Source organism: Lissotriton helveticus, chromosome 5_1 (assembly GCF_964261635.1).
Source record: "Lissotriton helveticus chromosome 5_1, aLisHel1.1, whole genome shotgun sequence".
Lineage (NCBI taxonomy): Eukaryota > Metazoa > Chordata > Amphibia > Caudata > Salamandridae > Lissotriton > Lissotriton helveticus.
Genome location: NC_136065.1, coordinates 828,327,736 through 828,616,093, shown reverse-complemented (window position 1 = coordinate 828,616,093; position 288,358 = coordinate 828,327,736). Strand labels below are relative to the sequence as shown.

Genomic DNA, 288,358 nt, shown 5'->3' with positions numbered 1-288,358 from the left:
GGACCCCAAAACTTTCCATGCACAAACTAGGAAAAAGAGCACTTTTTGGAAGGTTTTGTGGAGATTAGTCAAATGGAGCCAAAGTTACTAGCACAAAAAACACATTTCGAAATGCAGTCCTAACTATAACTACAGAGCTGCTACCGCCACTGGGTTATATATATATATATAATTCACTGAAAAAACCATAGGTTTTACACACGTTATAGTTAGGAAGTAGCATTTATAAAACCTATGAAATTCACTAAAAAAAACATAGGTTTTACACACGTTATAGTTAGGAAGTAGCATTTACAAAACCTATGAAATTCACAGGAAAAACCATAGGTTTGACACCAGTTATAGTTAGCTGGAAATTTTACTGATATAAAACCAATGAAATTCCACGTTATAGTTAGTTGGACTCACTATAACTTGCGCGTGTAATGCACTGCTGATGACATCACATATTACATCACTCATGACATCACTCATGACACCATCCAGTGAATGTGTGTCTTTCTGAAAAATAAATATTAGTGAATAATGTTTAAATTTTTAAATATATGTATTAGTGTTTCACTTTGTGTATAAGTAGCTGCATGGGTTGGTGAGTAGGTACATGTGTATGTACATGGGTTATTAGATGTTTTATTAGTATCAGTATGAGTGTTTGTATTGTTTAGTGTGGGAATTACTTACAACATTGATGCATGAGTGACAGACTCTTTTTTGTATGTATTTTGAAGACTACATATGTGCAGGACTGTATGGTTGAATAGTGTGTATATGTGTATGTTAGTGAGTAAATGACTGTCTCACTAGTGTTTTAAACAGTAACTACATATGTTTTAATCTAGAATATGTGAATATTGATGCATATAAGTGAGTATATGTGAGAGTAAGAGATTGTAAAAGTTCCTGTTTACATAAGTATGTGTTTCGAAAAGTGATTGTTTAAGAGAATAAATATGTGTAATTTTAAATAGAAGTAAGGTGGTAGTGTATGTATTGCTCTGTATGCGAGAAAATGGATGTTCAATAGTTTATTTGCATGTGTGAGTATGTGTGTGAGCAACTTTTGGATGACTGTCGGTGTGTAACAGGAAGTATAGGTGTATCACTTCATATGATGAGTGAGTATATGTATGAGTGACTATATAGAACTGTTGGTGAATGAGTGGGTGTGTATATAGATGGTGGAATTACTGAATTGGTTGTAACTGGTATGGATATCTCTTTTTTTGGAAAATGTTAGTTTCTTTTTTCTTTTTTTGAATGTTTTTCAAGGGTTACATTACACTGAAAGGAGATCTGTTACTCTGTCACAAGGATGGTGTCATCAGTGATCTCATGAGTGATGTCACTGACCATGTCATGAGTGATGTAATATGTGATGTCATCAGCAGTGCATTACACACGCAAGTTATAGTGAGTCCAACTAACTATAACGTGGAATTTCATTGGTTTTATATCAGTAACATTTCCAGCTAACTATAACTGGTGTCAAACCTATGGTTTTTTCAGTGAATTTCATAGGTTTTGTAAATGCTACTTCCTAACTATAACGTGTGTAAAACCTATGTTTTTTTTAGTGAATTTCATTGGTTTTTAAAATGCTAATTCAGAAATATCTCGTGTATGCAACCTATACTTTTGTCAATAAAGTTCTGGCAATATTGTTTTCGGAAACAAGCCGTTTTCTTCACTGTTCAAGTTGCATAGAGACTCCTTGTAAAGCGATACAGAATTAGAAAGTCTGTACCTTGCCTTTTTTTGAACGCATTAAAATTTGTCTGTAAATAAAAATAACCTTTCTAAACTTTTGTGCGCGACCCGGTGTGCGCACTCTCGGCAACAGTTCTCAATAAAATGGATAGCGCATTTCCAGGCTTTCGTGCGCGACCGACTGCGCGCACCCGCCTATATATTTCGTGAAAACTTTGCAATTTGAACTTATTGAATTTCTTCATAGACCCATCAAAGAACTTATAGTACGTCAAAGAGACTAAACCTAGGCTTCTTTTTTATTATTATGAAAATTTTCATTAAATGGAGCCGAATGTCTTTTTAAACTTTCGTGCGTGACCGAATGTACACACCTTGGTATTTTAAAAAAATATATAAAAGGTTTTATACTTTAACAATTGTATGCTTGAATCGAGCTCAGAAGATATATTAAATCCGGATGTGTTTGGATTTACTCCTTTTCACGTTTTGAAACTTCGCTGAATTAGACCGCTACTTCCAAATGACGTACGTGACCAGATACTGTTACCGCGTACACGTCCTGAGACGCGACTGTGAAGTCATGTGACTTGAAAACAACACTTCCAATTGGTTCTTAGTAGTTTCTATTCTGCAATTTACACGGAGCACTCCACCCACTTCCCTCACTATCTTTTGTACTCTCAAAAGAGAACAACGTTCAACATCTTTCGGAAAACTTTGCTGAAATGGCTGCCGTTCCGCATTCATCTTCCAAATCTGAAGGAAATGAGCGACTACCTTTAAAAAGAAAAAAAGAATCTTTTATTTGGCAATTTTTCACTTATCCTGAAGAACAAAAGAAAGTGAATGCGCCAAAAGTTACCTGCACGATATGCAAATCGGTTCTCTCAAGGGGAAATCCAACAAAAAAATATTCCTTTTCCATACATACCATGGTGCGGCATGTCAAACAAGTGCACCCTGTGGAATTTGCACAGGCATCGACAAGAGCCCTGGGCACGCTATTACCATCAGAGGTGGCCAGCACATCTTCTGGTGGACGACCTGTATCTCCATCGAGTGCTGTGATGGACTTGAGACCATATCTTGCAAAGGTGCACATGAAATGCAACGAGTGTGGAGAACTTCTTCTGTACGGAGAGCAGAGCCTCATTCTTACTAAACTAAAAATTGAGAGTCATAAATGCCCCGAGAAAAGATACATTTCTTCATTTCATTTTGATCCTGTGTCACACATGAAAATGTTGTTGCAAGTTTAAAAAATCAAAAACAACATAACACTTGTTTTAAATAATAAAAAAAAAAAAAAAAAAAAAAAAACTTTTCAGAACTAACTCATTGTACCAAAAAGAGCTCCAGGAGCATATTATAAAGGGGGTTTATCTCCGCTTTTTTGGCTTTCGTTCGTGCGCGACCGTGTGCGCGCACCCGCCTATATATTTCGTGAAAACTTTGCAATTGCAACTTATTAAATTTCTTCATAGACCCATCAAAGAACTTATAGTACGTCAAAGAGACTAAACCTAGGCTTCTTTTTTATTATTATGAAAATTTTCATTAAATGGAGCCGAATGTCTTTTTAAACTTTCGTGCGTGACCGAATGTACACACCTTGGTATTTTTAAAAAAAAATATAAAAGGTTTTATACTTTAACAATTGTATGCTTGAATCGAGCTCAGAAGATATATTAAATCCGGATGTGTTTGGATTTACTCCTTTTCACGTTTTGAAACTTCGCTGAATTAGACCGCTACTTCCAAATGACGTACGTGACCAGATACTGTTACCGCGTACACGTCCTGAGACGCGCATGTGAAGTCATGTGACTTGAAAACAACACTTCCAATTGGTTCTTAGTAGTTTCTATTCTGCAATTTACACGGAGCACTCCACCCACTTCCCTCACTATCTTTTGTACTCTCAAAAGAGAACAACGTTCAACATCTTTCGGAAAACTTTGCTGAAATGGCTGCCGTTCCGCATTCATCTTCCGAATCTGAAGGAAATGAGCGACTACCTTTAAAAAGAAAAAAAGAATCTTTTATTTGGCAATTTTTCACTTATCCTGAAGAACAAAAGAAAGTGAATGCGCCAAAAGTTACCTGCACGATATGCAAATCGGTTCTCTCAAGGGGAAATCCAACAAAAAAATATTCCTTTTCCATACATACCATGGTGCGGCATGTCAAACAAGTGCACCCTGTGGAATTTGCACAGGCATCGACAAGAGCCCTGGGCACGCTATTACCATCAGAGGTGGCCAGCACATCTTCTGGTGGACGACCTGTATCTCCATCGAGTGCTGTGATGGACTTGAGACCATATCTTGCAAAGGTGCACATGAAATGCAACGAGTGTGGAGAACTTCTTCTGTACGGAGAGCAGAGCCTCATTCTTACTAAACTAAAAATTGAGAGTCATAAATGCCCCGAGAAAAGATACATTTCTTCATTTCATTTTGATCCTGTGTCACACATGAAAATGTTGTTGCAAGTTTAAAAAATCAAAAACAACATAACACTTGTTTTAAATAATAAAAAAAAAAAAATAAAAAAAAAACTTTTCAGAACTAACTCATTGTACCAAAAAGAGCTCCAGGAGCATATTATAAAGGGGGTTTATCTCCGCTTTTTTGGCTTTCGTTCGTGCGCGACCGTGTGCGCGCACCCGCCTATATATTTCGTGAAAACTTTGCAATTGCAACTTATTAAATTTCTTCATAGACCCATCAAAGAACTTATAGTACGTCAAAGAGACTAAACCTAGGCTTCTTTTTTATTATTATGAAAATTTTCATTAAATTGAGCCGAATGTCTTTTTAAACTTTCGTGCGTGACCGAATGTACACACCTTGGTATTTTTAAAAAAAATATAAAAGGTTTTATACTTTAACAATTGTATGCTTGAATCGAGCTCAGAAGATATATTAAATCCGGATGTGTTTGGATTTACTCCTTTTCACGTTTTGAAACTTCGCTGAATTAGACCGCTACTTCCAAATGACGTACGTGACCAGATACTGTTACCGCGTACACGTCCTGAGACGCGCATGTGAAGTCATGTGACTTGAAAACAACACTTCCAATTGGTTCTTAGTAGTTTCTATTCTGCAATTTACACGGAGCACTCCACCCACTTCCCTCACTATCTTTTGTACTCTCAAAAGAGAACAACGTTCAACATCTTTCGGAAAACTTTGCTGAAATGGCTGCCGTTCCGCATTCATCTTCCGAATCTGAAGGAAATGAGCGACTACCTTTAAAAAGAAAAAAAGAATCTTTTATTTGGCAATTTTTCACTTATCCTGAAGAACAAAAGAAAGTGAATGCGCCAAAAGTTACCTGCACGATATGCAAATCGGTTCTCTCAAGGGGAAATCCAACAAAAAAATATTCCTTTTCCATACATACCATGGTGCGGCATGTCAAACAAGTGCACCCTGTGGAATTTGCACAGGCATCGACAAGAGCCCTGGGCACGCTATTACCATCAGAGGTGGCCAGCACATCTTCTGGTGGACGACCTGTATCTCCATCGAGTGCTGTGATGGACTTGAGACCATATCTTGCAAAGGTGCACATGAAATGCAACGAGTGTGGAGAACTTCTTCTGTACGGAGAGCAGAGCCTCATTCTTACTAAACTAAAAATTGAGAGTCATAAATGCCCCGAGAAAAGATAAATTTCTTCATTTCATTTTGATCCTGTGTCACACATGAAAATGTTGTTGCAAGTTTAAAAAATCAAAAACAACATAACACTTGTTTTAAATAATAAAAAATAAAAAAATAAAAAATTTCAGAACTAACTCATTGTACCAAAAAGAGCTCCAGGAGCATATTATAAAGGGGGTTTATCTCCGCTTTTTTGGCTTTCGTTCGTGCGCGACCGTGCGCGCACCCGCCTATATATTTCGTGAAAACTTTGCAATTGCAACTTATTAAATTTCTTCATAGACCCATCAAAGAACTTATAGTACGTCAAAGAGACTAAACCTAGGCTTCTTTTTTATTATTATGAAAATTTTCATTAAATGGAGCCGAATGTCTTTTTAAACTTTCGTGCGTGACCGAATGTACACACCTTGGTATTTTAAAAAAATATATAAAAGGTTTTACACTTTAACAATTGTATGCTTGAATCGAGCTCAGAAGATATATTAAATCCGGATGTGTTTGGATTTACTCCTTTTCACGTTTTGAAACTTCGCTGAATTAGACCGCTACTTCCAAATGACATACGTGACCAGATACTGTCACCGCGTACACGTCCTGAGACGCGCATGTGAAGTCATGTGACTTGAAAACAACACTTCCAATTGGTTCTTAGTAGTTTCTATTCTGCAATTTACACGGAGCACTCCACCCACTTCCCTCACTATGTTTTCTACTCTCAAAAGAGAACAACGTTCAACATCTTTCGGAAGACTTTCTTTTCACGCGATAATGTGAAATACTGAGATTGTTACAGGATTTTCTATCAGATATGTGTTACCATTGCTGTTGAAGCACTAACACCGTGGAAAATTCCACCGATAGCAGTGATATTTTTAACGCCGAGCACCGGCGATTTTTATCGCTTAGAAGCCTTCCTATTATGAAGGTTTATCTCCTAAGTCTCTGATTCTCAAACTGTGCAACGCGGCTCCCCTGTGTGCCGTAATGAGGTGCTAGGGGCGCCGCGCACACTCTAGTGTGACTAACCATCCATAAATTCCACGGACATCTCTACCCTGTTATCTGCAATTGTGAACATCAAAAGGAGCTGCACTACGCCCCTGTGAGAGGCCTCACTCCCACTGCTGCAACGGCTTGGCAGTCCTCCAGATGCACAGGAACAGCCCCTCCGATCCATTGAAGTTCTGTGTTGGTCTCAATACCACTTACGAAATGAAAATAAGCACTGAAGAATATTCAAGCATGTAGTACTCCTCCTGCTACAGCATACAGAATGCATTCTATTACCTATAAAAAAGTGAAACACCCACGCTACAATCATATAGAACACTTCCTCTAAAGAAGCCTGTGAATAACTTTAAAACATCAGGTTAACCTTTTTTTACTCTCTCATCATTGTTAAAGATAAGTATTTACAATACTATATTAAACAATGCCATGGTTGTTGCTTTTTAATTTTGAAATTCTTGCAATCTTTCACAAACCCAATACTCATGGCTTCTTTTTCGTGACAAAAATCTTGCAATAATACATACCTACATAGAATAACAGAAAAAACATAACACTACAAAGGCCGAACACTCTACTAAACGCGGATTTGTAACCTATGGGGCAGATTTATGTTAACTACTTCATACCCAGATATGCACCAGTTAATGTGCACCACAGTATGCTAGTGCTCCGTTACCCATGGTATGCCACATTTGAAATGTGGCGCACCGTGGTACAAAAACACCATACATGCGTAACACATCTGTGCTGAAAAAGTAATGCATTGCTAGAGTTGCATCGCAAGTGTGATGCAGCTCCAGTAAGGCTCACCAATGCACTATATTCACAATGCTGCGTCAATACCTACGCCTGCTTCAAGCACATGCACAGTTTTGAAACAGCATGGGCCTGAATGTCACTGAGTGAAATATCATGCATTACAGTCAGCCACTTTCAAGACGCATTCCTTCAGAGGAACACTTACCGTTTATTAGAGGTAGATCGTCCGACTCCACCGGAGGACACCCCTAATAAAAAGGACATATATATAAAATGCGGACTAGCCGCTGTATCGTGCTAGCAAACTTTAACTTAAAGATCGTTAGAAAAAACAAAAGGAATCGAGCAAAATCAGTAGGCCACTGATAGGATCTCTTTTTGACCTCGCTAAAATAGAAACATTAGGAACAACCCCTCATGAGAAATATGAAACTAGTGAGAGAAACCGAGCTCGACGCCATGATGGCTGCAAGACAGCTCGGCTCCGCCGCCCACCCCGCCCAAAATAACGACAAACCCTATGCAAATATTATAAATATATACAACACACCAGTAAAGTAACAGGGTAAAACGTTTTATTAAATAACTATTTACATGGCAGCCTGCTGCAACATCGATCCAAATGCATGACGCTGTTCCTGTCGAGGTAGCATAGCTGGCGGCCTAGGGGTGGAGGACCGTTGTGCAAATACCCCGGGGACGACACCATGCGCCAAGGCTCGTCCCCAGTACATCCAGAGGTGATGTCCGACAAGTTGTATGGGGGGATGCCTTGCTGATGCCGCCACCCCCACCACCTTCTTGTTGCCTGATCCGGCCAGCTCAATCGATCGAGCATGAGACTCATGCACTCTGATCTCCTTGGCCTCAGTCAAGCATCAATAGTAAGATTTTCATAGGTGAGTGTAGGTTCATAGTTTTCCATCCACAGACTAAAAGCCTGGAGTGGGAGTGAAAAAACCATAACTAGGTAAGAAGGAAGGCAGAGACTGTAGGAAGGACTCCGGATATGCTTGGTCCCTGACATGCTTCGATGTCACTGCCTTGCACAAATGGCATAAGTCCTGGATGTTGGGTGCCATAGTTGAGGGTTTGACCTAAAGACACGTCCTGTGGTGCCCTGGTCCAACCATCACATATACCTGCGCCAGGAGACGGCGTGGGGTGCACTGGAAGGGAGAGGCAGCGCGAACGAGCCTCCCCCACCTCCCCAGGTGGAGGTTTCCCAGCTACACCCCAGCGCTTCACTCGACAAGCTGAGTTGCGCCCGCTCCTGCGGCACATTGCCTCGCTCGGCCAGCTGAATTACGCCTGCTCTTGCTATTACAGCGTCTCACCCGCCATCCGGCTGAATTGCACCCACTCTTGCGATACAGCGACAGGCGGCTGCCACGGAGCTCAGGAAATGGCGGTCGGCTCCACAGACTTGGGCCTGGCCTGCAAGGATGGCTCTGGGCAACCCTGGAACTCGGACGCTTGACTGCTAGGGCATGGGCCCCATTCCCAAAAGCGTCCCATCAGCCTTGAAGATTCTACAAGAGTCACCGGGGCCCCCGACTCCCGCAGAGTTCCGGTGGGGAGCGACTGCCATGATTGCTCGCGGAATGGCCACGACGTAGCCACGGGGTGCTCTCATGCTGACGCCAGCTTCAGTCTGAAACATCCAGAAACACTGTAGACTACCAATTCGATCAGTTCCGGTGGAGCCCCAACGACGTATCGCGTTGTTGCATAATGCGTCATATGACACGCCGCGTTAGCGCACCTGGAAATGCTCCGGTGCGCGAGGCGCGAAGCGCAGCTTCCCGGAAGCAATCCGGGGCGCGGCGCGGAGCGCGTAACGTAAGCATAACAGGTCATGTGACTTGTTAATAAAACTTTTCATTGGTTTAGAACTATTTTTTGTCCCAAATGATGAAAACCCCTCCTTGTTTCCTCTTGGCTCCTGCCCCCTCCCCAAGTCTCGCTCGGCCAGCTGAGTTTCGCCCACTCTTGCGGCCTACGACGTGGATAGGCCGGGGCGTTATGGATCAGTATGGGCAAATATACACTTGGGGATTCACAAGCAACAACAAGCCTTTGTATTTGGGGCTCTAAATCAACAACAGTGACAGAGAACAGAACCGAACTAAGCACTCAGGGGCTACGTTTAAACGTAACATCATCTCCCCAGAGGTACATCACCTTACACAGACATGCACTCTGATCTCCTTGGCCTCAGTCAAGCATCAATAGTAAGATTTTCATAGGTGAGTCTAGGTTCATGGTTTTCCATCCACAGACTAAAAGCCTGGAGTGGGAGTGAAAAAACCATAACTAGGTAAGAAGGAAGGCAGAAACAGAATCTTCCTCTGCAACATCAGGCTCTGCATCGCTACTTACTTATAAATGCAGAAAAAACTCAATTAACACAAGGGCTCTTTTCAGAGCCACCTTATATCAAAGCACTCAAACTTCTGATTTATCTCCATTTTCACACTCTTGTAAATAGGTGTGCGCGCCCGAGTGCGCGCACCCCGCAACTTAAAAAAAAAATATATATATATATTTTCGCCTTTAAGGGCCTTACTGCACACCCTGAGAAAACCTACGCAGCAAAACAATCTCTACCTTCTCCCCTTTCCATGTTCCAACGCTTTGAAATGAACAATATATTTACTTGCAGTGACAAAATGGCGGTCAACACTTCCTGATTTCCTTCGAATCGAACGTTAACAGACGTCACGCAGCAAAAAAAAATTCCGCTCGCGCGCAGCCGCTTGAGTGCGCGCACCCGTGCGCGCGTATAGATATATAATTGACTTTAACTTTAATTTTCTCAGCAACTACTGAACGGATTTACACCATTCCAAAAAAAGCGTAATCTGCGAGCCGGACTCTACAGTTTTGCCAAATTTCTTATAAATCCATTCAGCCGTTCGACCTGTAGCCGTGTCTAAACGTCCTATGGAAAATAACATGGAGAAAACACGTTTTGGGACTCCCCTTTTATCTCAGCCCCCACTTCACCAATCCCCTCCAAACTTTCAGGGAAGGAGCGCAGCGGACCGAGCCATCTTCTTTGAGAAATTCACAAAGATTCATCCACCAGGGCCAAAGTTAATCCAAATAGAATGTTGAGGATTTCCTATGGAAACTAGGTCCTAACTATAACTACCTACTGGCGACCGCCAGTAGGTAATATATATATATATATATATATATATATATATATATATATATATATATATATATATATTACCTACTGGCGGTCGCCAGTAGGTAGTTATAGTTAGGACCTAGTTTCCATAGGAAATCCGCAGCATTCTATTGGGAATAACTTTGGCGCCGGTGGATGAATTTTCGCGAATTTCTCAAATTAGATGGCCCGCTCCGGTCCGCTCCTTCCCTGGGATTCGTTAAGCGGGGGCCGAGATAAAAGGGGGTCCCAAAACGTGTTTTTCCCATGTTAATTTCCATAGGGCGGTTGGACTCACTTTTAGCCCGAACGGCTGAATGGATTTCCACCAAACTTGGCAAAATTGTAGGGACTGGTAGCCTGGTGTGCCTTTGCTATGTCTCAAGATATGTGCTCCAGTGGATTTTGAGTAATTTAGGTAAAAAAAAATATATATATCTATAAGCGCGCCCCGGTACGCGCATCGGGGCGCGTACCGGCGCGCTACGCGAGTGGAAATCTGATTGGCTCTCGGGTGTCTGTCAACATTCCAAACAGTCCGGAGCAGCCACCATCTTGTGTCTCGGTAGGATCGAGACACAAGAGGTGGCAAAAACAAAGGGGGAAATGACCAAAAGGGGGCAGTGTAGACCCCCCTGACCCCCTAGGTTTGATGTGGGGGCCATTTTTTTTTTCGATTTTCGCGGGGGGAGCGCCCGGTACGCGCACCGGGGAGCGTACCGGGGAGCGTACCAGGGGGAAAAAAGAATGACAGATTTTTTTTTTTAAAAAGCATTTTTTTATAAATTGGAGGTAGTTCTAAAAAGAACTGTTTTTTTATTCTTTTTGTTGTTTTATATTTTTTTATTGTTTTTGGGAACATTTTGTACTTTTTTTGGCTTTTATAAACAATTTTATATTTTTTTGTTATTTTTATGGGGACAAACAAAAAACAGGGAATTGTAAACGGCTCAACTGGAGCAAAAAAAAAACTGGAAAAAATTAAGGTTTCTTGGGGCACACGTGGTTGTCACCAGCACGGTTGATGAGCTTAATGCGTTGCTCACCATAAGTAATTGTTTGCTCACAAAAATACAAACAAATTTGAATTGTGCAAATCCGGGTTGTATGTTTGGGACCATCTCCCTTGTCTCTGGACCCGATGGAGTGGGTTGTTTACTTTGGGAGGTGCTCGGAGAAGATTGGGGAGGGTTCCTGGCCATTTCTCGGACCTCTGCTCTCGCATAGTTGTTAGGGTGCCGGCGTTGCATGTGGCGAATCATGGTGTTATTGCCAAACAAATATTTTTTTTTAGGGTTCCCCCTTGAAAGTTCAGTGCCACAGATTAGGCAAGTAACCCTTGGCGCATTTACTTTCTTCTGGTCCTTTGGGATAGAAAAAAACTCCCAAATAATGTGCTGCTTTGGCCTATATGGGGTATTATCTTCTGGCAGGAAGCTCCTCCTCCTCTCCTCCTCCTCCTCCTCCTCCTCTTCTTCATCTCCACCACTGTGGTGTTGTGGAGGTCCTCTTGGTGGTGGTGGTGGTGGTGGTGGTGGTGGCTGAGATGCTCCTGCTGCTGCTGCTACTGAAGCCATTTTAAAGTACAAATTGGGAGTAGCTCTCCAAACAGGTCTTCCTCAGTCAAAGGACAAAGTGAGAAGAAGGAAAAAAGGTGGGGGCTTTCATCATTTGGAAAACAAAACTGTCCTGAACCAATGAAAAGTGTTAATTTCAGGTCACATGACCCGACGCGCTTACGCTACGCGACCCGGGGCGTGCCCCGGGGCGCTTACGTAGCGTGTTCATATGCGCGTGGGTGCTTCCGGGCGCGCTTACGCCGTGCGTATCACGCGGACGCGGCTACGCGATACGTCACGATGATATTTTCGTTTGCGGCAATAGCGCTAACGGGACGCTCCCCAGTACGCGCCCCGGGGCGCGCCTCAAAATTGAGCTGACCGGGGCGCTCCCCGGTACGCGCCCCGGGAGCGCACCAAGGCAAAAAAAAAAAAAGAGGAATATACATATAAAAAATAGTATTACATAAATATACAATATATGATTCATTAAAAAAATATTATATTTGATAGCAATAGAAATTTGCTATTAAAAAACCTATGAAATTCACTGAAAAAACCATAGGTTTCACACCAGTTATAGTTAGGAATTAGCATTTAAAAAACCTATTAAATTCACTGAAAAAACCATAGGTTTCACACCAGTTATAGTTAGCTGGAAATTTTACTCGCATAAAACCAATGAAATTCCCACGTTATAGTTAGTTGGACTCACTATAACTTGCGCGTGCCATGCACTGCTGATGACGTCACATATTACATCACTCATGACATGGTCAGTGACATCACTCATGGTTTTATTGATGGCTGCATCTATTGACCTGCTCTTGTAACCCCTAGCTAGTAATCTGATTTTGCTTTCTAGTTCTATTTTTTGCAGATCGGTGGGGTTGATACATATTCGTTTGATTCACAGCATTTCCCCATATGGGATACTGTTTATAAAGTGGCGTGGGTGAACACCCTTCGAGAGCAGGACCGAGTTTTCCCGCAGTTTCCTTCCTGAATAGTCTAGTTTCCAGTTTGTTGTGTTTTACAAAGACTTCCACATCAAGGAAATGAATTGTGTGGCTGCTGATTGTTGACGTGAAGCTCAAGTTAATGTCATTATTGTTGATATTATTTACAAATTCATTAGCTTCCGTTGTAGAGCCATCCCAAACAATAAAGATATCATCAATAAATCTAAGAAAGAGTTTTACATTTTTATCCATAAAGTGTTTGTGCGTTGCGTTGAGGACCAGCTCCTCCCACCACCCCATATGTAGGCAGGTGCAGCTGGGGGAGAAGCTGGCCTCCATCGCAACGCCACGCACCTGCTGGTAAACAGTTTTATCAAACAAAAATACATTATTGTTTAGGCAGAATTGGGTCAAATTTCTTAGCATTATACAATGTGCAGACAGTCTTGTTTTTCCTTTGCCTAAGAAGTACTCCAGTGCCCTTATACCATCCTTATGTATAGATACTGGTATACAGGGACACTACGTCCAAAGACAACAATTGGTATCCCTCTTTCCACTCGAAAATTAGCAATTTGGCTAAAAAATAACTGTAACTTGTAACCTTTGAGAGTGTGAGTGGCTGCACAGGTCAGTGAGTGGGTGTGTGAGTGACGTTATTGGTCTGTGATTGGGTGTGTGAGTGGTTGAATGGGTGTCAGTGGCTGTATGGGTCTGAGAGGGTATGTGAGCTGGTGAATGGGTCTGCGAGTGGGTGCATGAATGTCTGAGTGAGTCTGTTATTTGGTGCATGAGTTTCTGAGTGGGTATCTGAGTAGGTGTAAGAGTCTGGATGGGTGCATGAGTGAGTGTCTGAGTGGGTCTGTGAGTGGGTGAGAGAGTGTCTGAGTGGGTTTGTGAGTGCCTCCATGAGTGTGTGAGTCAGTCTGTGAGTGGGTGTATGAGTGTCTGAATCAGTCTGTGAGTGTGTGTTTGAATCTCTGAGTGGGTCTGAGTCCCTGAGGGGTCTGTGAGTGTGTGTGTGCATCTCTGAGTGGGTCTGGGAGTGGGTGTTTGAGTCTCTGAGTAGGTCTGTGAGTGGGTATGTGAGTCTCTAAGTAGGTCTGTGAGTGGATGTGAGAGAGTATGAGTGGGTCTGTAAATGGGTGCATGAGTGTCTGAGTGGATCTGTGAGTGGGTGTACATGTCTGAGTGGGTTTGAGAGATGGTGCATGAGTGTCAGAATGGGTCTGTGAGTTGGTGTGAGTGTCTGAGTGTGTCTGTGAGTGGCTGTATGAGTGTCTGGGTTAGTCTATGAGTGCTTGTGAGAGTGTCTGAGTAGGTCTGTGAGTGGGTATGTGAGTGAATGTCTGAGTGGGTCTGTCAGTGAATTTGTGAGTGCCTGAGTGTGAGCAAGTGTCTACTGGTCTGTGTGGGTGAGTCAGTAGCTGTGTGAGTGACTAGGCCACAACAGAACTGCATCTGGCCCTTTATCCAACAAGAGTCCACAGTTTTGAACAAAATATCTACTCAAGTGGAATACTTTCTTCTGGTTAATTAGTAACTGCTACCTTCTTGAGTAATTGTCAAGTGCGTATTCTACTATACATCTTTGTAATGGACCACAAGGAAATGTCACCAGTGACCTTGTGTGCATTTCGGCAATGTGATTGTTCCTTCTGCATGTATATCCAGAAATCTGTGATAACATGAATCCCCTATATAGAGGGTAAAGAGACTATAAAGAGGTACATCTCCTCCAAACAAGGGTACTTCCTCTTATATTCCGCTATATGAAGTAAGTGCTTCTTTGCTTGGTGGGGATGTCCTCATATTCCTCGGTATGAAGAGCATGTCACCAAAATAAGCGAGAAACACCCTGGAGCCCCTTTTTGTAAGCTGTCCATCATCCGAGCAAAAGGCAGAAAGACCTTTGCATACTACTAAGGTGGGTGGAGTGGCCCGCCCAATTATTAGAAAGGGTGTGGGGCCACATGGCCCCCTTCTCTGGGCCTTGATTGGCTCAGGGGCCCCCATGCACGGGCTCTGGCAAACCTTCAATGGGGAGGAGGGTCAGACGGTCCTCTTCCCCTGGCTGATTCTGCCCAGGGACTCCATTCCCCAGGCTCAGCCTTATTTTATTGGGGTAGGGGGGCCGCGCGCCCACCAGGCCGATTTTGTCCTCAGACGCCCCATCTCCCAGGGCCCGGACATGTCTCACTGGGTGCCCTAGTCGCACCAAGGACACTTAGTCTGCATGTTGGGGGCCGCAGGAGAGCCTCAAGGCAACTGTGGTCCCAGCTGGCTCCCCGGCTTCTGCGGAAGCCGGCATTGCTCTTGCACACAGAGAGCTACTGAAAATGCAGCTCCCTGTGTGCGAAAGCATTACTTTCATCTCGTTTCCTGCCTGCATGTCTGCAGGCAGGGAAAGAGATGAAAATTCTGCTTCCAGCAAGCTGGAGCAGTTTAACAGCTCCCGCTTGCTGGAAGCGGAGTGTTTGCTTGGAGGGAGCTGTCAGCTCCCACCAAGCAAAAGCAAAGAGCTATGTCCTGGGAGTGGGTACCCTGGGACAAAGCAGGAGCGGGCCTCCAATGGTTGTGGTCCCCTGAGCCATTAACAGCTCCAGAAGGGGGGGGGGGTGGCCCAGCTCCCTCTGTTTTCACAGGTTGACCCGGGGAGGTGGTGGTCCCTGGGGTCGTATATGGCCTGGGCTGGGGCCGCACGCCCTCCTCCACATGAACTTTAATTGCTAGCCCATGGAGATGGTATTCCCCAGGGAGCAAGAGGGGGGTTGGCATGTCCCCGCTAATTATTGGTCCGAAGCCCCGGGGAGGTAGAGGTCTCGGGGCTCTAAAGAGCCCATGTAGTGGGGTCCACGTGCCCCCCTCCAATATTCTAACTAAAGCCACGGGGAAGTGGTGGTCTCCGGGGCTCAAAAAAGCCCATGGAAGGAGGTCTGCGCGTCCGCCTCCAATATGTAAATAAAGCCCTGGGGAGGTGGTGGTCCCCAGAGCTCAAGGAGCCTTTATTAAGAAATGTCTCTGGGACATGGCCCACCCGGGGGCTCTTTTCAAAACAAGCGTGGAAATGCCGCAAATCCACTGAGATTTTCAGCTAAATCTTTAAAAAAATGCTTTTTTGCTCTGGCGGGGAGGACCAGAGCCAAGGGGTCACGGTATTCCTACCCTGCCCCCTTTTCTTTTTTTTAATGTTTTTTCTAGGAACTTGGCAGAAGCCAAGTCCTAAGATGGCTTCAAACACGTCCTGGTTGAAGTGTTGCCAGCCAATAAGATCTCAGCAGGAGATCGATAGGGTTTGTGAGTCTTCGCGTCCGTACGTATACAAATTTGTTTTTTCTTTAATATCTCCCAAACTACTTACCGGATCTACATCAAATAACAAAAAGCAATCTTTCTGGCCAAGAGGTAGCTTTCTTCCAAATTTGGTGTAATTATATCCAGCCATTCGGGATGTAGTCATGTCCAAAATCCCTATGGGAAAACCTTTTCTAGACTCTACCTCTTTTTTCTCCACCCCCGCTTGACGGATCACCCTGAAATGTTCCATGTACAACAAGAATCACTGGCACACTTTTTTTGCAAAATTTTGTGAAGATTCATCAAACGGCGCCAGAGATATAGGCAAGTCAAAAACGCTTTTCCTATGGAAACATGCTCCTAACTGTAACTACCTACTGGTGACCGACAGTAGGTAAGAGACAGATAGATAGATAGATAGATAGATAGATAGATAGATAGATAGATAGATAGATAGATAGATAGATAGATAGATAGACAGACAGATAGATAGATAGATAGATAGATAGATAGATAGATAGATAGATAGATAGATAGATAGATAGATAGATAGATAGATAGATAGATAGATAGATAGATAGATAATGAGCTTCACCTCAGCCCTCTTGTTAGATTAGTCTTTTCAAATGTCATTCAAATTTTGCTTCCACTCTCCACAGCCTATAGCATAGAGCTCTGGATCAGTCTGCTTCAGTCATCGGCTCTGTTGCACAGCAAATTATAGCATTTTGCCTACTCAAGTGTGGGCATTCGCCTAAAAAGATGTGAACTTAGTGTCGGAAATGTTCTTTTCTTTCTATTTCTTATCTTTTTGGTTTTTTAGTCATCCTTGTGTGTTTAAACCATCTCTTCATGTTACATTGCTCAAAAGCAACAGTAACTTTTCTGTGCACCAGTAGGAATAACATTTTCCATTGCGGTTTATAGAAAGTACTTCAATACCTGTTCTTAGGACACCTGCCTGCTAGGACGCACAGATTCTTTTCTATTAAAATTAAATGCAATTTTTTAAATTGTTATTTAATAATTTATTGCATGAGTATGGTTTCCACATTAAGGCAGTAACAATTTCCTGTTGATTTATGTGGCATATGCTTATAGTAAAAATGATACAAGCATTAGCCAAGCCAATATGTCTCGCTTTTAGGATCTTCTGACTTAGCCAACAGTTTTCAGCAATGCTTCACAGCATCCCTGTTGCTGTGCAAAATGGCTAAATATTTTTTTTAGTCTTAGATGTGGCTAAATGTGTAATTTTGTAGACTCGCATACCACGGATGCACCCATCTACAAAATTACACTGACACTTTTTTCCTTTCTTGTTACACATCCGGGTTGTATTGTTAACCAAAAAGAACAAAACAATACACAAAAGTGTTTTTTTTAAGCGGGTGGGGATGCAACACGGTGGACAGAAGCAACATGGGGTGGGGGAGGGCTCAACACTGAATGGTCGAGGCACCCTTAGGGAGCGCAGGGAACCAACACAGAGGGCGTCGGTGGGCAGAAGCAAAACAGAGGACATGAGCGGAGAGAAAGCAGACAACACAGAAAGAGCCAAGTGGGGTACTAGGGAAAACAGGCAAAAGAGAGCAAAATGGAACTGGCAGGTGAGAAGCACACAGGTGAGAAAGCAACTGGCAAGAATATAAGGGCAGGCGCAACATGGAGGGTGATGGCACATGGGCAACAGAAAACAATGCAGAGTGCAGTTAACAGAAATATACGGGGGAGGCAGCTGGAAAATACATGCTCTCCCTTGGACTTCTTAACCCAAAAGAAAAAGGAGTGCCTGAAAAGCACACAGCGAAAGCTCAAGAGCCAGTCAATCAGAGGTCTGATGATAAACAGGCTATGTTATATGAGAGGGACAAACAAAAGATTGGCAAGCTGGGTCACAAATAAAAAGCAGGTATGGGCCACAGAAGAAAACATAATTTCTTATTTCTAAACCGGGCTCAGGCCAAAATCATCAACAATAGACCATACAGTTGCCCTATCCAACTTGGTTAATCGCACCTGGCAGGCTTTTAGCCTCCCCCTATTTCATCTACTACTCAGCTGCATTCAACGGTGTGGACCAAAAGATACTATGGTCAAAGCTTGCACAACAAGGTATCTCCTCTTTTCTGAAGGCCATCATCTCTCTGTATTCGAACACATGGGATTGCATTAAGTTAAGCATTGGGCATTTGGCTACATTTGAAATACCCACAATAGCACCTATTCTGTTCAATCTGTATGCATCTGACCTGGGCCAAAGCCAAGCCAAGCTGTGCCTCCACAGATTGGCACACATAGATTTCCTTTGCTTCAGTACACTGACTACCTGATCCTACTGGAATACACCACAAATGGTATGCAGTGAGCGCTTGATCAGCTTAATTTATACAACGAGCTCATCACTATTGCTGGGAAGACAAAGGTCATGATATTTAAAAACTACAAAAATAAATAGGAACAGACATGGAGGCTTGGAAAACTGATGATCACCAACAACCAAATATAACAGTCATGACGTTTTGTTGTCAGTAAATCGAAAGGTTAAAACACAGCTACAGCACCTCAGAAGAAAAGCATCAGCAGTCACATGTGCGGTCTGTAAATGAAATGCATGCACAGCCCTTAGCCCGAAGAAATTCTACGAGCTGTGCAAACAAAGCTGCGGCCCATTGTTTCAGAACAGCCACCAAGCTTACCCTGGGAAATTACCCGCTGCTTTCGACCAAATACAGTGTAGGGCACAGCTTTCCAAACTTTTCATGTTGGTGACGCACTTTTTAGCGCTGTTTCATTTTGGGACACAGTAAGGCAGTGTAGCGAGTGAGCCCGAACCCCTTAAGGGGGGTTCGGGAGGGTTCTCCCGCCGGGAGAACATTTTGAAATAAAAGTGGGCATATGGTGCATTTTCAAGCAAATTTGAGACCATGAGGTTGAACAGAGACCCCTGCAGCGGATGTCTTTGTCCACTCAGCCACCAGACCCGGCATACATACATCTTTCTCTCTCTCTGTCTCCTTCCCTCTCTCTATCTCTCCCTCCCCCTCTCTCTCCCTCCCTCTTTCCCTCTCTCTGTCTCCCTCTGTCTCACTCACTCTCTCTGTCTCCCCCTCTCTCTCTGTCTCCCTCTCTCTGTCTCCCTCCCTCTCCCTCCTTCTCTCTCCCTCTGCCTCCCTCTAGCTCTCCCTCTGTCTGTCTCCCTCTGTCTGTCTCTCTCCCTCTGTCTCCCTCTCTCTCTGTCTCCCTCCCTCAGTCTCCCTCTCTCTCTGTCTACCTCCCTCTGTCTCCCTCTCTCTCTGTCTCTCTCTCTGTCTCCCTCTCTGTCCCCCTCTCTCTCTGTCTCCCTCGGTCTCCCTCCCCCTGTCTCACTCCCTCTGTCTCTCTACCTACCTCTGTCTCCCTCTATCTGTCTCGCTCCCTCTGTTACCCTCCTCCCTCTGTCTCCCTCTGTCTGTCTCCTTCCCTCTGTCTGTCTCCCTATGTCTGTTGCCCTCTGTCTCTCACTCTCGGACTCCCTCAGTTTCCATCCCTCTGTCTCCCTCCCTCTGTCTCCGTCCCTCTATCTCCCTCCCTCTGTCTCCCTCCCTCTCTCTCCCTCTGTCTCCCTCTGTCTCTCTCTCCCTCTGTCTGTCTCCCTGTGTCTCTCTCCCTCTGTCTACTTCCCTCTGTCTCCTTCCCTTTGTCTCCCTCCCGCTGTCTCCCTCCCTCTCTCTCTCTACCTCTCTCTCTGTCTCCCTCCCTCTGTCTCTCTCCTTCTGTCTCTCTCCCTCTGTCTCTCTCCCTCTGTCTCTTTCCCTCTGTCTCCCTCCCTCTGTCTCCCTCTGTCTCTGTCTCCCTCTGTCTCTGTCTCCCTCCCTCTGTCTCCCCCCTCTGTCTGTCTCCCTCTCTCTCCCTCTCCTTCCCTCTCTCTCCCTCTCTCTCTCCCTTTGTCTCCCTCCGTCTCCCTCTCTGTCTTTCTGCCTCTCTGTCTCTGTCTGTCTCTGTCTCAATCTCTGCCTCTATCTGTCTGTCCCTGTCTCTGCCTCTCTCTGTGTGCCTGTCCCTGTCTGTCCCTGTATGTATGTCTCCCTCCCTCTGTCTCCCTCTCCGTCTCTCTGTCTCTGTCTGTCTCTGCCTCTATCTTTCTGCCCCATCCCTGTCTCTGCCTCTATCTGTCTCTATCTGTCCCTGTCTCGATCTGTCTCTGTCTCTATCTCTGTCTGTCTCTGTCTCCCTCCCTCTCTCTGTCTTTCTCTCTCTCTGTCTCCCTCCCCTCTCTATCTCCCTCTCTCTATCTCTCTCTCTGTCTCCCTCACTCTGTCTGTCTCCCTCTCTCTAACTCCCTCCCTCTCTCTCGCTCTGTCTGTCTCCCTCTTGTCAGTCTCCCTCTTGTCAGTCTCCCTCTGTCTCCCTCTCTCTCTGTCTCCCTGTGTCTGTCTCTCTCTCTCTGTCTCCCTCTCTCTCTGTCTCCCTCTATCTCTGTATCCCTCTCGCTATGTCTCCCTCCCTCTCTCTCCCTCCCTTTGTCTGTTTTGCTCTCCTTCCCTCTGTCTCCCCTGACTCCCTCCGTCTGTCTCCCTCTGCCTCCCTCCCTCTATCTCCCTCTCTCTGTCTCCCTCTCTCTGTCTCCCTCTGTCTCCCTCACCCACTCTCTCTTACTCCGTCTTCGTCTCCCTCTCTGTCTCTCTGCCTGTCTCAGTCTCTGCCTCTGTCTGTCTGTCCCTGTCTATGCCTCTATATGTCTGTCTGACCCTGTCTCTGTCTGCCCCTGTCTCCCTCACTCTCTGTCTCCCTCTCCGTCTCTGCCTCTATCTGTCTACCCCGTCCCTGTCTCTGCCTCTATCCGTCTATGTCTGTTCCTATCTCTGTCTGTCTGTCTCCCTCTCTCTCTCTCCATCTGTCTCCCTCTGTCTCCCTCTCTGACTCCTTCTCTCTGTCTCCCTCTCTCTCTGTCTCTCTCTCTCCGTCTCCCTCCCTCTGTCTCCCTCTATCTGTCTCCCTCTCCCTCCCTCTGTCTGCCCCGGACTCCCTCCATCTGTCTCTCTCCCTCTGTCTCCCTCTCTCTCTGTCACCCACAGTTTCCCTCTCTCTGTCTCCCTCCCTCTGTCTGTCTCCGTCTGTCTCCTTCTCCCTCCCTCTCTCCCTGTCTGTCTCCTTCCCTCTGTCGATCACTGCCTCCCTCTCTGTCTCCATCCCTCTGTCTCCGCCCCTCTATCTCCGTCCCTCTGGCTCCCTCCCTCTGTCTCCCCCCCGCTCTCTCTCTCCCTCCCTCTGTTTACCTCTGTCTGTCTGTCTGTTTCCCTCTTTCTGTCTCCCTCTGTCTGTCGCCATCTGCCTCTCTCTCTGTCTCCCTCCCTCTGTTCCTTTCCCTCTGTCTCCCTCCCTCTGTCTCCCTCCCTCTTTCTCCCTCCCTCTGTCTTCCTCCCTCCGTCTCCCTCTGTCTGTCACCCTCTGTCACCTCACCCCAGCTTCCCTGGCACACACACAGCCCACCCGAGCACTTCACAGGTCTTTAAAAGACAATTTACTTGTTAATGAGGCTTTGTTGTGAATCGCCCGGTCCCCATAGAGCAGAGTGTCTAGGAATGCCTCTTAATTAGCAGCAGTGCCAAGTGCCTGTGACACAACCACCATTTGTAGGCGACACAGTACTGTGTCAGGACACACAGTTTGGAAAGCTCTGGGGGCATGGGCGAGTCTTCAATTTACCAAACTTCACCAGGCAAGCACTGTTATGCCTGAAGTTCAATCTGACAAGACAAACCCTGGAATGCAAGGCTTAATTCATTAAATACCACCTCTCACTTGTTGTAGTCGACCAAGGAACTCTTATAAAGGCTTTACTGGAGATCTTCAGGGCTCCAGCTAACCTCTGGGGAGCATAATTAAATAATTGAATAAACGCGGCCAACGAGCTAATGACCAGCCTAGAGACAGTCACTACATTGTCAGTAACATTTCAGGCCATTAAATCAACTTTGAAAAAAAAGATGCTGGTCATTTCTCGAAAAGCAAAATTAGAGAAAATTCAGGATGCACCTTACGCCCACATAAATGCTAGCTCCCATGAAATAACAAAGATGCAGCCCTATTCAAAAGAGGCCTGAAGCTGAACGAGCCGACACGTAATATTTATTACATGCAAGATTGATGGCTCTGCCTCTTCAGGAGAACAGAACCAACTGGGAAAACTAGCACAGTCCTGGAGCTGAAGGTGCTGTGATTACAGGTGTGAAACAATACTCCACCTGTTATGTTGATGCCTAGTGGTTTTAACTGCATGCTGCACCTTACTGGCCAATTTTTTTAACCAAGGAAATTTCCACTAGTAAAGAACCTTGGACTTACTTAAGACCGATGGACGGATCAGGGTTCGGCAAATTTGTAAACATTATGCATGTCACAAAAAGACTGGAAACTTGAGCGTAATTTTGTGTGTGTGTGTGGGGGGGGGGGGGGGGGGGGGAGACTCGCTTACAAGAGCAGGACCCAAGGATCCATCTTTTATTGGTACAAAAATATCATTGTCATATTTTTTAAACTTGTTATACCAGTAGTTTTATAGTATTTGCACATTATCTAATATTGTGTGTTTTTTATTTGGTGTTTATTAAACGCAATTTATATTAATTGACACAATAAAGAGTTCTCTCTCTTTCTGTCTCACAAATAAGAAGCAGTCAAGTGAGAGTGAAAGGTAAGCAAACCAATGGTAAGCAATGGGCTGGCACCAAGCCCATTTACGTTCTTGGTAAGCCCACAAAGTGTTTCACCAAAGACAACTCATCAGCTGTCTAGTACTAGTCGAGACCTAAAAATAGGTCTCAACTTGCCAAGGCAACACCTACTAGCTTTCAAAATGCTTGTTTAATTCTGCAACTGTGCTTATGCACCTATCAGCTTTTATGCTAGAAACACGAAAGTATTTGTGTTACATTTGAACAAAGAAACTGCTATTTGTAGCGCTTTCATTCTAACAAGTAGGAAGGGCCGTCACAGAACCAGCCACGCACGCGGGCAATGGTTGTTCAGTAGACTCGCCAATTGTGGAGGGGCATTTAATGCCAATGGCTGGCTGTCATACTTCACAGTAGAGACTTGTTAAGCTGTCGTCAGCTTATAAGTGACAACATAAAACAGTTTTAAAAACCATCAGTAGGTAAAGGTTGGACCAGGTGTTCTCGCTCTTTAATCATAAAACCACTTTCAAAGTACACATTGGCATGGAAACAAGCAGATAGTATCAGATCTGCTCAAACTGTCCTAGCTATCAAGGGAGGCAGTTTGCAGTGCTGTGGACGCAGTGTAGTGCGTTAACATTTTTAGGACGGCAATCAGAAGAACTGAATCTTCGCGTTTTTTTTAACAGTCGGCATCGTTAATTCTGGGTGCAGTGGCACTCGTGATATTGATGACAGAAGGGAGGAACGTTGAGTGGACCCTGTGTAGATCAGAACGAATGACGCAATTTAAAATATCTACTTCCGCGCGCGATGCACAGTACTAACGTGTGAAAACGGAGGGGTTTTGCATTCACAGCAAGTATTTAATAACATTCCAGCACGCGCGCATTGAGTAGGATGGCGCGTGGGCTGCTGACAGTTGGCGCACGAGCTCAGGATCTCAGACTTCAAAGTTGTTTTAAAAAAAAGTGTCGGTTCGAGAAGAACTGCGTACTCTGTAAACTGTGACACTAACTTTATACTGTCTATGTCATCAAAAGCAATTAAACAAGGACATGCAAACCACAAAAAAGTCGCTACTTTCCAGCCCCCACATGTAGCAAAATTGTGCATGCATTTGAAGAGTACGGGCCGTTCCATTCCAGTACTTGTTAGAGGAGGAATATTTATTGTACCCTAAAAACTGTGATAATGCTGAGGTCCGGTGCTGAGGGGGGGTGTGGGAAGGGGCAGCTTGGCAGAGAGCAACTGTTCCCTTGAGATTAAGGCGCAAATGGACTGACAGTGGCACTTTACAGGCCATTAATAACCCCTCGAGCACAAGGAAGACAGAGACCAGCAGCATGGTGTGACAGGCTGTGGCACTTCGGTAAACAGGTTAACTCTGTCCCTCTTTTCAGAAAGGGGGGAATAACGGAGACCACAAAAAGCATGCAGCAGGTGCCAGAGGGAGCCCCGGGTCCTCGGCCAGGCAGGTGGCGGACTCTGGGCTCACGGCAGGCGCTCTCTACCTGGCACTGGGCTGGAGCAGCTCTCGGCGGGGCGGGCTCCTCTAGTGTTTCGCGGACTCTCCTGGTCCCAGCCGGCGGCTCTATATTTATCTGAGCCCCGAATCCCCCGTGATGTCAGCCGCAGGGAGGGGGGCTAGCTTAAGGTGGACTCATTAAAGGGCCAGTGTCACCCCTCGCACTGACCCCCGGGAAGGCGGGGAAGAGGGGGGGGGGGGGGCAATATGCAGGCGTTAGTATTTATTTATGTATTTATTAGTGGCGAACACAACACATGTTATTGTATTGATAGCATCCTAACCCTACAAAATGTGGTGAGGAACTGCATTTTCATTTAGGCTCTGTGCTTAATGCCGAAATGTTTCTTAGGAGCACACCGTTGGTGTTGCCAAATGCTGTGGTTTCCGAATACCAAGGTTGCCTGGTCTTGATTCCACCTCTCTACTAGACTCCTATCTCTGTATCTCACTCTTCCAGATTTATTTTCATCCGTGCTTTCTCCCTTTGTCACCGTTTTTCTATCTTCAATGCCCTCTTCCTTTCTCAATTTCTGCCTCTCTCCTTCTTGTCCCGGGTCCTAGACTAATGGTAGATAAGCTTTACCAAAGCCAGAAGGTCTGATCTTCCCCAGATTGTTCATTGGATGTTTTATTATTGTTTACTTGCAAATAAATGCCTCTAAAGTAAAAAGTAAAAACGATGTTACTTAAATGTTACTACTCTATGCTTGCAATGAAAATTAGAAATTTTAAAAGCATTCACTTAATGGACAACTTTTTTTTTCATAGAACATTTTTATTGATTTTTAGCACCAGCGGCATCGGTAGAACAGTTAAGTAAGACACATACCATGCAGCATTATAGGAGGCAAGTAGTCCATACAGGGCAATACATCTGGTAATCATTGAACAGTGTAGTATTATGAAGCGCAGTAGCTGGACAGCATATCTAATTAAGTAATCTGCCCAAGCCATTTCCCCCACACCCTTGCGTTCTTCCGAGGACAGCCACGAGCTTCGTAGACCACCCCCTCTTGCTGCGCACACCAGTCAACTCCTCTTCTCCATTTTGACAGAGCGGTCAGTCTATGCGCCAACCATTGCGAGGCAATGTCGTGCTTTGCCACCGAGGGCCATTCCTAGGAAGGACCTTTTGGCTCTTGTACCCCTGGTACCCTCAAATACCCCAAGAAGAATCACCATTGGGGACAGGGGAATCTCCCAGCCCAAAACCCCTGACAACTCCGTAGTCACGTCCGTCCAGTAATTAAGTATGGCATCAAAGGCCCATACCATGTGGTGAAAATCTGCGGGCTCAATTCCGCAGAGCGGGCAGGTGGAGGTTAGTTGTAGGTCGGCTCGATGAAAGCAGTTTGGAGAGAAATAAACAGAGTAGAGATAGTTAGTCTGAATAAGGTGCAGTGTAGCCGAGCTAGATAGTTTCCTTGGGCCATTAGCACGTGCCTCCAGTCTTCATCCTCAATTGGGTCCATCCAACCCTCTCTTCGGTTCCTAAGATGGTCCAGTGTCCCAGGGAATTTATGATGAGTGTCCGGTAAATCTGTGAGATCCGGTCCCTATCCATGTGTCCCATCAACAGCTTGGCCTCCAGCGGGCTGACTTCCGGTAGGGGATCCGATGAGAGAGAGTGGGTGCCAAGGGCATGTCTGAGTTGAAGGTATTCATAAAAGTGGGAGTGTGTGAGGTTATGTGTCTGCTGCAGATCATAGAAGGGCCGCATATGTTACCCCTACCAAACGTCCCCCAGCCTTGTGATGCCAATGAGGTCCCAGGAGCAAAAGTTGTTCAGAGACGTTGTTTCCCTCAACCAGGTGCCATGCCAACGTGGGGTTTGTTGCTTAAGTTTAGTCTCCCATCGCACATGGGCATGGCTGCCCTCCATACGAGAAATACCACTCGGGTCACCATAGGCATTGAGAGTGGGATCAGGGCTTCGTAAAACATGTTTTGAATCTGAGAGAATTCCAGCTGTAAGAGTTCCAAGTGGTAGACAGGGTCTGACCATCCCCGACTGAACCAGTCATGGATGACAAGTAGGTGAGAAGATAGGTAGTAAAGGTAGAGGTTGGACATGCCCAGGCCCCCATAATAAGGCCCCCGTTGGCAATGTTTGAGTGTGATGCATGGCTGGGAGCCCCTCCATATGAATGATGTTGTGGTGCTAGCCAGGGCCAAGAACCAGGCTTGGGGCAGCCGAAGCTGTAAGTTCGGAAAAACATACCGGAATCGTGGGAGGATCATCATTTTGTAGAGAGCGATATGGTCTAAAGTGTTGAGGGGGAAAGTATGCCACTCAATTCAAATTCAAATTCAAAATTAACTTTATTCGGATTTCAATATGAAAACCACAAAAGTACAAATTTATACTGTAAAAAAACACTGATAAAAATAGATACGTTTAAAAAGTACATGATATGAGTTAAAAACAATTAGTTCACTGTATACTGTGCAATGGATTTACTAGAGGCCGTATTTAGGCGGATTCATGGGTTGTTCATAAGTTCGTACGGTGTTTAAGGCATACTCTAAGGTAATGTGCCACGGATCTTGAGACTAGTAGATTGTCCAAGAGCTGCAATGCCAAGAATGCTGGGCGACATCTTCTGACCTTCATTGCTTTTAGGATTGGTAAAATCCATCTCTTCCGGAATGGAGTGTAAAAGGTACAGAAGAAGAGAACGTGGATTGTGGACTGGGAAGAATTAGAATCACAGGGGCATGGTGTTCTAGTGTATGTCCAGTTGTTTTGGGTGGGGAATGAAACCATGATGTGAAAAAGATTAAACCTGAAACGGGTTAACAGTAGTTTTTCGAAATGTGTCAAGTCTTCCTGTAGATATGGTTGTATGGATGGAACAGATTGTATCATGAGGCTATGTTGTACCGACGGTTTTCCTATTTCTGACATCAGTCTTAGTTGGTTTAAATGGGACAGACATATCTTTTTTAGTTCTTTTTTTGCTATGTCTGCGACTGATTGTGGGTCGTTGAAGAACCTCAGTAGACCAATATCTGTGAGGAAGGTTTTTACATAATGAAGCCACCTGATCTTTTCCATATGTTCTAGATTCATGCAATCCTCGATGATTGCTCTTGTGAGTGTGCATTCTTCCGTTGCCCATATTCTACGCCATAGCATTATGGGTTCGATCTTGATCAGATCTGAAATATATTCTAGTCCAAGTTCTAAGTGGCATCCAAAGGTAGTCGTACTCTTAGGGACTGCTAGTAAAAATTTGAGGAAGGTGTTTTCGATCTTTTGGATTTGTTCAACGTTTGCCGTTCCCCAAACTCCTGCTCCAAAGATAGCCGTGGTGATACACTTTGCTTTGTAAATCTTTAACATCTCCGCCAAGGGTTTTTTCCCTAGGTGGAGAGAAAAGGCTTTTAGGGCGCCGACTGTTCGTATGAGCGATAACTTGCGGGAATTAATTGCGTCTTTCCATTTGAACTCCTCGTCGATGGTAATTCCGAGATATGGGTAGGTTTTTGTTGTTTCGAGTGGTGTGTTATCTATTGAGATTGTTTTCGTCCTTTTCCCTTTACTGCCGACATGCATCACAAAAGTTTTCTTTATATTAACTTTCAAGTTGAGGTTAGTCATGAAGGTACAGTAGTTGTTTACGGCTTTTTGCAACTGTATTGGAGTTCGGGCAAGTATCACCGCGTCGTCGGCGTATAGCAATGCTGGAATTGGTCGCCGTCCTACTATTGGAAAGTCTTTTGTGCCCTGCAGCATTGCTGCCTCTAGTCCGTTGGTGTACAGCGTGAATAAGAAGGGGGCCAGGACACACCCCTGCCTGACCCCCTTCCGTATTGGGAAGCTGTCTGTGAGTTGTCCTTCCAGCCCGTATCTTACCTTGCCTGTGGCGTCAGAGTATAACTCGCGTAAAAAATCTACAATTGGGGGATCAATCCCCATGTCCAGCATTATTAGCCATAGTTTTGTGTGTACCACACAGTCAAACGCTGCCGTGAGGTCAACGTAGACTAGGTGGAGACTGTTTTTTTTGACACTTGTGTATTTTGCGGCCAGTAGAGTTAGGTTCAGGACTTGGTCCACGGTGCTCAGGCCAGCCCTGAACCCGTACTGAAGATCTGAGAAGACCCCGTGTTCCTGTGACCATTCCTGTAGACGATCGAGGAGGATCCTTCCTGCCATCTTACCCACAGAGTCCAGAAGTGAAATGGGTCGGTAGCAGGAAGGACTGTCTCTGTTTCCTTTCTTGAAGATGGGAATTAGGATTGATGTTGACCAAGATTTAGGGAGGGTTCTTTCCCTAGCTGCATTCAATACTTTTGTTAAGAGTGGGGACCAGAGGTCGGGAAGGAATTTATAGAGGTCCATTGGAACGGAGTCTGGGCCTGGCGCTTTGCCATTTTTTGCCGAATTGATGGCTTTCTGTGTCTCGTTGATGGTAAAGTGTATATCTAACGGATACTTCACCGCTGGGAGCGCTGGTCCAGTAGGTGGAGCTCCGGTTCTTGCCTCTCCGAAGACTTCTGAAAAGTACACTACCCAGTCTTTCGCATTGATTGCCACGTCTAGGGATGGACCCTCCTTATTCCCTGCTAGGAAAGGAGTCTTGACTGTTCTCCAGAATGCTATGTTGTCTTTTTGCAAACTACTATTTAAAAGCTGAGTCCAGAGATTATGTTGAATCTCGTTTTTCCGTTCTTTGAGTGCTTGCGCATAACTTTTCCGTAGTTTGGCTATCTCTTCCCTGTTTCGTTCGTTCTTTGCTAGAGCTTTCTTTAGGGTAGAGTAGGCTTTTGTACACTTGGTGTTAAACCATCCATTTCTTTGTGTGTTGTTTTGTTTTCTGGGCTTGGTTAATTCATTTCCTATGGTTTTCACTATTCTGTCATAGTCGTTCAGAACTTCGTCAGCGCCTGCTGAAGGATTTAAGCAGTTTTCGATAAATGGCCTGCATTTGTCCACTATTCTTTTGGTGGTATGTTCTTGATCTAGGGTGCCCCATTTTAGGGTGAAGCCATTCAACCTGTTTAACATAAGATTGTCTTGTAGTAATAGAGTATGATTGTCTTTTACTCGATTCTTGTGGCGATCAGGTTCAAGGTATGTTAATTTGAGGGGATAGTGGTCACTTAGTACGTTGTTAACCACTTCAAACTGCTTTATAAAGCCGGCGTTGTTGTTAGAAACCAGGATGTAGTCAATTAGTGTTTGTGCCCCTCTTCCGTGAAAGGTTGGCTTGAATGGGGTTGTTGGTGACATTATCATATTTGCAAACCCTAGATCTAACTCGAAGATGGTGGCTTGTGTGTTATTTCCTTCTTCCGTATGTACAAAATGGGTTAGGGGATTATCATGTTCGTCAATGATCCCACAAGTGGGTGCATTGCTTTGACTGCAGATGTGTAAATTAAAGTCTCCTCCCCAGATTATTGAATGAGTAATTTTTACAAATTTGACTTTTTGGAAATTTATTGTTTCAGTTATTTCACTTAGTATTTTGAGTAAGTCTTCCGAGCTCATGTTGTTATAGAAATTTACAATTGTATAGGAGATATTAATAGTGACTTTAATATTGATTATTTGATAGTTCTGGTGAAGAGCTACAGGTGTTATATCTTGACATGGCCAAAGATTCGAGATGTATGTTATTAGGCCTCCTTTGCTTCTCCCTGATTGCGATTTGGTAGCTTTTGAAAAAAATGTTCTATATCCCTCTAGGTGGACTGGGTCGGTCAGCCATGTCTCTTGTAGACATTTTAAATCTTGTGTATGGACCAGTTCCAGGAAGGCTTTTTCTTGGTGCTTTGTTGCAAGACCCGCCACGTTCCAGAACAACAGGTTCCTCTCGAGTTTGTCTGTCATGTGATTCTTAATGGAGACAGATTTTTCTTGTATGCTTGCGTTTGGATAATCGGTTATCTGATTTGTTTTAGACAAACATTTATTTAAAGGTGATGATGACAGTTTCTGCACAACCAGGACCAAATTACCATGTTGTTGTCTAGTTTCGGTCTGACGGGCTCCATCTAATTTTCCCTGTTTTGATGTATCATTATTTGTTCTTCGCTTTGTTACGGACTGAGTTTTTCCTGTAATGTGTATTTTAGAAGCAGTAGGTGGCAAAAATGGTAGCGTGGTGGTTTTGTACGGGAGACTTGGAGAATGGGGCTGAGATGGTGGTCAGTCTACCATATCCAGACAGCTAAAATGATTAAATGTCGGAATTCCCGACCATGGTTCATTATACATTTGTTGATATGGTCTTTTACCGGAATTCCAGTCACCTCGGCTGGGGGGTTCGTATCCCCAGTCGCTGTGCGGATGGGACCTCTGGCTATATCCTTGTCCCCTATTTCCCTGGTGCCAATTTCTTGGTCCTTGCTCGGGTTGGCTCCAGGACCAATTTGATGGCCAAGTGGGGTCCTCGGGGCGATGGGATTGTCGGGGGTAGAAAAAAGATAGGCGTTTGACACTTATTCCTTCGTTGTATTCTGGAGTATCCCAGGAGCAAGTGTAATCAACTGCCCGTGGGTTTTCAAAATTTACGATTATGCAGTCTCCTGGGATTGTTTTAGGCTGGTGGCCAATCCACGAGACCCTTCTTACCGTGGTTATTCTGGGGATGTTGTTAGGGTGGTTAGGCCTGTTGACATTTAACCAGTAACGTACTTTATTTAGTAGGGACCATGTAGGTTCATCTGAGTCTCTGCCTAATTCGGGTACGCCCGTTAGAATGGCTACAAACGGAGTTGCCTCAGGAGGGAGATTTACTACCTTTCTCCATCTCTTGTTGAGTTGTCCTGTTTTGCTATTGTGGGTCTGTGTTTGTTCGAGTCTTGGGGGAATTTCAGTTGGTGGTTTGGAAGGTTTATTTGTCTGTACAGCGTTTGTTGAGTTGGAATCTGTATTTGGTTGGTTTTGAGTACCTGAGTTGTGTGTTGGTTTATTTTGATCGGTCTTTGTTTTTACGGTGTTAATTTGGTTGATAGATTTATTTTCTGGTTCGGTCACTGTTTTCGTTGTAGTTGTTGTGGTGGTAGTATGGACCGGTTTGTTAGCTGTTTGATTTGGTGAGTTGATTGCATTTCTTTTTCCTGAGTCGGTGGCAGCGCCTAGAGGAACAGGTAGATCGTTTTTCTTTGGGATAGTGGTTGTTTTTGCGGAGGCTATTAATATGGCCACTTGTTTTTCTATTACCTCAAGGCTTTTTTGTAAAGGTTGTAGTTGATATTTTATTATTTCCGCAATTTTATTTAGCAGAAGTGTGTCAACTTTAGAGTGATTTGTGACTTTTTCTGCTCCAACAAATGGTTTGTCTTGACGAATCTTGTTGGAACTGGATCTGTTTACGTGGTCTTCGACTATGAGGACATCGGATAGGATATTCTTAGCGGAGTCTGTGATGACAATGTTCTCCTGAGTTTGTTGACTAGCAGTATCTGGGTTAGTGGCACTTGTGTGCTCTGAACTATTAGATCTTAGTTGTAAAGGGTTCTGTTTTGGGATTGCTCCTTCTCTTATGCCTCTTAGTTCTTGTTGCGTTGGATCGTTGATTGTCGGTTGGAGACTTGCGAAGATATCGGGGGTCAGTTCAAGATCCTGTGAGGATTGTGAGTTTGACAGTTGTGACAATTGTGTGATTACCGATAAGTCAACGGTGTTAGGTAAGGCGTGTATTTCCACATTTGTGTCTATGATGGATTTTTTTGAGGATATCGCATTTGGTGTTTGGGCCTGTGCCAAAATGCCCATTGATGAGCGCCGAGCTTGGTCTAGCTCGTATGATACGCGACGGTCAATCATCAGAACTGTTTGATCTATGGTTTCGTTTACTTTATGTAGGAATTGTTCAATTGGACCGACAGTAGTTGATTCGTTTTTTTTCATAGTTTTGCTTCTAGAGCCTCTCGTGGTCATTGTATGTTTATTGACCAGGTGTGGAGCAAAGGTAATGACCTTGGTTGGTTTTGGTTCGGAAGGACGAGTGCTTATACTTTTTGTTAAGGGGCCTGTCCTCGGTGGTTTACCTTTCCTTAGTTGTTAGGGGGGTGCGCCCGGCCCGGTCTCCTCCGGTCTGTGACGGGCTTGGACGGGCCCACCCTTGGCCCAGGCTTCGCCCAGTGTCCCGCTCGCGTCCCGCGAAGGGGGGCGCTGACGCCCTTTATGCGCCTCCTAGCGCGTCGTGAAGGGGGTGTGGCTGGAGACCTCGAGGGCTGCCGGGAGTTGTAGGCAGCCCCTCGCCTCGCTCCACTCGGCGTTCCCGCTGTCAATTGGCAGGAAACAGCAGGACGGCGGTAGAGAGGCGGTGGGGGGTCTCAACAGCACAGGAGTCCGTGACGGTGGCAGAGTCTTCCTCGCTCGCTCTGCGGAGTACAGGTCAGGCCGATAGTGCAGCTGGGCTGGTTTGGTGAAAACAGCGTGTGTCAGTTTCCTTATGGGAGTAACGCCCTTTATGCGCCTCCTAGCGCGTCGTCAAGGGGGTGTGGCTGGAGACCTCGAGGGCTGCCGGGAGTTGTAGGCAGCCCCTCGCCTCGCTCCACTCGGCGTTCCCGCTGTCAATTGGCAGGAAACAGCAGGACGGCGGTAGAGAGGCGGTGGGGGGTCTCAACAGCACAGGAGTCCGTGACGGTGGCAGAGTCTTCCTCGCTCGCTCTGCGGAGTACAGGTCAGGCCGATAGTGCAGCTGGGCTGGTTTGGTGAAAACAGCGTGTGTCAGTTTCCTTATGGGAGTAACGCCCTTTATGCGCCTCCTAGCGCGTCATCAAGGGGGTGTGGCTGGAGACCTCGAGGGCTGCAGAGAGTTGTAGGCAGCCCCTCGCCTCGCTCCACTCGGCGTTCCCGCTGTCAATTGGCAGGAAACAGCAGGACGGCGGTAGAGAGACGGTGGGGGGTCTCAACAGCACAGGAGTCCGTGACGGTGGCAGAGTCTTCCTCGCTCGCTCTGCGGAGTACAGGTCAGGCCGATAGTGCAGCTGGGCTGGTTTGGTGAAAACAGCGTGTGTCAGTTTCCTTATGGGAGTAACGCCCTTTATGCGCCTCCTAGCGCGTCGTCAAGGGGGTGTGGCTGGAGACCTCGAGGGCTGCCGGGAGTTGTAGGCAGCCCCTCGCCTCGCTCCACTCGGCGTTCCCGCTGTCAATTGGCAGGAAACAGCAGGACGGCGGTAGAGAGGCGGTGGGGGGTCTCAACAGCACAGGAGTCCGTGACGGTGGCAGAGTCTTCCTCGCTCGCTCTGCGGAGTACAGGTCAGGCCGATAGTGCAGCTGGGCTGGTTTGGTGAAAACAGCGTATGTCAGTTTCCTTATGGGAGTAACGCCCTTTATGCGCCTCCTAGCGCGTCGTCAAGGGGGTGTGGCTGGAGACCTCGAGGGCTGCCGGGAGTTGTAGGCAGCCCCTCGCCTCGCTCCACTCGGCGTTCCCGCTGTCAATTGGCAGGAAACAGCAGGACGGCGGTAGAGAGGCGGTGGGGGGTCTCAACAGCACAGGAGTCCGTGACGGTGGCAGAGTCTTCCTCGCTCGCTCTGCGGAGTACAGGTCAGGCCGATAGTGCAGCTGGGCTGGTTTGGTGAAAACAGCGTGTGTCAGTTTCCTTATGGGAGTAACGCCCTTTATGCGCCTCCTAGCGCGTCGTCAAGGGGGTGTGGCTGGAGACCTCGAGGGCTGCCGGGAGTTGTAGGCAGCCCCTCGCCTCGCTCCACTCGGCGTTCCCGCTGTCAATTGGCAGGAAACAGCAGGACGGCGGTAGAGAGGCGGTGGGGGGTCTCAACAGCACAGGAGTCCGTGACGGTGGCAGAGTCTTCCTCGCTCGCTCTGCGGAGTACAGGTCAGGCCGATAGTGCAGCTGGGCTGGTTTGGTGAAAACAGCGTGTGTCAGTTTCCTTATGGGAGTAACGCCCTTTATGCGCCTCCTAGCGCGTCGTCAAGGGGGTGTGGCTGGAGACCTCGAGGGCTGCCGGGAGTTGTAGGCAGCCCCTCGCCTCGCTCCACTCGGCGTTCCCGCTGTCAAGTGGCAGGAAACAGCAGGACGGCGGTAGAGAGGCGGTGGGGGGTCTCAACAGCACAGGAGTCCGTGACGGTGGCAGAGTCTTCCTCGCTCGCTCTGCGGAGTACAGGTCAGGCCGATAGTGCAGCTGGGCTGGTTATGCCACTCATTAAGATCAGACTTGGCCTTCTGAACCAGAGGTTGGAGGTCCAAGAGAGCTCAGGGTGTAATGTGACCCATATACCTTGGTACTTGAAGCTGAGTCTACGTAGGGGGATCATCGCCTGCCAATCAAAGCAATCCCTAGTCGATGCTAGAGGGACCTTCAATTCAGAGGGGGACCCCACATCAATCTAAGGCAGGTAGACGGGGAAAAGAACATCAAATACGAAAAGGGTACCTGCCTTATGGATTTAGACAGAAAGGCCTAGGAGAGGTCCAATGTATTAATATAGGAACACCTAAACCCAGGCAAATTACACCAAAAATACAGATTTGTTCATTTTATATCAGAATTTATTTTTCATGAGTAAATGTTTTGAACTGCCTTTCATTGCAGATACATAAATATGATTTATAGAGTAACCTACACCATAATAAATAGACACAATAATAAAAAAATAAATAAATATGAACAGTGGTTCAAATTCCGCTCTGACATATCATCTACATTCATACAACAATCATTCACAAATCAAACAACACCAAGCGATGATGGTTATAAATAACAAAGGGACCGATGGTTCGAGGTCCAGGTTGGTTCTGAAAGTTCCTGGGTGGGAACAAGCGCCAACGCGCGTTTCGGTGCAGGGCCCCGTCCGGGGCTACACCTTCATCAGGGCACAGTGAGAGGACGGAAGAGGAACCACAATCAGGAAGGATTTCTGTGAAACAAGCATTAAAAACAATGGTAAGGTATATATATTTTTGCGAGGGTTTAGGTTTGAACTAGCAAGGCTGACATCTATGATCAGGCTAGTAACATCCAGTTTGTGGGCGGTCGGGACTTAGCTTGCAGGACACACACATAACATGATTGGGATATTTATTGACAAAGAAGGGAGAGAGGGAGGGAATTTAAAGGCAAACAATGGCTACAATCTGCTCAGACTATTAAAGAAAGAACAAGGGAAAAACACTGACGGGGAGGAAAAATTTGAGATGGAGTGCTTTGGGATGCAATGGTGAAGCATTTTACCTGGTTTATCACAGGTGGTGCCGTCTATCTTGAGAGGGCACAATTACTATCAGCTTGCGTCGGAAAAGGCAGACAATTCACCGTGGCATTTCTGAGGGGATTTAATTAACGAACAGCTCAAAAAGGGCCTAATCATTTTTAAGCTTTTTTTTATATAAAAAAAAAAAAAATAAGGTCTCTCTGTAGTTAATGGTCTAGAGAGAAAACCAGATTGATTTTACGGTCCAGCATACCTGTTTGACAAAGGAAATGCCCCAAGGGCATGCACGGGAAAGAAGGGGCTAATAGGTAGGATCCTACGACAAGGTGAAAGCACAGGAAACCCTGTTGACGAACAATACATAATAATAAGAATACATAGAGCTGGTAAATGAGGGCGAAAGGAATTTTAAGTTAATTTGGGCAAATAAACACAAGAGTCAAAAAAGCAGGAGGGAAAAAAACAATTACCGGTAATAACAGGTGATGCTCTCCTCAATGGGTTCTCGGGGAAGGGGGGGCGCCGCCAGCTGGTACAAAATTAAATAGGCACCTATCCAAAAGACATACAGAGCGGCTGACTTAGAAAATGGAACCTACTGCGGGAGACCGCTAGCGCATAAGATAGAACTGCGTGGGCTGGGGGGCGCATGCTTTGATTCTTACCCGGAGGGTGTCCAAACGTATGAAATGACCCATCTGGTGTTTGGCATCTAGGTGCGTCCTGGCATTTTCTAATTGCGATAACCAGCGACGAAACTAGCAAGACACAATTAAAGATAAGGGTCCCCGGGTGAGTACGAAGAAAAAAATACTTTGGGAAGAATTTACAATTCTAGCAGATAGACTCAAGGGGGCCCTGCGGACTAAGAGGTAGCACTTACTAGAAGTTGGGTCGGGTCGCCTTTTCCAGCCGGCGGTCTCCACGGATGATGGGATGGCTCAACGAGGGAACAGAGTCCAGCTACGGTAGACGCCTCTATATAGCGGACCGGAGGCTGGAATAGTGGTCAGCTGGGATGGCGCGCTGACACCGAGGGGGCAGTGAAATAAAAGACGGTTCGGAATAGTCCCGAGTTCAGTGGGGACAGTGGCGGCCATCTTATAATAGGAAGCGGCGCCTGGTTCCGGAATCGGAAACAGTCCCAATAGAGTGTAAAGGACCCGGAATGGTGTTTAGAATACTCAGAATAAACGAAAGAAATAAAATAGCATAAGGAGAAAGACATTCAAAATTTATTAAGGGAGGAAAAAGAATATTGAATACGAAAAACGATTCGATATTAATCATATACGAGGCGATTGAAGGGGAGTTTTAGGTTATATCTGTCACTAGGCAAGGTACCCTAAATGAATACTGTTCAGTACCTTTCTGCTGCGTAATTCTAGGAAAAGTGCATATAAACTAGGGACGGATAAATATCATATGTGGGACTCAGATTTCAAAGAAGCCCTGTGTCTGCAATCTATACCTCAGGTGGAGGCGGAGTGTAAAAATAAAGCTTTACAGTAATGCATTGGCCCATGGGCATTCCTCGTTAAGACCTTTCTCCATGCTGTTGAGAAAGAAGATCCAAAAGACCTCTCGTTTTTTTCTCCACAGGGTGGGGTCCGTGCCCGCCGGTGTTTGAATCTTTTCCAATATAGACCGCCTAAGGTCAGTTTCAGAATGTTCGAGGGACATCCAATGTTCGACAAGGGGAGCCCCCCTTTTGCCGATACGTATATTGGATTTATGCTCCCCGATGCGGAGTCTTATCTCCCTGCCCGTTTCACCAACGTATGGAATTTCACATGGGCATAAGATAATGTAAATGCAATTAGGGGTCCGACAGTTGGTCATAGTAGGGAGATTTATGTTGCGGGTAGGCGTGGGGATCAAATTCCCCACTATGGCATTCGGACATGCTTGGCATCTGCCGCATTTGTGGTTGCCAGTAACTGGGTCAGGGCCAACAATGGAACTCTGGATCCATGGTTTCGATTCACGCATTTTACCTCTTACTAGATGGTTTCTAAGATTTTTATTGCGCTTGAATGCAAAGATGGGTTTGGGTAAAGCACTTTGGTCCTGATGAAAATTCAAAAGGAACCAGCTGGAATTGATGGCCTGTCTAAGTTGGTTGTTGGCCATAGAGTGTCGCGTGATACAAACAATCGATTCCTTAGGATTGGAGTTCCTGGGTTCGAACATGGAGTCACGGTTATAGTATCTGGCTCGTTTAAAGCTCTCCTTAACCAGCCGGTAAGGGTAGCCCCGTTGTAGCAACTTGTCCTTGAGAATATCCCCTTCAGTTAAGAAATCCCTAATGTCTGTACAATTCCTCCTGATTCGGAGAAATTGGCTGAACGGGATATTGTCGCGTTGGCAACGGGGATGGTAACTGCCATATTGGAGAATGGTGTTACGGCAGTGGGTTTGGTGAATAGGGATACCGTGATGACCTGATTATGATGTTCGACCCATAGGTCCAGGAATTCAATCTTGTCTTGGCTGAAATGGCTGGTGAACCTAAGATTAGGGTCAGCTAGGTTGAGCCAAGCGATAAATTCAATCAGGGTGGTGTCATCCCCCTCCCAGATGAAGAACACGTCGTCGATAAAACGAGACCAGGCGCGCACATTCTCGAAGAATGGGGCCATCTCGTTGTATATATGGGTTCGTTCGAATTCTCCCATATACAGACAGGCGATGCTGGGTGCACATGCAGCTCCCATGCTGACTCCACCAGTTTGGTGGTAGAAATTGTTGTTGAACTCGAAGTAGTTTTCCGTTAAAACTGTTTTTAGGCATTCCATGATGAAGCTGGCATTCTCAATTTGGGGGTTGGATGTTAAAATCTTCTGTACAACGGATAGAGCTCCTATCTGGGGGATGTTGGAGTACAGAGACTCCACATCCAGGGTGACCAGGAGTTGCCGGTTATGATGGTAAGTGATTCCTTCCACCTTGGAGATAAAATGGCCTGTGTCCTTGATGTAAGATTCCAAAGTTCCCACTAGGGGTTGAAGGAATCGGTCAATGTATTTGGATAAGGGCTCTAAGGCAGATCCAATCATAGACACGATGGGCCTTAGAGGAGGGTCATGTAGATTCTTATGGGTCTTAGGGACCCCATAAATGATCGGCATTCGGGTGAATGTGGGGGTAAGGAATTCGGCTTCCTTCTCGCAGATGTGACCATTGTGGACTCCTCTCTCGGTTATCTGTAGGATACGACGTTTGAGGGCAGGTTCCGGGTTCCTGGTTATTCTTTTGTAGTATTCAGTGGCGGACAAGAGGGTGTTCATTTTTTCGATGTAAGTGGGGGTGTCGAAGATGACGATACCCCCTCCCTTGTCACAAGGTTTTATAGTAAGGGTGTCATTAGTTTCCAGGGATTTTAGAGTTTCTTCCTCGGTATTAGTGAGGTTTCTGGGTCCCTTGGGAATAGATTTGAGCATCCTATTGATTTTAAGGATGACTGTTTTTTCAAAGGTTCCTACCTCATGGCCAATGTCCTCCAAATTGGGAGTAAAATTGGACGGAGGTTTAAGGCCTGACTTGTTTTCATTTTCCTCCGGGGAGGGATGACTCAGGAAGAATTTCTTAAGGCGTATTTTTCTAAAAAACGCATAAAGATCCCTGAGAAACTCAAATTTGTTAAACCGTGTGGTGGGCACAAAGGATAGACCCCTAGATAAGAGTCCCACCGTATCCGGGGTCATGTCATTAGTAGACAGGTTGAAGACCGGAATAGGCCTCACCTTGTCCAGTACTGTTGATGTCGAGTCTGGACATATGGTTGAGGAGGACCCTGATGGTAGTTGCCTCTGTGCGGGTTCCGATTTCTTGGTTTGTAGTTCCTCCGGCGATTTCCTAAAAAACGGATGGATCGTAGGGGTCTGTCAGTGTTGTCCGATCTACCAGGAAGGGGATAGTTACTGTCATAGTTGGTATCATAGTTTGAGTTATGGTTCTCTTCGCCGCCAGAATCTGTTGTATCTGAGAAAGTGGTTATTCGCTGGTTACCCCAATTTTGGTGGCCACTCTGTTGGTCCAGGCTGTTAGAAGCACTATAAAAATTACTCGCAAGGTAAGGGTATGCCTTTTCTTGGGTAAAGAGGCGGATATCCTTGCGGAACTTTTCCGTCTTCCTCTTGAGTAGGTACTCGGAGAAAGAGTCTAAATCCGCCTCGATCTCATCAAGTTTCTTTTTAGCAAGGTCTAACGCGTCTTCTGATTTTAATTTTTCTTCAAGTGTCTCGATTTCTTTGGCAAGAATGTCTAGGATCTCACGGGCGGTCTCTATTATGAGCATCATCCAGTCCCTGGAGCATCGATTGGAAATGAGGGCCCATTTCTCCAGGAACTGTCTGACCTCAACAAAGAGGCCCGGGATGTTTCTAACTCTAAGGCCTATGGGTATAGTGCCCGCCTTGAGATAATCGAGAATAAACTTGGCGTGGGATTCTGTGCGCTTGGATTTTTTGCGCAGATTAAGGAGTTTGGACCATTCGCCCTGTAATCCTTTAGGTGGAAGAAAGGCGGAATTGTCGCTGGATATAGCGCCGACCATTTTGGCGTAATCATCATCGGAAAAGCCGAAAGTTTTAATGCTCTCCATGGGGTGATCTCTGGGGGGGAAAAAAGATTTTAATAAATTAAAAGGGGGGGCAGAGGGAGAATGATGGAGATTGAAGAAAAGAGGAATATGAATGGAAAAAGGGATAGCGGGAATGTACAACAGGCAACAACAAGATTCAGCAGTTCAAACAAGCCAAGCGTGGGACCAGATACAATACTGGAGTCCAGAGAAAAGAATAATGCACACTAACCCCCGCAGCACCGGGCTGCGAAGAAACTTCAATTCAGAGGGGGACCCCACATCAATCTAAGGCAGGTAGACGGGGAAAAGAACATCAAATACGAAAAGGGTACCTGCCTTATGGATTTAGACAGAAAGGCCTAGGAGAGGTCCAATGTATTAATATAGGAACACCTAAACCCAGGCAAATTACACCAAAAATACAGATTTGTTCATTTTATATCAGAATTTATTTTTCATGAGTAAATGTTTTGAACTGCCTTTCATTGCAGATACATAAATATGATTTATAGAGTAACCTACACCATAATAAATAGACACAATAATAAAAAAAAAAAATATATATGAACAGTGGTTCAAATTCCGCTCTGACATATCATCTACATTCATACAACAATCATTCACAAATCAAACAACACCAAGCGATGATGGTTATAAATAACAAAGGGACCGATGGTTCGAGGTCCAGGTTGGTTCTGAAAGTTCCTGGGTGGGAACAAGCGCCAACGCGCGTTTCGGTGCAGGGCCCCGTCCGGGGCTACACCTTCATCAGGGCACAGTGAGAGGACGGACGAGGAACCACAATCAGGTAGAATTTCTGTGAAACAAGCATTAAAAACAATGGTAAGGTATATATATTTTTGCGAGGGTTTAGGTTTAAACTAGCAAGGCTGACATCTATGATCAGGCTAGTAACATCCAGTTTGTGGGCGGTCGGGACTTAGCTTGCAGGACACACACATAACATGATTGGGATATTTATTGACAAAGAAGGGAGAGAGGGAGGGAATTTAAAGGCAAACAATGGCTACAATCTGCTCAGACTATTAAAGAAAGAACAAGGGAAAAACACTGACGGGGAGGAAAAATTTGAGATGGAGTGCTTTGGGATGCAATGGTGAAGCATTTTACCTGGTTTATCACAGGTGGTGCCGTCTATCTTGAGAGGGCACAATTACTATCAGCTTGCGTCGGAAAAGGCAGACAATTCACCGTGGCATTTCTGAGGGGATTTAATTAATGAACAGCTCAAAAAGGGCCTAATCATTTTTAAGCTTTTTTTTATATAAAAAAAAAAAAAATAAGGTCTCTCTGTAGTTAATGGTCTAGAGAGAAAACCAGATTGATTTTACGGTCCAGCATACCTGTTTGACAAAGGAAATGCCCCAAGGGCATGCACGGGAAAGAAGGGGCTAATAGGTAGGATCCTACGACAAGGTGAAAGCACAGGAAACCCTGTTGACGAACAATACATAATAATAAGAATACATAGAGCTGGTAAATGAGGACGAAAGGAATTTTAAGTTAATTTGGGCAAATAAACACAAGAGTCAAAAAAGCAGGAGGGAAAAAAACAATTACTGGTAATAACAGGTGATGCTCTCCTCAATGGGTTCTCGGGGAAGGGGGGGCGCCGCCAGCTGGTACAAAATTAAATAGGCACCTATCCAAAAGACATACAGAGCGGCTGACTTAGAAAATGGAACCTACTGCGGGAGACCGCTAGCGCATAAGATAGAACTGCGTGGGCTGGGGGGCGCATGCTTTGATTCTTACCCGGAGGGTGTCCAAACGTATGAAATGACCCATCTGGTGTTTGGCATCTAGGTGCGTCCTGGCATTTTCTAATTGCGATAACCAGCGACGAAATTAGCAAGACACAATTAAAGATAAGGGTCCCCGGGTGAGTACGAAGAAAAAAATACTTTGGGAAGAATTTACAATTCTAGCAGATAGACTCAAGGGGGCCCTGCGGACTAAGAGGTAGCACTTACTAGAAGTTGGGTCGGGTCGCGTTTTCCAGCCGGCGGTCTCCACGGATGATGGGATGGCTCAACGAGGGAATAGAGTCCAGCTACGGTAGACGCCTCTATATAGCGGACCGGAGGCTGGAATAGTGGTCAGCTGGGATGGCGCGCTGACACCGAGGGGGCAGTGAAATAAAAGACGGTTCGGAATAGTCCCGAGTTCAGTGGGGACAGTGGCGGCCATCTTATAATAGGAAGCGGCGCCTGGTTCCGGAATCGGAAACAGTCCCAATAGAGTGTAAAGGGCCCGGAATGGTGTTTAGAATACTCAGAATAAACGAAAGAAATAAAATAGCATAAGGAGAAAGAAATTCAAAAATTATTAAGGGAGTTAAAAGAATATTGAATACGAAAAACGATTCGATATTAATCATATACGAGGCGATTGAAGGGGAGTTTTAGGTTATATCTGTCACTAGGCAAGGTACCCTAAATGAATACTGTTCAGTACCTTTCTGCTGCGTAATTCTAGGAAAAGTGCATATAAACTAGGGACGGATAAAGATCATATGTGGGACTCAGATTTCAAAGAAGCCCCGTGTCTGCAATCTACACCTCAGGTGGAGGCGGAGTGTAAAAATAAAGCTTTACAGTAATGCATTGGCCCATGGGCATTCCTCGTTAAGACCTTTCTCCATGCTGTTGAGAAAGAAGATCCAAAAGACCTCTCGTTTTTTTCTCCACAGGGTGGGGTCCGTGCCCGCCGGTGTTTGAATCTTTTCCAATATAGACCACCTAAGGTCAGTTTCAGAATGTTCGAGGGACATCCAATGTTCGACAAGGGGAGCCCCCCTTTTGCCGGTACGTATATTGGATTTATGCTCCCCGATGCGGAGTCTTATCTCCCTGCCCGTTTCACCAACGTATGGAATTTCACATGGGCATAAGATAATGTAAATGCAATTAGGGGTCCGACAGTTGGTCATAGTAGGGAGATTTATGTTGCGGGTAGGCGTGGGGATCAAATTCCCCACTATGGCATTCGGACATGCTTGGCATCTGCCGCATTTGTGGTTGCCAGTAACTGGGTCAGGGCCAACAATGGAACTCTGGATCCATGGTTTCGATTCACGCATTTTACCTCTTACTAGATGGTTTCTAAGATTTTTATTGCGCTTGAATGCAAAGATGGGTTTGGGTAAAGCACTTTGGTCCTGATGTAAATTCAAAAGGAACCAGCTGGAATTGATGGCCTGTCTAAGTTGGTTGTTGGCCATAGAGTGTCGCGTGATACAAACAATCGATTCCTTAGGATTGGAGTTCCTGGGTTCGAACATGGAGTCACGGTTATAGTATCTGGCTCGTTTAAAGCTCTCCTTAACCAGCCGGTAAGGGTAGCCCCGTTGTAGCAACTTGTCCTTGAGAATATCCCCTTCAGTTAAGAAATCCCTAATGTCTGTACAATTCCTCCTGATTCGGAGAAATTGGCTGAACGGGATATTGTCGCGTTGGCAACGGGGATGGTAACTGCCATATTGGAGAATGGTGTTACGGGCAGTGGGTTTGGTGAATAGGGATACCGTGATGACCTGATTATGATGTTCGACCCATAGGTCCAGGAATTCAATCTTGTCTTGGCTGAAATGGCTGGTGAACCTAAGATTAGGGTCAGCTAGGTTGAGCCAAGCGATAAATTCAATCAGGGTGGTGTCATCCCCCTCCCAGATGAAGAACACGTCGTCGATAAAACGAGACCAGGCGCGCACATTCTCGAAGAATGGGGCCATCTCGTTGTATATATGGGTTCGTTCGATTTCTCCCATATACAGACTGGCGATGCTAGGTGCACATGCAGCTCCCATGCTGACTCCACCAGTTTGGTGGTAGAAATTGTTGTTGAACTCGAAGTAGTTTTCCGTTAAAACTGTTTTTAGGCATTCCATGATTAAGCTGGCATTCTCAATTTGGGGGTTGGATGTTAAAATCTTCTGTACAACGGATAGAGCTCCTATCTGGGGGATGTTGGAGTAAAGAGACGCCACATCCAGGGTGACCAGGAGTTGCCGGTTATGATGGTAAGTGATTCCTTCCACCTTGGAGATAAAATGGCCTGTGTCCTTGATGTAAGATTCCAAAGTTCCCACTAGGGGTTGAAGGAATCGGTCAATGTATTTGGATAAGGGCTCTAAGGCAGATCCAATCATAGACACGATGGGCCTTAGAGGAGGGTCATGTAGATTCTTATGGGTCTTAGGGACCCCATAAATGATCGGCATTCGGGTGAATGTGGGGGTAAGGAATTCGGCTTCCTTCTCACAGATGTGACCATTGTGGACTCCTCTCTCGGTTATCTGTAGAATACGACGTTTGAGGGCAGGTTCAGGGTTCCTGGTTATTCTTTTGTAGTATTCAGTGGCGGACAAGAGGGTGTTCATTTTTTCGATGTAAGTGGGGGTGTCGAAGATGACGATACCCCCTCCCTTGTCACAAGGTTTTATAGTAAGGGTGTCATTGGTTTCCAGGGATTTTAGAGTTTCTTCCTCGGTATTAGTGAGGTTTCTGGGTCCCTTGGGAATAGATTTGAGCATCCTATTGATTTTAAGGATGACTGTTTTTTCAAAGGTTCCTACCTCATGGCCAATGTCCTCCAAATTGGGAGTAAAATTGGACGGAGGTTTAAGGCCTGACTTGTTTTCATTTTCCTCCGGGGAGGGATGACTCAGGAAGAATTTCTTAAGGCGTATTTTTCAAAAAAACGCACAAAGATCCCTGAGAAACTCAAATTTGTTAAACCGTGTGGTGGGTGCTAGAGGGACCAACACAGACTTAGAGGGGTTCAACCGCAGACTGTACGCTTATTCAAACCGTTTGAGCAGTCGGAGACATCTGGGTCCATTCACTGCCAGCTGGGCCAAATACAGCAGGATGTCATCCGCGTACAGCGCAATGCAGTCTTTGTGGCCTTTTCCCCACCTCCAACCGGATAAGCGGGAGTCCTTGCGGATAAGTACGGCTAGGGGCTCTATCGCCAATGCGAAGTGGAGGGGGTACAGGGGGCAACCCTGTCTGGTCCCCCACTCTATAGGGAAGGATTTGGAGAGAACACCGTTTACCTGAACCTGGGCAGTGGGGTTGGCTTAAAGGGCTCTGAACATGCCCTGAAAACTGGGTCCGATGCCTGCTCGAATCAACACCAACTGCAGGTGGTCCCAATCCACCGAATCGTAGGCTTTTTCAAAGTCAAGAAGAAGTAAAGTAAGGTTGAAGGGCAGACGATGTTGGTGTCCCAGAGCCACATGCAGTCTTCGCATACAGCTTCTCATGCTCCGACGCAGCAGAAAGCCGCATTGGTCCGGTGCACCAGACTAGTGATGATGCGACAAAGCCAATTCACCAGAATGTATTTTTCACATTGCCGTTGAGGAGTGATATTGGGCGATAGTCTGCACATGAAGTGGAGGGGGGCTGCGTCTTGGGTATCACTACTATAGTTGCTAAGTCCACCTCTACCGGTAAAGATCCAACCTTTTCGACCTCATGATAGAACTGCAATAGATAGGTGGTGAGAGTCTCCCAGAATGCAATTATAGTACTCCATAGGGGAACCGTTAGGGCCCAGTTCCGGACATTGCCTCTATGATTTTTTCCACTGTGAGGGACTCGTCCAGGGCACAGGTGTCAAGGAGGGACAGGTGTGGGAGTGGGAGTGAGTCAAGGAAGGCCTGTGCTACCGTTGTGTCTCTGGCCGCAGGTCTAGCTTATAGGTTTTGGTACTAATGTGCAAAGGTCTGCGCTATCTCTGGGAGGGAGTGCTGAGTTGACCATGTGCGTCGAGGACTTCTGGAACGATCCTGTTGGTCTGCAAATGTGAGACCAGCCAGTAAAGTAACTTCCTGTTTGTGTCCACCCAGCTGTAGATTCTGGCAGTTGTGGCCCACCAGAGGTATTTGGCTGTCACAAGGGAGTGTAGCCTAATGTCTTCCCCAGTGGCGGCTGGTGACATTTGAAAGTGGTGAGGCGTAAACTGATAATCATACTGCACCGTAGCGAGCAAGCCTAGCGAGCAAGCCCGAACCCCCTAAGGAGGGTTCGGGGGGAATTCCCCCCGAGAAAATTTAGAAAAAATAGTGGAAAAATGGTGCATTTTCAAGCAAATTTGAGAAAGCAGGAAGGTTAATGAAGCAATTGTGAAAGTGCAGGTATTACATTATTAAAGAGCTGTCATATAACATAGGTAGCTGCTTATTCAGTATAACCACAGAGCTTCATAACAGGCTATGCCAATGAAAATACTGGCTGCTACCTGCTGTTATGGCTGACAAATTTGAATAGCGGCTGCCCAAATCTATTTACAAGCCACAGGTAATAGAGCTGAAAAATTCAAATGCTTTCGACGGTGGACCAAAACATGGTTTATAGGATGTGGCCTTGCCCTAACAATGGACCACATTATTACTACTGACATATAAAAATAACAATAACAGTTTGCACTGCAGGCGAATTTAAATATTGCAAATCCAAATGTGTTTACGCGATACAGTTGATGCGCTGATGCGCATTAAAATTCCACGGACCAAAAAGTAACTGTTTACTAGACCTTAAGAAGTCTTGGTCAGAACAAATTTTATTAATCAGAATTTGTAGTGTAGAAAACAGTTCCTTTCTGTGCACCTTAAATTACACAGAAAGCATTGTAAATGAGAAAAGCGGAAACATTTGCTGCTGCTGGCTAGTACTGTGTTTTTCTGATTCGAAAGTGCGTCATGGCTTGAAACACCCATCCCTGGGCAGTGCAGTGGGGCACCTCGAGGCGATTTCAGCCTGTTATCACTCCATATGAGATAGCCTCCCTACCTATCCTCCCCAATCCCCTCCACCGAGATAGAGGACAGATACGGCAAAGCCTTCTGAGACACCAACAGGCCACATAAATACTCTACGGTGAGCCTAGCTCTCTGGAACACTCGTTGAATGTGGGAATGAAATTGGAAGCAACCCAGGAGAAGCAGTGGGAGCTTTTCACGGGCAAGGCCAGGGCAGATATTAAGCATGTATTGGTCCAGTTTCTCCGGTGTGCACTGTGTTTTGTTTTAAAACAAGATTAAAATACATACTTTAAACGTGATCACCTCGACTTCTGCCCAGGCACACAGGCCTTTCTTAGGCCATGCTTTAGATCCCCACAGTTCGGTATTTCCCACATTTATGTTAATTGTTAGTCAACAAACGCAGTAAAATGGGATTTTGAGCCAGGAATTTGCTAACTTTCTAACCTCACATTCATTAACCCACAGAGCAACCCTCCATGCATTTTAATATGTCTTACCCAGTTATATTTATATTATAAACCTCACAAGGATGAAATGTGGAGCCAGGTCACATCTAACTATCCAACTCTGCCAAGGGCCCGCGCCACTTTCAGAATAAGAGTTACTCTTAGAGATGACACCACCCCATCCACAGGCTAGCCCACCCCTGTCAGATTTTGCAGGGTTGTGCACACTTTAAAACAATGACGGAGGCACATGTGGGTAGAAATGTGGTGTATAACCAAAAGAGCCTCCAAGAAGCTCCGATAGCTTGGAGTTCAAATTGCTTATTCTCGCTGATGCTGTTCTTAAGGCACGCAACCCCACAACTTAAATAAAAAAAATGTTAAACAGTATTCAGGACATTTGCTCCCACCTAGATGTGCCCAAAAGCTAATTCAAAAGCATCCTACTGGGAAATTACATGTGTTTTTATAACAATATATCCTTAAAAAGAAGCGAAAATGCAGCAATAATAATAATTTTAAAAAACGCTTTGAAATCCTAATGGTGTTTTCTAGTGTTAGACGTGTCAGAACTTGTGCAAGCAGATGCCGCCTAAAAGTGATTATGGTGTATTAACAAATTACCAGGGGACTGGTGCTTCCAGCATTGCAGGAATGATCCCTTTCCCAGCGTTTCACATCAAAAGCCTGGCGGATTCACCAGCCCTAATCCCTGCTGGGCTCTCTCCGGTAAATATATATAGAGGCACATCGGTCGAAAGAAGCAATACGGGCCACACCTCCTCATTTAAATCTCATCATACTCTGATATGCATCTGTTCTTCTATGAGCCTGTACGTAAGGTATTCTGGGACGTGTAGTCAATTAAATCCAAAGAAGGATGCTTCTTATGGTAAATGCCCAATGTAAGCTCACATTGAGCCCCAAGGAAAGGTGCGCTTCTAAATTCGGAAAGCGCGCTCCACATTTAAGTCCATGTTGAGACTCCATGGCCCCCTGCAATCCCGGGGTGGTGTGACTTTTATTAGTTGGAATCATCACTGGTGTTTATTCTCTTAGGGTTCCACATAGGCAACAGTTAAAAAAGATGCCACATAATGTGCTAAGCTATTTGTCCAGGATGTGCCTACAATCTTTCTCTTGGGCATTACTGTAATGTTAGCCCCTCCAACAAAAAGCCTGGTCATTGCTATTAAGTGCAGCTCGTAGAAGACGCATCTAGTACAGAGGGCAGTTCTCTACATGTGGACAAAATTAAATACATACATGAATACACACATAGACGTCACTTTTCGGATCCCACTATTGATCCTACTATTGAGGTCTACCTGTTGGGGTTAGTGCAGTGGCCCAGATGTCGTGGGTTTATTGCACCAGCTCCTTTAGAGCTGCATGTGAATGTATGAGGGCGATGATAATGATGTAGCAAGAGTATCAGGAGCTGTGAGATTTAAAATTGTTCCCTTATAAGCTATATGTATCATGTGATTGATTGGGGTAAGCAAGGTTCAGAGCTAACAGAGCACTATTTGTAACCTGATTAGCGTAAAGAGCCTGGGATGTCCCAGCACGTTATTGCAGTCCTTGGAGAAGGCTGGAAAGAGATCTGTCCCATGGGGGCAGGAAGAGCACTGTGCAGGACTGAACCGAGCAACCACTGCAATACATTATCAAAACAGCGAGCAGACAGAGCGTTACAAGCATCATGAAAAAAACACACAGCTCTGTCTGGCAAATTTCTCTCTATAAAATCTGCTTTGCACAAGTCATTTAAAAAAAGGGGGAAAACCAATTTTCTTTTAAAGGAACAGAAAAACATTTGCAATTAATTTTTTTCAGAGCCCAGACTGAACAGTTATGTCCAAGGTGGGGTGATGAGTCCAACTTAATCGTAATTGATCCGTGAAGGTGTGCGTGGCCCGTGCTGGGTTTGGTAAAATTACCTCACCCTGAGGGTTGTAGACTACAGACAGCAGACACATACTTGTGCTGTGATTTGCCAGAAGGCCTGCTGTTAAGCGGTTCTATGAAAGAGAACAGAATGACAGCCCCGGGCACCATGCCTTTTTTTACCTGTCAAATGCAGACAATGGCAGGTACAATACTGGGTATGAACCTCGTGTGCCCACTCTTCACTAGATGTTCGGAATTACTAGTGGCACGCATTTTTTGTAAAAAATGCAGGCCAACAGGGACACAGAATAGTTTCATTACTAAAGAAAAATCTTTGTTAAAACATAGTAAAAATACAGCAATGGATAACATTTTGACTTCCAGCCACACTAGTCCAGAGAAGTCCAACTATCAGTGCCATTCACTTTGGGGCTCTGTTTGGAAAGAGGATAGTCCCTGCATAGAGAAAGAAAAACTCTAGACTCACGACCGAACCCGGAGCCATGAGATGAGCAGCCACTTCTGAGTATATGTTTAGTTATGGGGACACTCCTTTGCTGAATCTGAATCCGGCGTTGTTGCTTTTTCCAGGCTCTCCCACCCACGCCTTGCGGTACCCGCTCCGCGGGTCCCGCTTCGTTGCTCACCTGACTGACTCTCCGGTGGTTCATGCATCCAGCCGCTCCTGTGGGGTTCTGTGAGGCGGCAGGGCTGCGAGCGCGACCCGGGACTCGCTTTCCCAGGAGTCCCGGTGTCTCTGGCCGAGTCACCTGGCCCGCTCTCCCTGACCGCCCCGCCCCAGCTGCACCAGGTGAAAAAGAGGAAAGGAACTCTTCCCCGTGGGACACTCCTTTGCTGAATCTGAATCCGGCGTTGTTGCTTTTTCCAGGCTCTCCCACCCACGCCTTGCGGTACCCGCTCCGCGGGTCCCGCTTCGTTGCTCACCTGACTGACTCTCCGGTGGTTCCTGCATCCAGCCGCTCCTGTGGGGTTCTGTGAGGCGGCAGGGCTGCGAGCGCGACCCGGGACTCGCTTTCCCAGGAGTCCCGGTGTCTCTGGCCGAGTCACCTGGCCCCGCTCTCCCTGACCGCCCCGCCCCACCCCGCCCTATTGGTTCAGGACCATAAACTTGGAAGCTCCTCGCTGCGCGGGAGCGCGCGGGAGCGCCCGGGGCTAAGCCCGGGCAAAGGGCGGGCCCTCTGTGGCCCTCCGTGGCCTGCAGTGCCTGGTCTGGGCGCACCTTTATTTTTCCACTGACTATAGCTTCGTACTTAATTTCACATTTGCCTTTGATTGAAGCTATCGGGGTAACTTTTTCCCCTGTGTATTCTATTTGTTTGCTCTGTGTTTATTGTTATTCTTGGGTCATTTGCTGTGCTATTTTACTATCGCTTGTTTTTTTTACCCTGTCAGAGATGTCCACTCGTAAAACCAGGAGCCAGAGAGCTGGAAACGATAAAACTAAAAAAGTTATTGGCACCCTAGATAATTTTATTTCTCGGACAAACTCTCTGATAGACCAGGGTATTTCTTTAATGGAAAGGAGGGTTTCATTGGACCTTGCTCACGCAAAAAGGTCTTCATTGGGCAACATAGCAATGATACATTCCCCGCCGCAAAGTTTGATTAACCTTGTTGTTACTTCTGCTGGGATGCCTATTAATGATTCCACTCCTGCCAGTTGCCAATCACTAATTCCCATCAATGCCCCCTCTATGAGCACATTACCCCCTAATATCCCCGATTCACCCGCGATAGTTAATTATGATGTCATCGACTCTTCCAAGACGGGTGGGTCAGACACTATTATGTCAACTTTAAATGTCTTGAACCCAACAAATCTTCCAACTGACAACCCCGCTAAAATTATACAAGGGTCTATGGGTTTTAATTCCGGGGGGGAGAATACAGGTGTGGCGATAGCGAATGATGGGACTCTTCAGGCCCCCATTGATCATACTGAGTCTGACCCCTTAGACTCCACTCCTCACTTATTATCTTTAGGGGTTCCGGACGATATAACTCTTGATAGCAGCTTGGCCAGCATTCTGGATACCAGCGGAAGCAATGACTCACTAACTAATTCAGGGGACGGGCTTGACTCTCTAATGGAGTCTATGTCTAGCTTGCTAAAATCTTTGCTTTCGCCTCTGGAGAATAGGCTCTCTAATATAGAACATCAACTAGCTACTATTCTTGCGCTACAAGACCCTAGGTTGACTACCCCTGGCCCCTGTATTCCGGTGGTTCCACCGCCTGTTACTAACACTGGGATTGTTAACACAAATCCACCCACGGGGAGTATTCCGGTTCCCACAATCAACCCTTCCATTTCCTCTCTACCGGCAACTAATATAGTGAATAATATTAAACCCTCCACTTCGACATGTCCGAGTGCAGCGAATAGAAATGCACCCAGTGCAGTGAGTAGAAAGACTTCTAGCAACCCAGCTCCTATTATTCCCCAGCCACAGCCCAGAAAAACCACTTCGCGACGAAACATCAATTTACCACCCGATGCATGTCCGTATGTGGTTGTTCTGACGGGGATTCCTGAGCTGCCAATGTCCACCTCTGAGCCCTTCTGGGCGATTAAAAACAAAATATGCCACTGGCTTGACAAAAATTACCCTCCACCACCTAGCCTAAACAAGAATATACTTATGGTAGAACGGGCACCTTGGGTAGGTGGGAAGAAGAAAAGCATAAAGGGTGATTGTGTCGTTATCACGTTTGAGGATCCACGACTTGTAGAATTTATTTGTTCCTCTCCTCCCTGTGATAGCAAGTCAGTGGTATCAGCCAAACCCCTGTCTTTTTTTTATGTGCAAGAGGGCCATGAGGATGTTAGATGGAGTTGGTTGAGGCCGGCTATGAAAGGCTTGGGTAGAGGTGGCACACATCAGAACCTGCTACAGTGGGGAATGCCTGTAGAGGAAGGATGGAACTTAGTCCATAGGAGGAGGGGGCATCAGTGGAAGGGAGATACACAGTTCAATGGAGAAGGATGGGGCCCACAGCTCAACTATCCCTTATTCCCTTGTTATAATCGATTTAGTGGGCTGGAAGAAGTGGACTGACTATCACCCCAGTCTATTGAAGATGCCAAGGGCTGTGGGGTACCTACTCCCGTAGATAGTGGTTCTATCGTTGCTATCAGGGAGGAAATACCCGATCAGGATAGCACTATTCCAGACCTCTTGTCAGGGGATGTTGATATTCAGGCCACCCTGGATACACCTATGTTGTCCCCTTCCCTTGTTAAAATTCTGTCCTGGAACATAGCGGGCTTAAAGAAAAACTTGCCCGATCCGGAATGGAATAATTTCTTAGAAGATTTCCATATCTGTATGTTCCAGGAAACCTGGTGTGTAGAGCCAGAACACAAGCAGGACTATTCTACATTCTTTGTCCCTGCAACACAGCTTGGGAGGGGGCGCCCATCGGGTGGTCTACTCATTTGGATCAGGATAGATTTGAATTGTGAGGTCACTGTTAATTATGTCCCCTGTAATGACATTCTCCATATAACTGTTAAAAGGCAGTCTGTCAGGAATGCTTTTGAACTTTTTTGCATTTATGCCAGGGGGCTTCCAGGGGGCCAATCGTCTCCAATATTGGAGTTGCTAGACAACAGGCTTTCAGCCCTCCCCTCTAAATCCTCAGTACTAGTGGGAGGTGATTTTAATTGTACATTTGAGCCTCTCGATGAGGATGAATTTTTGGGCTCTTTTAATAAGCCAGGAAACCAGTTAATTCCATCCCTATCTCTGGCCCCAATTAAGAAGTGGTCGGCTCGAGCTATCCAATTAAATGCCCTGGTGTCTGCCCATGACCTATGGGCCTTAAACGGCCGTACCACATCCGATCGTATGGGTGCTATGACCTTCAATCGATTAGGCTGCCCGTCACGGATTGACTACATCCTTTTGGATGTAGGGTCATGGGCCAATCTTGTTGATATGGAGGTCAGTCAGAGGATTGATAGTGACCATAATCCCCTTTGCATGGGTATGTTCTGGGGAGACAATATTGGTGAGGAGGTTCAAAATGAGCTGATTACTAAAGAACTAGTCCCTTCTAACTGTAATCGCAGGATTAAATGGAATGTGGTTAGGTGTAATGAAGGGACACTGGAGAATATTAGGGTTCTAGTTTCGGCTGCTTCATCTGCCCTGGTACCAGTGAATCAAATTTTACTCCAGCCTCAGGGGCCGGTGCTGGCAACTAAGTACAAAGACCTAATAGGGGAGATTAGTATGTTTTTCTCTAAAAAAAACAAGGGATGCCAATTGACTAAATGTACGCAAAAAAAGGGGAACCCTTGGTATACTGCCTCCTGCAGAGGAAAAAGAAAAGCAATTTCATTAGCTATTAAAAATAAGGATGCCTTAGCAGCTAGATTAGCTAGAAATGACTATCGCATTAGTATTGCGAAAGCCAAAAAAGATTGGGAAGAGGAACATTGGCAGGCTCTAAAGGAAGCGGCTCACGGGAAAAATGCCACTGCATTTTGGAAACTGATTAACGTCATTGATAGACGAGGTGCTGAGCCTATTCCAAACCATATAACCGAGTCCCAATGGCATTCCCATTTCTCGAAATTATATGGCGTAGGCTCCTTGGAAGTTGCGCTAGCATCCCCTATAATAGGTACCGGTTGTTTGATCCATCGAAATGATGGCTTTACAGATGTATTGTTTTCGCCCCGCGAGGTACAGGAGGCCATCCTTAAAATAAAACCGGGTAAAGCACCCGGCCCGGACGGAATACCGGGCGATTTACTGTTGTTTAACCCATTGGTTTGGGCTGATTTTATTGTAAATGTTTTGAACCTCATTCAGTTGGGCCAGCAAGTACCGGACTCATGGAAGGGTGCTGAAGTTGTCACCATTTTCAAAAAGGGTGAGAGAGAGGACCCTGCCAACTACAGACCAATTAGTTTAATTGATGTTATTCAAAAAGTAGTTGGTAGGGTAATTGTAAATAGGATTGAGGGCTGGCTTATGGAAGAAAATATTCTGTCCCACTTTCAGGCTGGATTCAGAAGTAATGTAGGGGCAATTGACCAGGTTTTCAGATTTTGTGCAGTTTTTTGGAAAACAGTGTCAATAGCCAGAGGGAGCCTCTACTTGGCATTTATTGATCTTAAAACTGCTTTTGATGTAATACCCCGTGTTAAACTTTGGAATGTCCTATTGGATATGGGTTTCCCATCTTATCTGCTAAATCTTATTATTAAACTCCATGAGGGTACTTATGCGAAGATACGCTGGGGGGCGCAGGGTCAACTTACTAAGAGTATACCGGTTAACAGAGGGGTGCGGCAGGGGTGTGTGATGGCCCCTACTTTATTCTCCCTCTTTATAAATGGGGTGGTGAAACATCTGCAAGAGACACCGGCAGACGCCCCCATTGTGGCTGGGGAGAAAACGCCATCGCTCCTCTTTGCCGACGACACCCTCCTGTTATCAAAAACCCCCACAGGCCTTCAAACCCTTCTTGATCAGTTTAGTGTTTTTTGTCAGGAACGGGGACTTACAATAAACACAACTAAAACTAAACTAATGGTTATGACCGCCAAGAGGAAATATAGGAATATCCATTTGACCCTGAATGGATCCCCTTTGGAGGTGGTCGAAGAGTTTGATTACCTCGGTGTTAGGATTAACAACCATTTGAAATGGGAACCCCATATATGTAAAATGATTTTAAATCTTAAAAGGGTTTCCGGCACTATTTTAAAAAACCAACGTCTCTCTGTGAGTAGGCCAGTTGCCCCTGCCTTATCAGTTTATGAGGGTAAAGCAATTGCCTCAGCTGTCTATGGTTCGGAACTGTGGGGTAATGAGAATACTAACGACCACGTCCGATCAGAGAACAAGTTTATGAGGGACTTGGTATCACTTCCATCCTCTACCCCACTTAAACCTCTATTCTTAGACCTGGGTAGAAAGTCTATTCGGGACATCCTCCAGCTCCGTCCCCTCTTATACTGGGTCCGTTTGAGGAGGACTCCCGAGTTAGCTAATTATGTCTTAGTGTTAGATGAAATGTTAAAATTAAACACTTCAGGCAAAATTAAGTGGCTAAATGCTTTAAAACATCTTGTAGCAAGTGTGGGTTTAAGCGACGCTTGGGTATCCCAATCACCTCCACCAAAACTAGTGGTGAAAAAATTATATTGGGATTGGACAGAGGCCAAGGCGCTTCAGAACCCAAACTGGGGACATTTGACCGAGACTTTTTTGACCCATAAATGCACCTTCCAATTGGAATTGTTTTTGGATTGCATCCAGATTCCTCGGGAAAGGATTTTATATCTGAAGTTTAGATATGGTACATTGCCCCTCAAAACTTTTACATCTAGATGGTATAATAGGAGGGAAGAGGATACAAAGTGTCCAGGTTGTACAAATCCCGAAGAATCATTGGGCCACTTTTTTTTTTGCCTGTAAGGCATATATCCTACCTAGGAAGAAATGGTTAAAACCAGTACTAAAGAATCTTGGTGTTGGAGATTATAAATCAGCTTTGCGTATTCTTATCTCCAACACCTCTTCTATGGTTACTATTTGTGGGGTTGCAAAGTTTTTATCTTGTGCCTGGATCATTAGGACTAAGATTTTAAAAAATGTTCATCAAGTCAATTTTTCCACATAACTTTTATATGTATTTTTGTAAATAATGAATTGGTTTTATAATTATGTGTGTATTATATGTTTGTACTTTTTATGATACATGTGTCGAATAAAAGTATAATGACTTGACTTGGAAATAAATCATATTCTATAAAATACGAGCGAAATAAATAGTAAACCAGAACAACAAGCCCCACGTCTGAGTACAGAAAGGAAAGATTTGTGTACCAACACAAGCATACATGCAAACATGAAAAGCAATGCCACCAGCTCTTCAATTAACATAGTAATACATGCAAACTGCTATGAAGAACTGGCTGTATGATTTATCACATTAAAGGCAGACCTTTTGGCTTTCCCAAAGCTTTTTTTGCCACTAGCACAATCCGAATTTTAAGAGTGAAGCCAAGCAAAACAGTGCTGGGGAATTAATCAATGGCGTTCTTTGAAGTAACCTAGTATTAAATCACAGTATACCTTTTCCGTTTCACCTACTTACATGTAAACAAGAAAGAAGAGGAGATTCAGATAGGCACATGGAGATTAAAGTGCCAGACTTTTAGTTCATGCCAAAATGTAACCAGCATGACCACCTTATAGTAAATGCAACAGTCTCTCTCTTTGCAGCATTATCACTGAGCTTGCAGCCAGCTTGTGCACACAGTTTTAGAACCCTAAAGCAGCCCAAGCACGGCACAACAAATGATTCCCAGAAGTCTTTTCAGTCTTGAAACAAAGAGGAAGTTGCGGGGAAATATTGTACTGCCCTGCCTCTGAAACTGCATGTTAGATCAATGAGTATGCCTACAAATCAGTTATATACAGCTAAAAGGGCATACTCCCAAATTTGAAGTGAAAAGTTAATATGTTTTTTATACAGCTATTTCAAATTTATAAAAAAAAAGTTTAAAACCCACACTTATACACATGTGCAACTCCCACAAAAGCGTTATGCTGGCCGGATGCCTATCTTCAGCAGCAAGACACCAATCCTCAGGTTGTTAATCTAGGTCTAACACACAAATCCCTGTAAGGTCTTAGGTAATCAGTAACCAACCATGAATATGTCTGCAGCTGTTTCTGGAGATGCACTCAAGAAGACCTTGAATAATCTCAAACTGTTGCCTCAACCACAGATCCCTGTGCCGAAAAAACATCAAACTGTTCTAGTCTGTTATCAAACTGATCTACACACGTTACTGGGGATTGTCCCTCAAACGCTTGGATGTCATATTTACCCAGCTTATTCAGAAACTGACTGCCCATGAATCAAACTTTACCCAACTACAGACCGATGTCCCTTTATCACCTAGCACTAAAATCCTCAGAACTGCTGTTAGCTCACAATTATCAAATTATTTGGAAACAAATAACCTCCGCAGTGACTTTCAGTCAAGGTTCAGACTGTGTAGCGGTACCGAAAATACATTACTAAGCATTAAATAACAACTGCTTTCCACAATGACCAGAGTAAGTATCCTCGTAGACATGCTTTATGTATTCGATAAAGTAGATTAAAAAAAAATAATCTAATGTGCCAGTGAACACTTTTGGCATAGACAAAATTGTACTCTAGTGGTTACGTTATTCCTCTGAAACTTTACCTAGCAAGTAAAGCTTAGCCCCCTCCTCCTTAAAATGTCACAAGTGACACAAGGGCTTCCAAGAGTTTTCCAAAAAGTCCTTGCCGACAACTACACCACTCAAGGCTTTCCACAGCAGCTATATCACTGGTTATTCGTTTAAATTCACAGTTAAATTGAAAGAAAGCTCTAATACTGAAAACCAGTCAGGGTATTGGCTTTTGCCTATTGAAATGCAAGGTACATGCATACATAAATACAGTGGGTGAAGTTTTGTTTGCACGCTGTGGTGCACAGTGGACGCAATGTTAATGAACACAATTAAATAAGGGGAGTAGAAATGTAGATTTTCCCAGTATTTATGACGGAAAGTCTTAATTTTATTAAAGACACGGAGGCGAGTATTATGCCTTCTTTTCTTGCTTTATTTTAAATAGCAGCAAGATAAGCAAAGAACTACAAATACCCAGAAGGCCCAGCAGAAAACTACTGGCCAATGGGGATAGAATAAACAAACAATGGTCCAATCACAACCAGGATAGTATATATGGCCATCCCTGACCACACGAAGTCCTCTTTTCTTGTGCGAGAAGTCAAAGAGAATGCATAAACAATGGAAAAATAGAAACTAAAATGCACACAGTCATAATCCAAGCCAAAATATCCTGTAGGAAACCCAGGACTGCAGGAAAACGCTGGAGGAGAGTCCCCGATGAAGAAAGAACATCCACTGGAGCAGATGCAGGTTCAGTTGGAGGTCGGTGGTAAAGCCGGAGTTCCTAAGGGTGGGAAAAACAGACAAAATTAGTAGAATAGAGGTGGGATAATACTCGACTCCGTGTCTTTAATAAAATTAAGACTTTCCGTCATAAATACTAGGAAAATCTACATTTTATGTCAAGAACGGAGGCTCCTATTATGCTTGTTCAAAGCATATCAACAACAACAGAAGAAGCAGAAACAACAGGTTTACAATAAAACGTTTTGAAAATAGCATCATTAGACCAATCTGCTGATTTCAGGATATCCTCCAAACGAGAGCCTGCCCAAAAGGCTTTAGAGGCCATGGCACCCCTGGCCGAGTGTGCACCAAAAGCAGTAACATCAATGCCCGCAAGGGACATGATCCACCTCACCCAACGGGCTAAAGTGGCAGAGGACACAGGGAGATGGGGTTTGCGAAAAGAAATGAGCAATTGCGAATGAGAGGAAGACCTGAGACCAGCAGTTTTTTGTTCATAACTCTTTAAACATTGTCCAACACAAAGTTGGGGCTGTGAAGGAAAATAAGGATAAAACACAGATTGTATATTGGTTTTGGTACGCCTGTGAACCTGAAACAAAACACCAGAAGGTGAAAACTGTCTGGAAGACAAATCCAAAGCTCTGACATCAGAGACACGTTTGATTGAAATTAAACATAACAACATGGTAAGTTTGGCTGACAACATTTTGAGAGAAAGAGCATCATTTGCAGGCCATGAAATAAACAATTTGAACACCAAATTAACATCCCACAAAAAGGAATACTTAGCCAACGGAGGTTTTGAAAATCGAACTCCACGAAGCAGGCGACACACCAAAGGGTGGGAACCCACAGGTTTATTGTCAATAGGACAATGATTCAAAGAGATAGCAGATCTGTACAGATTAACCGTGCGATAGGACTTACCCGCACTAGCTTCGGAAGCCAAGAAATTAACCACGAGGCTTAAAGGAGCTGAAAAGGGATCGACAGACCGTTCCATACACCAGCTTGCCCATAAAGACCAAGCGGACTTGTAGGCTCTGGAGGTGCCAGGGGCCCAAGCTCTGCTGATAAAGATTGAAGCCTCCTGTGAAATGAAGACGTCAGGTGCGGAAGACCGGAGATCCTCCAAGCGGACAGAACTAGAGATCTGTCCAGAATCAAGGCGTGTGGAAGTCCCTGAGGATCTAGCAGGAGATCTTCGCTGAAGGGAAGCAGCACCGGAAAGTCCACCGCGAGCTCCAAGAGAGAGGGGAACCAGATTTGGGCTTGCCAGAAAGGAGCCAGGAGAACCAAGGATGTCGACTGACGACGAACCTGGGCCAGAACCCTGTTGATCATTATGAACGGAGGAAACGCATAATTGAGAGTCAGAGACCAATCCTGCAGGAATGCATCTGTCGCGAGAGCAAGAGGGTCCGGTCTCCAGCTGAAGAAAGCGGGAAGTTGGGAATTGAGCCGGGAAGCGAAGAGATCGATAGAAAAGGGACCCCATTTCTGGGAGAGAGAAAGAAAGACGGAGGGAAGCAGCTTCCAATCGCTTGAATCTCGAAGGTATCGAGAGTGCCAATCTGCGATGGCGTTGAGACTGCCCGGGAGATATTCCGCTCGGAGAGATAGCTTGTGTTGAAGACAGAAGTGCCAAAGGCTCTTTGCAAGTTCCGCCAGCGGTTTTGACTTTGTGCCACCTAGATGGTTTATGTAGCGAACCGCAGAAACATTGTCCATCCGAAGGAGGATGGAACAACTTGCTTTGTTTTTTTTCCAGACTGCGGATTGCAAAGGAGCCTGCCAGCATCTCTAAACAGTTTATGTGCAATGACGACTCCTCTGGAGACCATGTACCTCCAGTCGAGATTGAACCACATCGGGCGCCCCAACCCGACAGGCTGGCATCTGATTCTAATACAAGATCGGGGGCCGTTGCAAAAATCGTTCTCCCGTTCCACGCATCTAAATGGTCTATCCACCATTGTAACTCGAGACGAGATTCTTGGTCCAGCTGGACAAGATCCGAGTACGCCAAGCCTTGGCGCAGATGACGAATCTTCAAGCGCTGCAGAGCTCGATAGTGCAGAGGTCCTGGAAAGATCGCTTGAATGGAGGCTGACAGAAGGCCTACGACCCTTGCAAGCGAACGAAGAGACACCTCGGAAAGGCGAAGAATTTGACATAATTCTGACCGAATGGCTGAAACTTTGGATTTCGGGAGATAAAGAGATGCTGTGGAAGAGTCCACTCGGAAGCCTAGAAATTCCACACTCTGGGAAGGGACTAACATAGATTTCTCGGAATTGATGAGGAAACCCAGATCCAGAAGGAGAGACTGAGCAATCTCGAGGTGAGAAAGAAGAGTCTGCATGTCCGAGTGCATGATCAAGATATCGTCTAGATAAATGATGAGACGAATACCGAGGGAGCGCAGATGGGACACCACTGGCTTCATCACTTTGGTGAAGCACCAAGGAGCGGAAGAAAGTCCGAAAGGAAGAGAACAAAATCGGTAAGTGACACCGGACCACTGAAATTGTAGAAATTTGGTGTGGGCCTCGTGTATAGGAATTGAAAGATATGCGTCCTGTAGATCGAGTCTGACCATCCAATCGGATTGGCGTAACGTATCCCTGAGATGGAGAATGGTCTCCATCTTGAAGTGGCGATAAACCACGAACTGGTTGAACCACTTGAGATTGATGACTGGACGAACTTTTTTGTTCTTTTTTCGAACCAAAAAGAGGGAGCTTAGAAAACCTGAGGGATCGAAGGGAGCGACAAGAATGGCTTGTTTGTGAAGAAGACTTCGGATCTCCTGTGAGACTAGCAGAGCTACGTCTGCGGAAAAAACCAACGGAGGAGGAAAAATAGACTGGAAAGGCTGAGCGTAAAACTCGATGAGATAGCCTTGAACGGAATTGAGGACCCAGGGATCCGCCGTGAGCGCGCGCCACCTGTGAAGAAAAAGAGCAAGACGTCCTCCGATAGGAGGGGGAGGGCTCACCTTGGTTGTTGACGTTGTTGTTGTGGGCGCGGAAACCTTTTTGTCCTCGACCCCTGAAGCCACGACCTCTTTGGGGGTAGAACTGTGGCTTGAATTCTTGATAGCCGGAGTTGGCTGCGCCTCTGGAACCTTGGTTCGGGTAACCGCGGCCGGAAGAGCGGTTCCTGCCTCTGCCGGCCCTGCCAAAAACCCGAGGGGCAAACACTTTTTTGATAGAAAATTGCGCTTTGTCTAAAGAAGCAAATGTGGACACGTAACGGCTGAGATCCTTGACAAGGGAATCGCCAAACAAAAGGCCGTCAGCCTTGACACCCGGATCCTGGGTAGCTAGGTTGGCCAACTTCGGATCCAATTTGATCAACAGTCCTTTACGGCGCTCATGAGTGATCGCTGCATTGGCATTACCTAACAGGCAAAAGGAGCGTTGAAGCCACAAAGAGATTTCTTCCGGATCAAGGTCCGAACCTTCCAAGCGGGCCGTCTCCGCCATATCCAAAACCCGGGCCAAAGGGCCCACAACATCCAAAAGCTTGTCCTGGCAAGTGGACCAGGCCTTATCCACACCCCTGCGGGGATCCTTGCCAAACTTCGAGAAGAAAGTAAGAAGGGGCTGATCAATTGAAGGGGTAACGGTGACATGACAAGGAAGGGAAGGTTTTGGACACTCAGACTTGAGCTTAGCACGAACAGACTTGTCCAAAGGCAGACGGAGCTTGGAGGAGATGTATTCACCCACATGAGGAGTGGGGAACCACTCAGTAGAATTGGGATGTCTGATAGAAGAGGGGTCAAACATAGGCTGGTCCTCCGAATCCAAAACAGGTTTAGACGCAAAAGCATCCAATCTCGCTTTCTTGGGGGAAGGAGAATCAAGCAAGTGAAGTAAACCAGTCGAATCATCTGTGTCACCCATATCATCATCATCATCATCCGTGTCAGGAATTGTATCAATGACCAGCTTCTTAGGAACCTCCACATTTTTTGTCTTAGTTTTACTCTTAGACGTAGCAACCTTTAACCCCTCCTTGCTAGGAGGCCTGGGAGGAACCACGTCCTCAACCAAATGCGAGGAGGCCTCGCGACCCAACAGTGACACTTTTTTAGGCAGAGAAGTGGAAGGAACCAGTTTACGCTTTCTGCTATCCCCCGCAGAATGGGCCAAAGCTTTGGTCATGAGGCTTAAAAGGGAATTTTCCATGTGTCTGGACACACGAGTCATAGAAGCCTCGACAGCAGTCTCCACTGAATTATTAATGAAGTGACTGAGGTCTGACTTGAAAGCCTCGCTTTCCTCATTATCCAGCTCTGGAGAGCTTGTATTTTCCATTGCAGCAAAAACGGAAGGGAAAGGGTTAATGCAGAGAGGAAGGAAAGGGGGCGGAAACGGGCCGGAATGGCAGGGAGACACTCCCCTGGGGGCGGACACCCCGTTGTGCAAGCAGCGGTAGACACACGAGCAGCAGGGAGCCACGGAGCACTGTGAGGGAACAGCCGGTAAGGCGGGAAGCGTGCGCAGCGGGAGAAACCAAACGCTGACACACGCGAGGGGGGGGGGTCCGAAAACGGGGCAGAAGCAACTCGGAACAAAGACCAACCAGCAAAAGGAGCGCGAACGCTCGTTAAGCACAACAGTAACTTTGGCAGCAAACGGAGCATAAATAAAACACAGCAATGCAATAAACGCGCACTAAACAGTAAAATATGAAAGAGGAAAAGAAAATGCGACTTATCTTTCTGCGGAGCAGCAAGAAAAGAGGACTTCGTGTGGTCAGGGATGGCCATATATACTATCCTGGTTGTGATTGGACCATTGTTTGTTTATTCTATCCCCATTGGCCAGTAGTTTTCTGCTGGGCCTTCTGGGTATTTGTAGTTCTTTGCTTATCTTGCTGCTATTTAAAATAAAGCAAGAAAAGAAGGCATAATAGGAGCCTCCGTTCTTGACATAAAATTAGAAAATTCAAATGCTAATTTCATCATTGGCGAGAAAACCAAGGAAATCACTAGGGAAGTATTAATATTGCATCCAATTGAATTTAGAAACAAACAAACGACAAAGGGATTGAACTGTTACACCTACTGCTTGTCAAAGATTAAGAAACTATGTCAGGGAGTTAACGAACAGTCAGTAGTCCATCAGTGAGCTGCAGTGATTTTACAGGAGTGTTCCAGTCCTGCCAAGCGTCACGCAACAGGTGTGACGCTCACGCATTTCAGTGCGGTGATCCGCGTCACCGCACTGAAATACAATGTCACGCATTTTGCACCTGCTGCCAGGCGAGCCACCAGCGGCGCCTCTGTCACTGTGCCCGTGGCTCTCTGTTGCTCCGAGGTGCGCCTACTTCTGTGTGTCCCTACAGTTAACCAGACTACACTGCAGTGCTCAGCTCTGAGAGCCGAGCGCTATTAGCCAGCAAATCACCGACCGTGTCACCAGGGGGGCCGGGATTTTAATCCGGAAGTGCGGCGGTAGAGTGCCGTCACGTCAGGCCCAGGAACAGGAAGTTTGTAAAGCGGCGGGGGATCTGAAAGTGCAGGCTGCCTGCCTGCTGCTCACAGCCTCTCTCATGCTGGCAGGCCGGCCGCCGCGGCCGCAGGGGGTCCAGCCGAATGATCATTCCCTTTTGCAGCATGAGCAGCGCCGGCTTGCCTTCAAGAAGTAAGTGCCTGAAAAAGATAGAGCCAGCATTAATCTGTCTTAAAGTAAACTTCTGCTATATCGGTTATTGAAAGACTAGCATATGTGGTGCAACTAAACTGAGGTAGCGAGCGGGTGGACAGTTGGAGCACAGGGCTCTAGGACGCTAAGCTATAATTAATGTTTTTTTATTTTGATTCCTTGAGTTGTCAAAGAGTGTGTATTTGAAATACCACAGCCTGTCGGCTGTGACCTAGACTGTCAGCTGCCTATAATTACGATGGGTGACGCAGCTGAAATCAGTGTAGGGGCCTCCTCCATCCTTCAAGACTGAACCTGGGTCCCACGTGGGTCCCACGTGGGTCAGAGAGTGCGGCCATCGATTGATTGCCAGAAAAACAAGCCCGGGCCCAATGCGCGTACTAAGGCTTGTGAAAGCTTGCAGGTCGTTTCTGCCTGTGTTCAGTTGGTTTGAGCTCCCCTTCTATTTGTGCCCTTATAATACCGGCCCATCCACCAACAGGTGACCGAGGCCCTGGCAGTATGACCCTGGATCAGTTTCCTACCTGCCCGGCAGGGCCCCCTGTGATTGTTGCTGTCGCCTTGCAACACTTGTACTTTGGAGCAGGTGGTGCTTTTCTTTAAATACCAGGGAAAGCAGGCCTCTTTCCAGACTGCGCACAGTGCAGCCTCTAGCACAGAATGACCCTCTCGAGACCGACTGACTTCAACAGCCTCTGAGAGACTGCATGCCGCCCGCCGAGCCAGTGAATGTGTGACAGTCACTTTCGCACCAACGACATCGACAGCTGCCTTATTTTTTTTGTTTCCCCTGACCTCGCTATATACCTAATACATCAAGAATGAAAACTGCGTCATTTAGACTAAGTTTGTAAAATTACCTTGGCACCCACATTTTTTCACTGGCACACAATTATTTTGCCACCCGATTAAGAACTGCGCATAAACAGAAGAAAAATCACCTGGGTAAATGGCAACTGTGCGCCCCCCCCTTTTAATATATTACCCTGTGCACACAAATCCGCACGTTCCTTTTAGAAAAGGTACATCTGATAGTAAGCGGCCGAGAACCGGGTGCTTTTTACATCTAATGAACCACTTACTCAAGGGCTTCAGTAACCCAGTCAATGCAATAATTGACGAGCCATTGGTATCAAGAGGCTAAAAATAGGATGCTCTGATGGTATAAAATATGCACACATATGGGCATATCATTTATTGCTTATATAACAACAATATGACGTTCTCTCTTGCGATGTCTGATTGCGCTTCACATTGTTAACATATACTAAATGTTTTTCAACTTGCCCCTATGTCATGACGATTTCTTTTAGTAATTTAGCATTGGTGTAAAAAAACACAGCACAAATCCTTATGAATTACACCGTTTGTGCTGCATGTGTAATTCAGAAATAGGCAAACAGATTTAGCTCCTTCAGTCAACATCATAGAAAGAGCTTTGCTCCACGGCTTGCATGGCGAAAATATGGTGAAAAACCATAGGTAACAGAGCTGTTGCTTATGAATCGTTTTTAGGAGTGTTTTAGATATTTTAACTAGTTAAAGCAGTTAACAGTAGTGTTGTGCCTCTGACTTTACAAGGGCACTAGGTTAGTGCCCTTCCATTTCTGGTGCTTAGCAGCGGTTAACTTCGTAGTTTCTCGTTGCTCAGATGGGTGTAATTTCTGATATTTGTTACCCTCGTCTTCTTTGCTTAATTTTACTCGCGATACAGTGTCACTCATAGTTGTTGAAATTTCACTCATAATCGCACTACAATTATAGAAATGTCACTCATAGCAACCTGAAACCTTGGCAGCTATGGTGTTCCATGGCCCATGATATAGGTGTGTTAGCCAGGACACCCTCTGGCACCCACAGCACTATGTAATTAGTGCTAAAGCCGGGCCATTACAGAAAACACAGCACATTATCACGTAGCTGGCAGGCAATGTGTGCAGGAGGGCCGGTGTGAAAGGAAAGGAGCGAGTGAACAGCAAGGCGGGGAAAAGGGGGGACTCGTCATTTTTCAACAGGTGCTGGAATGTGGGAGGAAGAAGAGAGTGTGAAAAGGGGTAGGTCGTGTGAGGCCACAATAAAAAAAACGTTTTTTTTTTAAAACAGTAATAAAAACAAATACCTGAAACAACTAAACTATCCTGCCTATGTCCGACCACAAGTTGGTTTCTGGCTGCTCTGAAACAAACCCACGTGTGACACACTGGAAACAGCCATCTCGAGTCTGCGCAGACTCGATTTCTCAGCTTCCAGTCTGTTTACAGCCTTAACCCCACCCTTTCCCAACTCGTCACAGTGACGAGTTGGGAATGGGCGGTGTGACCAATTCTCCATTCTCTGATTGACGTGAAGCCCCGGGATTACAGGGCTTCACTGAAAACGCCCAGGGCTGATTTCATCCCCACGGCATCAGGGGGTGGAGACTGGTCCGCAACTCCATGCTTTTGCCGAGCTGATGACATCACAAGCCCCAGGGCGGTGAGATCATCAGCCGGCAAAAGCTGTAGACATTGCCACTCTGAGATCGTCAGCCTCGCTGCAGAATCAATCATCGCAGGTAGTGTGTGCGCACCCCCGACCCTGAAAAAAAAAAAGAAGAAACTGCATTTTTAGGCTGTGTGTGTTCACTGTGTCACTAACACAAAACAGTGAAACACAACACTTTGCTTGTTTGACGAGTGCCAGCTAAAGTTAAGGGGGCGGAGCCCCGACGCCCTCAAGGAGAAACCGCCCCTCGGCTTGCATGGCGAAAATAATGGTGAAAAACCATAGGTAACAGAGCTGTTGCTTATGAATCGTTTTTAGGAGTGTTTTAGATATTTTAACTAGTTAAAGCAGTTAACAGTAGTGTTCTGCCTCTGACTTTACAAGGGCACTAGGTTAGTGCCCTTCCATTTCTGGTGCTTAGCAGCGGTTAACTTCGTAGTTTCTCGTTGCTCAGATGGGTGTAATTTCTGATATTTGTTACCCTCGTCTTCTTTGCTTAATTTTACTCGCGATACAGTGTCACTCATAGTTGTTGAAATGTCACTCATAATCGCACTACAATTATAGAAATGTCACTCATAGCAACCTGAAACCTTGGCAGCTATGGTGTTCCATGGCCCATGATATAGGTGTGTTAGCCAGGACACCCTCTGGCACCCACAGCACTATGTAATTAGTGCTAAAGCTGGGCCATTACAGAAAACACTGCACATTATCACGTAGCTGGCAGGCAATGTGTGCAGGAGGGCCGGTGTGAAAGGAAAGGAGCGAGTGAACAGCAAGGGGGGGAAAGGGGGGGACTCGTCATTTTTCAACAGGTGCTGGAATGTGGGAGGAAGAAGAGAGTGTGAAAAGGGGTAGGTCGTGTGAGGCCACAATAAAAAAAACGTTTTTTTTTTAAACAGTAATAAAAACAAATACCTGGAACAACTAAACTCGCCTGCCTATGTCCGACCACAAGTTGGTTTCTGGCTGCTCTGAAACAAACCCACGTGTGACACACTGGAAACAGCCATCTCGAGTCTGCGCAGACTCGATTTCTCAGCTTCCAGTCTGTTTACAGCCTTAACCCCACCCTTTCCCAACTCGTCACAGTGACGAGTTGGGAATGGGCGGTGTGACCAATTCTCCATTCTCTGATTGACGTGAAGCCCCGGGATTACAGGGCTTCACTGAAAACACCCAGGGCTGATTTTATCGCCACGGCATCAGGGGGTGGAGACTGGTCTGCAACTCCATGCTTTTGCCGAGCTGATGACATCACAAGCCCCAGGGCGGTGAGATCATCAGCCGGCAAAAGCTGTAGACATTGCCACTCTGAGATCGTCAGCCTCGCTGCAGAATCAATCATCGTAGGTAGTGTGTGCGCACCCCCGACCCTGAAAAAAAAAAAGAAGAAACTGCATTTTTAGGCTGTGTGTGTTCACTGTGTCACTAACACAAAACAGTGAAACACAACACTTTGCTTGTTTGACGAGTGCCAGCTAAAGTTAAGGGGGCGGAGCCCCGACGCCCTCAAGGAGAAACCGCCCCTGGTCTTCCCTGATAAGGCCCAGCTGGCGAGTGACAGTCACCTGGGTTTCGCCTTCAGCTGTTACTCCAACTGGAGAGCCTGCACCTCCAATTGGGCGACCAGGGTAGATCGTTCACGCTTTCTGACTCTGATATAACCTTTAGCAAAAACTCTTATTGTCGCCTTACTGGCAGACCATAGCGTTCCTGTCTTGGTCACAGAGCCAGCATGGGTTGCAAAAAATGACCAGAGTTCCGACCTAAGGCGGCATGTAAACTCGTTGTCCTGAAGATACCAGGCGTTCATGCGCCACATGGGACGCTGAGCCCCAGTAGGGTGCCCAAGCATAGAAGTAAGGGGGAGTGATCTGAGATACAGTGGGACAGAATCGGGGCCAATTTTTGTCAATCGGGGGCGGGCAGAAAGATCAGATCCATCCGGGAGTGAGTGTGATGGGCCACCAAGGTGTGCGTGAATTGCCGCCGCCGAGGTTGCCAAAACCTCCAGACATTGCAAAGCCCCCAAGCCGGGGCCCAGTCAGTGAGACGGCGGGTGCTCATCCCACCCGAAGCCGTGGGGATAGGGGAGCATTCTGCTTCGGGGTCTCAGACAGCGTTGAAGTCACCTCCTATTACCATGAGTCCCGGCGGGAGATGGGTAAGGAGATCAGAGAGATCTAGTAGCCTGGCAGTTAGGGATATGGGCGGTATGTAGACACAACTAGTAGTACCACTTGACCCTCTAGCGTGCCCTCCAGCATAATGGAACGACCCTGCGGGTCGCACGTAACATTTGTGGCCATCATCGGAAAGGAGCAGTGCAGCAAGATGGCAGCCCCCTTGGTCCCACGTGAGAATCACTCATGATAAACTCTGGCATAGCCCCTCCAGGCCAGGAAGGGGTAGAGATCCCCCAGGAGGTGGGTTTCGTGCAACAGGAGAACTTCTGGATGATGCCGGTGGGCGATAGGAAATACAGCTGCATGTTTCACTTGGTCTAGCAGCCCGTTAACATAAAAAGGTCATATGTGCGCAAGATTAGGGGTGGTATGGAGGACGTGTAATGATGTACCCGTACAGTTTCGATCTGTGGGGCCCCAGAAAGCTTTGCTAGGTGTGCTAGTGGCAAAAGGTAAATGAGTATTACCCAAGGACTGTGCATGAAAATACTGTGTGTGTGTGTGTGCCATAACCTGAGTAGGAAAGAAACAGAGTTCAACAGAAAAGCAACGAACAATGTGTAAACTTAACCCCACCCCCAATGCCCACCCCTCCCCATACTTATACCCCACAATCATCTGTCACCTTGTTATGAGAGAAAACATAAAAAACAATGTACTCAGTAACATTCTAGGTGTCTTAGTGGATATACAAGCACACGCGGTTTCCATGTAAAAATCCTCAAAGTACGACCAAAGGTATTGGAAAGCTGGTAAGAGGAGGCTGTTTGGACCACCGGGTGGGTCGTCGTGGCCAAATGGATTCAGCATGGCCCCTTTGTAGGTGGGCAAGCAAGGCAGTGGGAGGCCAGGGGATGTTACCCCACCAGGAACTGGGCCTCGCTGTTGGCCTGTTGCAAGTGTCCCGAGAGCAACAGCTAGGCCCAGGGACACTCCAATCGGGTACCCAGGATTGGGGCGACACCCAGTTTCTCTGCCTGCAATTCTTCACTGTACCATAGCATGTGGAGAAAGACGAAGTCTTAATTTAGGACAAGTGAGAGTTCGGCTGGCAGTCATTCAATAATGGGGCTACGGGACAAGTCGGAGTCAGAATGGGGGGCGGCTAAGTCTGACTGCTGGGTTCCCCACTCCTCAACCGCGAGGTCCTCTTCTCCTCCCCCTAAAGTGGCACCGGGGGCCTTTTGAGAGGGCGGGGGAAGGGCTTCCCGAAGGGATCCCATGGGGGACAGTGAACGTCCCCTCCTCCGCCCCCCCTCGACCGGTTGTGTAGTCTTCATAGTTTGGGTAGAGTCCATGTTTCCAGGGCACCGGGTACATCCCGCCTTCGAGAGGGAGCAGCTCCCGCAGTGAGCGCTCCTCTGTGAGCCACTGCCAGGTGACTTGAGGTGTGTCAAAAAAGTGGGATTTGTTCAGAGAAAGGACCCGAAGGCGTGCTGGGAAAAGCCGGTGGTATTGAATTCCCTTCACTCTCAGTTTCTTCTTGACCTCTGTGTAGGAGCAGTGCCGCTGCTGGACCTCACAGGTGTAATACGGAAAGAGAAGTACTTTGGGGTCCCCAAAGCTGTGATCCCCCTGCCTTTGGGCTTCATGAAAGATGGCATCTCTGCCCTAAAAGTTCAGAATGCAGGCAATGACGAGAAGAGGTGGAGCCGCCGGCGGCGGCCTCTGGATCAGAGCCTGGTGCGCTCTTTCGATGGCAAACCATGTGGATCAGCGGTTGGCGGGCATCCAAGATTTCATCCAGCTCTCCACTCGGTTCGCCACTTGTCTAGTAATATTACCTTCTGTCCACTCCTGGACTTTGATTAGGCAGGTGCTAATACGCCAGGAGTGGATTTTGGCATCCTCTGCTTGCCTGTGGAGATCTGCTGTTCTCGTGAGTAGAGTGGATATTTGCTTTTTAAGATTGAAGATGTCAACTTTAGCATATGTGAACCAGGTTTCTGCTTCAGTCAGTCTGGCTGTGGTGTTATGGAAAACTTGGCGCAACAGGGACACGTCCATTCGAACCTCCCCTACTTTGTTCTCCACCGCTGACTGTGAAGTCTGAATTGTCTGCAGTATCATGGTGAGGTCTGGGTGTGGGGAGCCGAGCCCGCCACCCTCTGGGTGGCCCGAGGAACTCGCAGAGGAGCCGGCTGTGAATTGATAAATTTTCGGCTGTGTCTGCGTGGTGCCTGAGCAGGCAGGCCTGTCTTTGCCCATTTTGATGAAGAGCGGTTAGTGTAGGCCGGGGATTCTGCACCGGGTTAAGCTGCATCTGGGTCACAGACAGCCGTGTCGATGGTAAGCGCTGAGGCAGGCACGGGGCCCAGGTGTCCAATTCATTGGGCAGGTAACCCGGGGCAGAGTCGAAGTCAGAGGGGTATGTGTCCCTCCAATCCAGGAATGGTCAATGGGGCCCACTCAGTAGCCCTGGCCTTTGTGGTGTATAGGTAGAGGCACCCCAGTAGCAGCCCCCAAACAGCCGGTGGGGTGAACGATGCAGTTTCCAGGGTCTCCCACCCAAGACACTAGCCAGCAGCAAGGTGGGGAGACAAGATGTGGCCCTGGTCCCCAGAGATGCACAAGGTCCTTAGCGTCTTGAGAGCATCCCCTGGGTTCAGTGCTAGCAGCGTGGCAGGGGGGCCCAGCCACCTGCCAGCTCGGTGGTCATAAAACCCCAGCAGGGATTAGATTCGGTGACCCTCCTTAACAGAGCGTCAACTGGTAGTGTAGGCTGAAGGAGAAAAAAGGGTGAGGGAGTCTCTGAAGCAAATGGGTCACCATCAGAAGTCTCTCCCTGAGGCACGGCTCCCTACACAGAGGGCAACTCCGCCTCAGACTCCGTCGCTCTGTCTCCAATTTGGGCTCAATAAGGCCAATGGCCCCCTCCAGTCAGGGAGCAGAAACCAAAATCCAGGGTCTGGCAGGCCAACCAACAGCCAAATCACTGGCACAGCCCACCTGCCAAAGGGCGAGGACAGATCCTGGGCCCAGAGGCAACCCCCCCCAGTCAATAGACAAATCGATTGCGGCAGGGGGCCCTCCTCGGCCCGCACCTGTGCAACCCCTGCTCGGGGCACAGTCAGAAGCCGGTAACCCAGGAACAGGAGCGGCACTCCGCACAAGGCAACAGTAGTCCAGACACTCGGAGGCCTTCAGCCAGCTCCTGGGCAATGAACAGCTCATGCGGGTTGGGGGCACGCCCCAACAGTTGGACCCCCGGCGGGCACCCCCTCCCCAGGGTCTTGCACCCACACAGTACCTTTCTGCAGCCCTAGTGCTCTGCTCTCCATGAGCACCTCTGCTGCAAGCCTGTATCCAATAGGAAGGAGTGGGGAAACGAGACTCCCCAGTCGGCTTGCATGGCTCACTCCTTGCAGCCTGCGCGGCTCCCCCCCCTGTGGTCTTGGGCAATCCAGGTGGTACCACCTCAGGGCTGCCTCAGATTCAGTCTGGTCCTCACCAAGGCAGCTGGGTAACAAAGGTAAGAGGCCTCCGGTGAGGGGGTTCGAGAAGGGGGTGGTGATGGACAGAGTATCTGAATTAAACAGAACACTCATACCCAGTCAAAAGATCAGGGCTTGATCCATCACCGTTTTTTAGCTCACTACACCAGCCCAGTTCAGAACCTGGCTATATGCAAATTAGTCTGTCCCTGGCCCAGTGCATCATGGGAACAGGGCAGACCCAACTACCAAGCCAATTCTTTACTGGAAAGGAACCAAGCTTCCGGGGACCGGTTTTTGGCATTACAGCCGTCTTCGGCCCGGCTTGCTTGAATCCTGATGGTGCAGTGAGCAAGGGACTCACATCTGAGCATACCCTACCACACTTGTGGTGGCCAAAACGATTCGAGAAGGGGGTGGTGATGGACAGAGTATCTGAATTAAACAGAACACTCATACCCAGTCAAAAGATCAGGGCTTGATCCATCACCGTTTTTTAGCTCACTACACCAGCCCAGTTCAGAACCTGGCTATATGCAAATTAGTCTGTCCCTGGCCCAGTGCATCATGGGAACAGGGCAGACCAAACTACCAAGCCAATTCTTTACTGGAAAGGAAACAAGGTTCCGGGGACCGGTTTCTGGCATTACAGCCATCTTCGGCCCGGCTTGCTTGAATCCTGATGGTGCAGTGAGCAAGGGACTCACATCTGAGCATACCCTACCACGCTTGTGGTGGCCAAAACGATTCGAGAAGGGGGTGGTGATGGACAGAGTATCTGAATTAAACAGAACACTCATACCCAGTCAAAAGATGGCCAAAACGATTCGAGAAGGGGGTGGTGAGGGGGCGCGCTCCCGCCTCAGAATCTTTGCCTCCTGTTGTGGTTGTTATGGGGGGCCCCGCAGTCAGAACCAGATAAGTCTCTGCTGTGCTGAGGAGCACCCTGCAGGCCCCTTGGATTGAGGGGTGGGCCCGTGGCAACCTACCTCCTTACGCCATGTGACCTCGGGGGCCCTGGACAGAACACCGCAATGAGGTTTGTTTACCCCAATCCGCTCCCCCAGCCTCGATATGCCATGGCTGCACTCTCAGAGGAAAAGAATTACCTCCAGTATGCTCGAACCAGCATTTTGCCATAGCTGTCCACTTGTTTAAATTATTATTTCCAGTACTTCAGGGTCTACATTTTGCCTTGAGTGCCCTCCTTCCTTACAAGAATTACCTCCAATGTCCTAGCACCAGCATTTTACCACAGGTGCACCAAGAATTTGTTCCAGTATGCTTGCACCACCACTTCTCCACAGGGCCTCTATGCTTCTAGTATGTCAGGGCCTTCAATTTGACAGGAGTGCTCTTCGTTATGCCAAAAATTGTCTCCAATATGCCATCTGAAGAATACTACCTTAGTGCTGCCGTAAGTCCAGAATCATATTAACTATGCCATGGCCAGCGACAGACTCACAATCCTAAAACATGCAAACACAAAACACACTCTTGCTCACTCACAATCTCTCACTCTCACTATTGCTCACTCTCTCACATTCACTCTCTTTCCTCACAGTAACTAACACACTTTCACTTACACGTTATCCCTCAGACTCACTTACACTTACTGTTACTCAAACACAGATGTATGCACTCTCACTGATTCTCACTCTTACTTACAAACACAGATACACACAGTCACTCTTTCACACTCACTGACTCTAGGCCCTGGTGCAACCGCACCTACTACACCATTGATAGCTACGCCTGACTCACTTCCACTCTCTCACACAATTTCTCTCACTCACTTTTTCTAACACACGCACACTCCTTCACTCACTTACACCGACTTTCACTTATTCAAACACTCTCTCGAACTCAGATTCTCACTCACTTTCACTCTCATTGACACTCTGAAACACACTCACACTTACTCAACTCCCTTCATTCTCAATCACTCACAAAAAGACCCAAAATCACATAATGTTAGTCCTGTCCTGTCTTCCCCCAAACTCTTTTCCTTTACTCCTCATGTTTTGCTGAAATCATGTTTGTTGTCCCTAGGGCTCTGTGTTCTTTACATCAGCTAACCAGTGTTAAAGTGCTTGTGCTCTCTTCTTTAAACATAGTGAAATTAGCTTACTCCCAATCGGCATATTTAACTTACTTGTACTTTATTTATTTTTATTTATTTTATTTTATTTAAGAAGTTTTCTATAGCGCTTTCAAGACCCGAAGGTATCAGAGCGCTTTACAGTAGGAGAATAGCATATAATCAACAGAAACATGACATATGAGCGATATAACAATCAACGAGTGACAGAGTATAGAGCGGCGTAATTGTAATGCAGACTTCTTTGGCTTCAAGATTCTATGGGGTCGCATAGCTCTGTGGTTGCCGACTGTCCCGAGGGATGTATGACATTACAACGCATGGTTTTACCACGCATGCCTTTACATCGCAGTTTTTACAACGCATGCTGTTACAACGCATAGCGTTAAGGGGTGCTGGATGGTGAATAGTTTAATTTACTATTCCAACTCCAGTTCCCGTGGATAGTAGGGAAGGTGTTGGATAGTAAATTAAATCTATTCCCTATCCTAGAGCGCACCCAGTGCTATGCGTTGTAATGACATGCGTTGTAATAGTTGCGTCGTAAAGGCACTGCGTGGTAAAAGTTGCGTTGAAAAGGATGTTCCCCGTCCCGAGTTATCCACAACCAAGGGAACGGTTAAGGAACAGGGATTTGAGTTGACTTTTGAATTCCACAAAGGACGGTATGGTTCTGATGTGCGGGGGGATGGAATTCCAGATTTTGGGGGCGTTTCCCGTGAAAGAGCAATCCGCTGTTCTTTTCCTTCTAGTTTTAGGTGGGATGAGTAGGAGGGAGTAAGAGCTTCTCAAATTCCTGGATTGGCCTGCTTTTTTGAGTTTTTTTGCCAGGTATTCGGGTTTGCCTGTATGGAGGGCTTTGTGGGTTAGGCAGGCCGTTCTGAAGTTACTTCGCATTTCTACTGAAATTTATTTGAGTTCTTTGAGTGCAGGGGAGATATGATCAGATTTTTTGATGCCGGTGATCATTCTGGCTGCCGCATGTAATGTTGTTTTGATCGGTGCCAGGTGCGATTTAGGAATTCCTGTTAGGACTGCGTTCCCATAGTCCAGTCTTGACAGTACCAGAGATTGTGTGGCCAGTTTGAGATCCTTGGTTGGAATGTAGGGTTTGATTTTGTTCAGAAGTCTAAGGTTAAGGAATGCACCTTTGGCCGAGTTCTTAATGTGTTTCATCATGTTCAGTTTCGGGTCTAAGGTGATGCCTAGAGATTTGACAGAGTCTGCTAGAGTAAGATTCCCTTTGAGCGCATCGATAGCCTTTAGCCATTTGGTGATTTGTGGGTTATCCTCCTTGTTCAAGATGAGGAGTGTCTCGGTCTTGTCTGGATTTAGTTTCAGGTGGTTGTTTGTCAGCCATTCTTGAACATCTTTCAGGACAACATTTAGTCTTTGGATGTCTTTGAGAGAAGTAGTTTCCAGATAGATCTGCGTATCGTCCGCATAGAGGTGGAAGCGGATGTTGGCTTTTCTGAGTAGTTTCGAGAGCGGTTTCATATAGATGTTAAAGAGTTGTGGAGAGAGCACTGATCCTTGGGGAATGCCCATTTTGACTTGCTGGGTTTTGGAGGTGAAGTTCTTGATTTTAATTTTTTGCGTGCGATTATGAATAAAGGAAGAAAACCACTTGAGAACTACCTCACCGAGACCAGCTCCTTCTTGAAGAGCCCTGATGAGGAGTTTGTGGTCCACCGTATCAAATGCTGCTGAGAGGTCAAGGAGAATGAGGAGGCAGCATTTGTCAGAGTCTAGTGATCCATGTATATCATCCATGATGTTCAGAATTGCGGTTTCTGTGCTGCAACCTTTTCTGAAACCGGACTGGTGGGGGTCTAATAGGTTGATGTTGTCCAGATGCTGTGTTAGTTGATAAAGTACGCATCATTCAAGTGTTTTCGAGAGCAAGGGGAGGTTTGATACAGGTCTGAAATTGTTCAGATCTGTCGAATCTAGACCGGGTTTTTTCAGCAGTGGGGTGACTTGCCCCATTTTAAGGCAATCAGGAACCAATCCATTTTTTAAGGAGCTATTTATGATTTTGCCCCATAGCGGTGCAAAAGCGTGTTTCATTTTTTTGATTAGTAGGGAAGGAATGGGGTCTGAGACATGTGCTGATTGTTTGGAGGTGGAGATCAACGAGATTATCTCAGTTTCTTGAATGGGGCAGAAGCTAAGCCAGAGGGTGAGAGAAGAGCCAGGAGAAAGAGCATGAGGTACAGCCGTGATGCTCTTCATGGGGTGTGATTTGTTGATGTCTAGTGATAGTTCGATTTATGTGATCTTGTTGTTGAAGAAGTGGGCGAAGTTGTCACATAGTTCAGTGGTTCCCAAACTTTTGACTCCTGAGGACCCCCACTGAATCACTACTGGAAGCCGGGGACCCCCAGCAATTTGTACAATTTCAATTTCCAAAAATTAAAACAGTAATTCGCAAAAAATACACAAACAAGTAAACACCAAACAAATACTTGCATTACCAAAGCTTTTATTATTTTATATTGAAAAATATGCAAAAATCAAAACATTTTAATGGGAAGGATGGTGCTGCATCTCGGCTTCTAACTTTTCAATGTTTGGTTTTATTTCAGAAAGTTGAATACTTAGGTCAGATTCAACATTTTGCAAGCGATTTCCGCACTTATTTTTAAGGTACATAAGATTTGAGAAAGCCTTCTCACATAAATATGTGGTGGGGAAAGGAAGTAAAACCTTAAGTGCCTTGTACGATAATTCAGGGTAGTCTGTTCGTACATGCAGCCAAAAATTTGTCAGACTCAGAGTCTTTTCCTTGAATTGAAGTAGAACAACATTTTACCACCTATGGGTGAGCAGTGCAGTTAAGGCATATTTTAGAGAGGCCTCACATGGCACCTGAGGAGACCTTCTCCTGTTAAGGTGCCCCCTGCCTCCGTCCCCTGCCAACAACAAACCACAAAGGCTACACAGTGTCTATTAAGTGGTCCTGATAAGGGAGCATATTCCACAACCGTTCAGGCATACACAAATAGGATTTTTACACAGGGGCAACTCGTAGCTCCCCGAAGACCCTAGCGACTAGTTCCTCCAGGTTCAGACCTGTGAACCTTCATACAGTTTTTTTTAAAGAGTTCTATATAGCGCAAACTAGACCCGAGGATATCAGGTATCAGAGCACTTTACATGACCACCAGTTACGTTACAGATGGACACATGCATTTTTGTTAGGCACTGGGGGATTAAGTGATTTGCCCAGAATCACAGGATGTTGAGCTTCCATGCTGAGACTCAAACCCGGTTCACCAGCTTCGAGGTTAACCTCCGATGACAGGACGGCCATGTTAAAAGTCAGCAGGGGAATAGGTCTTTGTGTGCAAATGAATCCCCAAACAGAAATATATTACTTTGTAAACCTGGTGATCAGTGATATGTAATTGATTCTTTTGTCGAAGCAAAACACTTTTTGAATTCCAGCTCAGTCTCCCCCGGTAGGGTCAGTGGTACAGCCCTCACTTCCATGAGTCTATCAGATTAGTATTTCCATTACAGTCCTCTTTAAATTTAGAAGCAGGGGCGAGGTGGGGCTGAAAGAACAAGCATTGGCATAGCCAATAGGTCCCGCCTTTGGGACCTTATAAGTGTTTAGCCAGATATATTGACTTTGCCTATGTCTTTAAGCTGTGCTGTACAGAAGTCTGCAGCATGCTGGAAAGTTATAATAAAGAAGTGGTAGAAGCAAACTCCACCCAGGCTTAATTGTGGGTTAGGCACAGGGCCCGGCTGGCCAAAGGCTGTGCACATTGGGAAGGGAACACTTTCAGAAGTTGAGTTTACTTGTTAGTATAGTTTGACAGGGGGAATTTGTTATTCTAAAACGAAGAACTCTTTTTAATTAAAAAAATATTTTATTGAATTGAGAACAAAAGATCTAAAAGTGCAACAACTACAATCCAACGATAACTATAATAAGTTATAGTTATCGTGATAAGGGGCAGTAAATGGGCAGTGGGCAGTCAGGAGGGCGGAGCCACAGGGGGCACAGCGGCGGGGGAAACGAGTGGAACAGAAGGCAAAAGGGGCACAAAAACGAGTGGCACAGAAGGCAGAAAGGCACAAAAAAGAGTGGAACAGAGGGCAGAAGGGCACAAAAAATGAGGGAAAAACGAGTGGCACAGAGGGCAGAAGGGCACAAAAAACGAGTGGAACAGAGGGCAGCGAAAAGCCAAAAACAAACTACAGCACCTACCATTGCATTGAAAATGCTAAACTCTGGCCCACAGTAAGTGGGAGCCAGCACCCAAAGACACTAGACTTAGTTTATGTTTTACAAAACGCTGTTTCCTGCACTTCTATGAAAGATTCCATGCCAACCGAGGTAGACCTCAGATTGCAATTAAATCTCAATTGCTTAATGTATCTTCCAGAAAGGGGAAATGCTGTAAGCAAGGTCACTGGGATAATGCAAATGTGCAGCAGCTGTGTTTTCTCTATAATCATGAATTTGCTGCATATGCCACATAATCTGTCATCTGCTGCCTAATCTTCGGATTTTAGCAAACAAACTTTGTTTGCAGCTCAAAAAGATTAAAAGTTACTAAAAATTCAGCAACACACGTTGCTGTGCAGTGGAAGGCCCTTTGCAAAAGTTGACTGGTTCCCCTTCTGGTACTTATTGTGTATTTGGGTGTTAACGTGATAATAATGGGGAGTGAAACCTTATCCCTGGCAGTGTTAACCTGTGTACAAATTACAAAATACGGAAGCAATACTGTAATAAAATGTGCAGGGATGCAATACTGTAATAAAATGTGCAGCATTAAGCCACATAATTTGTTTTTCCTTTCCGCATTATTTAGTAAATCCTGCAACACAATTTCATCCTCCCCTGCCGCATAATTCCAGTGGCCCTGGCTATTAGACATTTCAAACATTACATCATATTATTATCTTCTCACTCCGCATTCATTGCTGCTCTCACACCAAGTGAAACAAACACATTTGTCTCTGCTAAACCTGTTTGTCTCTTAGGATCTGGCTATCAATATATAATGCACAATATATATTTCTGTATAATTTGTTTCCCTTTTGTCTGTCTCCCTTTTGCTTTCACTTCCCCATTACTTCAAATTAGTGCTCATAAATCATGTCTCTTGTTTTATTCCTGGTCCTCCAGCATTGACTCGTAACTGGCTATTCTCCTGGCTCAGGCGCACTCCAACTCTGCCACCTTCATCTGTCATCCTTCTTGGAGTCCCTCCTGGTCACTCACAAGCTTTCCCTTCTTGTATTAATTCCTCAACCATCTCGCCAGGCTCCTCCATTCAGGAGCATCCCGCCAAGTCTGGCTGTGATTCCTCGACTTGATCACAGCTCCGCTTAAGTTATGCAAACTACAAGTGTGACCGAAGGAAGCATTAAATATACATTACAATCACATGTGAATGTTCTCAAACAACTGTGACCTCTGCTCAAGAACCACACCAGAGTTATTTATGCCATGCAAGAATTGACTAAAAGTAAACAACAATGAAAAAATATGTCATAAATACAGAGCCCGCTCTCCAAAATGTTTAGCTGACCTTAACGAATAAATACATAAATTAACTGGAATTCTAAAATGCCCTTCACTCAGGGATAAGGGATGAAAAAGAGCGCAGCATAGATATAAGGCAGATATTGGCAGAACACATTTATTTTGACTGCACTTTGTGAGTTATGAGCGGTCGGACATTCCACAGTTTTTTGTGTATGTATTGAAAAATAGTGATTTACAAGGTCTGATTGTCTAAATATAGGAAGCATCGCAAGGAGATTAGATTCTGAAAAATGCCAACAGGAAGAATAATAGAGAAACTACCTGTCAGCCACATAAGATGGGATCAATATAGTGAACATATCAATGAACCAGGAAGGGAATTTGAAATTCACTGTGTCTTGTGGCAGGGAACCAGGACAGTAACCTCGAGTCTCAGAAAAATACTTAGTGAGGCTGCAAACACAGTGGCCAGATTTCATTGCAGTCTTGCCGCCCCAATGCCAGCTACATTCACACCTCTCGTGCTGTGAGCCTGGGTGCCAGATTGTATTGCAGTCTTGCCGCCCAGGCGCTAAGTACTTTCACACCTCTTACGTTAGGCACTCAAGTCCTGCGGACCCCCTGGGAATGTGTCACGGACCCTTGGGGGTCCCCGGACCACAGTTTGGGAAACGCTGACATAGTTCTTTGGACGCCTGTACAGATGAGGACACTGGCTTGGAGGTTTGGTGTCTAATGATGCTATAGAGCTCCTTCGGTCTGTTTTTGGCACTGTTCAGTGCCTCGCGGAAGAAGCTGGATTTCTTGTTTTTGATGTGGTTGTTGTACTTCCTACGGGCTGATTTCAGTTGATCGCGAAGGATGGCGGTCGGGTTGTTTTTCCACTTTCTTTCTTTGTCTCTTAAGTTTCTCCTTTCTGAGTTGTGGTCAGAGTTGAACCATGTTCTGGATGGAATGGCTCTGCTCCTTTTAAGCTTTAGTGGAGCTAGTTTGTCGAGTAAGGACACTAGCTCGGAATTGTACCGGTCAGTAAGGTCATTGGTGGAGAGGTGGTCTTTGTAGTCCGGGAGAAGTGAGCTTATCTGAACTTCCAGGATATCCAGCGGTACTTGAGAGAGGTTTCTCATCCATTTGGGGGGGTCTTGTGGGGGTTGATGGGAGAGAGTGGGGTGATTGATAAGAAATAGGATCATGTGGTGATCTGGCCAGTCGACGGGAAGTATGTGGTTGACCGTGATTGAGTTCTTTTGCGCAATGATGGCATCCAGTGTGGCTCCTTTGTAATATGTCTCTTCTGTACAGTATTATACAAGGTTGTTATCGCAGGGGAGACTGGATAACGATTGGATTAGATGATTGTTTGTCTCGTTCCACCGTAGATTCAGATCACCGAGAATTAAATTATTGGTATCACAGAGTGCACCTTGCGCTATCAGGTTGGATAGTTGTTCTCCAAATGCAGTGTTTCTACCTGGGGGGTGACACAGTAAAGAACCGCTATCTTGTCTTGATGATGGAGGAGAGACATTCAAATGAATCGTAATCTAAAGAGGTGGTTTCCGAGATAACCACACTATCCTTGTGGATAATAGCAACCCCTCCTCCTCGCTGATCTATCCTGTCTTTGGTGATAAGGGAGAAACCAGGTGGTACCAGTATCTCTAGGCAAGGAGGAGATATCTTATTCAGCCAGGTCTCCGCGAGGAACGCAATGTCAATGTCACGTGAGAGGATAGCTTCAGCTAGTTCCTTTTAAAACATTTCCCAGGCATGCCATTGCAGCCTTTATGTGCAGTTTTAAGCTGCCATTTTTGACCTCGCAAAATACTCCCTTTGTCAGGCACAAATCTTCCTTTTTAATACATATAAGTCACCTCTAATGTAGGCCATGTACAGCTCTTAGGGCAGGGACCATTGTATTTAAAGGATGTTGGACATGTGTTTTTAAATATCACATATACTTGTAATGAAAAACTCCATTATGATTTTCTCACTGCTGCAAGGCCTACATCTCCCATAGGATTACAATGGGTAGGAATGTCTTGTTTGGTGTCTAATGAATTATAACCTAAAACCCTCTTTAATGGCAAAGTGAGATTTTAAGTCACAATTCTGAAATGCCACTTTAAGAAAGTTGTCATTTTCTTGTCCTAACTCGTCCGTGCCTGCAACATGTGCCTGGATCACATGAGTAGGTGTAGTTGGGAATTGGCCTTTGTGTATTCCTCCCAGACAGTATCACAATCGAAGACTAGATGTTGGCAGGATTGGCCATCTCTGGCAGGATGAGGGGAGGAGCCGTCATCTACCACATTTGCACATCAATGGGGCTGCTTCATTACAGGTGCAAAGGACTTCACACCAGCCCTTTGTTCCCCCAGACAGCTTTGGGCCTAGGCATGGAGGCAGGAAAGTACATACACCTGTGTTAGAGGAAAACCTCAGAAGATTCTTCAACTTCAAAGTGGGTACAAGGTATAAAATGGAACCCTCAGACCCACTCTTTAGTACACATCTGGACCTGTGGATACTACAGAAGAAGGACATCCTTATGCTTCTGCCCTGCCCTGCTTGCTTGCTGCGAAGGAAGGCTCAACCTGCTCTTTTCATTCCAGGCTCCAAATGTCAGCTGACTGTCCTCCTGTTCTAATCTACAAAGACATAACAAGCTCTAGAGGCCTCCCTGCATCTACCCAGCTGACCTGCTCCCTGTATCTGCAACTAGAATTGCCTGAGCCCCGCTGGCCCCTCCAAGAGTGAGTCCCTGATCCACAAGACATGCCTCTCAGGTCCTGGGCCCTTCGCTGGCATCAGAGGGCACACCTCTGACTTAAAAGGGAGAAATCCTGAAGTTTTGGGTTCTTGCCAACTGCGAACGGGCCTGTTCATGCCAAAATCTTGCCAATTGCACTGACCACCAAGGCACAGCTCCACTGAACCTGAGTCTTTGCTCTACAGCGACCACCAGTGATGACTGCCAGAGATGACCAGACATGCAAGATCTACACGTCTCTTTACAGCATAAACAGCACGCAGTGAACGCTAAAGCAAATCTCCAGCAACAACCGTCCGTGATGGCCGACAGGATCCTTTCCCTACAGCGACGACTGTCGCAACACCTGGTCTGCTCTTTGCGCTACAGTGATGACCCTCCCTGATGCTCTCCCTACACCTCACAGCCTCCTCCACTACAAATGGAACTCGTCTCACTGGAAGTTTAGAAGATAACTTTTTCAGCAGAACTAACTTGGTCTCTGTATTCGGCCCACACTCCATCGAGGTCAGCCTGAACTTGAAACTTTCACAAATCTTGCATGACCAGATTGCCATAAGTGGCGCTTTGGGCATTTAAGGTGCTATACTTACCTTAAACATTTGAAACTGCATGTATACAGTTCTGCTAATTGGATTTCTCTTGTATTGGTGCCAAATAATTCTAATAACTTTTACTCTATTTTTGTAAATTGTGGGATTGTTCCTGTATGTTTTTTTCCCTTTATTGCTGTTTGTCCGCTGCATAAATACTTTACCCGTTGCCGCCAAGTTAAGCCTGACTGCTTTTGTGCCAGGTTACCAGAGAGTTAAGCACATGTTAATTTTGTGACTCTTGTGTTTCACCCTGTCAAGGATTGTTGCTGTTGCTTGAGAAGGGTTCACACCCTGTCAACCAACAACCCAATTTCTCACCTTGGCACTCAGTGTTGGGATTAGTGTTTGTACAGTGCCTTACAGTAATTTTGTGTAACACTAAAATCCCTTATAAATAATTTGATATCAAATAAATCTGTTGCTTTTTACAAATTCACTTCCATTCTACCTGATATTGTGCACCCATGGCCATACCTGCAAGCATGGAGTTTGAGCTCCACAACCTGGAGAGCTACACTGTGGCTGAGCTCAAGGGATTCTGCAGAGATAGATGGCTGCCATCAACCAAGGGCTTCAAGAAGCAGGAGCTCCAAAACACCCTCAGGGCCTCGTGGGAAGTCCACCAGTTAAAGGCTACTGAGGAGGAGGTTGAGGGGTGGATGTTGAGGAAGAGCAGAAGGAAAAGATGGAGGGGTGTGTTACCAGCCCCCTGATCATGGCTCTGGAGGAGAGAGGAGGACCCACATGAGTGAGGCCCCCTGCCAGACCCAGTAGCAGCCTCTCAGCTCATAACCTGTCCCCAAAGGAGCTGGTGGACAGGAAAGCAGAGAAAGAGTTCAAGCTGTTGATGGCCAAACTCAAGATGGAGGAGGCAGTAGCCCAGAGGGCTGCTGAGGAGAATAACCCAGAGAGAGCCTTGGAAAAAAGAGAAGGCTGAGCCTGAGAGAGCTTTGGCTGAAAATAAACCATTACTGGCGCCTGAAGTGAGAATGAAGGAGCTGCAAATCAAAGCAAAACAAGCCTCAGAGTTCAGCAACAAGAGTGGCAGTGCACCTTCAGTGTTCACTGGAAAGGTGAGTCAGCATACCGCTAGACATGGTGTCCAAACCTGAGTTCCCATGATTAGTAATAAGATTCTAGGTGGGGGGGGAGGGGTGATGAACCTCCATGACAAGAATGCCATTACTATTCATGGTGACTCAGATTTTAAAATAGTATGTGGCAAAATGCATGAATTACATATTTATATCAGCTAGCACGCTGATGTACCACATTTTGCTAAGCGATCACCGTTTTTGTATTGTAATCAATACGAATCTAACACTCTAAACAGATTACATTTCTTGTTAAGCCATCAGAGAATACCTGTAAATCCCTCAGAATGCGTGGTGATGACAGCACGCTTTCTGACGTACTGTGTGATACAGAAGTGATACTTATACTTATCTGCGTACGGTCGATCTCTAACATGCATGGTTTAAAGGACACTTGTAAGGATTTCGGCAGGTCACAAACACATAACGAGGTAAGTCAGGTGGGGGGGAGTTCTTAACTTTACTGTTTTTGTCTGCATACAAATATCTGTCTTGACGAGTGTGAGAATAAGGTCCGCCCACCTCTAAAACTCTATGGAGCTATGTTATGTGATGTTACTATAACTTATAGAGCGCATATGCACCAAACTGTTTCTTGGTGCTGAGGTAACTAAGCGAAACTGCTCAGGATAGTACTAATAAGCTTGCTTAAAGAGCCACGTCTTTAGCATCTGTCTGAATTTCCCATAATTGGGAGAAATTCTGAGCTCCAGTGGCAGGGAGTTCCATATGCGAGGGACAATGACTGAAAATCTGGCTCCACATGTTCTTTTCCTCTTGAATTGGGGATTACTAGGTAGTGTAAATGAGTTGATCTGAGATTTCCGTTGGGAGAGTACTCATGAAGGCTAGATCTATTAAAGGTTGGACTTTGCATGTGCAGAGCTTTGAGTTCAATACAATATGTTTTAAAGGTTGCTCTCTGGCCAACTGGAAGCCAGTGAAGATCTTTTGTCACTTGTGAAATGTGACAATGTCTGGAGAGTTGATAATTCAACCTTGCGGCCTGGTTTTGGACCAACTGATGCCTCCAGGTGAGTTAGTGGGAAGGCCCAGATAGAGTGACCGGCACAGTCAATTCTTGACATAACCAAAGCAATTATAAATTGGCCCAAGGCGTCAACAGTGAGATATTTCTTTATCTTCTTGATTCTGTGGAGTTAGAAAAAGCAGGAAGCTGTCTCTGAGCCAAGTTGTGGTTTCAAGGAAAGGTAATCATTAATGACGAATCCAAGATTTTTTACCAACTTCTCTGGGGGGAGTAGGAGGGAGAAAGGGTTCCAAAGACTGAGCTTATTTTTCGTAATTGCTATCTTTGTTTTATCAGAGTTTAGCTTCAAGTGATTGCTCCTCATCCAAACCCGGATGAACAGCATAGTGTCTTGGAACTGCATCTTGGAATTAGGGGTGTTGTCAATCGTAAAACGAAGTTGCTTGTTGTCAGCATAATGATACATTTTAACTTTCATGTCCTTGAGAGAATGGACCAATGGGAGGATATATAAATTAAAAAGATGTGGGGAAAGACAAGTCTCTTACAGCTCTCCACAATTCAATTGTACTTTAGAGCAAAGGAAGGGAGGGTAGTCAAACCGATTGTGATGTATCCAATTGATTGCCAAGTACATAAACATATCAAAGGAATGTGGGTCTAAAGATCTGACACTTCGGCATGTTTTTATGCACAAGTGTGTTTTGCACTAATTTGAAAGTGCTAGTATTGTACCAACCTTAGCACCAGGACAGTGTATGCATTCTCTTTACCATGACACAAGTTAGCAATGAAGCTGCATGAGCTCATGCATCACTAGTTGAGAGTACAGAATGTTCTCCAAGTGACCACTTTAGAGGTGGTAGTAGGTTATGAGTTGTAACTAATGTCTTTCTACCTATCTTTACAGATACAGTACCGAGGGAAGTGCCCTTTGTATGGTTTGCATAGGCATGCATTATGTATAGTATGTGAAATACTCATGGATGATTAGCCTACACAAATAGTGTCGGCTCAGGAAGAGAAAAGTATTTAGAAACCTTCTACTTCATTCCTAAAGACAACCATACAACCTTTTCTAGGTGTCTTTTATTGGCTGAAACATGTCCACCTTAGATGATGAAGAACATTGTATACTCTGAGAACATCTTTTTTTAAACATTTTTAACCTTGCCAAAGCTACCCTGAATAAATAAAAGTACCAGAAAAATAGGGAAAATCTGAAGGCATTTTAACTTGAGATGAAGTCATACCCTCAGAAAAGAGCTAAGCTCGTCCACAGCCTTGAGCCCACCCAAGTACATTAGGAGTATTGTTTGCGGACCCAAAGATGAAGTATTCCACCAGTGTTACTGTGACAGTTATGACACTGTTGTGTGAAATATAGATATCAATACAGATCTGAGCAAAGATAGTGGTCTATGCCAGAAATATAAATGGATTCCACAACCTATGAGTGATAACAATTTAGCCCTATTTTTTAAGGATAATTGTTTGGATATTGATAAATGGATGTCATCAGACAAAAGAGATACATTTAGGTTCTACAACAGATTCAAGATAACAAGGAATTCATTAATAGAGAGGCTGATAAGAATGGTAACATGGGTCCCAAATTGTGAAGGGACTTACGACTTGTAAAGTTACAAGTGCGGAGTCTCAGCAGCTAGTGCGGAGAGTCCGTCCTGAGTGTGGAGATTGTAACATTGACAATGGAATTATGTCTCTTGTTGTGTCCAGCTTGATAACAATCCTACCTCTGGAATCAGTACCTTGCTCAATACTGAGTTAATACAACGGCATGAGAATGAACTATAATTGGTTGAAGAATTTTTGTATTTGAAAATGTTGAAACCTAAGTATTCATGCATGTGTATTCTCTTGCTAAAATACATAAAATGGGCCACTTTCCTCTGGACAGGCCTATCATTACTGGCATTAATGGGCTGACTGAGAGAATTTCAGAATTTTGTAGATTTGTTTTAATGACCATACGTACTGAATCTTACATCTTTTATTATGGACACTAAGCATGTCCTTAATCTTTTATGCAACATTGCCTGGGAAGAAGGAATGATACTGGCAACTTTACATGTTGTTTCGTTATACATGAATCTGATACATAATTTTGAAATATTGCCTGTGGAAAACTTTCTCAATAAAAGACCTGTTAAACACTTTTCAAACACCAGAATGATCTTAGGTATGGTCCGACTTATTCTAGAAAATAATGTTTTCATGTACATAGGACAATGGCACCGTCAACTTGGCAGGACTACAATGGGCTCCAGATTTACCCCCTCTTATGTGAACATTTTTATGGGCTGGCTTAAGAAGAGGCATGTCTGAGGCCCTGGTGGTGCAAAATGGATTGATTTATTGAGGAAGATTAATAGATGACGTCCTGATGATCTGGACTGGGCTATTGGATACATTATCTGAGTTTGAAGCATACTTGAAATCAAACTCATGTAATTTGAGCTTCACTTTGGATCACAATAATAAGAGCATCAACTTTCTAGAAGTATAACTGTATGTTAATAACATGTAATTTCAAAGGCGGATGTATCGTAAGACAGCTTCATGTATTCACTGTTACATGCATCTAGTGTGCACCCAGAGGTCAATAAATGGCCATTCCATTTGGAGAAATTTTGCATGCCAGAAGTAACTGGAGCATGAATAGTGATTTCTTACATAATATCAATGATATTGACCAGAGATTTTTCCGAAGAAGTTATGATATTCGAAAAGTTAAAGCTGCTACATCAAAAACAAACAAATTGTATAGGAGCATCACATTAAAAGAAAAGGCAAGGAAACATTCTCGAACTAGTGAAAGAATTATACTGATTACATCCTATGGCTCACAGGCCATTGAACTTAGTAAGATTCTTAAACACTGACATTTCTTGATGAAAGACACTGTAGCTAGGGAACATATTACTTACTCCTCACCCCCACCATTAGTAATCACAAAGGATGAATAATAAGGAACATGAACATCATTAGTCCTTGTTGTCCTGGACCAACAAAGATTGTGCCCTGGCGCTCCCCTATTACTAAAGGTTTTCATAAATGTGGGTATTGTGCTGTCTGTAAACTTGCGATTGACAAGGTGCAATCCTTTTGCTATAATAATAGCAGGTGCAATCCTTTTGCTATAATAATAGCCCAAACTATGCGATCAATTGCTGCCTATGCGAGCAAATTTGCTTGCTGTGTAGTGTAAGTCTAAGTTCAGTGGTAGCTTTGAGCAGCACCCTATTCATTTTATCCCTACGATCAGGATGGGGGGCAATCTTTAAAAAGGTGTCCCTTCCCAGATTATTGTACCAACTACAAAACCAATCAGATAGTACTTATATAACGCTGGGTATCCAGGCACTGAGGTCTCACAGGTCTTAGTCAAAGAGCCAGGTCGAGTTCCTTTCTGAAGTCAGTGAGTGAAGGGGAGGTTTGAATACGATGGGAGAGGTCATTGCAAAAGAAGAAATTACCTCCACTGTGGCTTTGGCATATGCAGGGGATATGGGCGAGGGAGGTGGAGCGCAGTTGTCTGGCGGGTTGGTGAAAAATCAGGCGGTAGTTGATGTGGGTCAGTCCTAGGTTGTGGAGGGCTTTGTAGGTGTGGGTTTTGCATCTTTAACCAGCATATCTTTTACACAAGGAGCCAGTGGAGTTTTCTGAGGTTAGGGGTGATGTTGATCTTTTTGGGAGAGGTTAAGGATGAGTCTGGCTGCTGTATTCTGTATAGTCTGGGGTCGCTTGAGGAGTTGGGTGCTGATTCCGGGATAGAGTATATTTCCGTGATCCAGTTAGCTGGTGATGATGGCTCATGTGACTGTTTTACTTGTGTTGATGGGTATCCATATGAATATCTTTCGAAGCATGCAGAGGGTATGGAAGCAGGAGTATATTGTGTTGATGTGGCGCTTCATAGTGAGTTTGCTTTCCAGGATTATACAGAGGTTGCAGGTGTTATCAGTGGGGGATGGTGAGGATCCAAGTTTGGTGGTCCACCAGGTGTCGTCTCACGGTGAGGTGTTCCTCCCGCAGATGAGTACTTCTGTCTTGTCCGTGTTCAGCTTTAGGCAGTTGGACCTCAACCAGCCAGGGACGACGGTCATGGCATTCTGGGAAGTTGAATCTAGTGGTGGCCGGGTCTTCCATGAGGGAGAGGAGGAGTTGGGTGTCATCTGCATAGGAGATGATGTTGAGTCTGTGGGTGTGGACAATGTCAGCCTGCGAAATCATATAGGTGTTGAACAAGTTGGGGCTGAGGGAGGAGTATTGGGTGATGCTGCAGATTATGCCTTTGGGCTCAGAGGTGAAGGGAGCTAGTTGGATTCTATGAGTGCATCCATTTAAACCTTATGACCATGGTATGACATCTTCTATCCTTCTTCCTCAAGGCCCAGTGATGTTCCCAGTGCAACTTCCCCATGTCCAGGACATTTCTATATGTGATCTAGAACCCGGGTTATGCAAATTTGGTTAGTACATGCTCTGCTTTATATTTGAATGCAGCCATCTCATAGTCAAGGCAGGATGTTGTCATTTTCACTATAATCTTTAAAATTACCTAAAGATACATATCATAAATTCACTGTTGTGTATACTGGCGTCTCTACATGTTCATATGAGGAGATTACCACTACACCCCTGTGCCACCCTCTTAATTAAGATCATGTCTCTTGCCTCATTATTCCATTAGAGAAATACAAAACATCTACAAGTGCGTGTGGAGGTCTTCCTCCATGTTAAGGCTATTGGGAGTGTTTTTAATTCAGTTCTATTATGTTTCTGGATTACAGCTTTCTTAGGGCTTTCTCCAGGTCCCCTCCCATGATGTTCATGGGGGTTGCATCTACTACAAAGTATTTAAGGACATTACTGTTGCTCTTGTGTTGTTCCACAAAAGGTCTGGCAACAGAATATGTTTTATCTTAATTATTGATTGCCCTAAGATGCTGTAAAATCCTTTTGGGCACAGGGAGTATGGTGCTCCCCACATAAATTAACTTGCAGGGGCATTGTAGGACATATGGTGGCCCCAAGATCTGGGGGTGACACCTACGCCATGTGCTCAGGCAGAAAATCTGGGAGTCTGGTTAGACTCTAGCCTCTCTTTCGATTACCAAACTAGGCGGGTGGCAGGGACTTGCTTCGGGATTCTGAAGGTCCTGCTGAAAACCTTGGACCTATTACCCAGGGTAGCTAGGAAGACATTGGTCCATGCGCTGGTGACATCGCGCCTAGATTATGGTAACATCTTGTATCTAGGCGCACCAGCCAGATGCATGATACGTTTGCAGGGAGTGCAGAACGCAGCCGCCTGCCTCATTTTGAGGCGTCCGAGACGGTCTTCTGCTAGAGCAGCACGAGCGGTAATTCACTGGGTCCCGATTAGAGAAAAAGTCACCTTTAAAGCACTCTGTATCTGTCACAGGATTCTACCTAGAAAAGCCCCTCTGTACCTAGCTGATCTTGTGAACCCGTACATTCCTGCACGCCAGCTGAGGTCAGAGGGAGTAGGCCTGGTATATGTTCCCACTACTAAAAAGGCCAGGATGGGCGGACGGTCCTTCCGACTACTGGTGGCTAAACAATGGAATGCCCTCCCGATGGAACTCCGGATGGAGTCCCAGGAGAGATCTTTTCGAAAAAAAACTAAAAACATTCCTCTTTCCTCGAGGATAGGTGGCTTATGGCTTTGGGTTTTTGCTTTCCGGTCAACTTTACCGCAGCGCAGGGAAACACTGGCATTAGTGTAACCATTGCGCTTTATAAATGGACATGATGATGATGATGATGATGATATACTGCGTAATCTGTTTTACAGTGGTAGCTCCCATGAATTCTTTTACTCCAGGAGAAGAAAATACCTCCACTGTGGCTTTGGCAGATGCAGGGGATATGGGCGAGGGAGGTGGAGTGCAGTTGTCTGGCGGGTTGGTGGAAAATCAGGCGGTAGTTGATGTGGGTCAGTCCTAGTTTGTGGAGGGCTATGTAGGTGTGGGTTTTGCATCTTTAACCAGCACCTCTTTTACACAAGGAGCCAGTGGAGTTTTCTGAGGTTAGGGGTGATGTTGGTCTTTTTGGGAGAGGTTAAGGATGAGTCTGGCTGCTGTATTCTGTATAGTCTGGGGTCGCTTGAGGAGTTGGGTGCTGATTCCGGGATAGAGTGTATTTCCGTGATCCAGTTAGCTGGTGATGATGGCTCATGTGACTGTTTTACTTGTGTTGATGGGTATCCATATGAAGATCTTTCGAAGCATGCAGAGGGTATGGAAGCAGGATGATATTGCGTTGATGTGGCGCTTCATAGTGAGTTTGCTGTCTAGGATTATACAGAGGTTGCAGGTGTTATCAGTGGGGGATGGTGAGGGTCCAAGTTTGGTGGTCTACCAGGTGTCGTCCCACGGTGTGGTGTTCCTCCCGAAGATGAGTACTTCTGTCTTGTCCGTGTTCAGCTTTAGGCAGTTGGACCTCAACCAGCCAGGGACGACGGTCATGGCATTCCGGGAAGTTGAATCTAGTGGTGGCCGGGTCTTCCATGAGGGAGAGGACGAGTTGGGTATCATCTGAATAGGAGATGATGTTGAGTCTGTGGGTGTGGACAATGTCAGCCCGCGAAATCATATAGGTGTTGAACAAGTTGGGCTGAGGGAGGAGTATTGGGTGATGCTGCAGATGATGCCTTTGGGTTCAGAGGTGAAGGGAGCTAGTTGGGTTCTTTGAGTGCATCCATTTAAACCTTATGACCATGGTATGACATCTTCTATCCTTCTTCCTCAAGGCCCAGTGATGTTCCCAGTGCAACTTCACCATGTCCAGAACATTTCTATATGTGATCTAGAACCCGGGTTATGCAAATTTGGTTAGTACATGCCTACTTTATATTTGAATGCAACCATCTCATAGTCAAGGCAGGATGTTGTCATTTTCACTATAATCTATAAAATTACCTAAAGATACATATCATAAATTCACTGTTGTGTATACTGGCGTCTCTACATGTTCATATGAGGAGATTACCACTACACCCCTGTGCCACCTTCTTAATTAAGATCATGTCTATTGCCTCATTATTCCATTAGAGCAATACAAAACATCTAGAAGTGCGTGTGGAGGTCTTCCTCCATGTTAAGGCTATTGGGAGTGTTTTTAATTAAGTTCTATTATATTTCTGGATTCCAGCTTTCTTAGGGCTTTCTCCAGGCCCCCTCCCATGATGTTCATGGGGGTTGCGTCTACTATAAAGTATTTAAGGACATTACTGTTGCTCTTGTGTTGTTCCACAAAAGGCCTGGCATCAGAATATGTTTTATCTTCATTATTGATTGCCCTAAGATGCTGTAAAAATCCTTTTGGGCACTGGGAGTATGGTGCTCCCCACATATATTAACTTGCAGGGGCATTGTAGGACATATGGTGGCCCCAAGATCTGGGGGTGACACCTACGCCATGTGCTCAGGCAAAAAATCTGGGAGTCTGGTTAGACTCTAGCCTCTCTTTCGATTACCAAACTAGGCGGGTGGCAGGGACTTGCTTCGGGATTCTGAAGGTCCTGCTGAAAACCTTGGACCTATTACCCAGGGTGGCTAGGAAGACATTGGTCCATGCGCTGGTGACATTGCGCCTAGATTATGGTAACATCTTGTATCTAGGCGCACCATCCAGATGCCTGATACGTTTGCAGGGAGTGCAGAACGCAGCCGCCCGCCTCATTTTGAGGCGTCCGAGACGGTCTTCTGCTAGAGCAGCATGAGCGGTGCTTCACTGGGTCCCAATTAGAGAAAGAGTCACCTTTAAAGCACTCTGTATCTGTCACAGGATTCTACCTAGAAAAGCCCCTCTGTACCTAGCTGATCTTGTGACCCCGTACATTCCTGCACGCCAGCTGAGGTCAGGGGGAGTAGGCCTGGTATGTGTTCCCACTACTAAAAAGGCCAGGATGGGCGGACAGTCCTTCCGACTACTGGTGGCTAAACAATGGAATGCCCTCCCGATGGAACTCCGGATGGAGTCCCAGGAGAGATGTTTTAGAAAAAAACTAAAATATTCCTCTTTCCTCGAGGATAGGTGGATTATGGCTTTGGATTTTTGCTTTCCGGTCAACTTTACCGCAGCGCAGGGACACACTGGCATTAGTGTAACCATTGCGCTTTATAAATGGACATAATGATGATGATGATGATGATATACTGCGTAATCTGTTTTACAGTGGTAGCTCCCATGAATTCTTTTACTCCAGGAGAAGAAAATACCTCCACTGTGTCTTTGGCAGATGCAGGGGATATGGGCGAGGGAGGTGGAGCGCAGTTGTCTGGCGGGTTGCTGGAAAATCAGGCGGTAGTTGATGTGGGTCAGTCCTAGTTTGTGGAGGGCTATGTAGGTGTGGGATTTGCATCTTTAACCAGAATCTCTTCTACACAAGGAGCCAGTGGAGTTTTCCGAGGTTAGGGGTGATGTTGGTCTTTTTGGGAGAGGTTAAGGATGAGTCTGGCTTCTGTATTCTGTATAGTCTGGGGTCGCTTGAGGAGTTGTGTGCTGATTCCGGGTTAGAGTGTATTTCCGTGATCCAGTCAGCTGGTGATGATGGCTCGTGTGACTGTTTTACTTGTGTTGATGGGTATCTTTCGAAGCATGTACAGGGTATGGAAGCAGAAGGATATTGCGTTGATGTGGCGCTTCTGCATAGGAGATGATGTTGAGTCTGTTGGTGTGGACAATTTTAGCCTGCGGAATCATATAGGTGTTAAACACGTTGGGGCTGAGGGAGGAGTATTTGGTGATGCTGCAGATGATGCCTTTGGGCTCAGAGGTGAATGGCGCTAGTTGGATTATTTGAGTGCATCCGTTTAAGCCTCATGACCATGGTATGACATCTTCTATCCTTCTTCCTCAAGGCCCAGTGATGTTACCAGTGCAACTTTACCATGTCCAGGACATTTCTATATGTGATCTAGAACCCGGGTTATGCAAATTTGGTTAATACATGCTCTGCTTTATATTTGAATGCAACCATCTCATAGTCAAGGCAGAATGTTGTAATTTTCACAATCATCTATAAAAGTACCTAAAGATACATATCATAAGTTCACTGTTGTGTATACTGGCGGCTCTACATGTTCATATGAGGCGATTACCACTACACCCCTTTGCCACCCTCTTAATTAGGATCATGTCTATTGCCTCATTATTCCATTAGAGCGATACAAAACACCTACAAGTGCGTGTGGAGGTCTTCCTCCATGTTAAGGCTATTGGGAGTGTTTTTAATTCAGTTCTATTATATTTCTGGATTCCAGCTTTCTCAGTGCTTTCTCCAGGTCCCCTCCCATGATGTTCATGGGGATTGCATCTACTACAAAGTATTTAAGGACATTACTGTTGCTCTTGTGTTGTACCACAAAAACGTCTAGCAACAGAATATGTTATATCTTCATTATTTATTGCCCTAAGATGCTGTAAAATTCTTTTTGGCACTGGGAGTATGGTGCTCCCCACATATATTAACTTGCAGGGGCATTGAATGACATATACTGCGTAATCTGTTTTACAGTGGTAGCTCCCATGAATTCTTTTACTCCTTTTTGAAAAAGGTGTCTTATATTCCTTGGTGTTGATGTTGGCATACCTTACACTGACTGCACTTCCTAAAACCCATGCTGCGACCTAACGAAGTGGTCTGTGTAGATGGTACATTTTCAGGATGTTTTGACTAACTCCTGTCTCATGGCTCTTGCTTTCTTAAATGTTATCCCTGCTCTGGGGGGGGGGCACTTTCCCCCAAATGGGGTCCTTTTAAATTAGATGCTAGCAGTTTTGCAGAATAGATCTCATTGCATCTTCCTGTTTCTTGTTTACTGTAACTAGTCTGAAGTGTGGATGCATTTTAGTGTGTTTCGTAGTGGCACTTTTTTCAAATAGCAACCTCTCTCTCGCTTTAGATTTAGATTTCTTTTGAGCTTGGTCAATGTTAACTCTCAAATACCCCCTGTCAATAAACTTTCTTGTTAAGTGTTCCAAGGCCCTATCTTCTTCAATCACTTCACTACAGTTGCGTTTTACTTGCAAACCTTCCCTGTAATGGATGCTGTTCAAGCCTCAGGGACGAAAACTGGTTGTATGACATAGTGTATTACCTGAGGTAGCTTTTCTGAACAGTTTTTTTCCAATCTGTTGTTCTTTTTGTATACTGTAAGGTCAAGAAAGCTAACCTCAACATTGCTAATGGTGTGTGTGAATTGTAGGTTGAGGTTATGGATATGTATTTTCCTTAAAATGGATCTTTCATTGCTTTCCATACCCTTCCATACCATGAACAGGTCATCAATATACCTGCTGCAGTGTATTACATGCTCAGCCCATTTTGAATGTAGATTTAAAGAAGGAATCTTTTTTTCCGGCAGCAAAGAAAAGGGCACACCTAGTCAAAAGAGAAGAACTGATTTTTTGCAGCAGGAACAAAAAGAGGGAGAGGTTGCTGCTAATGAAAACAGATATATAGCAGATTACAAAATGGTATGGCAAAAGATCCGGAGTGTAATGATGTGGCATTGGCATTTAATAAGAAGTAATCCAGTTGTGGGTGATAAGATCCCTAGAAAAGTATTGATAACATATAGAAGGGGTAAATCAATGAGAGACGCCATGATAAGTACTAACCCTGGTACCGCTGATAATCAAAATTGACTGTCTAAGAGCAAGGGCGTTAGGAAATGTGCTAAGTGTAAGGCATGCCAGTTTGGCATAAATTCAACAGAATGTTCTGCCCCTTTCCAGAACAGATCACAAATGATTAGAGTAGCTTGAACTGCAGAAGTGAATAAGCGGTTTATGTACTTACTTGTCCATGCCCCTTGATGTATGTAGGGAGCACTGTTCATCAGGTACATCAATGTATTCTGCAGCATATCCGTGCCATAAAAAATTGTGACTAAACATATCCGGTGGCCTGACACTATAATACAGTACATAAAGGAGATGTGGCATTGTTGAAATACTTTGTTATTGATAATGTTCCCTGAGACTTGAGAGGAGGAAAAGCTACTTCAGCTTGAGTTAAGGTATATCCTTGAATTAGACAGCAAGAGCAACCAGGGCCTGAATATGGAAGAAGATCTGTACACATTCTTTTAAATCCCTTTCTTCATGCTTCTAGTAAAGAAACACCAGCCTGGATATATGTTTTTATATATTTTGGTATGGTTATGAAACAATGATTATTTATGGACATAGATGTTTGTGATTAACTTTTGGTTTGATTTTATGATGATTTAATAGTTTGGTTTGACAGGGAGTGCAGAACGCAGCCGCCCGCCTCATTTTGAGGCGTCCAAGACGGTCTTCTGCTAGAGCAGCACGAGGGGTGCTTCACTGGGTCCCGATTAGAGAAAGAGTCACCTTTAAAGCACTCTGTATCTGTCACAGGATTCTGCCTAGAAAAGCCCCTCTGTACCTAGCTGATCTTGTGACCCCGTACATTCCTGCACACCAGCTGAGGTCAGGGGGAGTAGGCCTGGTATGTGTTCCCACTACTAAAAAGGCCAGGATGAGTGGACGGTCCTTCCGACTACTGGTGGCTAAACAATGGAATGTCCTCCCGATGGAACTCCGGATGGTGTCCCAGGAGAGATATTTTAGAAAAAAAATAAAAACATTCCTCTTTCCTCGAGGATAGGTGGCTTATGGCTTTGGGTTTTTGCTTTCCGGTCATTTTTACCGCAGCGCAGGGACACACTGGCATTAGTGTAACCATTGCGCTTTATAAATGGACATGATGATGATGATGATATACTGCGTAATCTGTTTTACAGTGGTAGCTCTCATGAATTCTTTTACTCCAGGAGAAGAAAATACCTCCACTGTGGCTTTGGCAGATGCAGGGGATATGGGCGAGGGAGGTGGAGTACAGTTGTCTGGCGGTTTGGTGGAAAATCAGGCAGTAGTTGATTTGGGTCAGTCCTAGGTTGTGGAGGGCTATGTAGGTGTGGGATTTGCATCTTTAACCAGCATCTCTTTTACACATGGAGTCAGTGGAGTTTTCTGAGGTTAGGGGTGATGTTGGTCTTTTTGGGAGAGGTTAAGGATGAGTCTGGCTGCTGTATTCTGTATAGTCTGGGGTCGCTTGAGGAGTTGGGTGCTGATTCCGGGATAGAGTGTATTTCCGTGATCCAGTCAGCTGGTGATGATGGCTCGTGTGACTGTTTTACTTGTGTTGATGGGTATCCATATGAAGATCTTTCGAAGCATGCAGAGGGTATGGAAGCAGAAAGATATTGCGTTGATGTGGCGCTTCATAGTGAGTTTGCTGTCCAGGATTATATAGAGGCTGCAGGTGTTATCAGTGGGGGGTGGTGAGGGTCCAAGTTTGGTGGTCCACCAGGTGTCATCCCACGGTGAGGTGTTCCTCCTGAAGAGGAGTACTTTTGTCTTGTCCGTGTTCAGCTTTAGGCAGTTGGACCTCAACCAAGCAGGGACGACGGTAATGGCATTCCGGGAAGTTGAATCTAGTGGTGGCCGGGTCTTCCATGAGGGAGAGGACGAGTTGGGTGTCATCTGCATAGGAGATGATGTTGAGTCTGTGGGTGTGGACAATGTCAACCCGCGAAATCATATAGGTGTTGAACACGTTGGGGCTGAGGGAGGAGTATTGGGTGATGCTGCAGATGATGCCTTTGGGCTCAGAGGTGAATGGCGCTGGTTGGATTATTTGAGTGCATCTGTTTAAGCCTCATGGCCATGGTATGACATCTTCTATCCTTCTTCCTCAAGACCCAGTGATGTTACCAGTGCAACTTTACCATGTCCAGGACATGGTAAAGTGTGATCTAGAACCCGGGTTATGCAAATTTGGTTAGTACATGCTCTGCTTTATATTTGAATGCAACCATCTCATAGTGAAGGCAGAATGTTTTTTTTTTCACCATAATCCATAAAATTACCTACTGATACATATCATAAATTCACTGTTGTGTATACTGGCGTCTCTACATGTTCATATGAGAGATTACCACTACACCCCTGTGCCACCCTCTTAATTAGGATCATGTCTATTACCTCATTATTCCATTAGAGCGATACAAAACATCTGCAAGTGCGTGTGGAGGTCTTCCTACATGTTAAGGCTATTGGGAGTGTTTTTAATTCAGTTCTATTATATTTCTGGATTCCAGCTTTCTTAGTGCTTTTTCCAGGTCCCCTCCCATGATGTTCATGGGGATTGCATCTACTACAAAGTATTTAAGGACATTACTGTTGCTCTTGTGTTGTTCCACAAAACGTCTAGCAACAGAATATGTTTTATCTTCATTATTTATTGCTCTAAGATGCTGTAAAATTATTTTTGGCACTGGGAGTATGGTGCTCCCCACATATATTAACTTGCAGGGGCATTGAATGACATATACTGCGTAATCTGTTTTACAGTGGTAGCTCCCATGAATTCTTTTACTCCTTTTTGAAAAAGGTGTCTTATATTCCTTGGTGTTGATGTTGGCATAACTTACACTGACTGCACTTCCTAAAACCTATGCTGCAACCTAACGAAGTGGTCTGTGTAGATGGTACATTTTCAGGATGTTTTGACTAACTCCTGTCTCATGGCTCTTGCTTTCTTAAATGTTATCCCTGCTCTGGGGGGAGCACTTTCCCCCAAATGGGTTCCTTTTAAATTAGATGCTAGCAGTTTTGCAGAATAGATCTCATTGCATCTTCCTGTTTGTTGTTTACTGTCGCTAGTCTGAAGTGTGGATGCATTTTAGTGTGTTTCGTAGTGGCACTTTTTTCAAATAGCAACCTCTCTCTCGCTTTAGATTTAGATTTCTTTTGAGCTTGGTCAATGTTAACTCTCAAATACCCCCTGTCAATAAACTTTCTTTTTAAGTGTTCCAAGGCCCTATCTTCTTCAATCACTTCACAACAGTTGCGTTTTACTTGCAAACCTTCCCTGTAATGGATGCTGTTCAAGCTTCAGGGACGAAAACTGGTTGCATGGCATAGTGTATTACCTGAGGTAGCTTTTCTGAACAGTTTTTTTCCAATCTGTTGTTCTTTATGTATACTGTAAGGTCAAGAAAGCTAACCTCAACATTGCTGATGGTGTGTGTGAATTGTAGGTTGAGGTTATGGATATGTATTTTCCTTAAAATGGATCTTTCATTGCTTTCCATACCCTTCCATACCATGAACAGGTCATCAATATACCTGCTCCAGTGTATTACATGCTTAGCCCATTTTGAATGTAGATTTAAAGAAGGAATCTATTTTTCCGGCAGCAAAGAAAAGGGCACACCTAGTCAAAAGAGAAGAACTGATTTTTTGCAGCAGGAACAAAAAGAGGGAGAGGTTGCTGCTAATGAAAACAGATATATAGCAGATTACAAAATGGTATGGCAAAAGATCCGGAGTGTAATGATGTGGCATTGGCATTTAATGAGAAGTAATCCAGTTGTGGGTGATAAGATCCCTAGAAAAGTATTGATAACATATAGAAGGGGTAAATCAATGAGAGACGCCATGATAAGTACTAACCCTGGTACCGCTGATAATCAAAATTGACTGTCTAAGAGCAAGGGCGTTAGGAAATGTGCTAAGTGTAAGGCATGCCGGTTTGGCATAAATTCAACAGAATGTTCTGCCCCTTTCCAGAACAGATCACAAATGATTAGTAGCTTGAACTGCAGAAGTGAGTAAGCGGTTTATGTACTTTCTTGTCCATGCCCCTTGATGTATGTAGGGAGCACTCTTCATCAGGTACATCAATGTATTCTGCAGCATATCCTTGCCATAAAAAATTGTGACTAAACATATCCGGTGGCCTGACACTATAATACAGTACATAAAGGAGATGTGGCATTGTTGAAATACTTTGTTATTGATAATGTTCCCTGAGACTTGAGAGGAGGAAAAGCAACTTCAGCTTGAGCTAAGGTATATCCTTGAATTAGACAGCAAGAGCAACCAGGGGCTGAATATGGAAGAAGATCTGTACACATTCTTTTAAATCCCTTTCTTCATGCTTCTAGTAAAGAAACACCAGCCTGGATATATGTTTTTATATATTTTGGTATGGTTATGAAACAATGATTATTTTTTGACATAGATGTTTGTGATTAACTTTTGGTTTGATTTTATGATGATTTAATAGTTTGGTTTGACATTGGGGATAATGACGATTTTACATAATTTCTGATGCTTATAAACCTCCCTCACTCCAGGAAAACTATCTGTTTTAATAGGATTTTTGCTGCTATCAAGGTGCATCTAGTTTAGTATATATATATATGCACACTTATCTAGTTTTGCATATATTTGCGCACTTTGGATAATCTTATGATGTGAGATGCCTAAAAAATGATCATGTATACACACACTATCAGTAGATTGGTATTGAAATACTGATGATTCGGCAACATGAATCAGTTGTGCAGTATTAGTGTATATCTTTTACTTTCAAACATTTTCCATGTTTTTTTTTTTAGCAGCGAATTGATGTATTGTTGAGGACATTATTTTTATTATTGCAATAATGTGGATAAGATTATAAAGAAGATTCAACTACATATCATAGGAAAAATAGTTCTTTTAGCAGCACATCAAGCACTGACAGCTGGGCGTGCCACAAAAGTCGACTGGGCAACCGGTCCCCTTCCCTTCTTATTTATCCGATGGCCCTTCTTCCTGGTAACCAACAAATGGGCCATTACCCAAGCCATTCTCTAATGTGGCACCCAATGCATCACATGGCCCAGTGACCGCAGTTACCTATGTTCCAACAACCCTTTCCTCTGCTAACTTTTTTCAACAGAGGATGGGACAGAGGCAGTGACTAAAGAAGAGCAGGCAACAAAAGGGTACAATGGCAGCATCCCGAACCTCAAATGCTGCTCAGAAAACCTGAAGACAAATGGGGAGCAATTGTCCTCTTGACCAAAACCGTCTAAGACAATGAATGCCTACAGCAACTCTCTAATGATCAGTACTATTTTCCTATTGACAACGACCCGACTACCAGACTGTCAATCAAGATTAAGCATCTGGTAAGTGCAACAGAAGGACGGATAACTAAGAATGAAGTGTACTTTTTAGTTAACCTCACACCCAAGATCCAGTATTTTTATATCTTGTCCAAGATACATAGGGGGGTCTCCCCACTCCTGGGTTGACCAATAATATAAATTATTGGCTCCCTCTTTCATCCAGTAAGTACATTTTGCGATCACTTCCTGAGACCTCTTGTTTCAAAGACACCTTTTTACCGGAAGGACACCACTGAATACTGAACCTACTTAAGAACCTCACCTTCCAGCAGAAGGTCGATCTGCTAGTTACCCTCGATGCCAAGGCTCTTTATACCAACATGCCACAAGATGCCACTGTTGAAGTGATGGAAACTGGCATACGAGCAGAGACCCAGTGGGAGTAAGCAACACCGATCAGCTTCATCATGGACTGCGCGTCTATAGCCCTCAAAGAAAATTTGTCAAATATATAGACCAACTGTACCACCAAATACCGGGAACATCAATGGGGAGCACCTTTGTTCTGAGGTAAGCCTGCCCCTACTTGGCAGAGTTTGAAAAAGAATATATATTCGGAGACGGCAATTCATATCATACCAATATGCTGATATGGTGCAGATTCATAAATTATATTCTTATCCTCTGACATGAGAATATGGAAACATGCAAAAGCTTCTGCTTCTGATACACTCAATCCATACCTGAAGTTCACTAGCACCATATCAGTTGAAGCAGTACAATTTCTGGACATCCTGGCACTGGGAGACTGCACCACTACCAATTTCAAGAATCCAACTGACCAGAACAGTCTTTGTCTCTATGTAAGTCACCATCCAAAAGCATTATGCAATAATCTTCCATTTGGCCAATGCATTCACCTTCAGCGCAACTGCGACACTCTGAAGGAATATGGCTTTCAAGCTAAGGAACTCTCCACCAACTTAACCTCACAACACTGCCCGCTGAAGATAGTCACTCAAGCATGTAAGAGGGCGATGAATAATCATTGGAAAGCCCTATTAGAGACACGAGAGAAGGAACTGAGGGGCATATGTATCAAGCTATTTAGAGGTTGCAAACACTGCAAATCACTAAAAAACAGTGTTTGCAATCGCCAAATAGCTCCCCCTATGTATGACAGAGTTTCGTAGTGCAAAATAGGAAATTGTTAAAATTGTGAATACCTATTTTGCGAGTCAGACATTCTGCGAATTTCTTTTGCGACTTCACAAATACCGACACACAATTTGCGACAATCGCAAAAAGTGTTGTCGCAAATTGCGAAAACGCAAAGCTATGTATCACAAATTAGCAAATTGCAAATTCACAAAATTCACACATTTGCACATGATTATTACCACCAACTCTGAGCAGGTGGTAACCAGGGGCAACCTATTTAAACATGCCCACAATGCTACAGGGCTTTCCACTCCCCCTGGGCGAAGGACTTCGCTACGTCCACGGAGTGGGCGTAGTGTTGCCTACTTCACCCTTTGCAAAGTAGGCGTAGCTGGCAACACTACGCCCACTCCGAGGGCATAGCAAAGTTGCAGAATGCGCATGTGCGGGCGGCTGCGCCTGCGCATTTCTCGCGAGAAATGCGCATGCGCGGGCGGCCGCGCTTGCGCATTGGTATCCAAGACGGCGGCGTGAACGAGCAGAGGGAGCCCCGGGATGCAACGGACAAGGTAAGTGCCTTTTATTTACTTTTCTTTGAGCATTTACAAAAATTAGGTATGTAGGGGGCTACGCGAAGTGCGCAGGTGGGCATAGTTTCTCGCCCACTTTGCGTAGCTTCGGGTAGCCCCACTATGCATACTACGGTTCCATGTTTAAATATCGATTACAAAAATATAGTTTACAAAAATATAGATGTAAAAATATCGATTACAAAAATATCGACTCCCTATACTTAAACAGGTAAGTATAATAATATCGACTCTAAAATATAGATGTAAAAAATATCGACTTTAAAAAATTTATAACTTAAATTGAATAATTAAATATTATTCATATTATTAACAAAATAAATTACATTACATTTATATTTTAACTATTTATAACAAATAAACTTAATTTATTCATTATAAACTTAATAAATGTGTACATATACATATATTTTCTTAAATACATTTTATTATTATCTTTATTTAATTTATAAACTTTAATAATTATATAAAAATAAAATAAAAACATATATAAAACATTTTGAATAAAATAACATTTTCTATATTTAATTACCACATAAAAGTATTTAAAAATAATAATACATACATTTAATAACAAAATTAAAACATTAGTAGTTAAAACATTTGATAGCGAAGGGGTAAAAATTACTATTCCCACTCCAAAGGGTGCAACAGTAGGGAAAGCACTGGATAGCGTAGGGGTAAAAATGACTATTCCCACTCCAGAGGGTGCAACAGTAGGGAAAGCGTTGAATAGCGTAGGGGTAAAAATTACTATTCCGACTCCAGTGAGTGCAACAGTAGGGAAAGCGTTGGATAGCGTTGGGGTAAAAATTACTATTCCCACTCCAAAGGGTGCAACAGTAGGGAAAGCGCTGGATAGCATAGGGGTAAAAATTATTATTCCCACTCCAGAGGGTGCAACAGTAAGGAAAGCGTTGGATAGCGTAGGGGTACAAATTAATATTCCCACTCCAAAGGGTGCAACAGTAGGGAAAGCGTTGGATAGCGTAGGGGTCAAAATTACTATTCCCACTCCAGAGGGTGCAACAGTAGGGAAAGCGTTGGATAGCGTAGGGGTAAAAATTACTATTCCAACTCCAGTGAGTGCAACAGTAGGGAAAGCGTTGGATAGCGTAGAGGTAAAAATTACTATTCCCACTCCAAAGGGTGCAACAGTAGGGAAAGCCCTGGATAGCGTAGGGGTAAAATTTACTATTCCCACTCCAGAGGGTGCAACAGTAGGGAAAGCGTTGGATAGCGTAGGAGTAAAAATTACTATTCCCACTCCAGAGGGTGCAACAGTAGGGAAAGCATTGGATAGCGTAGGGGTAAAAATTACTATTCCCACTCCAAAGGGTGCAACAGTAGGGAAAGCGTTGGATAGCGTAGGGGTAAAAATTACTATTCCCACTCCAAAGGGTGCAACAGTAGGGAAAGCGTTGGATAGCGTAGGGGTAAAAATTACTATTCCCACTCCAGTGAGTGCAACAGTAGGGAAAGCGTTGGATAGCGTAGAGGTAAAAATTTCTATTCCCACTCCAAAGGGTGCAACAGTAGGGAAAGCGTTGGATAGCGTAGGGGTAAAAATTACTATTCCCACTCCAGTGAGTGCAACAGTAGGGAAAGCTTTGGATAGCGTAGGGGGTAAAAATTACTATTCCCACTCCAGAGAGTGCAACAGTAGGGAAAGCGTTGGATAGCGTAGGGGTGAAAATTACTATTCCCACTCCAGAGGGTGCAACAGTAGGGAAAGCATTGGATAGCGTAGGAGTAAAAATTACTATTCCCACTCCAAAGGGTGCAACAGTAGGGAAAGCGTTGGATAGCGTAGGGGTAAAAATTACTATTCCCACTCCAGTGAGTGCAACAGTAGGGAAAGCTTTGGATAGCGTAGGGGGTAAAAATTACTATTCCCACTCCAGAGAGTGCAACAGTAGGGAAAGCGTTGGATAGCGTAGGGGTGAAAATTACTATTCCCACTCCACAGGGTACAACAGTAGGGAAAGCGCTGGAACCCAAAACAATAAAAAAGCAGGTGCTACAAAGTTTGGCCGCGCCCAACCAGTGTGACCCGTCTGGCTCGTCAGTGGGCGTGTCAGCAGAGGAGCGTAGCGCGGTTTGTGTGCGGAGGCTGCCGGGGTCAAGGCTGTGCGCCGAGAGGTCTGAGCCAGCGTTGGCGCTGGAGCCAGAGCCGGAGCCGGAGCCTGAGTTAACCCGGGCGAGGCAGGAGCCGAGTGGAGCGACGACCGGAGAGCGGCGGATAGCGGTAAGGCCGCTTGGGCGGCTAAGCTCACGCAAGGGGGGTTGGGGCGTAGGGGTCGACTGTGTCGACTGGGAGGAGGCAGTCACGCCCTTCTTTCGACCGGGTGTGCGGGCGGTTTTCCGCTTGTCTCTTCCCCCCCCCGAGACAGCGTGGATGCAGCCGCCTTACGCTGAGAGCTCCTTGAGTTCTCTAGCCTGCTAGCTCTGCCGGCTGTGCTCCCCTGGTCCTCGAGTGGTGCTCCCTTGGTCCTCGAGTGGTGCTCCCTTGGTCCTCGAGGCATCCCTTGCTCGGCTTCTCGGCATTTTGGCGCTCCCTGACCTCCGGTCAGGTGCCGGTGGTGCCTTGTCTGTCCTGCAGCCTCTGCCCACGACCGCCCCTTCTTCTGTTGGCCACTTATCTGACTTGCGAAAGCGAGTTCGCCAGCCCTGGGCCTGCTCCCCTTGCACTGGTCCTGACCCGGCTGCCCCCTGACCCCCTTGCCCGGCGCTCGCCTGCTTACCGCTGCTGGACCACCCCGTTTTTAGGTCTCGAGGTGTGCGCCCCTTCTCTCAGGGGGCTGCACTGCACGCAACCTCCAGTGTCCCAGGGCCTGAATGACCTAGAGAGGAGTGGTGAGTCGGAGTGGTGTCTACGGGCACGGGCAGGAGAGGGCGGCGGTTTGGTTGAGCAGGACTATGTGAGCAGGGGGGTGCCATCCGCTGGAGATTGACACAGCCATACAGAGGGCAGCCAACACAGTCACCCCCGAAGTGTGAATCTAGAAAACCGTCCTCCAACAATTCTGCCCCTGTACCAAAGCAGCAGCGGAGCTGGACCTGCGATTAGCTAAAATAGCCCTAAGCCAAGACCACTTCGGTGCAATGAGATCTGGGAACGAAAGAAACAACACTGCACCCAAGCGAAGGAAGCCCAAGCAATCAGACGCAGCTGGGGTACAAGCCCACGCCAACCATACACTAAAACCTCAAAAACTCAAAAGCCTAACTCTACGGGACTTTTTCAGAAAGACTCCATCAAAAACTGTGGAACTAATACAATCATTAGAGCAACACCCGCAAATTTCGGAGGTAACCACTTCTACAGTCTCGGACCACTTGGGGTTCGACCGCCAAGCACCAGCGCAGAACTGGGTATTGGAGACGATGCCAGCAAAAGAGCCGCCAGAGGTCTATATCTTTGGGTCCACTCGCACTAATCATAACAGGGAAAACATCCAAACCGCTCCTGTTCAACCAGGCAGGCCCTTTACGTCTCTGGCAGATGACAATGGGCCCTTCCACCTACCGCAACTACAGCTGGAAGACACCATGTGCCCAATAGAGGTTTCCCCTGTGCCGCTACAACTCTCACAATCTCCCGTCATCGGACTGGTGTCTTTGACCCCGTCTAAGCCATCTACGGGCCTCCCCCTGCAAACAACGACGGTGCAAATCCACGGGCAAGCTGGGCCTGTGCAACCCAACGGCAGTCATCCACTTTTAACCTCGCTAACCCCACCAATAACAAAAACACCAGTAGCACCAACAGACTTGAGCCCTCTTTACAAGTTACTCTCGCCTTCTGGCCAAACAAGGACTCCATATCAAAGTCAATCAGCGCAGCCGGCTGTAAATGACCAACTCATGTCGGATCTGTCCCTCTTCTTCAAGACCACCCCAAGTTCCCCAAGCCTGAGCCTCTCTCCGAACGAAAAACCTAACATAGAAGAGGGCACTACGACTAGTGGCTGGCCACAATTATTACAGACTCTCCAACAAACTGTGACCGCACTCAACTACCATTCAGTAAAACTAGAGGTGAAGGTAGACTTATTAAACACCTTGGCACTTTTTACGTCAGGGATTGACGGCAAATTAGACAAACTAAACTCGCTAATTTTAAGGGCCCAAGCATCTGCGAACTCTGTCCAACCAACATGCTGCTGCTCCCCAATCATTGACTCCCTTTCTCTGCTTCCAGACTGCCTTTCCACCATCATCAGGGAAGTAAAGCAGTTGAGGGGTGGAAATGTGTTGGTCGAATCGCAACCCCCCAAACATCAAGAACTGGACAAACCCCCGGAGGACCTTGGAAACAAAAATACAAAAATAAAGGAAGAAGAAGCGGATACCACAGGAACAATCAATCGCCCATCACCAAGGAACGGTCATCCTCAGAGCGCTTCAATAAAACCAACATCGACGGTTGAAAATGGCCCTCTCCCGTCACCAATTGGGCTAACAATCCAGCATGCCCAATCCGAGGATGGGCGAAACAACAGTTCGGCTTCCTCGCCCGTTCCACCAGTCCCGGCCCCCTCGGGGCCCATTCCTCCTTGCAGCAAGAGAGAGCGAAAGCGCCAACGCAAAGCCAGAAACAAGCTCAGGGCGAATTCCAACCTGGCCCATCAGGATCTGTTTCCAATTTTTTCGATAGCCGAAAATAAAAAACCCGCCAAAGAAACCAGCACAGTGGAACCAACGACAAACCCAATAATAACCCCCAACGGAGCCGCACCGGATTCATTAATCCAAGAATCGGCGAGGAGCCCTCAGAGTCAAAGAATACAAACAATTGCCCTGGCAGCGACAGCAGAGGGCAGTGATCCCGTAACAAGCATAGGGGTCACCCCAGCCAGGTCAAGTAACACTGGGCATGAGACAGCGGCAGGAAAATCTCGGCCTTTAATGGCTCTCCCCCTTTCTGGAAACGAAAACACATTGCTAAAATTAAGTTTTACTAAAACTATCTGTAATGATACAGTTACCCGGATCAGTCACACATTACAATCAAAACGGGTCCCCCTACAACCACCACAGCAGTCACATAAAAACAGATCAGATGCAATAATCGAAAAAGCGGTCCCCAGACCGACAAGTGCACCAGAACCGCGAAGCGATGACCAATCGTGCCATCGGATTTTACTAGCCCCCGAATACAAATCCAAGGGGAGGCATGATATTCTTAACAGATCAAATCTGTTGAAATTAGTGGAGGATATACCAGGGCTAGCAGGTATGGACACGAAAAGCATCGAATCCATTGAATTCCTTCCCCCACGAGGAAACCAACCCTCTGAGGTCACCGTTGTAACTTTTGCACAGGGAGGCTGGGCAGGAGCCTTTCTTGAACCTAAGGCCACACTGCGGAACTGGGGAATTAGAGCGTACCCTTACTCAACGCCAGGGTATCCAATCTCGCTGCTACCCAGAGCGACAACATCCAGCCAGTCGGCCCCTACCGAAAACAAAGAGCATGGGAAGCCGTTCTCTGTTTTAAAAAATGCCTCAGGGTCGGACACAGAACTTAAATATCCCGAAATAGTGGTGAGAAACGAAGAACTAGACCACGTTTGGGGATGGCTGCCTGCAGCACTGGCCTCAAAACACCCAAACTGACCACTGGCTGCTGGGTCATTCGCAGAAACACACAATGCATCCAAATCACTCCTCCCAGCAGGGGTACTACAGCACAAAGCGGATAATAGCAAAGGGGGGACACTCTTCTCACTGTGCTCATGTAATATCAGCGGCCTATACCAAAAACCTCAAATGAAGACACTATGGCTTTCCTGGGGGAACACATGGCAATTGCTCTACAGGAAACCTGGGAATTAGTGGGCCGCCCCATAGAAGGATTTATCGAATATCGGAAACCGGCACTTAGGGACAGCCGCTTCAGCCACCCCAAAGGAGGGCTGTCCATATACATATCCAATAACTTAAAAGGCGAATTCAGTCAACTTTGCTTGAAAGAAGACTGGCTACTGGGGGTCAAAATTAACTTGCGGAGCAGACAGCGATTACTCCTGCTTATAAATGTGTACATTAACCCCAACACCCGCACAAAAAAAGATCATCTGGCCAGACTCTGTGAAATTATGAATGATATAGCCACAGAATATCCCAACACGGACCGCATTATCACAGGGGACTTTAATACAAACCTATTTCAGGGGAACACAGCAGACTTAGAAGGACCCAACATGACTAGCATCATTGAGGCTATCCCCCAATCCAAACCTCCTGTGCAAGTTTCCAATACTTTAGGCGAGATCACCGTGATGAGACTCTACAACGCAGGTTACTTGGTGGTGAATGGAAGATCGGCCAGCGATTCCCCCCCAAACTGGACCTGGTCAAACGGAAGAAAAAAATCCTACTTGGACTTTACTATCTGCAATTCGGAAGTCCTGTTTAATCTGGATAGCTTCTCCGTTCTGCCTAGGTCAGAAAGCGACCACAGGCCATTGACTATCTCCTTCACCACAAATTTTGCTCTCCATAAAAAGGCACCATTTACTTACAAAGGAATATATTCCGATAATTTAAAACGCCTTAAATGGAGTGAGTCCAATTGTCAGAACATCTTAAGAACAAGCAAGGATTTTATCATGTGTGCTCCAGGCCAAGTGGCTTCTCCAACAGTAGTATGGTCGCAGTTATGCGCACATCTGATCAGCACTTACCCAGTGATAAGGCAGGGCCCAAATCATACTCCACGAGTAGGAGCACCAACCCTCCCTATTATAAAATCACTAAAAAGAACGAGAAACAACGCACTGAGGTTGTTATCAAAATTTCCAGGGAACAGCAGCTTTCTCGTTACATACTGTCACGCCCAAAAGATACTTAGGAGGGCAGTCGCCCAAGAGAAAAGGGCCCAGGAATCTCAATTCTGGGTCAAACTGGTATGGGAAAGCAAGCAAAAGAACTCAAGGAAATTCTGGTCACTTGTCAACCGCACCGATCCAAACATAACATCGTTTGGATCAGCGAACATTCAAGAAGCAGACTGGATTTCATACTTAACAGAGCATTTCCAGGCACAAGACCACCCTGGCCGCCCTGGAGCAACATGGGCTTTTGACACTGGCATGGGCGTAGCACCGAATACCCAATCCAACTTAATGCAGGGGTTTACCACACTTGATGAACTGTCTGAAGAAAGAGTAGCCAAAGCACTGACAAAAGGGAGACAAGATGGAGCACCGGGCCCGAATGGCCTGCCAAAAGGCTATTCAAGTCCGATGTCCCCTTCTGGTCTACGGTGCTTACAAACCTCTTTAATTAACCACTTGGATGCTAAGATACCTGATATTCTTCAATGTAATTTCCATTGAAATCAATGGAAACTCCATGACGAGCTGAGCTCGTCATGAGCGTCGAAGGGGTTAACCACACCTTGAGCTCTCGAACAATCCCAGACTCTTGGAGAGGGGCTATCATTCATCCTATTAATAAAGCTGGAGCACGAGGCAACCCGAACAATTACAGATTATTCGCCTTGTTGGATATAGAGGCAAAGCACTTTTCAGGCCTCATTCTGGAAGATCTCAGACAATGGGCAAAGGATAACAACCTGATTCCCCTGAATCAAACAGGGTTTGTTCCTAACTCAGGCACAATGACAAACTTGTTGACAATCTCCACCATTATTGACAAAGCTCTTTCAAGCTCTAGGTCGATTTTTTGCTGCTTTGTTGATTTCAAAGCAGCATTTGACAGGGTGCCCAGGGCAGCACTCTGGCAAAAACTGAGGCAGTGGGGAATCCCAGACAACATTCTGAATCCAATTATCCTGCTGTATTCCAACACATGGGTCCGAGTGAAGTTAGGGTCTGGCTCGCATCTCTCCTGGAAAATCTCGACCTTTCGTGGTGTCAAACAGGGATGCATGCTGGCCCCCCTCCTCTTCAACCTATTCATTGCTGACCTGTCAAGTACCCTAGAAAAGGTAAACAGTCACCCACCCAAAGTAGGAGGTACGGCATTATGTAATCTTTTATATGCCGACGATCTGGCACTGCTCAGTCTCACCAGAGTGGGGCTACAAAGACTCCTCGATGCCTTAGCGCAATACACGGCCAACAACCAGTTAGAAATTAACATGACAAAAACTATGATTGTCCCGTTTGGCAAAAAACGCTACAGCGGTGGAGGATGGTCGATAGATAAAGAAAGCCTTTCAATCTGCCAATCTTACAAATATTTAGGGGTCCATCTTGACTCCAGGGGCAGTTTTACTAAACAGAACACTGCGATTGCAGCCAAGGCCACAGCCTTATTGGTATCCTTGGCTAAGTTATCGAGGAGACTCTCAGGCCCCACTGTCTTGCCCTTACTGGAAGTGCTTAGAGCAAAGATCGGCCCTACACTCTCGTACGGCATAGAGATTTTCAAGGGTAAAATGAACATTACCCTAAATAAACTCACAACCAAACTACAAGAAATTGCTTCACTTGCCGAGCTCCTCCTCGCCAGCACAGGTCAGACTAGAGTTGGGGTTAATTAATTATGAAGCCTCCAACGTTGGCTCATATCTTAAGCTGATCCACAAATTAAGACAGGCAGAAGCAGGTACCCTGGAATTCCTAGTTTGGAAGGAAATCAGCGTGAACAACCCGGGGGGATCATTTGGCCGCCTCCTAAATGACCACATTCAACGAATGTCTGCTGCGGATCTATGGGCTCTTAATCCAAGCCAGACTGTCTTTAAAAATACAATCAAAAAATGTATAAGATTGAAATCCCTGACCATGGACAAAACCCTACTTGCGAAACGCAGTCACGCCTGGGCAGTAGCCAACTCTTATAAACGACTATCCCCGGCTAATTACCTTTCGGCAACATTTTCTCATTATCTAAAGCGATGCCTGATCGCTCTCAGATTGGGAGACTGGCGTGTCCTTCAAAATCTCCCAGCATGGCGCCGAAAACGGGACGATCTAATGTGCAGAGGGTGTGGGGCAGCTATTGAAACCATTCTGCACGTGCTTTGCATATGCCCTCTCTTTACTCATCAACGCAGACGCCTACTCAGGCCAAAATGGAACAGGTTGGGAGTCCGGACATGCAGGCACGCCCTTATTGCTGCTCTGTCTTTAGAGAACACTGTTTTAAATATAAAACTGGCCAAATTTGTTCAGCAAGTCTACAGTATTTTAGAAAAATTGGAAACGGCTAAGGCTCCGCTGACAATTATGTAGAATGATATGTATTTTAACTTCATCTGCTTGTCCGGGAGTGTTAATTTTTAAATTGATACGTCGCATTAAGCACTGATAAGAAAGGCCAAATTTTATTTTGCGTTTTCTACTTTTTTAATCTGTGAAATTGTACTTAATGTCTTGGAAGAATCTTTTAAAGATATGTTTTTATATATCTAAATAAAGAAATTATTATATATATAATAAAAAAACAAACTATCAAATTTTTTATTAAATTTAATTTCCAATATAAACATAATTAATATATACATTTAAATATATTATTATTAACAAAGATAATAAAAAATATATATTTACACATTATTTAACACTATAATATCCACCACACACCTAACATTAATTATACAATTACATTTCATATTTACTAATTAATTAATGAAAGTTAATTGTTTTTTAAATTAATTAATTAATTATTTAATGGACAGATTTCACACCATATACACTTATAAACACCACAACACAAACCTAAAATTAATTACAGATTTACAATTAATAATTACTAATTAATTAATGGTAATTAATTTATAAAGTATTTAATAATTAATCAATAACAATTTACTTACTTCACACCATTTACACATATAAACTCCACTACACACACCTAAAATTAATTAAACAATTAACATAATTAATTAACATAATTAATTAATTAACATAATTAATTAATAATTGACTAATTGAAATTAATTAACAAATAATTAATAAATTAACACATTAATTAATCAATTAATTTTATATATTTAAATTACTTCCCACCCTATTCCCCTATAAACCCACAACCCGCTACAGAACTAATAACACAAAATTCAACATAATATACATTAATAACTATTAAAATTCTACAACATATATTAAAATGACAAACAATTCTCATTAAAAACACTAAAATACATAACATTATTAAAAAAACGATATTTTGTAAACTATATTTTTGTAAACGATATTTATTACAACTATATTATTGTTATCGATATTACTTACCTGTCTGTCGATATTCTGGTCAAACTATATTTTTGTTATCGATATTTCTTCAAATCGATATTTCTGTGGGGATATTTATGTCAGACGATATTTTTCCGTCGATATTCCTGCTCTGCACCCATACTACACCCAGGGTTACTTTCCACAATGGCAGAGCTGTATGTGATAGCCAGGAGGATGCAGATTCAAGCAGCAGCACAGAGAAGGAGGCAACAGGAATGGGTCTTCAGAGTGCGCATCACTCTGTTCCAGCAGACAGAGGAAGAGATACATGAGAAGTATAGGCTGGACACAGCTACCATACTGGACTTGATTGCAGAGCTAAAACCAATGCTTGAACACCCCACCCACCGACCCAAACCATAATACCACGTGTGCGAGTCCTCTGTTCACTGCACTTACTGGCATCAGGGAGCTTCCAGGGGGTGATAGCGGCAGCAGGACGGGTCTCCCAGAGTTGCTTGTCGCGCTTCTTCCATGCATTCCTGGATGCACTGGTACATAGGCTACATCATCACATCACATTCGTCTCCACACAACAGGCATTGCAGCAAACCAAACTAGACTCTTACCAGATTGCCCAATTTTCCCATGTCATTGATTGCATAGATGGTACCCATGTAGCCCTCTCACCCCCTCCAACAATGAGTACGTATTCAGAAACCGCAAAACACACCATTCCCTCAACATACAGGTCATCTCCAACACCAAATATATCAAAACTGATATAGTGGCAAAATACCTTGGCAGTACACACGATTCCTTCATTTTCAGACACAGTGGGATATACAGACGTCTTACTGGGGGCGAATTTGGTGAGGGCTGCCCGCTAGGTAAATGCATGTCAAGCACTCTTACATACAATAAAGGGTTGACGTGACAGTACAGTGAATAACCATATGTCTTTCATCCTGCAGGCGACAGTGCGTATGCAGTCAGCGAATTCATCCTTACACCATACCTCAATCCGGCTAATCCAAGAGAGTGAAGATACAATGGCGCACACAAGTCAACGCGCTGTGCAATTAAGCGGACATTTGGTATTCTGAAGAGCAGGTTCCGCTGCCTGCATATAAGTGGAGGAGCATTACAATGCAGTCCAGAGACCTGCTTCAAGATTTTGGCTACTTGTGCCATGCTGCACAACATTGCGACTAGAAAAGGCATACCAGTAGAACTGACAGTTACAGAATCAGATGAGGATGAGGTACTAGGCCCACTTTGCAGACCAGCAGGTGGTGTAGGGGCAGCTCCGGGATGACAGAGACGTGATGAGATAACACACAACTATTTCTAAGTGAGTGATGATGACACAATGCAAATAATGATTTGACAATGGCTGTGTTTTATTTTTCCTTTAGCCTCAGGTAAATACCAGTCACACACCTAACAAACACACTTTATGTGTGGCACAATCTGTTACACATGTCATCACAGTGCATGGATGAAGGGTAAACAAAAGTCCATATTCCATGGGTTACTACACCCATTGGCATTCTGCTGTGGTGACAGTTTATTTTTTGCGTGCACTTCCTTCTGTTGCATGCTCAGGGTGCTGACTGCTCTCCCTTGAGGCATCCAATGGTGTTCCCTGCCTCACACTACGCCGTCTGGGTTTGGCAATTGGTGGGGTGATGCTGCTTCGGCTTGAGAGCTCCTTACTGTCTCCTGATCTCAGGAGACCTGTGCCTCCTATGGTAGCTGTCTGCAGCTAGTCTACTACATTTGTCACTTGTACCAACTCTTTGGCCACATCCTGAATGCAGTGTGCCATTTCGACCTGCATGGTCACTGTGTGGCGTGACAGTACGGAAATGGCATTTGACAAGCAGTTGACCGCCTTGCTATAAGTGTCCAGACAGGTGTAGAGACGTTGTTTCCCCCTGCATATGGATGCCTGGTCTCCTTTCATGGTGGCACAGAGTTCTATTATTGCTCCCGTCATTTCCCCGATGCTGTACGCACAGGCCTTATGTCCCTCATCTATTTTAACAATCAGCTCTCTGATACCCTCCTTCATGTCAGTCAGGTTATGGTTCACAGACACCAGCTGCCTGTGTACTGACTTCATGCTTCTTGTTTGCAGGCGCTGTACCTTCACCCTGGTGCCTTCCAGACTGGAAAACACTGTAGGATCCTCTACTGAATATTTGCTGGTGTGTGCCCTTGGCCTGGCCTCCTGCAAGTTTCTTCTCTATGGTGCACAGGGGACTGATCGTTGACCTATTGTGCACAGTGTTCCTGCTCTGGCTTGGCCTCATCCCCTATGGACTTTGGTTCTCCCTCCAACAGTGGAAATGGAGGCACAATCTGAGAGTGTCTCTGTGGAACAGATGTTGGCAGTGTTGTCTGCTCTGTGTCCTATTGTCCCGCCTGTCCCTCTGTGTGTACTGCCTCCTCGGCTTCAGTATTGTCAGCCTATGTTTCTAGTTCAACTGTAAATGAAGAACCACTTTTTATTTTGTGTTCTGCTTCACATTGTTCACTGAATAACGTTTTCTGAATTTAGGTTAGCTAAGTACTGTCTAGTATTTTTTCCTTTACTAATTTGCTGCAACTGCTTATACATTGCTGTGTTTCATTGCTCCTCTGTATTATGTATGTAACTACATCTCCCTTGATGCATTGCTGGGTGTGCTCGAAAATGTGGAATGGAGTTGCATTGTTGCTTTGTAGTTGGGGCATTCGTTAGTGTGTTATTAGGTTGGTAATGTGTCAGGGCTGATTTGGCATGCATCTTACCTTGTCTGGTGTTGGGACTGTCGGAGCTGTCGATGTCAGCCACACCACTGATACTCTCAGGCAGTAGGGTGGACTCCACCAACTCCTCAAGGGGCGTGGGCTCTGTCTCAGTGGATGTACCCCACCAGTCTTCTTTGCCTCCGCAAGCCTGGTTGCCACCTTGTCTTTGGACCTGGAGCGCATGTCATACCAGCGCTTGCGTAGGTCAGCAATGGAGCGCTGGGTTACACCGATGGCATTCACCTTTGCCTGTATGACCAGACACATTTTTCTGTTCTGTGATGCTGGGACATGAAGTTATTTTTTCCCAAACAGCTACTCATGCCTATGGACGTACTCTTCAATGAGTACCTCCTGCTCCCTCTCACTGAATTTGTGCTTTATTTTCCTCCCAGCCTTATCCTGATCCATCTCCTGTGGATCGATTTGGTTTTGGTGGTGTTGCAGTCCAAAGTGGTTTGCTTCTCCTCCCAGCCTCTCACACAGCCTCAGGCAATCAGGAACAGCATGGGCAGTCACACTTCCTGGGTGTGATGTCATCATGCTGCACATGAATTGCAGATTTGCTAAAATTGTGAATTCGCAAATAAGGAATCGCTAATATGGAGTTCGCAAATGAATTCTGTGATTTTGAAGGAATCGCTAAATTATTGCGAATATTTATTTACATCGTGGTTTGCGATTCTCAAATTGCGATTCACTAAAAATTGCAATTTCAGAATCGCAAATAGCTTTTTTGATACATATGCTCCCAGATGATTTAATCACGTGTGTGATCATCTTTACACCCTCCTCCAACCGGATCCAGAAAATTACCAAAAAACATTGGTCAATCCTCACGAGGAGTACCCTAGACATCTCCAACCCGAGATTGACGTATAAATGGAGACAAAACTTAAGAAACCTCCTTGTTCACACACAACCTCAAGCCCCGCCAAAGGACATCACAACCCACCCTATGGGGGTTACTACCAGTTATGGGCCACTACTCATGTGGGATGTGCGTTATATTCCCATTTACGAAAGCAACCAAAGAGGTCGATTTGGGGGATTCCAGCACTTGGGTACAAAAAAGACATACAAACTGTAACACATAGGATTGCATTTACCTCATCACCTGCCCCTATTCGCTACAATATGTAGGGATGACCACTAGAACACTAAAGGCCAGTATTACAGAACATCGCAGCAATGTTTGATGTAAACGAGCCACCACCAAAATGCCAGTACATATTCTCACTGTCAATCACATACCAGAACACATTAGGTGGACCATCCTAGAGGCCAATAATCGCTGGAAGATCCTTCTCAAGACCCACATTCATGGGCTTAATGATGACATTCCTATGACATGAATGTAATGGATAACATTACTTACAACTCTCAACAGGCTATGGACCACATTAGACATTCCTTGCATATGTCACACCTATGCCTGGAAACAGGCACATTTTTACAACAGTGTTCAAGCCATACCCTTGGCTAACTTGATATACCCGAGTGTCTATCCCCCATCCAAAGCGACAGCTCTGCTCCAAGGTACCTGTGGTGGCAGCATGAGTGACCCAGAGGCTTGAGTAACATTTTTCTAAGCACACCAGGCTATGAGTGGATATTGACATTGGGCATACAGTTTAAAAAACAAAATGAAGAGATATATTTATGTTATCTTTAAACATTATGACCCTGTCTTTATTTATATGGAGTCATTCTATACACCTACACCCATATTTTGTAAACACTTCTCGGCTTCCTTTCACCATCTTAAGGTGGCCGCCAAGGTCCTGCCACCTATTCAAGACTGCAACTACTCACGGCATAGGTTAACATTAGGGGGGCTTGTCTTGCTACCTATCAGTAGCACTCTCCAGTGCCTCCCGGCTTCTGCATTTTTTTACCAGGCAAGCTGTGCGAAATAAAAACAAATCCCTTTTGGGGTAAGAATAACCTACTCTCTTAACAGGTTTTGACTAGGCCAAGATGGCCTCACCTTTTCAGCCCCTGCACTATGTGACTAATTGGCCGCAACTCCCTGACCAACACCTTGTGGCCAAACTTCCGGGCACTGGTCGAGTGAATGAATTTCACCTGGAAAATTAACGGCCTAAAAAACAGCTGCCCTCCCAGCACACTCACTACCTCCAGGCAGACAGAGCAAGGGGTAGGTCACATGCACATCTCCGCGTTGGAAGTTGTATGTATTGAAAACTGTTATGGCATGCCCCGGGTTCTCCAGGTACGTCTGCTGTGTTCCTAATTTGTCTATCCTGACTTATGTGTTTCAGTTTACACCGCAGTTATTACGCAGTCCTTTGCCTTGACCTAAGGAGCAACAAATTCAGTTTCAGCTGGGTAAGAAGTATCCCTACCCTTAGCTAGGCTACTATATCAATTGGGTGCATAAGTGTCTGATGTCACATGTCTCGGTTATATGTCTTGCAATAAATATATGCCATCACCATTGTACCACTTGCCTTCTCTGGTATTTGTGGCACTTATCACGAAGGAGCTAATTTTTGCGCTCCAAGCACGTTACCAATGATTTAGTATATTAATACTTATCAATGAATACCTTGCTATGATTCTTCAACATGTACAGACTTTATACATGTGACATTAGTTTATCCAATTTTCTTCTCTTTCTTAGGTTGGAATGTGAAATCCGAATAGGGAGATTATCTGTAGGTACATTTCACTTTTACTATCCCTTGAGATCATTAGACACAACCCAGTTACTATACATTCATATTCCCTGCCCTGAATGAAGGTAGGGAAACTTGATTCAGTTGGTCCTGAAGAAATGCCAAGGATCCCTCTTGGGGCCACGCAGGTGTGAAACATGTCGACCTTTTAAGCACTTATCAAGAGATTGTCAGACTTTGTAACACTTCCCTGACAATCCACACTAACCTGCTTTTAACTCTACCAAGGGGACCACTGATTAAAATATTTTCGGTACCCTGAGGTAGTTTAAAAGCTCTTTTTCATCGAATTCCCAACCACCTGCATGCATCATCAAGCCCAAAATGAAAAGATCTCTGCTAAAGAACCTTCTGGCAGGGCTAGTGGGGCATTGCAGTGCCGCCCCATGAGTAGCTAGGCCTGATGATGAAGCATGACACCCACTTAGGTGTGTGGGGGCAACACCTTCCAATAAGGAAGATCCCCTCACCTCATATACATTCCTACCAGGCATCTTCTTTAGAGGAACAGTTACCCTCTTTTTGTGCAAATATGCTTATAAACCTCCCCGCTTGGGGTAACCTATCTGTTTTAATAGGACTTTTGCTGCTATCAAGGTGCATCAAATTTAGTATATATGCTAGGGAGAAGATGGGGCCTAAGGGCTACTGCGGTCAATCTCAAATCTGGGGAACCGGGTTCGAGTCTCTGCAATGACGCGCAATATCCTGTGATTCTGGGTAAATGACTTAATCTCTCCCGTGCCTAACCTAAAAATTATTTTAGAAAATGAAGTGCGGGCTGCTGCGCTTCATTTAATTAGGACCAAGTCAGGCCAGGTCCCAGGGGAAATGATCTAAATATATGGGGGGCCCATTGGGCTCCTGCAGCCCCGGGACCGTCACCTCCCTGGGACTATGTTCAATATTTATGGTTGCCAATGCTGGTCCCCCTCTGCCCCGGGTACCGCCACCTCCCCGGGGCTTTATTTTAAAAAAAGGCAAGGGGTTCTCCTGCCCCCCCACAGCCCCAGGGCCCCCACCTCCCCAGGGCCAATTCAGTTAAATATGGGGGGCCAGGCAGCCCCCCACAGAGCCCCAGGGACCGCCACCTCCCCGGAGCGATATTACAAAATAAAGTGTGGGGACTCCTGTTACCTCCAGTAAGTCGCTAAGTTGCTAAGAGGTCTTCAGAGGCCATGCCCCCATTCTCCACCACTCTACTGGTTGAGGTATGAAGTCTACTGTACTCCTGAGGGATCTTGGGGACCAAGAAGCCCTCCTGGTACCTCCTGTAAGTCCTATGCAGTGGAATTCCTGAGAGTTGGTTGGACACCCAGCCCTTTTCCACACCACTCTGCAAAAGTGACTACTAGTTAAAAAACCATCCAAATTCACTGAAAAAAACCCACAGGTTTCAGGGACATTATAGTTAGAAATTAGCACGTAAAAAACCTTAGATATTCACTGAAAAAAACACAGGTTTCATGGACGTTATAGTTAGAAATGAGCACGTAAAAACCTTAGAAATGCACTGAAAAGAACACAGGTTTCAGGAACGTTATAGTTAGAAATTAGCACGTAAAAAATCTTAGAAATGCCCTGAAAAAAAACACAGGTTTCAAGGATGTTATAGTTAGAAATTAGCATCTAAAAAAACCTTACATATTTACGGAAAAAACAAAGGTTACAGAGACGTTATAGTTAGGCTGACATTTCGCTCGTACAAAACCAGAGAAATTCAGTCTGGTAACTATAAAAACTGCTGTCTCCACAAGTTTCTAATCATCCACAAATATATCCTGATATACATGTTATGTATTGTAAGCTAAGTCCAAACAGTATCAAACAGTATCAAGGCACATCCAATATAAAGTACAACTGTCATATATTTGATCTTTAATTAAAACATTCTCTGCAGCCTGATCTATATATATATATATTCAGAACCAAAATAATGATGTACTTATGTGGTTTTATCAGAAAAGGGTTTAGATTTACTTCACCATCTGCAACATAATTTGCTGATATCCTAAAAAAAAATGTCTAGCTCAAATTCATCAAAAGTTACTGAAAATTATGCGTCTTTTGTAAGGGCTAACAAGTCATCTTTTAGTTGTTCATTGCAGTGGTTGGTGTTACAGTGGTATCAATCAAACTAATCCCTTTCCAAAACAGTCCTAATCTCTGTTAAAATGACAAAACCTCAAAAATGTTGGCATGGATTTAGAAGTATAACGCTGCATCATTTTACATTTCTTGTACAATGTAGTAGTCATCCCCACATCATTTTATTTTCCTTTGCGGCATAATTTATTGGCAGTCTCCTCAGTCTCTCATTTGCAATCTTAGTTACAATAATAGTTGAGCAACCCTAACTTTGTTAAAATTGTGGCAAGCCTTTTTGCTATGCTGCCCTACGCCCATTCGAAAGGGCAGGAATGCAGTGTAATTACAAGATATGGTGTGTTCTTGTCCTTTTTGCCTGCTACAGCGCACACTTTGGTGTCTAGAGCTAACACAGGCGCCCTTGCACCATGATGCAAGGATGTCTGCATTGTAGGCAGGATTGTTTTTATGCAGGAATGGGCACCTCTCTGCATAAAAACAATCCCAAGAGGCATTTTAATCTTTTATGTATTATGCAAAATGTAGCAGACAAAGAAAGAGTAAAAATCAAGGGGAAATAAAGACATTTCTCCTCGTTACTCCTCCCCTGGGGAGGTGTACAGTTTTGAGACAGTCCCAGGTTTACAGAACCTTGTAAATCTGGGAATGTGTATCATGGGTGTTGTGTGTAAACACCCACAGCAACGCCCATGGAATGCCCCCCTGATGCAGTGTAAGGCAACGCAGCGACTTGTGCTGCATTGCCTTAAACCATATCTATGAGGCCATGAAAAGCCACGCAAAGCTGCTGTGTGTCACCTCGTACATATGGGTTTGCAATCTGCACCACCGAAGCGTTATAAAAAGTGACATACTGGCGGCACAAGGGGCATGTAAATAATCCCCTGCATAAAAAAAATGTAAATGACATATGTCATCACAAGAAATCTAGCAATTCAGAAGGCTTCCTTGTTGTCACAATGGTCTGTTTGAAAACAAGCATGGCATCAAATAACTATGAATTCTTTAGGTTTATCTGATTACTGATTTGCAAGAAATACTATGAACAACACCCTGAGCAATTAAACTATGTAAATTAGCATGAATAATGTATTAAATGAAACAGATACAAGAAAGGTTCAAATAAAATATGATGATCAGCAATTTTCCGAGTGCCCGCATTCTTTTTTAATACTTTGCTTTAGATGCTTTCAAAGTGCAAATTCGAATATTTCCACTATTTAGACATTTCGATTAAAGGATTGCAGAGACTTGCTTGGAAACATAATCATTTCGTAACCCATGGCAAATGCATGATAAAACGCACATCCATAATTGATTCGTTGTTTGACCTGAAATTCAGTTTTGTTTCTGTTTAGGCCGGTAGAATGACTGAATACAACCTTCACTACTGACACAAGCAGTGATTTGTGGGTCACAGAATCGAGTTAGGCAAGGCTGATGCAGCCTCTTGTGCATTGCACAGAAGCTATAACATATCGGCGCCATGTCTGCCTGTCTCTCAGTTCCTTGGAATGTACATGCAGCAACATCCAGTTCCCCAGACAGAGGATCAGTAATGTACCCTTCTCACAAAGCACCCTCACTAGTGGGCCAAGAAATCTGTTAGACTTCTCTGAGGTAATTTCACCCAGGAGGCAGAACCTGGAAATGCTAGAGGAGTCCTGGTCAAAAGCCTCAGACTTGGCAGATTACATTTTTGCAGAGGAATTGTACATAAACACCCTGATGGATGAGGAAATATATACTAAAATCAGGCCCTATGTAATGACATATGTTTGGCCAGGATTCCGTCTTAAAATTAATTGGTGACTGTGGTATCCTGCTGCTCAGCCAGATTGACTGCTTGATAGGATGTTGGTGTTTGGAATGTTTGCGTGCGTGAATCAGTTGGTGGATGGGGTGAGCAGCAGGGAGGCTGCTCCTGGTGGGGGTCTCGCGTACGCTCTTGCTTACGTTCTTGCTTACTCTCTGACTTAAGGATTACTCACTCTACAATGTATCCTGCTACTCAATTAACCTACATGGAAAATCTACCTGGAGCATTCTTCATTATACTACATTTTGGTACCAGGAGTGTCTGACTACGGTCTGGAAGAGAACCTACCTCTGCCACCTGATGAACTACTGACCTTTCAAGCACCACGCCACTGCTGAACTTTGAGAGGCTGAAGAAACTGTCTGCCCACAAAAGATAAATGATTTTCTCTGAAATTAAATGCTGAGCACGTCAAATTAACTGGCATTTCTGAGCCCCACCATGACCTTCCACCGGTCCCCCACAACACTTACCTGCAGTTCCTGCCATCCTCTACTTTATGCTGACTTTCGCTTTGCTGCCTACTTATCCTGCTGCCTCCCAGTTTATGCTTTATTTCATTTTGCTTGCCTGCTGTGACATGCCTTGGGAGAGTCCCCCCCATTTGCGTAAATAGGAGCGTAAGGGCTTGTACATCAGTGAGAGCTGCTCATTTTGAAGTGTGGAGACAACAGGTCTGCTACTAGTTTCCACTGTGCCTTCCTGTGTGTTTCAACAACTTTTACAACTTGTTAAGGAAAAGGAGATTCACTGCCAGCCCTTCCGCATTTGCAGTCATCTACTACATTTATTTTCCTTGTTTGAGACATTGGCGGGGAGTTATTTATTTATTTCTTAACTCCTTCATTGCCTTTGTGGTGCGCCTCACGGAGGCAGTGGAGAGGTGTGGTGCAGTGGCCAGGGCAGCTAACTTTGGAGCACAGGGTTCACAGTTTGATCCCTGCTCCGGCGCAGCTCAGCACCATGTGACTCTGGGCAATAGCTCACTTAATTTCCACCACCCCCCCCCCCAGCACCTTGAGACCCATAAGGGTGAGTAGTTTGCTCTTCACAAATACGGATTTACATTTACAGTTTAACGGCCTCCCTCATACTTTTAAACATTACTCGAGCGCACACACACAGCACGCGTACTCTTACCGTCATTCCTGCTGCCTTGTAAGTCCTGCCTTCATTTCGTTGTGACATCTCTTGCAGTTAGTGCTCCATTGTTTCCTATGGACGCAGCTATGCTTACTTTTCTGCTTGGTGGTGCCGTGAGCCACACGGCTGTGTGTGTGGGCCCCTCCCACACCTTCCACCCCAGGGGTAGTTCTGCAGTTCCTGTATTGTTATTGCATTTTACCGTGTGGTATACACCCACACTTTCCACCCCAACCTGTCTTGGGGGAAGTTCTATGGTGTAGCTTGTCTCTTCGTTTCCACTCATTTCCTATTTCAGTGAGCTCTACACCACATTATTTGCTGTGCTTCTGTGGACTTTTTCCCCATGCTCCTGTTTCTGTGTAGGGCAGCCATTCTTTCCTTGTTCCGTTTACGGCACTCTTCCACCTTTTCTCTTTTCTCTTTACTTCTCTGGTTGTTTTACTTCTTCAACTTCTTTCTAGCACCCTGTACTTTCCTTGTGTTTGCCTGGCCAGCTTTCATGATCCTAGAACTTGGTTTCTTTTTAGACTGTGGTATGGGTGTGTGTTGTGTTTCTGGTGGAAAGGAAGATGGTGCATGTGTAATTTATACTTGCCTTTCCTTTCTCTTCCTGTCCACTTTACTTCCTCTGCTTGCTTTTCTATTCTTAATTTCCATGCCATCTTACAGTATTTCATCCTCTCATATTTCTGGCTACTTTTTATGCGTTTTGAAACTTCCTTCCTTTCCATTGTAAAGGAGTGAGATATATGGTATCCTGCTGCTCAGCCAGATTTACTGCTTGATAGAATGTTGGTGTTTGGAATGTTTGCGTGCGTGAATCAGTTGGTGGATGGGCTGAGCAGCAGGGAGGCTGCTCCTGGTGGCGATCTCACTTACGCTCTTGCTTACATTCTTGCTGACTTTCTGACTTAAGAATTACTCACTCTACCATGTATCCTGCTACTCAATGAACCTACATGGAAAAGCTACCTGGCTTGGAGCATTCTTCATTATACTACAGTGACACAAAAGGTTCACATTGTTTGGATCAACAAGGAACCTAACCCCCTCGCAGCACAAATACTTGGGCTTAGCAGAACCATTTCTGCACGTGAAACTTGAGAACTTTGTAGTATCTTCCTGTTGTGGTTATAATGTTCCTTGTTACCTGGTTCCTAGCTGCTTAGTCAGTGTGATCGTTCCGTATAGAATGTTGGAGTGATGGATATGAGTGGAATGCTTGTGTGCCTGTTGTGAGTGTTGACAGTTGGAAGATGGGCTGAGCAGAAGGCAGGCTGCTCCTGGTGGGGCTGCTACCACTGATGTTATGGACTTAATAAATAACTTACAAAGGCACTACTCGGCTATGTCTACTTCATCACCTCTACGCATGGAACTTCATCACTACATTTTGGCGACTAGATGGGAACTACTCATGCTCTACTTGTGGTCTTAAAGAAGTTAAACATGAGATGTCAAGGAAGTCTTCATGTTGGAAGGAACTTACTGAAACTACAAGCGTAGACAGCACACGGAACAGGTAGTGGTTCACAAAGGACCACACAGAGTGCGCAAGCACATTTTCAGGAGGAAATGGTCCAAAAGAGACAAGACAGACAGCGCAAATTTGCTTTTGTAAAATTGGTGACATGTCGTATTTGTCTTCAATGCAGAAAGAACCTACTACAGACAGCTCTAGTACATTTCCAGGAAGAAGTGTTGACACAAAAGGTACAAGATCCACAAGAAACAAGTGATATGTGCATCACAAGAAACAAAAGAAAATGAAGCAGCACGCCTCGCAGCCCCACCAGTGTCCCTCACACCGGAAAACCAGCCCAGGCGTGCTCTGCTCACAAACATCACATCTATTGGACTTTAAAGAAACAAGAATTGTGTGCTACTTCAGGCTCAACAAAATACAGTTTGCCACACAATTTGACTGATGGGAAAACGTGTTTTAATGCTGTGCGGATTGACATTTTCATGGACATAATTTACAGACACTCAAGCTCCACAATAGCTTGGAAATGTAACAGTGATTTTCACAGTGCCTTGTGTAAGTGTCTTCTCCTACAGTGCTTTGGAGAAAACTGTAGCTGTCACCTTTGGATTACAGGAAAAGTTGTCTTGTGCATTAAACAGTTGCACACGCCTTTGAGACATCAGCCTAGTAATGACAGCAGGGGCAGGACATCTGGTGAGACTATTTTTGCTTATTATTAGTTTTTTGTTACTCTTGCGTGCCTCCCTCACAGTTTTGGGAGTTAAACAGTTTTTTGCGGTTTAAAAAACTTTGTTGTTAGTTGTGAGTATCACTTGCACACTCACCTGCATATTACTGTCACTCGGAGACATTTTCCTTTGCACTTCCTTGCTAGGCAGCCTGTAATGCTGCTTTTGGATGCTTTGCAGGAACAACAAGCCTAGAGCCACTTGAGGTTGGATGAAGCTCACTTCAAGCTCAGCAGCAATTTTTGCCTACAGTTTGAGTGGTGAGTTCGAGTTTTAAGGGCTATAAAATGCCCTTATGCCAGTGTACTTTGCCTCCAGTTCCAGTGGTGAGTTCCAACTCGAGTGGCCAGAGTTGCTGTCTGGTTTCACAGAACATTTTTCGGTAGTCTCTTAGCTTCCGGTGACACGCACACGTCGTCATCATTAAAAGTGAAGGTTGTCGCATGTTAAAGTTCTGCTTGTCTCAACAAGATTGCGGTGATTGGCACACCATTGACAATGACTGATTGTTTTTATTTGTAAACATAACTAATGTGTTTTGTGTGACATGTTATAGTTGTTTGCCAGCATATGTTTTTCTTACCTTTCTCTTTCCTGTTTGACTTACATTAGATTGTATATAAACCCAATTCAATATTTTGTACCCTTACAGGAGGGTGGTCACATTGTTTTTTTTTGCAAAGCTTGTATCCCTTTCTTGAGGGATGGGAATGGGTTATAGTCCCATGTCCACATTGTCAGCCACTGCACCCTTACGTGAGGAGTGGCTTAAGGGGTGTGTTTCCTTTTACACTTGGAAGGGGTTTTAGTCCCATTTCCACTCTGTAGTCACATGTCCCTTACAGGAGGGTTGGTTTAAGGGTTGTCTCTCCCTTTTTTCCACAGTTTTTGGGTTGTAGTCTCATTTAACACATGGTTGTCATGTTCCTTATTCGTGTAAGTCACCATGTGCTTCATGGTGGTCATTGCAGTGTGTAAGTCATCTTGTGCTTCTCTGTTTGATTTTTTGTAGTGGGTGTTAGTCCCACCTACACAGTTTGTAATCAGTGTTAGTCCAATCAGTTGTTTCCATTATGGGTCATTGTCCTATTTTTGCACTCCACAGCTTCTTGATTTTGTAATGGGCTGAGTCCCATCTACACTGTTTACATTATTGGTTATAGCCCCATTTTGTTTGCATTTATGATCCCTTACATCAGGTGTGGAAAGTTGGGTTATAGTCGCTTGTCCACATTTTCAATGGTTTTGTTCCTGACATAAGGAGTAGATTCATTGGTGCGGCCCAGCCATAGTGTTAGAGTTCTGGGGGTGCGTCCCTCCTTTGTTTCTCTTCACAGTGTTAGTTCTCGGAGTGTGTTGCTACCGTGTTTCTCTTCACAGTGTTCACGTGTTTTGTCATGTGGTGTTAGCTCACTTTGTGTCTGTGAGCTATATGTTCTCACAACTTTCTTTTTGTTTTAATATTAAAGGAGGAGGATGATAATTGTTTGTGTATATCTTTTCATCCTTATTTCCTTCTTTGTTTAGTCTGTGTTCCCTCTTGTGGTGTGGTTTTTACCATTCATCCCTGGGATATGGACTATTGACTTTTTTGTACAGTGTTATGTATAGTGGTTTTCATTTTAGTAAGGTTACATTTATTTTCAATTTTAAGGGGAGAAGATAATGTAGTATCTTCCTGTTGTGGTTATAATGTTCCCTGTACCGGGTTCCTAGCTGCTCAGCCAGTGTGAATGTTCTGTATGGAATATTGCTGTGATGGACATGAGTGGAATGCTTGGGTACCTGGTGTGAGTGTTGACAGTTGTAAGATGGGCTGAGCAGCAGGCAGGCTGCTCCTCTTGGGGCTACTACCACTGATGTTATGGACTTAATAAATAACTTACAAAGGCACTACTTGGCTACGTCTACTTCATCACCTCTACGCATGGAACTTCATCACTGCAAAACGTCTCCCTTTTCCAACAACTCTGTCATTCCTTCTTAGCCTCAGGACCATCTTCTTTGAAAGATCTCTGGGCCAAGGAGCCTTAATGAGGTCTGAGTCTTAAGTGATGACTGCAAACTTTATGGACTAGCACGTTATGACTATTAACTGAACCTAATGATCTCAAAAAGACTATTTCTAGCTGTCTAGGGGGACCCGTGCAGCCTGCCCCACATTGAAACAGAATCTGAATGAGGATGCCACAGTCAGGAAGGAGACACAAGACGCCAGTGGACATGGAAGCCTTCCACATCAGGTTCACCATGATCTTGTCTGTTATAATAGCCTGATAAATATCAGCTTTATTTGGAGGAGTCAGACTATGAATCTGAAAATAGTTAATATGGAATGGATGGTACCATTCTGTCTGAAAAAACATACATGCTCAATATTGTATCAGGCTTAGGAACAAAAGGATGCATAGAATGTTTACAGGGGTCCACTCAAGTGTACATTAATTTTAAATCTAGTCAATCCCAAACTAATTCTCCCTAGGGTATTTAACACACTCATCATAGTAATTAAAAGAGGGTAAGGTGGAATCAGAAGAGGAAAGGGGTTCTAGATGTTGTCCATTTAAGGACCCAAGCCAGTTTGAACTACTTTTAAAATAAGTCACCCTCAGAGACAGACCTCCCCATCATTGTAATCAGAAGAGGTCAAGTGCAATCAGAAGATGAAAAGGGTTTGAGAGTTTGGCTGTCTAAGGACCCTACACCAAGTTGGGGATTGTCCTGGAGAGACCATCTTTGTTTTCCACTGCTTTCTAAAGAGGAGAACAGAAGGCAGAATCGATTTAGGTTACTTACTGGGTTTCTTCTGACTGCCCACATTCTTGTGTCTGTCTGGGAGGGAATGGTCATAGACTCCCTCGTAGCCGTATCCTTGTCTATACCTAAAAAGAACAATCAGGCAAAATGAAATCATTAAACGAGCTGTGTTCTGCCACACCAAAGATATTGACCATTGATTTAGTTCTTACCTTGTCCAGATGCCAAACTGTACCCATCTGGTGATCGCAAAGCTGCCTGGAGGTTCAAGTAAAGTGGCAATAACCGAACCCACGTGATCTCAAAGGATACCCCTTGAAATAGTACTGCCCATGTGCTGCATGCCCTGGTACACTAGCTTGCTGCCGGTGCTTATCACCTAGAACTTAAGAAAGGAGAACTTTGCCCATTAATGGAAGATAAGAGGTTCAGAATCTACTTTTCATCCAATTATCATCAGGTTGTTGCTCAGCAGAATCTGTCAGGAGGATAAAGGTTCTGAACCTGAGATACAAGCCCGAGCCAAAGGGGAGATCATACAATGAGGGAGAAGGCGTATTTGAACTGATATAGTCTAAGCTGTAAGGGTTATAAGTCTATTGGAAAATTTCAACCACTAAGGGTAGAATGTTCTGAATGGAAAAAGGGAGAAATAAAAAGACAAACATTGGAATGTTAAGGGCAGAAGGCTTATACCACCCATTATAAGTCCTGAGACACTTAATGGTCTTCAATGGAGCTCTCAACATTCCAGTGTTCTAATTAGTGTTCTTCTAAGTCTACATACCTCCACATCAATGTACAGTAAAGATAAATATGATATGTATAGTTAAGAATAATACATCTTACTATACCAATATACTCATACCTTCACAATATTATGGTATTCAATATTTTGGTGACAATATTTTAGGAGACAATATTTAAATGAATATTCTGGTAGAATACCTTTGAAGAGTAGAGAAACAATTGCATATTTCATGTATGTGGGGAGCATCTTCTTGGAGGGGACCATTGAGAATGTGTGATATCTAGGCACTATTTAAGTAAGCATCTGTCTGGATTTGATAGGCTTTCTAACATTGATTCCCCAGAAGGGTCGGGAAAGCCTGGAGAGTTGGGTGAATGGGGCTTTAGTACTAGACACCACAACATTGTATCTTGGCATCTTCTCACCTCCTGGGTAGTCTGACCACTTCCGGGGTTTTGGTGGAAGAATCAGTATTTAGCTGCATTTCAATATGGAGCAGAAATCTGGCAATGTGTTGCATAGTTTTTTTTTGTTTAAAATTTTTCTATTGGGATTTTCACTTTTCATGGTACGGAATTGCACATTTTTATTAAAACAGGAAAGCAGTTGCATGCAGACCGTTGAATGATTTCCTTGTGACCCAAAAACAATAATGTGTTGGATAGTTGCTGTGGTTTCCCACTTCTCAGTAGTTCCCACTTGTTGTCTGCCCTTGCACTTTTGTTACTTTCTTCTTTACAGCCTCCCCGTTAATCCTTTAGTGACTTCCTTATTCCTCTGATATTGTTGTTTACCTTCTCGTTTGTTCCTGATTGATGTTTTTAACTCAGTTAGTGATCTGACTATCCTCTGGAGTCCTGGCGTTTCTGCCCAACATCCTGTTCTGGCAGGAACTTGTTATATCGCAATTCATCATTACAAAGTGTTAGTCATTCACTTTTTGTCTATCTATTAGCATTTTCTTACTCTAAATATTACATTTCAAACTCATAAATGTTGCCTTCTCTTTAGCTACAGAGTGGGTCTCAATTCTTTAACTACAGCTGGCCTGTCAGGATTCTTCGAACCATGAGAAAAGTTATGTCTTGCACACCACTATTTAAACAAGTTCATCTTGGTTGATTCTCTTATGGAGCTATCCTGGTGTACGCTTCATCCAAAAAGCGCCAAACATGTAAATCAAAAATGGAACGCTGATATACGAAGTACTATCAGTCCCAGGATGCATCACACCATATCGGTTGGTAACCTTAATCGTAAACGAATTAGTCCACAATCCATTTTTCTGTTCCATATTTTTAATAGTTTATAGTTCATTTGTTGATATGTTCAAGACAAGGTAATGCCCCATTACGTATCTAATTGTATCTCCCATAGTCAGCGTTTTCCCTCTATAAGCAAAATAATACCAATTACTGAAGCGGTTTCGTGGATTTATGCGCATAAATCCACGAAACCGCTTCAGTAATTGGTATTTTTTTGCTTATAGAGGGAAAACGCTGACTATGGGAGATACAATTAGATGCGTAATGGGGCATTGAAAACAGCTTCACAATGTATATTTGACATGTGGACACAAGTTTAAAAATGCTAATGGCAATATATTTGATTTTAACTTACAGATATGAACCCCTGACAAAGGGCCATAACAGCTTGAAATGCATTGGGTTAACATTATCATATACTTCTGGCGCAAGGGATTTTACATGCTGTATTCAAAGGCGATTGTGCATTATACATGCATTTGAAAATTGAAATTACCTTGTCTTGAACATATCAACAAATGAACTATAAACTATTAAAAATATGGAACAGAAAAATGGATTGTGGACTAATTCGTTTACGATTAAGGTTACCAACCGATATGGTGTGATGCATCCTGGGACTGATAGTACTTCGTATATCAGCGTCCCGTTTTTGATTGTCAGGATTCTTGCCACAGCTCACCTCTCTTGACTATCACAGTATATCAGCATGACTCATATAACTCCTCCCAACACTTATGAATGAACAAACGTCTTGTACTCTGACTTTTGACCATATTAGAAGCTGTTGGTAACAGCTAGCTGCAGCAGGTGTTCCCCGGTTTGTTTGAAAAGGCTTAATAGCTTTTGCAAATGTTTTACCATGCATATGCAAGGTCAGGTTTCAGGCACCATGGAAACATCCAGATTGATAATCCACCAGAATAAGCATCAAGCAAACAGCATAGATGACCCCCACGTAACCCTTCTGGAAGACAGCCCTCATCAAATTAATCCCCTGCACTTGTTCCTTGCTATAAGCAATTATAACGCGACCTTTGTCAAAATTGTTAAACACCTTCTAGAAGATAGCCTCATCAAATGTATCATCCACACCTGTTCCTTACTATAAGAAATTAGAACTCAAACTTTGTGATCATTCTAAAGCACCTTTTAAAAGGTAGCCTCATCAAGTTAATTATCTGCAACTGGTCATTGTTACAAATAATTAGAATGTGACTTTTATGAATGTTCTAAACCAGTCTTATTTGAAGACCGCCTGCACACCTCCTCTTCACTTAGCCTCTTTGCCTGCCACTTACCTGATTCCCGGCTTCCAGGACTTTGTCTTGCCAGCTCCCTTGTTCCTTCCACTTTGACCTCACCACAAAGGACGTCCCATATCAGTCTTGCACCTGGATGGAAAAACATGGAGAAAAATAGAAATGCATTAACAGACTTGATTTCGTGACGCTCTGATCTCAGTCGCAACATCATGCTTGCAGTCAAGGTAACCAGTGTTTTTGTTCAACTTGTACATTCTATTGGCAGGGCTCTGCCAAAAAGGACTAGTGTGAATGCCTGTGGCAGTTTTGTGTTTGAGTAGACGAGCCACGTCATCTTTTGACTGCACACGCTCTCTCCTTTCTAACCCCCTTCCCCCTGGAATTTGCTACAGGAGCAGTGTCTTCTTCTGTAAACCAAGGTCCCGTCTCAAGAGGATTCGGGGACCAGTGTCTCTGCCCCATTGGAATAACCTGGGATCCAGGTAGGTGGCTTATGACATGGCCCCTAATTCGTTTGATGGAAGCCCCTAAACTGCACCACCATCTCAAACAAATCCAGTGAGAGGGTGAATCCAGTTCTGGTTTTTACCCACTCCTTTCCCTATCATACCCTCTAGCAGGTGTATCGTCAAACAGAAACCCCACACGAGGAATTAGGGAGATTAAGGTTTCCCGGCGGGTCTGAACACCTGGTATTCCTTGAGAACAGGGCAAGGTTTTCTTTGCATTTTAGTTGCTTTTATTTTACTGGCTAATTTGCTCAACCTCATCCTTGGGCTCTAAGAAAAATTGGAATCAGTCTTACATGGGTAAGACTAATGATGGTATGGCGATTGGCCAGGGTATTTGGTGATAGCCTCTTGCATTTTCACTATTTTGAATCAAAAAGCTGAGAATGTCTTCATAATGCATCTAAATTGTGCTTAGATGTTTGTCCAGGATTGGAGGTCTTTTTGTGTAAGAATATATTTTGGATATTTCCCTCAACTGATTGCTTGCTTCATTGACGTTACAGAGCTAGCTTTTAGCCCTCTGATGTTTTCCATTGTATGATCTGCTGGAGAATCTCCAACTACTTTTTTCTAAGTTAAGTCCGAATTCACTTTACTGTCATTCTGGATTCTGCCCTACCATTTTCAGGCTTGCAAAAACACAAAGCCACTCTTTGGTTGGTTTTTGCCTTCTTTTTCCGTTTTCATTTTGATGAAAGTCATTTTGTTTTCCGAGTCACTGTTACTTTGAGTTGAACCTCTTGATCAGTTTCTGCTTCATCTCTACTTCCTTTTTTTCTAGTATACCAGTTACAAAATTAAATAGAATATAATTCTTCTTGAACACACGTTAACCATTACATATTTTGTATGTCATTGAAACTCAGTTCATAGAGTTTAGGAGCCTATGTGCTTCCTGGTTCCTGCTGTCGACCGAAAAGCTGAAGATGACTGAGAAGCGGTGGTGGGCCGGCCTGCAGGTATATGTTTTTTAATTTTTTATTTCATTTACCCAACATCCTCCCCCCCTCCCTGCCACCCCCATTAAGTAGTGGCTGCAACTGCCTGTGTTTTCTAATTCTTGGTACTCATATCCTTTTTTCGATCAGAAAAGATCTCTACAAAATTCTACAGATTTCTGTCACTCAGCTACATGCTAATTGTGCCATTGTCAAATCTCTGATTGTGTGTGCTTTATTCCTGAATGTGTTGACATTCTTCTCAAAGATTACTAGGCAGGTTTATGATTGTGATTCTAATAAAAAGGAACACAGTTCTTCAGAAAGTAGTATATATTTCTCACTTCATTGTAGAAGATGTAAATTGGTCCAGCTAATGTACTCTGCATATAATAAATGTATTAAGGCAGCACACATCAAAACAGGATGCAATTGAAGCATTAATTATTTACGTTTTACGTAAGGTTAATGAAATGTTCTTGATGTGTGTTGATTTATGATAGTGAATCACTTTGCACAGGATGATTTTATTCTAACTGTAAATATTTTATGGACTGTGTTTAAGAATTGTAGTAATCAACGTGAACAAGTTTACCCCTTGCAGCAATATATGCAGTTATGGAATGATGTACTACCTACATAATACTTACAGATAATTGTCTTTTAAGCTCTTGCTTGGAAGGTATGCAGATCCTAACAAAATCTCTGTGCTGCATATCTTCCACAAAGCCTTGAATGTCCTTTGTACATAAGCTCTTAGCATGCCATAGTCTTCATACACATACAAACGCACACCCACACTTCACATTTATGTGCTGCACAGTTGCAAAAACATTCTTCTTGATCACCTGTGATCATTCACTGCAGCAGGTGAACCACTTTATTCTGGTTTACATCCTTCCTGAACAATCATAAACAAAAAGTCAAACTGGTTCCTTCATCTCAGAATAACCCACTTGCTAATCCATATTAGCGATTAAATTGTTCCACTACCTGATATCTTGGAGGCCACACTCTCAGGAACCCCATCCATGCAAATGACACCAAGAACTCCTTCCAGCTGGAACAGGGATCTGGAAACCATCATAAGGCACATAACTGCTGCAAAGGTCTCTAAGTCCGAACCAAGGAAAAGTGTCCTTTCTCCACAGGTAGGCATCTGAGCTCCTGCTCATGGGCCGCAAGGATTCATGACCAAATCTCTTGCATTCTCAACGGTGATTCTCCCAATGTTAATAGAGCTGCTTTGCGACAGTATCCTCTCCTTAACTTTTTCTTTAAATGGAACCATAAGAAGTTGCACTTGGAACTTTCGGGCAACTTCTTACTCATGGTTTATTGTCACTCTCTGGTTTCAGTATTGTAAAACTTTCACCATCAGTCTACCAAAAAGGATCGCTCTAAGTTGCTAAGTATCCAGCATTATGGCACCACTTTAATATGTATATTTTGACACTACAATCACACAATGTCTGCTATGAACTCCCTATACCTCCTCTTGATGAAGAAGAGATCATAATTCGGCACCCTCTGTCTTGTTCCCAAAACACTGTATCGATAGAGCTTCAAGATTTTCCAGACCTTTTTAGATCAGCAAACAAATCTGGAATACAATTGTGAGGGAGAGAAACAATCAGAACCCCGATCCCCGCACCTGAGCCGTTTTCCTGGGATCCAGCATAGAGCTAGGGCCTCCAACAACGAAGGGAAGGAACCAAGGGGATAAACCTCTGACCTTTCCCATATAGGCTGGCGACAAGTCCACCTCAAAGGACGACCAATCAGCGAAGAGGGAAGGACTTGAAGAGGAGGATCCAAGTGTGGGAGAGGACATCGAGGACGGATGAAAGTAGGAAATCGAGATAGATGCCAGGGATCAGCGGAGGTCAAGACGTTGAACGCGGAGGTAGAAGACTCCACACACCGACACCAAGATCCAGATGACCGAGAGGACCGAGAAGATGACGCCGAGGAGAACTGGTCCGAAGAGTGGTGGACCCCTCAGGAGAGCTGATAGCCGCAACTCAGAAGAGATGCAGCTTTCGCAGTGAGTGCTCAGACAAGGGAGGAGGGTGGGGATTGTATGGGGATTGACTCTCTCTCTCTCAGACAACGGTATTAGCACTTTAAAGAGGACAACAGCGCTTGACTTTATTTGTTTTCTTATTTATATATTTTTTTATTGTGTTTGTATTCACTCTTTGATTTGCTCAGTTTCTTTTGCTTGACTGCACAAAGTCCCTACCATCTCCCCTCTTCCAATACATGATGGTCACCGAGCAGTGAATAGTCATACCCCTCCTTGCTCCCTAATGAAAGAACAGGGAAGAGAGGAAAGAGGGGGATTTGGGTGCATGTGTGGATGCTGTCCTTTCTATTTCCTCACAAACCCTCATCACTATTAAAAAACCTCCATCCTTAGCCACATTTCTCGTTCTCTTTCGGTTTGGTGGCAATATTTCCTAGAAAAGAATATTAAAGTGGATCTAATACTCACCACCTTCTCTCCTGTTTTCAACGAGAATCCTGGGGTGTGTCCATCTTCTGTGCTGGAAACTACAAAAGAAAGAGAAGAGAGGAGATGTTGAGGAATCAGCAAACAAACAATCACGCCAAGTAGCAACTGGAACAAAAAGGGTGACTGAAGTACGTAGAAAATCACTTCAACCACTGAGAACATTGGAAGAAGACGAACAAAGGAAAAGAAAAGAAAGACGGACTGTGAATTGAAAATAAAAGAACCTTTATTTTGCCTGTATATCTCAATAGTCAAAATCGAACCCATAATTCGGCCTCCTAGATTTTGTTTCCGACCCTCCCTCCGACACCAGTCCTCATCAACCCTTTATACTCTGAAATTAAAAAAATTCTAAAACATTTTAATAGAGCACCAGTACCGCAAAGTATTAGTCCCCTTAGAGTAAACCACTTATCAGACTTTTTCAAGGTGCAAACAAGGGTTAAGGAATTTGAGAGATTTACTACAATGTATTCCACAATGGTTTCTGGGGTACAACAAGGATAGGAGAAGATTAACTCATGGGGTGCAAATTATCTGAAACATTAGTTGACAAAGGAGTCCCATATTGATAGGTTTAGGATGCTTTGAATGAATAAGGTAACTTAAAAAATTGTCTGAAGAGATGGGTCTTGAGATACTTTATGAATGTGGTAAATGAAGTTAGAGTTCATAGGTCTGGAGGCAGATAATTCCATGGTGAAGTGGCAGACACAGAGATGGACTATTTGAGTGTGAGGAAGTTGAACCTTTTAACGTAAATTAACCCTTATAATATTATAGAAATGTGCTTTAACAGTAACGGATCACAGACAGAATATCAAGGAGCAAAATATCGAACTGCCAAATATCGTGGAAAAAATATAAAATGCCAGAATATCGAATTCCTATCTACAAACAGGTAAGTACAAAAATATTGAATCCAAAATAGGGTTGTATATAATATAGTTTGTTAAAATATCGGATTTTTTAAATGTCTGAAAAGTAATGTAACATTAATGAAATAATAAATATAATTAACTAAAATATACTTAAAAATACTTCAATAATCTTAAAATTAATAAATAATTAATGTAAGGGAAAAAATAAACATGCATTTTTATTCTTTAATACATATATATATATATATATATATAATAATTTAATATTAATAAAACATATTCAATATTTTTAGCGTAGGACAGCGGGAGGGTAAAATTTACTATTCCCACTCCAGTGAGTGCAACAGTAGGGAAAGCATTGGATAGAGGTAGGGTAAAAATTACTAATCCCACTCCAGTGAGTGCAACAGAAGGGAAAGCGTTGGATAGCGGGACGGTAAAAATTACTATTCCATCTCCAGTGAGTGCAACAGTAGGGAAAGCTTTGGATAGCGGGAGGGTAAATATTATTATTCCCACTCCAGTGAGTGCAACAGTAGGGACAGCGTTGGATAGCGTAGGGGTAAAAATTACTATTCCCACTCCAGAGAGTGCAACAGTAGGGAAAGCGTTGGATAGCGGGAGGGTAAAAATTACTATTCCCACTCCAGTGAGTGCAAGAGTAGGGAAAGCATTGTATAGCGTAGGGGTAGAAATTGCTATTCCCATTCCAGAGAGTGCAACTGTAGGGAAAGCGTTGGATAGCGTAGGGGTAAAAATTACTATTCCCACTCCAGTGAGGGCAACAGTAGGGAAAGCGTTGGATAGCGTAGGGCTAAAAATTACTATTCCCACTTCAGAGAGTGCAACAGTAGGGAAAGCGTTGGATAGCATAGGGGTAAAAATTACTAATCCCACTCCAGTGAGTGCAACAGTAGGGAAAGCGTTAGATAGCGTAGGTGGAAAAATTGCTATTCCCACTCCAGTGAGTGCAACAGTAGGGAAAGTGTTGTATAGCGTAGGTGTAAAAATTACTATTCCCACTCCAGTAAGTGCAACAGTAGGGAAAGCGTTGGATAGCGTAGGGGTAAAAATTACTATTCCCTCTCCAGAGAGTGCAATAGTGGGGCAAATTGTTGGATAGTGTAGGGATAAAAATTACTATTCTCTCTTCAGTGAGTGCAACAGTAGGGAAAGCATTGGATAGAGGGAGGGTAAAAATTACTAATCCCACTCCAGTGAGTGCAACAGTAGGGAAAGCGTTGGATAGCGGGACGGTAAAAATTACTATTCTATCTCCAGTGAGTGCAACAGTAGGGAAAGCTTTGGATAGCGGGAGGGTTCAAATTACTATTCCCACTCTGGAGAGTGCAACAGTAGGGAAAGCGTTGGATAGTGGAAGGGTAAATATTATTATTCCCACTCCAGAGAGTGCAACAGTAGGGACAGCGTTGGATAGCGTAGGGGTAAAAATTACTATTCCCACTCCAGAGAGTGCAACAGTAGGGAAAGCGTTGGATAGCGGGAGGGTAAAAATTACTATTCCCACTCCAGTGAGTGCAAGAGTAGGGAAAGCATTGTATAGCGTAGGGGTAGAAATTGCTACTCCCATTCCAGAGAGTGCAACTGTAGGGAAAGCGTTGGATAGCGTAGGGGTAAAAATTACTATTCCCACTCCAGTGAGGGCAACTGTAGGGAAAGCGTTGGATAGCGTAGGGCTAAAAATTACTATTCCCACTTCAGAGAGTGCAACAGTAGGGAAAGCGTTGGATAGCATAGGGGTAAAAATTACTAATCCCACTCCAGTGAGGGCAACAGTAGGGAAAGCGTTAGATAGCGTAGGTGTAAAAATTGCTATTCCCACTCCAGTGAGTGCAACAGTAGGGAAAGTGGTGTATAGCATAGGGGTAAAAATTACTATTCCCACTCCAGTGAGTGCAACAGTAGGGAAAGCGTTGGATAGCGTAGGGGTAAAAATTACTATTCCCTCTCCAGAGAGTGCAACACTGGGGAAAATTGTTGGATAGCATAGGGATAAAAATTACTATTCTCACTTCAGTGAGTGCAACAGTAGGGAAAGTAATGATTTAATATTTAAATACAAATAAATGAATTATCAATACCAATAAAAAAATTATTAACATTAATGACCAATTACAAAATATTTAATAATGAATTAATTATAAATACTTAAATAATATTTATTAAAAATGAATTACCTTTAAATAAATAATTAACAACCAATACATTTTTAATACCAAAAATGTGTAAGTAATAAAAAACTACCAATTAATAATTAATTAACAGTAAATTAATTATCAATACACAAAAATAATTTCAATAAATACTTAAATACAATTACATTTCTTCCCACCTTATTCCCCTATAAACCCACAACCCGCTCCAAATAATACAGTAATACAATTAATATAATGATCAATTAATCAATTAATAAACATTTGTTACCAATTAATAATTAATTAACAATAAATTAATTAGCAATACCAATAAAGAAAAATAAATAATTACTTAATAACAATTAAATTACTTCCCACCCTATTCCCCTATAAACCCACAACCCGCTACAGAACTAAAACGCAAAATTAAATTCCAAATAATTAATAATTCCTAAAAATGTATATTTAATTTACTATAATGAAATTACTTCCCACCCTATTCCCCTATAAGCCCACAACTTGCTACGGAATCAAATTACGCGAAAATTAAATAACAAAATTCATTACGTTAAAAAAATTCAAAAATACATTACAAAATAATACATACTTTTAACACATAAGCTAACACTTAAAACCCTATAATAAAAATTTATATTTTTAACAACTATATTATGACTGTCGATATTATTAACTTCGAAATTATGGAAACGATATTTCTTACCTGAATTTCGATATTCCGCACCACTATATTTTTGCAATTCGATATTCTGTCCATTCTATATAAAAAACCTCGATATTCTGTCAATTCAATATTTATTTTTCCATATTGTGACTGTTCACCAACAGTAACAAGAAAAATGCATATCAGAATAGTGGTTACAAGATGTGCTTTTATTAAACGTGCAAAAAGTGAAAATGCTGCCTATTTCTGCAGAAATATCCAATTTCTATCGTTCTCCCACTGCTAGGCCCCAATATTTCTTGATTCCTCTCCCTTTAAAAAAAAAAGCCTTTTTTCAAATGATAATTTAACATTAGATAACTGGACTGTAGAACTTGACATCCTCGAGAAATGTACTGTTTGCTGCAAAATGTATTTATTTCCTTCCTCACACCACATGACTTCACTATATTTTAGATAGATCGTTTCCCTGCCATATGTTAATAATGAACACGCTTATTAATGAAAGAATGCTAGTTGTAGGTTTAAATTCTATGATCTAATCAGGACATGCTAGATCTTAATGTTTCATTTAATAGAGCAGACTATTGTTACACAATGGGACACTGAACAGCTAACAGAGTAGGCTTGCAAGGTTCTCATGAGAACCTTCCTAGATGTATCTTTTTGTAATATACTGTAGCCACATTCAAATAACTACATGTCGACATGGACGTTTATCATGAGAATTGAGGGAGAAGGCGACGGTCCATCGGAAGATTTTTCCTCATTGGCTATAGATGACATAACCACCAGTTTTTGCAACATGTTTTGTGAGTTCTATATAGTACGTTTTTCTAGCTAGAGCGTAAAGGAATTCTATGCACCCCTACCCTGCCATGTCCCTTAGCACTTTGGTGTGCTAACCCGAATTGCCATAAGCTACTGCTGACAGTTGATTTCTTTGTTTCCTTGCAATTTGTGAGGAGACCTACTATCTTATGCTGATCATAGCTACTGCTGTCACTAATTCCTTTACCTGTTTCAATGGTTGCCACTGCAGCGGATAGGGGTTTGGGCTGGGGAGTTTGACCTTTTTCACAGTTATTAGCCTTTTGCTCTAAATGTTTACTTGCTCTTTTCCAAAAGGAACATTTTATGTGCTTTTGCTAGGATTTGTTAGGTACTTTAGATTAGGCTAGGGGCTAATTATTTATGCAATACGCTGTTATTTTGTATGCTTGTTCGAACCAAATTTCTTGAAATTTCTGTCTTTTTTTTAACTAATCTGAATAAAAAGACAAAGATACAGACTAAACTCTGGAAGAGAAAATAAACGTTTAAAATTTTACCAAACCTCTCATTATTGACTGAACAGCAAATATTGAAGACTATGGGGTCCATTGCCCGCCACCCTATCGGTAAACTGGACCGCTCGCCTTAGGGCAGGGGTCCCGACGCCAGCATTGGGATGTGCCCGCCACAGTGGCGGGCACATCCTGCATTTCTAGCATTGTGGCGGGCGGTGCTCTCAGCATCGCCCGCCACAATGCTAGAAATGCATTTCTGCATTTGCATTAACAAAGCGGCAGGCGTGGTGCCTGCCGCTTTGTTAATGCAAATGAAGGGGGGTACCACTGGAACCCCCCCATGTGCAATACCCCCCCTCCTTCACTCTGGGGGCCCGCAGGGGGCCCCCAGAGTGAAGACCGCATGCCGAAAGGCATCACCCTCAGCCCATCATAATATGGCTGGCGGTGTCTGCTTGACACCGCCACCATATTAATCATTTTCCGCCCCGGCCGCAATGCGACCGGGGCGGAAAAGTGGCGGGCGGTGTTTTGCTCCGCCGTGGTCCCCCCGCCATTCTAATATGGCGGGGGGAATACAGAGAAGGATGGCGGGCGGATTGCCTCCGCCAGGCTGGCGGTAGCTACCGCCAGCCTGGCGGGGGCAATCCGCCCGCCATCCTAATGGACCCCTATGTTTATTTTAACAATGTGTTTGGATTGTCCTCCATTCTAATATGGTGACAAAGATTCACTGACCGGAAGAGATGTGGAAATTAGAAATTCACTTAGTAAGTTTGAAGTGGAGCTACTTATAAAATGTTTACGAGATAACCGCGCTCACAAATCTGGTAACAGAGGATAGGTTTAACATCCTGAATGGAGTTATAAAACTACCCAGAAACAGTATTTGAAATTCCAGATTCCTGAATCCAATGTCCAGAGCTTGAAGATGCAGCAAAGCAGTACTTGAAGGACTTTGCAGTTTTGAAGGAGTCAGTATAAATAGGGCAAATGCATTGTGGTTGTGATTGTGCTTTTCTTTTAGGCTGAATGTTTGATTCAAATGGGTGGGTAAGAAGAAATAGTCGATAAGTGGTTGAAAAGGTGTTTGAAGATTTCAGACTCTCTGTATTCTTAAGATCCCAGAAGAACATAATAGTTGAAAACTTGTTCTCGAGACTTTGAGGTGTGGTGTGTGAGGTACCATCACCTACACCAGTGACATAGAGTGATTAAGGTGTTGTGATTGATTAACATTGATCAGTGTTAGTTGAAGCTAATTGAGCAAACTGGGAAACTGCATTGATTTGAGTGATTTCACATTCGTCGAGTTTTCACTTGTGATTGTTGAAAATGTTCTTGACTGTGTGGGAAACTTTATTTTGTTAGTAAAGCAAACAAGTGTTTTAAACATTGATAATTAGAGTTGTGTGAGTACGAAGACAATTGTAAAGGAAGAAAGACAATTGTAAAGGGGGTGAGCTGCTGCAAGGAGTGAGGTTGTGTGTCATAGTGTTTTGCACTGGGATTGGTTGGTTGGTGGGTCTTCACGCTGTGATTGGTTGGGAACGTTGCAGTGCCACACTGGGATTGGATGCCCTAAAAAGGAATACTGTATTTGAGTTGTTGTTAAGAACTGTGAAAATATTAACTGGAATTCAATTGGTTTAATATCGAATTTATGTATATGGAATAAAATCATAACAATCAGTTTAATCATGTTATTTCAAATTGACCTGTCATTACAAAACGCTTGAAAGATTTTAAGAATTTGGTAAGAGGGGATATTACTATTCCAGTATGCCTACATACTTTTATGACTACTGAGCTGTGTTTAAGCACATGTCTTTGGCTTTGCCAATAAAGTAGGATAACTGAGAACGAGGGTGATTTGAGATTTCCTGGATACAGGACATTTAATTCCAGAATTCTTGATATTTTGAAAGGAATTTTTTTTTAAATGAGGCCACCAACTAGACCCATTCAATATGAATGTTGCTAGGGAAAAAGAAAGGAAAAATGCCAGCGGAGGACTGATAGGGAAGTGAAAAATTATGTGAAGGCCCATCGGGATGAAGATCAGTGTAAGAAAATCTATTATAGAGGGGATTAGATTATGTCCAGTGTTTACCTCAGAGATTGCTAAGAAAGGAAAGGACAAAGATTCCTTTAACAAAGAAGGGGATGAGTCAGATATGGATTCACGAGATGAAAAATTGGAACAGATGTTGTCTTTCAGACCCCCACCACATGTGATCCCTGCAGAGCAGAGTGAATCAGCCCCTAGTACTAGTTCGACATGCCAACTGCTCCTCCATATAAAGGTGCAACCCCAATTGAATGACCCCTACAAATATTACAGATTGCCTCACCAGTAATAGCTTGACTACAAGTTGCCGCTCCAATGGTGATTACTACAACTGCAGTGACCAGTATACACCAGTATCTGTTGTTAATGCTCAATCTGTAACCAGGGTAGTAGCAAGTGCTCCTCCACTTATAGAGACAAGTCCTGAGACTTAACTAATTATCAGAGACTTACTCACTTTGGGATTTGCCCTGACTTCCCATTACTCCTATATAGTTGCCTAACGGTGCAAGCACTAATCGATGGAAGGATGTTAGTAAAGTCAGTACTCACAGCCCCAATATTACCAGAAGAAATAGTTGCAACTGAGGAAGGATATATACCAGCCTGGTTTGATGAAGCAGCAGGACCTAGTAAGGCAGAGGGAGTATAGGAACACCTGAGTGATTAGAGGCTGAAAAAAAGAAGCCTTCAAATGTCTCACAATTGAACGCTGAACTGGAGGAAATAATAAGGGGTTGTTTAGAATTTATGCACATAGAACAGTACCAAAGGAAATAATTAATGTATCTCTGAAAGAGGTTACAATAATGGCAGTCTTAGGTCATGATAAATTAATAGAACTGGATCACAAATATGAAAAAGATCTTTCAACAAATGTACATCTACACAGCTATAGGGTTTAATTGGATGACCCAGCATTCGAGAATATGAGAATTACAGGACTGCATTTGTATATTATAGAATTAGTCAAGTGCATTCCCAAATGGAGTGAAACTGAAAAATTAGAAACCAAATGGGGTAAGAAACATGAGAAGAAAAAAAGGGAAGCAGCTATTGTAGGAAAGCAAGATGAAGGAAGTGAGGGAGAAGTGACAGTTTACTGACTTAGAGAATCGCAGGAGGAATGTTATGTACATGTTCCTTGGAGTCGAGGTGATCCAGCAGCATTCACAAATAATTTTTCAAAATTGAGCGACAAGCCAGTGCAGTGGTATGCACAAGGGGAAAGGTTCATAAAGATTTCAAAAGTATTGTCCACTGATTTCAATACGTCTTTAACGATGTAGTGCCTGCTGACTTATGGGCTGAATGTAAGACTGCAGTACAGTGACCTAGAGAGGAACCAGCGAGAGTGGTTGGGACAAATGCACCATCTCCTGCATTGATGGAGAAGCATAGTCAGTAAGTACCTTTTTGCAAGACAGAGTACCTCCAATAGGTATGGCTTGGCTTAAATATAAAAGAACCACATAGGAGCCAAAGTGTACTGTACACAAATATTTTGAGAGATGTTGGAGGTATTTCAGCTGCACAGTGGACATGAATACCCTGAGGACAAGGATATAGGGATTTTCATATCCCAGTTTGTTTTAGGGCTGAAGCCACAGATGTGTTTGCACATTATACAAAGAGTGATCTTTTGGCAAAATAAGTCACTCGACGAAATCCTGAGATACGCAAAATACTGTAGAGACGAGTTAGACATGAAGCAGAGCAGGATACAATAAAAAATCATGTTAGCACAAGCTAAGTTGGCTCAGAAAGGTTTTCAGAACTTGTCTTTTGTTGGGAATCAATGAAACATGCAGGGAGTTGCTTTGGCACAGTCTGGTTTTCAGGAAAGTTAAGGAGGAATCAATATGTCACAGGTAGAGGTGTTCCTGTAGGCATAGGATCTGGATCAGATATTGCTGCTGTGAAAAAGATAACTGCAAAAAACACAGTTGATGGACAGAATGTAGAACAATGTCATACATTCACCCCAGTACAAGGATCTGGGCCTAAATCCATCGTTTTTTTTGCACTCCACACCACCCTGGGTTAGACACTGGCTATGTGCAAATCAGCTCTGACCCTGTGCCTCATGGGAACAGTCCAGTCCGAACTACCAAGCCATGTCTTTCCCAGACCGGAATCAAGCATCCAAGGACCGGTTTCTGGCTATTAGCCTTCATCAGCCTGGATTGCTTGACTCCAGTGGTGTGGAGGGCCTGGGACTCAATATAGAACAATGTCATACATTCACCCCAGTACAAGGATCTGGGCCTAAATCCATCGTTTTTTTTGCACTCCACACCACCCTGGGTTAGACACTGGCTATGTGCAAATCAGCACCACTGGAGTCAAGCTATCCAGGCTGATGAAGGCTGATAGCCAGAAACCGGTCCTTGGATGCTTGATTCCGGTCTGGGAAAGACATGGCTTGGTCGTTCGGACTGGACTGTTCCCATGAGGCACAGGGTCAGAGCTGATTTGCATATAGCCAGTGTCTAACCCAGGGTGGTGTGGAGTGCAAAAAAACGATGGATTTATGCCCAGATCCTTGTACTGGGGTGAATGTATGACATTGTTCTACATTCTGTCCATCAACTGTGTTTTTTGCAATTTTCACCCCGAGTGTGCTGGGTATGCTCAGACGTGAGTCCCAGGCTCTCCACACCACTGGAGTCAAGCTATCCAGGCTGATGAAGGCTGATAGCCAGAAACCGGTCCTTGGATGCTTGATTCCGGTCTGGGAAAGACATGGCTTGGTAGTTCGGACTGGACTGTTCCCATGAGGCACAGGGTCAGAGCTGATTTGCATATAGTCAGTGTCTAACCCAGGGTGGTGTGGAGTGCAAAAAACGATGGATTTAGGCCCAGATCCTTGTACTGGGGTGAATGTATGACATTGTTCTACATTCTGTCCATCAACTGTGTTTTTTGCAATTTTCACCCGAGTGTGCTGGGTATGCTCAGACATGAGTCCCAGGCTCTCCACACCACTGGAGTCAAGCTATCCAGGCTGATGAAGGCTGATAGCCAGAAACCGGTCCTTGGATGCTTGATTACGGTCTGGGAAAGACATGGCTTGGTAGTTCGGACTGGACTGTTCCCATGAGGCACAGGGTCAGAGCTGATTTGCATATAGCCAGTGTCTAACCCAGCGTGGTGTGGAGTGCAAAAAAACGATGGATTTAGGCCCCGATCCTTGTACTGGGGTGAATGTATGACATTGTTCTACATTCTGTCCATCAACTGTGTTTTGTGAAAAAGATAACAGCTTGTCACATCTGTCATAGAATTGAACATTCGAAGAGGGAATGCCGATATAACCCTGACAGTGCTGGAGGAAATGTACAAATGCAGCAAGGTATATAAACACAAAATTTGCCTGCACAGAGAATGCAGATGCTGAGGCAGGGACCGGCTCCAATGATGCCCGTTGCACCTGCACAAATGGGGAATACTAGATTTAATCTCAATCAAACGCTGAACATGAATAACAACCCATTTCAGAATGCCATGTCATAATTTCAGAATCCAAATCAGAATGCATTACAACAATTTTCGTTATTTGAAACTGATGGTTCCAGTTCAGAAAATTCACAATGATGATGCCTGAAATGGGAAGAAGATTGCGTACTTGGGGCAGTCTTAGAGGTAGACCAGAGTGGCCCATAATATGCAGACATCTATGGCCACCCCGTATCAGTTTTAGGTCGAGCGTGAGTCAGCGTGCAAGTGCTGCTCTGCGAAGAGCTGTGGTAGTTCACTATGAAGAGAATCACCTCTCACTTCCCCACCCTTATTGTTTATTGGCTTGTGTGTTTGTCCTTTGTAAATGCTGTCTTCTGATTCATTATGAGGCTTGTTAGTCACTCCTTAGTACAGCCATGTTGTCATTTGTATCCTCCCATGGCTACTGGCCCCTTTACTTGGTTGTTACATGGGGCGTGTACTATTTCCTTTTGGAGACGGAGCCCGCCGCAGGTGAAGGACTAGGTAAATGTGTACAGCACCCTCCCTCCCATTGTCCATGCCTTCTTTCCCCATTCCCGCCCTCCCTCCAGTTATCCGTCCCTTCGCCTCTCCTCCCCCAACCACCCTCCCACCCGCCCTCCCATTGCCCGTGCCTCCCCCCACCCTCCCTCCCTCCTTACCGGTTTCTGTGCCTTCTCCCACCACACTCCCTCCTGCTGTCCGTGATGCCAAGTTGCCACAACATTTGCAATGCAATAGGTCTCGTGTAGATTGGAGACTTATTGCATTGCAAATGCTTGTTTGTGTTTGTAGTTGCACATCCTCTCTTTCTCTAGTGCGTTATGATCCCCCTGGTGTTGAGCATGCGCATTGGCCTGGCTCCCAGGCCAATGCTGGATTCCATCATGTGAGCTGCCTCCTTGCTGGCCGAGAGGGACTCTGTGCACAAGAAGCGGCTCATTGGGAGGTGGAAGGCTTAAGTTTGGCACCCAGGGCGACAAGGGCTCACCATGCACATTCCAGGCGAGAAGACCACCGGAAAACAGTGCTGGACAGCAGGTCATGTCACCTAACCCGTCCCGTATGACTGATCCATACCGCACTTCCGGGTACATATGCTTTTGGGTGCATCCCTGGGGCATTTTGTTGTGGTCTCTGCATCCTGAGATGCATTTCAGGGACCCCGCTGCGCTACGAGGGTGCCTGTTGTGAGATCTCATTTTAACCCCCACTGCATGCTAGGCTCTCCTCGGATCCTGTTATTATCAGCCTCTCCTTGTCCTGAAGGTCCCTTAGGGTACATACTGTGCCCAGGCATCCTGCAGTCACCAGTGCATCATGGTAACATCCTGGTGCCTTATGTCATAATTGTATTCTGAAGGCACTATTATCACCAGGGCACCTCTTCTGGACCCAAAAGGCTTCTTACTGCCCCTTCGAAGTCCCACATGCACTTTGGTATTCCTTCTGCAATCTTAGGGAAGCATAATATCCCCTCCTATGCATCCTAAAGGCACCTTGGGTATTCCCCAAGCATATTTGTTATCCCCTCATTGACCAGCTTTAACCTTGATATCTCTTCTGTATCCTCGGGTGCCTTGCTAACCCCCTTTGCGCCCGAGACACCTTGCTGAAACTTGGTATAATGCAGATGCCTGTCAGAGAGGCAAGTAATAAGAATTCTCGGCACTTAGAGCAGTGTGATGGAGGTGTAAATAATGCTCATTGGTCCACGAGCAAATGCCCCTACTTACAATGCCTTTAAATCACCATTGAAGCTGGGGAGGAATCAGTCACTTATCAAGGCGCCTTACCATTTCATACATGTGTGGTGCACTTTGCTGCTCTTTGTGAAGGTGTTTTAATTCCTGCATGCTTTATACTGTATCAACGATGTTTTTGTTGCAGCTCTAGGGGTGTCTGGAAAATGAGTAATTTGTTATAGGGTACTATTGCGACGTGTGCAGTGCTTGTGGGGTCCAGGATTCGATGGGTACTCACAATATCTGCTGGCTAACTCTGTTGTGTGTATGTGTTTCTTGTCAATTTATTATAGACATTTACTTCTCCGTTACATGTTTGGCAATCTCTCTGCCAGCCATCTATCTCTCTGCCGTACTCTTCCACCCCTCTCTCTCAATCTCTCACTCTCTCACACACTCTTCCCACTTCTCTCATATGGTTCACTTCAACTCTTCAAACCCAATTTCTTTCCCAAACACTTTCAAGGTATCCATCCCTCAAAAACATGCCTGACTCTTCTTCTCGGGGTATCTTCTGCATACACAAATTCTCCCTGTTTAGGCATCTGTAGCCTACCCCCCCTTCTTTGTCTCTTTCTCACACACTTTTTGCTCTTGACTCTAGTTCATTTACTACTTCTTCAACAAACTACCTAGCCCTCTCTATTTTCCTTTCTATCTATTCTATGCAGCTCTCAACACTATCTATTCACAATTCCCAGGGCCACTGGTGTTATGCAATTGTGCGGTCAATGCGTTTTATTCCGCATAATTATGAATCTGCCGCATTGCACCATAATCCATCATCTGCTGCATAATCTGCAGACAATGGGGCCGATTATGATGGCGGGCGGACTTCATTGTAGCTGCTAAAAGGGACCGCCCGCATAGTTGCGGTGGTCCCACCATATCAATTATGATGGCGGGCGCATCCTGTATATTTTACATTGCGGCGGGCGGTGCTGCAAGCAGCACCCACCGCAATGTAAAATATACATGTTGTGCTTTTACATGCACAACGTGACATGCACCACGTGGTGCCTGCCACATTGTACATGTAAAAGCAGGGGGCTACCATAGGTACCCCCCATGTGCACCCCGCACCCTCCCAACACGATGCGGGCCCGCAACGGGCCCCCAACAGCAGGAACCGCCAGCCTTTGCATGGCGGCAATGCAGCCATGGAAAGGTTGATCACGGCCTGCATTGTAATAAGGATGGCGGTGTCTTCCAGACACCGCCACCATATTAAACCCTCTTTCCATCCGCCGCGGACCCCCCAGCCATCATAATGTGGCGGGGGGTCTTTGCAGTGACAATGGTGGGCGGATCGCCCCCACCGGGCTGGCGGTGACCACCACCGGCCCCGCGGGGGCGATACGCCCGCCATCGTAATCGACCCCTATTTTTTTTTAAAATGTGTTTCTAAATGCCATTTTATTTTATTTTTTAATGTTTTTTTTAATCTGTTCCTTAAACAGATGCGTAATACAGCATTAAAACAGCACATACATATGGCATAATCTGGCGTTATTGGGCAGAAGGAACAGTACAGTCTCAATAAAAGAATAATTCACAATATCTGACCCCAGTAGCACTGGGTAAAATGCAAATTTTAAAAGTTTGACTCGTTACATTTCTGTTGCTGTTTGCGTGCTAAACTGGTACTAATAAAGTGCAATTTATTACAGAGACAGAATTAACACATGTAAAATGTACAAAATAATAAAGTAAAACTATTAGAAAATATGCTGCACCAGCCGCATAATTTGCATTTTCTTACCACATAATTTAATCAACCCTGTCGCATAATTTGGCCCTCTCCTGTCACATCATTCCAGTGGCCCTTACCATACCACATAATTCCACAACAAAAAAACATTGCACACTGCACATTTCCACCACACAAAATATATTACACAACTAGCAATTCCATTGTAATCCACATAATGCCGCTCAACTCCACATCCACTCCAAATAAAAACACATATGTGAAAACATTATCATTCACAACGCTAAAAGCTCTAATTCCCCCAAATGCGATGGCTATTGCATTGAAAATGTTTGTTATTGATACCGGTGCTACCAGATCCACAGTTAGAACAGTGGAAGTCCCAGACTTACCTCTCTCAGGGAAAACTATCCAAGTTGTAGGAGTAAGAAATAAACAAATCCAGTTTATGAAAAGGTTTCAGTAAAAATAGGCTCATTTAAAGAAAAGCACCAATTTGTGGTTTGTGATTCAAGTCCTGTGAATCGTTCAACGTTGTTACCTGTTAGTGATGATGAAAATGGTGATGAAAGAAAATTTGATTGTTTAGATGTCATGGAATTGTGCACCAAATTAAGGACATTAAGGACGAACCCCTGATTGAGTCTGATCATGTGTTATTCGTAGATGGCTCGTGCTTGAGAGGAACTGATGGCACACTCAGAGCAGTATATGCCATGTGCACTATAAATGATGTAGGTAAAGCTTCATGGCTTCACAAGTTTTTTTTGGGCCCAAGTTGCTAAACTGATTGCTCTTACTAGGGCCTGCCATTTAAATGCTTAAATGAGAGTCACCATATTCACTGACAGCCAGCATGGGTATGATGTCGTCCATGACTTCGGACATTGGTGGTCACAGGGCTTTCTCACATCTTCAGGTACCCCTATCAAAATGGAACCTACATCAAGGACTTGTTGGATGCTCTGCAATTACCACTTTTACTTGTGCTGGCCGCAACTGTTACATAGAGTTCCCAAAAAACTTCTACATCTTAGAACTCACTTCTATGGGAACCACTACCTCGAATAATGATAGAAGAGGCATATTTTGACATTCCATACTGTGCTGTATTTGGTCATGTAATGAATTGTTGCAAAGTTTTGTATAAAGAGCAAAGGATAGTGATTTTCAACCACCACTTGGTGAGTATATAAATCTTCCTTTTTAATTATGGTTACCACTACCCTCATCCAACAGGTAACAGATAGCCCATTGAGTCATATGACCTTCATCTACTGTCACCACCAAAACCCGCAAATGACATGCTACATAATACTCCACTGAAATTAAGATCTTGGTCTGCACCACTTCGCTTTAGTCAGTGAGAAAGAGGGATGTTGTGCTATGTCATCTTATCTTGTCTTATCCTGTGTTACAAAGATTCTTGAGAGCGAACCCTACACCATTTTTAAGGGCTGCCTTAGTGGGAAGGAATTCACTGTGCTAACTAGGCGCCTACATTTATTATGCCGTGCGACAATAATCTGATGTGACACACTACTGTAAAGGCTCATTTTCCGGAGTTCCTGGTTTCTGCTAAATTGCAAGAATTGATTATAAGGAGACAGAACTCTGCATGTCAGCTCAATTTCAAAAAGAGCCCAGCAAAATCTAACTACTAATAACAAAATAATACCTACTCTTTTTATGGGTTAAGCCTCACAAATACAGAGCCTATCTGGTGCCCTTCTCTCCTGCGTTTCTCTATCTTTCTTTCTCTCACTAAGCCACGTCAGGTGGGGTTAGCCAAACATATGTTTTGAAGTGACTGTAAACACTGTTGTACAAACTACGAATGGCTAACCTTGTAACTGAAATGTCTTTGAATATAAAAAAAATCAATAAAATAGTTTGAAATAAAAAAAATGCTTTGAAAAATATTTCGCTTGGGTCCTCCTGTTTGCAAAAAAAAATTAAAAAGTGTGCCTATGCTATGTGTTTAACAGTGCTATTTATTATTTTTAGAACTGTCTAGAGCAGCAGCAGCACCCATTACACTGAACATATGTGAGTGGCGCATGCAACGATATAAGATAGGGAGCTCTGGTAACCAATTTTGATGCTCATTAAATGCAGCTGTCTCTCCAGGTCGCAACTGGGGTCAGGTGTCAGTGAATATTTCCTGGCTCTTTAAGAATGACACGTACTTCGCCTTCGAGAGGTGTCCCACTCACTGCGCAGTGGGGGAAACATAGAGGTCCTATGCGTGGGAAACTTTTCACATGCAAAACACAGATATTTGCATCTCGCTGCTCAAAATGATGTGAAATTCACCCAACACAGGTGCTCACCTCACTCCGGATCATTCCGAACACTGTCTTAGGTCCTGAACTTTTCACTTACAAGTCATTGATTTCAGGTGCGTTAGTCTACTTAGTTCAATGGAAGCAAAATAACAAATCCCAGAATGCATTAGGGCATTGCAATAAATTCCAGTACTGGAAACGGTGACCATAATCAACTGGCGAGAGGCAGTCATTACAAGTGATAAGTTGAACTTTTGAAACATTCACACCCCGTCTCTGCTGACAACAATGCATTAGTGAACAGGCATGTATGGTGACAGTTCCCAAGATCCTGAGGAAACGGTTAGGAGGCCGTTCCTTCAGATTTACTGCAGCAAAATTGTGGAACTCTATACCACTTGGCCTACGCCGCACAGATGATTTTATTTCCTTTAAGAAGGCTTTGAAAACATTTTTGTTTCCCATAACCTGTTAAAACCCCCTTCTTAGGCTATGCAACTGTCTGTACACTGTGTGTGTGTCATCTAAGTCTAAGCGCCAGGATACCCGATGGGTGACAGTCATTGCGCTATATAAGAGCACCAATACATACATACATACATACAACAAAGATGCAAGTCAGTTGTCATGTGCATGCTATACATGGCCTAGTTTGTTATTATACATGGAGCTGCATTATCTCTAAAGCAACAATGTGCTCGTTGTCAGGGAGGGACTGCAAAATGTTAGCTTAATAAACAGATAATGAGCCCTTGCACCGACTCTCTTGGGGCTCCTCCGGTTTAAAATGAGGCTCCCATTCAGGAAAACAAAGTCTCAAGAGGCGATTTAGAACCAGACTAAATCGCTTGCACTTTTACCACCAGATAAATAGTGCATTTCCACTGCTATTTACAAGGCTGCTGGAAAAGTAGCAGAGACTATACACCGTTTTACTGGCAGCTGATAAATAAGTAGCACATTTCACTATTTACCCAGCTGCCGACTAAGGGGCCTATTAGGATGACTGGCGGACTTTGCCCGCCCGTCATCCTACCGGGGATTGGGACCACCCGCCATAAGGGCGGGGGTCCCGTGTGGGGTATTAGGATGTGCCCGCCACAGTGGCGGGCACATCCTACATTTTTAGCATTGTGGCGGGCGGTGCACTCAGCACCGCCCGCCACAATGCTAAAAATGCATCAATGCATTTGCATAGACAAAGCGGAAGGCACTGCGTGGTACCTGCTGCTTTGTCTATGCAAAAGCAGGGGGGTATGACAGGTACCCCCCATGTGCACCCCCCACCTCTCCTTCACTCTGGGGGCCCCCGCATGCCTTTCCGTGGCGGCATCGCCGCCGCGGAAAGGCACCTAAGCAAGCACATCATAATATGGCTGGCGGTGTCTGATAGACACCGCCACCATATTAAACCTTTTCCGCCCCAGTCGCCGGCGGAAAAGCGGCGGACGGTCTTTCCGTCCGCCGCGGTCCCCCTGCCATCCTATTATGGCAGGGGGGAATGTAGGTGCGGATGGTGGGCGGATTGCCCCCGCCAGGCTGGCAGTGGCTACCGCCAGCCTGCCGGGGGCAATCCACCCGCCATCCTAATGGGCCCCTAAATGTCAGAGATTGTACATACACAGCCTTTTTGGGTTTCCAACTCTGTTTTAGTTTCTTTTGACATACAGGGAAGAACATTTCTACATCTACACTAAGTAGGTGGGCAAAGCTGGCAATAATCCAGGGATACCAATCAATGCAGATGGATCCAACAGGTGATGTCCAAGGTACTTCTCAAAGATCTATTTTTAACTATCTAGGTTTGAGGCTGGAGGAGCAATTCTTAGCTGGAATGCAGAGCAGCAACATGGTCATCCCGCAATTGTTTGTGAATCATTATCAGTAGAATTTGTTGCTATCCACAGATAAAACATTTGGGGCTATCTTTTTGGGTTCTGCAATGAAGTAATTGTGGTACCTTATTAAATTATGTGTTCAGCAAAGATGCAATTGTTGCAAATTCTTATGGTGTATTTTGCTTGCTGTGTCCTCAATGCAGTAAGGACTGGGACTAGGAGAACGTATGATGGGCAATGTACTATTTGGCCAGCAACCATACAAACAACAAAAAGAGTTCTCTATTATGAAGCTGCCGACTAAACAAGTAGAAATCAGTGACTATTTCACCAGCAACTGTGCAAACAGTTAAAGAACTTCACAATTTTCCTGGCGTCCGAATGAATACCAGAGATTATTATTATTATTATTGCCCACAGCTATGCAAATAGCAAATACACTTCAATATTTACCCAGTCGCTCACTAAATAGCAGACATTATCTGACCAATGGCTGTGCAAATAGAAAATAAAGCTCACTATTTGCCCGGCCGGCAACTAAATAGCAGAGATCACACTCTATTTGGCCGTCAGCCATTCAAACAGCAAATAAACTTGAATATTTAACATCCAGTGGTTAGGCAGTAGAGATAATGGGCTATCTGGCCGGCACCGTACAAATAACAAATAAAATTCACTATTTTCCTGGCACTGACTAAATGACAGAGATCATGTACTATTTGCCTGGCGGCCATGCAAATAGCAAAGGAGTTTCACTATTTATTTGGATACCAACACAATGGCAGAGATGGAGTACCATTTAGTGAAGAAACTTTACAATTCATGCTGTCACTGATTAAATAGAAGACATTTTGAACTAGTAGACCTGTTGCCAGATAACAATCGAAGTTTCACTGTAGATTAGGTGCACTTGATGACAGCAGTAGTAGTAAGTGGGTGGAAGAAGGATGTTGTGGAAGTCACACAGTGACGGTTCTTTACATGCTAGGGCATGATGCACATAACTTTCAGCCTTGGTCTCGTCATCCATGTAGGAGTCTCTGCTGTTCCTCTACAGGCCTTTGTCTGCCTCTGCTCCCACCAGCTTCGGGTTATCCTTGCACATCTTTGCGAAGTCTCAATCTCTCTATGACAGTCTTGTGTTTCTCTTTCACATACACTACTATACAGACTGTGCCCAATGATTTCTGCAGTGTTTTTTCACTGTAATGCTTCTGTATATTTAGATTTCTTCTGGTTCCTTACCATCCTAAGCTGATCCTGGCAGCCTCTGCATATGGCGTCTTTATTCGCAAATACAGACCACCTCTGATCGCCTTCAGAAATGTGATTGTTCCAGATTGTCCCTGATCCCCTACCTCGTACTTGGACTCCCAGTCTTTGTTGTAAGAGTGGATGGGTGAAGCAGGATATGAAGTCTATCCGAATGGTATGCAGTTCCTAAGGGTGAGTGAGAGTGTTCAGATCAGTGAAGAAGTACCCTCACACACCCCGAAGGATGTCATGCTTCATCATTGGGCCTGCTCCTTGTCGGGCCGGTGCTGCAATGCACGACGAGCACCTGTGAAAGGGCTCCTTCGCGGAGATCTTTTATGATGAAGCCGTTAGGTGCATGTGGGTGTTTGGACTAGGTAGTGAAGTGAGTGCAAAGTGGTGTCTAAAATAGGTTTAGGGCAACCCTATCACCTACATTTTATTCCTAGGGTTCACTAACCTAACTAAAAACAAGAATTCCTAACCGGATACAATGATCCTGAAGGGCATTTGTGGTGTAAAAGGTCAACATGTTTCTTGCCTGTAGTAGCCCCTAACGGGTCTTGTTGCAATACGTCAGGACCGATAGTTTCAGAGAGAATATCTCAGCTCTAACACTACTGAAATGCTGGTTCTAAAAGTGAGGAGGTAAAATAGTTACCAGCTTTGCAAGTGAACACCAGGTCCAATTCACCAAGCATTCTGTGACCTGAAAAAGAGAGTGATAGTAAAAACAAATTTTAAAAAATAGTGTTGAGATATTCTCTCTGAAACTATTGGTCCTAACAAATTGTACAAGGCCCATTAGGGGCTACTACAGGCAAGAAACATGTCGACCTTACATACCACACATGCCCTTTAGGACCATTGTATCCGGTTAGGGATTCTTATTTTTAGTTAGGTTAGTGCACCCTGGGAATAAAATTTAGGAGATAGGGTTGCCCTAAGCCTATTTTAGACACCACTTTGTACTCACTTCACTACCTAGTCCACACACCCACATGCACCTAACAGCTTCATCATGAAGGATCTCCGCCACAGAGCCCCTTTGCGGGTGCCCGTCGGGCATTGCAGCGCCGGCCCGACGAGGAGCAGGCCCAATGATGAGGCATGACATCCTTCGGGGTGTGTCAGGGCACTTCTTCAATGACCTAAACACTCTCACTTACACTTAGGAACTGCATACCATTCGGATAGACTTAGGGCCTCATTAGGATGACGGGCGGACTTTGTCCGCCCGCCACCCTATCGGTATTCTGGACCGCCCGCCATAAGGGCGGGGGTCCCGTTGGGGGAATTAGGATGTGCCCGCCACAGTGGCGGGCACATCCTTCATTTTTAGCATTGTGGCGGGCGGTGCACTCTGCACCGCCCGCCACAATGCTAAAAATGCATTTTCGCATTTGCATATACAAAGCGGCAGGCACCGCGCGGTGCCTGCCGCTTTGTACATGCAAATAAGGGGGGTACCATAGGTACCTCCTGTGCACCCCCACCTCAGCCTTCACCATGGGGGCCCGCAGGGGCCTCCCAAAGCAAAGACCGCCTGCCTTTCCGTGGTGGCATCGCCGCCGCGGAAAGGCACCTATTTGCAAGCATCCAAATATGGCTCGCGGTGTCTGATAGACACCACCACCATATGGAACCCTTTTCTGCCCCGGTCGCAAGGCGACCGGGGCGGAAAAGTGGCGGGCGGTCCCCCCGCCATTGTAATGTGGCAGGGGGAAAAGGGTGGCGGGCGGGCATTTCTGTCGGGCGGTGGCGATCCGCCCGACATGGTAATGACCCCCTTAGTATACGTTTGGGAGTACATGTGCAGGACCTGCTTAAACAGCTCCCGGTTCCTTTCTTTTGGAGAATTGAAGCAGGATATGACCATCACTGCAGGCCAATTGATGGCCAAAAAAGCTGCTTCATTCTTCCCAGTTTGTTCAATTGAGCTTAATAGTAACACCGGTTCTGTAAAGCATTTCGTAGTAGCTATTTAGTTAGCCGGCAGGAAAACAGTGAATTCATGTGGTCGCTGGCTAAATAGTAGAAATGTTTGGCCAACAACCATGCAAATTGTAGAAAAACCTTATTATTTACCCAGTCGCAAACTAAATCAGAGATTCTGCACTATTCGGCGAGAGCCATGCAAATAACAAGGAAACTTCACTATTTACCTGGCCTCTGGCAAATTAACAGGAAATGGGAGGGATATCCCTTTTCATGACCCCTCTTATTTGCAATTTTGAAAAGATTTGAAGGAATTTTCCAATTCATAAAAGGGGTTTTGTGCATAAAGATAAACACTTTTGCGGTCACAAACCCTGTGAGTTTGCAATGAGTGGGCGTATACTGAGGTGAGAAAATAGTTCTAAATGCTGGGTTATTCTCCCAGTTTAATTCTACATAATTTTGCTATAATTGTACTACAGCAAAGGACTCAAGTTAATCCCACCACTACTGATATGTCTAAAGGTCTAAAAGATTGAATGTTTCTAAGTTATTTTGACAGACAAGCACAGAAAGCTACTCCATTGCACCATTGGCCAAGACACTGTGACTTTGGAGACCCTATATGCAGCTTCTCATGTTCCAAATATGCTCCTACTCCTTTAAATTTACTTGCAGAGGTGGCAAATGATGATGATGATTATAACCTTTGCAAGACTATTTGAAGTTGTTTACTCTTCTACAGCTATATATACTTACTCTTACTCAGACAGCCAGCGGAATGTACTAGGGACAGATATTGGATTACCTAAAGTTCCATTTTATCAGAACATCTATTTTTCTGCAGCACATCAGTGCTTTCAGGAATTACTAATTCAGGCTGTATTCAATTAAGAAAATCAGATTTTAACACTCCTGAAAACAATTATTTGTAAAAGCAAAGGCCAGAGCCTGAAATGCCGGTGACATAGTGCCATCTGATATTTAGAGTGATCTTTTCCTTTTGTGTCGTCATTTTTTCTTGGTTATCAAAATACAGTAGCATAACGTGAACAATGTGGCAGAGGATGGGATACACAACAGACTTGAAACATCAATGGGGAGTATATGGGGGAGGGATGGGAAGGATCGAGAAGAGGTAGGGGGAAAGGAAGGGTGGGTGCAACAATGGAGAAGGACATATCATCAGCAAGAACAATGTGGTGAACCTGACAACTTGATGCTAGGTGCCAGATCCAATACTATTGGTGCCATATAGGGAACATGGGGCATTCCCTCTGCCAACAGTGAAGGTAGAGGCCACGGGTAAAGGATACCCGAAATGAGAGGGGAAGGGAATGCGAGTATGAAAGAACCTCTGTGCGGCAGAGGGAGCAAAAGGGATATAATAGGGATGGGAGGCGGAGGTCCATAGTTTGGGCCATCGTGAAGTCTCAATCTGCAACAGTAGGCATAGAGAGAGGAGGCAGGGCATGTTGTGGTAGGAAGAGGGGTTCTATCGGTTGATATGTCATCAGAGGGACGAGGTGAGTGGTGTCCCCGGGAAGAGATCAGTATGCATAGTTGCGAATGTGTGGAGGCAGTTGCCCATGCTGGGGAGGGGGGGTGCACCTGCCTACATGTCTGTGGGGGGGTGAGGGAGAGAGGATGGCAGGAGGAAGGGAAAGAATATCACTAGACGGGGTGGGGTGTGGTGGGACGGGGGTATGGTAGGGGCAAAAAGTGGGCGAGAGGGGAAGGAACAAGTGGGTGTGGAGGGGGAAGGGGGGGAAAAAGGGAAGGGTGATCTTTTCCAAACAGAAACAATTAAACTATGTTGGTGACCCTTATGAAACAACCAACAGAGTAGAATTGAGAGGCTTTAGTACAATTGCATGACAGAAGGAAAAAACATGATGGGCCCGATTTAGAGTTTGGGGGACAGAGTTAATTCCATCAGGATGGCGGAGGACAATACCACAGCCATCCTGAGGGACCTAATCTGCAAAATATGTGGTTGGCAACTGGCCCTGTGGATAACTCTCTCCATTGACAGAAACTACTTTTTCTACCATCAGACATGATGGCCAGCAAGCAAACTTTTCAAAAGTTTTTTTTGTTCAAAAACAAACCCCCAAAGCAGGTGTTTGTTTTTGCAAAAATAAAAATCTAATGGCCCCACACATGCTTGGAGGTTTCTCACAGGTTTTACCCTAAATAGGGTGGACGGTGCAAAGTCCATCTGCCTCGACCCCCAGTTCTGTCAAGCTGCTAGAAAAGTATATGGTTGAGGGTCCACAAGCAAAGGATTGGGACAATAATTACTTGTATTGAATTTTTTAGGAATATGAATGAATATTTCCAGTAAATCAGAGAAAGAATATAGGCATCAAAGGCACAGAAGAAAAGAAACTCACAGAAATGTTTTATCCACTGACTTTATGATAAATCATTGTATGAAATAAGACACTAAATTAACCAAGACATTTTATTACCTTCATTCTTGTGACCTACAGATCGATAATTTTACAGTTCCATTTTTATACTCTTTTTCCAGAAAGAAGATGTGACTCCACTGTTGAGGTTTCAGAACTGGTTTGATGGTGATTCTCTTTTAAATGTTATTTTCAGGCTGCAGCTCAGACACAACTTTTGTGCTAGGTGATGGCGCTCACAGAAGTAGCAATAGTACAAGCTCCAAACCAGAGTATCCAAAATAAGGAGACGATGAAGCATGAAATCTCAGGGTCTGGCCATCTTCAGCCTTCCTGGATCGGTCATCGAAAAAGACAAAAGGTAAGCTCTGCTTAGAAACGTTGTCACTTTTAACATAAGAAGCATCTGATGTACCCCTTACTCCTAACTTCTAATCAACCAATGCCATCACTCAGGATGACCTAAATAGCAGGCCTTTGCTAACAAGGACCCCACAGTATTTCTATCGGTAGCCTTTTATCCACCTTCCCTCATTTGAATGTCTGGGTCTCCATCCTTCAGCCGCAAAAATGCAGTCAATACACTTCCACTGTCTAGAGCCGCTGTATATATTTTCCATCACATCATGCAAAATGCATCCCTCTGACCCATACACATAGACTTTCACTACAAATGGGAGTCTTACTACAACACACTTGCTGCACATCTACCACACATACATGCACACACAATGTCAAATCAAAGGGCTGGCAGCCACACAGACGATTTTACTGGTCATGACTCTCATTGCCTCTTTGCTAACCTTCCAAACACATTTTCCACATATGTACCTTCATCACTTTTCATTGAGCTCTTGGAGTTTCACAGCCCACTAGTTTGGTGCCTTAGCTATCACTGCTGACCCTAGTTCCCAGGGCACTATCTCAGCTGGCAATCAGAGCCCTTTGTTAATCAGAATTCCTCTTTAGGCTGTCTGAGACAATCTATCTGGAGCCTCCCTCACCAAATCTTCTACTCATATGAGACTTCTTATGCTCCTATCCTAAGCTCCCCTTTGCTGATTACCATAGCCCTTTGCTCTCCTTTGTTAGCCATTAAACATTTTTGCTAACTGGAGTGAACTGAGTTTCTCAAAACCTTTGTGCCATTCTTCACAAATCACACTCCATTTTACCCATCCACCTTTAGACCCTAAGTTTCAGTCTCTCTGCCAACTGCCCACCCTCAGAACACTGTGCTAGCATCAGACAGCATCTGCTATTACACAGATGTCAGAGTGTAACAGTCTTGGCCTTTTAGTCCCTTTGCATGCTCTGATTTTTCATCAAATACATGTTCTATATGTGTGCTTAAAAATATAGAGGTTTCCGAGAGTGAACAGCAACAGAAGCATAAATAATGCCATTTGCAAAAGGAATATCGTAATACATGTGCCATAGAATCACATAGATGTACTTCTGCTTCAGGTCTTCTGCCCTCTCCTCCAGGTCCTTCTGTGCCTTCTGTTGTTGGTCCTCTTCTTGATCCTGTTTGAAGTCTTCATTTTCTGTGTAATTTTGGTCCTCCTGATCCTCATCCTCGTCCAACTAGTTCTGTCACCCTGATACTGGTTCCCTGAATCTGGCACTCCTGGTTCTAGTCCTTCCTGACCCTTGTCTTACTGGCTCTGCACCAGCTCTTCCTTATATTAGGTCTTCTTGGGCCTCTGGATCCTACTACTACTGACCCTACCCTGGTCCTGCTTGCCTTCTGGAGCCTCTGCACCAGGTTCTGTTTTTCTGGTTCTCCTAGATGTGGCACTGCTAATGTTCCTGGTTTGGGTCATCCTGATTCTCCTTGCCCTAGTCCCTGTCTTCTTAGTCCATGTCGTAATGTGTTCATGGTCCTGATCTTCATTATTAGGTCCTCTTGGGCTGGGCCTGTTCACTTTGGTCCAGGTCTGGTCCCATTGGTCCTTTTTGCTGTGGTTGTCCTGGTCAACCTGATTGTCACCAGCCAGGTCCCGATACCCCAGTTCCTGATCCTTCTGCTCCACTTGGTACTTCAGGTCCTGGTCTTCTTGGTTATGACCTCTCTGGTCCTCCTAGCCCTGTTCCTGTCCTTCATATTGGGAACTGTCTAGTCTACCCAACCCTCCCCCATCGGGTCCCTGCTCTTTATGGCCATAGTCCACCTGCTCCTACCTTGACTAGTTCTGCTGGTCCTCCTCTAACTTGTCATGCAACTCTTGTCCCTGGTCCTCCTGCTCCTTGTCATCCTGATTCTACACTAAGATGTCCACTTAGTCAGGATCCTCCTTGTTCAGGTAATCCTGTTCTTAGCCGCCTGGATTGGTCATCCTGGACCTCCTTGTCCGGGTCCTTCTTGTGATATTATGCCAACTCATGATACTCCTGGGCCTCTATGATTTGATCTTTTTTCCACTTGGTTGTGGTTCCACTGTTCCTCCTTGCCCTGGTCCTTTTATCTCTTGTCCTGTTGACTCTGACTGCCTGGCCATCTTCTTTTGATTCTCCAGGCCCTGTTCCCCCAGTCTTTCTCACTCTCAGTCTGGTTTACCTATCAATTTCTTCCTATTCCTGGTCATCGCAAGCTCTGTTATCCTCCTTGTATGTTTCCACTAAACTTGGCCTTGTTGTTTCTGGTCCTTCATTTTGGATCTTTGAATGCCTAATCCTCTTCATTCTGGAACTCCTGGGTCAACCTGGTTATTCCAGTCCCCCTTTCCTGGCTCTTCCTCTTCTTTCCTGATTGTCTTGACCCTTTTACGCATGACCTAGTCATTCTGATCCTTTTCAGCCTGCTCATCTCATTCCTTCTATATTAGTTCCTGGTATTGCTGTTCTCTTCGATCCACGTGGCCTCTAGTGTCCTTGTCCTTTCATGTATTGCCTTCCTACCTTTGTCTTTCTAGTTTGGATCATCCTGGTCCTCATGGCACTGTGCCTTGTCCTCATAGTCCTTCTGGCACTGAACCCAATGACTGGGACCTCCTGGTCCTGGTTCTCTTTTTCTGGGTCCTTCTAAGCCATATTATTTTGGCACTGGTCCTCTAGACATCCAGGTCCAGTTCTTTTAGTCTCCCTGACTCTGGCTGTTCTGGTCCTCCAGATCTTCCTCACCCTCATCTCCCTCACCCTGGTTCTGCTATCACCAGGTCCTGGTCTTTCTGCTCCGCATGTTACTGTGGGCCCTGTCCTATGGTCAGGGTCTACCGTGCACTCCAAAGACCAGTTCCTCTTAGTACTAATCCTTCTAATGCTTCTTGCTCTGACCCAGTTCCTCCTGGCTCTGGTACTACTGGTATCCTTGTTACAGTTCCCCACATATTCCTTACTTATTCTTGTTCTCTAGTCATCATGCTCCATATCTTCCTAGTCTTCCAGGATCTGGTCCTGATGCTCTTGCTATTTGACCTCACGTTTTTACACTAACTGATCATGGTCTTCCTTGCTCTGGCCGTCCTGGTACTGGCCATCATATTCCCCATCTTCCTGGACATTTTGCTCCTAGTCCTGTGATGTGGGCCTCCAGGGTTTCATCATCCCGGGCATAGTCTCCCTGTTCCTGATTCTCCTTTCCATCCTCATCTAGGTCATTCTGGTATTCAGTGCCCTGATCCTCTTTGCCCTGATCTTCTAGGTCATTTTAGTCCTTTGTTTCCTGATTCTCTTAGAACAATTACTTTTGGCTCTAGTTGCCAGTGTACCTGGTCTCACCTCCCTGGCACTCCTGGCCATGGTTGCGCTATTCTTGATTTTCATAGTTCTTGTGCTACTTAAGATTATGTATCTGTTGGTCCTGATCCTCTTGGTCCAAGTCCTTATAGTTTGGTTTCTTATGGACATAGTTCTCACAGACCTAGCTCACCAACCATCCCAGCTTTGTGCTCCTTGGCCTGGATTATCCTGGTCTTCTTGTCCTAATGTGATTGCTATCATAGACCTTGCCTTTTACCCATCCTGGCCCTTCCTGGTTCCTCCAGTCTTGGCCAATCTGGCACTGTTTTTTTCTGGTCCTTAACTTTCCCTGAACCTCCTAGCCCTGCTACTACAGGTCCTTGTCCATCTGACCTCTCGTTTCATGGCCTTCTTAGTCTTTGTCCTCCTGGTTTGGGTAGTCTTGGTCCACCTGAATCTTTTCCTTGTCCATTTAGTCCTACTGGTACTGCAACCATGGATCCTAGCCCTCTTGAGCCAGAGTCTCCTTGTCCAGGTCTTCCTGAGTCTAGTCATTTTAGTCCTGGTCCTCGTGACCACCACTGTTCAGTCTACTTCATATTCTACACTTGGTAATCCAAGCCCTGGTCCCCTACTTCCTAATCTTTATGACCCCCTTAGCCCTGTTTCTGGCCCTTCTAGTCATGATCGTTTTAGTTCACTTAGGCCTCCTTGCTCTGATCTTTTGGGTGCCCTTGGTTCTGGTCCGTGGTTCTCCCTAATCCCTGTTCTGCTCATCCTGCTTTTCTTGTAATACTCCTGATCTTCGTTGTCCTCTTCACACTGGTCCTGATCCTTTTGGCCCTAGTCCTCCTGCTCATTGCTGTCATGCTTCTGCAACTAGCCATAAAACTTACTGACCCTGTACTTCCTGGTCTGTCTGGTTGTCTTTCTCATGCACTCGTGCACTTAGTCCAATCCAAGGTTTCTTGTTGCACAGGATCTCTGTCCTGGATGTTTTCACCCGCTCACCCTAATTCTCATCCATCAGTCCTCCTGGTCCTGCTCCCCTGGTTTATCTATTCCTCTGGCTTGCCTGATCCTAATCCTTCTGCTCCTGGTTCTCCTGGTCCATGTTTTCTTGGTCTTAGTTCAGGTACTCATTTGTCTGGTCCTCATGTATTGGATCTTCTCGTGCCGGTCCCACTGGCCTTGGTTTCCTAGTAACCCAGTCCTTGTGCTCCATCCTAGTCTTACTAGTTCTACTGGTTTTCATGTTCCAAATTGTTCTTGTTAGTCTGACCCTGATCCCCTCTATCATGGGCTTCTGTTGTGTTGCTTGGCAACCAAGTTGCCTTTTGCATGCTCGTGTATCTTTTCGTGCATGCTCGTGTATGTTTGGAATGTGTTCACTTAACTTGTGTTCGAGTTCCATCTAGTGGAGTTGGGAGATTATTACGGGAGTGGACTAAGAGATGCGATGTCCACTCTATGCTCCTCAGGAATAAAGGATTATTCTACTGAATTACTTGCCTACATCGTCCTTTCTTCACTGGCAACGAGGACCTGAGGAGCTATTGAACCTACATGTGCAGGAAAAAAAACTTTTTACGATTTTATTCGGAATTGAACATTTTCGTCGTACTTAAGCACTTTCTGCTGCTTAGTTACTAACTAGATCCTGCTGTAACTTGGAAATTTCAATTGGATCGGGATTGTGTGCCTTCATGAGTTCCGTGAGTTATTGGATTTTGGATCTTTAAGCAGCTGTGGAGTTGATTGGGGATTTACTTGTCATCACTTACTGTTGAGAGATCGCATCCTTTGAGGTGACTTCAGCGTTCTATGTCACGCCTGCCCTCTGCCTTCGATCTCGAATCTTCGGTGGCCCAGAGCTCCCCATGACGTCTTCCTCCTTCTGCATTCCAGCCTGAGTCTTTGGAACTACGCAATCCCCACTGATGTTCTTCGACTTCCTGCGTTCAGCGGAAGAATGTCACTATGCGGGTCATGCAACGTGACCTCACTGACGACCATCTTTGTTTATTTCCTTATTGTATCTACTCGTTGCTTGGTTACCAGTTTGTCGGAACTGGTGACTGCCACATCGGTAATTATTCTCGCACAACCGGCATCCAATATTTGCAGACTGCATCTACCCGCAGGTATGAGGGACAATAGTTGCAACTTTTAACTTAATTTAACGCTGCATTCTACATAGTTTTTGAAGTGGTACAGATACCATCCTTTCAGACCTTTGAGACTAGTACTTCTTCCTTAGTCTACAATTCTCTCCATGTCTACTGAAGGCACAAGCACAAATATAACCAATAATGCAAATTTTTGTATTTCTTCTCCTCAACCATTTTGGGCCATGGGTAGAGAACCTCCTCTTAAATGGATGGAGTGGAAAGCATACTTTGTTAACTATATTGAAGCCGTCGATGACGCAAAAAAGATGGCTGCTGGACAAAAGAAAAGACTAATTTTACATGCCCTTGGTTCGATGGGACTTAAAGCCTTTTATCAGTTAACTAACACTGTTACTCCTGGAGATTTTAATGTTTTTGAATGTGCCTTACTACAGTTGGATAACTACTTTAAACCAAAAGTATATATTGGTGTCACCAGGTATCAAGTTTTTTCAGAGGAAACAGTCAAAATCTGAAACTATTGATAACTACGTATCAGATTTGAAGAGGCTAGCTCTTGATTGTAAATTTGGAGTACTGCATGATGAATTAATCAGAGATCATGTCGTCATGCATATCTCCAGCCCTGCGATTCAAGATAGATTGTGAGTGAATGGCGATGCTTCCCTAGATGATGTTTTAGCCATCATAAGGAAGGCAGAAATATCTGGTCGTTGTGCAGTTGTGATAAAAAATGATACCCAAAATGTAGCCTTAGTTGGTAAAAACTAATGTTCCCAAGGATTACAATAAAGGCCCTCCCAGATTTAAGGATAGACCGCCCCCTAGGGATCCTGCTAAATGCTACAGGTTTGGCAGCCTGGATCATCTTGCCCATAGTAAATCCTGTCCTGCCATCAAGCAGAAATGTACCAATTGTTGCTTAATCGGCCATTTTGCAAAAGTTTGTAAAAGGAAGAACTCCGGAGATATGTATGTCACTGACGATACTGATTCAAATGAGGTCGTGGATGACTCTGTTCCAGATCCTAATGATATGATTCTGAGCCACGAGTTATCTACAAACTTTAGAAGTAATGTAATGTTCAATATTAAAGGGGCTATTTGCACCAACAAACCTATTTGCAATATGTTGATTGGTGGTGTGAGTTTGGATATTATTGCAGACTCTGGGTCACCTTACACCATAATCGAAGAAAAGTTATGGAACAGTAAATTTATTGGTAAGGCTGGTGAACATTTATTGGAACCAGATATTCACCCAGAGGGTTATAGTGGTGAGAAAATTGATCTCATTGGCTTCATATGGTTTGTTTTTGAGTTAAAAAAACAGACAGTGTTGTGCAAAACTGTATGTTGCCTAAAGTGCCCCCCCCCCGTTTTAGGCTGGCCGGATCAGAAGTTACTTCATATTATTTTAGATCCCAACAGCGCAGAACAAGTTTTGATTGTTGACAAAGGTTCTTCATTGGGTGAAAGGATGAAAAAACAATTTCCTTCTGTTTTTAGTGGTAAACTGGGAATTGTATGGGGTTTTGAACTTTTAAACCGTCTTAAAGAAAATGCTGCTCCTAAGGTTCACCGTTGTCGTAATGTACCTATTTTGGTTAAAGACGATGTTTCCAAAGAGAAAGAACTTGAAAAACTGGTGATTGCTAAAGTAATAGAGCCCATAGAGGCTTCGGAGTGGATTTCTCCAGTTGTTATTGCGAAGCGCTCCAATGGAAAAATCCGACTCTGTGTTGACCTCCGCCATCTCAACAATAATATCATAATTGACAGATTTCCCCTACCCAAAATTAATGAGATGGTGAGTTGCCTCAAAGGGGCGAAGTGGTTTTCCACTATCGACCTCTCTTCAGCATATCATCAAATTTCCTGGTCCAAAGACTCTAAACACCTTACATCATTCATAACTCCTTTTGGCTGTTACCAATTTGCTTGCATGCCATTTGGCCTTGCGTCAGCGGCAGCTGTGTTTCAGCGCCTGATGTTCCACTTATTCAAAAAGGAGTTAGGGGTAACCTTTTTTCAAGATGATATCCTGATATATGGAGGAACTAAGGAGGAACATGATACTAGACTTATCAAAGTTTTGAGCATACTAGAGAGTAAAGGACTTACCATTGAATTTTCCAAGTGTCAATTTGCATGTGAAAGTGTAACATATCTTGGCCATGTCATTGATTGTAATGGTGTTAGACCTAAACCTTCCTTGGTCTCATCAGTTGAAAATGCTTCAACCCCCACTAGTAAGGATGACATCAGATCCTTCCTTGACATGGCAGAGTTCTGTGCCAAGTATGTTCCAAATTTTGTGGACAAATGTTTTAACATTCGTCAATTACTTAAGAAAAATGTGAGTTTCTCATGGTCTACTGAATGTGATAATGATTTTAAAACTATCAAATCTGCTATTGCTAATGCTGCATCTCTCACCAGTTTTGATCCTGCTGCAGAAAGTGGGATTACCACTGATGCTAGTAATAAGGGTTTGGGGGCACTTTTGTCTCAATATGATGGTAAAGGCAAAGAACACATCATTGTTTTTGCCTCTAGTTCCCTGTCTCCTTGTGAGGAGAAATATCCTTGACGTGTGCGTGGGGTCTCGATCATTCCAAATCATTTACGTGGGGAAAAGTTTGCACCTTAAGATGTGACCAAAAGCCCTTAGTTAAAATATTGACCACTGAAGGTTCCTCTAATATTTCTTCTAGACTCGTTAGAATTTCTATGCAAATGCAGAGTTTTACTTACAAAATTGTTTATACACCTGGCAAAGACAATTTTGTTGCCGATTTCCTTTCTTGAAAGCCTGTTATGATGGAATAATATAAAAACGACACATGGAATGATTCCCTTCATGATCAAGGTCGCTCCGCTATTAACAAGATTGAGTGGGAAACTGAATTCCGGAGTGATAAAACACTGTCTGTAGTATCTTTTGTGCTAGATGGTTGGCCCCGCAAAGATAATTTGCCTGATGCTGTTAAACCCTTTTGGGAAGTCAGGTCTGAACTCTCTTTTTGCAATGGATTTCTGTTAAGGGGTGAGAGGATTGTACCGCCTTTGAATCTACTTGCTGGTATTATTGAAATATGTCATGAAGGTCATTCAGGCATTACCAGAACCAAATCTGTACTTAAAAAATTATTTTGGTGGCCTGCACTGGATATTGAGACTGAAAGAGTGGTCTGGAATTGCATAGCTTGTGGTAACTCTGATAAGTCTTTAAAGACTTTTAGACCACCTATGAGTGACACTGTTGTTCCAAAGGAACCGTGGGATACTGTGGCTATTGACATTTTGGGGCCTGTTAGGGACCAGTGTCGTGGATCACAGAAGTATGTTATTGTGCTTATGGATCTCTTTTCTCGTTGGCCAACTGTTAAGGTTGTTGATAAGGCTATCACTCTCGCAGTCCTTGAATTCTTGGATGAAGTTTTTTATTCAGAAGGTATTCCTGCCTCTTGGATTAGTGACATCGGAGTCCAATTTGTGTCTAATATGGCTAAGAATTATTTAGCTAAACTAGGAATCAACCACAGAACTACATCCCTTTATAACCCTAGCTGGAACGGTATGGTTGAGAGGTTCAACCAAGTGTTGAAAAGTATTATTCAAATTGCCGTTAGTGGTTCTCCGGATTGGATTACGCAGATTGGTAAAACTGTCTGGGCTTATCGTGTAACTGCAACTAAGGCCACAGGATTAAATCCCTTCATTATTATGTGTGGTCGTAAACCCCGGTCTAAATTCAATACTTCTTGGCTATGTTCTTCTGGCACTGTCGACTGGTCTAAGGATGAGGTGTGGAATAGAATGCAACGCGTTCATGAAAAAAGCAGAGAATATTTTAATGCCAGCACTCTACCCAACCTGTTGGCATTGAAGTCGGTGACTGGGTCAGTGTTAAAAAAAACGGATTTGTATGTAAAGGTGAGAGTGCTTTCTTTGATGCTGAAGAAATTGTTGAGGTTTTACACAATGCAGTGTGACTTAAAAATGGTGCAGTGTGGAATCTAAAAAGGGTTGCTATGGATTGACCTTTTCTATCTAGAAGAACTTATGTTGATTTCCACAATTCTGAATGGTTGGAGGATGATACTAATGCTGCATCTGGGTCTCACTCACCTAATTCTCCTGACACAAAAGACAGTACTATTATCGATCCTATGGTTGTGAAGGAGGGGGAAAGGGTGGTTCAGGCTGGTCCAACCTTGGGTGAGAACATCATGGGGGGGAACATCGCGCCTTAATCAGAAAGCGCCTTGGGTGAGGAAAGCTCCTACCTGGCTTAAAGATTTTGTGGTTAACAATATGTAATTTTTTAATGTACTTCCCTCCTTCATTTTGTCAGTTTCCTTTGTTTTTTTCTTTTTCTTTTTTCTTTTTTATTGTTCCACAGTAGGAGCATATAAGGTAAAAAAAGAAAAAAAGCAAATGAAACAATCAAAACAAACAAAACCTAGGTCATAAATACAGTAAATGACATTATCCCATCTCCATATGTTCATGAATTGCGCCCCAAATCAACATACCAAGTTTGCGCTTTTTTGCCCCCTTTACAGCATAAAGACTCCATTCTAATTTGAACAAATTGTACATTTTAGCCCACCAAAATTCAAATGCTGGAGGTTCCATTTGCAACCAATCTGATGCTATACATAGGCGAGCTGCAGTCATTGCTACATTAGAAGATACCTATATTTATGTAGGGGCGTCCCTTTTCCGACAGCTTGCCCAACTCCTAATAACATAAGAGCAGGAAAGATCTTAACTGTACTTCGAGTTATAGCTGATAGAAAATTTTCAATATTAAACAAAAATTGATGCAATTTAACACAACTGTAAAATATATGTAAGCTATCTGCATTATCACTCCCGCAACGAAAACATTTGCCGTCATATCGAATGCCCCATTTAAGCATGCAATGTGTAATATAATCTAAGCAAAGTTTTAAAAAATTGAGCCTTCAGATTGGCCGACAGAAAGGCTTCCTTGGAGATCAGAATGGCATCCTCAATTATCAAATCCGATTCACCCAGCTTAGACTGCCAATATAGATTATGTTTCTCCAAGTCATCAGATCTAAATTCTAATAATATTTTATACAGACCGCCAATTTTATCCTGACGGCGAATTTCCTCTACTAAGGCATTAGATACGGGATTAATATGTTTCCGGATCAAGAAGTCGCAAACTTGGAGATATTTAAAAAACTGAGTATTAATCAAATCATATTTCCTAACGAATTCCTCGTAAATTAGCATAAGCCCTACCGCTTTAAAAAAAAACAATTTGCTCAATGCCCTTAACCGACCAATCCCTAACTACCCTATCCCAAAATATGGAAGGGAGTATTTTGTTAGCGTTCAAGGGTGTATAATATGTTAGTTTACCTAGAGCCATCATACTGGAAACCTTCCTCCAAACTTTAAATGCTGATTCCAGGACATCGAGTTCTTGTATAGTAGTTCCCTTCCAGTTCTTTAAATAGACACCTGTTTGCCTGAATCCCTAACAGTAACTGAAATATTGATGGTGCTGCCAAAATTTCATCTACCTGTTCCCCCGTCAATAATAGACGCATTCTTTGTAAAAAACAAACATAAAAATACAAAGTTAACCCCTTTCATGCTGATGACGAGCTCAGCTCGTCATCAGCTTTACCTACCCTGTGCGGATGACAAGGTGAACTTGTCACTCAACATGTTGATTTTGAAATCTCAGCGCACAGCGGGAAAACCGCTAGCGTCCAAGTGGTTAAATCTGGAATGGCTCGTCCCCCTCTTTCGACAGGAAGTGTCATCAGTCTCATCGCCCGCCGTGGCTTGCCCGGGGCCCAGAGAAATTTTGAGCATAAAGACTGAAGTTGTTGCAAATACATGAGAGGTATCTCAAGAGGAATAGATCTAAATAAGTATATTACTTTTGATAAAATACTCATCTTTATGATATTTCCTCTTCCTATTATCGTAAATTGAAGACGTTCCCATCTGTCCAGAGATTGCTTTATATGTTGTAGTGTAGCCGACCAATTAACATCTACAATTTCTTTCATAGTTGTTTTAATTTTGATGCCCAGGTACGTAACTTCTGATACTACTCTAGAGTCCGAAATTGAGATGTTGTCCGTACACAAAACTTGGGTTTTTAAGACATTTAATTTATACCCCGAGGCCAGGCCAAACTCAGAAGCTAGCCGTTCAATCTCTACAAGAGCCTCAGCTGGGTCAACAGTAATCACGGCTATATCGTCAGCATATGCGAACACTAAGTGTGGAATATTTTGCACAATAAATGGTTTTATTTGCTGACTATTAGATAACCTTTCTATAAAGGGATTTATATATAGAGCAAAGAGCAGTGGGGAGCAGGGGCATCCCTGCCTTGTTCCTCTTGTAATTTTAATATTGTCAGATTTCATCCCCATAGCAGCTATTCTAGCATTTGGTGAAGTGTATAATACCTGAATTGCCTTCAGAAAATTTTCTCCAAACCCTGCTCGATGCATAACCTCCCATAAATAATGCCACTCCACTCGATCAAACGCTTTCTCAGCGTCTAATAGAATCAATCCTAATTTGCGTTGTTCTACTTGAGCAATATCGAATAGAGTTATGACTTTATTTATGTGTGTGACCATTCCTGTATTAGGAATAAATCCATGTTGGTTTATTGAGACTAATGGAGTAATAACTTTTGATATTCGGTTGGCTAAAATTTTGGAATAAATTTTGCTGTCACAATTGAGCAAAGAGATTAGGCGATATGAGCCGGGCAGCTCTGGAGGCTTGCCCTTCTTATTAAAAACCACAATGATGGCTTCATGATTTGGGTGCACCACCAAGCTGCGCTGCTCTAAAGGTTTCTAACATTACCTCCTTTAGTTGATCAAAAACAAGTTTGTATACTTCGCCCGGGATAAGATCAGAGCCGGCAGCCTTCCCATTCACTAGGTTTTTTACAACGGTCTCCAGCTCTTCCATAGTGAGGGGACTATCTAACCATGCCTTCTCGCTAGACTCTAGTTGACCGAAGCTCCCCTGCTGTAATATAGAATCTGCTCCCGCAACCCTATTCTGTTTTGTATATAACTCTGTATAGAATTGATGAAAAATGGCAAAAATCTTCTCTGGTTCATGAAATACATTTCCATTCGTATCTTTTAAACCTGCTATAAGTCTCGAGGTTTCCTGCATCCGTAACCTTAAAGCAAGACAGCGCCCTGTTGCCTCCCCATACTCGTGACATTGTCTCTTGTATATCAAATATTTCCTAGCTCGTGTATCTTCTTGTGCATGCTCGTGTATGTTTGGAATGTGTTCACTTAACTTGTGTTCGAGTTCCATCTAGTGGAGCTGGGAGATGATTAGGGAAGTAGACTAAGAGATGCGATGTCCACTCTATGCTCCTCATAAATAATAAAGGATTATTCTACTGAATTACTTCCCTACAGCATCCTTTCTTCAGCTTCCTATTAATGATCCTCCTGGGTGTGGTCTTCCTCATCACTCTGGCACTAGCCCCTCTAGTTCCAATTTTGAGTGGTCACCCGGATTAATGTAGTCCTTGTCACTTTGGTTTAGGACCCCCTGAGTCTGACCTACCTTGTGATCCTGGTCCCACTGGGCCTCTAGTTCCTGGTCCTTTATTTCCCCCCTGGCTAAGGTCTCCAGGTCCTGCTAGCCCAAGTCTTTTCATGTTGTAGTCTTACTGTTGCTGGTCCTTTTGCTTCTGGCCCCTAGGTTTTCCTAGATATGATCTATGTGATCTTGGCCCTTCTTTCCATTGGTTTTCTGGTACTGGTCTTACTTTGTTTTGTTGTTTTGACTTATCTTGGTTAGTAGGTTGCCTCCATAGGTCTATGTTCCCTACTGCTCAGCCAATGTGTGAGGTAATTGGAATGTTGATGAGTGACAACAGAAATGAGAGCTCAGTAGAGACAGGACCTTGTCCGCATAAAGCATTGCTTAGCATGGTAAAACTTAAAACTACCATACACAAGATACTTTGTGCTGGTGACTAAAATGTCAGTGTGGCTGAAGGGGGCCACTCATGACCTGGGACTAATACGCATCTGTGTTGGTTCTGGCCTTGACTGTTCCTAAGACATAAGTGGCTGTGCCGTGCAAGGCTATTCCTGGAGCATTATTGGTGCTTTGCTGGCACCTTAGGATTTTATTTTTATTTTTTCAACATTTCTATTGGACCATTTTTGTCCCCGGTGTTGGTGCTCGAGCCTAGGTGGGGAGTTACGACGCTCACGTTTTTACCAGCCTCAGCGCATGCAGACTATTACATGGCCCAATTCGGCATAGGCCTACAGAAGCATGATATCCGACTCCATTCTACCTGCATCATACACATGCTGGGTTATGTTACAATTGGCCATCTTGGATCAGGCCGCTTACAGAGAAGAGTGCACAGTTTTACGGTGATGTGCACACCAAACTGCACTGTTTGAGATCATCCTATGCAGCAGATGTGCTATGGGCGCATCTACGCTGATACGCTCACCCTGGTAACAGTTACGTCACAAAGCTTTTGACAGTCTTCAGCTGTTTTTGAGTGTGTCTGCGGTGATACACCATAATGTAATTTTATTCTTTGTGATAATTACATGTGACATTTTAGTCAAGTTTTGGTACTTATTGCAGTGCCCTTCACAAGTATCTTAGGACAATAGATGTGGGTCGGGCCTTGACAAAAATTAGAGTGGAGTTTATAGTGCTTGACATTATTTGAAGTTACTGTTTTGAATTTATCATTGATTTTTTTTAAATCCATTTTTTTAACTTAATTTATTACTAGTAATAAGCACTATGCAAAACATTACTGCACCCCCTTTCTTTCTCTCATCTCCAGGTGAGCCACCCCTTTCCTGGCTAAAATGGAAGAAGGTGTTTGGTAATTACACTTGTGTGTGTGGGACTTCCCTTAGTGCTGACAGAAAGACTTCTTTGCTCATGCATTGCTTTGGATCGGAAGGTCAGGAAGTTTTTGAGCTCCTTCCTAATCTTTCGGGGAGAGATTCATCAGTGTTAAATGTGCATGAAATTTGTATAAAAAAATTAGATCAGTCTTTTCTTCGCAAGGTTAGTACTGTTCTTGAGCCATATCACTTTGTGAGGAGAATGCAACGACAAGATGAATCAGTGGAACAGTACACCACAGTGTTATGCAAGTTAGTATCTGCTTGCAATTTTGGTGTATCTCTATATGAACGGCTAAGGGATCAATTGATGTTGGGATGTGTCCTGGAGAAAGCTAGAGAGAGCTTGTGGCCAAATGACAATCCTTCTTTACTGGAGGTTTCACCATTGGCAAGATGCATGAACACTAGAAAGCATGTGTGGATGCTATTCACAAGGATGTTCCCATGGAAAAAAGTGATGGTGGGGATGTGACCCACCATCCATGATCCATGATAATTCAACAAAAAATAAACCAAGCACAAGCCCAGGTGTAAAGCCCTCCTGTTTGAAGGGATTTCAGGGCAAATGCTTTCGATGCGGAAATTCCGGGCATGTTTCAAACTTCAAAGATTGTCCAGGCTGGAAGGTAACGTGTAACATTTGTGGGTGCAAAGGTCATAAAACTATTATTTAATCTCACACAAGTCCGAGACAAATGTAAGGTGAGCACCGATTTACCTGGGTGCCATTTCTTACCGGATAGACCACATAAAAACACTTTATGATATTCAAGATATTTCCTCCTTTAGTTTGTTGAAGCATTTTGTTTGGGAAGATGAGGATATATCTTCTGTAAAGACTTCTCACTCCTTAAGTTTTAGTACTGGACATTGTTAAGCATGCGACGAGATCTTGACTTTCAGTTTTTTTTCTGCAGCAGGATCTCCCTGTGCTAATTCCTTGCACGTTTATAGCATTTATTGATGATATGTGTCAGATAGTTTCTTGACTCCAGTTTGTCAGTTAGTGTTTTAGCCTGTTCATTGAAGCCCTGATTTCAAACGTAGATATTAACTGTAGGTTAAATTCTCCTTAAGTGACGTGGGTGAAAATGATCAAATAAGAGCAGATTCTTTTTGTCTGTTAATGGTAGGGTTTGGTGCAAAGAGTATTGTTTAAATTAAATTAAATTACACCACTTTGCACATAATTGAAAAAAACTTTGCTTACTACATTTTGTAATAATAATCTCCTCAATTCAGTAGTCTGTCTTCGCTATCTATTAACATCACTTGAGCCAATCAGTGCTAACGTTAGATAAATAGGGCCTGAGCATTATAGATAGCGGTTATAAACGAGGTGTAATTCATCCCCTAAAATGGATTAAATAAAAATAACTTCCTTCAAGGGATCCTCTGAATGAATGAATCCTCTTTGATATGCAATCTTAATTATAGAAGGTTACACTGAAAATTCTTTTACATATATATGAAATGAAATAGTTCTTTTATAGGGCATGGCTACCCGGAGGCATCCCAGCGCTTGTAGCTGCGACAGAGAGGGGGTATGAAATGAAGAAGGGGATCAAGTGTTCGTTAGATTCCAGGGAAGAGCAAGGTTTTTAATTTCTTGCGAAAAGAAAGATGATTGGGCTCCTGACGAAGTGGGAGGGGTAGAGAGTTCCAAAGCTTAGAAGTGTTTTGGGAAAAGAGGCGGCCACCCGTGCGGGCCTTGTTGATTCTGTTGACTTGTGCCAGGTTCAGATCGTTAGAGCGGAGGTTTCTGGTCATTTTATATGGTTTGATCAGATTGGTAAGGATCGGGGGACCTTTGCCTTGCAAATTTTTATGGGCAATACAGAGGGCTTTGAATTGTACCCGTTCTTTTATCGGTAGCCAATGGAGTGATCTTAATAATAATAATAATAATAATAAAGGAATTTATAAAGCGCCTGGTGACGCCTTCACGGCGTGTCCCCGCGCTACGGAGAGAGAAAGATGCGGATAGCGGGCTGGCCAGAAGGATTAGTTTTTATACAGATAGGTCTTCAGGAGTTTCCGGAACTGCATTTCAGATTCTTCTAGCCTTAAGCCGACCGGGAGTTTATTCCAGTTGCTGGCTGCCAGCCGTCTGAAGGAGCGTCCACCCATTTTTGCTTTTTTGACATGGGGAATTTTAAGTAGCCCTGCTCCGGCTGAGCGTAGTGCTCTAGTAGGTTCATAGATCTGAACCAAGTCAGAGAGATAGGACGGTGCTTTATGCCAAACAATCCTGTGGCAGATTAGGAGTGCTTTATAAAGCACTCTCTTTCTGACTGGAAGCCAGTGTAGAGCCTCCAGCGCAGGCCTGGATGCTGCTCTTTTGGGGAGTCTCAACACTAGCCGAGCAGCAGTGTTCTGGAGGACTTGCATTCGTCTTAGGTTTTTTTCCGTAGTACCTAAGAGCAGCACATTGCCATAGTCCATGCGAGATGTCACTAAGGCTTGGGCCATGGTTCGTCGGGCCTCCAGAGGGAGTAAATCCAATGTGCGATTGAGGGTTTTTAGTATCCCAAAGCATTTTCCCATCAGGCGATTCACATGGCCCTCATAGGACAGTTTGGGATCAACCCAGATTCCCAGATTCTTTGCCTCTTTGCTGGGCTTGGGGGTAGGGCCCAAGCACGTTGGCCACCAGTCCCCCGTCCAGCTGGAGTGGTCACCACCAATCACCACAACCTCCGTTTTAGAGCCATTCAGCTTCAAACAGTGAGCATTCATCCATCCTGCTAAGGCCTGCATACAGGACTTGAAGTTGGATGCTGCTACGTCGGGGGCTTGGGACAGAGAGATCAGCAGTTGAGTGTCGTCAGCGTAAGAGACTAACTCCACTCCAAATGCTAATACCACTTCTGCCAAGGGGGCCATATAAAGATTGAACAAACTAGGGCTCAACGCTGATCCCTGCGGCACCCCTTGTTCGAGTGCTATGGCAGAAGACTTAAAAGAGCCCCTTTGGACCTGAAAGCTGCGGTCGGTAAGGAACGCTTTAAGCCAGCTTAATGCTGCCTCAGTGAGTCCTGCTTTGTTTAGACACTGTAGCAGGATGATGTGAGCTTAGCGCTGGCTTGGCTGAGGAGCGGTGGTTGGTGCTCGTCAGCAATCTAGCTGCTGAATTTTGGACTACCTGGAGTTTATGGATCACAAAGACCGGGGCTCCCAGGTAGAGCGCATTACCGTAGTCAAGCCTGGATAAAATCATGGCTTGGACTAGGATTTTTTTGGCTCTATCGGGAAGTTGAGGTAGAATTTTACGTATGGATTTTAACAAGCTGAAACAGGTGGCCGCAGTTTTCCTGGCTTGTGCTTTGAATGACAGATTATCATCTAACCAGAATCCTAAACTCTTAATCACGCTTCTTGGGGTAGGAGCAGCACCCATGGAAGGGGGCCATAGCCTGGGGGAGGTAAATGATGCCTTCTTGCCCAATAACATCAGTTCAGTCTTCTGGTTGTTGAGTTTGAGCTGAGACTGGCCCATGCACTTTGATACCTCCTCAAGACAGTCACTCAGACTCGTATGGGACATATCAGCCTGATTCAGAGAGACCACGAGCTGAGTGTCATCAGCATAGCTGATTAATTCAATTCCGTAGGGGGCCACTATCTCGGCTAAGGGGGACATATACACATTAAAAAGTGTGGGGCTGAGGGAGGAGCCCTGTGGAACCCCACACTGCAAGGGTAGCGGTGATGAGTGGCACTCCCCTTCAAATACTTTAAAGTACCTCTCCCCAAGAAAGGATTCAAGCCAGGAAAGGGCTTTTCCCGAGACTCCAATTTTGTTTAGGCGGGTTAAAAGGATACGGTGATTTACCGTATCAAAGGCGGCACTGAGGTCTAGGAGGATGATGGCCACATTGCCACCTGTGTCCAGGATCCTCCTAGACTCTTCCACCACCTTGAGAAGTGCCGTCTCCGTCCCTTGTCCCGGGCGGAAGCCTGTTTGAGAAGGATGGAGAAGATTAGAGGCTTCCAAAAATGAGGACAGTTGGTGGTTTACAATTTTTCTGCCAATTTACTGATGCTCGGGAGAAGGGAGATGGGGCTGCAGTTGGATAGGTCTCCAGGGTCAAGGTTGGATTTTTTTAACAGCGGTTTAACCGTGGCCATTTTCCAGTCCCGTGGGACTGTGCCTGCTTCAATCGAGAAATTGATTAGATTGCTGACTGGGGTCGCAATAATAGGCAGGGCTGATTTCAAGATGTTAATTGGAACAGGGTCAAGGGGGGAGCCACTTTTGATTGAGTTAATGAGGGGAGGTAACAATTCCTCGGTGAACGGGGAAAAGAAGAAAGTTCGGGAGTAGTACCTTGAGAGAGAGGTTTAGGTAACGGTAGTGATTCGGGGGTGGTGATGGGTGGGAGACCCAGGAGGATTTTTTGGATTTTGGTGTGGAAGAAAAGTGCAAGTTCTTCGCAACGGGACCCTGATGCATTTGGGGCAAGTGGGGGGGTCGGGGGGTTTCAACAGAGTTTTAACGATTCTGAAGATCTCTTTCGATGAATTGGGGGATGTAATGATTTTCTCTGCGTAGAAAGCAGTTTTCGTTGCCTTTAACACAGATTTATAGGCTTTGATGGAGGCCCTGTATTTAGTTTTTATCTCTGGATCAAAGTCTTTTCTCCATTGTCTCTCCTCTTTTTTACAGCTCTGTTTGAGTTTTCGGAGCTCTGGGCTAAACCAAGGATGATTGATTGATCCTCTTTTTTGGGTTACAGATTTTCTAGGCAGAATGGCGTCCAGTGAGTTCTCTATCCACTGGTTAAACTCTAGGTTTGCTATATTGATGTCAGGGTTAGTGGGCGGTAAGGTAGTCCTTAGTACTTCCGACCATTCATTTATCTTGAGTTTAGACCAGTGTCTTGTCTATTTAGTGCTGAAAGGTTTGGCCGGAGCTGGGGAAGGGACAGTCCAAGTGAAGGGTATCATGAAGTGGTCTGACCATGGAACAGGATTCGGGTCCATGGTAATTAAATCAGTGATATTAGAAAAAATGGGATCAAGCAGGTGTCCCTTTATGTGTGTGGGCTTTTGGATTCTTTGTGCCATTTCGCATGTCTCTAAATCTTGGGCCAAATCCATAGCTATCGTATCCTGTGGATCGTCGAAATGGAGGTTCAGATCTCCCAATATAGTAAAGTTGGAGGCAGAACTGGCGAGGTTCACAACCGTTTCTAGCAGGGTCCTGTGAAATTGTCCTAAGGATCCTGGTGGACGGTATACTAAGAGCCCAGTGAAAAAAGCTGAGGGTGACAGAGTGATCGAGAAATGGACGTTTTCACAGTCAAGTAATGGGCTGCCTAACAGGCGACAGACTAGGTGACCCTTATAGAGGATTGCGATCCCTCCCCCTACGTTCCCTGTTCGGTCAAGGTGCTGGATTAAGTAGCCCGGAGGCAGAGCCTGGACGATATCTGGGCCTGAACTGGGCCCTAACCATGTTTCTGTAAGAAACAGTGCATCCAGTGCACAATAGAAAACATAAATACAACCACAATCTAATTCATATCAACCATTTAAATTAAATGAAATTACAGCACTTTGCCCATAATTGAAAAAAACCATTATTTAGTACATTTGTAATAAAAAACTCCTCAGTTCAGTAGTCTGTCTTCGCTGTCTATTAACATCACTGAGCCAATCAGGGATAAATTTACATAAATAGGGCCTGAGCACTCCGGCCAGGTAACATTTAGGAGGGGAGAGACCAGACCAGAGGCTACAAGCTGCACCTCAAGCAAGTGACGAAGACGCCGACAGAGTTAATTCTCTTGCCTAGCACAAGCCTTAACTGAAGCAATATTTTACTTCAGATTAGGGATAATGCTTTGCATATTTATTTAATTTTCTTTACCTTGCTTAAGGAGGGCAGCCTACGCGTCTCTCCCACCACCCTATGTGTAATGTTCAGTGATTTAAAAAGGTAAAGCATCCATTCACAACAGCAGAAAACTCCACCTAAAATGAGCATTTGCCATTCTTTAGTACCCACGATTTCTAAACTAATGACATTAGGAAATGTATGTATATGTGTTATTTCAACGAGTGGGGCAATCACGATTGGCACAGGCCCATCAATATCTAATTAATGTAATGTATGAAAATGGAACCCCGATCAGGATAACAACATTAGGGGTATTGCAAGCGTTAACAATACAGTGATGTGGGCGGCAAATCTTGGTCCACAAATATCTATGGAAAGAATATGTGTACAAGCAAAATACTAACTATACCCTGATTTATAAAAAAATAACATTGAAGAAAATATATATTTTAAAACAGCACGGAGATATGGAGGAATAACAGTCACACATAGATTTTCAGTCTTTGTAAAAAGACCATTGAATCTAACCAAATGCAATTAGCACACCTAAAAATTGAAACCATCATTAAGGGCACAAAACAAACATGAGATTTCACACATTTATAGGATGAAAACCAGGCGTACTACACAATGTCTGGTAATGTGTGTAAACTAACTTCTCTTTTTATTCACCACTGAGAGCAAATGCAATCTCGCTTGCCGGAATGAACACGACCGTCCGCATAACCATGTTCAGGGGATAGTGTCCACTCTGACGTGAGTAATATATAAAAAACAAGGGGGGATTATCCTTTTCACCTAAAGTTGGTCCTGACAAAAGCCATCGACCCAGCAAGGGCGCATGTCGGCTGAAACATGTAGACCATTTTTTGACCTTTTGTAAGTGATGTGAGGGGCACATCACAGGTCCTATTTTTCACATCCACCTTTGTTTTCAGCCTTACCCTTATCATTGTTTTGAATAAATCTAATTCTATGATAAAGAAGAAATTCATTTTTTTTACAAAGTAGATCCCAACTATTTCCTCTGGATCACCTCCTGGTGGAGGCCACCAAGTGCCAATGATGATGCTAACAACCATGACTTCGCCAAAGACATACTAAAAGTGGAAAATGGCTGTTGAGGGTCCTACATATTTCTTATCAAGGTCCGTCAAGGCCTCAGGGATCCACTTCTTTTTGATTTTTTGTAACATATTTGAAAGCCGAGTGGGACCCCAGACTGCTTCTACTTCCCTCTCTTGATAGATTGTCACTATTTGTAATCTTCATATTCCTCAAAGCAAAGATGAACTGGTGACATTTCTTGGGATGGCAGAGTTTTATAATACATTTTGCCCACATTTTGCAGAAAACATCTGCTATATGAAGGAACTACTCCAGAAAGGGAAAGATTTTCTATGGTGTCAGGGTTGTGACGGAGAGTTTGACTGGGTGAAGAGGTGTTTGAGTGAGGCACCCAATCAATCAACCAATCAATCAATCAATAAAGCTTTATTTCGATTGCAATATTACAATCATAAAAACACAGTTAAAATACAAAGATAATACATGAATTTTCATCAGCAATTTAAGTACAAAAAACATTAAAAACTTTTCTCAACTTGATGTATAATTCATATATATATATTTTCTTTTGTTTAAAAAAGAAGATATAAAATAATAAGATTATGAAAACCAAACATCTAAAAGGAGCCACCTCCTAAGTCCTGCAATACAGCACTCTTTCTCTGATCGAGGGCTTTTTTAGAAACATAGATATCCTCCAAGCTACGTGTTCTTTTTCTAAGAGCTGGAGCTTAATAAAAGCAGGGCAACATTGCCTCAGCCCCCAATTTTTTATAATTGGAACTATCCAGATCTTTCTTAGCTCCAGATAAAATGTACAGAATAAAATTAGGTGAAGTGAGTATTGAGCTGATTGCTTATCACATGGGCATGGTTGCAATTCACTTGCCCAGTCATTCATATTAGGAAATGATACAAGTCTGTGGATGGTCCCCAGTCTGAGTCTTATTATTAAAAACCTATCAAAACCACCAGGTACAAACATTAGATATGGCTGCAAACTCAAAGTGGTAAGAACCATCTGATGTTGCTGGACGCTTGGTTTAGCAATTTCCCCAGATAGTCATAGGCTGTCCAGGTGAAGAAGACCATCTTTTCTTAGGCTTTCCCTAAAGATCAGAGTAATCGTACTTGGGTTAGTAAAATATTCCAGGTGACCTAAGTCTTTTGTAAATTCTTGAACGAACTTGACCCATGGCACCATCCAACCTCAGGCTATCCTGTAATAATTCCCTATTTAGTTGAGTCTCGTCCCTTGACCAAATCCTGTGCCAGAGAAGAATTGGCTTACTTTTATGAGATCTGAAATATATGAGAAAAGTATTCTCCAGCAGTTGAATTGAATGTGTGTCAGCGAAACCCCAGATCCCAGCTCCATATGTAACAGTTGAGACACATTTTGCTTTGTATATTTCCAGAAGTTCCATCGGTGGTTTCCTTCCCAATTTTTTGGCAAAGCTGGCAAGATCAGACATTGTTCTAATTAGTGCCAGCTTTTTGGCTGCTACTGCTTGTGTATATACTACAAATATCATGGGGTCTAAAACACAATACTAATGCTCTGAGCACTCCAATCTCTGCAAAAAACTAGATATCCACGCTACTACAATTAGGAATCCTATCTACATAAGAAATCCTATTTAAAGAAACGGATTCCCATCACTCACCGAATTGGCGACATGCTTCATCATCTGGGTCTCCTCTTAAAGTCACTCTAGTGACACTAAGGGCTACAACCCCATCATGCTACTGCTTGTGCCCAGGTATCATTGTTGCTGAACAAAATACCTAAGTATGAGAAACTGTAAGTCGGGGCTAGTGGGTATCCCTCTACATATGTGTCCCTACATCTCTGATTCCCCCAGCCACATCTCATTATGAAGGTCTTCGAGATGTTAGTTCTGAGATCTAAGTCTTTCATAAAGTTAAAAAAGTTATTTAGAGTCTTTTGAAGGCCAATCTGGGTACAAGACATTATCACTGCATCGTCCGCATACAGAAGAGCTGGTATTGGACGATTACCTATTTGAGGGAAATCTTGAGTGTCCTTGAGGAGTGCCTGTCTTAACCCATTATTATAAAGATTAAAAAGGAAGGGGGCTAGAACACAACCTTGCCTTACCCCCTCCTAATAGGAAAAGAGGCAGTGCTCTCACCACCCAGACCATAGCATACATGTGACTTTGCTCCATTGTAAAGACGTCTAAAAAATGAATAATATTTATATCAACCCCATTGATTCTAAAAACTCCCAAAGCTTTACATGCCTCACGCACTCAAAGGCAGCCGTGAGGTCAATGAAAGCTAAAAATAACATGCCCTTTTTAGCCCTGATGTATTTCCCCATAAAAATAGCTAGATTTAGGCTCTGCTCTACAGTCCCTAATTCTTCACGGAATCCATATTGAATGTCAGATAAAATTTGTTTATCCTCTGCCCAAAGCTGTAGGCGTTCCAAAATAATTTGGCCCACAACTTTGGCCATCGAATCCAAAAAAGAAATAGGCCTGTAACAGGTGGGTTCTTGGCGGTCCCCCTTCTTGAATATAGGGACGATAGTGGATTCCACCCAAGTTGGTGGAAACACAGCCTGACAACTCACATTAATTATTTGGGTAATTATAGGTGCCCACAGAGTAATATTGGACTTCTATAGGTCCACAGAAATCCCATCGGGTCCCGAAGCTTTTCCACCTGCGCTTGAGTAGAGAGCCCTGTTTACTTAATCGATGTTAAAGTGTAAATCCAGCGGATAATTAATAATTCGAGGAGTTTCACTATCAAGGCCATTGGACATACATTGCCCATTGTATATCCTGGAGAAGTGCTCAATCCACTGACCCTCTGTAATGGCTACTTCGATAGTTGGACCCTCGCATGAAGACAAAAAAGGTTTTTTAACCGCTTTCCAAAAAGCTACACTGTCTTTCATTTGAGAGGCTGTGATAAGCAGCTCCCAGGCTTCTTTTCTTAAAGCATTCTTTCTTTCAGTTGGGCCAGTTTATAGTTCTTTCTAACCTGCCTGATTTTAGTGATGTTCCTAGTAGTGTTATGCAACTCATATTTCAGGGAGGAATATGCTCGAGAGCAATTTGAATCAAACCACCTCTGGGGAACAGATTTTTTCCCACCTTGTTTGAACAATGCATCATGTACGGCACCTGCTATATCTTGAAATGAGGATAAAACGCTTTCGGGAGATACCAGTTCATTCAGGCAGGTGTCAAAGGTAAATCTACTCCTGGTAATTAGTTGTTTATTTACTACATCAGGATCCATCATGTTCCAACGAAGGGTGTACCCATTAACTTGATCACGTTTTAGGTTAACTAAAGCCTCGTCTACCACCTGTTCTTCCCTTCCCTGTCTTCTAGCGGGGAGTATTACCGATATGCATAATGGAAAATGATCATTCAGTGAATTGGTGTCAACTAAGAAAGTGAGCAATCTAGATGCATGTCCATTCAATAAAAATATGTAGTCTATTGTGGAACAGAGGCCCCTGCTGTTAAATGTCTGCGGCATAGAAATAGGTCTGGTGCATAATTCATTAGCAAATCCTAGATTTAATTTAAACACAAGTTCGTCAAAAAGTTCCCCTGTGTTTGAGTGGGAAAAGTGAGTATTACTTGTTCCTTCTTCCACATTAAAACCACATGTCATGTCATCCTCATGAGGGCACAGGGCACAATTACAATCCCCACACATAATAAGCATTTTATCAGTACCATTTCCTTTACACGTAATTCTTAATTCATTACACAATGATTTAACCACGTTAGGGACATTATCAGGTGGGATATTATTATAAAAATTAACCAATATCATGTAGAGAGAGGCAGTTGAATACAATACTAACAGTTGATAATAAGGGGACTCAAGGTAGGACTCAATTTTAACACAATTTTACTTGCTGGATAAGTATATACATAGCCCACCTTTAGCTCTGCCATATAAACCCCCTATGGCATGAGTGTTAAATGTTCTAAAGCCGTTTATATGTATTGAGTTCTTCAGCCAGATTACCTGGAAGCAAATAATTTCATGTCTTAATATATAATCAGTTACTGGTTGAGTGCGTTACAAGAGGTGTAAACGCATCCTTGAAACTGGGCACTCCCATCAGGTTCGTCATATAAAGACAGACTCCTTTGTTAGTTATGACAATCAATTGTTTATTCAAAGATTTATCATTTCTTTAGTTGCAGAGATTCATAGATTCATCTTTTCCAATGTTTTTGTTCGACCACAAGAAAATCATTGTCGGTGATTTCAAAAAATGCTCCGATGCATTTAGGTTAATTACATTTTTCTCGGTGTACGGAGACATGCGTGAAAAACGTGCGTTGTGTTGGGTAGAATGATATCTACATACCTTATAAACCAGTGTGGGTGGCTAAAAAAAGGGGGTTGCATCGGTCGTGAGGGGCAGACAGATCAAGGAAAGCACTTACATTCCCGGGTCATAGAAGGTGATGTGCCTCTGGAAACAAAGGGGAAACATGCGTATTAGATGCGGTTTAGACCCGAAGTTAGGAACTAACGCGGGTCTATGTCGAAGAAACGACTTACTTGAGTGTGCAGGAAAGGGTAGATCGATTCAGGATTCCACGGCAGGGTTGTACATAGCTCGCGGAATGTTAGCGGAGTGAGAGAGTGTTGGTTAAAGGGCAGCTCGCGGAGTGGCGGTCATGTGATTAGGTCGTGAGGACGAAAAAGGGACTAAGGTGTGACGGTGAATGTGGCGGCCATCTTAGAGTTGGGTGTGTGGTGTATATTACTGGTCTAGGGAGTGCAGGGAGCACGGGGGAATGTAATTGTAGTGGAGTGGTGTGGCTCACTGGTTAGAGGCGGCAGACCCGGAAGCAGGGAACGGCCCGGGACCAGGGTTCAATTCCCGACGCGGCAGGGTCGTGGACCAGGGTCAGCGGACTCGATAATTCTCGCCTCGGTGCCTACTCTAACCAGGGATCACACTCGGCAACTCTGGGCATTAGCTTGCCTCATCTCTACAACGGCCCCCCACATTCACCGGGGATGCCTGGTTTCACCTTGGAGATACCCAGTAGGGACCATCTCACAGGGATAGCCAGGACGGGTTCCCCAGCGGTCTACAGCGCCACGACGCCTCAGGGCAGCAGTGCGCTTTACAAGACACATACAATTAAACTATATGCAATGTTTATACTCAAGCTGAGGTTACAAAAGATACAGTGTGAAACATGTGTACCGCGCAGGGTACTACAGGAAACAACTAAATTCAATTCGGTCATTAAGACCGTATGGCTTCATCGCCTGTAGTCTGTAGATCCAAGCTGTCTCACGTTGTAGAAGTATTTTGTTGTTGTCTTTTCCTTCCCTTTTGCAGACAGTTTCTAGCACCAGGAATTTCAACTGGGCCACGTTGTGATTGAGTTCATTGAAATCCATTGCAATGCTTGATTTTTGATTTTTGGTGCGGATGTTAGATTTATGCTCGTTTAAGTGGACTTTTATTTTTCTGGTAGTTTTGCCCACATATAACATGCCACATGGACATTTGAGTAGATAGATAAAGTTGGTTGAATCGCATGTTGCATCCACGTGCAATTTGATTTGGAACCCTCTCATGGGGTGGCTTATACTGTTTCCCTTAATGATATTGTTGCAGCTGTTGCAATTATGGCACGGGCGTGTGCCGGTGTGGGAAAGTTGTTCCATGGGTTGTTTTGACAGGATTTCTTTCAGATTTTCAGTCCTGGTATATGCAAAGATCGGGGGATTTTTAAATAGGTTACCAAAGTCGGGTTCAGATGACAGTATGCGCCAGTGCCTTAGGATAATGCTCTTGTATGTTTTACTGGAAGAAGAGTATCTGGAAACTAGTACTGTCCTTTTCTCCTCTTTTTTCGTGGATCCTTTGAGGGCTTCCTGACGTGTGATGGTAGATACTTTTTGAATGGCTTCTGTTATAGTCTCTTGTGGGTAACCTCTGTTAAGGAACCTTGTGGCCATTTCTTCCATTTGAATCGTGCATGTTTCAGGGTCTGATACGATCCGTTTTATCCGTAGCATCTGACTGAATGGCAGATTTCTATTTGAGGGAGTTTTGGTGGAAACTTGTATGGTGTACTGTATGGTTTCGATCTGTTGTTTTGCGGAAAAGGTCTGTTTCCAACCCTTTTTCAGTGATTTTAACCAAGACATCAAGAAAGGTGATTTTATGTTCATTGATGTTCCATGTGAGGATGATGCGGTTGTCTTTGGTGTTCAAGTCAGTCAAGGCTGTCTCTAAATTTTCACGGGTGTTTTTCCAGATAAAGAATAAATCGTCGATGTAACGAACATATAGCTTTAAGTTGTCTGTCCAGTTTGGGTTGGCGTAGATGTGAGTGGACTCGAATTCTGCCGTATAGATGTTTGCGTAGGTCGGTGCTGCGCAATTGCCCATTGACATGCCGGACATTTGGAGGTACCACTGTTGGTCGTGCGTGAAATAGCTGTGATACAGTGTGAATATCATGAGTTCCATAAGGAAAGTTTGTAAGGAGTCCGTGATGTTGCTGTTCAGTAGAGCTTTTTCTATCGCCTCGATGCCACCGCCATGCGGGATGGATATGTAGAGGCTATTAACGTCGGCGGTGCAAAGGATCAGATGTTCCTCAGTTGCTATGTCTGTTTCAGAGAGTCTTTTGAGAAATTCGGTAGTATCTTTAATGTAACTTTTGAGGTTCGTTACCATTGGCTGCAAGTGTCGGTCTAGGAATTTACCTATCGGCTCTTGGAGGGACCCTCTGGTTGACACAATGGGTCGAAACGGGGGGTCCTTCAGATTTTTATGGATCTTGGGGAGCATGGTTATGGTCGGACTTTTTGGGTGTTCCACGATAAGGTATTTTTTAGTGCGGTCCTCGATGATACCATCCTCGTGTGCTTTAATGACAGCAGTCTGCTGTTAGTTCGGATTTGTATTGTTCAGTAGGATTGCCACTTAGTCGCATATAGGTTTCAGGATCAGCGATGTGTTCCTTGATTTTTGATTCGTACATGCTGGTATTGAGGACGACTAGGGCACCGCCCTTATCTGCTTTGAGGCATGTGATTGCTTTGTTGCTTGCAATCTTTTTTAAGGTGTCTTTGTCCTTCATGGTGATGTTTTTTTTTGTTTTTTTTGAGAAGTTGATTTTTGTTATATCTTGTTTTACGAGTGTTTCGAAGGTGTCGATACTCTTGTGGCTACACGGTGGCATGTATGTGCTGGTTGTTTTTAGGCCAAGTAATTGATCGGGTTTTGTTTCAATGGCTGGTGGTAGTACGTTTTCAAAAAAATGCCTTAAGCGTAATTTCCGAGTGAGTTTGAAGGTGCTTAATTCTAGTTCAAGGAGATTTGTGGAACTGGTAGGTATGAAAGATGTTCCTTTCTGCAGAAGTTTCGTTTCATGTGCGGTTAGCACCGTGTCGGAAATGTTTATTACTAGCGATTCTTCTTCGCCATGGGTTTCTTTATGTTTTTGGTTGAACTTCTTCCAGTTCTCTTTCCTGATCTTTTTCCCCGCCGGGGTCGTCTGTTTCGTCCGGTCCTGCCTCTAAAAAAGGCCCTGATGTTGAAGGGCTGTCGTTGGTCTGACCAGGTTTTTGTCTAGGGTCTCGGGGTTCACCTGATGTAGTAGGTTCCAGGATGGTTTTTCTGGGTGGGCGATTAGTGCTTTCACTCCCTGAAGATGAAGTGTCCGTATTTTGGTTATGAGGTTAGTTGCGGAATCTGTGAATCTCTGCAACTAAAGTAATGATAAATCTTTGAACAAACAATTGATTGTCATAACTAACAAAGGAGTCTGTCTTTATATGACGAACCTGATGGGAGTGCCCAGTTTCAAGGATGTGTTTACACCTCTTGTAACGCACTCAACCAGCAACTAATTCCGACGTACATTGACGGTTACGTCACTTGTTGGAGCACCTGAAACTCTATTAAAATCATCCAAAAATCACATGTAATTTCAAAATAACACTAGCTGTGCGCCACGCCTTCAATCATCAATTTAATATATAATCAGACCATTGGGGATTACCATTCTTGGAACGTAGACCTGATATATTCCAGGACACAAGGCTACACCCAGTACTCAAATTAGTAAGGGAGGAACTGGCTACCACCAAATCACGAGAATTATAATCTTCATGACATACATGTTGCTGTACTGTGGAACGTGAAATAGATAGTTCTAGTTGCAGTGTCTGAGTCCTTGCGGTAGAACCGGTAACCTGGGCCTCATCCCCGGGGATCTGAAGTGTTAGAGAGTCCAAGGAAGGGGTCTGATCTCGGGGTAAACACCCTTCATCCTGTACTACTTCCACTATACATACCATGGAGGGGATAGATTTTTCCTGCTATGCTAGCATTTGGGGCCTACATGATTGCCTTAACACCCTATTTCCCAGATGCCCTAATTGCATTTCTTAGGGTCTTGTGGAGTTTCTCTCATAGGCCAGTCAGTCAATATCTTCCAGTGAGTTAAAAATGTCGAAATGATTACTAATTGGGACTGCATATCTTGACAGATTGCCATAATGGAAGACCTTCACCTTGGGAATAAGCCAGGGATATGCATGTGGAGGATAAAAGAACCTCAAGGGTAGTATGGCTATCTCATCTGGTCTGACAGGCCCTTTACCCACCCTATCTAATATTAGCGGTATCAAATCTGGGGACCTAAACGATAACACAACACAATCCCCTACGAATTGTTTTCTGGACTGACCGACCCAGCCTATTCTACGCGCCATCTTAAATACCAAATATAAGGGATTGATATTAATCCCAGTCCTTGTGCTGAGGAAATGGAGGGATTTCTTCCTCAGAGAAGCCCAGTGTTCATTGTAACTAGATGACACAGTAGGGATATTTGCCAGCACCACAGTATACAGTGTTACTTCTGGGGGTAGATGTAGATTTATGGCTGACTTCTGGGGGACCACATGCACAGGAGACTGTCTCCTCGTAGGGGTTAAAAGCTGGCCTCCCACAGGTTGAATATGATTTTCACTGCCTAATGTATCCCTAGTTGGGCCTTGTGTGGAAGCGGCATGTCCCTGTCTAGCATCACCCATAGCCGAAGGTGGCTCTACACTTCCTTGCTTCACAATTCTCGATCCAGATATGGAAAAATTGGGCCTATAGGGAGGGCCAAGATTAGAATTAGGCTGACCCTTGATCATTCCAGGACTCCTGGTTGGTTACTTGTTGGTGTATCTTCACCCCTCCTCTCAAAATTATCCAGTACTATTTGGAAGGAAGCAGTTTATTTTTTTCGAGGCTAGCTAGCCTGGCTTCAATTTGAGTGAGTTTTTGCACTACGGGATCTAATAAGGCAGAAAACATTGATTCTAATTTCCATAAAATATCCTCGTTTGTCGGGATATGTGATGATTCCACCACAGTCCCCTCTTTCAATACCGGTATATTTCCTTTAGTCTGCAGTGCAAGGGTATGGCCATGTGCTGTCTTAGCCTTCCGACCCCTAGTTGACACAGGTGACCTGTGCGGCGTCTGACACGGTACACCCAGTCTATTTGAGGGAGTGGTGTTTTCCTCACCATTGGATGATTGCAAAGTAATAGGGAGATAGGGAGGGCATTTCGTGTAAGTGAACATTGTGGTTCCAGGGATAATCTCCTTTCTGTTCAATATCGTGAATTAAGACAGATTCAGCCCTCAAAGGGAAAGCATCCAGGTTCCCCAGTACCCCCTGCCCTGTTGTCGCCTTAGACTTGCTCATACTGGTATCCCGCAATACAGGGGCCCCAAGCAGGTCAGTACAATATTTATTACAGTAGCCTGTCAAGAGGATCCGACAATAAGTCCCCAGTCACAACGATTAATAATGTAGCCCTGCCCAGCCTCCTTCGGGCTCTGACGGGCTGCGCTTGGCCCCGGCATGCCCGCACGCGTCCCGCTGGAGCCCGCGGCCGCTTAAGAGCGCTCACTGATGATCTCAAAGTGCGCTTTCGCCTCCTGGCGCAAAGGTTGCTTGGCTTTGTGGTCCGGTTCCCTCGCTCTGGTAAAGTGTTCCGTGCTTAGTGTGGTAAGAACAACACCAATGGGCTCCTGCACCAGTAAAGTGCGCTATGCTTAGTGTCAGCTTTACAGTCACCAACAAGGAAATTAAAGACTTCTATCAATTGTCTTCCAGACTCATTGGGGAATATACTGGCCCCAGACAATAGCACAAAAGCAAGATCCCAGCTAAGAAGAACGTAAAACTGCGTCACATATGCAGGTCCTGGACACCAAAGTCTCAACCCACAGAGCGGGAGGAAGATATGCTATTCAGTAGCTCCCTCAAATCCCCTCAGCTGTCTCAACTTCTCCAGTAGAGTCTAAGCTCTCACAGAGCACCCCTCCAGACAAACAGAGCACAGCGAAGGAGCACACAGCGTAATACTTCTAGGCACCATACTGCATACAAGAGTCACAGGAAATCACCATCGCTGCTCCCCATGCCGTCAACGTTTCAATCAGGGAGGCTATCCGGCCACATAGGCCTCTGTGGAGCGCCTCAGGTGGATCCCACCACCAGCGTAGTTCAAGGTCTCCACCAACGCCACAGGTCAAATGGATCACAGAGGCCAAGGGCACGGTTGTCGATGTATTCCACAACACACGTAGCCAGCCTCGCCCGATTAGCAGGGCCGAAGCGATGCCGGCCGCAGGTGCACTCCTCAGCGCATGCAGCCAGCCTCTCCCGATGAGAAGAGCCAAAGCGACGCTGGGCCTCCAGCGGCACCCCGGTCCAATTTAGCATGCAATGGGGTGGCTGGTGCAGCGCACCACGAACGCCCCCTGCTCTATTGATCGGGCACCCAAACCTTCACCACGTCTCCAGTCTCACGTAGCCTAATTTAGGAAGTTTTGATCCAACAAAGAAGTCCTACATAAAGACAGTTGCCAGCTCAAAGGGGTTAGAGCCTGTGCTAATGCAGAAAGTGGATGGAAAGAAGAAGACAATTTTATTTATTTCCCTGGCCCTTGAGAGGTGCCTAGTGTAACTATTCAGTTGTGGAAAAGGAGGCTCTGGTCATTTTCTGGGTGGTGCGCAAATTGAGAAAATGTCTTTGGGAGAGAGGTTTGATATCATGAAAGATCACAAACTTCTGAAGGAAGTGTTTACCAAGAATGGTAGAGACTTTGTCTCACACAGGATATGGAAATGGATGGTTGCCTTACAGGAATTCGATTTTTTGGTCTCCTATTTGCCCAGGGCCAAAATATTTTGGCTGACTGTCTGTCCAGATTAGGGAAAGTTGAGTGTGAAGTTTCTGAAGAAGGCAAGTGGTTTGGGGGTGAAGATTTTGATGAGGAGGTCAAAGTTTGTTTGATCACAGAAGGTTTGGTTTCTGAGACTGAAGTGAGAGTTTGGAAAATGATGGTGCGTTGCAAAAGGTCATGGCAATGATCTCAAGGCGCTAGTAAGAGAGGAAGAATTGTGAGGATGAAATGAAAGGGTACTGGAAAGTCAGAGACGATTTGGCTGTGGTGGATGCTCTTCTTATGCGGGTTAGAAAATTGGTTCCTCCGTAAAAGTTCAGAGAGAAGTTACTGGGCAATGCTCATGCCATCCATATGGCCATTGGTAAGACAAAAGAGTTAGATAAACGTATTGGTGGCCTACTATGTACATGGACATAGAGTGAATAGTTCGAAACTGTGTGAAGTGCTCATGTAGTGACAGAAAATTCAAGTGGAGGACACAGCCAATAGTAGTGAGGGAGCAAGCCAGTAGTCCATTGTCGGATATTGCTGTGGATATTTTAGGTCCAGTGAGGTTGAAGTCCCAGGATCATTATGCGTTGATATGTCAAGATATGTTTTCACGCTGCCCTGAAATTAAGGTTGTAAATTTAGTCAAATCAGGTGTGGTCGTAGACTTTTTGGAGGAAATCTTTGAGAGAGAGGGCTTCCCATTGTCACTGCTCTCAGATGGTGTGTAGTTCACTTCTGGGGCTGTTGAGGAGTTTCTGAGAAATAGTGGAATCAAACGTAAGAAGGTGGCTTTGTACCACCCAGAGAGCAATGGCATGGTTGAGAGGTCTGCAAAAGTACTGAAGGAAATCTTACAGCAAGCTGTAGTGTCTGGATTGAACTGAAAGACTGCAATATGGAAAAAGGTGTGTGAGTACCGCTTTCCTTCACATTCCTCTACTGGTGTGGCTCCTTTCCAATTTTTTGTGGGGAGACTTGCCAATACTGAGGTGACACCTAATTAGGTTACTGCTAAAAGGACGGTGGTGGATGACCACATTGGAAGTATGGAAGGGTGGATAGAGAGAGAGAAAAGGCAGTAAAAATTACAGTGGTGCATGTAGGAGACTGGGTCCAAAGTAAGTCGCCCAACAGGGATGGGAAGAATTCCAAGTTCAGTCAACCTTTCAAGGTAATTAAAGTTTTTATGACCGCTGTGAAAATCAGTGACCATAGAGTTCTGAACTTGAATAGGGTTGCCAGATGCCAGCCCAGGGAAGAGAATGTCACTGAAGCATGTGTTGAACTCGAGAGCGCCTATAGACCACAACGTTCAAAGAAGATACCACTCTGTCTACAGGATTGTGTTTGCTGAAAAACATGCCTTTGTTCTATCTTATAGTCAATGATGCTTTGTTGGGCTCACCAGAAACCATGCTTTTGTTTATTTTATTGTATTCAGTTTAGTTAGTGCTATTTGTTTGTACAATTTATTCTACTCCCATGTTAGTTTCTCTTTGATCAATTGTGAGATGTTGGATAGGGGAGGTAATGTGGTGTTCTGTATCTAGGTTATGATGCAGTGCACCAGTATCCATGTAATGATGCAAAGAGTTGAAATGCGGGGTGGTTGCTAGGATGGAATGTGTAGATTTGGATAGATGAGCAGTTGCATTATGTCTTTGATGTGGGTGGTGTCTTTGCTGTGGATCTACCTATTAAACGTGTTAATCACCTCCAGAGTCTGGTGTTCTTTATTTAAGTACCTTTTACAACCCCTTAAGGGGAAACATCTGTGTCTATCTGGACAAAGGTAGATACACTTTACTAGCCATGCATGATTCAAAACTGGTTCTCGGGGCACCTGTATACTAGCATGTAAATCCCTCCCATATCAGGTGATGGAGACAAGGTTGCAGGGTGGCCACGGAAGGCATGTGGCAGGGGGGAAGCTGTGCGTAGGGTCCTGGTATTCCTGCCATTCCCCAGGCGCAGGGTCTCGATAAGATGTTTGGTGGCTGGCTTCAGTCCCAGAGGCACTCCTCAGGGTGGGAGGGGATCTGAACCTTGTGTTGGAAGGGGTATACTGAATAGGAAGATTAAAGGTGGAAAGACCCCCAGGAATAACGCTAGATTGAGGACTTTTTTGGAAGCAATGAAGTTGGAACACACTGGCGGGCTGAACAATACGGAGAGAGTCAATTCTCTTATGCAGCCAATTCACTGCAATCATTGTCTCAAATAGATTACATCCTGATCCCAGTGGGACGACTAGGCAGATACAGTAGTGTGTAATACCTGCCTAGGGGGATTTCGCATCACTCTCCATTGAGTAGGCAAGTGGCGGGCTTGGTGCTACTCATGGGCCAGATATTGAGGTTAGACCCCTGGATCCTCGTAGAGTGGTCCTCCAAGAGATATTTACTGGAGGCTACAGAGACCTATTTCAAATAAAATGAGGGCTTGGTATCCTCAGGGGCTACAGTGCAGGAGACCTACAAAGTTGAGATACGTGGTCAGATGATAGTCCTAACGGTAAAAAAAGAGAGAGGACCCAGCAGAGAGAAGGAGGAGTAGCTGTTGGACTGGGAGGCCCATCGTAGCACACCCAAATGAGGCGCTGGCAGACCACATTCAGGTTGTGAAGGCCAACTATCGAGATTTAGCATACTGGGAGGCCAGGTTCATAGACTGTATGAGGATGGGAACAAGTCAGGGAAACTGTTGGTTGGCAAGGAAGGAAGAGGGTCGGAGGTGGATCCCAAGATTGCAGACAGACACAGGAGAAGTAAGTTATGTTAGTGATATTTATAGAGCGCGCTGATGCCCAAGGGCTTCCTGGCGCTATGTAAAATGTCCTCCTATGGCCTGAACACGGGGTGACTTCCTACTCTAAGAGTTACAGTCTCGGAAATAAGCGCACGCTTATGCAGACCACCTGGAAGATCTCAGTGCCCAGAAGTGAGATGCCAACCACACTGGTGATTTAAGCGATTTCCTCCGGGATATCCAGATTGAGAGATTGGATACGGAGGCAGCGAAATCTCTAGAAGGTGACTTGCAGGAGGGGGGAGTTGTAGAAGCTCTGGCATAGTTGAGGGGGGTAATCGTTGGACCCCAAAAGTTTCCCGGTGGAGTTCTTTCAATGTGGAAAACGGCAGGTGGTGAAAGTGATCCACACAAAGTTGGTGGAGGTTCGTTCTCAGAAGATACTACCAGCTGAACTTTGGCAGGTTGAAATAGTTTTGATTCATAAACAGGGTAAACCCCCAGATTTATGCTCCTCTTACTGGTCGATCTCCTCAACATAGAAATGAAGGTCCTGGCAAAAATCGTGATTACCCGCCTACTGGTAGTGATTCACACCATAGTGGCTCCGGATCAATCAGGTGTTATGCCCTACGTGGAACAGGTATGCCCAGACATGAGTCTCATGCAAACTTTGTCACTGGAGGCAAGGTGTATCATGGTGATGAGCCCATAACTAGGGCGAAATTGATCCTGGGTTGCTTGTGTTCTAGTTCGGGGGGGGGGGGGGCCTGGCTTCGCAGTTTTGCCTTGACTGTTCCGAATTGAGCAGGATCGAGAATGAAATGCATATAACTGGGTCCAAACTGTGGTGACATGGTGTGCAGAAGAGCAATGGATTGGGATGCAGCCACGAGTTATTACCAGTGGCTGAGATTAATTCAATCATTTCATCCATCACTTTTTTGTATACTTTAGTTTGTCTCTTTAGGTGGGACAGGATTTAGCCAGATGTAGGTCCCGTGCACACCGTGTCACTGGAGCCAAGCTGTGCCTGGCTGATGAGCCCATAACTAGGGTGAAACCAGTCCTGGGTTTCTTATGTTCCAGTTCAGGGAGGGCGTGGCTTGCAGTTCGGCTGGACTTTTACGATTGGAGCAGGGAAAGGACTGATATACATATAGCTGGGTTCAAACTGAGGTGACATGATATGCAGAATAACAATGGATTGGGATGTGGCTCGAGTTACTTCTGGAGACCAAGATTAATTCAAGAATTCCACCCATCACTTTTTTGTACACAATTTATTGTGTCACCCTAAGTGGAACAGATATGACCAGACATGGGTCCCCTGCACACTGTTTCATTGGAGCCAAGCTGTACCCGGCTTATGAGCCCATAACTGAGGCAAAACAATTCCTGGGTTGCTTGTGTTCCAGTTCGGGAAAGGTGGCTTGCAGTTCAGCTGGACTGTTCCGATTGGAGCAGGTTCGAGACTGATATACATAAAGATGGATCCATAACTGAGGGGACATGGTGTGCAGAATAACAATGTATTGGGATGCGGCCCGAGTTATTACCAGTGGCCGAGATTAATTGAAGTATTTCATCAATCACTTTTTTGTATACTTTAGTATACATGTCTACTAGGCACAATCTCAGATGCCTCTTTGGATGCCTAGCCCGCGAGGGCTGCATATGGGAAATCAGCGATATTGTTGGCACTTGATGCTGCCAAGGCATTTGACACTCTGGGATGGCTGTACCTTATGGCACTATTAGAGAGAACCTGCATTGACCCATCTTTCCGAGCCTGGGGTTGTCTACTGTATACTGGCCCTACGGCTCATGTCAGGGTCAACAAGACCTTCTCAGCAGGATTTACTCAGGAGAGGGGACGAGACAGGGATGCCCACTATCCCTGCTCCTCTTTGTAATCACCATGGAGCCAGTAACCTGCTGGATCCGCAGAGACGCCCTGGTGCATGGCCTCTGATGGGAGCACAACTGGGAGGACGTGATCACACTCTATGCTGATGACATCCTTCTGTATCTGGCTGATCTGGAGGATTCTAACAACAGGCTATTGGAGATCTATAGAGTTTTAGACTAAGACTCGGGGCTATGTATCAACTGGAATAAATCTTGTCTTTATTCGCTTGCAGGATGGAGCCACAGGCCCGGCTAGATATGTTCAGTTCCAGCCGAGGGCAAGGGATTTGGTACCTTGTCATATTTATTACACATGACCCCTGGCCTTTCCTGGACAACAACCTGGGGCGGCTCCTCGGAAATTATGGGAGGGACATGGGACACTGGCGTAAACTGCCACTGTCACTGCTAGGGCACCCTGTGCTCTATCAAATGATATACCTTCCAACATTTCTATATGCCCTTCAGAACTCTATGTATGTGGTCCTGGACGGTTTCTTCAAGTAAGTGGCAGCCACAACGAGATTGCTACTGTGGTACGGTGGGACCCCCAGAATTGCACTGTCGGTCCTGACTAGACCTCTTACCTAAACTCATCATGTTAGGCATTTGGGGTGAGCAATTGTTAGACAAATATATGCACATTTTCTGTGATGTGCCTTAACGATAGCTAGATGGGATGCGATCCAAAAATGAAATAGTGCAGGGGCACCAGGAGTAAGGATTGGGACCACAACATGTTTTGGTGTATTGGAGGTGAGTGACAAATTTATAAGGCCCTTGACTGTCCTAAAAGGTTTGAAAAGATATGGGGAGCATGGGGGGCCCGGGACGAAGGCATGGAAGCTGAACTGAGTAAGTGAACAATTCTACACTCAGTCAAATAGGTAAGCAGGTGGAGAGGTAGCCTTGACCCTGATCCCTGAGCATTCACGCATTCTAACTTCTGCCCATTCAGGGTGGCAAGATAGAATTTACATCTGGCAAAAAAATGTAATCTGCGTAGCAAATTGTGATCTTAATTATAAAGTGCATCACTTCCTGCACTAACGGTAAGAGTATTATTTGGTCACGTGTTTGTTCAGTGCAGTCAGTGATTGTTTTGGAGAGGGGGCTGGGAGATGAGAAGCTGTAGAAAATTTCTATATTGCCAGTGTAAATTTGATAGGAGCAGCCAGATAACGAGACAATGTCTCTGGTGGAGGACGTAGAGAGAGAAGGAAGGAGAGGGCCCCAAACTCAACCCTGAGGGAGACCTGCTGGTATGAGTGTAGACAGTGAGTGTGAAGAGCACCAGGAGACAGCAAAAGAGATATTGAGGGAATAAGACAAAAGTAATCAATTACTGTGTCAGTGACCAGCCGCGGCCCGCAGTGGGAGTACCTGCAGGGCGGTGACGTGGGGAGGGGGTGGGGCAAAGTGGCGAATAGTAATGTATGGATTACGGAGCTTTCCAGTTAAGTAAACATTTAAATAAATAAAACGAATTTCGTTGAGTGCACTGCATCCCCACATGCGATGCACTGCGCGCAACTGAATTCGTTTTATTTATTTAAATGTTTACTTACCTGCAAAACTCCGTAATCCATACATTACTACCCCCACCCTGCCCCTCCCCCTCCCCAGGTCACCACCCTGCAGGTACTCCCACTGCCGGCCGTGGCTGCCAGTGACACCTGGGAAGGTGGGATTTGCTAGCATGAGTGAATGGTCACCTACCTGAATGCTCTGGATCAGTTTAAGAATATGCATAAGAATGCATGACACAGATTTGTAATAGGAAGATGTGATGACATTGGACCTGTGTAATATCAGTCTCCGTGGAGGGGAGAGGAGGAAACTCAGACTTTAAGAGGAAAGCTATATTGGTGGATGAGAGATAGGGGGTGACTGAGTTTTAGAGAAGATGACCTGAGACACATAGTCGTAATAGGGTCGAGATAAGGGGTCTGAGTTTGGTTTCTTGCGCAGTGATATGCCTACCCAGTATCTAAAGTACTGAGAATAGGTGTAAGAGATGAATCAGTCGTTTAAGACTGTGAATGACAAGCTAGATTCATATAATATAAAGCCAATGTCTTGTTGGTTCAATGCGCTCAAGGAAGACACAAATTATTGATAGATCTAAGTATGAGGAGTATTTCAGTAGAGGATTTGGGGGAGAAGTTGAATTGAGAAGAGTGGAAGGAAAAAAGGAGTGAATTAGAGTGTAAGGGGTGGTGAGCATACTTTTATGAGTGTTGTAAATAATGACAATTTTAGAATATATTTAGGATGAAAAGGCAATATCAGACAGGGTAAACTGGGTTATGGTGCTTTGCGGCCAGTGAGAGGTTAGAATGGTCATTGAGGGTAGCCTCTGGGAGATTAGGAGTGAAAATTTGAATTCATGATAGCAGGATTGTTTCCCTGACTCAAGTATGGTTACACAGTGGGTCAAGGATTTTCACCACCTGTGATGGTGGGTGTGCATTAGTGGAATGCACAGGAATTTAGTCTGCATAAGAATCTTGATGTCACATTAGAGTTATCTTAGCTCAGTTGATGTGTTCAAATGTGAACAGATGCAGCATTTGCTCAGACAATCTTGAATGTGTAGCTGTTGCTAGCATAATGGTTGCCAAGGACTTTCAAAGCAAGCTAAATAGATTGCTGAAGTTTGCCTTCTCTTATCAGTCAGTCAAGGCTGAGACAATTTCCTGTTGGAATAACACACAATGACATGCATTTAATATATATATATATATATATATATATATATATATATATATATATATATATATATATATATATATAAGCAAGTTGTCCTGTCGCAGCGGGAGCACAGTCCAGTGGGTGCCAGCGTTGAGACCAGGACAGTGTCTCAATATTAATTCAATACAAAAGAATAAGGTCGCTGCACACTTCTTGGATATTCATGCAGTTGTTTTATTCAAAACGTGCCACAACACTCCTACGCGTTTCGAACCGTAGTTCCTGTTCACGGTAGTAATTGTGAATAGTCCCATTTCGATTTCTATATTTATACTAATGCACACCTCTTTGACTGAGGCATGCTGGAACTTGTAGTTTTCAAGTTTTTTTAGCTTGTATTGGACTGCGTGCTGTGAGCCACGCATGCCAGCGGGGTGTAAATTTTGTTACCACACTAAAAGCGTTCCTTTAGTTATAGGAGATTGCCGCTTTCTGTCCGCATAATCGTGACTCGCACAAGTGAAAGTGATCATAAATCAGTGTACCTGATCATTGATCCTGGTGTGTAACTTTGGACTACATGTCATACAGCAATTAAGGGCTGAGTGCCCTACGTCCCCACTGTGTGTCACAACCCACATTGCGCAATCCAAATTCAATGCTTTTGGTTCACATTTTTAACATTTTTAACAAGTTGGGTCTAACATTTGAGACAGTAAATTGCCGACAACCTATTGTTGTACAGAGTGACAATAGTCTTGAAATGCAATTGTTGACACTTATTTAGTTGGTAAATTGTCCAGTGTCATAAGTGAACATAAAGTTCTTCGTCTCCGTTCAGGCCTGCCAGCTGTTTGGTACGGAATCTTATGATTAATTTTGATTCTAGTCGTCGCAGTTTTTGTATTCGATTCCCCCCTCTCTCATGCTGTTCAATCTTTGCCAGTCCAAAGTACTTTATATCCAGCCAAGCCTTGGTGTTCTGGCTGGCCATGTGTTTCGCAATGGCTTATGCGTGGTCACCATTTTGAACAGCACGAATATGTTGTAAAATTCTTGTTTTGAGGGAGCATGTCGTGCTGCCAATGTAGGATTTGCCACAGAAACATTGCAGCATATAGACGACGAATGTTGATTCACATGTAATACTAGTTCTTATCATGAAGTTTTTGCCTTCTGGGTGCTTTAGGTTTTTGGTGTTTTGACCTATCCTGCATGCCTTGCACGTTGTGCATTTGGTAAAGCCACGTTTCCTTATGTCCAGCCAAGATTCCGTTTTTTTGACTTCAAAATGACTCCTTATCAGATGATCAGAGAGATTGGGTGCTCTCCTATATGAGATCAATGGATGGTTACCCAAGCTCACTCCTATATCCGGGTCTTTAAGCAGCACATGCCAGTATTTCATTAGTACTTTCTGTATTTTGTAGCTTTCTTTGCTAAAAGTCATTATCATTCGTGGCTGTTCCTCCTTTTCTTCTATTATTTGCTGAGTTCCTGTTTTGGCTTGACTTCTGTTGTCCTCTTTGTTCAACAGAGTCTGCGCTCTGGTTTTAGTTCTGGCTTTTGTTTCACATATATTGAGATCAGTTGTTTTGTATCCTCGCTGTTTGAAGCGTTCTTTGGTTTCTTTGAATTTGTTCTCCATTTCTGTATCTTCTGAGCAATTTCTTCTAATCCGTAATAGTTCTCCATAGGGTATGCTCTGTTTTAATTTCTGTGGGTGGAAACTTAAACCGTGAAGGAGACTGTTTGTAGCTGTCTTTTTTCTGTGGACAGTAGTTTGTATGCTGTCATTAGCAATATATACTTTTGTGTCCAAGAATTCTATCTCCTTCGTGCTGATAGAACATGTACATTTTAGACCCACTTGGTTGTCATTTAGAACTGCAAAAAATGTATAGAACTCTGATTCTGTGCCTTTCCACAGGAGGAAAAGATCGTCAATAAATCGTTGCCAAAGGGCCACTTTGGCCATATGATGGTCGTTTTCTTCTCTCCAAGCCACGCTTCTCTCCCACCACCCCATCATGAGATTAGCGTAGCTTGGAGAGAAGGAAACGCCCATCGCAGTTCCACAGCGTTGTTTGTAGATAGTTTTATTGAAAAGGAATACATTGTTGTGTAGGCACATTGAAATCATTTCCATTATCATTTTCGAAGGTTCTCTTTGATTGATAGGTTGTTGATCCAGGAAGTATTGAATCGCCTATAGCCCAATGTCATGATTGATTGATGTGTATAGGGATACAACATCGATTGTCACTAACAAGTAGTTAGATTGCCATTCTGTGTTCATTAGTGTACGTAAAAAGTCACCCGTATCCTTTATGTAGGAGCTCAATGTGGGTACAATTGGAGCTATGAAGTGATCCACGTAGCTTGACACATTTTCATAGAGACTACCACAGCTAGAGATTATTGGCCGTCCCGGCGGTTTGTTTAGGGTTTTGTGCACTTTTGGTAGGAAGTAAATGGTTGGAGTGATTGGATTCTCATCCATTAAAAATTTCCTTTCTACTTCCGTTATCAATCCTTTCTGTTGCCAGGTGCTTAGTTTCATTTCCAGATCATTTTTCATTTTTTCTGTAGGGTTTCTTGCAAGTGTCGTGTAGTTATCAATATCGTTTAGTTGGCGCATTGCCTCTTCCACATAATGCTCCTTCTCCATTACAACAATATTTCCGCCTTTGTCCGCGGGTTTTATCTCGATTTTGATGTTGTTTTTTAGACTTTGTATTGCCATGCGTTCACCTTTTGTTAGATTTTCTTTCCTCTTTTTATTGTAGTTTTTTGGCATATCTTCGATTTCACTCACACTAGATCATAAAAGGTGTCTATCTTGTTGCCTGCATAGAGGACTGGGCAGAATTTTGATTTGTTTTTAAAACCTGTGGCTTGGCGGTCATCTGTGGTTATCCCCATCTCTTCCAAGACCTGAGTGTCTGGTATCTGGGTTGTTGTAATTTCATTCGCCAGTTCATATGCAACTCGAATTTGTGGTATTTCGGTTGTTTGATAATTGCTTGCTTGATCGGATGTTTCATGCTCATGTTGGGTTTTGGTTCGCCTTGTGGGGTTTTTCGCAAAGAATTTCTTCAAATTCAGTTTTCTCACATATTTATAGAGATCGATTTTTGTGTCCGTTAGGTCATGGTGTGTCTCTGGACAGAACGAGAGTCCTTTGTTTAGTAGTCTTGTTTCTGTGGGTGTTAAGGTGTATCTTGACAGGTTTATGACTAGATTTGGAGTTGATTTTTGTGCCCCGATTATTTCCTTGTTACTGTTCGGTTCCTCAAGTTGTATCTGCCCCCTTGGTCGCTTGCTTCGTCTTGTTTTGCCCTTTGTTTTCCTTGGGGGTGGAATCCCCGTCCTCTTGCTCTGCTTCTGTTCTGCCCTTGGCCTCTGGTGTTGCTTCGTGGTGTCTGTTGCTCCTGATAGAGCAACTTCATTTCGTCTAAAACAGAAAATCTTCTGAGTCCAGGTCGTCTTTGCTCACCTTCACTGAAGTCAGATTCCGAACCGCTAGTTTGTTCCCCAGTTGTCGGGGTGTTCACGCCCCATTGTTGTTTGAAAATAATTTCAAACAACAATGGGCTTTACCAAATGCACAACGTGCAAGGCATGCAGGATAGGTCAAAACGCCAAAAACCTAAAGGACCCAGAAGGCAAAAACTTCATGATAAGAACTAGTATTACATGTGAATCAACATTCGTCGTCTATATGCTGCAATGTTTCTGTGGCAAATCCTACATTGGCAGCACGACATGCTCCCTCAAAACAAGAATTTTACAACATATTCGTGCTGTTCAAAATGGTGACCACGCATATGCCATTGCGAAACACATGGCCAGCCAGAACACCAAGACTTGGCTGGATATAAAGTACTTTAGACTGGCAAAGATTGAACAGCATGAGAGAGGGGGGAATCGAATACAAAAACTGCGACGACTAGAATCAAAATTAATCATAAGATTCCGTACCAAACAGCCGGCAGGCCTGAACGGAGACGAAGAACTTTATGTTCACTTATGACACTGGACAATTTACCAACTAAATAAGTGTCAACAATTGCATTTCAAGACTATTGTCACTCTGTACAACAATAGGTTGTCGGCAATTGACTGTCTCAAATGTTAGACCCAACTTGTTAAAAATGTTAAAAATGTGAACCAAAAGCATTGAATTTGGATTGCGCAATGTGGGTTGTGACACACAGTGGGGACGTAGGGCACTCAGCCCTTAATTGCTGTATGACATGTAGTCCAAAGTTACACGCCAGGATCAATGATCAGGTACACTGATTTATGATCACTTTCACTCGTGCGAGTCACGATAATGCGAACAGAAAGCGGCAATGTCCTATAACTAAAGGAACGCTTTAGTGTGGTAACAAAATTTACACCCCGCTGGCATGCGCGGCTCACAGCGCGCAGTCCAATACAAGCAAAAAAAACTTGAAAACTACAAGTTCCAGCATGCCTCAGTCAAAGAGGTGTGCATTAGTATAAATATAGAAATCGAAATGGGACTATTCACAATTACTACCGTGAACAGGAACTACGGTTCGAAACGCGTAGGAGTGTTGTGGCACGTTTTGAATAAAACAACTGCCTGAATATCCAAGAAGTGTGCAGCGACCTTATTCTTTTGTATTGAATATATATATATATATATATATATATATATATATATATATATATATATATATAGATAGATAGATAGATATATATATATATATATATATATATATATATATATATATATATATATATATATATATATATATATATATATATATATATCCCAACACTCTAGTTGAGCCCTCTGTGGGAAGCAGCAACACAGTCGAAAATTTGCATCCATTTCATTCAGGATCAGATGCAGCAGGAGACGCACTCGGGCACAGACATCTCTCCTTCATCTTGCCAGACCGGTTTCGGGATCATCATCCCTTCATCAATGGCAGCTGTTCACTCTGGGAACCTTGCGTGCACTTCCTTATTAAAGAGCCTGCCCCTGTGGGCGTGTCAAAAACGGCATTCTGGTTCTTGTAGTGCTTATGATAATATCTCAAGTGAGTAGGTTCAGGGTGGCAGCAAAATTAAAAGTTAGTAAAACCCTTGTGGGCTGATGCACTGTGGCGTTGGGCATCCTGCTGTGTATAGTCATCTTATCACAGGACTCCGAACTCCCGTCAAGGTGACACCGGGTGGCGCCATCACGGGTCCACCCTGAAGCGGCATGCTTGGTTCCCGCGGCTGGACTATAATCGATTAGGTTGAAAGCTTTTGCTAGGGAGTTAACTATCAAATGGTTCCTGGGGATAAGAGGTGATTATAAACATCTGCTTCACATGGACAAGCAGCCACAACACTGGAGCTTGGAGAAACTCACAATGAATACATCAACATCTTCTAGTTGCATCAAATGAGAACACTTGCCAACTTATTAGTCATAAGAGACTGTATCATTGGACATCTGTGAGACTTCGGAGGCAGGTTAGTGCAGATTGCTGTATGTAGTCCAACTGTCAGCACATCTGAGGCACTTGATATTGGTCGTGAACACTAACAGGGAACCTCTGATATCATTTCATAGGAATGTAAGAAGCACTGTCTGCATTTTCTGCAGTCTCATATATTATTCTTTGAATATATGTAGCTTAATGCAATATAATCTATGCTCTCATAATAGAGCTACTATTACATGTATTATTGCAGCTATCAATTAAATTACATTATGATTGAATTTGGTGTGGACATTTTCTATTGTTTTTTAAGCTGGTCCTTCCACTTGCCTGCATTGAAAATAAATTGTTGGGTTAGGTGCTGTTACGTGACAACATCAGTCTAGGCCAATCAGCACCCTGGAAGTAATGGACCCACTGAAGAGTATTGTAGAAGGTGATGTAGGTGGTAGATGCACAGCAGCCAGTCCATTCTTGATATGGTGTTTCTGTCCGGGCACTGTGCCTTACTAGAACTTTAATTCAAACATGCAGCTGATGGTTGTCAGAGCAGGAGTGGAGAGGGTTTCCACTACCCTGTGGATCAAACTTGGTCATAATTTGAATCAGCCAGAGGAGCCATCAGTAAACTTAACTGGCTACATGTTAGGCAACGCATTGTCTTCAAGGCTCTACGCGTGGCCTACAAGACCCTTCATGGGCATGGTCCTTCTTACTTAGAGCTTTGGGAAGAACACACAAATGAGGTAACGGCAAGAATCAACAGTATCGGTGTCTTGTGCAATTGCCACGTCCTAATTTTATCAAGTAACAATGGTCCTTGATTAAGTACGATAGTCAAAAAACCTTAATAAATTATAGACAAGAATCTGTACTATAATAAGGAAGGTGTCCAGCCGGACATCGATTTCATTATTTGCAGAGATGACAAAAAAAATGTAAGAAAAACAATTATACAGTGGGATACAATCCTGTATCCAATACATACAACAAAAAGGGGAGGGACCGAACGGTAAAGGAAAGAATTAACAGGCATTTGAATGTTAAGCTGCTATTAAAAGATAATACATTAGCCTAGCTAGCCTCATGTAGATAACACAATTTAGGTAACACAGTGGGAACTTAGTGTGTTACTACATAAGCAGTCGACGGCGTTTCGATCCTACATAACATAAAGGATCATCATCAGGACTACAAATAACATTGCCTGATTTGCAAGCCTGCAAGGAAAGAAAAGGGAAGGAAACAAAAAGGGGACATGGGACAAGAAAATACATTAATTCCTGTTTCCTCTGTAAATTGTGCATAGTATAGAGGATTTTCATACCATGCTTTAGGTGAGGACCTTTCAACCGTGCGTGGCGATCTGAGTAGTGACAGTCAATTCCAGTTCCAATAATTATTAATAAAATGGTGACATGGAGCGTGTTAATTAGTGCATGTTTAAACTACATAACAGGGATGGCTTAGTAACACCTATGGGCTTACCCAGGGTGAATTGCAAGGGCATACCTATTGAGCTCGGGTGGAAGAGTACAAGCGAACGCTCTGCGTCGCTTCCAACGTGTGGTTGAAGGAGGTCCTGGCGGTCTAATAGTACCGTGCTTCTGAAAGAGAAGCCAAGGGTGTGTAAGTTATCAAAGGGGTCAGTGTAATTAGCTAGCAGGTAGTAACACACACAACCAATTGCGGGTTACCTACTTCTAGGGAGGTAGATGTCCACATGTGGGGATAAATTTGACAAGGTCCACAAAAATGTCACCAGTCCGCCTGGTAGGCCAATAGTTTCTGGCTGCGGTTCTATCCTTGAGCCTCTTGGGCATTTTGTCAACTTTTTTATCAAGGATTATGTACCCCAAACCCAATGCTATGTGAGGGATAGTAGGGAGATGGTGAATCTCATTGAGGAGCTCCCTTTCTCTGAAGATAGTCAACTATTGTGTACACTTGACGTTGAGTCATTGTACACGAATATACCCCAAGTTGATGCCATATTCATCATACAGAATATCCTTGACTCCAGACCTAGACCACACAGAGTGCCGACCATTTTTATTCTCCAACTATTGGAATTATGTCTCACATGCAGTTTCTTTGCTTTTGACCAACAGTTTTACCAACAAGTTAAGGGTACTTCCATGGGGGCCATTTTGGCCCCCAATCTAGCTATACTGTACATGGATCATATAGAGACACATACTATCCTCGCTACCACTAACCCTTTCGCCTCTACAATCTCCATATGGAGACGGTACATTGACAATACTTTTTTAATATGGCTCAGGGACCTAGATAGTCTCCAAAACGTTATCAATTGGCTCAACAACAACTGCTCTGGATTGACTTTTACGAGCACAGTTGATAAAAGCTCCATTGCTTTTTTAGACTTGACTATTTACCACTCGGAAGGCCACCTCTACACCAGACTATATCGCAAACCAACTGAGCGCAATACTTTGCTGAATTACGCCAGTAACCACCCTAGAGCATTGAGGGATTCCTTTCCCTATTCCCAATTTCTGAGGATAAGGAGAAATTGTTTTGCTAAAGAGGATTACTTTAGAGAAGCCACTGTATTGTCCAACAAACTAAAAGACAGAGGTTACCCCAGAGGATTAGTGCGCAGGGCTGTCAAAAGAGCCTGGTATTGCCCCAGAGAGGCACTTCTCTGCCCAAGAAAAAAGATCCTTCCAACAAGATTGCCTGTGTGACTACCTTTTCACCGGCGTCTAATACCGTGCAAAAATCTATACTCAGACATTGGCCTTTACTCAATGCAGGCTCCCTACACATTGAACGCCCTGTTTTCGCTTTTCGTAAAAGTTCCAACCTAAAAGATCATTTAGTCAGGGCAGCACTGCCTAGCCCACCACAGCGCCAAACAATAGACTCACATTGGAATCAAACTCCCTTAATAGAGCATGCGAAATGTGGATCATGCAATGTTTGTGATTTTACTATGGAAGGCAAATCCTTCATGTTCGATAATGTGCAGATAAAATGTAACTCATTCACAAACTGTAATACATGTGACGTCATTTATCTCATCCAATGCCCTTGCTCCAAAGTGTACATCGGCCAGACTAAACAAAAGATCAAAACGAGGATCGGAAAGCATCGCAGAAGGGTACGTTGTAAAACTCCGAACGCCCCACTGGTAGAGCATTTTCTGCCGGAAGGCCACACCGAGAATGATATGAAATGGACTGTGTTGAAAGAACTTAAATTGCCATGACGAGGAGGTGACATGGCTCTCCTGCTCAATAAGGAAGAATTGAAAATGATTATTCTAATGGACAGCATAAGGAGTAGCCTCAACAAGAATGAGAATTGGACATCGCTGCTATGAATCGCTTACTGTAATCTCTAACTGGCTCTTTTCATCATGATCAGCACTGTAAATAATCGTTCACTTAAGAGAAATGTTTTTTATTTTTATTTTTGTACATCAAGTACAACTAGCCCTCACAAGAGGAATATTGTAGGTATGGTACTCTGTGCACACGTAATATAAGAAAGAATTGAATTTAAAATAAGCATGGGCGTAAAATCCGTTCCGCTCGCGGATTTTGCGGATTTTCGGCAAATTCGCAATCCGCGAACTCTCGTGAACTTGCCGAAAATTCGCAAATCCGCGCGAAGAGGATTTTTTGCTTGGTCGCACTTGCCAAATAGAATACTATACAATTTTGCGGCGCGCAGCGTTCACTTACCGTCATTCAGCGTTTGAAGAGTTGTTTTTCTCCATGTTTGCGTGTGCTGCGCCATTTTGGATCTTGCTGCGGGATCCCGCGGGAGTTTGTCGACCGCTATTACGTCATCGCGGCTTGCCACCTTGCACAGCGAGAGTTTGGCAACGCGAGTATGTCATACGTGATCACGCATCGCGGGAGTAAACACTTGCAAACACGTAGATGCGGCGAGCAGCGACAATCTCGCAATTGCGAAATTGCAAAATTTGCAATTTCGTACAAGAAATCCACCAGCAGTCAGCATAAACCTTCTGAAAATGATTTTTTATCAGAATAACTCCTCAGGTTGACATTTGCCTGCACTTTTTTTTGCGAGGAGTCCATTTTGGGGGGGTGGGAGGAAGGAAGTGCCTCACAGTCTCCAACTTCCTGTTCCTGTCCAGCAGGCTCCTCCCAGTGCTTTGTTCATGTCCTGATCACTTTGATTTGAATCTTGACCTGAAAGGATTACTTTTTGTGGATGCTGCTGGATATTTGGATTTGAGGCCTTTTTGACTTTCTTTGGATCACTTTTGGATTAGAAATTTCACAAGTAAGTTTGTTTGGGGCATTACAGTTGCTGCAACTACAATTTTGGAACTTTTTCAGAACATTAAATAAAATATATTGTGCAGAAAAATGATTTTTGCAAAACTGAAAGCACTCTGCAGGTGCAAAAGTTCAATCTTATCATTAGTAACCATTCCCTGTAGTGCTTCCTGAGGGGCCCCTCCAGAGTTCAGTTGCCTACTTGCAACTATTCTATGACCCTGCTCTGACCCTCACAGCAGGCTCAGAGAATAGCTACAAGTATGCCACAAAGGTCCTGTTAAAAAAAATTACACTGCAACAGAAAGCAATTACAGATAAGGAAGCAGGTGCCAGACTGGAAGTTCAAATTCAGTGACACATTAATCAGCCCCAAATTAATTCATGTCAGTTGAGGCAGGGCAGGTGTGCTTTTCCACCCATAATCTACAGTGATGAACCAGAGGGTGACATGGGTGAGCCAGTGGGTGGCATGGGTGAGCCAGAGGGTGGCAGTGGTGAAACAGAGGTGGCAGTGGTGAAACAGAGGGTGCTGTGATGAACCAGACGTAGAAACAACATGGTCTCGACCGTTGCTACCCGACATCCCCTATCATGGATCTCCTAGTACCACCCCAATTCAACATTTTGAGACTCGATAGACCCATAAAGTTAGGAGGAGGCATAGCCTGCATTCACAGATCCGATATTGAGGTCAAACAAATCCAAGCTGACCCCCTAGAATCAAGCGAATACCTAGGTCTTAATCTCAGAACAGCTACCAAACAAAGATTCAACCTCCATTCTTTTTACCATCCACCAGGAGACAGCGAAAAGTTCACAGAGGAGCTAATGGAGATCATAACGACCAACTCTAATGATGGCGTCAATAATATATTTCTTGGCGACTTCAACTTACATTGGGAGGACCACAACGACAAACTGGTCAAATCGCTGAAAGATTTCCTTGCTGAACTGAACCTTACTCAACTATGCGCACAACCCACACATTCGAAAGGAGCGACGTTAGACTGGATTATTGCGCGAAACAAAGATACAGCAATCCTCTCTATAACACCATGCGACTGGTCGGATCATCATGCCATAACATTCACGATACCTATAATGGAAAAAGGCACAACTAGACAACCCCTCAAGACCAAAAAATGGGTTAGAGACACAAGAGATGCAAACTTAGAGTTACTAGTGGAAAGCTGTGAAAGAGACCTAAAACCTCATAACAACCTGCAGAACGTAAACGAACTGACCGAACATTATATAACAACGGTCGAAACTATTGTCAATAACACCATGCCATTAAAACTGAAAAATATCTCGGAGAAGACAAAAAATCCATGGTTTAATGAATCGCTAAATGAAGAAAGGCGTAAATTGAGAATGGCCGAAAGAAAATGGAGACAACACCCTTCATCCCCAGAGCTGAAAGCACTCAGAAAAATTAGAGGCCAATATAATAAAATGATCATCAAATCAAAACAGGAATTCATTCGGTCTGAACTGGATAGTGCCAAAAACAGACCACGAAAACTCTTTGAAATCCTAAAGCAACAATCAAACAAATTAGCCAAATCTGCCCATGAGAACTCAAAAACACCCCTAAATTGTGAAGAATTTTCTACATTTTTCACAGAGAAGGCGAAATCACTAGAAGCAGAGCTCAAAGACGCCGTGACAAACATTCCCACTGAACAAATGCCTACCGCCGTTACAACGGAGAGTACCATAACAAAAAATGAGGCAAGTTGGGATACGTTCGAACTATACGACCAGCACAGTATCGCCAAAACGCTTTCCAAAATAAAACCAAACAATCACTATCAAGATCCCCTTCCCGCAAAATGTGTAAAAGAAATCAATCACGTTTTGATTCCAATATGGACCGAAATTATAAATGCCTCACTATCACAAGGGATCCTCCCTGACTGCCTAAAAACAGGTCAAGTTGCCCCCATAATCAAAAAACCCACAGCAGATAGATCAGACCCAAACAACTTTCGCCCAGTGACCAACATCCCGCTACTGGCCAAACTAATAGAAAAATGCGTACAGAACCAACTAAGACAACACATCACCAAGTTCTCATTGCTTGATGAATGCCAGTCAGGATTCAGAGCAGGGCACAGTACTGAAACAGCGATCCTCCATATTGTTGATGATGCGCTACAGGCACTTGACCAAAACAAAGCATGCCTACTGATTCTCCTCGATCTGTCGTCGGCCTTCGACACCGTAAATCACGAAGCATTATTGTCCAGGTTACGGGACAGGATGGGTCTGTCAGGAATTGTGCTGAAATGGTTCATCTCTTTTCTACAGAACAGATCACAACGATTCCTGGTCAACCAGTCACTTTCACCTCCATGCCCTATTTCAATCGGAGTCCCTCAAGGATCAACGTTATCCCCAGATCTGTTTAACCTTTACGTTGAGCCGCTTACAGAAATTCTCCAAAAAGCACAGATATCTTATCACATGTATGCAGATGACACGCAAATATATCTAAAGATCTCTTCCCTAAAAGACTTGGAACGAGTGAACAAGGCTTTAAAAATGGCTCTGCAATGGTTAACTACCAACCAACTGAAGCTTAACGCCAACAAAACGGAGTTCCTACTAATCTCACCAGTAGGGAGCCGTACGGAAATAAAGGAGTGGACGAAAGTGGTGACTGCACTAAACTGCACCCCAACATTAATCAAGTCAGCGAAATCTCTAGGAATCACTCTGGACGAGAATTTAGACATGAAAGCCCACATCAACTCAATGGCCAAGAATGCTCGATTCCACCTGAACTACTTAAGGAAACTGAAACAATTCATCTCAGAGGCGGATCTCAAATTGGCTATCCAATCCTTAGTTATCTCTAGGATTGAATATGGCTGCACCACCTTAGCGGGCTTACCAAAACTGTCCACAGCACCATTGAAAGCATGCCTAAACGCTGCGGCAAGAATTATCACCGGATCCAGGAAATACGACCATATATCGCCACACTTGAAAGCTTTAAGTTGGCTACCCTATGAAGCAAGAATCCAAATGAAGATAGCTTGTATCACCCATAAAGCGCTACACCACAACACTCCAGGATACCTAGCGAAGAAAATCCAGCTATCGGGAGGGAATCGACCAGCGAGGAGTACTGAAGAATTTCTACTACGGCCAGCCTTTTTCCACAAGAAAAAAACTTATGACAGAGCGTTCTCAGGAGCTGCCCCCAGAATATGGAACTCAATTCCTCCTATCATCAGGAAGATCCAAAATGTGGCAACATTTAAGCGAGAAGTAAAGAGCTTTCTGATGAAGAAATACACTACCTAGACTAGATCAGTCACGAACTGACAATGACCTAAATATCATACTTGTTTACACATTCTATCTTTGATTGAAATATTTCCACCTCTGACTTTATTTATCATCTACCTCTTATCATCTACCTCAGATTTGTTGTCCGTATAACTGTTTGATATATATGTCTACCTAGAATAGATTAGTCACGAAATGTCAATGACCCAACTATTGTGATAGAAGTATATCCACCATTGACTATATTTATCATCTACCTCTTATCATCTACCTCATATTTGTTGTCTGTATAACTGTTTGATATATATGTCTTTCTCCTACGCCTTCATATGTTATTCGTTCTGATGCCCATATAACTGTTTGATATATATGTCTTTCGCATACGCCTATATGTTAAGCGCTCTGATACCCACGGGTCTTGTTCGCGCTATACAAAACTTTCTAATAAATGAATAAATAAATAAATAGACAAGTAAGTTTGCGTTTGCGAACTGGTAAAAAACCCTTGCGAAATGGCAGAAACACTTGCGAACACAAAAAAAAAGAATCCGCACAATTCGCGAGAGTTCGCGGATTTTGCGGATTGCGAATCTGTAAATACGCAATTTCGCGGATTGCCAATTCGCAAAATCCGCCCATGCTTAATTTAAAATGATTATTCTAATGTACAGTATAAGGAGTGGCCACAACAGTAATGAGGATTGGACGTCGCTGCTATGATTCGCTTACTGTAACCTCTAACTGGTTCCTTTCATCATGATCAGCACTGTAAATAATCGTTCACTAAAGAGAAATGTTTTTTATTTTTGTAAATCAAGTGTAAGTAGCCCTCACAAGAGGAATATTGTAGGTATGGTACTCTGTGCACACGCAATATAATTTTTGCTTTTCCCACTGCCAAACTATGGGTTTTAATTGCAAATGTATATTTACACTTAAAACTTAGCATAGGTAAAGATGGCCGCCGTTCACGACCCCTTAGGCTGCATGAGGTACCGACCGCACACCTCTGTCCCCTGTCACTTGACTTCTCGTAATATCACTGGCTGGCATAACTGCCACACTCAATATGGCCACCGACCGTGCCACGCATGCGCCCTGGCAACACTTTGCCCCATCACAAATGGCTCCCATTTAGCTGTATATCCCCGCAATATCCACCGGAACAATCACTGTTAGGAGCGACTGAGCCCGACAGGATCCGTAATGTTCGACTGTGAACATCAGAGGTAAGCCTCTATCCAGATCTCCGACCGAGTATGCCCAATTGCGGTAACTGCGTCCTAACATCCGCAATTTCTTTCAGAAATGCCATCCATTAGGAAATCCGGGGATTCCAACTGACGGTTCCTCTTCAAGTCATCCCTACTCCCACTGGTTGCCAATTGATAACCTTGAAATGGTAAGCCAACCTTCGTCCCCCACCATCACCTGCCCCGTATCAGTCCATGTTCATGCTCCTAAAAACTTCCCCATTCCTTCCAGCTCACTCCGGTTGACGAATCCCCACCGAGTGAGCCCCACCCCCTGTCATTATCCCCACGAACTACCTTGTGACCCTCCAGGGTTGTTTCAACTGATCCGGCCCACGTGTGGACATCTACCTCCCTAGAAGTAGGTAACCGGCAATTGGTCGTGTGTGTTACTACCTGTTAGCTAATTACACCGACCCCATTGATAACTTACACATCCTTGGCTTCTCTTTCAGAAGCACGGTACTATTAGACCGCCGGGACCTCCTTCAACCACACGTGGGAAGCAATGCAGAGTGTTCGCTTGAACCCTTCCACCCGAGCTCAATAGGTTTGCCCTTGCAATTCACCCTGGGTAAGCCCATAGGTGTTACTAAGCCATCCCTGTTATGTAGTTTAAACATGCACTAATTAACACGCTCCATGTCACCATTTTATTAATAATTATTGGAACTGGATTTGACCGTCACTACTCACATCGCCACGCACGGTTGAAAGGTCCCCACCTAAAGCATGGTATGAAAATCCTCGATACTATGCACAATTTACAGAGGAAACAGGAATTAATGTATTTTCTTGTCCCATGTCCCCTTTTTGTTTCCCTCCCTTTTCTTTCCTTGCAGGCTTGCAAATCAGGCAATGTTATTTGTAGTCCTGATGATGATCCTTTATGTTATGTAGGATCGAAACGCCTTCGACTGTTTATGTAGTAACACACTAAGTTCCCACTGTGTCACCTAAATTGTGTTATCTACATACAGATTCTTGTCTATAATTTAGTAAGGTTTTTTGACTATCGTACTTAATCAAGGACCATTGTTACTTGATAAAATTGTTACCCTTGGTCCTTGACTACCTATAGGGTTCCCTTGTCCTTTTGAAACTGCCACGTCCTAAGGCTGAACAACAAGATATATTATCTGAGTAAACTTTACTTGAGGATTAACCATTGTCTGAAAAACCTCGAGCAGATCCTAGCTGTTCTTTTGCGCTGACTCTGCATGTATACACAGCCTACAATGCCCCAATCTAGATTCTTTACTCATGTTTATACAGATGCGGTGTCAAGGATTGAGTCAGGTTGGAAGTAGGGCAGGGGTGAAAAATGGATGAGGCCTAGCTTAATCAAAAAACAAGAGAATCAGATTTTACATTTTAACATTACAAAACACAAACATGTGGCTCATGGTTAACCATCTCAAACTCTACGCTGCCAAAACCGAATTTCTTCTCATCTCCCCACCCAAACACAGCCCAAACATTGATCTTTGGCTGAAACATCTTACAGTCCTCAAATGCTCGACCCACATCATAGACACTGCTAGATCACTACTAGACAAACCCCTAAATATGCAGGATCACATCAACGCAGCCACTAAAGGAGCGAATCATCAACTAAGCATTCTGCGGAACCTCAAACCCTATCTACCGCAAGAAGACCTTAAACAAATGGCTCAAGCCCTTGTATTACCCAGACTGGATTGTGGTAGTGCCACACTATGTTGCCTACCTCTATACAAACTGGCCTCTATAACAGCATCCCTCAATGCGGCAGCCAGACTTGTCCTTGGAACAAAAAGAAACACCCACATCTCACTGGATCTAAAATCATTAAACTGGCTACAGTATGAGGCAAGGATCCAGCTGAAATTGCCTGCATGACACATAAGGTGTTACACTTCAATACCCCAAGGTACCTGGCTCAAAAGCTAGAAAAATCAGGGGCCAACAGAAACTCACGAAGCGCGCTCACCATGCTTCTGAAACCCCAACATACTCACAAAAAGAAAAAGAGTGCCAGAGCATTCTCGGCTATTGCACCCAAGATATGGAACTCTCTACCACCGGATGTTCGCCTAATATCCGCTACCTCCTCCTTCAAAAAATAAGCCAAATCGTTTCTACTGAAGAAGTTTTTACCTTGAGACAATATACCGATCTCACTGATGATGTATAGTCGGCCAACTCCAAGGGGAACTATCCCCTCCTATTACTGTCTTGATGTTTGATTCTTCACACATGTATTTCTTGGTTTTTGTGTTTTTGTCAAACAAAATGTTACACTAGTCCCTGTCATGTAAAGCGCTCTGATACCCACTAGGGTCACGTTTGCGCTATAGAAAACTTTTTAAATAAATAAAATAAAAAATACTTTACAAACATCTAAGGTTGTACACCTATAGCAGGACCATTGGTTCTGCCACAACCTTGGTAGTTCCAGCTCTTCAAAGGACCACTTGGGGCGGCAGAGGTTTCTTCAGGTCCACAACCCTACTTTGGAACAGTATGCCATGGAAACATAAAACAGCTCCCTCTCTGTCCGTTTTTAGAAAGTCCCTTAAAACTTGGCACTTTGTCCAGAAATAGGAGATCAGAACAGCGCTTCCTTTTCCCGTTTAGTGCCAAGATGCCTCCAGGCATTAATTTGCGCTCAATAAATTGCTAATTCATTCATTCATTCAAGTAGAGGGCTCAATGGTTGGCAGAGAATGGGTCAGATTGATTGAAATTAGGCAAATGTCTAATGGTCTGCCATGGGAATGAATGGGTCTATTGTTGGAGAGGGGGTAGCCAGAAAGGAGTTGGAGCGACTTTATACCTTGCTACCACGTCTTTAGGTTAGACTGGCTGACAGTCTGACTGATAGCTTTTTTGGAACACGCTAACAAAAGAATTTCAATGCTCTAGTGGAAGTGAGTGCCTTGTGGTGCATCCCTGAAAGGGGAAGGCCCTGCATTCCTTGGACTTTAGCTTTACATGATTAAGTCGAGGTTAGGTGGGGGAGAGATATTCTATCCAGAAGACAGGATAGGGAAAGGTTATTAGACCATCAAAACATGAGGCAAACTAGCGTTAATAAGATTCTCTCTGTTAAAGAAAGAACAAGTGAAGTACTGTCCTGGCGGTTGTGACATGCTGTCTCCTAACCAACCCCATGACTAACCGGATAGACATATTTTGTCATTTATGAAGATTATGGATCTTGAAAGCAGTAAATGCTACATAGAGAGAATTACAGTAGTCAAGGTTAGAGCTGATGGTTGCTCCCAGCATCAAAGCAACATTGGACAGAAACAGTAGAGCTAACATGTACTCTAACGTGATGAGCTGAGAAAAGCAATTCCCCACTGTCATACTTGTTTTGGTGCTCATAAATATGTATGAATCAAAATGAACTCATGGTTTTTAGCTAACAAGATATTAGTAAATGCTATCCTGAGATTGTTGGGGACGAGTAGTAGAGAGATTAAAGAAGGATCACCTCAGGGTCCAAGTGTCGCTCAGTTTTCGCACTGTTAACCTGAAAATAATTAGCTAGCATTCAGAATTCAAGTTCAACTAACACCTTATGCAAGTCAGACATGGAAGAGTTGTCCAGAAAAAAAATCTATATAGCGAAGTGTCTAGGTATCTTTAAATATGTGCACAAGACAGATGTTGAAAAGAACATGGGACATCCTTAGTAGGAGAGGTTTGTGGTGCTAAATCAGGGCCATGGGACACTTTCTATGATCTTAGGCTTGAGGGCATCACCACGAAATGTATGGAGAAGAGCAGTGAGTTAATGTTAGTATCTCAGTCTTTAAAAAATAACCCCGTTGGAGAATGGTATGGTCAGTGAGGAGGGCAGATAATGTTGCACTATTTTTCAGATGTTGCAGTTTTAGGGTGACAGCTGTTAAGTGATGTTGATGAGAGAGTGTGAATCAAAGTTGTTTGTGAAAATGGTATATCTCCTGCTATGGATCAGGAAATATATAAGCAGAGCTCGTCCACTTGTTAACTGTCCTGTATTTTTAGGGGTGATGGGATCAGTGCGGTGTGTTTTGAGAAATCTGTGTGGATATGAAGGTGGAGTGAATGAAATGAGTTTGATAGGAATGAAAGGGGTGGTGAGGTGTGGAGTGAGGATTCACGAGTTACCGGAGATACTCGTCGATAATGACAGTGGATGGCAGGAATGAGCAGCACAACTGTAGGTTCTTGGATTAGGAGGGATCTTTACAATAGGCTGCACTAGGCTCACGTTCACTACAGGCATATGCCAGTGTTGTATGGGAACTTAAGGGCTACATCACACTCATTGTTGATTAAGGACCAGGGCAGACATGAGTGTGAAGGTCTGGGAAGAAGTTGACAAGGAAGCTCCTTTCAGAAGGAAGGATGTTGCAAGAGCTGAAAAGATGGGAGATACTTAGATGACTCATTGAGGGATGTAATCTAATTGGTGGTCCTGTGTGCATGGGAGTGCATGATAGAAGATAACCTTCTAGCAAGAAGGCTTGGTAGGAGTAGAGAGCTAATATTAAAAAAAATATATAGCAGCATACATGAACACTGAATATTAAGTCTGGCTTGCCAAGCCTTGTATGGGTAGCATCCACCTGTCATTATCCTTGAAGAGAATCACTAAGGAAATCCTCAGCATGATGGCAAAGACCAGATCAGAGGGATCAAAGGGTACAAATTGTTAGCTCACTTATTTTGCTGTGTCCAAAAGGAATATCATTGCAAAGCACAAAGTGCCAATCGAGGATATCTGGTTGCGTTGGAACAGGTTAAAGTCACAGGTTCAGGCAGACCGTGATGGATCACAGGTCAACTACAGTCATCAGGTTGGACCCGCTGAAGTTTACCATTTTGAAATCTGTTTTTTTGCAATAGAACGGGGAAAGGGGTTATATACACGATTGCACCTATCGTTAGTCTCGCCTTATTAATTTTTTGGTGACACGGATCGGAGATTCTTTTACCCCTCAATCTCCATGAACAGAAAAGAAAACTTTTATGCTCTAATTTGCACTTCAACAAAACTGATCCAGCACACAAAGCAAATGTTATAAAGGTCTGAACAATGATATACGAATTTCAGTTTCAGCACAATGATATTTAGGAGCAGAGTCGTTGGATGTTTTTGGATGTTCCATCTTTATTGATTTCTTCAAACCATGTAGCCAACGCGTTTCGTCCTCCACGGACTTCTTCAGGGCTACAAACAATATACATACATACACAAAATTAATATATGTACAGTATATACACTAAATTACAGTTTAAAAACAATTTGTCACAGTTCTATATGTTAAAAAAGGATTGCTAAGGAACGATCCTAGTGAAAAGCTCTAAACCGACTAGAGAGTACACCTATTTGTGACCTATTGTCCTCTTGTATTATATACAAAAATTTACAAAAATATACAAAAATTTACATTTGTAGAAAATACACCTCTAAGTATGAAAGAAACCTTAAGTAAACTTTCCTGAGCCAAGCTCTGCTACTTTCTTCTTGTTAACTTCTATCTTTATTTAGAGGAATCTTGTAACCAAGAGAGCGAGTTGAAAATAGGATTTGGGCTTGTCAACTTCACTTTCTCCGAGTATTCCTGGTGGGTTTTAACATAATATCAGTAACTATTCTTCAGGTTCTAACTGTGCTGAAAGCTTTAAAATGAAAGCTGATTGCTACTAATGAGCTTACCATTAATCATGAGCTTCTCATCAGTGTGTAGAGAATTCTTATTTCCAATTTGATGGTAATTTAGGATGGCAGTTCTAAACAGGTCAAAGAATGAATCTTATTTCAGGGTTACACATTCTTTTTTTAAACATTGGGTTTAGTACAATTGTCATGAGCAAAGGATAAACATACCTTTTCTTAGTATGTCAATGTTCTTTAGTAAGTTTTTTAGTGTTTCAAGGTAGATTCTGCCAATATGATATTGGTCTAAAGAGAAAATACATGAAAGGTGTTACTATGAGCAAAAGGGTTTTGGAAATTTTCTTTATATTCTTTTTTGCTTTGTAGCTACTGAAGTTATATGGCATTATGATCACAAATTAGTCTATACTAGGTTTATTTATCCATTTCATGCTGACCTGGGTTAAATTGTCAGCATAAAGTAATGTTTGCACCTCGTGTTTAAAAAGGTAGTTACACATGTGGAGCTGGCATCTAATCTGGGGCAGACATCTTGTAATGATCACAAACCCATGTTGTGAGCCCCATAGAGTTTACTTTGCCATAATATTCTAGCAATGGTGATCAAAACGAGATTTCTACTAAGTTCCCAATAAAATCCTGAGAATAACAACATGAGAATAACATCGGTTCGATCCTTGTCCCAATAAAACGGCATTGTCCGGGCGGCGTTTCACTTACTTCAAATATAATTCATGCCGGCTCCATCGCGTGGCTCCTTCGTTAAGGCGTGTGATTACTGACGGAGCGAAATGCCGCCTTTATGTGCTCACTGATTACCTGATTAGGTGCACCTGTAATCGAGTTTGGTGTCTCGACGCGGCACTCGTTTAATTCTAAAACCTGCGGGCGCCATTTTGACAGTGCCTGGTGCCCCGATCATTTATATTGAAATAGTTATACAGCTCTTAAATTAAAGTCTTCTGCCAATGTTTTCTCAAATTTTACATATTTATAAATGACCCGAATATATTATACTCGCCATAAGTGATTCGAGTGCCGATTTCGAGTAAAGGAGTATTTTTAATAACAATACCAGAGATTAACCTCAGAAGCTTATTAAAGTTCGAGGAATACTGAAAGCAGCTGTAATCCATGTATTTCACCTTCCTGTCCTTCGATAAGCTTTATCAGTAATTTGTCCGCCATTTTCAATTGGGATTGATTTTACAAGTGATTCGGGCACCATTTTGTAGTTTCCACGAAAAATGGTTTATTACAGAAAATTCCCATAATTGTTTTAAAGGAAGGTCAAAATTAGCCTGAAGTATTTCCTACCATGATATTACAAAGCCCAATTGTTATTTTATGAAAATATTGCACGATATGTAATCATATCGTCTTTTATTTCCTAATCTGGGCATGGTCCCGCCATTTTGGATTGGGTTCGTTTAGTTGTGTTTAGTTGTGTTTAATTTTGATCTCAAATGTCTTTAGAGAGTAAAGCCTACAACTGCTTAGCAGAATTTGTTCAAAAATTGAACCAAATTCCTTCTAGTTTTGTTGGGAATTTATTTACAAGATAAAAGAATTTTAAGGTCACTTAGTCCAAATTAATTTTCTCTTCAGATTCATTGTTGGTGAGACAACTTTAATTACATCAATAAAGTGAAACACTGCTCCAATTATCCTTTTCATGACAATCGATTTAATATTAGATTTTAGGGGTTTCATATTACTTCCAATGTTAGTTACATTTTTGATGTTAATTTTTGCAAAATCTTTTGCAATCTTTCATCATTCCGAGAAACCGAACTCATTTTTCAATTGGTGAACCCCATTAGGGAGAAAACCTTAATGTTTGACCCTTAAAATATAAAAGGTTATCGACAGAGGGACGAAATAGCTGTGAAAATTCCCATCAGTTTATAGATAATGATATAATTCTGTATTCGCATTTTGAAATCTGTACTAAGAGTCCAGTTCGTGATGGAGAAATCTGCAAGGAGCAGGGAGTGCATCACAGGAGGCAAAGGGTAAGGAGCAAGCCAGGCATATGCTGTGGGCATTGCTGGGCCTTCATGTTGGCGGTCCCCGCTGCGGTTGATGCTGCAGTGCACGGTGTCAGGCTGACAGAGGTTCATGCTGAATGCCACTTTCAAAGGCAAGGTCTTGTTGTGAACTGGTCCATTCGAGGTCGTAAAGAGCCCAAAAGCTTGATTTCCGCTCACTGAGTCAAACCAAGGGTTCAGGACCTGAGGGGCAGCACCTGGGGGTCAGGAATTCACTGCAGCTGGGTTCAGGGGCTGGTACACAATCGCGGGGAGTCTTTTATGTTCCTGAGGCTCAGAACAGGAGGCCAGCAGACTGGCCTTTGGATCCACTCTGGTAGCCCTGGGTTCAAGATGAAGTTGCAGGTCCAGTACTTTATCCCCAGGCAAGAAGGCAACAGGCTACAGGTCAGCAAAGCAGGGAAGCCGTTCTTTCAGAGTAGCAGTCCATCAGAGGGTGTAGGAAGGTGGATACCTGACTATGGTTACCCCAGATTTTTTGCCTTGTGTTTAGCTGATTTTCGAGCATATCTTTTGCCACCCCTGGCTGGCCATCCAAACTGACACAACTGGCTGATCACTCAGCTGGGGCAAGGTTGTGTAATCACCCCTTGCTTAGATATAGTATACCTATGCCTAAAACCTATATATGGACACATATATACCTATAAGTCACTCCTATAACAGGCCTTAACAATCCTGGAGGCAGAGTGCTTGGTTTTATGTGAGATGGTGCTCTAGCATGAGCTGAGCCTGTCTGCAGCTTTCGGAACCATTTCCTTATAGCTGTTCTGGGATACTGCCATACCATATACTCTTAAGTGCATTATAATCCTCTCGGTTATTGCTAACTTTGGTTTGGCTTTATCAAAACATGTTGTGTAAGGTGTCATACACTTTGGAATACTACCTCCTCGCCAGTTCTGGCGACGGGGGTAGCATTGCACCCTTCTAGAGAGAGAAGACATGTTACTTTACTTAAATGTGGTTAAAACTAACCAGAGCCTCAGCATCACAAAATGGATGCTGCTGCCACAGACACAAGTCTGGCCTCCTGCTGCTGACCAAAACTTGGCAAGGGAGGCTTGGACAAAAGGTTTCCTGTCACAGGGAGGTGTTACACCACCCCAGACAGGAGATAGTGGATTGGGGCAGGGAGGGCTGAATGAAACTAGACACTGCCTGGGGCACACAAGGTGTCCCATGCAAAATCCAGTCAAACCGGTTATGGGGCACTCCAGCCCCAGCTGTGGCGCGAAACTGGACAAAGGGAAAGGGGTGTAACCACCCCCTTCCTGGGTCCCACCCATAGGAGGGACCTAGCTGGTAAACCAGCCACTTGATTTGGAATAAAGGTAGGAACTGTGCCCATGAACATTAGATTTATCCTGACTGAAACTTTGATACAGAACTCTGGACCCTTCGACATCCCACTCGACGTGGAAGACTGAAGAATCTCCCTTGTGGTCAAGGAGTGACCACCCTGTGCAAACAGGCACCATCAAGCACCCAACAGTTTGCTTTGTTGCAGTTCCCACCAGAACTCGAGCAACAGAGATCAACAAGACCCAGCTTCCCTGACTTCTAACAGCCCGATCCACAGTTCCAGTGAATCTGAGACCCGTGGAGGTGACGTGAAGCGTGGGGCTGGCCATCTTGAAAAGACTGCAAAGTGCTGACTGTGCAGCTCCCGAGGCACCCTCGAAGCTGTGCATTGGGGTTTGAGAAGCTCCAGCCCCGAGCTGCTCGTGCACCGAAGACCACCCCTCTACACTCACCAAGTGCTGCGTGGGGCCCTTTTGCATTTTCCTGCTTGACGCGTTGGTCCGGTCATTTGCCGGTTGGGTAGTGGCCCCAGTACCAACGAACCTTTGAAACTACTCTACTAGTCTGGTTGCTCCAGACTGGCCCTTGCTCTCCTGAAAAGGAGCCACCGCTCTGACCTTGCTGGTCCGAGTAAGAAGCAATCTTTGAATCCTGCGTGGGTTGCCTTTGCCAAGGCGTGTTGACTCCAATCCATAAATCGACACCGCCAACAGCGAGAGCCTTTATGGGATAGCTCGTGATCCACTCTTGGTCATCCTCAATGCCCCAGACTCCACGTGGCAGCGGAGTCAAGCTTCCTGTCAACCACCTGATTGCGCCCAACATTCCCTGGTTCCTTCCTGGTTTTATCCTGGTCACTGGCTAGTGACCCAGACTCTGTCCCCTCTGCTTTCAGGTACTCTACATCTTCGATCCACCCTTGGATCCAACCGGACTCTTCTCTCCTGGCCGCCTGCAGCATCTTCCATTCTAAAATGGTAAATTTCCATGGAAATTTTAGTAGGGCTGTGATGGCCACAGCCCCAATCCAAGATGTCCTTCCTGAAAAGGTTGGTAGGGCTGTGCTAGTCTCAGCCCCATCTCAAGCAGATTCCTTCCCTGAAAAGGTTAACAGGGCTGTGATGGTAATAGCCCATACCCAAACTGAGTCCCTTCCTGAAAAGGTTGGTGGGGCTTTGATGGCCACAGTCCAAACTCAAACAGATTCATGTGTTGGGAAGCCTGAAACTAGGGATCACTCCACACAAACAGAGTGCATTGAGGAGGAAGAGAAATCTCCCTCCCACCAGACTTTAGGAAAGGATCAGCCTCCTCAGGGAACGGATCTTACCCCTTGTGAAGAAACTGCCCCAGAGGTAGTCAGGCCTAGCCTGGCAGAGCCCCTGATATCAGTGGACCCTTCCAAGGTGGGACCCAGTCTGGAGCAGGTAACCTGCCCCTCTCTACCCTGCCTCAGTCAGCCCAGGGCTGCAGAGGTCAAGGAGGTCAGTGGACCCCAAAGGGCCCCCTGTCCAATAAAACACCCCCATCAGCAGATTAGGGGCACCAAAGCTAGCCGCCCTAGCCAGGTGAAAAATTCAAAAACTCCTGAGGGATCCCCCTTACAACTAGTTAGGGACCTCCCCCAGATGGACACTGTTGGGCAGAGCCAAACCTGGGACCCCAAGGCCCCAAACCTTACCTGTCCCTCCAGTAAGCCAACCAAAGGGACCCAGCCTCCAGCTGTATGCAGCCAGAGGTTGACCCTGAGAGCACAGTGCAACTCAGTCAAGGAAAGAAAGGCACACATGGTGGAAGATGATTGGAGGAAGCTGAGCCCTACATTAGTGGAGCCTCACTTCAGTACTCCATCTCAACACCAGCCTTTTACTTTGCCAAAACACACCACAGGTAGTAATTCCCCATGGCGGAGACCCTCTGATACCCCTAGGGTGAGGGATTACTTGGTGGACCATGACACAGGGGGTAACCATGCCATTGCAGGTTCCTCCTTATATGGCCTCTCAGGTAATATAGGCTTACCTGGCCAAGGATAGCCTTATCTCCTTTCGTTTGGGGAGGTTATGTAGGAAGGTGGATACCTGACTATGGTTAACCCAGATTTCTTGCCTTGTGTTTAGCTTGTTTTTGACTTAGTTGGCCTGGGATCCTGCTAATCAGGGTCCCAGGCTATCTGCTCTCTCTTTAAAATGGACTCCATGTACCCTAGGTGCATAACTTATTGGATTGGGTCACCTTATCAGCCCCTGTACAGTGTACTATAGGTACCCAGGGCATAGGTGCATCCAAGGCCTACCAGGGGCTGCAGCATATCTTTTGCTACCCCTGGCTGGCCATCCAAACTGACACAACTGGCTGATCACTCAGCTGGGGCAAGGTTGTGTAATCACCCCTTGCTTAGATATAGTATACCTATGTCTAAAACCTATATCTGGACACATATATACCTATACGGCACTCCTATAACAGGCCTTAACAATCCTGGAGGCAGAGTGCTTGGTTTTATGTGAGATGGTGCTCTAGCATGAGCTGAGCCTGTCTGCAGCTTTCGGAACCATTTCCTTATAGCTGTTCTGGGATACTGCCATACCATATACTCTTAAGTGCATTACAATCCTCGCGGTTATTGCTAACTTTGGTTTGGCTTTATCAAAACATGTCGAGTAAGGTGTCATACACTTTGGAATACTACCCCCTCACCAGTTCTGGCGACGGGGGTAGCATTCCACCCTTCTAGAGGGAGAAGACATGTTACTTTACTTAAATGCGGTTAAAACTAACCAGAGCCTCAGCATCACAAAATGGATGCTGCTGCCACAGACACAAGTCTGGCATCCTGCTGCTGACCGAAACTTGGCAAGGGAGGCTTGGACAAAAGGTTTCCTGTCACAGGGAGGTGTTACACCACCCCAGACAGGAGATAGTGGATTGGGGCAGGGAGGGCTGAATGAAACTAGGCACTACCTACCTGGGGCACACAAGGTGTCCCATGCAAAATCCAGTCAAACCGGTTCTGGGGCACACCAGCCCCAGCTCTGGTGCGAAACTGAAAAAAGGGAAAGGGGTGTAACCACCCCCTTCCTGGATCCCACCCATAGGAGGGACCTAGCAGGTAAACCAGCCCCTTGATTTGGAATAAAGGTAGGAGCTGTGCTCATGAGCATTAGATTTATCCTGACTGAAACTTTGATACAGAACTCTGGACCCTTCGACATCCCACTCGACGTGGAAGACTGAAGAATCTCCCTTGTGGTCAAGGAGTGACCACCCTGTGCAAACAGGCACCATCAAGCGCCCAACGGTTTGCTTTGTTGCAGTTCTCGCTAGAACTCGAGCAACAGAGATCAACAAGACCCAGCTTCCCTGACTTCTAACAGCTCGATCCACAGTCCCAGCGAATCTGAGACCCGTGGAGGTGACGTGAAGCGTGGGGCCGGCCATCTGGAAAAGACTGCAAAGTGCTGACCGTACAGCTCCCGACGCACCCTCGAAGCTATGCATTGGGGTTTGGGAAGCCCCATCCCCGAGGAGCTCGTGCACCGAAGACCACCCCTCTACACTCACCGAGTGCTGTGTGGGGCTCTTTTGCATTTTCCTGCTCAGCGCGTTGGTCCGGTCACTTGCCCATTGGCTAGTGGCCCCAGTACCAACGAACCTTTAAAACTACTCTGCTAGTCTGGTTGCTCCAGACTGGCCCTTGCTCCCCTGAAAAGGAGCCACCGCTCTGACCTTGCTGGTCCGAGTAAGAAGCAATCTTTGAATCCTTAGTGGGTTGCCTTTGCCAAGGCCTGTTGACTCCGATCCGGAAACTGACACCGCCGACAGCGAGAACCTTTGTGGGACAGCTCGTGATCTACTCCTGGTCATCCTCGATGCCCCAGAGGCTACGTGGCAGCGGAGTCAAGCTTCCTGTCTATCACCTGATTGCGCCCAACATCGCCTGGTTCCTTCCTGGTTCCTCCTGGTCACTGGCTAGTGACCCAGACTCTGTCACCTCTGCTTTCAGGTACTCTACATCTTCAATCCACCCTTGGATCCAACCAGACTCTTCTCTCCTGGCCGCCTGCAGCATCTTCATCTCCAGGCTCCATAGAACTCCACAACGAAACCCGACACACTTTGGCACCTATGCACCCGCTTCCTGTGGGTGAGGTAACGATCTAACACCAGTGCTCCTGTAGTGGTTTACACCTCTAGTGTCGTAGTTTAAAGTGGCATAATTCTATTCCAGTCGGAAGACTTCCAAAACAGTAACTTTGTAACTTTTACGCACCATTGACTTTGCATTGGTGCATGCGTGTGCTTTTAGCGCTGCACCCGATTCCCGCGGGCTACTCCCGTCCTACCTGCTGTTAGTCCAGCGTAGTCCAAGCGATTCCCAAGGCCCTAGGCCTTACCATTGTTCGTAAAGTGATACTTTTACCACTTATTTAGTATTTGGTTTGAGTGGCCACTGGCCCTATCCATAATTTTGCAACTTGTGTATGTTTAACTGTGCTTTTGTTTAAACGCTTGTGCCTCTGGACTCATAAAGAGTACAGAGGATTATTCTAGTAATAAATACATATATTTTTATAATATATAACTTGTGTGGTGTCCTTTCATTTGATATTACATGATTGCATATGGTAAAACAGCTGGCTTCACATGCCCTCTTGAGTTAAGCCTAAGACTGCTTAGTCCATGCTACCATTAGGATAGCTTGTCTATAAGGTTGACTTACAACCAACACAATAAAAGATTGTTTGGACTGATACAAGGTGCTCACTAGAATAGTGAACATCATACATCAGGCCAACTTCTCACAGAGGGATAGTCCTTTCAGCAGCACAACAGTCCTTCTTCTTGGCAGAGTATCCACAGGCCCAGAAGTAAAGAGTTGGTGTCATAGGCCCAATATTTATACCTGGTATCCTTCCTTTAGAAGGTGGGTGAAGCTACTAGCAATTCCCTTTGAAGTCCCCAGGGATTTCTGCCGTCCCTGTCCTGGATCCAGACTAACTGCACACTTTGTGTGGAGGCAGGACAAAGCTTATTCAAGTGTAAGTGGGATGTGCTCAGCTCCTCTCTCCCATTCTGCTAATGTTGCTCTATTCAGGCACACCTAAGTTGTCTGTTGCGTGTGGCTAATCTAGGAGGAAAACACAGAAGCCATACTGTCAGATACACTCAGTCATGTGACCAGTGACGGGTTGCAGGCACTACATGGCTAAGGCAGGAAAATGGCAACTTTCTTAAAGTGGCATTTTCAAAATTGTAATGATAAAAATTAGACCACCATAAGTTAGAATTTTTTCATTCCAATTTCAAAGATACCAAACATGAAGGGATTACCTGTTCTCATTTGGAAATTAAAGCTTATTAATTGCAATCGCCTCAGCAGGGGTAGTGTGGGCTTTTTAAATGCAATTACAATACATTACAATACAATAAGGGGTAAACAACCTTTACAACAAAACTTTGATCCTGCATACCTTCACCCTGCATACCATTAGAATGAAAGTACCATTACTCCGCAATACCATAATAACGCATGGCATTACATTTTATATGCTTTTACCATGCATGCTTTTATAACGAAATTCGTTGTAAATGCATGAATGAATGAAGCAAGATTTATAACGCGCAACTTAGCATGAATGGTAAAAGTATATGTTTTTAATATTTAAGTTTAAGGTAAGTATATGGTTTTATATTGGGGTGTAGGGGTATATTTGTGGGGTTCAGGGATATTTTAAGGGTTGAGGGTGGGTTTGGATTATGGGTTGCACAGGGTGTTTTTAGAGTATAGGGTTGGTTTTGGTTTTGGGGTGCTTGGGTACTTTTAGGGTTATGGGGGTATTTAGGTTTTGGGGTGCAGGAGATATTTATAGGGTTCAGGGTGAGTTGAGGTTTTAATATATAATATGTGTATAAATATATATTTAGGAATACATATTTTTAAAAATGATTTATTTTAAAATAGATATATATAAATATGCATATTTAAAATACATATATATGTATATATATATATACACACACATATATATATATTTACTGAAAAAACCATAGCTTTCACACCAGTTATAGTTAGGAATTAGCGTTTAAAAAACCTATTAAATTCACTGAAAAAACCATAGGTTTTGCACCAGTTATAGTTAGCTTAAAATTTTACTCGCATAAAACCATTGAAATTCCCACGTTATAGTTAGTTGGACTCACTATAACTTGCGCGTGCAATGCACTGCTGATGACGTCACATATTACATCACTCATGACATGGTCAGTGACATCACTCTTGACATCACTGATGACACCATCCAGTGAATGTGTGTCTTTCTGAAAAATAAATATGTGTTATATATGTATATGTAAAAGTTGATGGAAGAATAAATGTTTAAATAAATGTTTACATGGATTTTTTTTTAAATTGATTGGTTAACTGGCTTATTAAGTTTATCTTAGTGAATACATATATTAGTGAGTAATGTTTAAATATTTAAATATATGTATTAGTGTTTCACTTTGTGTATAAGTGGCTGCATGGGTTGGTGAGTAGCTACATGTGTATGTATATGGGTTATTAGATGTTTTTCTTAGTATCAGTATGAGTGTTTGTATGGTTTGGTGGGGGTATTACTTAGCACATAGATGCATGAATGACTGACTCTCTCTTTGTATGTGTTTTGAAGACAGCATATGTGCAGGACTGTATGGGTGGATGAGTGTGTATATGTGTGTTTTAGTGAGTGAATGACTGTCTCACTAGTGTCTTTATCAGTAACTACATATGTTTTAATCTAGTATATGTGAATATTGATGTATATAAGTGAGTATATGTGAGAGTAAGAGATTGTAAGAGTTCCTGTTTAAATAAGTATGTGTTTCTATAAGTGATTTTTAAAGAGAGTAAGTATGTGTAAGTTTCATTAGAAGTAAGGTGGTAGTGTGTGTATAGCTGTTTATGCAAATAAATGGATGCTCAATAGTTTACTTGCATGTGTGAGTATGTGTGAGAGTAACTTTTGGATGACTGTCGGTGTGTAACATGATGTATAGGTGTATCACTACATATGATGAGTGAGTATATGTATGAGTGACTATATAGAACTGTTGGTGAATGAGTGCATGTGTATATAAATGGTGGAATTATTGAATTGGTTGTTGTAACTGGTATGGGTATCTCCATTTTTTTGAAAATTTTAGTTTCTATTTTTGAATATGTGTTTCAAGGGTTACATTACAGTGAAAGGAGGTCTGTCACTCTGTCACAAGGATGGTGTCATCAGTGATGTCATGAGTGATGTCACTGACCATGTCATGAGTGATGTAATATGTGACGTCATCAGCAGTGCATTGCACGCGCAAGTTATAGTGAGTCCAACTAACTATAACGTGGGAATTTCAATTGTTTTATGCGAGTAAAATTTCCAGCTAACTATAACTGGTGTGAAACCTATGGTTTTTTCAGTGAATTTAATAGGTTTTTTAAATGCTAATTCCTAACTATAACTGGTGTGAAACCTATGGTTTTTTCAGTGAATTTCATAGGTTTTTTAATAGCAAATCTCTATAGGTATGAAATGTAATATTTTGTATAATTAATTTTATATTGTATAATTATGTAATACTATTTTTTTAATGTTTATAAATTTTTTTATTTTTTTGCCCCGGAGTGCTCCCGGGGTGCGTACCGATGCGCTCGCCGGTAAGCGCAATCTTGCAGCACGCCCCGGTGCGCGTACCGGTGAGCGTCCCGTTAGCGCTTTTGCCGCGAACGAAAACAACATCGTGACGTTTCGCGTAGCCGCGTGATGCGTCTTATGACGCACGGCGTAAACGTACCCGGAAGCGGCCGGACGTATACGATCGCGCAACGTCCAGATGCGTTTGCGCTACGCGCCCCCGGGCGCGCCCCGGGGCGCGTAGCGTAAGCGCGTCGGGTCATGTGACCTGAAAATAACACTTCTCATTGGTTCAGATCAGTTTTGGTTTCCAAATGATGAAGGCCCAAGTCATGTGACCTGAACGTAACACTTTTCATTGGTTCAGGACAGTTTTGTTTTCCAAATGATGAAAGCCCCCACCTTTTTTCCTCATTCTCACTTTGTTCTTTGAGTGAGGAAGACCTGCTTCTATTGATAGAGAAATGGCTACAGTAGCAGCAGCAGCTGGAGCATCTGCACCACCACCACCACCACCACCACCACAAGGACCACCACAACATCACATTGGTGGTGAACAAGAAGAGGAGGAGGAGGAAGAGGAGGAGGATGAGAGAAGGCAGTTCCTGCCTGAAGACAATCCCCCATATAAACCTAAGGAGCACTTTATATGGGAGTTTTTTAAATTCCGAAGGGGTGCAAAGAAGGTATACGCTGCAAAGGTGACCTGTCTCATCTGTGGCGCTGTACTATCCAGGGGGAACCCTGCCAAAAAATATTAATTTGGGAATCACACAATGATTCGCCACATGCAACGATTGCACCCCAATAACTATTCTGCAGCAGAGGTGAGAGAACTGTGCAGAAACCTTCCCCAATCATCTTCCAGAACCTCAACAAGCAAAGAACCCACTCCATCGGGTCCGGAGGCAAGGGAGATGGTCCCAAACATACAAACCAAGTTTGGTGGATACAAAATCGTTTGTATATTTTGTGGAAAAACAATAACCTATGGTGAGCAAAGTATTAATCTCATCAACCTTGCTGGTGACAACCACAAGTGCCCAAAGAAACCTTAATTTTTTCCTGTTTTTTTTGCTCCAGTTGAGCCGTTTACAATTCCCTGTTTTTTGTTTGTCCCCATAAAAACTACAAAAAAAATATAAAATTGTTCATAAAAGCCAAAAAAAGTAAAAAATGTTCAAAAAAACAATAAAAAAATATAAAACAACAAAAAGAATAAAAAAAAACAGTTCTTTTAGAACTACCTCCAATTTATAAAAAAATGCTACATTTTTTAAAAACTCTGTCATTCTTTTTTCTCCAGGGTACGCTCCCCGGTACGCTCCCCGGTGCGCGTACGGGGCGCTCCCCCCGCGAAAATCGAAAAAAAAACAATTTTTTTTTTGCCCCGCGGGGCCCTTTTATGGCCCCCACATCAAACCTAGGGGGTCAGGGGGGGTCTACCCTGTCCCCTTTTGGTCATTTCCCCCTTTGTTTTTCCCACCTCTTGTTTCTCGATCCTACCGAGACACAAGATGGCGGCCGCTCCGGACTGTTTTGGAATGTTCACAGACACCCGAGAGCCAATCAGCTTTCCGCTCGCGTACTTGCGTTGCGCGCTGGTACACGCCCCGGTGCGCGTACCGGGGCGCGCATAAAGATATATATATTTTTTTGAACCTAAATTACTAAAAATCCACTGGAGCACATATCTTGGAGAAGCGTGGCTCAGTGGTTAGAGGCGGCAGACCCGGAAGCTGAGATCGGCCGTGGACCAGGGTTCGATTCCCCGCCTCGGCGGGTCTCGGGCTCAAAAATTCCACGGACTCGACAATTCTCGCTCCGGTGCCTACTCAACTCACGGGGTCACACTCTGCGACTCTGGGCAATAGCTTGCTTAATCTCCACTACGGCCCCTCGCGGCGGGATGCCTGGCTTTCACCTTGTGGATACCCTGCCGGGGTATCTCACAGGGGAATACCAGGACGGGTTCCCTAAGCAAGCGCTTAGATACCGGGTCGGTGATTTGCGCTATATAAATACATGTACATTTACATTACATTTACATATCTTAGCAAAGGCACATCGGGCTACCAGTCCCTACAATTTTGCCAAGTTTGGTGGAAATCCATTCAGCCGTTCGGGCTAAAAGTGAGTCCAACCCCCCTATGGAAATTAACATGGGGAAAACACGTTTTGGGACCCCCCTTTTATCTCGGCCCCTGCTTGACAAATCCCCCCCAAACTTTCAGGGAAGGAGCGGAGCGTAGCGGGCCATCTTCTTTGAGAAAGTCGCGAAGATTCGTCCACCGGCGCCAAAGTTATTCCCAATAGAATGTTGCAGATTTCCTATGGAAACTAGGTCCTAACTATAACTACCTACTGGCGACCGCCAGTAGGTAATATATGTATATATATATTACCTACTGGCGGTCGCCAGTAGGTATATATAGTTAGGATTTTTTCCCTATGGGATTTTTGAAAATTCTATGTCTAATAACTTTGGCGTTTGTGGACGGAATTGGCTGAAATTTTCTGGAAAATTGAACATTTTGTTTCTGAGGAGCCCCTGAAAATTTGGGGGGGGGGTTCGTCCAGGGGGGGCCGAGAAAAAAGGGGGGTCCCAAAACGTGTTTTTAACATTGAGTTTTCCATAGGGCGGTTAGCCTCACTTTTAGCCCGAACGGCTGAATGGATTTGCACGAAACTTGGCTAAATTGTAGGGACTGGTAGCCCGATGTGCCTTTTGTAGGTCTCAATATATGTGCTGCAGTGGATTTTGAGAAATTAACGTTCAAAAAAAGATATATATCTGTAAGCGCGGACCGGGCAGCGCCCCGGTTCGCGGACCTTAAGCGTACCGGAACTTCGCGTAGCGAAGCTGATTGGCTCTCCGGTGTCTGTCAACATTCTAAACAGTCCGGAGCGGCCGCCATCTTGTCTCTCGGTAGGATCGAGAGACAAGAGGAGGCCAAAACAAAGGGGGAAATAACTATAAGGGGGCATAGTAGATCCTCGCTGACCCCCTAGGTTTAATGTGGAGGTTTTAAAGGGGCCCCGCGGGGCAAAAAAAAATAAAAAAATTTTTTGTTTTTTTTCGTGGTTAGCGCCCGGTCCGCGAACCGGGAAGCGTTCTGGGGAGCGTACTACAATGAAAAATGAATGATAGTCTTTTCAAATGCTGTATGTTAATTGATTGTTGGATTTTTTGATTATTTTTTATTTCCTTTATCTTCCCAGGGAGCGACCCGGTACGCGAACCGTTGAGCGCCTCGGTTCGCGGAGAGAGTACTCCTAATAGAAATGAGGGGTGGGGGGCAGCATTCAAAGCAGATCAGTGTGCATAAACACGAAAATGTTTTTACTTACCACGTACTTGACATTCGACAGCTTATGATATTTGCTATTAAAAAACCATTGAAATTCACTGAAAAAACCATAGGTTATAGACCATATATAGTTAGGAATTAGCATTTACAAAACCTTGAAAATTCACTGAAAAAACCATAGGTTATAGACCATATATAGTTAGGAATTAGCATTTACAAAACCTTGAAAATTCACTGAAAAAACCATAGGTTATAGACCATATATAGTTAGGAATTAGCATTTAAAAAACCTTATTTTACTCACACAAAACCATTGAAATTCCATATATAGTTAGTTGCACTAACTATATATCGCGCACCCGCAATCCACTGCTGATGATGTCACATATTACATCATTCATGACATGGTCAGTGACATCACTGATGACATCACTGATGACATCTCAAATGACATCACTGATGACATCACTGATGACATCTCATTTGACATCAATGACCACATCACTGATGATATCATTCATGTGACAATACAATGCATCTCCTCACACTTTAATATAACCTCTGTTACACCCAGTGTTAAATACAGAGTATAATTTTTGAAACCATTGACACACCAATACTAGTTACTACATACGCACTCAGTGATTCCTATGTTTACACACACATTCACTCATTTACCCATACAATCATTCATACATACAATCACTCATCTTTACAACACTATCATATGCACTCATACACCTATACAGACTCTCACACTCTGTCACTCATCCATGGAGTTACTCACACACCTAGTCAGTCCTGTAAAGAATCAATCACACTTCCATTTTCTAATCTATACAGTTAAACATAGAGCACCTTACATTTTGAAACATATACTAACACATAATTACTCTCTTATACAATCATTGATACAAGTACACATTGATCTGCACAGAGTCACACACCTCCCAGCCAGCCACACACACACTCAGTCTCCCATACAAATACTTGGGCAATCAATCAATAACCCATATAGTTACTCATATAGCTACTGATCAACACATGCAGCAGTTTACAGAACAACAGACATAATGATGCACAAATTAAGACAGTTTAGTCACTAACCCATGCACTCAGTGAGACACATTTAATCACTCACTCATACAGTCAGTCACGCACCTACTAAATCCTTCATCCAGACACTTCTACATCTACTCATTCTTCAATATGTAAAACATATTTAAACTTTACAGAAACACACAGTCACTGGATGATGTCATCAGTGATGTCATTTGAGATGTCATCAGTGATGTCATCAGTGATGTCACTGACCATGTCATGAATGATGTAATATGTGACATCATCAGCAGTGGATTGCGGGTGCGCGATATATAGTTAGTGCAACTAACTATATATGGAATTTCAATGGTTTTGTGTGAGTAAAATAAGGTTTTTTAAATGCTAATTCCTAACTATATATGGTCTATAACCTATGGTTTTTTCAGTGAATATATATATATATATATATATATATATATATATATATATATATATGTACAAAACTCCTCTCCTCCTGGAAAGAAAATGAGCCGCACACAAGACTTCTTTTTTGCCAATTTTAATAGTAATTTGGAACAGCATGTGGCGTTTTCCTGACGCGTTTCGTTCTTCCTAGAACTTTATCAAAGGTAAGCCATTGCACCAAAAACATGCCGTTTGGTTCCTACAGTTCGATGTTTCATTTAAATTCACTTCCTCTAATGGTATTTTCGTGTCAGGGTCACTTCCTGTGGTGAATTGCATTATGGAGCCTGTAGTACCAAGGGCTGTGTTGCATTTACATCCCTCCAGTGGGTGGTGTCTTTTACTGCTGTTCCTGGAGTAAAGTCACTCTTGTTAAATTTAATCACAGGCTGAAGTTCCCCGGTGTCAGCTCACTTTGAAAGCTGACTGTGGGGTCCAATACCAAGGCAGGTCCTTGGCGGCACCGCATCCTCCTCTTCGTTTGCACGACTCAACATGGAGGGCTCTGGGTTGGGGGATGATGGCGCTCTTCTGGTGGTGCGTTGCTCTTCGGCGGAGCCAGCCGATTCACATGTACAAAACTCCTCTCCTCCTGGAAAGAAAATGAGCCGCACACAAGACTTCTTTTTTGCCGATTTTAATAGTAATTTGGAACAGCATGTAGCGTTTTCCTGACGCGTTTCGTTCTTCCTAGAACTTTATCAAAGGTAAGCCATTGCACCAAAAGCATGCCGTTTGGTTCCTACAGTTCGATGTTTCATTTAAATTCACTTCCTCTAATGGTATTTTCGTGTCAGGGTCACTTCCTGTGGTGAATTGCATTATGGAGCCTGTAGTACCAAGGGCTGTGTTGCATTTACATCCCTCCAGTGGGTGGTGTCTTTTACTGCTGTTCCTGGAGTAAAGTCACTCTTGTTAAATTTAATCACAGGCTGAAGTTCCCCGGTGTCAGCTCACTTTGAAAGCTGACTGTGGGGTCCAATACCAAGGCAGGTCCTTGGCGGCACCGCATCCTCCTCTTCGTTTGCACGACTCAACATGGTGGGCTCTGGGTTGGGGGATGATGGCGCTCTTCTGGTGGTGCGTTGCTCTTCGGCGGAGCCAGCCGATTCACATGTACAAAACTCCTCTCCTCCTGGAAAGAAAATGAGCCGCACACAAGACTTCTTTTTTGCCGATTTTAATAGTAATTTGGAACAGCATGTGGCGTTTTCCTGACGCGTTTCGTTCTTCCTAGAACTTTATCAAAGGTAAGCCATTGCACCAAAAACATGCCGTTTGGTTCCTACAGTTCGATGTTTCATTTAAATTCACTTCCTCTAATGGTATTTTCGTGTCAGGGTCACTTCCTGTGGTGAATTGCATTATGGAGCCTGTAGTGCCAAGGGCTGTGTTGCATTTACATCCCTCCAGTGGGTGGTGTCTTTTACTGCTGTTCCTGGAGTAAAGTCACTCTTGTTAAATTTAATCACAGGCTGAAGTTCCCCGGTGTCAGCTCACTTTGAAAGCTGACTGTGGGGTCCAATACCAAGGCAGGTCCTTGGCGGCACCGCATCCTCCTCTTCGTTTGCACGACTCAACATGGTGGGCTCTGGGTTGGGGGATGATGGCGCTCTTCTGGTGGTGCGTTGCTCTTCGGCAGAGCCAGCCGATTCACATGTACAAAACTCCTCTCCTCCTGGAAAGAAAATGAGCCGCACACAAGACTTCTTTTTTGCCGATTTTAATAGTAATTTGGAACAGCATGTGGCATTTTCCCGACGCGTTTCGTTCTTCCTAGAACTTTATCAAAGGTAAGCCATTGCACCAAAAACATGCCGTTTGGTTCCTACAGTTCGATGTTTCATTTAAATTCACTTCCTCTAATGGTATTTTCGTGTCAGGGTCACTTCCTGTGGTGAATTGCATTATGGAGCCTGTAGTACCAAGGGCTGTGTTGCATTTACATCCCTCCAGTGGGTGGTGTCTTTTACTGCTGTTCCTGGAGTAAAGTCACTCTTGTTAAATTTAATCACAGGCTGAAGTTCCCCGGTGTCAGCTCACTATGAAAGCTGACTGTGGGGTCCAATACCAAGGCAGGTCCTTGGCGGCACCGCATCCTCCTCTTCGTTTGCACGACTCAACATGGTGGGCTCTGGGTTGGGGGATGATGGCGCTCTTCTGGTGGTGCGTTGCTCTTCGGCGGAGCCAGCCGATTCACATGTACAAAACTCCTCTCCTCCTGGAAAGAAAATGAGCCGCACACAAGACTTCTTTTTTGCCGATTTTAATAGTAATTTGGAACAGCATGTGGCGTTTTCCTGACGCGTTTCGTTCTTCCTAGAACTTTATCAAAGGTATATATATATTCCAAACACTGGTCCTCTGTTTGACGAACCACTTCAATCGAGTGCACACGAAAGCCATCCAAGGGGTTAACCAGAGGACCAGTGTTTGGAATTTAATTGCGCGTCTCACTGCGCGCCGAGGAAGCACCCGTAACACAGAGGAGCAACGGCTGGTGAATAACATGTTGGGAATATATATATATATATATATAGGGTAAGTACTTTTACTAAGTTTATGACTTCACCACACATGCATTTGCGTTGTAATGGCATGCGTGGTAAAGTCATATGCGGGGTAAAAGTTTGTGGGGTGATGGTATTGCGGACTAATTGCATCCGCGTTGTAAAAAATGATGGTATGCGGGATAATAGTTTCCGGGATAACATCATATATTCCAATAAGGTGACTCCAATGTTATTCTATGGGAGAGGTAGGTCTTGCAGTAGTAAAAAAGAATATAGGTGTATTTCACTACCAAGACATGTAAAACTTAAAAGCACATGTCCAACTTTTTAAATACACAGCACCCTCTCTCTGGGATGTCAGAGGCTTACCCTAGGGGGGATTTATATGTATTAATAAGAAACGTTCGGGCCAGGCAGAAGGCTTATTTTACCAAGTCGAAATTACAGTTTAAAAACTGCACACAGAGGCTGCAATGACAGGCCTGGGCGTATTTAAAGGGCTACTTAAGTGGGTGGCACAATCAGTGCTGCAGGGCCACTGGTAGGATTTAATTTATAGGCCCTGGGTACATGTAGTAATTAAAGATGCCAATTCGGTATAAGCCAATGTTAACATGTTTAAAGGAGGGAGCACATGCACTTCAGCACTGGTTAGCAGAGTTAATGTGCACATAGTTCTAAGGCCAGCAAAAACGAGATCAGGAAAATTGGAGGCGGAAGGCAAAAAGTTTGGGGGAAATCCACCCTATGGCTGACAGGTCTAACACTACTGTCACATAGCGTCAAGGAGACTGCACATATCAAGAACATTATGGGCAGCTGCCAAGAGAATGGCATTGATGCCAGTAAAATAGTAGGCACGTTTATCTTGGGCTACAACTATACTCACATTGAAAGTAGTGTGAATGTCCCAGCAGAACTTTCTCCACGGAGCTTTCAGCCTACTGCTTGCTTTGCCAGTCACCCTTAAAAGTGGCTGAGCTCTCATTGTTTTTCTCCTTTCCCTTCCCTTCTTCGTTGGAAGCAGGACGCTTCTTGATGCACCTGAGTTTTTGGAAAAGGCTGCGTTATTGGAAGCAAGCAGAGCTCACACTCTTAACCCCTTCGCTGCGGGGCTTTTGCACCTGCTGTGTGGGGGGAGGGGGGCCGTGCGCGGCGCCGCCGTGCTTGTGACGAGCACACCCGTTTTCGAATGTTCAGCACAGCGGGGAAATTATCCCTGCGTGCGAACGTTCCAACGGTCATGACGAGCTCAGCTCGTCATGAGCACAGCTCAACCGTGCCTCATGACGAGCTGAGCTCGTCATGAGCACGGAAAGTGTTAAAAAGCCTTCAAGTCTACAGACACCTCACAATGTTCTTACAATAATATTCTATAACCCTTCCCACACCCAAAATCCTTACACACCGCTTAAGAGTTTCCAGCCCGCCTGCCCGAGATTAAATTGTCAAACGTAAACACATTTAAACAAAGAAATCATAGTTTCACTTTTATCCTTGAATTACTATCCCCTTCTTCCTCCACTTGACCCAGGTGGCTAAGCTCATGACTTCAATTATGTCCTTCTTATACTTCTCTCTTTCTTAGCTTCCCAACTCTTCCCTGACTTACCTGTGCAGAGGTGTTCTATCTCTCTACCATTCTTTATTCAGCTTCTCTTACACTACCATTCCTCCAGAACCTCCATTTCCTTCAAAATATACGTTCTGTTCCCCCAGCAGCAATACATGGACGTTTTATAGGAACTATCCTACTATCTTCTTGTCGTCATTGAAGCACAATTGTTTCCCATAGAATTTCTTCTTTGTGTGCTCCTCAGAACACTCCACAATTGAGTGGCTACCAAACCATACTTCTTTCTTCCTTCCATCTTTCAGATCTTTCCTAAAGCTGTGATCTCTAAAGATAACATATGATGTAAACTCATGTTTTTTTCCAGATATTTCAATTAAATGTATGAAAACCAGAAGTGTTGAAGACAGCTGGATGGAGCGTTATGGGGACCATTTTTAATTTATTTCCTGCCGCCAACACTCTTCGAACTGAGGCGACGACCCCTGAGGGATTTGTGAACCCTTTCTTTACTGCCAAGGACCCAGGACTTTGCCTACCTCGCCGGACCCGCTTCGCGGGTCCCGCAGCGCCTCGTGTCTTCTGAGGCTGCATCTGCATATTCACAGGGAGCTTGCATCGAGGAGCGGGCAGGTAGCATAGCCGGCGGGGCTGCGAGCATAGGCAGGGACTCCAGTCTCCAGGAGCCCCTGCGCGCCCATTTCACACACCTGGGCTGCTCTCCCCGCTGGCCACGCCCCCCGCTTCACTGGTGTTAAGCCGGCTGTTTCCGAGGAATCGACGGACCATTTTTAATTTATTTCCTGCCGCCAACACTCTTCGAACTGAGGCGACGACCCCTGAGGGATTTGTGAACCCTTTCTTTACTGCCAAGGACCCAGGACTTTGCCTACCTCGCCGGACCCGCTTCGCGGGTCCCACAGCGCCTCGTGTCTTCTGAGGCTGCATCTGCATATTCACAGGGAGCTTGCATCGAGGAGCGGGCAGGTAGCATAGCCGGCGGGGCTGCGAGCATAGGCAGGGACTCCAGTCTCCAGGAGCCCCTGCGCGCCCATTTCACACACCTGGGCTGCTCTCCCCGCTGGCCACGCCCCCCGCTTCACTGGTGTTAAGCCGGCTGTTTCCGAGGAATCGACGGACCATTTTTAATTTATTTCCTGCCGCCAACACTCTTCGAACTGAGGCGACGACCCCTGAGGGATTTGTGAACCCTTTCTTTACTGCCAAGGACCCAGGACTTTGCCTACCTCGCCGGACCCGCTTCGCGGGTCCCGCAGCGCCTCGTGTCTTCTGAGGCTGCATCTGCATATTCACAGGGAGCTTGCATCGAGGAGCGGGCAGGTAGCATAGCCGGCGGGGCTGCGAGCATAGGCAGGGACTCCAGTCTCCAGGAGCCCCTGCGCGCCCATTTCACACACCTGGGCTGCTCTCCCCGCTGGCCACACCCCCCTGTCCACCAATCAATGCTAGGCACTGACAGTGATTTAAACTGAGCATAGTTCCCGCTTCGCGGGAGCGCGCGGGAGGGCGCCGGGAGAAGCCCGGGACAAGGGTGGGACCGTCTGTGGCCGTCTGGGGCCGACGGAGGCCGGGCTGGGCCAGGTTATTTAAAATCTTGTACTGGTGTGTTGTGTTTCTGATCACCCTATTGTTTTTTTTTTTTCTTGTTATTGGGTTGTGAAAACTTAACCGGTCAGATTTTGTCATGAGCCATTCCGCCCCCCCTGGTGTAGGCACCTCTGTTCTTGGTCCATTAGATACATTTTTCAAAAAATCTACCAAGGAGGTAGATATGGACCTACTCCTAGCAGAGAGAAGAGCAGAGCGTCGACGATCAATTGAGCAGATAAAGAAAATCTCACTGCAGTCACAAACAGTTTTAAACTCTACCCATGATATGGCCGCCCAAGGGTTGAGTTCAATTGAGGCCGATGCTACTGACATTAATCAAACCCCAAGAATATTTAGATTTCCAATTATTTCCCCGCTTTGTGTTAATGCCACCAGCGGTGATCACTTGGTTTGCCCGCCGGTTGATCACTCTAGTTTTGTGGAAATAAATATCCCCTCTAACAATCTTATTGATTTGGACTCCTGTTCCATGTTGCCCAACCTCTCTTTGGTTGGTTTAGTCCCAGGAGAGTGTATACCATCAAAGAGTAAATGTAACAGTAGAGCTAAGCCAGATGAGGCTAAAAGGGTTGTGCATTCCCCACCGAGGAAAAGAAGGAGGAAGGGGGGGGGTAAAAAGGAAAAGTCACAGTGGCCGGCTACCTTCACCAACTCCATCCAAACCAAACACCGAGTTGGTGTTACCATCTATCGTAGCGCCACTGGTTTCAGATATACAGGGGTTGGTAACCCCTGAGATACCTAGTGAAGGGGTTCAGGAGGTGTCCTACGCTAACATAGAGAAGCTTATTAAATCATACATGCTACCTGTGTTGGAGCGTGTTAGGACACTGGGTGATAAACTGGACCGCCTGCTGGCGAACATTGAGCCTACAAATGCCCCTAGCGTGGACAAGGCCAAGGGTCCACCTAACATACCTTACTGTCCATCCCAGGGTGTTGGCATTACACCTAGTTCTATTAGTAAACCTTCCAAAAGTGTAGCCAACACTGATACTGTTACTATAACTAATAAAGCATTGGTCCCAGCTGTCAAACCCCCTACAGCGGCAAGTACTGCTAAAGCAAATCCTAGGGTGGTAGTCAATAAACCATCCGAAAAGGGTGTTGTGCCACAGATAAGGAATGGGATGGGTAAAACTGCTAACCCCACTGGCAAAACTAACAGACCCCTTCCACACAAGAAAAATGTTGATTTGCCCCCGGATTCTACGAATTATGTTATTGTTATGACGGGTGTGCCACCAGTTGCGGAAGGGGATAGGGAAAATAACGAAAGTTTAAAAAATAAAGTCATCTTTTGGCTGAAAACAAATAGGCCCCTTCCTTCACATCTTAACGGGGATATTGTTACAGTCAGAAGATGTCGGTGGGTAGGGGTTCGTCCCAAGGACATAGAGGGGGATATAGTTATTATTAACTTTAGGGACTATAAAGTAGTATCCCATCTCTCTGATTGGTATGTAGGAAGTAATGAGGGAGGGATCTCAACGAGGAATCTTACATATTTTTACCCCGAGACCCTGATCAATCCACCAGATCAACCTCCTGCTAATAATAATAAAAATACCAAAAGCCTCCTTAAATGGACTAATTTTACTCCTAACTTTCATGGATTCCAGTTCAATCCTGAGGCGCAGTATCGCTCCTACATCCAATCTAACTATAATTGTCCCGTACAGACGCCAGGTTGGGCTAAGATCAATACCCAGCCCAAGGGCCCTTCAGTTTTACTTGATCCATTATTCCCCAATAAGCCCATGTATCCATCGGTTCCTATAACACCTGCCTTTACACAGACACAACAGTACCCAGGTTTTTTCCCAGCACACCCTTTTCCAAATAGGTCTACTCAGTCCCAAGAGCCTTGGAATATCCCTTTGAGAAATCTATATGACCCACTATCATGGCTGTCGACTAATGATTGACCAGCACTTTCATTTAGGGTTGATGTTCCTAACTCTGAGTGTTCGAGGGGGGAGACGTCCTGGGTATCCTTCCAAATGTTGCTGAAAGTCCGGAAGATCAACTTTATCAATCTGTGGAGGGCTGTATTGTTAGTAGAGGAGAGTCAGACACACCAACTTTGGTACCCACCCCCCTGTCTACCAATGATGTTAATATTATGGGAGCAACCTCCGGGTCAACTAGTTTGGCTGGGTCAATGTGTTTGATTATGGATGGTCCGGCTATAGATGCTGTGGGGCATGTTGAATCCTCTCTTCTGTCTAATGAACCCTATCCAAATGTTGTAACAAAAATGTGTGATCAATCACGTGGAAAGGGCACCAGCTTGGGATGTTGGAACGTTGCAGGGATTGATTCTTGCGTATGTATTCCTGATTGGGCTGATTTTATTCGACAAGGTGATGTCTGGTCGTTCCAGGAGACCTGGGCGACCCAATCAGTTTATTTTCCAGGCTTCCTGAATTTTAACAAGCTAGCAGTTAGAGGCCAAAGAGGTAGGGCCATGGGTGGTCTTACTATTTGGGTTCGCCAGGTAGCAGGTGTTTCTGTGAAGGAAGTCTTTATTGACTGCCCCGATATATTGATAATCAGTATGAAAACAAGTAGTGGGCTGAACATGCTGCTTATCAATGTATATGCAAGAGGTATTGCGGGTGGCCGTGTGTCATCCACCCTTACCTGTTTGGATGACTTCCTGGGTTCCACTCAACTAACTGGTCATGTGGTTGTTATGGGGGATTTTAATACTTGTTTTGAACCCCTAGGTAAAGAGGATGGATTATTAACCGAGGACGAGGATTTGACCTGGGGGATTCCCCAACTCGAGCTACCCCCGATCACTAAGTGGTCTCAAGCAGCCACATTTACTGTTTAAGGCTTTGAAATTAAAGAACCTTGCCTTAATTAAAACCTGTAGGAAGGCGTACAAAGTAGCCAAACTTCGGGCAAAAGCCTCATGGGACGACGAGCGTTGGTGCCTCTTAGCCGAGGCCTGTGGCTCCAGGAATTTTCAACACTTTTGGCACCTCCTTAGGTGGGGTCAGACTCAGGACGACCGCCCTAGTCCCGCATCCATTGAACAACAGAAATGGGTGTCATATTTTGAGGAACAATTTAGTTGTCATGGCATCACGCAAGACTCTATTAATTGGCCAATTATTACTGATACACTTGTGTTCTCGGCCAAAGAAGTAGAGTCTGTCCTGAATGCCATCCCTAGGGGCAAAGCGCCCGGTCCGGATTGCATCCCAGCGAACTTATTCCAACAAGATCAGGACTTGTGGGTACCATATCTAGTGCGTTTGGTAAATGCGCTGGTTATGGGCGCCAGGGTTCCTGACTCTTGGGCAGGCGCTGAAATACTGCCTATCTTCAAGATGGGAGATCGGTCGGTTCCATCGAATTACCGGCCGATCAGTTTAATAGACGCAGTCCAGAAGATTATCACTCGCCTTGTTCTGTCAAGGGTTCAGGCTTGGATGGAGGAATTTAACATTCTTACTCCTCTCCAAGCTGGGTTTAGACCCCGTGTGAGTACATTGGATCAGGCGTTTCGTTTCATGCTTCTGCACTGGAAGACGGTTACCCTGGGCAAAGGCAATCTATATGCTGCCTTCGTGGACCTTCGGTCTGCGTTCGACCTTGTCCCGAGGGCCGGGCTTTGGAACTGCCTATTAGATATGGGCATGCCTCCCATTTTGGTGCGTCTTATAGTGAACCTTCATGCTCAGACATTTGCATTTGTGCGATGGGGCAAACCGGGTGAGGTGACAGAGAATTTTCCAGTGGCAAAAGGTGTCAGGCAAGGTTGTGTTTTGGCACCTACCTTGTTTTCTCTATATATCAATAGAGTTACCAAGTATTATGACAACTTTTCCACGGATGCCCCAATTTTGGCTGGCATGAGAATCCCCCTGCTCATGTTCGCTGATGATACTCTCCTGATTTCACGAACCAGGCAGGGTTTGCAGAATGCACTGTCAAGGTTCGAGAGTTTCTGCAGCGAACATGAGATGGAGGTGAATGTCTCCAAAACCAAATTTATGGTTTTTAAGGGGGCGTAAGCAAATAAATGCCAGGGTCACCATGGGGGATATCCCCCTGGAGCAAACAAAACATTTCACCTACCTGGGTGTCACCTTCAGCGACACCTTGAGTTGGACCCACCAGATTGAGCTTATGACCATGAAACAGAAACAGCTAGGCGGAGCACTGATCAAAGAACATAAAGGGTCATTTACGAGGCCAATGTCTCCGCTTATTAAGATCTATGGTGGTAAGGTTCTTTCAGCGATCCTATATGGTGCGGAACTATGGGGTGGCAGTAATTTGGATTCATTAAAACATGCCCAAAACAAATTTCTAAGATTGTCCACAGGTCTCCCACAGTCGACTCCAATAATTCCCCTCCTTTATGACCTAGGGTGTCACTCGGTGGATGACCAAGCAAGACTTCGTCCTCTTACCTTCTGGCGCCGTCTGTGGACAACGCCAGAACTCCATTATTATGCAGAAGCCTGTCTGGAGGTTAAAAATAGCCCTGGAGCCTCGAATATTGGATGGTTCAGAGACCTCAAGACTACCCTATTAGCCTTGGGTTATGGCAATCTGTGGTCCTCGCCTGAGTCAGCCAATTTTCCCTCCAAAAAGGATCTTAAAAAATGTTATTGGGACTGGGTGACCCACAATATGTATATGGAAATAAACCCGAGCAGCCTTACTGGACTGTTCATTGTACACAAGGACATACCAAAGTTAGAGGGGTTTTGGGACACTATAACTAAACCCTTGGACCGCAAACTATTTTTCCAATTTAGATGCGGTTCACTTCCCATTGGGGAATTTACTAAAAAATGGGGAACAGAAAGTTCGGGTTTCTGTCCCAACTGCCAAGGTACTAGGGAAAGCCTGGACCATTTGTTGTATGTGTGCCCTTTATACTCTGCCCCCAGAGCCAAATGGCTTAAACCTGTATGTAGACAGCTAGGAACCAGATTGGCTGTAGAAGCAACTAGATTGCTAAAAACCAACTTGGATTCCCTCATTGTTGTGGGGGTTGCTAAATTTCTCGGGTGGGCATGGGTGCTTAGAAGCAGGTTCATCAAAAACAACTAAATGGTGACTGCTTAGTATCCTGTAACCTGTTGATGTATGGTTGTTCACGTGTCCATTTGTAAAGTTTTGTATATTTGCACAAGAAGCTGATTAGCTTGTCATTGATTTAATATTTGTTTTAACTGTTTTATATGTATATATTGTATTTTAATGTCTTTTATGATGAACTAATCGAATAAAGACTTCTTGAACTTGATGATCCAGCCTAAAAAAGGGAAAAGAGAGAAAGATCTGGGAGGCAATGGAACATTAGTGACATGATGATCGAAAAAATATGAAAAAGAAATAAAAGAAAAAGGTACTGAACGAGCCAGGCTCCACACTCTATACTTACTCTGGAACCCTTGGACGATGTCTCTTTTTGTCTGGATGATTGTGTGGAGCGGAGGAAGACTCATTAGCCAATCTACTCATCACTGTTCCAATGAGCCATGACTCTGAAGAATCACAGACTCTCGATCCAGAGTTAGTTTGATTTATTACAAAGCCAAGAACAGTTGGACATACAAACACCTCAAGACGAGGGTATAGACTTACATTGGAACTAATACAAACCCAAATCTACGGGTGGAGTTAAGACGATGCAGCATACACAGAATAACTAATTTGAGGACCAGGACACAAAGGATAACTGCTCCAATATCAAGTTTCCTCTTCATTGGAGGTTCATAGTTAAAAAGCCTTTGTCTGTCCCTACACTATCGCTAACATGACTTCCCTACTTAGCAGTTTCCCAAGGCAAGTTCTGAAAAGATGTCAGCACGTGAAGGCTTCCTAAGAAGACCATTCATGTTGGACGGGTCAAGAAGCATACTGCTACTGAGCTCGTTCTAAGATGCTCTCCTCTCCCAAGGCAAAGCAGAAGTCCCAAGACTCTGTCCATAACTCCAATACAAGAACCTGTATGAGACTTCCCACAATGCGGTGCAGCATCACCCCAACACCTCCTTGTAGGTAACTTTCCATGCAACATCAATGCTCCCACACCTTGGCTCAATGACCTTGTTTCCTAGGCTCTCTCTGGTGAGCAGAACACCATCCCACATTATCAGCATCGCCATTCAATGTATCTTCTCCACCCTAAGCCTAACTCCGAAAAAAAAACATTATTCTAACTAACAGGGATGTATTTCTCCACCTGCAACAGAAAAGTGAGAAATAACAAGTTCTGCATACACATGCATTTTACTAGCAGACCTTACATTAGAGCGTCACACAATTTGAAACAGCACATCAATTCATAAAGCACACCTACACATGATCATCGTTACTGAGCACATTTAAATCAATGCATTACATAAGCATACAAAATATAAAACGTTCATTAGTCATGTAAAATTCTACACACTAAGGTTTTTATCTAACCATACGTAATTGCAATGTTGATTTCTCCACGTTCTATGAAAATATGCCTATCACTTCACCTTGCACGTTATTACAATACAGAATCTAATAGTACAAATGTTAACACAATAAAGATTATATGTAGAGGCAGACTACTATCGATTATAATGCATCCCTACAAACCACAGAGCGAATCGGCACTCTATCAGCACGCAAGTAAAGGTACCAATAAAGAGAAGAAACTTGTGAAATCAAAAACTGAAACAATTTGAAAAAAATCCTAATATGCCCTATATAGAGAATTTGAATAACCAGAAAGATGAAGGCAAAACTGCTGAAGGATAAATGTAGAAATTCCAACAGCGGTTAGAGAACAACTCGGTAATTCCTGAGGTCACTGCAAAGGTAAAGAACAGAAAGTTAGATTTAGGACCCTCCACATACAATGACACATAACTTAACATCCCACGTAACAGAGTATAATAGTATTTATGTAATTGTGGCACATGACTGAAATAAGATCTACTATTTCCTGTTCCACCCCAGGTATCCTTCTGATTTTATTGAGCAAAATAGTTGCCGATGTTTCATAATTATAATTTTTTTCTTGCTGTAGAACATCTGACTTCACTTGGAAATCAAGGCTGACCCATGGGGACTAATTAAATAAAAAGTAAAAGACCACCCACCCTGACTGCAGTGATGTAATGCCATTGCCTCACATTAGTGGCATCTGTGATGATATGGATTTCTTGAGTATTCTGTTTGCAGACTGAAGATGTTATATACCTTTGTTGGAAGGCATTACATGCTCATCATTAAGCATTCCTTTAGAAGCAGAAGAAATAAGGAATACCGCACCTGAGAAGGTTTGATTGCATCTCACACATCACAAAAGGAAGACGTTGGACTAACCACTTTCAACATGGACGACCATAGGAGCAAATGAAAATGCCAGGTCTTCACCACTATTAAGGAAAGTGGCTACTCCCAAGATTTACATCTCATTCTAACTGAACATTCCAGCTGGAAGAGATGTGAGCGCAAAAAGGTATGTGTGTCAGGAGGGAAGGACCAACTCGTGAGGGGAGTGACTCCCCTGTGTTACAAAAAGATGGACGTTCAGCAAAAAGTATAGCAGGAAATAAGCATTGAAAGTTGCACTAGAACGAAAATATGTTGTTTTAAAATGTCTCTAAGCTTAGTAAGGAAGGAACAGCATAGTAACCCGACATCAAAAATAAACCAAGGACGAAGACTCAAACTGCTCACAGGAGAAGCTTTGTGAATTGGGCCTTACATCATCATCACATTTTGGCTCTAACTCTCACGTGCATCTGAATTTTTTTGGGTGATTTTGTGCAGTTAAAAAAGGGAGTTTTCAATTGAAGTCCCGGGGACCAGTTTTGAAGTTCTGCACTACAACACAGTCTCAGGTGCGTGCACTAGGCACAGACAAGGACTGTGTGATCCAGCACGGAAGAAAACACGGGCCTTCCCAGCGCAGGCACATCTTCGGCTCGTCCATGCCTATGCTGAGGAAAGAGCATTACTGAAAGACAGATTCACAATTTAAAACTGGACCTCTGCCAGCAGACTGGGCTCACTTTTAAAAGGTGGTAGGATTCCCTCATATTCAGTTGCAGCGTGTAACTGGACACAACCACTTAGGGATGCTGCCAGTCGCCAGGGCACCACTGCACCCCCTCCCATTGGTCGCTCTGAGTGGGAGGGTGCACTGAAAGTTTTGACCATAATGCAGAAGGGAATCTCGCCTAGAAAATGTGTAATTATTTTTAGTTTTTTCAAAGATTAGTTAACCAAAGCAAATACCTGGTTAACTTGAGTTCTTATAGATAAATGTTGGTCAAAGATGACTCAAATATTCTTAACTCTATCTGCTAAAGGGATTATTGAAATATACTCATTTACTTAGGGTCCATAACTTAAGTCGCAGATCATGTACTTCTATAATGGAGAAAACTACACTACATAACTATGTAATAACAAAGAGAAGGCAGACATAGAAGATTTGTCTTTTAGACTCCTTTAAAGCCTAGTGGGCAGCGTTCAATCATTCTCTCACTCCGCCATCACTCAAAGCTAATGCTATAATGTCCAAGTATTTACCTAGTTGACTTGATAAGCTTTATATTCTAGTTGCATACAGAAGTTCATGATACTGTTGAAAGGGGTGTGTAATGTCGACTGGTGCAGAAATTATTGTATAATTGCCTGTGTCTATAGTCAAGATCTGGGTGTTGTCAATAGATGTTTTGATGTTTTGATCAATCATGCCAGTGTTTGCTCAGGTCTGTCCCCTTTCCTAAAAAGTGGATTCACACACCTGCTGTCCAAGGTAGAGAATTCTGGAATTCTTACAGTATTTCCTGGAATTTAACTATAGTGGATTTCGTTTTATTGGTAACAAACTCACTCTCCAGCATTTTGAGGCTGTCCTCTAATTATTTCAAATGTGTGCAAAGTGCCTTAAGAATATCTGATCCCTTAGCTATACAAATGCCTCTAATATATATTTTAAAAGCCTCCCATGTAGTCTAAATCTTCGGAACTGAGTGCTTGTTTAACTTGAAGTACTGTATTATGGCAGCCCTGATGTCAGTGTGGATAGCAAATCCCAAATCTCTGACCCCTTCAATCACCAGCTTACAAAATGTGGAGGCAGAGCGGAATTCTCTATAACAAGAATGACTGGAGAATGATCTTATAAAGAGCTAGGCTGTATACTAGTATTACAGATGTTCACCATCTCTGATTGTGACTCTAGCCTCATGACAATGCGGGAACACTTGTAGAGGAAGGAAAAGTAATATGGAAATTCAGTGCAAGCAGGGTGAACTGTTCTCTATGCATCTACTAAGCCATACAATTGCATGATGAGTGATAAGGCCATGCTAAACTTTAACGTTTGTCAATGGTCTCACTGCACTTTATCCAAATACCAGGATAAAGCAACATTAAAATCACCCTTCATGTTATGAACCAGTATCTATTTTTACTATATTTAAGAATCATATTGTTAAACGATTTGACTCGTCAATATTGGTAACGAGAATATTCACTAAAAGTAATGGCTGTGTTTCCAGAATCCCGGTTATTACTACTGCCCTGCCAAATGCATATGTTATGCGTTCCTTTAGACTGAAATTCACAATTTTTCATATAAGTATTACTAGCCTTCAAGAGTTTGCAGAACATGAAGAGAAATACTGTGATGTTCAAACGTAGACACATGGGATGGCTGCCCTGAATGTGCCATGTGCCCTGCTCTCCATGCCACTGGAGTCAAGCTATCCTGGCTGATGATGGCTGAAAGCCCGAAACCGGTCCTAGGATGCTTTTTTCCAGTCCAGGGAGGACCTGGCCTGGCAGTTCGGGCTGGACTATTCCCATTGGGCGCAGGGTCAAGACTGATTTGCATATGGCTGGGTCCAAACTGGAATGGTATGGTGAGCAAAAAAACACTGAATTAGGCCCAGATCTCTGTACTGCGGTGAATGTATGACATTGTTCTGCATTCTGTCCATCAGTTGTTCTTTTCGCATTTGTCACCCCGAGTGGGACGGGTATGCCCAGACGTGGGTTACCGTGCTCTCCATGCCACTGGAGTCAAGCTATCCTGGCTGCTGAGGGCTGAAAGCCCAAAACCGGTCCTAGGATGCTGTTTTTTCAGTCCAGGGAGGTCCTGGCCTGGCAGTTCGGGCTGGACTGTTCCCATTGGGCGCAGGGTCAAGACTGATTTGCATATGGCTGGGTCCAAACTGGAATGGTATGGTGAGCAAAAGAACGCTGAATTAGGCCCAGATCTCCGTACTGTGGTGAATGTATGACATTGTTCTGCATTCTGTCCATCAGTTGTTCTTTTCCCCTTTTAAAGCAGATCAATATCTATTTTGTGTCTGTCTAGGTAGAATAACACTTGCCCAGCTTTCTGTGAATTGTTAATTCCATATATATTCCAAATAATTGATTTCTCCATTAGATCAGTGATTGAGTCCGTCTGAGTAGGGCGTGAATCTGGATTTTTCCTCCACTGCCATTAGATAAATAAGAGCATTAACAAGCGAGTAATATCTCCTGGTATCTTCGCTGTAATAAAAGTTCTAAATAAGAGTCCCCAAGAAACTACCACCGCCTCCTACCACCCATGTCAAACCCAATAAGAGGATTCCTATTTCGCGGTGCACAAAAAAAAACTACCCTATACAATGGCACTCATAGCCACCATAAATGAAGTCTAGCCCTGGTCTACTGACCATAACTGTATTTTAACCATAAACATTGTTCCACAACCAACAGTTGACACGAGCCCGGTCACCAAGTCTCAAAATAAAGCGATGATCAATCCTTTCTGCCACACATTTATGGGTTTGCATTTATGTTATTAACAGTGTGAGGAGGAGGAAAGACAATAATAATGTTTCTGATTGCACACTGCGATAACCAATTCAACGAGTTCACATACATTCCCCATCCCAGTGGCAGGAAGTATCAGACATTCCCAAGACTGCTTGCTGTGAAGAGATAGCAGTTTGACACAGTTAAAGAGGAAATCAAACATTATCACGAATACTGGAGGCACCACATATATAAATTCCCTGAATGGAGGTGGAGCCACAGGAGTTTGAAATGGACAGTCTCTGTGCTTGAGGTGATGGCATAACAATTTTAGCGCAGAGTCAAGCTGAGTGAAAAAGTGTGTTTTACCATTATATTCCACAAGCAGTCTGGCTGAGGAGGGCAATGAGTATTTAACAGCTTTTGCCCATAATAATTGTTTTTAGTTTCCAGGAAAGATCTTCTGGCCTCTAGAAGATGATTGTGGATCCTCCATATTGCAAATCTGGGATTGCCATGCAAATTCATAGTATTTGATTTCTGTCCCTCTAACTGAGCAGTTTCGCTATTACATGTCTGAGGTTCTGCCACGAATGTGGTTTAGGAGTTAGGGAGCAGTGTGCCCTCTCCACAATAAAGCCATCACATTTGAACAGGGTTTCTAGGAGGCATTAGATAAACTGCTCCATATGGGTGTTATTGTTGGGTTCCTCAACCCTACAATACTGACTTTGCTCTGGCATGATGGCTCTCTACATCCTCATTCTTAACCTGACTCTTTTCCAGTTGGCATGTGAGCATAGAAAGGGTGACGGCCGATTGCTGGTGAGAGTCTTTTACTTCCGAAATTCTCGATTCTGCCTGGATTAGCCTTGTGTCCTTTTTATCTAACAGCTCCTGAAACTGGTTTATTTGTCAGAGTGTCAATTTTGCATTTATTGAATGCAGGCTTACTTTCACATCACGAAGAGTAGCAATGCCACCATCAGAGGTCTCAGAGAGTCTCAACTCTTGATCCTCTGCTTGGATTGCACTTTATTTCTTATTGAGCTGTAGCTTGGCTTGTCTGTAGTCTCTTTCCAGTGGCATCACTTGCAGTGGTGTGGCAGGAGCTGGAAATGCATAGGACTTCAGTACTCATGATATGCAGATCAGCGATTCCTCGTGCATATCCATGTTGTACTCTGAATCATCGCCTCCTGTGTCTTTGACCAATATTGTGCCACACTCGTGTTTGATAGAAATCAGAACATCAGCTTTTGCCAGTTCACACTATACAGCAACGTGACATATGGTGCTAATAATGCCATCCAGGCTCCAAATTGTCAGCTGGCACCGAAATGCGGTGTCAAGGAATTGCGGTGTCAAGGACACTTTATGGGAACTCAACTGTCAATACTCGTTTTGGTCTGGTGGCTGCTCTGACTGCTCAGCAGTAATAACACTGTGTCCAGTCTGTATCCCAGTGACCCTTTATGGCTTATAGGACCGTTTGACACAAACCCTCCTGTGACTAGAGTGCACAGGTGGAGCCCCATACAGACCAGCGACCTGAAGCACTACAACTCAGCTCTGTTGGTGTAATTCTACTTAAGCCAAAGGGCACAAGATCCACTGGTGCTGCTGCAGGGTGTTCAGTTGAAGCTATTTATCCAGTGGCGGCCACCACAATAAAGAAGTGGTGAGCCAGGTGGAGGCGGCGCGGGGAGTGCGGGGAGTTTATAATAATATATATATTTTTAACCCCTTCGACGCTCATGACGAGCTGGGCTCGTCATGAGGTAGCCTCCTCGCACGCTCATGACGAGCCCAGCTCGTCATGAATAATGGGTTTTTGAAAATCCCAGCGCAGGAAGGGAAAATGTGCCGCGAGGATGTGGTTAAGAACCTCTTACCTGGAGCTGCTGCCCGCCTCCTGCGTCGCGCTAGGCCTCATCCTTCCTGGTCTCAGCAAGCACTGGGGCCACGTCATAGACTCCCTGCAATCCCGTGCTGCTCTTATGTGAGAACAGCATGGGCTTTAGTCTGAGCGAGCTCGAAAGACGCTCCACTCAGACCAGGGAGTCTGTGGGGGTTTCTCTAGCCCAGCTGTTCAAAGCAGCCAGGCTGGAGAAACCTAAGTGCGCATGTGTGTTTAGGTTGGCCATAGACGGCCGGCAAAACACATATGGGCACTTAGGGAGTGCACATAGCACTCCCTCGCCCCTCCCTGCGCAAGCTGCTTTCTCTGAGCCAGACAGTGGGGCGACACTCCTCTGCCATTGTGGAGGAGCCACCTCCGTATTTCTCGTACCCCACATGCCTCCAAGGCTGAGGGTATGACGGGCAGTTGGAGCACGCTGGGATGATCCTTTTTATGCTATGCCCACGATCACCCAATAGTGATCATGCTGCGTGCACAAACAAATATTGTGGCAGAGTTAGCCACTGCTATTGGGCCTAGACCTCTCTATTTATTCTAGTGCAGGTATTAGATAGTTGATAGCAGTGCAAAGTCATCCAGTGTCAGCCCCTTCAGTGCTCCTCACATACTTTGCAGATTCAAATATTTTGCTAAATTAGTTCAGTGTTTGTTTAACCAGTCACCCAGCAGTGAAATGCCACCTCTGCATGCCCTGCCCAGTAATGATGGCAGAGGTTTGACTTCTTCAGCACAATAGTGCGTAAGATTCATCTGCACATACATCGCCTCCACAATACTGGCTTCCACATTGTCAAGATAGTTAGCAGATGTGGAATAGTAAATACATTCCATCCCATATATGCTTACCTTGGTAATCTAGTAATATAACAACGCTTAGAAAAGAGATGGGGCTGGTTTTACTTTAATTCAGTGTTGCACAATATCTATTGACCTTCAGAATACAGAGTCTACACCCAAGTGATCAATGAAGGCCTACAGTCCTCATTATGAGGGCAGCCGTCATTCCAATGAGGTCGGTAACAGGCGTTACCTGTTCCATTGGAATGACCAGACCACAGATCCGTGTGTTTGTCTCGGAGACTTCACCTTCTCCAAGAGGACACCATTTCTTGGTGAGACTCTGTGTCAGAATGAAGAGGCCCTGAAGAGGCAAATGGTTCGGAATTAACTATGTTTCTGATAAGTCCTCAACGGTGATGGTAACCTCAAGAGACACCTCAGAAAGCCCCAGCATTCCTTATGTGGGTGTGGGAACAATCCAGGCACTCACATCACACCCACGTGCAGTGGCGTAATGCAAAATGTTGGTCCCGCCCTGCAGAACGTGATGAGAAGATCTCCCACATCTCACAGATATTAATTGGTTTTAGCTCAATGGGGGCCCCCTGAAGGTTTAGGCCCCGAAAGGGTTGTGGGGCCCCAGCACTGCTGTAGGTGTAGGGGCTGCATAACGCTACTGCCCAAGTACCAGATCACTCATTCGTGGAATCAAGGCATACAGCATACTACAGTCTCCTAGAAGTTAAATACAATTCCATTTATAAAAAAATGTAATTAATTTATGAATAATCAAACTCTTTTTCAATAACATCAGAGCTGTTTGAAATTTCACCTGGTATACATTTTACATTCAAATGCATTTATCAAAAACATAGCTGAGAAATTGGGAAAGCTTTCAAATACATTAAATAATTATTGTTCTTACTGTTCTGAGGACCTGAATTTAATTTTATTTGTTTCTTTTAAGTCTTTAATGTTTGTTATCTTTCCAGACACTCGGAAAACCTTTTCAAAGTCACTTGCATCCTATTGTTCTTCTCTTTGCTTTTTTCAGCATCTATTATCTGAAAGAGATCTTGTTACACCCACCCTTCTTAGCAGTGCGACGCTGAGCTACTCACCCAAGATTTTCTGTAAGGAAGAAAGAGGCAAGCAAAGATGGAGGCGATATTTATATATTGATATATCTTTCTCGCTCTACATCTGTAGGTATAGCGAGAAGAGAGGATGAGAGGCCAGGGGGGAGGTAGGCGAAGAAGAAAGAGAGAACGAGAGGAAACGAGGATGCCAGAGGAAACTAAAGAGCAGGATGTGAGGGGAATGAGAGAAGCAAAAATACATAACTAAAAAAGAGAGAAAAGGCAGGGTGGGAGGGGGGCGAGATAAACAAAAAGGGGGAGAATGCACGGGTCGGGGGTGGAGAAAGATAGAGAGAGCCTTGGAAACACAGCCACATCGACCGGGCCATGGCTCTGCAGGAGAGGATGCTGTCATTTATAAGCAAGCTGTACATTTTCTTCAGAGACAGTAAAGCCCCCATGAAACAGTTAAAAGACGCACATGTTTGAGAGAAGACAGCTGTTTAATGGAGTGGAAGACAAATATGTGGCCGGTCGCACGTAATCACAGTTCAATGTCCCTTGATGATGCAGCTGTCACTGACCAGCTCGAAGCTGCAGCTTTCCAGCGTTAGAGGTCACGAATGACTCCGGAAAAGTTCAAATAGAAGATTCAATATTTGAGGCCGCTTAGGTAGCTTGTACATTTGACCAGGTTAATAACCATCTAAAATGCACCACAAACATGGACATTTGGGTGATATCTGTCAGATGGAGTAAGGGGTTATGTTTGCAAGAACAGCATCAAAATGGCACTTTGCTTTTACATTCTCTGTAGGCAAGGCCACTGAAATGCGATTCAGGAGGACCAAGTGGCAGGACCCGCTCTCGGGCGATGCTACCGGTGGCATCGCACCGGGCGCTGATTTGGGGTGGAGGTGTCATTTTTGCAAGTATATTATCATTTTAGAAGCACCTTCTGCCGCGTTCCTGGCCTCTAGCAATTTTCAGGCATCAATGAAAATGTCAAGATAAATCTGGTGATTAATCATCTTCCTGGGAAGAGACCAGAGGTTTTTCTAGTGGAAGTTTTGACTCATCCTAAAGTAGCACTGAGGGTTAAAATGCCTGCTGCTAAGAACGTGTACTATGCAGATAACAAAGTTCATATACCGTAAATAGGTCAGAAGGTTACTGCTTCTGTAAAAGTCCTCCTTTTGTAACTTGTTTTTATAAGTCAATATCTTACTATAGAACATTGAGCTATTCATTGTCATCAAAGAGCTGCATGCAAACTGCAAGGTATATGTTAAAGCTATATGTTTTTTTGCCCAGTCTTTCATCACCCCAATCTTGTGAAAAGGGTTCATTTGGGTAGAAAACAATCTTATTATTAAAGAGAACACCTAACAATGACGTTATGTTTTAAAGTTTGAATTTGTGCTTTTCTAGAATAAGGACTCTTAAACTATATTGCCTACCAGTATCAATGACATGTCACTCCTACACTGCACCGTGTAGTCCTGTCTGATGGAACATATCCTATACAGTGATATACAAACGCATGATTGATTGTCTCTTTGTAACGTGTGTGTGATGTAAAGTGCTCTGACTCCTTACACTGGTATGAGTGGCGCTTTAAAAGTAAATGAATCTGGGAGACAGTGGTTATGGAGACCTGAAGGGCAATGTGAAAGGGTGCTAGTAAGGGAATCCATGGCAGAGGTGGTCATTGTGGGCGGGGGGCGCCAAAAGAGATTGTTGCAGACAGCGCCACTAGTGTAAAAGCCGCATGTGGGGGGGGGAAACTAATTTTAAAAGGAAAGGACATTTATTGGGAGTATTGCGGCCCTTTCGTGATAGACGTACTTCCTTTTTACAAATTTTAGTGACTGATCAAAGGTTCCCTCCTTATTAATCCCAGGTTGTCTCCCAAAAACAGCAATAAGCGACTTAAAGGGATCAAACAACCTTTGTGAGGGTCCTTCCACTGTGAGGCAAAACGTTATCATGTTCTTAGGAACTTTTGATCCATTTGAGATACAAACTTTTTTTGTTAAAATCTGCAAATGATGCAGCAAATGATGCATTACGTGACAAATGCAGCGAATCCATACCTATGCAAAATACGCAGCATTCCAGCCGCTGTCTATAGGTTTTCTTTAGCATAAGTGTAGATAAAAACTGCTGAACCAATGGTCCAAAAATAATTGACCCAAATATAACCACTATCGGGGAGAGATCATGATGGACTTTTCTGATTCCAGGGAGAGCTCAGTGTCTTTGTTATGCACCTACGGGACGGGACGTAAAGTGAATGCATTTATCTGAATATTTTTTGAGAGTCAGTGTTTTATTTTGAGACAGCACAGTTTGAAACAGAAAAAGGGAAAACTGTTTCTCAGCTTTTTTTTCTGACAATGAATTTGCTCATAATGTTGCCACTTGCCACCCTTCTCATGTATGCACAAAATTGTTCATAGTATTCAAAATGGCCACCTGACACAGATGACAATGTGCCAATAGCCTGGAGTCGTGAAAGTGACGTGGAATGCGTTGCAGGGTTTATGCTCTTGACTCGCTTCTCACCATTCAGGATCTACCTACTAGCTTCTGCAGGTCCAGGGAAACAGCAAGGAGTAGAAACTGCTGACGGTAACAGTCTCAGAGAACCCTGTTTCCTTTCTGTTCCTGTCAATGCCTTTGTGTTACCTGTAGCCAGGGCAGCAAGAGCACTTCTGTGATAGATACTGCCCCAGACTATCCCTAATCTGGTTGGATGGCTCAGTGTGTTGAATGCTTGCTGCTGACCAATGTGCTGATTTGAAGGTTAGGAATCCCATCGAGGCAGGCTCGGCATTACACCCTTCCAAGATCAGCAGTAATAGCAACTTTTGTTATTTACAGTGCTTACAAATGGCAGATGTAGTATGGAGTGCTAGATTAGAAACAAATTACAGTTACAATGTGTAGGAAAGTAGGATCTGCTTCTTATGTTAGTTAGTTAGTAAAAGTATGTTTATTAGACCATTGGTCTCCAAACAAAATACATGTTACAATAAATAGTTTTAAACATGTATAAAAAATTCCACAGATACTTTAAAAAGAGACAAATTTTCATACAGCACTACACCCAATATTGTAATCAGCAATACAGTGAGACTTTAACTTAGGGATAGCGTTCCACCCTAGACACAATTTTCTAGAGCGTGACCTAATATTACTTCATGCCAAATTCTATACAACCATATTTGGTTCCAACAGAGTCCTTTTTACCGCCTTCATATATTTTGCCATGGGGATTGCTATATCAAGATTTGGCATGTCGGTAAGTAGGTTAATTGCTAAGAGGCGCTCAGTTATACCATATTTTAAAAACAAGGGTCGCAAAAACAGTTTCCACTGTGACACCCATTTTTGACAGTCTAGTAAGATATGTAGATTATCACCCTTGGTACCTAATCCACAGCGGCATTTACCATCCGGTTGTACCAATTCTGCTTTTCTGTTTCTCTGAGATACCCAACAGTTAATCCCTATTCTCCATCGGAGCACCTCGGCTCTTAATCCAGCATTAGGTAGTGTATCCAAATAGGAATACCATGTATCATTCTCCCAGCTATTTATCATATAATGGACTGACACGTTCTTTTTCAAATATATCATATCATTTTCCCTCGATATTTCTCTTCCTGTTGCTCTAAGCTCCGCATTTGAGGCTTCAACCGACAGTGTCGCCTGGTCAAATTTTACATTTAAATTGTTACACAGTGCGCACAATTTCATTCTGATCCTACTGACCCAATTTAAATCGCTGTGCAGGATCTCCTCTTTACACCATTGTGACACTTTTGTGACTTCCTCGGATCCCAATCTTTTCCAAAATCTTAGAAGGGCCACTTGTACCTGTATGTTCCATGAGGTCACACCTAATTCCAAGCGGATTGCCTGAATCATGGAGGAGCCGGGCAGTGACATCAACGGTTTTACACATTTCCCCTCCTCAATGTCCCAATTATTCTTCCCGCTCAAATATAAAACTTCGGCTCCATACTGCTATACCGAAGCTATACCGGCTCTCCTCACCACTATCGATGAATTTTCAAAGGTATCCGGCTATAAATTACACAAAGACAAGACAGAGGTTAAATCACTCAATAACTTAGGGAACAAAGATATCATAGGAGATTCAGGATTAACATGGCAGCCAGGTTGTTTTAAATATTTGGGGTTAGATTTTGATAGCGACCTAATCTCCACAACACGAATTAACGAGAACATCGCTCTAACCAAAATAAACAAACTACTAGAAGGCTGGTCGCCTAAATACTTATCCTGGTGGGGCAGGGCTGAAACCCTGAAGATGATGGTAACACCTCTGGTAAATTACTTGGCAAGTATGCTGCCAATGACCTTCTCCGAAGATTTCATTCACAAGGTGGAGAAGCTGTTTGGTACGTTTCTGTGGCAAGGGAAGAAGCCCAGGATATCAATGAAAAAGCTGCAACTAGCTAAAGAAACAGGCGGCCTGGGTCTCCCGAACTCCAGACACTATCAAACAGCGTTCCTATGCAAACAAGGCGCCCTGTGGCTAAACAAAGATCCAGACTATACCCCATTATGGATAGACATCAAAAAGGCTATACTGGGCACTATTCCACTCCCGGCCCTACCCACCATGGACCTTGCACACATACCCCATTCTAAATATATTCTGCTAAACACAAGAAGGGCTCTCCTGAAACTCGACCAGTCGAATCATAAAGGCCTAAAGCTCAAAAAGTCCACTTCCATAGCCCTTTGGCATAACCCTTTACTGAAAATCAACGGGACACCCCTCCAGTGGGAACACTGGTCCGCGAAAGGTATCAACATGGCTTGTGATCTCTTCAAGGGTACTGAACCTCTACCGTTCTCGTCACTACAAGCCACACACGCCCTCACACCAATAGACTTCTACGATTTTTTGAAACTAAAAGCACTCCTGTCTGCGCGCTCCTTGACTCCCTCTGAGCCATGGCTCTGGAGTTCTGTCCCACGCATCAATAAAGCAGGACATTTCGTTTCGAAGGTCTATAAAATGCTCCTCCCCCTTCCTCAGAAATCACACAGAAGAAATGAGAAGGGATGGGAAGCAGAGTCCAATGCAACGGGTATGACCTTCGACTGGGATATAATATACACTACTGCATTTAGGAATAAGATCTCCCCTATATTGTCACAAACTAAATTCATGTTAATTAACAGAACATATTGGACACCTGAGAAGCTCTTTAGACTTCAATTAAGAGATTGCCCAATGTGCTGGAATTGTGAGACAGAGGTGGGGGACTTGGCCCACATGTTATTTAATTGCCCCCTATTGAGAGGATACTGGAATAGAATATTTGACTGCATTGAGCATATTTTCAGTATCAAACCTACAAGGGAGTTTATCTATGTTATGCTGGGGGTACAGGAGCCGAACTTGCCTAATGAGGTTGACCTCCAACTACTTGATCTCCTTCTAACCTTAGCCTGCAAAGTTGTACTCTGCAAGTGGAAAAACGCTTCTGAGGTATCATTCAAAATGTGGCAAGAGTGGTTGTCCTTCCTAAGAGGTGCCGATAACCGAGCACTGCACTCATCTCCAGGGCGTGTCTCTCACAAAAAACTTTGGAAGACCCCTGATGCTACCTTAGACCACAGAGCTATTGTCAGACCACATAGCTTAAGTCAGCAAACACAAGTCCCTGTGTAATACCCTTCACCGAGTGACTGTCCTAGATGTCATCAAGATGAGAACCTATACTAGATATAAGAAGGCTATGCAACTGCAATTGTATTTGTATATGTAAATGTATGACCACGTATATGTTAACGTTCCCTTTTCTTTCTTTAGGTTTGCTACGCTAATGAGTCTAGTGATTCAATTACCATTTTTTTCTTTATCATTATCAGAAACTTTACTTGGAGAATTGCTTTTACTGTCTTTAATGCTTCTTTGCTCCTTATTGCATTGTCACGTGCTTTTCATTTCTATTCTAAAAATAAAAATGATTTGAATAAAAACATTTTTTTTTACACAGTGCGCACAATTTCATTCTGATCCTACTGACCCAATTTAAATCGCTGTGCAGGATCTCCTCTTTACACCATTGTGACACTTTTGTGACTTCCTCGGATCCCAATCTTTTCCAAAATCTTAGAAGGGCCACTTGTACCTGTATGTTCCATGAGGTCACACCTAATTCCAAGTGGATTGCCTGATCATGGAGGAGCCGGGCAGTGACATCAACCGTTTTACACATTTCCCCTCCTCAATGTCCCAATTATTCTTCCTGCTCAAATATAAAACTTCGGCTCCATACTGCACTTGTGGGGGTATCATTGCCTTATAGGCTTTCAGTAATGGTCTATGTGACATATCCCGTAAATTTGATTAAATTTCCTTAGCCCGCATCCTGATGTATGGGCTTTGGCAGTCTGGGCTACTAAATGGATATCCCATTTTAAAGACTTTTCAAACCAAATACCAAGGTATCTGTATTCGTTCACGATTTCTAGTTCAGTAGTTCCCAGGTACCAATTAAAATTCAGGGTTTTCTTCCCAAAACATAGGATTTTAGTTTTATCCATATTTACCGTCAGGCGTTTAGCCAAGCAATATTTATTGAAGGCAGCTAACTTCCTTTGCAAACCGATTTCCGTTTGGTCAAAAATTACCAAATCATCGGTGTACAGCAGACAGGACTGATGTTTCTCATGCATTTTGGGGCCAGCACTTCTACTCACTTCTAGAATAGATGGGAGATCAGCCAGATATATTGCAAATAATAAGGGGGCTAACACACATCCCTGTCTTAGGCCATTCTTAATCAATATTTTCGAGTCAAGGCTCCGTCTACGTCTTTAATGACTTGTGCCCAGTTATGTTTATGTAACTCCTGAATAATTCTCAAGAGCCCCTCGGGGATATTAAGTTTTCTTAGGGACTCCCATAGGCAATTCCTATCTGCTAAGTCGAATGCCGCGCGGAAGTCTACGAAACAGCAGCATAACTTCCCCTGCTTTTCCACAGACTTCCTCGCCACAGCCCACAGTGCGAAGCAGTGATCGATCGTGGAATGCCCCTTCTTGAAGCCTCCTTGCTCCACTGGCATGATCGACCACCGCTCCGCCCAGTCATTCAAACTGCCCAAAATTATTTTGGAGAATACCTTTTCCCCGATATTCACCAAATTAATGAGTCTATAATTTTTGGGCGCTTTTCTATCACCCTTCTTGTGGATCGGTCTAATTACTGCTCCCCTCCACTTTTCGGGGATCGTGTCTGACTCCAATATAGCCAGAAACATGTAGGAGAGAAATTGCGCCCACCAATCTTGCTGGGATTTTATAATAATTGCTGGCAGGTTATCAGGACCTGCAGCACGGGTTAGGTTTAAGTTTCTTATGATTCAATATACCTTTTCTGTTGTAAATAAGGGTTTTAAATCTACTACCGCCTCCATCCAGGGACCAATATCCCCACCTTCTTCTTCAGCGTATGTTCCATATAACTCACCTAAATATTCTTCCCAAGCGGCTTCCTCTACTACACAGGGCATAGCCCCGTTAGCCTGTCCTGATGCTTCCTTTATCAAATTCCAAAACTTACGCAAGTTTTTAGATTCAATAGTTTCCAGCAAGTTAGCCCAGCATTTCTCTTTGAATACCCTCTTCAGGTTTCTAACTAACGTTTTATATTCCTTCCTCATGTCACTTAAATTTTTATGCCTTATTGGATCGTATTTTTTCCTCAGGGTTCTTTCTTCTCTTCTTATTTCTCTTTTCTTATTTAGACACTCCTCATTAAACCAACTTGGCTGTTTACCTTGCTTTGATTGTTTAATAGTGGTATATGAGTTCCTGCTTTTTAGGTCTACCTTAAGGCACTGCACCATTTCTTTTATCTTTTTCTCAAACCACGCACTTTCTTAGTCCTAGCGTCTTCCAAGCCCACTTTATGTTGGAATCCTGCCAACTTTTCCATATACGGCTCGGTTAATCTTGTTGTCAGCCGTTTAGGGTACTCTACTTGTTGAGGGAGCACCAGTTCTCTAGAGTTTAGGAGTCCCCATGCTAATGCAAATTGCAAAATATTGTGGTCACTACCGTCACAAGGGGTTATCTGAAACCCCTTGATAAGGTCAAAATTCCATGCTTGCATAAATACATAATCGATCGGACAAAGTTGGGAACCAAACTTAAAGGTCTGCTTTGCCGGACAGTCTGTTTCCCATCTGCCGTCCTTTTTGCCCCAGAAGTTTGCCCAACTTCATGTCTTGTTTAGAGATGATACAATTTGGAAACGATGCTGGGGGTATGTTATTTGAGCTCAAGAGGTCTTTAAAACCATTGATCATTTCTCAAGGTGTTCAGTTTGTGATTGAAATCCTCCATTACGATTATTGCATAGTTTCCGAACTTTTCACACAGTATATCCAGGTCATGTTCAAAACATGGCATTTCACTCTCATAGTCTTCATTTGATTCCCATTGCATATAAACATTTACAATTATCATGTGACCATACAGCCCTTCCGAGCCCAGCAAGGATACATCACTAACCAGTAACCATTTGCAAGTTGCATTTACAATCCTGACCCTTTTTGCTATCTTAGTCGAGACAAGCGTGATAATGCCCCCAGCAGGACTACCAAATCTTTTCCTTCTTGCTGGCTTATGTAGTTGTACAAAACCTTCAAAAATGGGGGTATTGTCGCATAGCCAGGTTTCCTGCAGCCCTACTATTTCAGCACCTCGGGCTGGGGTCTTTATACTTTCTACCTTTAACTCCCCCCTTGTCCATTTATATTCCAGGATAACAGGTTCATGCTATGCGACACCCCTCCTCCCTAATCAACATCGCTGAGACAGTCATCTACGAAATTTTGCCCAAATTGGGGGCCTGGCCAGCTGTCATTAAGGGATCAGTCACCCCACGGGTTTCCTGTCCCATGGTTCTCAACTACCATTCTCATATTTTCACCTGCCCTTCCCTCGCCTAAAATCAGACTTATCTGTCTTCTTCCCAAGCCTGAGTGGCAAGCTAAAAAGGTTCTGTCCTGCTGATTCCTCTTCTCTATTTCCCTGGCTGGTATCAACCTTATACCTTCTTTTATTATCTCATTTTCCGCCCTCACAATTGCTGTTTTTACCAAACTTGAGTACAATAATACCCTAGTAAATTATTTTCCGTCAATATCCTTACTAAAGCCTACTTGTTTTAAATCCTTTGATCCCAACCCCCTCAGACTAGGACATTTAGCGAAGGAGTATACTAGTTGGGAGCGATTTAGGGGTATAACCTTCCTACCTTTTTTTCCCCCTTTCTCTAACTCCACGGGTTCGAGATATAGCCACAGATTATCCTCACCCTTTACAGGAGTGGTACCGGATTGCATCTCCTCCATCCCATACCATTCCCTTCCTCTTTTTACCAAGGTCTCTCCCCTGTCTACTACTTTATTCGTGTTCATTTGCCCCTGAAGTAAACTCCATGAATTGATCGCCTTAGCTTCTCCTTTATTTGAATGCGCTAGTTTTGTTTGCTCCTTCCTTACCATTGCTACCTCCCCCACCCGTACACTATTTTTTGGGAACCTCATTGTCCTCCTATTTCTTGCTATAACTCTGTCTTCTAGGGGGCTTACTGATTCTTCTCTCCCTTTCTTCGCAGTGTTTGGGATTCCCTCCAGCCTTTTTTCCACTGCCCTTGACTTCTTTTTTAAGGGTACTATTCTTCTCTCTGCTCTTTGTATATTATATCGCCTATATCCATAGAGGTCCTTCCATCTATTTACCAACATCGGGCGTCTCGATATATAAATCTCCTGGTAGTCATTCGGCTGCTCACTGTCCCTCTCCTCTGCCTGCAATGGGGGGTCCTGAGTCTGGATCGGCCTCAGTATTGTTGGCATCAGCCCCCTAATTCCTTGCAATTCCCCTACAATATTCTGAAATTGGACTTCATGAGTTTTTAGAACATTATTATTTAACATTGCCACTTCCAGCAACCCTTGCAAGATTTTTTGCAGCATTAACATTATATCTAGCATTGACGCTGAAGCGGTTGCTGATATATCTATACCCAGAGTATTGCTACACGCTGAATTTTCTGTGAGTCCTGCACCTTGCATCCCATGATGCTCTATGCTCTTTACGGTTGCCGATGTTCTAATCTGATCAGAGTCACTCCTCTGTTCGGATGTATGACATTACAATGCATGCTTTTACCACGCATGCCTTTACAACGCGGTATTTACAACGAATACCTTTACAACGCATAGTGCTTTGGGGCGCTGGATAGTGAATAGTTTAATTTACTATTCCAACTCCAGTCCCCGTGGATAATAGGGAAGGTGTTGGATAGTAAATTAAATCTATTCCCTATCCTAGAGCGTCCCCCAGCGCAATGCGTTGTAAAGGTATTCGTTGTAAATACCGCGTTGTAAAGGCATTGCGTGGTAAAAGTTGCGTTGTAAAGGATGTTTACCCTCTGTTCTCTTCTGGAGTTGGTTAAGTTCATCCCTTCACAAGACAGATCAATACCATCTATCAAAGAGAAGATCCGAGGTGAAGAGGATAATCTAGGTTCCGGAATGGTCTCGATAGGACTTTGATTCAGTTGGTTACTGAAGGGTACATCCGGGCTGCTTACACAGTCCTCCAGGTCCGTTTGTTCATACAATAGCTCTTTATTTAAATCTTTGTTCAAATCCGGGGTTGTCACAGGGGTTTGTAATTTTTTAAAATGCTTCCCTACAAAGTCTTTAATTGATTTGGAAACGTGTGCGCCTCCCTTTAATCCACCTTGTGTGCCTTCGCTTGTGTCTTTATTTCTTTTGGAAGACCTTTTTGGCACACTTCTGGGTGATCTCACACTCGCTCCCTGGAACTCATTTTCAGGTATCGTTTCCTTAAGGGTGTTATCCAGCTCTTTCTGACCTTTTAGGTTTTTAGTCTTTTTTGGTGCCATACTGCAGTGTCTTTGGTTCTTTACTTAAATAAATACTTATTTACCTAACCTCTCCGGACAGCACGCTCTCAGCAGCGCAACACAGCACTGTCTGCCTCTCACTCACTCTCTTGACCGGGAGTCTAAGTAGTGAGAGTTGTTGGATTTTAGCGGGACACAAGCCAGGTACCTTCCTCCTTCCACTTCCCCCTTATTCCCAGCTGGTTATTCTTTATGCGTCTGGGACTGCCGGGGGGGTGGGATGGGGGAGAGGCAGGCACTTAGAGCTCCTTCTCCTTCTCCCCACCCTACTTTATTCTTGGGATTCTAGGGTTTCTAGGTGTACTGGTAGTCCTTCCTACCTGTCCCGCTCTGGCTCTTTAGAATCTTTAGTGGATCTCTTTTGTCTGTTCAGGCTCGGCTTTCCCCTCTCCTTCCTCCTGGGGCTAGGTCAACTCAAGCCCGCTTAGCATCAAATGGCCCTGGTGCTTACCGACTCTCTCCTGCTGCGCGACACGGTTCTGCCTGGCAGCTCCTAAAGACTCCGGGGGGGCCTCCGGCCGCTCTATCACTCTTGCGCTAGCCCCAGCACAACACCACTATAATGCCGCATAGAGCCCTCTCCGGGGTCCGAGGTATTTTCTCGGCAAGCCTCCAGTGGGGCAGCGCCTCCCCGCACTCCACGCTGCCGGCCAGTCCTTCTGAGGCTCCGCCGTCACTCCGCCGCACTTCGCCGCCTCAGGCAGCTGCTGCTGCTCGGTCTCTCGCGATTTCTCATGAAATTGTCCCCCCGAGCTCCGAGGCCGCGCCGCACCGCCTCAGTCAGCTGCCGCTGCTGCTCAATCTCACCATCGGCTCTCTCGAACGGACGGTCAGCTGCAAACTCCGGTCTGGAACTCTCACCGCTTCTCAGCGCTGCAAGGCGCCGTCATCTTCAATGGTTACCCGCACTTTTTGCTTGATGTTACACTGTTTTTGACTAGTCTGACTGAGATCCTGCTAATCAGGACCCCAGTCTATCAGCTTTCTCCCAAAAATGTTATGTCATGTACTTAGGTACAATCCAGATTGGGTACTGGGGTAACCTTGTCAGTCCCTAGTATATGTTACAACTGTACCCAGGGCATAGGTACCCCAGAGGCCTCCCATGAGCTGAAGCATGTATTATGCCACCCATGAGAGGCCATGCAAAATGGATCTACAGGCCTGCCATTGCAGCCTGTGTAAGTTGGAGCATGCACCACTTACTTAAGATATAGGTTTACTATATCTATAGGTCACTACACTTAAAACCTATCAGTCACCCCTCTAGCAGGCCTTGACATTGCAGAAGGCAGGGTGCTAGGTTTTACGTGAGAGGGTGTCCCTGCATGAGCAGAACACCCCTGCAGCCTTCGGAGACCATTCTCCCGGGTTGTCGGTGGCGCAGCCAGACATATAGGTAGAGGTGCATTATATGCTTGCGTAAAATGCTATCTCGAAAACGGCTGCAACAAAACATGTCGTGTTTGGTATCAAACACCTTGGAATCATACATCCACACCGGTAACTGCTGTGGGAGGTATGATTCCACCGTTTTGGAGTGAGCTTTGTGGGGTCCCTGGTTTTCCCGGTACCAACCTTCTCGAGCCCGACAGCACAAAATGGTTGCTGCTGACCAGAGACACATTCCTGCCCTCGTGCTGTTGAGCCAACCTCGAGCAGGGGAAGGCAGCACAATAGGCATCCTGTCACAGGGAGGTGTGACTACCTCCCAGACAACATTTAGTGTATTGGGGCTGGGTGGGTGCACTTCCAAAGTGCCTAAAAGTCTGCACGAGGGGCACACTTGGTGTCCTTGTGCATAGTCCAGTTTAAACCAGCCCTTGGAGCCATTGGCTCCTGCTCTGGCATGAAATTGGACAAAGGACATGGGAGTATCCTCCCCACTGTCCTGACCCTCCTCTGTGAGGGTCCCCAGAATCTGTCCAACCCTCTCCCATGGGTACAAAAGGACTTACCTGTCTGCAGGACCCTAGATTCGATGTGGGCAAGATTCTGAACAAGAAACCACTGACCTTTGACCGTCTGGACACTCTGGACTTCACTGTACATCGACTAGGTATGGCTTTGTCTCCCTCTCTGTCCAAAGCATCGACTGTGTCCGTATGCCATAGAGGCTCTATGCAGGACCTGTGGAGCATCAAGGACAACTGAAGTTATCTCCCTTGGGGTGAAGGAGTCACTCCCCTGCATTCGCAGGCATGGTAACACAACTGACCAGTCTGCTGATCCTGAGATTCTATGGACTCTGGAGGCTCCAGCAACACAGGAGGTCGGTTCCTATGTTCTTTGAGGTTGAGCCGCCCTCTCAGCAAGTCTGAGGCCAGTATCCTTTCTGGGGTCTGCATAACCTGAACCCCTGTGCACCATGTAGTTTTGCAAGTGCATATGCTTGTTGGCGTTTCCTGAACAAGTGCATTAGGCTACGACTAGCCCCAACCTCTCGTCACATTTTCACCAAAGAACTTTGGCCCCCTTGCACTGGGTGCTCTGTGGGGCATTGCTTAGTAGTAGTAGTAAAATACTTTATTGCATTAATCATTTGATTATAATAAATAGAAAATAGACAGACATAAAAATAGAATAAAACAGTCACATATTTACCATGCGGAGTATCGTAAAAGAAAAGATATACATAGGTCATGATACCTATCTTTGCATCTATATACAGATCCAATAAAAACCATCTAGTCAAGTAATATTTTATAATTATGCTCTAAAAACTGTTCCATCCTTCTGATTGCACTTTCCCCTGTGAGCCTAAAACAATAACGTATATCCTCTGTGGTTGTTCTTATTTTGGCATTATTAAATATGGGGCGTAAATGTAATCTCTGTGTGGGCAAAAGCCTTGGGCAAATGCATATTAAATGTTCAAGAGTTTCCTTGCCAATTCCACAAAGCCGACCTCCCTGAGTATCTTTGAGAGCCTTATTCCAAGTCCCTTCAAACTCCCCTATTGGAATATAGAATTGTCTGAACCTTACATATTTCTGTTTAATGTAGCTGGTCAAATTCCATCCCAAGTATTCTTGAGCCTGCTGGGTGTATGAATCAAATATTAAGTCTGTGTGTTTATATTTCCCGGCTTGTAGGCGATCTAAATTCCACTGTTCTAGCTTTAATGTTTTTCCTATTAGCTTTTTCCGCACATCCCTGGATATTTGTCCCATCTCCTGAATATCAGGCAGTTCATAAAGGTCTGTTTCCATCATTGTAGTAGAAAGTTGCAGATCTCTCACTGTTTTACTCCACAGTTTCTTCATTATTAGATGTTTCAATGTACATGAATCGGCCTTAGCACAATCGAAAATGTAGTTAACACAACTGATCTTATGCAGCATTTCTAGAGATTTTAGGCCGAATTCCAACCTTATCATACAATGTGGAGTAGCCTGTCGTAAATGGAGTATGGTACGAATGCTTGTCATAAAACATTTTTCAAAATCAAAAATGACTTTCTTATTCATAGGAGGAGATGTGTACAATAGAAACTGAATCATTTTCATCTGTAAAGCTTTTAGAGATGGAATAATTGCATTACCTCTGCACAGTTTCATAAATCTCACGATTGATTTTGTGATAGTTATTGATTTTTACTGACAGTGTGGTTTGACCATGATAACCTTTTGTCAAATGTTACGCCGAGGTAGTTATATTGGTCCACTACCTCGATTAGAGTGTCTCCTAAAGACCACATTTTTGATGGTGGGACCCTCCAAATGTAACAATTTTTGTTTTAGATAAGTTAGCTATCAGACCTTTCACTTTGTTGTATGTGTCTAGTTGGTTTAGTTGATGCTGTAATCCATTAGGAGTTAAGGATAGGGATACTAAATCATCGGCATATGCTAGGTATGGTATTTTTTTGTCCCCTAATTTAGGTGCCACACCCATATCTGAATTTAACACTGAGTCGATATCTGCTATGTACATGGAGAATAATAAAGGCGCAAGGACACAGCCTTGTTTAAGACCGTTGGAGGTATCCAATTTTGGAGATAGTGTATTATCATGCGCCAGCTTCACCCTGACCCATGTGTCCGAGTGCAAGGCAATAATAAAATTTAAAAGGTTCAGATCAACCTCCCATGCTGTTAATTTATTCCACAACCTTTGCCTGTTGACCTTATCGAATGCTGTGGAATAGTCCACAAAACAGGCGTATAATGTTATTTTCCGCAAGCTTGCCTTTTTACCCATCATGGCCAAAGAAACAATGTTATCAAGGGTCGAACACCCTAAGCGAAAACCAGTTTGCGTTATTGGTATTAATAATTTTTCTTCCGCCCATCCCCTTAATTTATTCTGGTGGTGCTTCGCAAACAGTTTTCATTCAAAATCCAGCAATGCTATTAATCTATAGCTGGACAGATCCTCTTTTGGGCCTCGCTTATAAATCGGGTGATTAATCGCTCCTTTCCAGGAAGATGGTATTATTCCGCTTTTAATTACCTGTAGGAACAACTGTTTTAACATCGCACTCCAAAATGTTATGTTAAATTTTATCAAGCCGATAGGGATACCATTAGGTCCTGCTGCCTTGGATGAGCGAGAACTCTTTATTAATTTGACAATGTCATCTTCAGTTATTTCTGCAAGTGAACCATCCACGTTAGTTGTCATATATTCACTTATAACAGATGATTTGTATAAAGATTTGATGTGATTTTCCCACTTGTGACTTGAGGCAAAAAAATCATCCGGCTGTTTATACCAACTTGTACCGTGTCCCACCAGGGACCAAAAAGCTCGCTCATTCCTAGTCGAAACAGCATGATATAGTTTAGCATAAGCAGTATCCACACTATCTCTCTTTATCTGTAAGTTCCTATTCTTAAATAATTTCTTTGTGTCTTGTATTTTCATATTCCTCTCATTCGATATTGGAAGTTTTAAGATATAGCGCATCTCCTTACGATAGAGTCTCTTTGATTCCATTAGTTTTGAACTCTTTGTTACAGTAACATTTAGTCGCGGCTCTTGTATACTTGCTACAAGACTGGATAATATATTTTTTTAAATAGATTGCCAGGCATCCGACCAGTTGTCTCCAGACTTTAATACAATCATGTCTTTCTCAGTAGAGACTGTCATGGTTTTTTCAAGTTTCGATGCCTTCAATTCTATTTTATTATTCCAGATAAGTCTTTCCCCATTTACAGCGGTCAATCTTCCACTATTGGCCGTTGTGTGTGTCTCCCAGTGATCGGACTTGATACTGATGACTAACCATTGAGGATCATGATCACTCTTGGCTCTAGGTAAAATGGCATACTTTTTACATAAATAAAAATGGGCATAATGAATAAGTATAAAGTCCTTAGTGGAAGACCCCATCGGCCCACGGAATGTTACGGAAGCTGGTTGATCATCTTTTAGTCTTCCATTAAGAGTTCTATATCCTAGATCAGTCAACAAGACATATGTATCTCGAGATGAGGTACCAATCTTTTTTACCTTGTTTTGTGAAGGACGTACTACTTGCGGAATATTATAAGCCCTGCCTGGTTCCTCCCCATTAACAGGGTTATTCGTCAGGGGCAACAGAGTAGTAAATCTGTTTGAGGTCCCCTTGTGACTCCTGTGCCTCTGTCCTGTGAGTCCTCTTGAGGGTCAACTCTGCTTATCCTGGGCTTCCGTGGTTGCTCCGGGCCTTTCCCAACTCCCCTTGCTGTGGTGAGTCCCTTGGTCCTTGCTGGACCAGACTGTAACCTTCCTTGACCTTCTTCATGGGTTGCCGCTACCAAGGCTTGTTGGTGCTCCCACCGGACACCGACCCCTCAGCACTCAACAGCCTTTGTGGGACAGCTCATATATGGCTCCTGGTCATCCTCGACATCTTCTGGTCCCTGCAGCTGTGGAGTCAAGGTCTCCATTGTCACACCAGAAGCACCGGACATCGGTGGGCATTCGTCTACTGAGCCCCTGGTCCCTCATAAGTGACCCAGTCTCTGTCCCCTCTGCTATCAGGTACTCTTCACCAAGAATTCACCTTTGGATTCCAATGGACACTTTCCTTCTTTCCTGCAGTGGACTTTACTTGAAGTCCTCCATTGAGATCGACAGCAGTTTCCAACACTACTGCAGCCCTATGCACCCAGCTTCCCTGGGATAGGTAACTCTGGTACTACATTATCCAAGGGTGGGGTGGCTCTTCAACCTCCTATGATCCATAGGGCTTCCTCATAATCCACTGGGATTAAACTTTATAACTGCAACCACGACTCTCCCATTGAATTGTACGTAGCACGCGGTTGTGTTCTCACACTGCACCTGTCCTCTGTAGGGTCCCTACTTACTCACCTGGGGTGCTTCCTTGGGGTCCCAGCAATTTTACAACCTCGAGACACTGTCTTGACTCGACTCGTGGTTCTTATACCACTATTTTAGTATATGGTTTGGTCTCCCCCTGAAGTCCACTATGTATTATTGCTACTTACATTTATTTCTGTGCTACAGTATTGTGTGCTTTGTGTTTATCTGCATGTAGCAGATACTGTAAGGTATTTAGAGTGTGTTGTGATAATAAATACATATTTTTATACCTACTGTGTAGTTCTCCTTTCATTTAACCAATACTATAACGTTGCATTCTGTTAAAACAAGCTGCTTAACATTCCTTCAAGACTAAGCCTGAAGGCTGCTCTTCACAGCTACCACTTGGATAGCTTTCTAAGGTTATCTTTGACCTCTTAAATCACCATAAGGGTTGTTGTGCTGGTGCAAGGTGCCCACTTTAATTAGTGGACATCACATATCGGGCCAACTTCTCACACAATTATACCCACAATTCTGATGGGTGGAAGCGAGCTAAAACATGTAAATGACTGTTTTTTTAAACTGCTGGGAATGTGGAGATGAAACCAACAATTTTACGGGCATAGCTGTCATTGGTGTAGCACTGTCACGAGGAACACTTGCACCCAAGTATGGCTCTCTCTTGCTGCCTGAACAGAGGGATTGAGGCTCCTTTGCCTTCCGTGCTTTAAGGCACGACACCATTGCTATGCTCTGAAGAATTTTCACAGTGCTCGGTTTAACTGTCACATACTCTGGGAGGAATCCAGGTCATGTCATGTTAAACTAGACTCAAATAATATTGAACAACCATGGACAAAATGAAGTTTTATCTCTTGCCTGGTGTAGTTAGTTTCTGGAGTTCTGGTTATGCTTTCGTTTAGACTAACAACAAATTCACAGCCAGGGTTTGAGGGCATTAGTTCTCAACCTCCCCAAAGCTGTCTAAGTGACCTGATGACGAAGCTAGTATCCAAATTTTACATTTAAATAATAGTTTTTAGGTCTCGTCCTATTCCATTCTGCAAGGAATGAATAGGACGAGACTATTGGGGCTAAACTAATAGCTAAACTAAGCTCTGAAAAATGCGGATTTCCAGAAGTGCATGTGGTCTCGTGAACGCACTTCTATCCGCCTGCCTCGCATCACTACATGAAAGCCATTTGTTGCTTGTTCACACTTCTTTCATGGCCGCGAGGCCGTGCGTGCTTCAAAGGGATCTGCTCACTTCTCCTCCCCCCTCGCCAAGAGCTTCACATTTCAGAGAGCTCTCCCCCGCCAGCGCGCGCTTGTTTTTTCAGACCACTGCTCGAGTATTTTACTAGCACTCTGGGATATTCTTGTGACACTGTCCCGTTTGCTTCCTTTTGCATAGGCTGCAGGACTAGCTCTACAGATCCTTCACACTTGACGGGGGGAGCGACAGCGCACATTTTTAAGGATTCCGTTTTTTTTGTCTTGTGACATTAAATCCTTTACCAGATCTGACACGGTCTCCTCTTGGTGAAGGCAGCAGCGCTTAAGCCCCTTTTTATGTCTCGCCTGAGCCAACCCTCTACCGTAGTGCCCCTTCCTCTTGCTACTGAGAGTGACAGCACACGGGTCTTAAAGCGCCTCAGTACGGACACATTCAGGGAGTTCTCGCAGCTCACCTCTCTCTTCTAGGCTGCGCTGTGTGCTGCAGTCTGGGCGCTGAGGCATTACCATTCTGGTGAGATCAAAGGTTATACATTTATCAGCTTAACCTGCACATTTACATCTTCAAAATCTGATGGCTCATTCAGTATTTTCTCATTTCTCATTGTAAATAAAAAAACTAGCATTATTTATTAAATTAGGACCTAGTATTAACTGCCCCAAAGGAAATTCACTTTAAAAGTACAATACAAATATGGCCGTTTTACCTACATTCACCTCAAATGTTTACGTAAGCCACTCTATCGACTGGGAACCAGGCAGCTTTTGAAATCGGTACCAGTTGCTGTATCCACAACCCCTTCATCATCCCATCTCCAAAGCCTCCAGGCACTTTTTAACGCTACCTCAACCACTTACCCACCTCAACTTATTTTCATTTTTTAATTAATACACAATTGTTTTATTTATAGCCGTGAATCTTACATGCTATTTAATTTATTGACCTTTTCCTCAATCTAATGTTTTAAATCACATTGAATTATTATTATTAATTACCCCTAACCTAGCCCTAAATGTAACGCTTACGGCGATCACTGTTTTTAATTTAGTTCAATGCATGCCATCGATTTAAATGTAATATACGATTCCTCTGAATGCATGCTATCACCGTCTTCTTCCTAATGTACATACGCAGTGTCGACGCCGGTACATACTCGCATGAGGACAGAGCCGAGAGCACAGAATACATCATTATGTCATGGGCCGAAGTCCCGGTGGAGGCAGGTCGCTGTGATCTTCAGACCCCCACTCCCCATCTTTCTGGCCAAAGGCTAAATGCTGGCTTCATTTTTAAATACACATTACGCATGAGCGCCTCTATAATGGGAAAGCGGGATTCTCTTCCGGCAATGTGCCTTGTAAAAACATGATTTGATGATGTCGTTTTTAGAAAACACTGGCTTGAACACGCACTATGTTAACTGCAAGCACAAGCTGAAGATGCACGCGTAAAAAGCTAACGGGACCGGATTCGACATAACCTGCAATCCGCATGTTTGTCAACATGTCACCTTCTGTCAAGTGCTCGAGGTGTTCAAATCAATATTTAAAGCGGACATTTTGCGCAGTGCTGTAAGCAATCAAGTGCATACTTCATTAAAAATAATTACCCGCTGTCTGTTCGTACTCAACTAAAACACCATCATGTGCTGCAGGAACAGGCGCAGTTTGGGGAGCAGGGCCACAGCAATGAAATATATATGTTTTGAGTCCAAAGATGCCACTTTTTAATGACCTCAAACACGGGTTGGCTTTGGTGCCTCAGAATGGGAGCATGTTAGGTATGCGTTTTTGGGGACTTTTCTTTAACGCAGTCAAAATATTTTGATCAAAGGAGTTAATGGCATTAACACAGAGAATAAACCAATATTTCGTTTTTATGGCATTTACAGAAGATTGCCTTGACTGGGGTCGAAGTCCAGCGCACTTGTGTCTCTGGACAGGATAAACTCAGGTTAAGAAAGGGTTACTAAGGTTTCCTGCTGTGTCACTGAAAACCACTACAAATTATCCCGGCATAGCCAATAGGTCTTACTTTTGGGACCTTATAAGTATTTAGTTATGCAGCACAATATCCTTGTTTAACTTTATGGTTCCATTTGAGAACATTAAGGGATACACATTAGTACCTTCTGAGTAGATGGTGCACAGCGTGGACAAAGGAATGCGCATTTCCCGGCCGCTTGCATTTCCCGGCCGCTTTTCATTATTCATTATTCTGCCCTCTGTTAGACTCGTTTTTCCCTTGTTTTTTTGCCCTTCTGCCCTCTGTTAGACTCGTTTTTTGTGCCCTTCTGCCCTCTGTTAGACTCGTTTTTCCATTGTTTTTCTGCCCTTCTGCCCTCTGTTAGACTTGTTTTTGTGCCCTTCTGCCCTCTGTTAGACTCGTTTTTCCTTTTCTGACCTTCTGCCCCGTTAGACTCGTTTTTTGTGCCCTTCTGCCCTCTGTTAGACTCGTTTTTCCCTTGTTTTGCTGCCCTTCTGCCCCCTGTTAGACTCGTTTTTTGTGCCCTTCTGCCCTCTGTTATACTTGTTTTTCCCTTGTTTTTCTGCCCTTCTGCCCTCTGTTAGACTCGTTTTTTGTGCCCTTCTGCCCTCCGTTAGACTCGTTTTTTCCTTGTTTTTCTGCCCTTCTGCCCTCTGTTAGACTGCTTTTTGTGCCTTTCTGCCCTCTGCATCACCACATCATCACTCAGCTCTACCCCAGCATCACTCAGCACCACCACATTATCACTCAGAACCACCACATCATCACTCAGCACCACCACAGCATCACTCAGCACCACCACAGCATCACTCAACACCACCACAGCATCACTCTGCACCACCACAGCATTACTCAGCACCACCACAGCATCACTCAGCACCACCACAACATCACTCAGCACCACCACAGCATCACTCAGCACCACCACAGCATCACTCAGCACCACCACAGCCTCACTCAGCACCACCACAGCACCACTCAGCACCACCACAGCATCACTCATCACCACCACAGCACCACTCAGCACCACCACAGCATCACTCATCACCACCACAGCATCACTCAGCACCACCACAGCGCCACTCAGCACCCCTCAGCACCACTCAGCACCACTCAACACCCCTCAGCACCCCTCAGCACCACTCAGCATCACTCAGCACCCCTCATCACCACTCAGCACCACTCAGCACCACTCAGCACCACTCACCACCACTCAGCACCACCACAGCATCACTCAGAACCACCACAGCATCACTCAGCACCACCACAGCATCACTCAGCACCACCACAGCATCACTCAGCACCACCACAGCATCACTCAGCACCACCACAGCATCACTCAGCACCACCACAGCATCACTCAGCACCACCACAGCACCACTCAGCACCACCACAGCATCACTCAGCACCACCATAGCATCACTCAGCACCACCACAGCGCCACTCAGCACCCCTCAGCAGCACTCAGCAGCCCTCAACACCCCTCACCACCCCTCAGCACCACTCAGCATCACTCAGCACCCCTCATCACCACTCAGCACCACTCAGCACCACTCATCACTACTCAGCACGACCACAGCATCACTCAGAACCACCACAGCATCACTCAGCACCACCACAGCATCACTCAGCATCACTCAGCACCACTCAGCACCACCACAGCACCACTCAGCGCCACCACATAATCACTCAGCGCCACCACAGCATTACTCAGCACCACCACAGCACCACTCAGCACCATTACAGCACCACTCAGCACCACCACAGCATCACTCAGCACCACCACAGCATCACTCAGCACCACCACAGCACCACTCAGCACCACCCCAGCATCACTCAGCACCATCCCAGTATCACTCAGCATCACCACAGCACCACTCAGCATCACCACAACACCACTCAGCACCACCACAGCATCACTCAGCACCACCACAGCATCACTCAGCACCACCACAGCACCACTCAGCACCACCCCAGCATCACTCAGCACCATCCCAGTATCACTCAGCATCACCACAGCACCACTCAGCATCACCACAACACCACTCAGCATCACCACAGCACCACTCAGCATCACCACAGCACCACTCAGCACCACCACAGCACCACTCAGCACCACCACTGCATCACTCAGCGCTACCCCAGCATCAATCTGCGCAACCATTCAACAACAACTGGTTCAAATGTGTTCTCTCAATATTAAAATACACTGAACATAATCTTCACAAAAGTTATTTACAAAAGTTTAAGCTATTGCCATTATAAATTACAATCACTTTTATTTAAGTATTAATTATTTAAAAAATTAAAAGCCATTGTAATTTGTAATATCAATACATCTAAGTCACGTAAATACAAAACATGTTGCATTACAAATGCTATAGGTGTCACATTTGCGAAACTTATAACTATTGGCATTGTAAATGACAAAGCGATTAATTTAGCTATTTTCAAAACCAACACATAAATAAAAAAATTGTCATTTACAAGACCAATAGCTCAAACTTTCCTAATGCGAGACCTATTGCATTGCAAATGCTTGTTTAGTTGGTCTTTTATCCGAACAAGCATGTATATAGATCAATTTTATGTACAATTATCATTACTCAATCGAAGTTGGCCCTTATTTTTCCAACCACAAAAGTGGAAAAGATAGTGTTAGCCGTGCTGGGATCCGTAGTTGAGACTTGCAGACAATACACAGATCTCAACAGTGGGTGCTCAACTAACTGAGCTATCTTAACAACATTGCAACGTGTGAACAGACATTTAACAAGTCATGTTCAACTATTAATAAGACAGAAGTGGAGTGCGAGAAGGATGCAAATAGATAAGGGACGTGTGAACAGCAATAAAGAGACCTTCAATATATGTAAGGTTTATAGGAGGGGAAATTGTGATTAACGAATTCAGGAAAATATCAGGATCGAGGAGTTGTGTGAAAGGAAATGTTTGAAGAAAGAGGAAGTGTGAGGTAGATCTTGAGTGACAGTGACACAAAGGAAGTACAACAAAACAAACTGAGAGTACAGAAATAGAAAGAAGTTGGAATGAGAGATCGATAATTACAGAAAGGGACGTAAAATAAGATGTAGGGAAATATCTGAAACTTAGAAACAGACTTAGCTTGTAACATCAATTGAAGAGAAAATCACTGTGTCACAAATACTTTAGTAACGGAAAAACATGAAATACAGTCATTCCAGTGAAGTGTCATATCACATTCATTACCACTGCTTGTGGATTTTGCCCACGTGGCTGTGGATGTGTACTTAACTTGAGTCCATGTATATCACTCGCTTGTAATTATTAGTGTGATATTACACTCGCTGCCACACACACTTCTAGAGGTTCTAAAGACTGCTCCGTATGGACATGAGAGATTGTACAATGAATGAATGAAGGAGTGCAATATATATATAGAATATTTATAGTTGATAGTAACTATGATGTGTGCCCCCGCCATGCATAGTCTTGTCAACAATGATGTCATTTCAATGTTGCAGCGATGTTATCAATGAAGTCACAGAACATGTCATGAGTGATGTAATATGTGGGGTGATTAGCAGTGCATGGCGAGGGTGTGTGTTATAGTTACTTTAGGGCACAAGTTCTGGCAGGTTCTAACTGGTGATTTTCAATTGTGTTTAAATTTGGTTTTAGTTTAAAACATTTCGTTGTCTTTGAAGCTTTGACCCAACTATAACATTACTTTAATCAGTGAATTTCTAAGGTTTTTAAAAAGAATTTAAATTCCTAACAAATAATATCATTTTAACCTTTGATTTTTTTCATTGTATTTCTAGAGTTGTTTTAAGGTAAAGTATTATTTTATTACCATATTTAAAGCCAACCGCCACGCATGGCCGTCCAGGTCCTGTATCAAACCCTGTGCAGGCATGTCAATCCTCCATCTAAATAGTAACAGATAGAGATCCAATACACAGCCTGCTATCTATTGAGCCATGGTATTGAATTGCTTTATATATCCTCCAAGTATTTTTTTTTTATTTTTCTCAGTCCAGCATTGTAAGTGGAACAGGTGTTCCCAAACATGGGTTACATAGTTTACTGCAGGAACTGACCTGTTATATACCACACTCCAAAATGTATATTCTTCCTGATTTGTTTTTTTTTTGGGTACAAGAGGATGTTTTTATTTATTTGCTGTGCTTAAGCAAACTCCCTTTCTAGCTTTAGGGATGATCATATCTCTATATACACATCTCATACATACATTTCAAATATACATCTATCCATTTTATACATAGATATAATCATTATGGAAATTCCCCATTATTGCAATTCAGTCACAGACTCAAAAGCTTCTATGAGCTTCTCAGTTTATGAGAATTAATTCATGTAGGGTTCAATAAACAGTTTCAATCAAACTTGCAGTCCATTCACTTCCAAAAAATAACCCAAAGCATTATGTTTTTCACGACGTCTCCATCAAAATCCAATGCATTTTGAGACTAGCATCTCTTAATCTGGGATCGTTCATGTCAAATTAGCAACTCTGTTGTAAGATAACTTTTAAATTCAGGCACTAATGCAAACTAACTGTTTGCTGTATTTTCCTTCAAATGTATAGATTCAAGTAGACCTTATTCTGAGGTATAATCTTCAAACGTCTAGCATGATTGTTTTCCCCTATAATCAAATCGTAATCTAGTTAACGCCTTAAACTCTAGAATTTGAAATCTTAATGAAATTGAAGATGTAAAAAAATGTCAAACTGTCCTTCTTTATATTCAGTGTAGTCTATACCTCTTTGAGTAGCTCACTGTGCCAGAGTATACAAGCTTCCCATCTCTGCTGAAGCCCAATGAGGTTTTAAACATTTGTAGGGCTGTTGGTATTCATGTGCAGAGACGGCAGGGCCTGGCCTTTTAGGCTGTACTGCCAATTTTGGGACAGGGCAGGGCTTACTTGCAGATGAATGACCCCGTCCTGTAGTGGCACACAGTGCAAATATATTATGGATTCGAACGAGACCCAGAGCAATTGTGAGTAGTTGAGTTTAACGTATTAAATGTATCATCTTTTTTTTTCTCATTGGATTAAACTTGAACAATTGAGCATTATCTCACCTGGAAAGGGGTGTTGATGAATCAGAGACATTAAAGGACCTGACCTGGGCTGCATAAAACATGCAGAGCATTTGCCTTCATTGCACCGGGTGCACCTTTTAAAAGATGCGCCTAGCGCAATGAAGGACAATGCGCCATATTATGATGAATTGGCTGCCCCCAGGGCAGCCGCAAACTTGCATTTCCCCTAGGGCAGCGCATTCATGTGAAAAACGGAATGGCTGCTTTGAAGCCGGTCCATGTTTTCATAGTGCAGGCTGCAACCCACCTGCACTTTGAAAGGGGACTAGAGATTCCCTTGCAGGCGGATGCAGTGAGTGACTGCACCCGCCTGCAAGGACTGCACCCGCCTGCAAGGGGACGTCTGGTAATCCCTTTCCCCCGCCAGAGGGCTGATCTCAGGGGCCCCACTGACAGTGTGTCACCTTTCAGGTAACACACTGTCAGTGCGCCCCCTGAGAGCTCCTTTGCCTCTGCGTCCACATCAGTAATACGGTGCGGGTGGAGAGGCAAAAAGATTCCCTCATTTGCTTGGGGCACGCCCCCATGCAAACGAGGGAATGCCCTCTGAAGATAGCACTGGTGCTCTATGGGTGCCATCGCTATCGGTATTAAAGAAGCGGTCGCACAAGCGTCTGCGGTCCCTTCTTCAATACCAAAGTGCCCGAGGCGTGCAAAGCTGGCGCAAACTTCCATTGCGCCCCGGGTCACTTGTATAATATGGCCACTGATGGTGAATTTCCACCTCAATTTAAGTCTTCTTGCTGTAACCAGTAGCATCAAGAATGCAACTTGAAGGACCTGACAAACTGGAGAGACCATGGACTTGAGACTTTGCCCATGTTCTCATTCCCCTTTCCAATCAGCAGTCCCCTTTCAGTGTTTTTTTGGATTCTCAATACACCTTAGGATGGCGGATTTTATTTTTGGGACGTGGGTACTGTAGCTGGGCCCACTGAGTTACCTTGCCCGAAACCCTCACCTACACGCTAGAATAACAACAGATATATGTTAACATGTGAGAACCATTCAAACACCTGGCCTTCATCAAACAGATGTGATCCAGACATTGCAAGTAGGTCTTATAGCTCAGAAGGCATGTGAGTGCATGACGTCTATAAGTAGGACATGTAAAAATGAAATCTCACCATGTCCTTCCATTAATTAGCACCCAAAAGCTAATCTCATTGTAGGAATGCTAGCTTGCCCGTAAACAAATACTTGAATGTAATATTAAATAATAATTCTACTACCTCGGCATAGGGAACGGCTAGAAATAGAATTCAACAACTCTTTTTAATATTATCAAAAGCCCAATTTAATATTGCAGTCAGATTTTAGTTAAATATTTATGAAAAGTCACTTTCAAGAAGTTATCTTTCCCTGGTTACAGCCTCTGGAGGCTAATTTGCATTAGCCTTCAGCTACTTCCATCTGAGTGCTCAAACCCTGAATAGGGTGTGAAAACTGCTCCCAGAGCAGAGTTAAAAACCTGGGTGCAGGGAAGTGTGTTTGTTCCTCCGGCAGGATGACCATGTGGGCTATGCCGAGGCAATTCATACTTCAAAGGGCCTGCCCATGTCACAGGCAGATGACACCTAGACAGGCTCCTACCTTGGTGTCCCCAGTCAGCGAGGCAGCGAGGCATCAATCCCAGTGGAAGGAGAACTGCCCCCAAAACTGGTTTGGAGTGACTAAAAAGGATAGGTTGCTAATTTCCCTGACCACACCACTAGCTAGGCAGCCAGGCTCTGCACATAGGGAGAAAGTGTTACCATCTTGGATTGGTGGCAGCAGTGGGGTTGTTTGCATTAGGGTAGACCGGAACTGCTGCATAAGTAGGTTGGGTTACCCTTAGGAACTTTTACCCCATTTATAAGAGAGGGTCCAGTAGTCAACCATGCCCACTGGCTAGTGTCAGGCATAAATGCGTCATCTCATTGCACCCTTTTCAGAACATATTCTGGACCTGAGGAAAACTGTACAAGCTGCCTGTGACCTGACATGAGTCCTGAAGTACTGAACATTCCCCTTCTCGAACCTAGGTCAAAGAAGTGGACTCCAAGGTCTATACAGCTGACCTCCTGTTCAAGCTACAGGGATAAAACAAGCAGCAAGACGCCTTTTCTTGCACCTTCGCAGCTGACCATTTTTAAGTAAACCTGCCTGAAACTCTGCTGTTGGCTTCAGCAAGAGGTAGTCCTGCCCCCAAATTGCTAATCATGAGGTCCTGGAACTCTTGGCTTTGTTTAGTTGAGTTTCTCCCATCACCCCTGATAACCCTAGAATTAGAAACCTTTTCATCCTCACAACCTCCAGAGGACTGGGAGAAACCTGCCAAGGCAATCTGACCAAGGTACGTTGCCACTGGGTGAGGATTCAGGCTTCTCACACTCAGAGCTTCTCCACAGCAGCACATTTGATTCATCAGCATCTTGCAGACAAGGTATCTGACCTTGTATAGACTTTTCGGCTACAGCCTGAAAAAGGATTTCGGACTCTGGAAAATTACTAAATGCACACAATGCATAGAAATGTTAACAAAGAGAAAGCGCAAAGGTATTCAGCTAGTGAGGGATCTTCACCGGGCAGGAAATTCAAATTTCTCCTGCTTGGAGCTTTCCTGCCAAAAAACAGTTTTTTCACAGGGACCGCAACCCATGGTCTCCTCAGCTTCTGCTTCTGCCTAGCCCCACTGAAGGTTTTTGACTTCCATTTTTGAGACTAACTTGGTCCAACTTGGTCCTGTATCTGACTCGCACAGCATAGTAGTTGGCCTCAAATCACGCCTCAGTCCCAGTCTACTGTGACCAGTTGACCGCGGTTGGTGCTTAAAGGTTATTTGATTTTTGTCGTTTCAGTGTCATTTTGTTTATTAGAATGTATTCAATTGTTTAATTCAGTTTGGGATTTTTATTGTTTTTTGTTTTGACTTTATTACATTTTGGTACTGCATAAATACTATTCGCAGTGTCCTAAGTTGAGCCTGTCTGCTGTGGAAAAGTAAATTTTGCCATGTTCTGTGTCCCTACGTGTCCTCCATCTTATGTTATGTGTGCATGATTAAATATGCATATGTATCCCCCATGTTCGATTAAAGACGCAATTACAGTTGTGTCCATCTCTAGTATGCCAGTTTCCAGTTCTCGTGAATACTACGAATATCAGGCCTATGTAAAGTTGCGTTGCCACGTTTCTCAGTGTGCACGTTATTTCATTGTAAAGTCCCCGTTTCTAGGCCTCAAAAGGGCCCGGACACCAGATTCAGCTCCTGTCTCCTGAGCCCTCACTGAGGAGCGATACAGCCCCCACCTGTATTCCTGACCCTTCACTTACTTCCTGCCTCACAGTGCCCGGCTCAGCCTGGCTCTGCCTACGAGTCTGCCAAGAGTATGTTATGATTCTAGTTATCAGTCCAGCCCTCCTTCTCTGCATTCCTAAGCTACTGAATCGCATCAATAGTTTCCGTCATTGTCTAGCTTTTACGTCTCCATGTAAGAGAAATACTGCATTTAATGGTCATTTAATATTCTTCAACGCACTACATGTAGAATAATGTATGCTCCAGTCTTAGAGTCTGTTAGCCTTTACCCCGATAACTTTTGGATTCTATCAACATGTTCTCTAAACATCAGATACTAGATACTGTTTAAGTACATGTCGCCCTGACTCTCCAGACTTCAGTCTCTACTCCTAGCACAGAGTTCATAGCCCCCAGCTTCTCCTAGTAACACGTCATTGTCAGTTTGCGCGCACCACTAGGTTAGAGGTTCCGGCTCCTTAGGTAGCCCCCTCCACGTTTCCGCCCCATTTATGACATATTCTGTTACGTTTGCATCACATGTCTATGTATACGCCCTGTTACACCCACTTTTATGCCTTATCTTTCGCGACTGCTATTGACCACACCCACTGCTCCGCCTACTGTAATTCACTGTAATGTAACTGTTTTAGTATATATACTTGTGCACTGTTATAAAAGTTGTGCTAGCTAGCCATCCCAGATCTTGTCCGTGCAGGTTGTCCTGTTCCTGTCCTTTATGCTGTATTAAACCTGCAAACTCCTACTACCTCGAATCTTGACTCTTATTTATTGAGCTATCTGTTATTGCTATGTCCAGTAAAACCTAGATCCGGTATTATTTATTTATATACCACATAATGGCGCCCGAATAGGAACTTGCCCTTTCCCCACGCGCCGGTGAAGCCACGCCGGCCCCCTGACCCTCTGCAGCCGTGACGGAACCATACCGTGCACGTGCAGATATTTCTGCTTCAAGTATCCCTCAGGCCCACGGAGGAGACGGAGGTGGCGGTCCAGCATCCAGACGAGGCGGTGGAGGAACGCGGCGAGTCCCGACCAGAGCCCAAGCCGAGAGTCCAAGGTCCGAGGTATCCGGAGGCCCACCCGTAACAGAAGTCCGAAGTTCGTCCGTCCGGCGTCGAAGCAGTCCAGTCCAGTCCGAGGCCTTCCGTTCTTGCTGCCCGGTGAGTACCGTTGCTGGGGTAGTATCTAGACAGGGTCAATCTAATTGACTCTGGTCCGTGGGTTTTGGTGGTACACAGACCCAAAACGAAGTGTCCACTTCGGTGGATGCGGGTCCTGACGTGTCTCTTTATGAGACCGGTAAGTTTCGTACTGTTTTAGCAGTGCATCTAGTTTCTGTTCTAGTCAGTTCTGTTCTCGAGAAGATCCATGTATTCTGTTTTCAGTATTCCAGGTAGTATTCTGTTCGAACTGTTATTTTAAATGTTCTTCATGTATTTTTAATGTCGTGGTATGAATGTGGAGTAATTATCGTGTTCATTGTGTATTGTATTGTGTCTAGATTACAGTTCAGTTATGCCTTTATTCTCGAAACTACGTCAGCTAAAAACTAGAAAAGGTCTGCTAGAAGCAGCAGTTCCTGTCCCGCCGAGGGACAGTCCAGGTCATTTTATGTATCAGAAGCATGGCATAAGTGCCATATTATATCTAGATTTATGGGTGGAATACACCAAAGAGTTAGAAGAAAAGTATAGATGGCCCATATCAGGTACGTGGGATGCCGAGTGCATCATGCGAGTAGAAGAAGCATTATGGAAAAAGAAAGCCAGACAGTCACAGAAAGATGCCATCGAGTTATGGCGCAAAGAATCTCATAAAAGAACCGAAAAAGAAATCAGAAAGTCAGAACTAAGTAGAGAATCCTTGCAACGAGCCCAAGAAAGGGAACTAATCGAGATAGGTGAACGAGTTAAAACCGAACAGTCAGACAGACAGAGGAATGCCCTTATTAAGGGTATGCACCCTCTTCTTGCCGAGGGCTTGCCAAAAGCGACCCCGGAGGCATCCAGTAATTTTCCGCCACCACTAGTTCCGACCAAGCTACGTCACAAACCGACCGCAGCTGATATTTTTATTTCGTCCTATTTGGACGACACAGTCCCAGAATATGCAAATCCTGTTCCGCCAGTCCCTGTAAATAATGTAAATCCTGCTCCTCCAGTCACCGGAGTACCTGCTACGGTACCCCCGGTCCAGCCAACATTACAATTTCCCACTCTGCCAGCACGAAGAGTATCAGTCGACGATTCTAGTTTAGGGGCCGCAGGAGGAGGTCCTCCTGGTACCCCGCCGCCGCACCAACGTAGAACGTTGGCCGAGTTACATGAATGTGCGTTACAGCGTACGCCCAAATATAAGTCCGTTGCAGACATCCGACGAGCTCTCACTGAATGCCGCTATGATCCAGTTGCAGGTGATGATAGTACAGTAATATATTCCATCCGTGTAAGACGGGTGACCGGGTATTTGGACACCCTACCGGATATGAAAGGGGATCTAGACAGAATATATCGTTTCATCCGTACAGGGGATGATCCAGAAAGTATTGGCGAAGCCATGTCTCAAAGGAAAGCTGAGATCCAGCTCATGCTATTAAAGTTTCTGATTAATTGTTTAATAAGAGAACAAGATTACCCGACTAAAGATCCGGCCGAAATGAGAATCCTGACAAGGTGGAGTGATAATATAGCCGAGGGTAAGCACAAGACTATCAGTAGTATAGAGAGTATGTACAAGAAAATTCGTAAGGAAATACTAAAGTTACACGAACAACGTAAAGCAGCACAAGTAAGCGAGAAAGAAAATGACTCTACTGAAGAGGTAGAGGACGAGAATCCCGCTAGAATAGCGTATGTAGGAAAATCTAGATTTCCAGATCGCCATTTGCGCCTAGAACACAAGTCAGTTTTACATCATCCAGCACCAGAACAAGGTTCTCTAGAACAAGTATTTCAGGCTACCGATCACATTCTGAAATCACGAATCGGTTACAGTGAATTAAGTACTATGCATGAACAAGAACTAGCCCGATCAGCAGTCCGATGGGCTACTGATTCTACCACTTTTCCAGACGAAATAGTGGCACAAATGTTCCTGAAACTGCCCCCAGCCGAGCAACGACTGGTGGGTATGTATATGATCCAACACCTCATTACTCTGTATGAGGGTCAACATTCTGATCCAGGTCCGTTACACGATGTCCTGAACGAGTTACTCCAGTATAGATGGAAAGGTCTAGGTACCGATTTAATTAGTGTCATTCTAGAACAGCGCCACAAATATAGAACGTTTTTGAACCCGCATTTTGTTCATGTCTCACCCCCAGAAAATAAACCCTTTTACATAGACAGACAGAATCCGTTACGAGAAGTACACCCAGTTAGGACAACAGATGGTGAAATGCAACGAGTGTTTGTTTACACTCCGATTACAAAGATGGAACTCTTAGAGATGAAGAAATTAATTCCCTGTCATGACAAAAATCCAGCAGGGTTCCACCGAGAATTAAAGGACATGCTCCGTATGGGAGAATACACGTATCCAGATATAATTAAAATGTTAAAGGTCCTGTTGCCCGCAGGGGTATATGAAAAACTCAAGGAAAAAGATTGGGAGG

General features: G+C 44.2%; 1 protein-coding gene across 1 annotated transcript; it reads right to left on the bottom strand.

Annotated features, from left to right (window-relative positions):
* Positions 1–59,382: 59,382 nt before the first annotated feature.
* On the bottom strand, positions 59,383–62,548 carry LOC144753388 (uncharacterized). The gene has a single exon (XM_078641100.1). The coding sequence runs from the start codon at positions 62,499–62,501 to the stop codon at positions 59,874–59,876; it is 2,628 nt and encodes an 875-aa protein (XP_078497226.1). The 5' UTR covers positions 62,502–62,548; the 3' UTR covers positions 59,383–59,873.
* Between the last annotated feature and the right edge of the window lie 225,810 nt (positions 62,549–288,358).

Excerpts from the sequence above, each read along its gene's own strand:
- LOC144753388 (XM_078641100.1), bottom strand. The coding sequence starts at position 62,501 with ATGGAAAATACAAGCTCTCCAGAGCTGGATAATGAGGAAAGCGAGGCT.